Genomic DNA, 288,358 nt, shown 5'->3' with positions numbered 1-288,358 from the left:
AAATGCTGCAGAGTAGACAGGACTGATGTAATTTCTAATGAAAGGACGCAGCTAGATGAGACGAAAATAGAGGAAAGAGGATAAGATTTGTTAAAGGCTACATGGGAATGCAATAGAATCTAGCTGACCCAGCAGTGTGTAGAAAATGTGAGGTCCAGGAAAATCTTGGCAAAATTATATTTCGCTTTAAGGAGAAATCTGTAGGCAGAATAATGTGCTAATTTGGTTGATGTGGAGGATAAGGCTGATGCAAGCATGACAATAGGCATTTAAGACAGGGATGCGGGTGGCGCTGTGGGTTAAACCACAGAGCCTAGGGCTTGCTGATCAGAAGGCCGGTGGTTCAAATCCCCGCGACAGGGTGAGCTCCCGTTGCTCAGTCCTTGCTCCTGCCAACCTAGCAGTTTGAAAGCATGAAGTGCAAGTAGATAAATAGGTACTGCTCCGGCGGGAAGGTAAACGGCATTCCCGTGTGCTGCTCTGGTTTGCCAGAAGCAGCTTAGTCATGCTGGCCACATGACCCGGAAGCTGTACGCCTGCTCCCTCAGCCAGTAAAGCGAGATGAGCGCCGCAACCCCAGAGTTGTCCGCGAATGGACCTAATGGTCAGCAAGACAAAGACAGATTTCACTTGCTTAAAAGGGGTTTTGAGGTTCTTTCCCACTGTTGTTGTGCATGTGTGAAAGACAAAAATGAAGCATCAATTGATGTACTGTATAATGCTGTTAAATTGATTGCTGACCATATAGATTTACAATCACGTTTCAGTCTGCATTTTTTTATATGTGTTGCTGTTGAGCAGATTTTTTCGAAATCTGCAATAGTTTTAGCAATCCACCAACTATTTTCCACAGAGCTTGGCTTATTTGGGAATGTTTTTTAGCATTTTAATCTCTCCTCACTATGTTGCTTTGGTTCGTGTTAAGGTGTTCAGCTCCTTTACCCAATTCTACTTCCTTTTCTATGATTGTGTCAGCATCTTCCAAACCTTTCTTTCTTCTTTGATCCAATTGATAAGGTCAGGAAAAAGCCTTGTCTATTTCGTCGTTGTTTTCCAAAAGGGCATGTATAATTTTATGTTGTTGTTTAAAAACCAACAGCTGATGAGATAACTTTCAATTTCACCAGGGCTTTCCATGGTGGTGTCAGTTTCACAGGAAACTGGAAGGGAAGAGAGAATGAATAAATATTTGAATGAATGAAGCATGAGTTGGAAGGAGTAGTGCAGAAAGGTGAGTTAAAACACTTTCTTGACAGTCACCAACAATGACATGATGGGATTCCGTTTGCATCAAGTTGTAGGATAGGGGATGGACCAGTACACTGGAATAGGAAAACAAGGAAGTTACATCCCACGATGAGGCGAAAACAAAAGCGAAGTGTCCTTCCCACGCTCTAAAGAGGGGAGGGTGGCAGTAACAATATCCAAAGCAGGATATTGGATAATCCACAGGAATGGGGATGGGGTGAAGCAGGGAAAATTTCCTGAATAGCAATTTAACTGCTTGAAAATGCAGATGTGATTTGGGCTAGAGGCACATAGAGCTATGCACTCCTGAGAGAAGGACAAAAGGAGAAGGACAAATCAGTGACAGTTAGAAATAATCAGAGGTGGAGTGGTAAATACTAGTCAGTTCATATCAGTTTGTAAACTGATAGTGAGACTTAAAGCTTTTAAGGATTGGAACAATGGTAATGAGTGTAGTGGCAGAGAGAGAGAGAGAGAGAGCTTTAGGTTTAGGACATCCATTCTCAAGGTATTTGGCATGAGTAGAGGCTAGCAAAAGAGGTTATATAGTAACTAGACTAAGCAGCAGAATGTGGCAGTGGCTTGGATGTGCACAGAAGGAACAGAGAAGGAAAGTGCAGAGTTGAGTCATTATTTAGCTCAGTATTCTTCTGCAGAGTGCATCAAGAGGTTGATGAAAGTATATTCAAACATTTCATCCTTGTTGCAAAAGACAACAATTGCTGCCCTTATTTTTTCCCCCTTGGTAAAAAAAGGCTGCATTCATAGTGGAGTGTGTGTATTTCAAATGTGTATACAATATATATATACACACACACACACAGTAAATTTGCTCAGTATTTCTAAATCTGCTTGCAGCTTAAAGTGCAAACAATTCCAGATATTTTTAAGATAAGCATTTTCAGAACGTGGCTGGCATATTCATTGGTCTGCATTAAACGAGGCTTATGGCTTCCAGCTCTCTCTCTCACAACACACACACACACACACTTGATGGCTGCAGCTCAAATAAATAGGATCACTTGTCCCCCTCAGCTGAGATGCTAAAGGGTGAATAGTCATAAAAACTGAATAAGCTTTTCTTTTCCATTTCCTAATGAAGCCACATGGTTAAGCAGTGTGTGGGAAGCTTGCCTATACCACAACTGTTCAGTTCATAAACAAGTTATTCAAAGCTTGGCAACTGTCAGGAGCAATAAAATATTAGGTACACAAAAATTATTTCTTTTTAAATGTTAAAACTATCTGGGTGCTAATGTGGTGGGTGCTTCATGCCTGAGGGCCAAGGATTAATGAATTTGGGTGAGGACTGTAGCTCAGTGCTTCTGTCCCAGTGCTGACCTCCTGCATACCTGGATGACATTATTGGGGTCTACCATTGGGCAGCTACTGATGGGAACATGTTTTCCTCTACAGCTAGAAAGAGTGTGGAACTTTGGGCTTTTGGTTCATTTTATTTTGAAACCTTTCCGATAGAAGAGATTATAAAGTCTTTTTTTTTTTGCTTAGCATGCTGCCACCTTGTTTGTTTAGGAAGGGCCATAGCTCAGACGTAGAACATTTGCTTTACATGCAGGAAGGTCCCAAGCTCAATCCCTGGTCTCTCTGGGATGGGCTGTGAGAGACCCCTGCCTAAAAGCTTGAATAGCTGTTGCCAGTCAGTGTAGATAGATGGACCAGTAGTCTGACTTAGTATATCTACATCTGGTAAAATGAATCTTTAGCACCAGCTGCTAATGTAAAACTCACATTTGGACATAAAAGTGTATGGCATTGACTTGCATTAACTGTCCTCTGTTAGGAAATGGCTTATCCTAATTTCTTCTCACCTTCTGCATATAACAGGCTTTCACTACCCAAATATTTTATGGTTTATTTAAATAAAGTACCTTGGTTTACGAACTTAATCCGTTCCAGAATTCCGTTCTTAAAGCAAAGCATTCTTGAACCAAGGTGTGCTTTCCCATAGCAGCGGGGAACTCAATTTACAAATGGAACACACTCAGCAGGAAGTGAAACATGTTCTTATTCCAAGGCAAAGTTCACAAACCAAAACACCTACTTTGCAGCGTTCTTAATCCAAGTTGTTCATAAACTAAGCTGTTCTTAAACCAAGGTACCACTGTAGTTATTTTCATATGAATGTTGTATGTTGCTGAACTGGCAACAGCTCTCAGCACCCTTCTGGTTTCCCCCCCCCCAATCCTACCAATCAGACTTGTGATTTGGAATCTGACAAATAGATAAGATATGAGGGAAGGAACTGATGTATCAGTTAGTTAGTGGTATTACTAAAGCACTGGCACCAAGTATCCTGTTAGTCATCAGGGGTTTCCTCAAATGTAGTTCTTAAGCATTTTGAAGGCATTTCTTCTGAGGGAGTAGGTTTCAGAGAACCATAACTAGCCTAGTTACAGGTAGGTAGCCGTGTTGGTCTGCCATAGTCAAAACAAAATAAAAAATAAAAAATCCTTCCATTAGCACCTTAGAGACCAACCAGTTTGTTCTTGGTATGAGCTTTCGTGTGCATGCATGGTTCTTCTGAAGAAGTGTGCATGCACACGAAAGCTCATACCAAGAACAAACTGGTTGGTTCAAGGTGCTAATGGAAGGAATTTTTTATTTTTATTTTCATAACTAGCCTGTTAATTTCTCCTTCCTCTGATCTTTCTGATGGTACTTCCCTAGTCCAGATCAGCAAAGCTTTTAAGGAGAAGGTGGACAGACATACATGAGTTCATTTGCCCAGAGATGCATGCAGCCTTATAGAGGTAGAAGAACAACAAAAATGTATTGTGGCTTAAAAGAATCTTAAAAATGGACAAATTAAAGTCCATTTCATGCTTTTGCAGGTTATAATGGCCTTGATAAAAATAGTTCAGCCAGTGATGGAAACTGTGAACAGAAAACTCAGCAGGCAGCAATTGCTCCAATAGTAGACTACAATGCTGTGGTGTCGGTTTTTCTGGGGAGAGGCTTTGTAAAAAGGAAAAGAGCTATTCTACTTCAGTGATAGCATTTGTTGTTTTCTGTTTGGCTTTCCTTACTTTTGAATCAGGAGAAACCTCCAAAGAAGCCCTGAGAGGCAGGAGAAGCCTCCAGAAGTCTGTGCTTTATAAAGAGTAACATGAAAGATTAAAAATAAAAAGAAGTGAAACATTTTGAATTCTAGCAGTGCCACTGAAAAAGAAGTGAGGATAGTGCAAACTGGCAGAAGTTCGGGGAGGGTTTATGGGCCCACAGCAAAACTGAAATGGAAGGCTGGGTGGGTCGTTCACAACAGTGCCCCCCACCCCATAAGTGAATGAATCCACAGATTGAAATGAGCAGCCTAGCGTAAGGGTGGGTTCTTGTCACTACTTCTCTTCCTTCCTCACCCCCAGCAACCCTGGGCAGTGGAGAGGAGAGCATCAGAATGAGCTTTTAGATGCTAAAATAAGGAACAGACACGGCAAAAGCCCAGAAGGAGATGTAATGCAGAAAGCTAAGGAAAGCCAAGCAGCAAGAGAGGTCCTGTGCCCTCAGCTACTCCTGTGACATGAATATGTCCCAAGTCATACTCCTCAAATGGAAGAGAATTTGGGTGAAGGCACTGAACAATGTTCTTTTAAAACATTTTGGTGGCAAAAGGCAGAGACACACAACCCTATTTTTGTAACTTATCCTTAGGCTTCTTTATACAGGCATGATCTTACCTGTGTAAAGTCTTCACATGTGCCTGATTACATTTAAATGGTTACCATGTGTGCTTTCCCTTTCCTGTGTAATGTCATGTGCATAGCTGTCAACCTTCCTTTTTTGCGGGAAATTCCCTTATTATAGCATCGGGAAACAGCAGGGAGGGTTGACAGCTATGGTCATGTGTAGTGGTTAGAGTGGTAGACTTGTAATCTGGTGAACCGGGTTCGTGTCCCGCTCCTCCACATGCAGCTGCTGGGTGACCTTGGGCTAGTCACACTTCTTTGAAGTCTCTCAGCCCCACTCACCTCACAGAGTGTTTGTTGTGGGGGAGGAAGGGAAAGGAGAATGTTAGCTGCTTTCAGACTCCTTTGGGTAGTATAAAGCGGGATATCAAATCCAAACTCTCTCCTCCTCCTCTTCTCTTCTTCTTCTCTATCCTAACAAAACCAGGCCATTGATCACTGGCATGCTACATTTACAAAAAAATGGCCAGCATAAATGGCAGGTACATTTTAATGTGACTGAGCACACATATGAAGTATACGTGTTTAAGGACTTTTACCATGGCACACTATCTTCTGGATTAAGCAGGCCTTGGTAAGTAACTTTTGGTAAGCATTGTCTTTAAGTAGCTCTAACTATCAGTTTCCTATCAGTCCTGGGGCAACAAGATGCCTTTCATGGGCTTTGATTAGTTGAGTCAGTTCATTTTTAACGATCACATACCATTTCTTCAGTGCTGTTCCACCCTCCCCCCATGGCAAACACCTCTGCAGCATCTGCATTGCTTCTAAATAGTGTGTTAAGGGATGACTATCAAGTCTATGAGTCTGTTATTCCATCTTCTTGGATGAAAATAGTGAAAATATTTGGAGTTTGCAGGCTGCCTAGAGTTTTTAAGTAGAAAAAAAAACCCCTGGAGGGTGACTTGAACTAAGTGGGAAATGTTGCAACCCATGATGTGTTAATAATTCCTGTGGTGATATGTTCTACAGACATGGAATGATTATCGGGCTACACAGTCAAGACTTAACTGATTGTCGGCATTTTTGTTGTGATGGAAGAACAAATGAGTCACGCAAAGAACTCAGTCTTAGATATTCTGTTAACTATTGAGGATTAGCTTCTCATTGGTCGAAAGGGCAATTTGGGTTTCTTTTCACATTTTTGTTCTCAGTGGGAAGTTTGCTTTAAGAAGCTCTGGAGCGCAACTGCCACTTCCCAGGTAGGCTACACCTTCTCTTGTGTGGGCTGGGTGGTCCCTCCCCTTACCTGGCCAATCCCCTGGCAACGCTCCCCAGGCGGGATTGGGCGGTTAACTGGGGTGGGCGGAGACCCCAAGTATCCCGCCTGGGGGAAGGCAACGCCAGCCCAAACTACCAGGAGTCGCACTGGAATCCAGGGGACTGCGCGCGGCCATGCAAACATTTGATGTGGGGAATGGTCATTAACCCCCGTTTCCCTCTTCAAGGGGTTTTCGGATGAAAAAGCACATTATATTTTAATGAACTAATAAAAAACAATTTCCCTATGCTTTGGCAGATGTTTTGAGTAAGACCTCTAGCATTGCTATATGGTAAACTTTTAACTGATTTTATAGTAATTGCATCTTCTTAAAGAACCCTGGGATACAATCCCTAATTGATGCTGGTCTGAGGTTTTTGCATGTAAATTTTGGGGCTGCAGCAAAAAACATTATATTCAGTCTTCAGGGATTTTGTACAGAGGCTTATCTACTCTTGGCCACACCATGTCCTTGGGACGGGAGAGTGACCTTCCCTATTACCTGCCCACCCCAAAAGTAACCATGCATCCCCTCCCTTTTATGGAGAATGAATGGTCCTCCAGAAGAGCATACATTTATCTTATACATACTTACTAGGGAATAGGCCCATTGAAAACAGTAGGACTTACTTCTGAGTAAACATGTATACCGGGGTCAGCAAACTTTTTCAGTCCACTGTCCCTCAGACCTTGTGGGGGGCCGGACTATATTTGAAAAAAAAATGAACAAATTCCTGTGCCCCACAAATAACCCAGAGATGCATTTTAAATAAAAGGACACATTCTACTCACGTAAAAACATGCTGATTCCCGGACTGTCCGCGGGCCACATTTAGAAGGCAATTGGGCCGCATCCGACCCCCGGGCCTTAGTTTGGGGACCCCGATATATACGATTACAGTGCTAGAATCTGAGCAAATTCTTTGAACTTTTGCCAAACAGCAAAAGATTCTTGGTAGAAGGCCATGACAGTTAAAGATTTCTTCCCCAACCAATATGAAACTTTGTAGTATCTGGGTGCCCTGGGTATGCTTTTCTGAAACCCTCCTCTCATACATGAAGTACCCTGCCTGCATTTTCATTTTGCTTGTGGCTCTTGGTGAAGTTGTGTGATTGCCTCATCATATGCTTAGCTAGCAATTTAAGCCTGACATGCAACCACAAAACTGACAGAAGGAAATTGAGCCAAAGCTTGATTCAATGCAGGTTGTGCTGTGAGCTAGGTAGGTGAAGCAATTCCACAACTTTTCATTTTTTGCAGGTGCATTTAACCTATATTCTTTATGTACCAATATGTTGACTTGGCATGATAACTTTGAAATTTCTTGAGGATACAGGGCATAAATTAAATGAAATAGAAATAGAAATACTGTATTGCCACTGTACCACATGTTTACAGTGAGATTAAACGAGCTCCCCTCTCCCCACAATCTCTCAGTCCTTGTTACATTCTATGTGCTGTTGAACAACATCCAACCCCGAACGTCAGCTGCAATTTTGCTGTCTTCCATTCAGCAGCCTCACAGCCCACAGGTAGAAAACTGTTCTTTAACCTGTTAGTGTGGCTTATCATGCTTCTATAGCCTATCCGAGGGAGATAAAAAGGTGCTGGCCAGAGTGTGAGTCATAAATAAATAAATACTAAATAAAATGCTGATTGGATAGAGATGTTGGGTACCAAATGCAGGCAAATCCCCATTTGCACAAGTTTGAGGCACGTACAACTGATACACGCACCGTTTTCAGCACCGGAAAGGGGGGCCTTACGTGCGTCCCGCCAACTCACGCGGTGCCTTGGAATGCAACCCCCTTGCAAATGGGGAGTTGCCTGTATGCTTCTTTGAGTGGTTATTTGATTCTCTTTGGGTACTATGGGAAGCCACTGAATGCATTTCTAAACTTATCATTTACTCTAAAACAAGTTTTAAAATATTATATGCCATGTGGCACTAGAATGTGGTTCAGAGCCTGTTACTAGATCAAAAGGCTGTGTTTTGCTCTTGCTGAGTAGACCAGTGCATTTGCTTATATATAAAATGTCCTTGTCTTTCTGCTCAGCATTTGTTCTGTGAAATAGATCTGTGTGAATGCTAAAACTCTGCTTCCAAATGGAAGTGAGACTTATAAGCAAGCTAAATGACACAGTTTAGAGTATCTGATGTTTCTATAAATATAGGAGGGAAAGTATAGCTTGAAAAAGTTAAGAACTTCAAAGGGCTGACTTTATACTTTTCAGAGGCAACTGTAGCTTTGGATAAAATAGAAAGAAAGAAAGGAATCAATACTTGTAATTGCATGGATGGAGTTAAAATATCTTTGGAGGTTAGAAAGTTGTTAACATGACAGCTGCATTTATGCTACAAATCTTTCCCCAGAGCCTATAATCATACCAGAAGTTACTGTAGATCTATATGGCTTTGCATTTTAACATAATCTTCAAAAGTAGAATAAATTTGCAGGAGTTTTGGATTTCCTCAGCAGCAAATGTAGTGAATTAATTTTCAGTCGAGGAACCTCCAGTTCAGTTCTGTAACGTACAGGTATAACTCTGGAAATTATAAATTGCTTGTTCATTTAACATTATCAGTGATTAAGAACATTCTCTAGAAACTTGTTTGTACTATCAAAAACCTCTCTTGTTTTAAAATATATCCTATTGCTGTGGGTTCTAATAAGCCATAAGTTGGAGACAGTAAACCAACAGTGAAAACCAAAGGCTATCAACCAGTAATCTTTTTTTAATACAGGCAGGATAGCCAAGCAAAGGCTACAGAGATTGAAAAAAAATGTAGTAAACTGGATTTTTTAACCAGGTAAGAAAAATCCTTAATACAGCCCTTTGTCTTCATTTGCCTTCTGCAAATCTCTTTTGATCTCCAGTGTTGTATGGGGTCATGCAAAGGGATATGCAGACAATCCAGAGATCCACCTGTCCCACATTCTTTTTCAATACTTCCTGTGACATGTGTTTTGGAATACAACAGCAAAACTCAGAGTTGTGTGCACTTATCCACTTGAGATTTAGGAAGAGTGATGTGTATTGTTATAAATGGATTCTAAATAGGAGTCATAAAGCATCTGTATACAGCTTTAAAAATTTCTGTGCTAACTGCAAACTAGAATGGATTTTATTCAAACCTTGTTAATTCATTCATAATTTCAGTTTTAAAAAATAGCAAGCCTGAAAAGACATCCGCTAGTAGGGTTTTGGGGGGATTAGGAAATTGAGGGGATTTACTAAACTGATGACTCTTTTTTGGTTTTATAAATTTTCTCCTTTGGGCAGCACTTTCTAAGTGTTACCTGTTACAGCCAGGTGAATTAAATCAACAATCAGAAAGAAGCACTAAGCGACTGCATTAGAGTTCATTCTTGAAAACGTGCACCTATATCACACAGCACTTCCAGGAAGGAAGGCACCGCATTTACACTGTAGTTACCTTACACTTTAATTGTGTTTTTTTAAAACACCAGGAAGAGAAGACCTTCCTGGAACTATTTTCAATGAGATGAAGTAGAAAGCTTCATACCTTGTCATCAGTAAAGAACACACAGTAATCTAAGTGGCATCAATACAGTGGCCTGGTTCACACGCCACAGTGAGCCAAGTCATGGCTTATCAGGACTGTGCGAATTTTCTGGCTTCTGGAGATTAGGTTGCACCCACTTTGTTTCTCGCTGGGTTTTTTTTTTTAGCTCAGCATGATAGAGCAGCTGTATCATCCAGATCAGGGATTATGGTTAAATTCTCTTCCTTAGCTATGATCTGGAACCAAGAACAAACTAGTGCTCTTTCCTTCATGTACCACTTCAGCTTTATTTCTAGTTTGTATTAAGCCACAGTTCCCTCTTATGTCAGAACCAGACACTTTGGCTTAAGGTGTGTTATATTAACATATGACATTAAGCTAGATATGGCATTAAGCTAGAATTCCTTGGTTGGACATAATGGGGTAACTGTCCTAATACAATCCAGAAATGAAGTGCCACATTGGCATGAGAGAGAGAAAAAACTCACCCTGGCATTTGTTCTGGCTTCATAATCATGGTTTATGAAACCTGGAATGATCATACATCATGCCATTATATGTGAATAGCTAAACCATGGTTTACAAATGTCCAGAACCAGAAACCATGATTTGAAATGGCTTTGTAAACCATAGTTTGCAGTACATCTGTATGATTAGAACATGATTGTGATTATTGCTCCAGAAACCTCCTTACTGTAGAGAGAGAAGTGTTCAAGCAGGCAGAAACTAAAAGCTCACACTGTTGTTTCCTGAGCACAATCTGTTTAGCACTGTGGTTAACACTAGCAGGTTGTATCACTTCAGCTCTTTGCACACACACCCCGTTCAGAACAGAAGGGGGGGTACCCAGTCCTGGCATCCAATGAATAGTATGCATGTTAAGGGGGATTATATAATGTATGAGAGACTGAGCCACTGCAAATAAGAAGAGCAAACAGTGTTTTATGCATTTTAGATTTTAAGGGGGTATTTACTGAGACCTTTCAAGAGATACTGGTCAGGACGCTGCTGGCTGCTCTGGAGGGCACCAGGTTGGTAAAAGTTACCTTGTGAATTCATAGTAACACCTGGGCAAGATATATTCTATGAAGCCTTTGAGTTTGTGTGTGGGTTTAGGTTTTCTGGAAAGTTTATCCAATTATGCTTTACAGGAGGGTTGACAGGGAAGAAGCACCAAAGCACAGCTAGACTAGTGGTGGTGATGCATGTCTTTTTAACTTTTATTTGTGTAGTTGTTTCCTCCTGTTTGTAACTGTATATGGTATTTTCTACTCTTTGGCGTACTTTCAAAGAGAAATGGAAGAATGTCTATTTCAGTGGCATTCAACCAATACAAAAGTGTTAATAAAAGCTAAAGAATATACCCTGAATCTAATTGAGATCCCCGGTGTACTTGAACTTCCTGATTATCTTGCTTCCCTCATTATGTTATTTTAGAAAAATTTCTGTAAGTAAGAAAAAAATGTGCCTGTTTTCTCTGCTGGATGTAGAAACAGCATTAATCACAAGCTTGAACAAAATAATAGGCATTTAAATGCTGATTTCAAGAACAAGGCATAATGAGAGTGAAGGAAGCTGTGCATTACTTCTTGTGTGAGCTGTGTGTGAAAGGAAGGCATTTTATAGGTCTTATCATTGTGAAACATCAGAATGGTTTATTGCAACGTCCTTGTGTTTTGATGATTTTGTGTCAGTTATAGATAAGATGATGAATAGAAAACCATGTAGGTGTGTGTGTGTTTCTTGGCTGCTCTTGCACACAAGTATGTATACAAGAAATGTATAAAAATGGTTTCCCAGACATACATATTTGCAGAGATGGATGTGCTTTTAAACCTCTGGTCTACATTATATTGGTGTTCATTCGAAATCTTTGTTAGCTTTGATTGTGGCAGAGGTGTGAACTGATTTATTTGGTCAGGTTGTATTTCCTCCCTTTTCTTTTCCTCAGTCACTGGGCACTTCCAGACTGTGTCACTGTTTGCTGCTGAGATTCGATCACAGACCATCAAATTCAGGCTACACAATTAGAATTGATTGGAGATATTTTGCAAGAAATTCACTTCTCAAAATCAGATTTTTTGCAAAGAAAAACAGTGAAAGGCCCTGAAAAGTGTGGGACAAAATTTGCTGAACTCCCTGTACACAAATCAGAACAAATCCTCAATAAAGAGCCAGTGTCCTCTTATTTTCATGCAAACAAATTAGTATGAATGTTCAATAAGCAGGTTGCCTGGAAGTATCTCCTCTCTAACTTTTTGTCCTACTTTCAATGTCTCATTTTGTGTCACCCCTTTGCCTGCATATTAAATCCCCACAACCCTTCCCAGGAAAAGAACTGGGGAAAGAACTGTTCAGCAAGAAATATAGATCTGGTACAGCATAGCTTTCATAGGGACACAAGTACATGCATGCAGTTCAGGAAACTAGGTATAGTGACAGCACCAGTTAAACAAAAGTTGATGCTTGAAGCTGGAGGGAAGCTAGGAGCAGCACCTGGTGCTTGAGGGGCCAAGGAGGGCCTCCTACACTTTTAATTTAATACAAATTAAGGCATTTGATTGAAATAGGTCAGCACTTACTCATCTTGGTTTATGGTTCATTACTTGTACAGAAGATTGGATAAAAGAAAATGAAATGTAGATATGAATAACCCTGTAAAAATTTTTAAAAGATTTTAAAATGAGTTGCAGAAATTGCTTGAGCATAGTGTTGTCTTCAGCAAAGTCTGTCTTGTTGATCTCCAAAAACTCATTTTCGTTTACCTGGGCTAAGTTCTACCTGTGTTACTTCATGCATGTATGGAAGTAATTTCCACAGGTATTCTGAAATTTCATGTAATGTGAAGCAGAGAACTCAGTAGCACTTGGTTGTAACGGAAAGAGCAGGGAAGCCTCTCCTTTCCTTCTATGGAGAGACCTTCTGAGACCATCCAAGCTCCTTTAGTACCCTTGGGTTAAGCTCATCAGACCCTGGAATTTGAATTCATTTAAAGTAGCTAGGTGTTCCTTACTACCTATTTTTCCTGTCTTGGGCTGCAGCACCCTCCTTACTTTGTTTATTCTATTATCACAAGGTTGGCACTGCTTTCCTTTTGGGTGAATAAGAACAAAGTAGGTGTTGAGCAGTTCTGCCTTCTCTCTGTCACCCAATAGCATCTCTCAAACACGGCAGATACAAGGCAAATCTTGTGGTCACTGCTCACCCCTATTAAATGCTTCGAAATTGTGGCTACCCTTCCACTCTATCAATTCCAGAGTGCTCTCTTCTGAGCTCTTTGCAATTGTTTAGAATATCTTGCCAGACTTCTAATGTCAAAGGAAAGTAGAACAAGGCTGACATTTGAAGCACATGGTGGCATTTTCTCCTCCTGTGGTGTGATGTAGCTATCTATTGCTCAAGTTCAAAAGAAGACATTAGCGTTACAAGAATGGCTTTGTGTAAGAGATTTAAAAAAACACCCAGTTCAGTTTTTAAAATATGGCTTTTTAAAGCGCAGTTCCTTTAAAAATGAAATAATAATGTTTTGTTATAACTAATAGTGTTCTGGAGGAGTCTTAATTCAGGCTTGCACCTGCAGGCTGTTTTTTGTTTTTTGTTTTGTTTTAACAATGCTCTCTTGGTTAGACCTTTTCTTTTTTTACTCTGTCAGGGTGGGAATTTCTTTTCAGCCTGATGGTTATATGCTCTCAGCAGGAGCCTTCCAAAAGCTGCATGTTGGTAGAGGCAGAGGCAGAAGTGGGTGTAACAATGGATGTGGCTCTTAGCTTTGTACACTGGGCTTCATTCCAGCCATGCAAAAGTTGGAGGTTTCTACACCCACACACCACACACTGTCCATCAAGGCATGCAGGAGGCATTATCACAGCTCCAGTCACACAAGGGCACTCAAGGAGAATGCAGAGGAGAGAGAGTGTGGGGTGTGGCTTGGGGATAAGACATGTGGCCTGGGAAAGAGATGTGGCCTAGGGAGAGTCCTGAGGGCCAGGTAGAGGCACCTGAAGTGCCGCCTTCATGCCTGGGCCTCAGGTTCCCACTATGTGCAATCAGGTATTGGAATTGGCATTGGTTATCATAGTTATCATTCTTACTTATGCTTTACCTAACACTTGAACCAACACAACTTTCTTATGCTCCCCTGTTTTACTCCCCACTTTGTCCTGATACTTTGAAGATTGCTTGTTCAGCTTTGCATTTTATAACTGGTTTTACTTACCTAATAGCCATAGTCGACAAGGAATTTCACAAAAAAGTGAGTGGGCTGGTAAAGTGAGGTATGCTTAGCTCTGTCCATCTCACTTGAATGTTTGTGCTTGGTAGTCAGCTGTTAAGCCTACTAAGAGGCTTTCATGGTAGCTGCAGGTGAGGGTGATCCCTGGTAAGGGGGTCCAAGGGGAGGATTCTGTTGGTATGCCCAGATGGGGGCTAACGGATCACAGGACTTCCCAAATGGCATCCTGTATGGGTTGCCTGTATTTGATACGCATCATATGGGAATTCTTAACCCAAGATTGACCCTGATGAAGTAATCAGCCAGCAATTGGGATGGTTGATTCAGGATACTAAGCCAGTGCTTATGCCAAAGCCACCTGACATCTGTAATCGATAAAGTTTTGGCCATTTCAATCCCAAAAGGTTATCATGTCATTATTGCTTCCTGTGCCTGTACCACAGTGACCCCAGCTTAATGTGACTTGGCCTGCAAAAGACAAATAAAAATGCAGGTTAGTAACTTTTGTGGGCTTATTGACAAGTGCTTGCTACCTGTTTACCTGTCTGCAGGTTCCTAAAACCCATTTCTCATTCCAGGATGGAGCTCTTCCATTGTAGCAATGGGGAATTACAGGAAACCATACTTGCTGCCTTAAAAACACACACACACACACACAATACTGTCAATGTTGTAATCCTGCACAAATCCCACTGAAACTACAGATTCCATCATGGCTGCTTAAGATGCGGTTTTAAATGAAGATGGAACCTTTTTTGGGAACTGTACTGTTTACAAGTTTCATATTCTGATATAAGTTTCTTTTCATTCTGTCTTTTCATTACAAACGTCGCTTATATGACTGTTGAGTAAGCTGGATGAATGTTTCATGAATCTGAATGCCATTTTGAGACTTTGGTATATTTCCCTTTCTATGGCTCCCATACAAAAACAGAAACAAAACCCTCTTGCTCTTGCATTCTCAGTTTCCTTTTCATTGGTTTTTAAATAGTGATAGAATTGAGGCCTCATGTGGACAGTTTGGAGCACTGGCAGCGTTTTGTGAGTAGGGAGAGTTTATATCCTCTAGTTTTCAAGGAGTTGTATATCATTGCAAGGTGAATAACATGAACAGAACTTGCAAGATTTTCTCACACTATATCTGTGGTGTCTTGTCCCTTTATTCCTTGCCATCAGATATCTTTAAGATGAGGACATAATATGATGGAGAGTAGGGTGTTAATATTTGGTCCCTCACAGCTGTCCATAAGGCCTGGCACACAGTGGAAACAACAGGTGTGATTTTCTCTTATCTCTTCCCTTCAGATATGGCAACATATTCCTTAGTGTTTGATTTGCTGAATCCTCTGCAAAGGTAGATAGTGTATATACCCCCCCCTCAACCTAAAGTGTTGCCATTGCCATGCTTTGACCGGTGCTGCCTTGGCTGACAGTAGCCAGATGTGTTAGACCCATTGTCAGGCCCATCCCAATGGAACAGTGGTGGGGACCCTCAGATCCACAGGCCATACTTGGCTTGACAGGACTTCAGATTTGGCCCACAAGGCCATATTCATCAAACCATGCTCATAGAGATGCAGCTGCCAGTGCACATTTGGGTGTGCTCCTGGTTGCGTATTTGCAATGGAAAGCAGAATTCATCTGATGATAGGCAGTAGAGCAGAAGCCTGCTAGAGGTCCCTACTTTGGGACTTCAGAGCATCCAGTCACCTGTTGTTATTTTGATGTCAGGTGATGAACAGGTAGGTACACCTGCACACATGCTAAAATTGGTCTGTGGAGCCAAAAAGGTATCCAGTGCTGCAGTAGAAGGAACACAGGATGAAAGTTCCCTTTAAGCCACCATCCTCTCTGCCAAGAAAAATAGGCACGGCAATTAAGAAGTGTTGTGAAGTTGATTATGACAGTGGAGAGGAGGACACCTCAAACAAGCTGAGGAAGGAGCAGAGATGTGGGTTTCCATAAAATTTTGAATGGAAATTGTGCATATGGTACTGTACTTTGCATCAGAAAATTTCGGTTTGCACTGGAAAATGCCCTAGAGACACATTTATTTTGAAATGTTTCTTTTACTTTTAATATTGTATTTTGCAGTGGGCATTCATTTATTATTAATAGTGAACTCATAAAATGGAAAATTTTGCTTTTCCAGAAAGTTTTCTGCAGCTGAAAATAGGGTGATTAGGAACAGACAGGTGGTGTCACAAGAGAAGGTGGGGGCCTGCAGGAGATCATCAGAGTCTAGTTTGGGTGACTCTCTGCAACCATTTTAAATCAGCTATGGCAGGAAAACTGTTGAACCCAGTTTTGTCTTCACAGTGTGTATCAGAAGTTTAGATAAAGCTCTCTTACACAAAGAGGCTACCAAACCACTACAAAACCAAGAGAAGTCTGTTGTTATGCTGCTTCAGCTGTAAATTAACATTTCCTGTATTCAGTACAGCTATCTGTATTCCACCACATTGTTGGTTGGAGTGCTACACACCATTATACTAATTTCCTGTAACTCCTGTGTTGCTTTTCTAATTCCTTCTAATCCCATTTTTAGTTCGTAGAGCTGTGTCAGGATAGATACTAACAGCAATATTTTGCACTCTACAATCATCGTGGTTTTTGGCAGTCTCTTCATTCACTCACCAAAAGTCGTCCTTTAACATGGTTGGGTAAAACAGCTGTTTTTCTGGGAAGAAAGTGAAGTAAAGATTTGACCACTTCTAATTACCCTACCCCAAGTTAACTATAGCTAGCTATGACTAAGGGTTACATTAACACCAAGCTTAGGCATTACAGGCAGTGACTGTTTTAGGCACATTTTGCCAAACCTGGAAGTCACCCAAAAGTGTCACAGGGCAGGAGCAAAATGGGGTGTTTACAGGGTTTTTTAATGGTGCTTCAAATATACATGATTTCACTCAAACACGCAGTGCCTTGAAACGTAACCATCACATAAATTGAGAGTTGCCTGTATTGTTAATTCTAAACAGTGTTAGCTATGTCTAAGTTCATTGTCAACATAACTTTACACAGAATTAAGACAAATAAGGAGACAATTCATGTTCAGGAGCGATATGGGTCTAATTTGCTGTCCTGTTACTTCTCTGTTTGCCATAAACTTTGCACCCCATTAAAGATACCTAAGTTTCTGATTCCTAGTTGGCAAGTAAAACTTCAAAATATGGAGCATGTCAGTAAATTCAAAGTAACAAAAATAAACAGTTTAGCAGACACAGAATAAATTCAGCATTACAAAAAACAAGCAAGCAAGCAAACTACCACTAGCCTTAAGCATATAGATGAAGTATATATATATATATAAGCAGTTGATGGCATCATTGGAACAGCCCCCAACCATTGGCAATCAGACCCAAGCCTGCTCCAATCTGTAAGGCCCCATATTGGGCTTTCTTTCCTGGAGTGTTGGGGGAAATGGACAGAATGTCAGAAAATACTTATGTATACAAGATAATATTTATTTCTTTATCTATCATATATGGGCCTTACACATACAACTACTAAGTTGTACTCATTATGTTTGCGCGTCCTATGCCGCCTGTTTATTTCCTAGCAAAATTTGAATTTTAAAACAACAACCTTATTTACCAAGACAGTAATTTGCCAGTTGTGCCATTTAGAGTTATGCAGCAGAGGGGTAACAATTAACACATTGTAGAGAAGAGTGGGGATGTAGTCTATGTTACATAGAAGGTCTGTAACAGAAACCTATTGAGTACATTTTAAAAGTACTACAGTGCCAGGAAGTGCCAAAGGATATTTGGACACATGAAAATGCGTCCAGCTGCTTAGAGGAGAAAAAGACCCTGGTAGGATTGTATTTTGTCCATTAGGCATCTGTCAGCAAGTAGACACTATGAATCCAATATTACTATGACATTAAAAAAGCAACCAATAAGTTTTATAGATTGGTTTCACAGAGTTAATTGCATTTTTACAGCATGATCCTTTGCATGTCTAACTTGAAGTAAGCCACACCGAGTTTTCAAGTAACTGTGCTTAGTGTTGCTGCCATAGAAAAGTAATCTCTTTCAGGCAATATTTCTTTTCATGCCATTGAGCTCTAGACTAAGAATAGGATTGCTATGAAAAATGAACGGTTTGAACAGCTGGGACTCACAGTTGCTTGCTCCGACACTTTTCCTTTTCTTTTTTGGAGAGAGTATGTGAGGGACGAATCTTCAAACACCATGTTGATGCTGGCTCCCTATAGGGAATTTAGCTATTGAGAAGCCGTTTTGTGGAACATTTGCTACATGTCAGCATTCTGAACTTCAGAGTAAATATTGTAGCTCCCCAAGGTTTCCTTCCTCTGAAGCAAGGCCTGAAATAAAATCACATTAACAAATGAAACCTTTTGTTTGTCATCATTACTTATAGCTGTATGTCCAATACATGCAAGGAAAATAAATATCTGAAAGCACACAATATGCATTCCCAAAACTTGAGCTTTGATGGCCCTATACACTACAGTACCATTTAACTAGGAAGGCTCTAGGACTTGTCCATGTGCACAGAATATTTTGTCATGGGCACAAAAGGCTTTTCGGGGCTGCGGTACAAATAAGCAGAATTGGATTGGGCAGTGGCATGCTGAGGCATGTCATCAAAAATGTATGTTCTGTGTAGACAGTGAAGGAAGCTGCGTAGAAAGCTTCAGTGAAGGAAAATTGAAATCCCAATGTGTAGGGATGCCATGTGTGATAATCACATGGCTGTGGTGGGAAGGTAAAGGGTGTTTCCATGTGCTTTGGCTTCCATCATGGTGTTTCGTTGCACCAGAAGTGGTTTAGTCATGCTGGCCACATGACCTGGAAAGCTGTCTGTGGACAAACGCCGGCTGCCTCAGCTGAAAGTGAGATGAGCATCGCAACCCCATAGTCGCCTTTGACTGGACTTAACTGTCCAGGGGTCCTTTACCTTTTTACCTATTTTACTGTATGCAAGATTTATAGGAGCCAGTAAACTGCATGCAGTTGTGTCTTTGCAGGCACAACACGTATGTGCACAAGGTGTAAGGTAAAGGTAAAGGGACCCTGACCATTAGGTCCAGTCATGTCCGACTCTGGGATTGCGGCGCACAAGGTGTGTAGGCAGATATTCAGTCATCACGTTGTACTTTGTGGGTTTTAACACTCTTTCCTGTGCCGAATTGCTTTCCAGACAGGAAATGTATCACATTGTGACAGAGCACTCTGTGCGAACCACAAACGCTCTTGAGTCTAGGCTGATGAAAAACATCAACCTAGCAAGAAGTAAGAAGCCAGCCATAGGCACAATAAGTACATGAATTGTCTTGGATCCAAATGTGAATTGCAGTCCACAAAAATTTCTAATGCTGGTTGTAAATGTAAGTAGATTACTGTATTTTTTGAATTACAATTTCAAAATATTGGATAATATATGTTCTCCTTCAAAGCAACAGGAATTTTGGACTTGCAACATGGACAGACATTTTGCTCTTATGTTTCTTAAGCACTCAATATTTTAAGGAATGGTAGGGTGTAGTTCAGTCTTGAGTCGGGGTGGCTCATGGTAACACTGCTACAAATAACGTGAAATGCAATTCTTAAACCTACTGCTTAGCTTAAATCTACTGCTTGTGGACATGCTTTAGCCCTGATACTCAGTGGTGTAGATGAGGGAAGGTAGTTCTAATGAACTACTTTGAAGCACAGCTCTAAATGGGCTTTCTAAATAATATCAGAAAAGGCTTCTATTTCAGTCAGGCTGCTTGCCTGACATCAGAAGGGAAGGGAAGGGGAAGAACACATGACATGCCTGCAAAATGCTCCAGGTTCAGTTCCCAGGATCCCCAGTTAGAAGGATCACAGATACCAGCCTGGGAAAGACTTGACCCAAGACCTTGGAGAGGTGATACCAATTAGAACAGACAGTACAGAGGAGGGTGGAACAATGGTCAGAGTTGGTGTAATGCAACTTCATACTTTCAATTCATGATTCTGATATTCAACAAAGCTCATCTTGTTGTTTGTAAAAAAAAACCCAAACCCTCAGAATGAAATTACACTTAAATAACAGTAAAGCTCCAAGTAAAGTTACAGGGTAAAAAGCGTTTCCGTGCTCTCTGGCTTACATCATGGTGTTCTGTTGCACCAGAAGCGGTTTAGTCATGCTGGCCACATGACCCGGAAAGCTTTCTGTAGACAAACGCCTGCTCCCTTGGCCTGAAAGCAAGATGAGCACTGCACTCCATAATCGCCTTTGACTGGACTTAACCGTCCAGGGGTCCTTTACCTTTTACCTTACAATTCATGCAAATAATATAGTGGTTTTTTAAAAATTTAAAGGCCAAACAACATATTAATCAGAAAAAAGGCTGAATTGAAATACATGCCAAGAGAAAGTGGACCCAGTGAGTGTCTTTAGTACATCCCATCGCCTGAGGGGAACCACCAGGAAGGACCATTATCTGAAGGAAAGGGTACTCTTAACAGGACCGCCTCTAATGATCTTAAAGTGTATGGAGAGATGGTGGTTCTTAAGATAGCCTGGTACTAAATGATGTAGATGTTAATAGCAAATAAATACCATCATTTCTGCAGTGTTTGAGAACCAGAATAGATATTGAGAACAGAAGGTAATATGTTTCCAGTGGCCGCTCTGTATTGCAACATCTGAACACAATCAGAGTTACTATACCTTGGTCTGAGCCTATGTCTGTGATCTAGCAACTGGAGTCTTGTAACTCTAGCAGCCCCAGTGCATCTTCAGAGCTCTGCTTCTGCAATTCTTTTTTGAACAAAAGACAAAGGCTTCTGCTGTTCTTTCTTACATGAAGAAAAAAGCTTGGCTTGTGAGGTAGAGAATTTCTCTACACACCCACACACAGAGAGACACAGAGAAGAGAGAGAGTCTCTCTGCAAAAACAGAAAATCGTTTTAAATTTGATTAAATCCTTAGTAGATTTAAGGGAATGAAATGGCCTGAAAAATGCATTTAAATTTTTTGAATTAGTATGTGCAAGTGGACAATGATTTTCTTCTGCTCTTGGAAAGTGATTTGTACTGAGCACTTGATCTGTGGACCATATGAACTGTGTGGCTGATAGACTAGTAGTAACTGCAGTAGATACTGCAGCAAAATATTTTCCCTGATTAGAACACAACAGAGACAGTCCTAAGCAATCAGCTCTGATATGAAAAATAATTGATAATACTGTGCAAGTATAAGAATGCTGCTGTGTTCAGCACAGTTTTGCTGGAAACACAGTGAGATTCTGTGTCTGCTGGTGGTAGAATATGTGTAATGGAACAAGAACTTGTAAGTTGTAAGTTATTTTCAAAATAGTTTTCAAGTTGTGAAATGTGATTCCTTAAAAAGGGCAGTCACCAAGTACGGTTCATGCTATAAACAACTCACTCTATTGACATAAGTTCATTCATTGAAAGAATCCTATAAATGGGGTTTTTGTTCCCATCTGCAAAATGCCTGGTATGTGCTGCCTCATAGTATGTGCCTGTTTCAGTGTGAGCTCTTGCCTCCTCAAGGGCAACCAGGGAAGACTATATAGTGAATTATTTGTAATGCAGTTAGCTTAGCTATCTTGTAAGGAGTTATGATTTCTAGGTTCGACTTTCACATAAGGCATACTATAAATTTAAACAAATGAATTAACAGTCTTGACAGTGTTTACATGATCAGTTGTTTGGGAATAACATCAATCCCTGATCTTGTCTCAGTTTCAATATTTGTTGTGGTTGGAGGAGGGGGATCAGCAGCTAAAATGATTTTAAAGAGAAAGCAGGGGTTGTTGACTTGTGTTTCTTTCATTCAGTGTAAAGAGACGATATCTGAATAAAAATGGAGGCAAGTGGAACTTGCCATGAATCGTTTAGTGTGCCACAATGGCTGGTCGGCATTCTGTGACCCCTGAGCGTGCTTTCAATTTGATCTAACTCTGTACACAGTTTGTGACAAGTTTAGAAGGCAACTGTCTTCCTGTTAACTTTGGTAGCCTCCTGGCTACAGTCTGAAACATTTGGTATGAAGTTTTTTATTATGGAATTGTTTGGAAGACTGTGGGTTATATTCTTGAAGGATTCCTGGCCTGCTATTTTTTGTATTATGCTAGAACTAATGCTTTTTTACCCAAGGAATTATTAAAACTTTCATTCTCATGAATGATAAGACACTCGTTTCTAACTGGAGTCAAACAGTAGTTTAAGAAAGTTGAACACAGTGTGAGGGAAGCATTGTTTCTCATGGTATACATCCTCATTTATTTTGACCTGCTGCTATCTTGGCCAGACATGTTCTGCAGATTTTTTTAAAAAAAACCTACCAAAAAGTTGTGACCAGAGAGAACAGTGGGATTAGTATACATGCCACAGGCAGCAATACTTTCCCCATCCCAATTTCAACACTGCCGTTTATAATATGCAATTTAAAAAGCTCTAAAAACAGCAACAAAATAGTTCATCTCAAATCTAATGAATACAAATATATTCTGCAGCCAAAGCATAGCCCCTTGCTTGAATGTTTTGTTTTCTTAATTTCTTAATCAGACCACTGAATTTGAATGCTTAAATATTAGCAATTTTTTGACAGATTGAATTGTTCAGAATTGCAAGGCACAGCTAGGAGGTAACAGTGGCAATTAGGGGAGCTACTTGAGGCATGCCTAAGGGCTTGTGTGTCCTTCAGGACTCAGGAGTTTTCTTGGAAAAGCAACATCCATCCGTCATGCTGTAGCATAAACTGATTCTGAAGCACTATTGAACTTCAAAAGTGATGTGGCATGTAGTATGTGAGACTGATGTTGTGGGCTCCAGGCACAGTAAAGCAACGGCTGGTGGGCCAAGGCATGGTGAAATTGCAAATAAACAGAGGACAACTACTTGGGATATAAAACAGGCCACAACTTTATTGATTACAGGCACATGCCTTGGGTGTGTATCCTGGCTCAAACTGCCTGTCTGCTGCTTTATTGTTTGACAGAATTAACCAATGCACAATGCTGTGAACGCAGATCCACACACCCACCCCAGGCAGCCTGGAGACTTGCTCTGCCACTGAGATTTCGGGTTCTCATTCACTTTCTTGCCGACTCCTACATACTTGCAACTGTCTATGACTGGAAGCCGTAGTGCTACCTGGAGTAAGAAGGATACTATAAAACATGCCTGGTATTTTCATGTGTTTCTGGCAGTATCTGTGGTACTCTGAAGCCACTTAAGAGAAGGTTAGATAGACATTTCTTCTATTTATTTTAAGGCCATGATTCAGTAGTGTGCTTCTGTTCATTTGCAGGCCCCATTTCATCCATGACCAGTTCCTCACCACTTAATTATGTGATACAGTCGTGTGCCACTTGATCTCAAACATGATCATTATTATGAAATGTTTATCATTGCAATTCTTAGATGCGGTTAAGATATGTATAGTATCTCTTTGTTTTTCAAGGGTGCATTTTTGTCATATGAAAACTATCCTACGTGATAGCACCTGACATCTACCCAAAACAAGGCAAGTAGTTTGTCTTGCTATCTTGATTTCACCACAATAACGTTTTGCATTGTCAGGAGAAAGATCTGGCTTGTCTAGACTTGCTGTATCTAGTAATATTGTTGTGATGTACAGTTTGCTGATGCTTGGGAAAGAGATAATTTCCCTCAGAAGAGTCCTGATTGCTGTGTTTGGAGTCACCCTACTGATCCTTCCTTTTGTTTTGGGCTTTTTTCATATTATAGAACCTTAATTATTGCAATTACTGTTTTAAAGCAAGAATGGAAAACCTGTGGCCCTCCAGATGTTGCCAGACTACAGCTTTCATCATTCCTGGTCATGCTGTATTGCTGCTGATGGGAGTTGTAGTCAGTAATATCCGGAGAGGTTAGCCATCCTGTTTCAATTGTCCATCAATTTTTATTTTAATGTGAGCTGGTTTTTTGTATTGCTTTGTCATTTCTCTGGAATCCTTGGAATTAAGGGCAATCTAAAGGTCTAATAATAATAATAGGTTAAAGCAACATAGGGCACAAGGAGAAGGGGACGACAGAGGATGAGATGGTTTAGGACAGTGTTCTCGAAGCTACTAAATGAGTTTGGCCAAACTGCGGGAGGCAGTGAAGGATAGGAGTGCCTGGCGTGCTCTGGTCCATGGGGTCACGAAGAGTCGGACACGGATCTGTAACGACCCTTCTGAACAACAAAAGCAACATATATCTGTTGGAATCATAAAGGGCCCAAGCCTTTCCAGTTCTGCTAAGCATCTCTCATAGTTACGATTACGTTTCTCTTTTCAGCATCTGTTGGTGCCCTCTAGTTGGAAAATTCTTTTTGTATTCACATTGGATTTGAACTTGTTATTATGTATGCAATTGTTTATATATTTTAATCGTTTTGCAAAATCACTTTAAATGCTTCATAGGAAATGATTCAAAAATGGAATAAATAATCACAACAATATAATAATACCATTTTGGGGAACAAATATTGATCTGTCCATGTCACTGCTTCTTCCAGACTGTTTTTAGCTGCTACCCATAAAATGAGTAGCAACATAACAGCAAAAACTGATAACTGTATTCCCAGAGATAGCTTGTGATTTTTTTTCCCACACTAAGCACTGAAGGTGGCTAACAATAAAAACATAACATAGATAAAATAATTACAATTAGAGCACTCATTTGCATCATCATTTGGTAGCAATACAAATGATTTACAATACATAATAATAGAAATAATATAAGGGAATGCTTCAACTTGATTAATATTCCAAATCCAGAGTTCGGGAGAGAGGAGGAAGGGGCAGAGGAACTCATTGAGCTAGAGTTGCTTCATAGCATCATGGGATTGTAGAGTTGGAAGGGACCCTGGGGGCTATGTGTCAGAGTTGCTTAAATCAGATTCAGTGGCCTTCAGCGTTTCATGGTTTCAGTTTTCCATTCCAGATTTAAAAACCATATTTTATTAAGCTTGGAAGAACTATCCTGGTTAATTTACCAACATTAAACCATGGTTCCACATTTTGAGGGGAGCACATGTGAGCCCTGTGCATGTTCCTGGTTTCATAAACCATGGTTTATGATGCCTGGAGCATTACATCTGACCCAGTATCTTCTGCATTCATAGCTGTCAACTTTTCCCTTTTCTTGTGAGGAATCCTATTCGGAATAAGGGAATTTCCCTTTAAAAAAAGGGAAAAGTTGACAGCTATGTCTGCATTAGCATGGCCCAGACCTGCAAACAAAATATCTTGGTACCACTGTAAGGGCTGCCTCTTGGAATCTGAATATATCATACTGTATTTGGCTTTTCTTCCAATTAGTTCAATTTTTTAAAATAAATAAAAGTGTGTGGTTATCTAACCAATTTCATTGGCAGTTATGGAAGCATTTTTCTTTTGCAAAAGCTGAGCTACTCTGTAGCTAACCAGCTAATTAACATAAGCAAGATAATTCTTTGCAGATTTATTAGAGTTTCTGAGCAGAGCAGGAAGAAGTCAAAGGGAAATAAGAAATTCCAGTAATTATTGTTTTCTGCTTTGCATAATGTGATCTGAATGAAATCAAGTAATAAAACATCTCATTTATCTTTAGACTTTCCTTTCACTGTTGTTTGGGGGTAGAAGGATTCTAGGTCAGGGGGAAATATAGTTGTCGCCTTGGTTTTCAAATCTATTAGACATGGGAAAATTCTTTCTCCTTAGTGTTTATAGCTGGGAGTGGTGGACAGTAAAAATGCAGACATTGGCTTATAATATATATATCTATATATTTCTGAGTTTTCTATCTACTTCAGTACTGATCTATCACAAAATAACTCTGAAATAGTAATCTGACCTCCCAAAAATAAGTGAATCAGCATCAGTCTGTAAGAATACATTACTTATTGTTTCTTCTGTACATACACCGCAGCTCTTTTCATATTTAATTTATGTGCCCACTCTATAGTTTGCTGAACAAATCAGATATCACTCTATTGGTTTTTTTGTTGTTCAGTCGTTCAGTCATGTCCGACTCTTCGTGACCCCATGGACCAGAGCACGCCAGGCACGCCTATCCTTCACTGCCTCTCGCAGTTTGGCCAAACTCATGTTAGTAGCTTCGAGAACACTGTCCAACCATCTCATCCTCTGTCGTCCCCTTCTCCTTGTGCCCTCCATCTTTCCCAACATCAGGGTCTTTTCTAGGGAGTCTTCTCTTCTCATGAGGTGGCCAAAGTACTGGAGCCTCAACTTCAGGATCTGTCCTTCTAGTGAGCACTCAGGGCTGATTTCTTTGAGAATGGATAGGTTTGATCTTCTTGCAGTCCATGGGACTCTCAAGAGTCTCCTCCAGCACCATAATTCAAAAGCATCAATTCTTCGGCGATCAGCCTTCTTGATGGTCCAGCTCTCACTTCTGTACATTATTATTGGTTTATCAGCATAATGTTTTTTTAAAAAAACTACTAGTCTTGCTACTAGTATTTCAGAAAAAACAAGTCCAATATGTTAGGGGATGAACATCCCTGAATACAGGGGGTTTTGCTTCTGAGTATAACCATGCATAGGATTGTGCCGCACGTTCTTAAATTACAGCATCATAATTTGTTGATCACTGTTTTTGAGTGCTTGAAACAAAAATCAAGTACAAAAATAAAATCTTTCTACTTCATTCTTACAAAGCAATGCCTCTAGGAGCATGTGATTCAACCATAGCCAACATATTATTTAAACACGACCATAATACATAAAAAAACCAAAATAAAACAGACCAGCAGAAAAACAATGGCTTAGATTTGAAGAAGAAAAAATAGACAGAAGCTCATGGAAGGGGTTTTTCCTTTCCCTCTGAACACCCTCCCCTTTGTGCTGTGAAAAGGTTCCTGAACAGCATGAGAATGGCATGGGGAGCAGGTGTTGGAAGAAGGAATTATCCAAAATCAGACAGAGGCATTTTGCATGAGGGAAATTATCATTTTGCACAATTCAAACATTCACTTTGTGGTTCTTAGGATGCAAACGATTGCAGGTCATGTTAAAACACACTGTAAAAGCCAGCAATAAAAAGATCTGCCCCCAACCCCAAGAGTCTTTACCTGATACCCAGAAGATACTGCAAACCTCCCTGGGGAGAGAGTGTCACAGGCAGGGCAGCTGTCACAGGTTACAACCTGCCTAACATCTAAAGAGGGACCCAAAGACTAGCGTCCAAGGAGGATCTTAATTGCAGGGCATGCTAATGTGGGATGAAGTCATAACTTGCATGTGTGTGTGTGTGTGTGTAGGTGGGTAGGTGTGTGTATCATTAAAACATAGATAATAGAACTCTTTTTACATATGCCATTCAAAATATATTTTAAAAAACACCCCTGTGAAGCACTCTTGCCACTCATGCAGAGACTCAGTTTTTTATTTATTTATTTGTCTTGTATATTTATGTATTTACATTCATATCCTGCCTTTCTTTCGTCATGGAACGCAAGGTGGAAATACATGTGGTTCCCAGGCAATCTCTCATGTGCCTTCATTCAGACCATACCCTGAGATATATTTAGAGACCACTATACCTCTTGCCTCCCCAACATCTGCACTAGGTACTGAGCTGCCACAGCTCTCCTCACACTCTAGATTGTATAATGAATATTCACTTCAAGGAAACGCCATGCTTGCCTCGTGGCTTCTATGGAAACATCCACACTTTCCATGAGATGTGTTATTTGGTGTAATAAGCTGATTTACTGATTTTTTGTGATGAATTTTGTACTTTCGGGTTGGGTTTTTGTTGTTGATCTTAAGCTGTTCACTGCCATAATATTTTTTTTTCTTAAAGTCAGCAATACATTTTTCCAGGGGAGAGGGAAATAAATAGGGCACTTTTCAGAGTAACAGTATTGCATGTAGGAGCTTAAGGAAAATGTTTTTTTTTTCCTGGATTGCTTTATGGTGCATATCAAGAGAGCCTCTGCTTGAAATGAATAGTTGAGCTGTGGCAGAGCATATGTGGAGTAGGCATGGGTGAGAAAAGAAGCTGGTCTATAGCCTGGTTCACAGGTCAAATTAAACTACAGTTTGAAACAAACAATGGTTTAATGTGAATAAGAAGCTTGCTAGTACACGGTGTACAGATGTCCCCATGGTGCTCCTTCTGCACTGCTGCTGTTTCCGTACCATAAACAAACCAAACCAATGTTATCAAAACCTGGGCTTCTGGGTTGATTCTGCCCCAACAAACTACATGTGGTAACCATAGGCTGTTCTTGACTCACCACTCATGGTTTGTTTGGGAAAAGCAAACCATAAGCCTGGGTTGAGATGACACAACTCTCCCAGATGATACAGAGTCCAGGGGTCAGCAGGGGGCCGGTCCACTGTCCCTCAGACCTTGTGGGGGGCCAGACTATATTTTTTTTGTGGGGGATGAACCAATTCCTATGCCCCACAAATAACTCAGAGGTGCATATTAAATAAAAGGACACATTCTACTCATGTAAAAACATGCTGATTCCCAGACCGTCCATGGGCCAGATTTAGAAGGCAATTGGGCCAGATCCGGCCCCCAGGCCTTAGTTTGCCTACCCATGACACAGAGACTGCTTTGCTTCATGGCAGTAGCAGGAGGTGCGCCCTGGGAACAAGTACTCTGCTAATTCACATTAAAGCATAGTTGATTTAAAACTATGTTTAATTAATAGTTTGTGTGAACTGGGCCTTTGTGTAGGCCAAGCAGGATTATGCCTTCGGTCTTTAGTCATATGTACCTTAAACACAATTGTTATCCTTTTCTCAATGCTGAGGAAACAGTTTTGAACTAACTGTAGAGAATGTACTGTACCTCTGTTCTCTTCCTTAGTCTTCAGGCATTCAATGGCATTGTACCTCTTTCTCCAACCACTCCAAGATCTTGCTTGCTCTGTTTCTCAGATATTATACTACCACCAGGGGCGTAGCAAGGGGGGGGCGTAGGGGGCGGACCGCACCATGTTCCATAATGGAGGGGGTGATAAATTATCAAGGAACAATTACTGCTCTACTAGGGTGGTTCATTAAAAAAAAAAATTATGCCTGCTCCAAAGGTCTTATCTTACTATACTAGGGATTATATAGCTACCGTATATACTTGAGTATAAGCCTAGTTTTTCAGCACACTTTTTGTGCTTTAAAAGCTGCCCTCGGCTTATACTCAAGTCAACCATTCCTTAAGAAGTGTACAAGAACGGTGGTTATTTACTCTCCCCAGGCAGCTTGTTCCATTCCTGAACTGCTCACATAAATGCAAACTTTAGACCCCAGAAGGCAGAAAGCCTATCAGTTAAGGATGTATTAAAACACCACAGGTGCTCACTTTCCCTGGCTCCTGCTTAAACAGGACAGGATCCCAGCCTTCTCTGTATAACACAAGGGAACATTGCACTGTGGGTTAAACCACAGAGCCCTAGGGCTTGCTGATCAGAAGAATGGCGGTTCGAAACCCTGCGACGGGGTGAGCTCCACAGCAGCAAAGGAGGAAGAGGAAGGAGCAGCCCAAAGGGCTGCTTTGGGCTGCTCGTTCCTCCTCTACCACAGTGGCAAAGGTGAACCGGCTTATACTTGAGTCAATAAGCTTTCCCACATTTTTGTAGGGAAATTAGGTGCCTCGGCTTATATTTGGGTCGACTTATACTCGAGTATATACGGTATATATGAAATGTCATGCGTATTGGTTAATATCTTGACCCTCCTCCACCAAAATAGCTGTTTACTTGGCTGTTTTCCTATGTCATGAAGGCTGAAATTTCAGTTCAGTGGAGCACTTACTGTTCCCAACCCTAACCCTGTGGAAAGCCATCTAATTAGACTTTAATTTGCTTTTGAGATGTTTTTAGGAGGTAATTTAATTATTGTTTGATTTTATACCAATGTTATGTATCTGATGTTAGCCACCCTGAGCCCGACTTCGGCCGGGAAGGGCGGGATATAAATAAAAGTTTTTTATTATTATTACTTGTTATTATTCCTTTGTAAGAAAATATGAAATAACGTAAAACCATTTTTGCAGGGGGGAATCAATGGAGGGGGGGTGACAAGAAATTTTCCGCACTGGGTACCACCTGACCTTCCTATGCCTCTGACTACCACAAAACACAGGCTCTTCTTTTCCCCAATGATTATTGCCATAAAAATTGTTCTGACAGCGCTGCTTGTCTGCACTGCAAGCTGTTCTGTCTATGTATATAGCCTAAGGAAAGAACTCAAGTAGCTGTCATGAAAAAAATTAGTTAACTTTGGTGAAATAGTGGCACCTGTCCATTTTACCCTTCTTACTTCTTACAGTGCCCAAGTAATGCCATGTCTGTTTGTAAGGCCTTCAGTAACTGGAAAATTGTTTCCAGTTATGATCATGGACTTATTGTATTGCTTATTTGTGATTTTGTATAACGATAAAGGGTAAACCTGTTACAGCAAACTGTAACTTTGCAGAAAGATACAACTGCAGCAGTGTGGGAAACCAATTTGCAGACTCCATACTTAAAACTACTTTGTTGCATATGATTGAGACACTTTATTGCTATGTGAAACAGCAACATGCCGATAACTGAGCAGGTCTGAAGGAATGAATTGTATTTATTGTAACACTTTTCTTTGCTGGATGGGGCCTTTTAACAATATGTGAAAATTCCAATTATGTCGGCATTGTAATTTTGAGGGGTATATTATTTTTGGTTTCATCACAGACCCTATGTTTCGTTAATAACACTCAAAGTAATCTCAAGTATACCTTTTACACAGAGGAAAAATTAATACTGTGAAAGAAAGATTGGACAATGCCTTCACCCACTGGTTCTACTCTCTTGGTCGTTGGTAACTCCATATTGGCATTTTTTTAAAAATTGAAAAACAGGTCAACTCCCTGTGTTGGTGTTATGCTCCAGCCCAATCCAAAGATTGTTATAAAAGGAGTTTTGTTAGAAACACCAGAGTTGTTCGGCACTGTGTAAGTAAATAATGATGGAAGTACATAACTGAGCAATTCCCTCTTTTGTTGCAGGACCAGTCTTACAGAAGCTCTTGAAAAAATGTGGTGAATAAAAATTTGGTCTGTTTACAGGGGGGAAATTCTGGTAAGTAACTCTATATCTTACGCTTTTGTAGTTGTGCCCGTTAAATTGTTTCAACTGTTCTGCTTTAATTTCTACTTAGATAGGAAACCTATAATTTTACAAAGTTGGTTACTGGTGTGGGCAGTATTTTCCTCCTTTTCTATTTTCCTTTATTTTAGTTTTGCATGAAGACTTTTGGGTTATAATGAGAAGTCTTGAAAGAAATCAAGCTGAGCCTTGAGGCAAGGAATGCACTAGACAGTTTAATTTCTGAAACAGCTTCCACTTATTGTGCTGTGGCTTTTACAAAGTACTTAAAAGCCTTGGAGCTAAAATCTAAGGGAGGGATATTATAAAGGTTTGCCTTAAAAAAGAAATTTCCTATGGCATCATGCAAACTTGTGTTATGGTTCAGATATAACTATTTTTAAAAGGTTGATATAAATGATTTTGTAACAGTGTGGAGACTGACATACCACATCTGTTTCTTATCTCTTGTACCGTGTCTTTTTCACATAGGACTGATTTTTTTTTATAATGTTACTCCTTGTTATATCAGACAATGGCATATAAAACTCCCTAGAGATGATCCTTGCAGATTTCTCATTGGAGGATAGGACTTCCCATATAATTCTACTTTTTGTTCATCAATTTCCTAGTGTGGTGACTGAAATTAGTAACTCTTGTTAGAGGCTTGGAAAGAGGTGGAAGATATTAGTGTCTAAACAATTGGTTTCCCCCCCCTCCCCCAGGAAAGAAGAGTAATAAATCTATATGTGTAGGTGGTAGTTGCCAGTCATCAGAGTGTTCATTTGAATACTTTATAAAAGGGTGCCATATTACAGCAACATCGTCCATATCAGTTGCATTGTTCAGGGCATGTACTCTCTTAGTTTTTCAGATAAAGCAATTGTCCATATGTTCTGCTTCCATTGTGTGATGTGTAGATGATCCAGTCCTTACCAAATTTTTATTTATACTTTTTGCTATGAGCAATCATGCTGCTACCAGAAGAAAAGTGATAAGTTCCTTATGCAATAATTTGAGTGTCTTTAAAAAATTGTTAATAAACCTAGGCATGGGTTGCATTGTACATTGTGATTCATACTTTTGCTTATTTCTGTAAATAACCTTTCCCCCAAATGGCTGCACTAATTCCCATGTCCATCACATATGCAAAGTCATGCCAATTACCTTGCACCATCTCCAGCATGCTGAAGAGGATGTTTTCTCTATATAACTGAGATTTATAAGTGTTACATGCCATGTATCTTTTAACTTAAAAAAATAGCCCAAGGGGGGGGGACCACAAGCACCACTTTGCCCTCTCTTCTACCCTTTTGCTGCCTGCTCATCAGGACTTTGGATATCTTACATCCTCTGCCATCAGTTTTCACCCTACACAACCGTTCAGTAGGATTGCTCTGCAAAAGCAACATACATTCATTTCCATATCACTAAGCATGGCGCTGTGGTCTAAACCACTGAGCCTAGGGCTTGCTGATCAGAAGGTCGGCGGTTCGAATCCCCGCAACAGGGTGAGCTCCCGTTGTTCAGTCCCAGCTCCTGCCCACCTAGCAGTTCGAAAGCATGTCTAAGTGCAAGTAGATAAATAGGTACCGCTCCAGCGGGAAGGTAAACGGTGTTTCTGTGCACTGCTCTGGTTCGCCAGAAGCGGCTTAGTCATGCTGGCCACATGACCCGGAAGCTGTCTGCGGACAAACACCGGCTCCCATGGCCTATAGAGCAAGATGAGTGGCGCAACCCCAGAGTCGTCCGCAACTGGACTTAACTGTCAAGGGTACCTTTACCTTAAGCATGGCATACTAGTGCCTTGACATAAGTATGTGATTTATTTAAAGATATTTATGGCTTTTCTGTACGCTCATATGCACAACCTCAACAGTAAGGATGTGACCTCAGTGAGAAAACTACACATTGCTTGCTGACTAAAAGATCTCTCCAGGTTTTTCTTTTAATCTCTTTGGCACATGAATTATGAAAACAGCATTGGAGCTTGGTGTGATTTTTAAAAAATGAATAACACATGATGAAATATTTTTATAGGGTTACCGGTACTTATTAATCAGGTTGCTGAGCTCAAATTAAGACAGAAGCCTGGGAAAGTATCCAGGCTGACCAGTGACAGGAACTGGAATAATGATGCTCATGTGCTAGGTTTAAAAAAAAATGCCCAGGAGGACTTTCATCATAGCTATTTAAAAAGAAGCATCTGTTCTATGTATGTATAGCACTTGGACTTAGGATGTGTTCCTGCTTATTGTCTCATTTCTCAAGGATTATTTGGTTCTGATGGTAGTACTGAAGAGAGATAATTATGGGTAAGATAGTTGTGGTCATTGTTAGGATTTGTTCATATAAATCATAAGGTAGAAAAGCTTATCTAGTATGATATTGATGCACAGTTTTATATTAATACTGTTTCAAAGGGTGATTCTGCATTCTTTCTAATGCCTATTTAGTATTTTAAACACTATGAATAGGAACAAAAATACTTATTCAATGTTGCATTTTATTTTCTCAATAATAAACATTTGGTATCGTAACCCTCCATCAGTAGAATATCTTTAGCCAATTACCAGTAGCCATTTTCAAAATGAAGGCCCCCAAAATGAAGCTGGGGACAAACCATAGCACAGTAGTAAGGCATGTGTTTTGCAAGGCAGAAGTCCCTAGGTTCAGTCTCTGGCATCTCCAGCTATAAACACTGGGTAGGTAGTAATGTGAATGCCTTTACCTGAGGGTCGAATCAGATGCAACATTCAATGTGGGATTAAATTTAATATGTCCAGTTGTTTTATTCTAAATAACATTAATAGGGGAGGAGGGAAGACCAGGATTGGGGCCATGGACCATGGGGAAGGAGGACAAGGCTTTCCCCCCTCACCATGAACCTTATGAAGAAGCACCCCCTTGAAGCTGTGGTTAGCCCCAAAAAGGAAGCTGTCACTGGCATGCTGGCAGACGTCCATGCTCTAGGGTTCAGCTGCTTTCTGTCAGTGATCTGGATCTCAGTGTGCCCAACTTTATGAGTGGTGGTCAACTAAATTTTACTCAGACCAGATCTATTTTAATTAATGCCCCTAAGTTATGTTCTAGGTACATAGTATGTTAACACACACATTCATGCTGAGACTTCGCTGTCAAGAGTGGCTCAGGATTTCGTGTCCACCAAATATATTTCATGCCACCCATGTTATGGGGCAAACTCTGGACTTCTCATCTTTATCTCCCCTTCTTTTAAAGCTCTCACTTAGGATACTTTGTGAAAAGCTTTTATTTTAAAGCCAAGTCTGCCTCAATAGCTGTGCCAGCTCAGAATCACATCCTATATGGGGTTGGGAGAGAGAGGCTGTGCCTCTTCAGATATTGTTGGGCTCAAATTCCCACCATCCCTGGCTATTGGCCATGCTGCTGCTAGGAGTTGGAATTCAACATCTGGAAGGCCCTTGTCATGTGGGGTGATATGGCACAGGAGAGCCCAGTGCTGTCACTGCTTTTGACACAGAGCAAACAGCATGATCACCATGATGTTGCAGTGAAACTGTCATACATCTAGCGTGAACCCAGTTGAGAGCACATACTGTAAGTTGATTTTTCCTTGGTGTGCAATCTGTGGGCAAGTTGCAGTAAGAAGGAACAGTGTTGGTGAGTATTTCTGGAGAGCTTGGCAACTAGCCTGAATAACATCTTGCATATCTGACATCTTCGGAGGATTTTAATAGAATGGAATATCTTCTGCTTTGTACTTGTGGGGGCGAGGGAAGAACTGTGGATTTTGCTCACTGAAATCCAAATATAGTTTCCATTTAATACCCTTAGAAGTGGCTTGAATTGTAGATTGACCCCCAAAATTATGGTTTCTTTCTTGTCCTTTCTTTAATAACACTTCTCTTTAATATGCTCAGAAGTGGCTTGAATTCTAGAAAAACCCCAGAAATTGTGGCTTCTTTCTTTGCCATTTTTAAACTAACATTTTCTCTTTAACATGCTGACAGAGCATCCATTTCTAAGTATTAGGTTTGTCTGTATCTGCAATATTAAGGTTTTGCATTGAGGGGTGGGAGAGAAGCTTCTTTTTTTCCAGAAGTGAGATTATGTTTGTTGTTCATGCATTTTGTACACTTTACCACTACTAACAAGAGCTTTAGCAGTGGCTAAGGGGAGGGGGGAAGGAGATGCTTTTAAATTATTAGCCATCTCAACCCATTACGATGGTTTATTTATTTAAATCTCAATAAATCAGTAGTAAAATCCCCAAGTGTACTATCTATTATTAATCAGTGTGATTTTGAAACTTGCATCACTCTTATTTTAGCTCTTATTTTAGCTGTACTCCTTTTTTCCACCCTGGTTTTGATTAGTATTTCCAATAAGACTAGTGTGATATGACTTAGGGGCTGCTGCACCATATATTTCAATATATCTATCTACCTACCTTAATCAATCCCCAGTAGAGGTTAATCTGGAGAGGCACAGTATTGGGGCTGGATTGCTTTCTGCTCGAGTGGGAGGGGGAATGAAGAGCAGAGGAAGGTGCACCTAAGCCTGAAACTTTATCCTTTTTTGTTTCAGGAAATAACTAACAGTGCAATTCAAACCCACGATCTGCCAGTTGGGATTCAGTGGATCCTAGGTCTTCCTGGCTTAGCCGGGGCTACACCAGTAGAAGTCCTTCACCCTGGCTAAGCTGGTGATGTGCCAGAATAATGCCCTCAGCTCAGCTCAGCTGGTGGAATTTAAGCTGGTAGAATTTATACTGACCAAAGCCCCCCCAGAAGGGACATGGTCAGTGCAGGATGGAGTAAGGAAAGACATACCTATTCTAGACCTTTTTTGGCTAGGACATGTGATCCAGCAACCCAGCAGAATTTAGCTGGCAAATGGTAGTGTCAGTCAAATTTCTCCCGAATGAAGTTTGGAATCGGGTATCTTACACTAGCGTAACTCATGTAATTTACACAGACCTTCTGTAGTTAGGATTGCACTGTTAGAGCCATTTTAATGTATAGAACTTGAGAAGCATATTGTACTTTCCAAATGTACAAAGCAGCTCACATTATCTTAGGAACAGCCCACCAAAGTATATTGGTGTTGTTATTCTCATATTGCAGAGGCAAAGGAGTAAAAAAAAAAAAAAACAACCTCCCCCAAGTTCCCATCCAGATGGGGCCTCCTGAAGCATCTATTTAGGAGCAGCAGAACTATACACACTTCTTTGGGAGTAGGTCCCATTGAACTCAGTGGTGCATACTACTGAACAGCATTGCACTGTTAAAAACGTTTCTGCAATTAGTAAATGAGCGAATAATGTCGCATTTCTTTTGGTCCTGAGCTTGTTGCTAAAGCAAGGTTTAAATCAGCAAATTTCTCTAACTCATTCATCTATCTCAAAGTTGACTAATCTTTCTTCCTCCAGATGTTGTTGGACTCCATCAGCCCCATTCAGCATAGCTAATGGATGAGGAAAGTTGGAATTAAACATCATTTGAAGGGCTACAAGCTAGCTACCCCTCTTCTTGCTTTATGTGTTAGCTCTCCAGTTATAATCCTGTTTATCTTTTTTTTAATAAGAATTTATTGATTTTCCAAAAAAGATAACAAACATATAAAAACACTACAAACATACTACATATTAAAAAGAATTAAACAAAAAAGAAGAAAAAACAGAAAAAACTCATACAGAATTCAAAAAAATACATAAAACACCTATTTAACTTTCTTATTTCAAATCTTATTACGTATTTTTTTTATAAGTATAATCCTGTTTATCATGTGGAATATAAACTGACTTAGATTTGAAGACAACTACGCATGAGGAAATACAGAAAATCTTATATGCAGAATAAATAAATAGATCCATTTACTATGATTCTTCAAATGTTCAACATAGATTTTCTTTGTAGTATTCAGGGTATATTTGAATTCAGTCCAGACGCTTAAGTGTAGTTTGTAATATTTTTTTTTTTTGCATTGATACAAGTACCTGGCAATCTGAGAAGATCTAACTAAAGAGTGTGTGTGTGTTCACAACCCTTCAGTATATTTCCAAACTATAGGAGGTTCAACCCATATTTCATTAATCCATTGGTTTAGTGAAGACAAAATAGCTATCCCAGTCTAAAACTTGAATTTGTGCAATCACCTGTGTTCTAAAAGTATTTTTGAATTATTTCAGGTTTACAGCAAAGTATGCAGATGAACTTTTACAGAGCTGGCACTGTTTTCTTCTGTGCACAAGAATGTGAAATACCTTCAGAAAAAAGGTATTTTTCACATAAGTGTCAATGTTTGCTCTGCTTCCATAGGAAATTTATTTAATTGTCAGCTGTATGTAAATAGCAGTAATGATCCCTTGTCTGCTGATGTGACAGCTGCAGACATGGCTCCTCTGTTCAAGACAACTGTACTATAGAGGATCTGCATTTAAAAATCAACACAGGCTGCCTGTACGCAGACACATGTGCCACTCTGTTTTCTCATCAGTACTTTGATTGCTTTAAACCCCATGGGTAATTAGCATGATTGTTACTCAGAATATGCAGATAATCAATTAAATTAAATGCCACTGGCATTGGAAAAAGGTCAAACTAGGTTCTCCTAATCTTTTCACAACCCAAACGGCTTTGAGAAAATAGTGTGTGTTTGTGTGTTACGTGATTCATTCTCTGTTTTTCATATTTCATCTTGATTTGGATTCTGTTCCAGTTCCTTGATAATATTTTGTTTCTTTCCCCAAAAGTAATTGCACATTTATTCAAAATCTGATTAAAACTATTTGGTTTAACTGTTAACAAAATTGATGAGCTTGATCCAGTGATTCCAGCTCTTCAAAATCTGATAGTCATTTACACTCAATTTCAGATACACTCAGTCTCCCAGCACCACATGCTGTCCTATCCTACACAAGTTCACTTAATAATGTTTATTTCCAGCCACAAAAACTGAACCAATATCTGTTGTTGTTGTTGTTGCTGCTGCTGCTGTTGTTGTCTGTCTATCTCAAGATAAAATTGAGTACACCTTTTAAAAATGAAAGTTGTATTGCTTACCAAAATGTTGTGCTGAGTGTTCTCCAATAAGGACTTTCCCCCTGAAATGAGGTGTGTGATGCTTAGGGGTTTTAATTAGGTGGTGATTTTGGGGTTCTGATCCCTACCTTGAAAGAGCTTATCATTTGAGGGGCTATTTTAAAGTATATTATAAATATTATTATAGATTATACGTCATGATTCAATTGTAGGATACAATTCACTTTGCAAATCAGCATTTTAAGTTTGCTGGTATTGCTACGTTAGGTTTGTTGCTTATGCCTTATGTACATGTATGCATTTTCTCATGAATGTGGAACATAAAGGAAAACTGCTTTAATATAAAGTAGTAGCTATTAAGATTATATGTGGGGTGCTGTGAACAGGCAATATGAAGTATTTAATTCAAGAGGTAAGGTCATTGTGCATGTACTCACTGAGTATGTGATTAAGCTGTAATTAATGTGCTAATTACATAGATTGGTTCTTATTCTAAAGGTTATAGGGGAAATCAAAATTCATGAATATGAATCCTTGAATAATCTGGAAATTGTAAAATGCACAACAGATGGGGCAATGAGTACTTAATGCCTGTTGGTAATGGAGAGGCATAGGGGGTTATAACTATATCATGGAACACAGCACCTCACAAAGAAGTGTACTAGGGCTAAGGGATTGATTGTTAAGAAAAATGAATGCCTAGAGTTATTGGAGGATATGGGCACTTCCTAGTTGAAATGTGATTAAATTGCATAAACATTGTTCTTTAGATGCAATCATACCTTGCTTATCTCTTACTACCATTTCTCTCTCTGCTCAGCACCTATTATTGATCCTACCTGTTTAGGGAGGTTTAATGTTTGATGTTTTATTGTGCTTTTAATTCTGTTGGGAGCCGCCCATAGTGGCTAGGGAAACCCAGCCAGATGGGCGGGGTATAAATCAATTATATTACTACTACTACTACTACTACCAGCTCTTCCATTGTGGTACTCAGCTTCTTAATTACCTTTCTCCAGTTTGCCCAGTCCTTCTTTCTGAGGCAGCCTTTGAGTTGAGACCTGGTGGTTTCACGCTCCCCTTCTCCTTTTCCTTCTGAACCCCTGGGCACATGTCTCTGCTCCATTAGTGCCTCCCACATATGTCATCTTCACCACCATTAAACTACCTGTGGAGAGATCAGTCTTTAATGAGAGCCATGTTCAAATGGCACAAATAAAATGGAATACAATTGTTGTGGGACACAACTTGACTCTTACACCAAACATTGGGTACTCGGGGCTCCTACACCCCCCAAACTTGTATGAGTGAATGTCTCCTATTCAATGGAATGCCATTGGCAGTAACTGCCACCTCACCCTGATTCTGTCTAACCCAGTTCACTGAGAGGAACCTTTGACTTTGGGGGGAAGAGAACCTTGCATACATTGTGTACACGCAGAGAAAGAGAAAGTTTACACGTACTCTCACTCTGACCTTTTTAGCCCTGTTGGAAAATCCTGTGCACCAATATATGCCTTTCCTATTCCCATTTTCTTAAATAATTGTTAAAGTTAAATGAATGTGAAAATCATATGGCTGGCATTTTATTACGACATGCATATATATATATATAGGCATAATTAAAGGGTTATTGCCTAAAGAAGTATTTGAAGAGAGATAATTTTAAATTAAGGCTTAATTACCAAGATACACACCTATTAACTTCACATGATTTATTTTTTTCTAACTTGCTTGGACGACTAGTTGCATTTAATCTGAAACTGTGCTGTTCTCCTCAGACTCATTTCTTCTCCTCACTACTTTTATCAGTCATCACATTTCACGCTTTGAAGTTGGGAAATTCTCAAATTTAATTTTTTTTATAAAAAAAAAAACTTACAATGAGCTCTGAGAAATCCTGCTGTGCCTGAGGTACAGCATGGCTATGTGTGCTCCTCTGCTAACTGCCAGTATAAGGCTATAGTAATATGGAAGTGTCACTATTTAGTGTTAAATTTGTGACTGAAACCTGCTCTACTTTGGGAAAGCAGGAGGAGACAAACAGAGCAGATAACTCTTGGCCTTGAAATCTGATTAATTGGACTGTGCCTGGTAATTTGAACCCACTAAATTAGAAAGTCCCTTTCGTTTTAAATAGCAAGTTCTTCTTATACCAAATGAATGGCATACTTTTACATAGCAATTGCGTGTTCAGTAAACATTGCATGTTCTTCACAAGGTCTGGAAATTATATAGTACCCAGGAATTCCAAGTTTAGTTATCTCCAAATCCCATTTCTCCAGTACTTTTCCAAATCTTGGCTTAGCATGAATGTGTGGGTGTGTAGACTCCAGGAGAGGAGGTTCAGATACTTTGCTCCTCCCTGTTCATTCTACTACCATGAACATAAGAAGAGTCTGCTGGGTCAGGGCAAAGGCCCATCTAGTCCAGCATCCTTTTCTCACAGTTGCCAGCCACAGTGGCAGCTTAGTGCTATGCATTAACGTATGGCTTGGCATGTTGTCTGAAACCACTCACTCCAGGCTAATCATGAGCTGTATCAAAGGCTTGCACTATGGTTTTCCAGCTTATTATTTGCCAGGGAGAGCTAAAACCATTACCACATTCTCCTCTGGAAGCCTGCATGCTCATGTGGTCATACTAAGCAAAGGTTTGGCTTGCTGTGGCACACAGATCAGGCCATTGACACTAAAAAAAATCAATTTTTGTAGCAATATGTGGGAAAAGAGCAAGATCCACTGCAGCACCTCAGTGGGATGGGTGCTTTTGCATGTATAAGGTTCATCTTATGTTCTGACCATCTCTGGTAGCAAGACTGAAAAAAGATCTCTGCCTGAGGCCATGGGACAAACCTGCCACCGAAGATTTACAATAGCAGGTGATATGCGCCATTTGTCTGACTTTGTGAAATACAGTTATTATGTGTTTTACCCCTGAATCTTGCAGTTCATTGGGCTGTGACACTCCCAACCTTACCTTGCTTCCTACAAAGATACAATGCCAGGGCTGAAGTGAAACCACCTGGGTTTACAGCAAGGACAGATGAAATGCCATTCAATTCCCAAGTGTGTGGAATTGTTTCAAGAGCACTGCATTTAAATAGGTTCTGTGCATTTTCAGAACTGTTGATGCATGTAAATGCATGTAAAAATATCTACAGGTGAAACGATAGTTGACTTTCTTTGTTGCATAATTATTGCACTTTTTTCTTACTCTCCCCTGTGTCTCTTTGGCAACCGGTCTTTACCTTGGGGAAAGAAAGAAAGAAAGAAACCTCAGAGGTTTTAAAATCAGTTTGAGCGGGAAGGCAAAATGAACTTTGGCAAAGTTGTTAACCTACATAGGAATGGTGTGTGGTGTGTTTCCTTCCGCTTTCTCACGCTGAAATGTAACATAGGCATTACTTTGTGGCACCCAATGTAAGGCTAATTTGCCTCATTTGAATCTAAAAAGGAGCCCACATCCTTCCTGTGCCCTTCAGAGAATTCTAAAAGGCTCTACAGAGAAAACAGATGTACGAGTATGTATCACTTACAATTAGGGACGACATTATTAGGTTCTATGCTGAAGAAACTAAAGGACAAAGCTGCCCATGCAGAAAATTGGCTACTGAGATTATGACGGGAGCTGGACACTCTTCTGTTTACTTTTTCTTGCCGCAGTGATTAAAAGCATTTAAAACAGAATAGCTACAAACAAAGCCAGAGTATTGATTGTTATGCTTCAAGAGAACTATTCTAAAGATGAGAAAACGTTTACAGAAATATTAACAAGAATGGACAAAATTAACTTCCACCTTTCTCTTTCTTTCTTTCTTTCTTTCTTTCTTTCTTTCTTTCTTTCTCTCTCCCTCCCTCCTTCCCTCCCTCCCTCCCTCCCTCCCTCTCCTACTCTCCCTCTCTGCTTTTTTGGGAGGGGGGATTAGTAAGGGAATACAAGCGTGTGTGTGTCTGTCTGTCTGTCTATCTATCTATCTATCTTAGACTCTTTGTAGGGAAGCTGCTGTCCAGCTCTGTAAAATGTAACAGCTTAACTAAAGTCAAATTTGAATGTGCACATTAAGGTGAAGAATGAAGACTGCATTTTGGGAAGAAGATGATACCATATCTTGCTGGAGCAGCTCTGTGGATTGGGAGTCAGGGGCACCATGTTACAGTTGTTTCATTCTTTCCTGTAGGACTGCTACCAGAAAATAGCATTTGCGAACATCTGCTTGGTCCCTAGCACTTGTGCTATTGGATCCCACCAGGTTCCATTCTGTCCCCCGTGATATTTAACATCTGTATGATGACACTGAGAGGTGTTATCTGTGGATTTGCAGCACAGTGTCATCAGTATGCTGATGCTACTTGGCTGTGTCTCTCAGTTCCATCGGAATTAGGAGATGCTGTGCAGAAATGCTGGGATAGCAAGCCATGGTTGTTTTTGGACCAGGGTAGTCTAACTTCAGAAATCTATGCCTAGGTAACCTTGTGACTATGCTACTGCAATGCACTGTACATGGGTCTGGAAATTGGCCTGGATGCTGCTGCAAGTGCAGAATGTGGCTGTCCAGTTGTTGGACTATAACACTAATTGTGAAAGGATTGCACTAGTTAACTGTAAGGCACTAGGTTCTATTCAAGGTGTTAGTATTTGAAGCATTGGATAGTTTGGAGCACAGATGCCTGCAGAATCACCTTCTCCAATACTGCCAGCTCATAGGCTAAAAGCTGTGGTGTTGGCCCTGCTCATGGCCCCATCCGTGGGTATGGCCTGTTTGACAATGACAAGAGATAGTAGGGTCTTCTCTTAGATGTCTCCCCCAGTGTGGAACCCTCTCTAGGTGGAGCTGCATTTGCCCCCCCTCCCCGCTAACAATTGCACTGATAAGAAAAAGACCCTTTGAATGTAGTGAATATAGCTGATTATCTGTTATTCCTTGACTCTTGTCCTGTGCATTCTGAAGTGTGTGTGTGTGTAAAATGTTGTGTGAAGTTTTTAAGGTTTTAATTTGTTTATAGTATTAGATGATAAGAGTCTCACACTCTACTGACTGAGCTACATACTTTGACACAACTTTGTTAATACATTCAGAAATGTTTATCTGAGTGTTTATTGTTGCTTTATTTTTCATTTTACGTAATTGTTGCATGACGTATGCTCTAATACAGACAAAGATATATCTCCATGCAACCATGTTAAACAGTTTGAAGATGGAAACAAATAAAAACTATGTTACAATTAAGATTATTTGACATACAAACAATGTATTATTTGGGAAACTATCTTAAGCACAGTGGTGACAAATCTGATTAAGATCTGTCTAAGACTCTACCTTCTAAATCTAAATTTAATGAATTAATCTACTGAGCAATCCTATTAATGCTTTAATTACTGTTAAGAAGGCAGATTGAATTTAGCAGATTGAATACATGCAGACCGTGTGTGTGTGTGTGCGTGTACATATTCTGAGAAGCAGCCTCCTCCAAATCCAAACTGTCCTTAATACAAACTGCCCTGGAAATTTTGGACTGAAGGCAAGTTAGCTGAGTAAAGGAGAATTCAGTTTGAGAAAATTAATTTTGTTCCTGTATAAGCTAAAGTGCACATTTCTGACAGTTTCTTCTGTCTTGTGCTGGCTCATCCACACTTCTGTTTGTCCCTTGATTTCTAGTCATAGGTCTGATAGGTTTTAGTTTTTTCCTGCAGCTTTCTCCAGGAATACCTTCTCTTTACTGCTGAATCGGAACAAACGTCAATCCACAGAAAACCCGATTGACATTTGTTTTCCCAGGAAAAGTGGCAAGACGAAAGAACTTCTCAGACCTGTGACTGGGAATCAAGGGACAAACAGAAGTCTGGATGAGCTCTTAGTGAGTACCTTGAATCACATCAACAATTCATGATTTTTCATAATGGGCAAAGATGGAAAGCTGTTTGACCCAGTTCATGGGCACCTTGAGAGTTCGTAAATATGGGTAAAAAGTCCAGTGGCTGCTTAGGAAGCATTTTGTACTCAGTTGCTGATAATAACCAATGTGGGCATTAGCCCCCACGTTATAAGAAGCAGTTATAAGGGAAAAGTGAGTGGGAAGCCAGACTCTGTGAGTAAAGTTTTTTCAACATGCAGTGGAAAAAATTGAGACCAGAACCACTGATTTCTGCTAAGTGTTTTGCACTTACAGGGTCTGAAGGAGCTGAACAGCAGAGATATACTGCATTGCTTAGTCATTTGAATTTTGTTTAGACATGACATGAGAGTTATTTTAAAAAAAGCATAGCAAGTGTAAAGAAATGTTAGAAGTTGGGAATATGTGTATACACCCAGTTGCCAATTGTAATTTGCTTTTCTTTACAGCTTTTAGTAATCCATTGTTTTATACATTTTTAACTGAATATGTAATTAAAATTACTAAGGGAAGATCCACAGCAAACATTTAAAGCACATCCAATGTACATTTAAAACACATTAGTTTCCTGAAAGGATTCTGGAACTTCCCTGTCATGGAGCTACAATTCCCAGTACCCTTAACAAAATATAGTTCCTGTGATTCTTTGAAGCCATGCAAAGCAAGGCTGTATTGATAGGTCACTATTAAAATTGAACGTGTTTAATGCCTTAAGACATTAAAGTAGACATTAATACTAATTAGTTTTACTAGGTGGACAACTTAGCTCTTGTTGCAATGGTAAAATGCAGGCTTTAATCCATATAAATGCTAACCAAAAGGTAAGAGGGGTATCATTTGTGCCTTGATTACAGAAATGTGTAATGCAGGGTTTGGACTAGACGGCCCTTGGTGTCCCTTACAACTCTATGATTCTATGATTGATTGATTTTTTTGCTGTAGAATACATTTTGGTAGGTTCTGCTCCTGGAATGCAGAAAGATATGCAAAACTGAGCACAATAATCAGCTGATGGGTGTGTGAATGGATTACTAAGGACGGCACCAGGGCTGGCTTCTCTTGCATTACTCTGGCACTGTAGAAGTTGCAACAGTGCCATTCCTTCCCATCCAGTCGGGTGACATGGGAATCTCATGACCATGCAGCAGGAGTTCACACAGGGACTCACCCACAAGCATAGGAAAAATACTCTTCTCACATGGGCTGTGCACACACCATACATTTAAGCCACATTCCCCCCTCAAAGAATCCTGGGAACTGTAGTTTGTTCAGGGTGCTCAGGCTTGCAGCTCTGTGAGGGATAAACTACAGGTCCCAGGATTCAGGGGGTGCTTTAAATGTATAGTGCATATGCAGCCCACATCAGGAGCTCTTCATATTATCCCTGGCAGTGTAGGAAGGATCAGTGCTGCTGCCACTACTGCACCACAGGCATAATGCAAGGGCCAGTCTCATTTAGTTATTAGTATGCATTTAGTTATTAGTATGCTTTTGAGCATCTATAATACAGCTCTCATTCTTACTATGTATTCATGGGAGCCACTTTGGGGGGCCCTTTAAAGGGGCAAAACGTATATATTTATAAAATGATTTGTAAATCCAAAATATCAGTGCCCATGCTGCCTCCTTGCATGAAAATCCAGGTAAATTAAGAAATTGGAAGTGTAATTGGATAATGGGGGAGAGGTGAGATTCCAAATTACATTTTCTTGGAGGTTCAGTCAATCCATATAGAAAATTCTATTAGCAAATAAACCTTTAGACAGCTGACATTATACTTCATTTAACCCTAGAAGCTGAAATATGTGATTCAGCTTCTAGATAAAGTACATTTCCACTTACTCATTATCTTTCTTTCTTTCTTTCTTTCTTTTAATAGAGTTTATAGTTGCTGCTCCTTACACTGTGCTGCCTGGGATATTTTCCAGGAATCAAAATGAGCTAAAGACAGCAGCTGCCATGGGCCAAACAACTCCCCTCTTTCCAGCTCAGCCACTACCCACCCATACACTCATTGATGGGACTAAAGTCCCTGGCCGTAAAGGAGCACAAAAGCCTGCACTGTGTCCTTGAAGCTCACTAAATGAACATGCTGATGGATGGATTGCCAGAGAGGGTGACTCCTATAACAAAAGGCCCTTCCTTCGAGAGTTCTTCAAGCTTGCAATTTCTATCCCACCTGAGAAAATCAGGCATGCACTTATGTCCCAATCTGCCAAACCTTTAACTTTGCATCCTTCACAGGTTATATAGCACAATCAGTGGTGTTTAAGACTAGTAAAGCAATGGGCCCTGCAACGCGCTCTACGTGGGGCTTCCTTTGAAAAGCACTCACAAACTTCAACTGGCTCAAAGAGCTGCAGCCAGATTGCTGACTGGGGCTGGTTACAGGGAGCAGACAACTCCCTTATTAGAAAAAAGCTCCACTAGCTACAAGTCTGTTTCTGAGCACAATTCAGAGTGCTGGTTATGACCTATAAAGCCTTTACATGGCTTAGGCCCAAGCTATCTGAAAGACTGTATTTCCTCATACGAACCTGTCTGGGTTTAGAGATCTTCAGAGGAGGCCCTTCTCTTGGTCTCCCTACCCTCACAGGTCCAGTTAGGGGGACACAGGAAAGGGCTTTCTCGGTGGCTGCTCTCAGACTCTGAAACTTCCTCCTTGGAGAAGCTAGACTGGCTCCCTCATTGTCCTTCCACCGGCAGGTGAAGACTGTCTTCTTTCAGCAGGCTTTGGGGAACTGACTGCTTTTGATGAAAGGGCTGGTGCAGTGCTGTTTTCATTGTAATTATTTGTATGTTTTCAACAGATTTTATATATCTATATAGTTTTAATTCTATTAATGTTTGATTGTTTTTAATGATTGTTTTTTCTGTGTTTTTAGCAATTCTATTTTTTTTAAGCCGCCTTAAATTCCATCGGGGGAAAGGGTGGTGAAAGAAAGAATGAATGAATGAATAATTTATTTCCACAATATGATCTTTAGTAAAAGCAGGTTCTGTGCCCCTGTTCTACGTGGATTGAAATCTCTCCAAGTTTCTAGATGTCATTTAGGAAAACATTCCCTATTCCCTGTCCTGTGTTTTTTCACTACTGGCAATAGACTTGTCCATCTGCTGTCACCAGCATGGAAATGCTTCTGCTTATTTAACAATTTTTACATATTTAACATGGAGCTATTCCCATGGTATTTCCTTCCCAATGTTGCTATGATAAAAAGTCCAGTTTCTTTGGAGTTCCAGTGTGGTGTAGTGGTTAGGAGCGGTAGACTCATAATCTGGTGAACTGGGTTCAAGTCTCCGCTCCTCCACATGCAGCTGCTGGGTGACCTTGGGCTAGTCACACTTCTCTGAAGTCTCTCAGCCCCACTCACCTCACAGAGTATTCCTCACAGAGGAAGGGAAAGGAAAATGTTAGCTGCTTTGAGACTCCTTTGGGTAGTGATAAAGCAGGATATCAAATCCAAACTCCTCCTCTTCTTCTTCTTCTTCTTCTTCTTCTTCTTGCTCCTTTTTCCAATGTAGCCACAACAATTGCAGAGAACAAAAACCAACAAAGCTTGTACATTAAAATGTATTCAAAAGGATACATTTGTGCATATTATATCATGTGAATCTTTTCCTTGGTTTATATATATATATATATATTCTAGACAAAGATTCAGATTAAATAGGTTTAAACAGTTTGTCTTTTCCTAAACTTACCGGTACTTGCTCCCTGGAGTTTAAAATGGAGCCAGCTCATTGTTACCAGTGCTTTTCGTCTTTAAGCTCATAACAGTGAATTGAGTTTCAGGAGAATTTCCTGCAGGGTGAAGTACATTTTACTACATATTCATACGCATCCAAATAGGCCACTGGAGCTTCAAATATTTCATTATTATAATGCTGCCTGAAGGAAACATAGCTGGATAAAGTCCTTAGAAGCTATACCCTATAAAATGTTGACAAAATGCTTCCATTACCGTCCTTAGTAGCAGTTGGAGTACCAAGTAACTAACATATGAAAAGATTACTGTCTTAGTCCTCTCAGGTGTATATATTTTGCTGCACACATTGAAACGGGCATCCACTTCTGAGGGAAAGAAGAATTTCCCCTGTGACACTATGGCACTTATCAGCTCTGGTTTTTGTAGGTACTTAAGTTTAAAACAGTTTTAAGAAACGAAACCTTCAGTTCAATTAATTGCGGGCATCCTTCTAATCTGACTGATGAGTTAGTTGACCAAATGGTGAAAGCATGTTCTGAACACATGTATTGTAAGTTATACACCCCATATAAGTGAATGGAAAAGCCAAGTAGCACAAGTACTATGTAGTCATTGCTAATTGTTCTATCACTCTTGCTTGTACCTACATGAGCTCTTCCTCCTCTACTCTCTTAACCGATGCATATAGAGCAATGGGGATTGCTGTTCCCTAACACAAGCACTTGATGGACACTTGTCATGATGGCCCCTAGATAACATTTTCCCAAAGAAAGTCCTATCCTGGAGCTGCTATATATGCCCCATGGAAATGACTATTGACTGTTTAGAAGGCACTTATAGCCTTATTTTTTGCCAGGCATTTGCAATTTTTGGGGTTTTGTATTTTGTCTCTCACTTGTTTTATTGCAGTCTATTCTGAAATGATAATGCATCATTGATTTGCTTTTGTTTATAATCTGTTGTAAGCTACTTTGGTAACTAAGAGTGGCATATAAATGTAAATATAGTGGTACCTTAGGTTAAGAACTTAATTCGTTCCAGAGGTCCATTCTTAACATGAAACTGTTCTTAACCTGAGGTACCACTTTAGCTAATGGGGCCTCCCGCTGCTGCTGCGCCACCACCACACAATTTCTGTTCTCATCCTGAAGCAAAGTTCTTAACCTGAAGTACCATTTCTGGGTTAGCGGAGTCTGTAACCAGAAGCGTCTGTAACCCAAGGTACCACTGTAGTTGAGAGTTAGTGGGAAGGAATCATGTGGAGCAGCTGTATTTTTCGCAGAGAAGTAATGAGACTGCACAGAGAGGCTCACAGTGGCATTTCATCCTCATTCTTAGTATCTTCATGGGGGGGGGGGATGTGAAAAAGTAACCAAGATAATCCCCTCCTTTTAAAGAGTAAAAAGGTAAAGGTACCCCTGACCGCTAGGTCCAGTTGTGGACGACTCTGGGGTTGCGTGCTCATCTCACTCTATAGGCCGAGGGAGCTGGTGCTTGTCCGCAGACAGCTTCCGGGTCATGTGTCCAGCATGACTAAGCTGCTTCTGGTGAACCAGAACAGCACACGGAAACGCCATTTACCTTCCCGCCGGAGCGGTACCTATTTATCTACTTGCACTTTGACATGCTTTTGAACTGCTAGGTGGACAGGAGCTGGGACCGAAAAACAGGAGCTCACCCCGTCGCGGGGATTCGAACCACTGACCTTCTGATCGGCAAGCCCTAGGCTCAGTGGTTTAGACCACAGCGCCACTCACGTCCCATTTTTTAAAGAGTACAAAAAGCTTTAAACTTTTGTGAAAGCAGTGTGAAAGGGTACCAAGGTGTGTCTTTTGGACCTTCCATTAAACTTCCATTTTTAGTGCACAGTAAATGTGATTGGGCAAATCAAAGTCAACTTCCAAAACTAAGGGCATAACTTAATAACAGTATGAATTTGAAAAAGAAAATAATACATCTTTACAATTTATATATTTCTGCTTCAAAGAAGAGTATGCCTCCACTCTTTAAAAATAAAACAGACCTACTTCTTAGCTTATACCAATTAGTGCTCGATGATATAAAGGTTGCATAAGTTCTTTTTATAAAATATAAATAGATTTCTGGGGAAATGACAGAATCTGCCTGTCTTGCAGATGGATTTCAGTGGTACTTGCTTAAACAAGTTTGCTGAAATTACTCTCCTTCCAACTGAACACTGCTCTTTTCCTTGACTGAAACTGGTACAAGCAAAGAGAATGGAAAAAGAATTCACTATTAACAAAACAAAACAAAAAAGGAGGCCCTAACACTCATAGAATTATCTGGCAATGAAACTCTGTTCAAAATGGGAAGAGTTGGCAAAGTGGCCTTTTGTTGGGAGCTTGGAGGTGAGCCTCCTTCTCTTTCATTTCCTGCATTGGAGAGTTTTTGATTACGCCTGCTCAAACAGCCACTTTGTGCTAATGTGTTTTCTTGTGGATTTGCCAGGTGACCCCCTGACTCATGGGCACCCTGCCAGTTCCACCACAGCAACTGTTCCTTAAACAAGCACAGCAAGTGAAGTCAGTTTTTGCTACTGCTGTCCAGATGGAACACTGACTTTCCTGTTCCTTTTCAGCTAGTGGTGAATATATCCTAAGGTTGTTTTTGGTGGGTTGGGTTTTTTTTTTTTAAGTACCTCAATGGTTCTCAGAATGCCAAAAGAAAGAAGATGGCTTTTGATGATGATCTGCAAGATAATTATTATTATTCTTGATCACTGCATCACCCAAAATACTAGTGGATTTTCATTCCATGGAGTGCTCTACTTCGGTTTCTTTGGTTTCCTTCCATCAGCTTCTTTCTGTGAGGCTTATCTGTAAATATAAAATGAAGGATAGCTCATAAGCTACAACATTTGTTCTGGAGAGGGGCAGTTTTGTTAACAGGAAAAGGTGATCATGTGGGTTTATTTGTAGTGTGTGTCCTTCTCCCCACCCCACAACCACCAGAGCAAAGGGAACACATCCATAATTGTAACATTACTGTTGTCTTGCTCTGCCCTTACTGGCTGTGAACATCAGTGCCAATTGGGGGCTGAATCAATGCTGTGAAATGGCACAACATAACCGTAAATTTGTTCCAGGTAACATAGATATGGAAAGTAGCAACTGAGAGAAGCAGAAAAGAAAACAAGAAAGGGCATACTTGACGTGGTACAGTAGATAAGTCATCTTTTTGTTGTTGTTGTTGTTCCTTCTTGACAAATGCCAGGAAATTGTCTTCTGTGTGCAACAAGGACGTCTTTTCATGTGCTATTTCTATAGCAGGTAGAGGTGAGTAGCAGCTGTCCTGGAATAAGCATGCTATAAGCAGAAACTACAATGGACTCCAAAGCTGGGCTGTGTGCACTGACCAAAGGCTCATCCCAGCTGCATGTTCAGGTCAAAGAGAACTGGAGAGTACCATAATCATGTGAGACTGACTACATATACATCTCTCAGCCATTTTGCTCTTGGGGTGCTAGGTCATTAAGGCAGAAAGAAGAAACAGGCAAATGATCTGTGAGGCGTACAGTGCCATTTCTCTTACATACTAGGCCTGGGTGATATATTGCTATATCGTCTAGGACTAGTATGAGGCGCCAATACAGCTTGTTCCTCCCTCTGCATCTTTAAACTGCAGCTGCCCTTACTTCAGCCAAGCAGTTAAAGGAGCTCCCAGCCCAGGGCTGGCTCCCGTGAGCCAGCGGCGGAGTGGGAGCTCCGTGAAATTGCTCAGCTGAAGGGAGGTGGTTGGTGGTTGCCCACTCACCCGTGAGCGGGGGGGGGCACTGGGGCTTTCTCAGCTGGGAAGGAGGAACAACCTTCCCGATTCCCAGCTGAACTGTACAAACTAGCTGCGTTGTCCCAGCCCGTGAGCACCTGGCTGAAACCGCCTCAGTTCCTGAGGTAACAAAAGAGTTACAAAATAGTATTTAAAAAATAATAATCCTAGTGTTAGTATGAAAAATGTTGAAATAAAAATTTATTTATCACTGAAGAAAGAGAGAATTAAAAGTATTGGGTAATAGGTACTAATTAAAGCAGGGCCTATCCCTTCCCAGTAAAGAAATCTGGCATTAGCAACACAGATGTTATACTACTGACATAAATAAACAGGCATACTTCCCACTTGGCACATTATGCTTCTTGCTTGGTTCTGGATCACACCTTACACTTTGGCAAGTCACTTAATTTCCGCCTCATTTTCCCATCTCTATGCAGCAGAAAAGACCATATGACTGTGAGATCAGCATTCCTTCGTGAAGGACTTTTCTTCTTCCTCTTCTCACTTTTCTTTTTTATTTCCATCATGGAAAATAAGCAGGAAACACCACAATATTGCCTGGAATGTTGTTTGCTGTTATATCTGTCTGGACTTTGTCAAATATTAGTGATTTCGGATGCTTCTTCCCACTGGGTAAGGAATAAAATACTTTGCATTAAAAATGGAATGAGGTCCCTGTGAATAGAAGGCAGAATTGACATGAATTTATCTTTCTGTAAATGAGACCCAGGTGGCGCTGTGGGTTAAACCACAGAGTCTAGGGCTTGCTGATCAGAAGGTCGGCGGTTCGAATCCCTGCCACGGGGTGAGCTCCCATTGCTCGGTCCCAGCTCCTGCCCACCTAGCAGTTCAAAAGCACATCCCGTTGCTCAGTCCCAACTCCTGCCCACCTAGCAGTTCGAAGGCACGTCAAAGTGCAAGTAGATAAATAGGGACCACTCCAGCAGGAAGGTAAACGGCGTTTCCGTGCGCTGCTCTGGTTCACCAGAAGCGGCTTTGTCATGCTGGCCACATGACCCGGAAGCTATCTGCGGACAAACGCCGGCTGCCTCAGCCTATAGAGCGAGATGAGTGCCGCAACTCCAGAGTCGGACACGACTGGACCTGATAGTCAGGGGTCCCTTTACCTTTACCTATCTTTCTGTAACATGCCACTAGGATGCCTCTCTACATTCTGGGCCAAGCAGAAAATGATAGGAGTATCTATTTTAAGAGTACACTCTGATTCAAAGTGAAGCAGGCAAGGCATTTATTTATCCAAGAGGAGTAAAGGGGCCCACTGACCATTAGGTCCAGTCGTGTCCGACTCTGGGGCTGCGGCGCTCATCTCGTTTTACTGGCCGAGGGAGCCGGCATACAGCTTCCGGGTCATGTGGCCAGCATGACTAAGCTGCTTCTGGCGAACCAGAACAGCGCACAGAAATGCCGTTTACCTTCCCGCTGGAGCAGGTTTTTTTAATCTACTTGGACTTTGACGTGCGAGTAGAAAGCCTGCAATACCTACCTCTCTTGGTTTTCTCTGTGACTCATTTTTTATTAGAGAATTGGAGGGAGAGGGGGATGATATACATACGGAAAGTAGGATGTGCAGACAATGGAATTAGAAACCTTGTTTAGGATAAACTGCTCAGAATGTTTTAAAATATTTAACTAAAAAAGGGATGCTGATGCTGAGGGAATTGTGCCTTTTAAAATTATAACAGTGTGAGGAAATGATTTAGTCTGGGTAAAATAGTGAAGGCAGATAAATTACCACTCTAGTACTGCTGCTCTGGTTAGACTTGGAGCTCTGTGCAGATTTTTTTTAAAAAAACCAAAAAGTAAAGATTTAAAAAACACTTTAGAGGTCCATTTATTAATTTGCCTGTATTAGTCACCAGGCAGGTCACTGGCTTGTGTCTGAGTGCTCAAAGCCTTGCTTTCACAAGTTGTCCCTGCCTTACTACTTCCATCTGTAAAATGGATAACAGTTATCTGCATGCTTGGCTCCTTGAGCACATAACGAATAAGTGTGACTCAACCTATATTTAAGGCTTTTGCTCACTTTTGCCATTTAATTCTTTAATGTGTTTTGCATTGTAGTTGAATGTGACTTAATGCGTAGTCGGTAACTGGGCTCACCTGTTCAGTGTTCTGCTCTGCATTGCATGTGGAGTTCTTGTTTTGTGTTTCTAACTGTTAGGGGCTGTTCTGTGTGAATGGAGCTGCTCAGCAGCTGGAGAGTTAGGAACATATGGAACAGCTGACAGTATAATTTACATGAACAGAATGTTTTATGTGGGCTTTTCCTTTAAGTGACTGCTTTCACAACATTGCACAGATTACAGGAGGTGAGGTGGGTGCCTGGAAAGATTTGAGAATCACCTCCTTTGTGGGCACCAATACCCAATGAAAACAGCACAGTGTTTAGCATTGTAGCAAGGATTCTGCCTAAGTTGGACTCTGCTTATTTGGCAACTCTTGTCTCTTCCATGCAAAACTGATGACCATAGTGAGTGGGAGGAAAGCAAGGACAAGAGTTTACAAAAATTTATTTAACGGTTTCTAGCCCGTTTAGCAAGATCAAAAGAGTCTAAAAAATTGTTTTTCCCCTTTTGAACCATTCTGCTTACACAAGTTCCAGAATCAAAGCTGTATTTTTTAATATTTTTATCTGTTATACACCTGCCATATTGTACACAACAACCCAAGTACATGAAGGAGTGCAAGCATTTGAATAAATGGCACTGCAAAAGCAACAGAATTACTGTCCCTTTAAGGAGGTGACTGTATGAGATTAAACTTCCATCCCCTAACTCAGCCTTTCTCAACCTTGGGTCCCCAGATGTTTTTGGCCTACAACTCCATTCATCCCTAGGTAGCAGGATCGGTGGTCAGGGATGATGGGAGTTGAAGGCCAAAAACATCTGGGGACCCAAGGTTGAGAAAGGCTGCCCTAACTGAACCCTTAGTTCTTTATTTTGGCTATGAGACCACAGAAATAGAAATAGTACATAGCAACCATAAAACATACAAATACGGATACACGTTTCTGGTACATAGATAAAATAACTATAGAACACCACCACAGTTATGGGGCACAATCTTTAAATATATCGCTATTACGATTTCAGGAAGTAATTAAAATAATATGTTAAAATATCAATAATCGTGTAACGTTCCAGCTCGTCTCTTATACGAGAGAACTGAAATCAGAAATCTTGCTACCTGCAATGTTCTGTGCGGGTCATTATCTTGCAGCATGTGTGCTAAATGAGATTCAGATGGTTTATTAACAATCTCCAAGATTATTGGATTCAGAATACTAGTCCGAGCTGCAGTATAAGGGGGGCAGTTAAACATTATATGGTAAAGGGATTCTATTGATTTATTGTCGCAAGCACATAAGACAGAAACTTGGCCTTTAGAGAACCTGTGACTCAGTACATTTGATGGAAACACATTGAACCTTGCTTTGATGAATGCGAATCTATGTGACGCAACAGAAAGAGAGAACAGGTATGATGAAATCTGAGGCATAGGAGTAAAACCAAGGTTCAACGGAGAACAGACTCCTCCGCCCGTCATACAGTTATGTTGTAATTCAACATCATCCAGTCTTTGTTTAATGACTCTCTTGGCTAAGCTGAGATCTAAATTCAGTACATCCGACGGAGAGATTCCATACAGCAGAAGTTTAGCATGGATTTTATTTGACCATGGGCTGAAAAATTCGTCTCAACATAATCATTGAATAAGATAATAGTTGGGCAGTCTATGCCATAAGTCAGCCAATAATTAAAGACTCGATAACTGAGCCCTTGCCAATTACCCTGTCACTCTCCTTCCCCAGTTAACACACAACTTAATACATCTAGAGGACTTTACATGGAGATTCCAACGTGGTCTTCATTCTGGAGTCCTTCAGGCTGCTCACAGATTGCAGCCTTGGTCTTCCACCTTCAAGCATCAGGTTCACAACAACCAACTATTACTTACCCATAGCTCTTTCTTGAGAGCTGCCATACAATCCTGTTCTCTTGTTAGCAGACCTCTTTCAGCTCTTTGCCCCAGTATTATCAGTTTCTGGGTTGAATCTTCATTATCCTTTCCTACCTTGGTCTGGTAGTAGCATCAGGGCAATCCAAAAACACAGAGGAGAAGCTGAGGTCAAGCACAGTGATGCAAGCCAAGCATGGATGTGGTCCAATAGCAGGGACATGAGACAAAGCCAAAATTAAGCAGTGCAAAAGTAGGCAAAATTTCAAAAGCAAGGGGTTAGCAGCGGTCAGTCAGTGTAGGAACAAGAAGTCAGACTGAACAGAGTTAAGGGCCTGTGCTTTTCACAACTGGGAAGCTCACAGTAAGGGCTAATATAGCCTGTCTTTCCATCCCCCCCCCACCTAATTGCAATTGCTGCTGTTTAGGGGCATTCAAGAGAGCTTTTCGCTTTTGAGGAGTACCCTTCCTCATAAGGAGTCCCAGGGTTCATGACAGGGGATCCTGCATGTTCCCCAAAGTCAATGGGAGATTCAGTCCATGCTCCAAGGTGCCTGTGTCCAGTTCAGGGCTACACATGACAGACCTTTGAGATGCCTGCCTCTTAAGTCCAGCTCACTCAGGCCCCTCCTTTAGCTCCAAGAGCTGCTTTACCCACCCAATACAAAACCTGGCCTTTTATTTACATCAGCCAAGACCCTCCATGCAGTCACTAAAATTTGGGTGAATTTCCATCCTCTTACTGACTTATGAGTCAATAAGACGCGGTTGAATGTCCACTAATTGACAAATTAAAACTGACCACCCTTTTGATGACTGAGTCTCAGTATAGCCAACAACCATTTTACATGCGTTCAATATGTGCATGACACATAGCCAAAAACATGTGCACGTCATCACAAACCTAGAGGTGACTAGAGAAACCGCAAAAGTGGCCCTAAAAGAATGCAGAAAGGGCAAAAACAGTGTACAGTTGTACCCCAGGTTACGCACACCCCGTGTTGCGGACATTCCAGTTGCGAACGCCCGCAGCCCGGAAGTGTTTCCGGAACGCGCAACCCGCGTGCGACCCCCAAATGCGCAGAAGCGTTCTGCGCACTTCGCACATGCGCAGAAGCACTCAAAGCGAGCTTCTTCCAGGGTTTGGGGTTTTTTATGCATTCGTGGTATGCATGCCCACGTTACGTACCGCGACCTGGAATGGATCAAGTACGTAACCCGGGGTACCACTGTAAAAGCAGCGCCTAGCAATCCCATAAGCCTTTGCATGTGCAATCTCAGGAGCCCTTGCACTGACTGTTGAGTCCTGTGGAGAGTTGGAGTTTGGACAGGGCAGTTTGGAAGGAGTGATTGTGGTGGAATTTGGTGGAGTTTTGTTTTTTCAAGGGGTTTTCAAGGGTTTTCAAAGGTTTAGAGGGTGTTTGTAGGCTTTTTCAATGGTGTTCCCGATATACACGATTTCACTTAAACATGTGGTGCCTCAGCATAAAATGGTCGTTTCCTGTATAAAGCCAGAAACTTCTCTAAGCGAAGCCCCCCCCCCCATGCTAGACCGCAGTGACAATTTAACTTACACTTTTCTGTCTGCTATTCTACCTTCAATACAATGTATTCCTCTAGCTTCCAGCAGGAGCATGTCAATTAAATGATCATCTTGTTTCAAATGACAAGATACATTTACTAAACTTTACATCAACAGTACAAAACTTCTCAACAGCTGGGATAGCTCATTCAGTAGAACATGAGGTTCTCAATCTCATGGTAATGGGTTTGAGCCCCACGTTGGGCAAAAGACTTATGCACTGCAATGGGGTTGGACTTGGTGACTCTCATGGTTCCTTCCAACTCACAGAATTAGATGAGTCTTTGATCCTAACTATCCATCCCTTCCACAGATATTCGCTGTACTGTATATTCATGCATAAGGATGACACTTATGGCATAATTTTATGCATGTTTTCTCTAAATCAAGTCCCACTGTGGGGCTTACTCATGGGATTCAGCCTTATAGTGACTCTTATACATAACACCTCAGAAGTAAGCCCTATCGAGTTTAATGGAGCCCATGTAAGAATGTATACCAGGTTCCCCACTTCTGTTGTATAGTGTTGCAACTTCAATAACACAGTGTAGAATTGTTGATTCTGTACAATGAACAATATTTTGAAAGGTAAATTTGTGCTCTATCACTTGAAGTTTCATTATTCCTGTACACTTGGTTTAGCTTTCTTTAGAAAATTCCTAATACTGCTTTGGGAAAGTGGATCAAGATTAAGCTTCTAAAATTATGGTAACGGTAATGGCAAACTTTGAAACGGTTCCATGACCCAGCAATCCAAACATTTGAGGAAGAAATACATCATCCATTAGAACCATATTAAAATCTTGTTTACCGCTTGTGGTGTTGAACATAAATCTCCAAGGGGTCTGGCACAAATAGTTTCCAGATTTTGTTGAATGATATCATCACCGCTTGTCCTGAGCATGCATGTTTTCAGCTATACCAAGCCATGAATGCCTCCATTCAGCTCAGGTTTGAATTTGAGATGCTTCGTGAAAACAACGGAAAATAGATTCTTGCCCTCTGGTTGTTCAGAGCTGCGGTGCTACTGCTGAATGGAGGATGTATTTTAAAATATCTGCAAAAACCCTGGAGTCCTTTTGAATCAAGTCCAGCAATGTGCTTGTACTTCCTCCTGAAACTTAACTAGGCGACTAATGATATCATCCATAGCTAGTGTCTTCAAGAAGGAATGGACAACTTTTCAAAGTCTTGGCTTGAAAAGAAACATGTAGGTTACACCCTCTGTCACATCTCACACAGTCCTGCAATCAGGCAGCTTTTATACGTGCACTGCCCAGGCACTGGAGCCAAGCTGAAGAGGACAATAGAAAGGGAAATGACCTTTCCATCAAACTTTTCTGCCTGCTCCTCCCCACCTCTCTCAAAGAAAATACATGCCAGCAAAGAGAGAGAGAGAGAGAGAGAGGAGAAACTGACTAAAATATATTCATTAAAATATGTTGCACTGATGTCACTGTTACCTCTTATAAAAATCTGTTTCATTTGGGTCCTTTTTTACAGTTTGGAAGGCCTGTGTACCTATTCATTACTGGCCTAGTTTTCTGTTACTTGTTTAGTTGGCCTGCATTTCTTGAATAGCTGCTTTCTTCCTTTTTCTTTCTTCCCTCCCCCCCCCCCTTTGGCACCTCGAAGTTAATAATTCACTTTTTTGTTGGCTCAGCGTGTGAATAATACATTTAGGGTCATATCCTCCCCTTCCTCTGTAATAAAGTATATCCTTGCTCAATTCAGATTGTGAAAAGTGTTCAGATATCTATAAAGCACTATTAAATATAGATGGGGGCTAAACCTAGTGGAAGAGAAATTCCACATAAATTCATATGCCCAAATGTGGGTGCAGAGGTTTTTTTGTTTCATTTTGGAGGTTGGTTTTATTTTGGGATTCTGATCTCCAAGCATATTCTGCCCTTTCCAATATATGTAGTTTGAAATCACAGTGTGCAACTACTCTCCAATCCTGTGTAGAGGCCTCTAGGAGCCAGTGTGGTATAACTGGCCCGTAGAGATGCTTAAAGTACCCCCACCCCACCCCCACAAGGCTGTATGTTGCATGATACAAAATTGTGCCACATCTGTCCCCGTTAGAATCATCTGGTGGGGTTGCATGGGGAAGGGTAGAGGGTTAAACCCACACCACACCATTTTTCCCATACGGCTCTTACATATGAGTAGTATTTTCTGTTTTTTATATAATTTTTTATTGAATTTTATAAATATTTTTTGTCAAAGCATCCATCTTACATATAATATGTAAAGACCACTTCACCATCTTGGCCTGAGACTTCCCTCCTCCTCATCTAATGGTTTTCCTAATTATGCTCTGATATTGCTTGTTGTTGTTACCCTTATATCCAAATCTTAAATACAACATTTAAACATCATATTGATAATAATTGATATCTCTAACCGTACAAAACTTCTTGTAGCCCTATTAACAATGTCAATTGTTTACAATTGTCTCTCAAATACAATGTAAATTTATTCCAGTCTTTCAAAAAGGTCTGGTCCTGCTGGTTCCGAATTTTCCCAGTTAGTTTCGCAAACTTGGCATCTGCTTAACTTCATCTGCTACTCTTCTTTTTTGGGATCTCTTCCATGAGTGGTATGTTCTGAATCATGCTGTGTGTGGAATGTGAAGCAGTGTAAACTCTGAATGCAGCATGTATATGTATGTAGGAACTATTATGTGCAGTAAACCAGCAGCTATCTCCGAGGTAACAGCCTCTAGCATAAAAGTGCAACTATCTCAAAAATGGCTGCCAGCTCCTTGGCTATATTGAGGGTGAGCAGCTATCATTGCCATCCCAAAGTGTAGTAGAGAATAGGTGAACAGTGGTGTGGAGCAGGAGGAGTATTGGAGGAGCCTTGGGATCCATCTCTCTCTCTCGGGAATCTTACCTGAGGATGGTCAGAACCTTGAGCTGACACTTGGTGTGGGGTTAGGGTTTGCCCAGGTCAGGCAACTAGAGCATGAGTAAACCTCTTGTCAAAGCAAATACAACAGACAGAAGAGCTTGGTGGCCTTTTCTACTTCCAGCTTTCTCAATGTTGGGGAATTTTTGTAATGGGGTGGGAGAAGTTGAGACTATAGAATCAGAAACAAAATGCACAGTGGTTCATGAGCAATATTTTCCACAGTGGTAATGTGAAGTGACTTCAGAAAGGATGTGAGATGACTTCAGAAAGCCAACACAATTTTAAAGGCACTTTAACATCAATACATTAACAGGAAAACTACAGAAGAGATACCTATGAGATCGGGTTAACAAGAGGCTAAAATCATTGGGTGCAAAGATGCTTTTTATGAATTGTAGGAGACTTTATCCTGTGTTGGTCCATTGTCTTGTCTTTTTGGTGTTCGCATCACAGCAAACAAAGGACTGGCATAAGCCATGTTTGAATCACACTTTGGAAATGCAAAAAGGGGGACATTGCCTTATAAAGGAAACTTCTTTATTGCCCACCTATGTTTCTTATTTGGAGCACAAACACCAAATGGAAGGTTCAAGAAGTTGCTTTCTAGACATGTCCCAGAAAAGAGATATGTTGCCTTTAGCTGCTTGATACTGATGTATCCCAAAAATATATCTGCATTTGCTAATTGGTAGAATTAACTGTTTATGTGCCATATCATGTTGGTAAAGTTTATCAGACATAAAAATGAAAACAGTGTTTGTTTGTTTGTTTGTTTACTGCAGGATTTTAGATAATGGGCTGTGTGCAATGTAAGGATAAAGAAGCAACAAAACTGACAGACGAGAGGGATGGCAGTTTAAACCAGAGTTCAGGTTATCGCTATGGGACAGATCCCACCCCTCAACATTACCCAAATTTTGGTGTGACTTCAATTCCAAACTACAACAACTTCCCCACAGCCGGTGGACAGGGGCTGACCGTCTTCGGTGGTGTAAATTCCTCATCACATACAGGCACACTGCGAACAAGAGGAGGCACAGGTATATCATTTAGAATAACTTAATCTTTTTCAAAGCATATTAGGTTTCTTCAGTTCAAAAAAAAAAATCAGTCTTTTATTGAGGATCATTTGCATTCTTGCAACACCCACCTCTGATTTGAAGACATGAAATGATTCTTGCTCATGTGGGACACAATTCACAATATAATAATAATTCACAATGTAAGCAGAACACACAAATGGAGGCCTGCATAAAGTCAGATATGACTTTGGGTATAATATATTCTCTGTCTCCATTCCCCCTTCACTGTCTCACACAGTGCACACAGAGCCCCCTCACGCTACTCATTCTCACGCTACTCATTCTCAGCACTCACTTATATACACTTCTTTCACTCGTAATTTACATGCTGCTCTCATACTTACGCAACATTCATACTTGCAGTCTGTAACAGGTGACCTTGTGATTCACATTGCCTACTGCTGTTTGTGCTGAACTCTTTTCCACAGAGTACATGGAAGCCAGAGCTCTTACAGGCAATAGCTGCACAGTTTTCAAAGTCTCTAACCTATCTTTACCTCATTTAAATAAATAATAAAGTTTTGTTGAGTGCATGTGCACATGCAATCCAGTGTAGCATGATGGTCGAGAGACTGAGATGTGAATTCCCTCATTCAGATATCACCTGTATGACCCATGAACTCAACAGGTGGCCTTTGGAAAGCCTTTGCTATCTCTTCCTTAGACACACACTCCTTATCTGCAGTACAGGAATTACGATAGTCCTCTGTCTTGCAGTTGTTGTTTTTTTGCAAAGATAATGGAACTATTATTAAAAACAATTTTTAAACCAAATTCTGTATTTTTTTAAAAAAGGCAGAATTTATTGGCCATCTATTTTCCCCTCCCCCTATCATGCAGTAGCAAATTTGTAAACTGCCATTTTATGTCTCTTAGGTGTAACTCTCTTTGTGGCTCTGTATGATTATGAAGCAAGAACAGAAGATGATTTAAGTTTTCATAAAGGAGAAAAATTTCAGATACTTAACAGCTCGTAAGTTTTATGATACCTCATGACTTTATTAATATCTGTTGAGTGATTTGTACCTTCAGCAGCACTCCCAAAAGATGTACAGGGGTGGCTTTAAAAGGGATTAAGACAAATTCATGGAGGATAAAGATATTAAAGGCTACCAGCCATGATGGTTGTGTACATCTTCAGTACTGGAGGCAGAATAACACCTAATATAGTCGTACCTTGATTTTCAAACAGCTTAGTTCCCGAATGTTTTGGCTTCCGAACGCTGCAAACCTGGAAGTGACTGTTCTGGTTTGCAAACTATTTTTGGAAGCCGAACGTCCGACAAGGCTTCCGCAGCTTCCGACTGCCTGCAGGAGCTTCCTGCAGCCAATCAGAAGTTGCGCTTTGGTTTCTGAACATTTTGGAAGTCGAACGGACTTCTGGAACGGATTCCATTTGACTTCCAAGGTATGACTGTACCAGTTTCTGGGAATCACAAGTGGCGAGAAGGCTGCTGCTCTTATGTCCTGCTTGTGAGCTTCCTGTAAGCATCTGCTTGGCTACTGAGAGAGCAGGATGTTAGACTAGAGAGGGGCCTTTTCTCTGATTCAGCGGAGCTCTTATGTGAAATCTTCACACTGAGAGCAACTTCTGCTCCTGGTGCAAGTGGACATGAGAAGCACACCATCAGGTGCTGTAAGCTAAACAGCTGGAGGGAGAGACGCAGGATACTCGAGACAGTCCTGCTTCTCACTTGTCTGAAACCCTTGGCTTATTGGCTTCCACCCACTCACGCAAGGATCCACTGTGTCCCGCTAAATACTGAATTGGATTTTAGTCCTTGAATCTGAAAGATGGAATAAATTAATTAGCAATGGAAATATGACCTTTTAGAAGTCAGTGCTTATACTGATACAGTTTGCAGAATGTTTATTTCAGACCATGCTTGTACATTGCTCTAGTTTGGATAAGTTTTTAAAACAACACATTTAAACTATAAACAATATTAAGAGCATTATGAGGTTGTGACCATCTTCCTGGATTTTTGTAGCAGAACATAGAGCCAAGTAAATTTTGGCAGTCATTGCACAAACTGTCACCAAATATCTTTGGTCTGCATGACATGGTATGCCACAGTAGGAAATAACTATGGTAAACCATGATAAACCATGTTTATTTCTTACTGTAGTTTACCGTGATGTGTAAACCAAAGGTATAATTGTCGACATCTGGGGGTCGAATGGCCAGCTGGCTAGCCCCCAGCTGGATCGTCTCCTTCCAGCCGTCACGCTGTGAAGATCCCTCGACCTCTGGTGAGACATAAATCAGTGACCCAAGTCTGCTGACATGGGCACACTTTACTTAGCAGAGCAAACTGTGCAACAAAAAGAGGCTTGAGGCTTCTGAAGACATACTAGCAAACTACGGATTTATTATCATAAATCAGAAACAGAGAAACGTGCCATCTCTCTGCCGTTTCTTCCAAGAGAGTGAGGAAAGCAAAAGCAACAACAACACAACGGAAGTTCCGCTTGTTTCAGCAAACAGTGCTGGAATGTAAACAGACATGTGACACACAAGAATCCCAAGTCTGCAACTAAAGGTGGAATGGAAAATCCAAATAAGAAGAAGAAGAAGAAGAAGAAGAAGAAGAAGAAGAAGAAGAAGAAGAAGAAGAAGAAGAAGAACTTATTTCTATCCCGCCAACAACAACAACTTATTTCTACCCTGCCCATCTGGCTGGGTTTCCCCGGCCACTCTGGGCAGCTTTCAACAGAACACTAAAAACAGAAGAAAACTTCAAACATTAAAATCTTCCCTAAACAGGGCTGCCTTCAGATGTCTTCTAAAAGTCGAATAGTTGTTTATTTTCTTGACATCTGAAGCGAGGGCATTCCACAGGGTGGGTGCAAGAAGGCCCTCTGCCTGGTTCCCTGTAACCTCACTTCTCACAGTGAGGGAACCGCCAGAAGGCCCTTGGTGCTGGACCTCAGTGTCCGGGCTGAACTATGGGGGTGTTTAGTTATAGTATTTAGTTATAGTTTTCCATTTATTGCAAATAAATAATCGTGGTGTCTGGAAGAGTGAAGTAAAAAGAGGAGATAATTTCAAGGAATATTTCATTATTCTGCCTATCTGAACAGCTTTTATGCACATGAAAGCACAGTCACTTGTGCTATGATTTATAAATGAAAACACCCTTTTCTTTTAAATTGGCAGTGAAAAAAGCCAACAAAATATTTACATTATACACTTTCCTTTATGCTTCAAAATGCTCCTGCTGCATGCCTAAGAAAGTAATGCTTGAATAATAAACAATTCCATTACAAATTCTTAACTGCAATGGGTGAGTTTCAGGTGCTCTGCTGTCAAAAATCTTGGGGCACAGCAAAAAGAGAGTGTGTGTGTTTAGGCATTCTGCTCTAGTGTAAATGCTACCTGCAAAGAGGATGAGTACGGATGTGCTTACTTAGCTCTTCCCCTACCGAACGCTGTCTCCATCCGCACTCCACAAGTTGGAGGGAGAAGTGTGAGGCGGGAAGCTGCCTCCTACTTGTGGAGACCCCCCACCTTAGATAACCGTATTCCAGATTGTGGAGAGTGACAGAGATAGCAGTGCAGGAGCAGAGCTTAGCATGTTTGTCCTGGTTTGGGAATTGGGGTACACAGAAAATTAACAATAATCCACACCTATCCTCTAACCTGTCCTGTCATGGTTTTTCCTGAAATACCACATTTTGATGTGTTTCTCCCTCCAATATCAGCTTTATCCAAGTTACAGGGAGGGGGAGACTTAGTGCTTTAATCCAGTAAAGTGTACACAGCCTCTTTCTCACATTCCTGTTCCAGAGTCCTGCCCACTCACATGCCTCTAAAGCTGAGGTGGGAAGCTTGTGCCTCTCCTGATGGTGCTGGACTATAACTCCCACCATCCCTGACCATTCAGTGACCATGCTGACTGGGGCAGATGTGACAAAATCTGGAGGAGACATGGGTCCCCCCATCCCTGTTCTAAACCCTCTTACAATGCACCTCAGGGGGCTGCCATTAGTGAGAGTCCCTGGTGTAGATGTGTTTAGAGCTTCTGAAGCTGCTCATACTGGCACATTCATTAACAGAGAGGCAAACTGTACAAAATGCGGCAATCCGAAACAATCCCTTTCTCTATTTCTCGCTTGGAAAAGCTTATCCCCCTATTAAACGACACCAGCCACAGTGTTTATGGGTGTGATAAAATACCTCCATCTAGTGGAATTTCTAGGCAGCGGTAGCAAAATAAAAACCAAAAAATAGTTTCAATACACATTTGACTCTTCTGTCACTTTTCTGACTCTTTCTGTCCTGTTCCTTTAATTCTCTCTTTTTATGCATAATGAACTCCGTAATGAAGGGTGTCAAATTAAGTCTATAACAGTTTGTGTTAAGTAGCTTTAAATTCAGAGTGGGAATTCTCTTACTGTTTCCCCCCCCCCTTGTGTTTTTCAGGGAAGGAGACTGGTGGGAAGCCCGTTCTTTGACTACAGGAGAAACTGGATACATTCCCAGTAATTATGTGGCTCCAGTCGACTCCATCCAAGCAGAGGAGTATGCTTTTTTTAATTTTATGGAAACTGTTTAAAGCTGTGCTCAAAGAAAGTGCAAAAGATTTTGTGTGTGATTGATTGGGGTGATTTTCAAATTTCACATTGGTTTCCTTCTTCAGCTCAATGATAAATAATTGGGTAAATTAGTGGAAGGGGAGAAACTAAACTCATTCTCATTAGGTCAAAGTAGGAACACCCGAAATTTCTTGGCCTGAGTGTGCTTCATGATGCAGTTGGTATGTCAGTACAGAAGACAAATTGTATAAATTTTGCAAAGCCAATTCACTAGAGATAAAGGCATAATAATTACAAGCTGAACAAACTTTTTATAATTGTGACTACAGTATTTAACTGTAAATGCTATGGAAAAATTTTGATGCATTTTCAGTACTGTGCAAGGTCCATTGAAGTTGAAAATTTAAATCTTAAACATGCATATTTATTCAATGGTTTCTAGATCTGCCAGCATAAGTGGTTCAGTTTGGAAACTATTTTGAACGCACATTAAATAGCTGCATCCTTCTGTTCTGCATTGTGCATTGCAAATAAATGTCAGGGGTCAGGTCCTGGCAGTTGTCACCACAGGTACAAGTTGTTCATACTGACATGAGTCATGCATCATGCTAAGCCAAACCATGGATTTATGTGAATGCATGAATGTACAGCCTCTCAGAGAGATCAATTTCTCTCCCTGGTCATTCTGCTTCTGCACTGCACAAAGCTAAGACATGGCTTGGCTTAGTATGTTGTCTGAAGTCAGCTCATGGTTTAGCTCTTTAAGAGGAACTATGAGTCATAAGCCATAGAGGAAACCTTGGTTACAGCTCATGGCTAAATTATGAGCCCAGGTTCAGACCACCAGATAAGCAATGACTTAGAAGCAAAACCATCAGAAAGGATCAAAGTGGCCATGATCTCTTCTCAGAGAGCCTGCTTCAAACTAAACCAGGGGTAGGCAACCTTCAGCCTGCTGAATGTTACTGAACTACAACTCCCATAAGCTCTAGCAAACATGGATAATGGCTAGGAAATGGGAGTTGTACTTTGGCAACATCTGGAGGTTCATAAGTTCCCCACACCTCTATTATATCATGATTTGACTTTTCATGAGGTGAACCATACTTTTGACTGCTATTGCAGTTGTCCTTTTCTATCTTCTGCTTCCAGAAAAGTCCTGTACCATTTACTATCCATAACAGGTTTTCAGATTGTATTTTCAGGGCACAAGATCCTCACAAATCACCCTTAAATAACCTCCTGTTTGTACAAATTAAATAATATTGCTCAGCCTTGTATTTAAAATGAAATTTTCTTTCTTGGTGTTTTTGATAGATGGTACTTTGGCAAACTTGGACGAAAGGATGCTGAGAGGCAGCTGCTAACATTTGGAAATCCTCGAGGAACTTTCCTGATTCGTGAGAGTGAAACCACCAAAGGTAGTATGGCCAGTCTTTTAATTGTTAAGTAAATGGGGGGGGTTGCTTACAAAGCGATGACCCGATAACAAGTGGCACCTAATCTATCATACATACATTGATTTTGTGTGTGTGTGTGTGTGTGACCTATGAGTGTCAATGTTGAGTTTACCAGTATTTGGTATTGAATAATCATCATATCTAATTTATTACTTATGTAGTGCCTTTCCTAAATTATCTATCTAAGTATAGAAAAGCAACTGCAGGGTTATGGGGTGACTTCTCCAACTTTTGCTGCATGTTTGTGGAATTCTGCAAAGCTCAGAAAAAGAAATTTATATTTGACACAATAAATAGCAAATCACTGTTTGAAATTGGTTAAGAATTTGATCAAATGTATCAATATAATATATATTTAAAAGAAGGGGAGGAGGGAGGTTGAAGATGAAGGGATCCTGTTCACATAGATAGCATTTATAGTATGATATCCTTTTAGTTTTGCTTAAGTCATCACTTAAAGCATGCCCTAGACATGAGTTTTCAATTGTCATATAATTCAAAACGGTCAAGCAATTCTCAATTAAAAAATAATAATACAGGTGTTATAATTGTTGTTCAGAGCTGACCGCAATATAGAAGTATCACTTATCTTAAAATACTGAAAGTTGTAGCTGTAAATTTGTATACCCAGCAAGGTCTTCTTTTAGCATACATTATATATGATGCTTTAATTATGCATTTTGTAATTACAGCAAATGGTCCTTTTTTTCTTTGGACTATAATATGTTATCAAAAGAATTTAAATTACTTTTAGTTTGAATTAAGACTATTTCCTTTACTTCTGATTATATGTAGCTTTTAAAAACTTGTTTAATAGGTGCCTATTCATTGTCTATTCGTGACTGGGATGATATGAAAGGAGATCATGTCAAACATTATAAAATTCGCAAACTTGACAATGGAGGATATTACATTACAACCAGGGCACAGTTTGAAACTCTTCAACAGCTTGTTCAGCATTATTCAGGTAATTTTGCAGATAAATGTTTGGTCTATATTCTGAGTTCCTATAAGATATCAATAGTGTATATAGAACTTTTTTCTGTATAATACATTAAATTCATTCATTCATTCAATAATTTTGATATTACAGTATTCACCATGAGGTACCAGAGCAGGTTGCAACAATAGAATATACAATTATAAAAAAAAGATACAATTGCAAAACACATTAAGCTGTTCCAAATGTAACACAGCAATATCTGATTCTGATGAATATCTGATGAGAGCAAACAAGCAAACAAACTGTTTCCTTAAAAAAAACCAAGAAAATAAAAGCAGCTTTGCACTACATAAACAATGTTCTTCATTAATTACACTGCTAGAGTACAAAACCACAAAGAAACTATTGGGAACATTGACTGGATAATTCTTGCTAGCTATGTAGCATATCAATAATTTTTCTTTCTTTGATGTTATCCAATGTTGTGCAACCAGACTTCTGCTTGTACAAAAGGACTTCACTTTCCTTTCCCCCATCCTACATCCCCCTAAGTGCCCCCCGAATCATTTTTAAAGGCAGCCCCATATAATTTATTGCAGTAATCCAAACAAAAGGTTGCCAGAGTATGAATAACTGTAGTAAGGCTGTCTCTGTCCAGATAGTAGTGAACATTACAGATAACATGCATGTTTTATTACATTGATTTTCATATATCTTTAGTAATAATCCATACTTTGCATTGTAGCACAACTGTGAAATAATTAGAAATGTGTGTCTGTATAATTTGCTTAATCCTTTAAAATAGTTTCCTCACACTTTTATGTTGTGTATGTTGTTTCAAATGCACATACACACATACATATTTGTATAAATATTCTGCAAAGTTCTTATCTTCAAGATGTTTCCTACCATTATTTTTAAGTAAATTTATTCATAACTATATTTACAATTGCTTATTCTAGTCTAGGATATCATAACTATAATGGTGCCTAAGATTGTTCAATCTTTAAAATGTTTCATAAACTGTAGGGGGAGGGGAATCTGTTTGGGATTATTGCTGCATCATTTTATTTCTGTTTGTAATATTACTCAGAGCTTCTCTGAAAAGAAAATCTGACCTTCTATTTCTGCTTGGTCTAAGGTTATGCTAACTAGAGGAGTGCTGACAATTTATGCTTCAACTGTTACTTAATATTAATCCTGTCTAATTCTCATACATTGACTCCCTGTTTTGCATTGCACCAAAGCCCTTCATCTTGCTTCTAAGATCTATTTATTCTATCCCTATACACATTCAGACTTTCATATGCTAATACTTTGTGGTTTCTAGTCTCAGCTCTTTTATTGGTGTAGTGCTGGAAATGTTATCTTTGACAGATTTTTGCCATTGGTAGGAAAATATGTGGCTGCAAAGACATTGGCTTCAGCCTCGAAATTTGGGTGGCTGTTTCAAATCGAGCTGTGATGGCTGGTGAGATACAATGGAAAGCAGTAAATTGCCACCACTGAACAGAAACTGAGAGGGTCTGGGGTAGCCAGTTTTGTTTTGTTTTTTAAGTACAGGGCTTCTTAAACTTTTCTTCTTAAACTTGTGTAGAAGAAGGAATTTCAGCAGATTTAGATGGTCATGCAAGCCACATCTATTGAAATTCCTTCTTCTATCCTGGGAAGCTGCTTAAACTTAAAGGTGGGCCTGTTTGAGGGTATTTGAAACAGGGAGAAGCTTTCCCTGCGGTGTGCAGGTGTGCTGCTGATGAATGGCCAGCATCTCTCTCTTTGGGTGTGGTCAATTACATTTGCCAGCAGTGTATCTGCATGGATGCTGCATGAGCCACTGCCTGTCTCTCATAAGGGCGCAGGCCTCCCCTCCCTGTCAGTGGCAGCCATGTGCTGCTTTCTACGCCACCTCACCAGCCACTGCCAGATATGGCTGTCAGCTCTTTTCCTCTACAGCTCCTAGCTATGTGTTCTGTCCCAGTGCTCCTTCCTCTTTTAGACTCTGCCCCCCCCCCCGGCCTTCTGCTATGAAGGTCACAAACAAACAAAATACACAAACAAACAAAAATCCTCTGCCTCAAGCTATGATCTTGTTTCCATTGGGAACATAATTGGCCATGTTGCAAATTCTGATAGTGTTAGGAAAGCAGTTTTGAAAATTCTTGTGCCTAGATTTGAGCTAGCTCATAAACAAGTTGCAAGATCCTCCACGCATATTCTGGCACTACACCATCCCAAATTGTCTATTAATTGGTTTGCCCTAGCTCTTTCACCCCATCCACCATTTCTCCCTTTTCTTCTCCTTACCTGCAAAAGTTTGCTGCATCTGCTCCATGTTTTTTTTTTTTAAACCTATTTAAAAGATTTACAAACTCTAAGTCAGGCTCCTGTGTATTATGATAGAGGTATAACATGCACCTATCAGCTCCAAAGAACAAACTTGATTGTATTAATAGTCATTACCGGTAATTGATTTTGTCCGATACCCATGTATTTCTGCACTCATGGGTGAAAAGAAAAAAGGTTTATTTATCATTTATTTATAATCTGCTCTTCAACCAGGTCCCAGGGCAGACATATACAAACCTAAGCAAGAATTAAGCAATAAAATTAAAACAGCATAAAACAAAATGCAGACTTCAGTTACAGATAGAACCAGCAGCAACAGCAGAAATTCAAATGCCTGATAAACTGCAAAAACCTGGCCAAAAAACCTGCCACCAAACTGTTATCAATGCCATAATGAGGCACAACTCAGAAGAGAGGTCATTTCAACAGTGAGGGTCCCTATAGAGAAAGTCTACCCACAAACTCCTGCACCATGAATCTCATTATGCTTTGGGACCACAAGCAGTGCTTATCCTACTGATCTTAAAACTGCAGCAAGTTGGTATGAGAGAAGACCTTCTTTCACATAGTTGGGGCTTAGATCATTTTGGGCCATATTAGTTTTAAATCAGTGCCAGCTTTTTAAAAAATAAAAACAAGACACCACAAACTTGCTTCTGGGCATTTGTTTCCCCTTGTCCCTTATTCCTAAACCACCAATTATGACAAGTAAATCATATATATTTTCCCAGTAGTGCACAATCCAGTAGCCACTACTGCATTTATATCTTAGATAAAGCCACCCAGGAGATACTGCAGCCTATTAAATAGCTGTTTTTTTTAACAATCCTACAGTTTAAATGTCATTTTCCTGCCTTTCAATATTTGTCCTCACTACTTGTGTTAATTCCTGACTTGGAGCCTCTTAACACATTGTAAGAAAGAAGCAAAAAATAATAATAAGTAACATTACAAGGAAGCAGTTGGGGCAGGTGGGTGGTGCTGTGGTCTAAACCACTGAGCCTCTTGGGCTTACTGATCGGAAGGCCGGGAGTTTGAATCTGCATGACAGGGTGAGCTCCCATTGCTTGGTCCCAGCTCCTGCCAACCTAGCAGTTCGAAAGCACACCAGTGCAAGTAGATAAATAGGTACCGCTGCGGTGGGAAGGTAAACAGCGTTTCCGTGTGCTCTGGCTTCCGTCATGGTCCTCCGTGCACTAGAAGTGATTTAGTCATGCTGGCCACATGACCCGGAATGCTGTCTGTGGACAAAAGCCGGCTCCCTTGACCTGAAAAGCAAGATGAGCACTGCAACCTCGTAGTCACCTTTGACTGGACTTAACTGTCCAGGGGTCCTTTAGTTTAGCTTAGTTTAGCTTAGCTTAGCTTAGCTTAGCTTACTGGGGTGATAACTTTACAATCAGTCCATCTGTGATTGTCTGTGTACAGACAAGGAGCTGATTTGCGGGGCATGCTAAGGCAAACCATGGTTTGGTGAGACTGCCTGAACATGCAGGTTCCTGGAGGGGAGCTCCCAGCCATTTTGCTCCTCCCTGGCCCCTTTTGCTGCTATGCTAAGCTGAGCCAAGTTTTAGAATCAGGACAGGGCAAAGTGGCTGCAGGCTCATCTTCAGGAGCTCACACATTTGTGTGGGCTTGCTAAGCTAAAGTTATTTTCCCAGCCCCACCTGCCCCACATGCTTCCTTGTAGCTCAAAGAATTCTGCAGACTTTTGTTATGCCAGCCCTTCTAAAGATCAACATTACTGTGAAAATACATTCATGGTGACATTAAAATACAAAATGATGTAACATGTATGGCATCCATTCATGGCCTCCTTGGCTTGGGGTGGGAAGAGGAAACACAGATCTCATCGGCATGTGCTTCTTCTTTTAATGCAAACCACAATCTGTAACTTAAAACACTTTTTATTATAAAAAGTAAGATTCTCATAAAGGTAAAAAAGTTAGACTGAGGTGTGAGGATTTTCATTTTATGTGCTGCTTTGTTTTTTTAACTTGTTAAATAATTTGACAATTTAACGAATAAATAATTTATCAAGTCAGACAGTATTAAATGAATATTTTGAACTGCATTATGCCAGTTGCCCATAAATGCAGAATGTTGCAATAATAGGAAGAAACTAAGAGATGATCTATCCACTCCTTATGCCAAACAAATAATGGGATTAATAAATGCCCTTGAGTGAATATTTCAAAAGTGAATGTTTTAAGTGTACAGTTTGTTTATCTTCAAGCTTTTGGGAAAGAATGCTACTAACAAATGATGTAACTTGTTTACTAGCATTGTTTTTCTTGCTTCCTGTGTATGTTTCATGTTTGTTACTCTTTTCTTTTCCCTCTGCTTCACTTCTGCTTCATCAGAGAGAGCTGCAGGTCTTTGCTGCCGCTTAGTAGTCCCTTGTCATAAAGGAATGCCAAGGCTTACTGATCTGTCTGTCAAAACCAAAGATGTCTGGGAAATTCCACGAGAGTCACTACAGTTGATCAAGAGACTGGGAAATGGGCAGTTTGGGGAAGTATGGATGGGTATGCAGAGAAAATACATATCTCTCTATATATATATCCCATAGTCTCCCAACGTTTGGGGGCAAGTATGGAAGATGGAATGTGGAAGCAAAATGAGCCGTGACCAGCAACATCAAAGAGCAGATGTCTTCGATTACTTAGGATAACCTGCTTCTGACTTTGAAAACCTTTCATTCTGAGCACTGAGTAATTTATAGATGATGAAGAAGAAGAAAGAAAGAAAGATGATCTCATATGCTCTCCTGGCTCTATATGTCAGGTTTGACAAACTACCTTCAGCTTAAGAATCGAGCCTCACACCCTCTAATCTTTTAATTATGTAAAGGTTGTGATGAGCCTGCTACCTCGAAATTAAGTGAGCATGGGCACTGAAGGACAAAACCACCTTCCATCTTTCTCTGTGCATGTAATAACTGTGTGGATTATAAGTATTTCTTTTATTAATTTCCTTTCCTGTAGAAAAAGCTGATGGTTTATGTTTTAACTTAACTGTGATTGCATCGAATTGCACTCCACAAACTGTCGGATTGGCTAAGGATGCATGGGAAGTGGCACGAGATTCATTGTTTCTGGAAAAGAAGCTGGGTCAGGGCTGTTTCGCTGAAGTGTGGAGTGGTAAGGCAGCGGAAACTGTTCTGTTTGGGATAGATAACTTTAAAGCCGTCATAAAAAAAAAAACCTGCCCGTTTCAAAATCAGAAAGCTGTAATTAAACCAAGTGAAATAAATCCAGCACCTAAATCTAAAGTTAGTGCCACCTAAATCTAAATTTTTAATATGGTCTCTTGGTGCCTATTCTGTCAACTTGCTAGCTATGCGAATCCACATGGGCTTTGAGCAGACCACACCAAGTGCTGCCTTCGTGCAGTGTCACTGACATTGCAGAAATTTATTCTAGCACTGCAGGCAGATAATACAGTACATATCCTTTGTATTTGGTTGAATACAGCCCTTTGTACCAGTTCCTAAGTTTCAGCATTTGTTAACTGGTCCTAGAAATGAAATCAAGATTGGGGCTATGCAAATATGTACTGACTAGTTTGTCAATAGTTCCTATTGAGTTCTATGAAACAAAGCAAATGACCTTAAATCTGAAGTACATCTGAAAAGGGACAAAACCTGCTCCAGATATCAGAGAAACCAGGGTCAGGCAGCACTGGGAAGGCTCACCGAAGGCTTGTCCCCAAGTTCACTTTTCCACATATATATGTGTGGCTACCACATGTCAATGGGAAAAAGTTAAAGCACTACACTAGGAGACTTCATTGTATTGAGGAAAAAACCTTCACTCTGTCCTGTAGTGGTCAGCGGAGTAGGACATCTTTGCTTACCTGACCTGTCACCTGCATTGCTGCAGCTTGCTGGGGAGGAGAGGTGAGATGGCAATGAGTTTAGTAAACACACTGGTGGGAGCAGGAGATTGGTTCTGCCCATGCATTTGCACCACGTGGACCTTGCTACTACCTCACGTCTCACCCTGCCGATAAGCCACAGTGATACCATTGACAGGAGGTCAAATAGTCATGATGCCTTGCCAAGTGACTACTGCCTCAGTTCCTATAAAACTGGTTACAAATAAGTAGCTAAGCAACCCTGGGGGTGGGAGTTGCATAAAGACTACCTATTCTGCAGAATACGTGAGAACAAGTTGCTTGTGTATTAACATCTATAGACATGTCAGCATAGCCCCTTTATGATCCAGCTTTCTCTTATGGATCAAAATAAGTGCCTCTCATTTCGGGGGGGGGGGTCTATAGATAGTGTAAAACAGCCTTTGGCAATAAACAGATAAAATATTACCAAAAAAAGTATTGAGCTAATGTATGAATTCCTGCATTAACACACTCACCATTGTTGGTTCAATGCAGAACTAAGACAGAATGAATTTCTTAGCTCTGTGTTTTATTTTAAATAAAAAAACACTATGTGATGTGCTGTTTTGGCCAAAGCTACACACACACACACACACATATATATATTCTTCCATTAGGAAGTCTTTTTATAATGAATTCCCTTAAATAAATGGAACTAATTTCAGCACCGAAATATCATTCTGCACTATTTAGTCAACTAGATTAGACTTCTGCTGATTTGTGTAAGGAGCTCAAAAATTATGGCCTCCTTTAATAATAGAGGCAGATAAATTTATTCCAAGTTGCTCAGGGCTGTGTCTCAGCTATGCAATAACCATATGAAGTAGATTAGCCTAAGATCAATGGCTTGTCCTTGGTCACTTAGTTTATAACAGAGAAGTTAAAACTAGCTTAGCATATGTGTATTCATCCCTTTGGCCACTACAGTGTATGGATCTAGATTACAGTAACTGGCAACCAAGAAATGCACAGCCTCATTAATGTCCACTGCTTCTTAGATGTCTCACTTACTGATCTTTGCTACTTCTGTTCTTTGTTTACCTACTGCAAGTAGAGTCTTGTGAGTTCTGCAGACACTGGATGTTTCTGCTGACAGCATTTGTGGGTGTTTTGTAGGTACTTGGAATGGAAATACTAAAGTGGCAATAAAGACTCTGAAGCCTGGCACAATGTCCCCAGAATCATTCCTGGAGGAGGCTCAGATCATGAAAAAGCTAAAACATGACAAACTGGTCCAGCTCTATGCTGTGGTGTCTGAAGAACCTATCTACATCGTCACAGAGTATATGAGCAAAGGTAGGTTAACACCATGCTGCTTGTAGATGTGAGTCGGGAATTACTCTCTAGATTGATTATTGCAAATTAGCATCACCTTCAACCATTTGCTTACCCGTTATTTTTAAAGCTACCCATTTGAAGTAATTGTTTTTTATTGCATTTTTTTTCTCTCCATGGAGCTGAAGGTGATATAAATAATGACAAAGGGTGATAATGTACAATTCGTAAATAAGTTCTCCTCAACCATATTTTACCCCGTTACAATCCTGTGAAATAGGTCAGATTGTCTGTACTAAGGCCACACATTGACTGAGCTTCATTGACTAAATGATTGTTTAAACTAGAGTCTCCCTGGCTGTAGTCTGATACATTCAAACCTCAGTTGTTGAATGTAATCCTTTCTGGGAGACCATTTGACTTCTGAAATGTTCGACAGCCGAGGCACGGCTTCCAATTGGTTGAAAGAGCTTCTTGCACTCAAGTGGAAGCCACGTCGGATGTTCGGGTTCCAAAAAACGTTTGGAAACCGGAGCATTTACTTCCGGGTTTTCAGCATTCAGGAGCCAAAACATTTGAAAATGGAGCCGTTTGAGAACCAAGGTTTGACTATTGTTAAAAAAGAGTGTCTTGCTCAAAGCCTATTCCCCCAGATGAAGTTCATGTCTTGGTGGGCATGCTGTCTCTGGCATTCCACAGCACTACCCTCTGCTTGCTGCCTATCATTGCTATCCTCTGCTTGCTCACAGGGCAGTTTAAGGAGGATTTGACCTGCCATCAGCATGTTATACCTGAGCCTCTACATTACTACATGTCTCCCCACTGTTCCCCATTGCATTGTTGAAGCAGTGATGGAGAATGCCTTCTTCAATTATGCTTGCATTGACTCATTGTATAGTATAAACATGGCCTCTGGTTTCTTTGAGTGTCAAATTAATTGCTTACTCATTAATTAAACTCTTAATGAGTAAAGAAAATAGCCTTTGATTAATTGGAGGGTATAAAAGTTGCAAATTTACTCCATGTCAGAATTAGATATTTTGCGGGTGCCAAGGTAAGTGGGGATTAGAATTCAGCCTGATAGTCTTGATCAGAACACGCCAACAAATGAGGGTTGTTGATTCATTTTAACAATCTTGAATCCCTCATCATATAAACATGAAGCCCTATTGAACAACATATTGAAATTAATTTAATCAACTTTAATTAAAGCATGTATTTACCCAAAACACTAAAATAGTACTATTCCCCACAAGGCAGCATAAAAGAAATTATGTAGGTACACACAATATAAATTCACATGAAAGGGCATTTGTTTCACAAATGGCAATGTTTTCTTGGACAGAATGTCCAGTCTTTCTGGTCCCAGAGCATTAAAACTGCCTCTGTCTTCCTGCCCCTGTTGCTTCTGCTATACGGTGATGACTGCACAAAATCTCCTTGCATATCACTGTCAAAACTCCTCCATATCTCTCTATATAATTATTTGCATGCATATTTTTCTATGCCCGCTTGATTGTGGGTGACAATCTAGCAAAAACTTTTAAGTTGCTACTGTATTTTTAAGTGCTAGAAAGGAAACATACTTTTATGTATTTTTAATTGTGTTTTCACTTTGTTGTCAGATTGTTTTCCGCATCCCTTCTCAGACTGCTCTGAGCATTTCCTAGCAACCATGTTATCATAGAGATGAACATCTGCTTTTGTTTGTTTGTTTAGGACAGAAACCATTTTTAAAAAGAATTTTGCGAAATCTAGCACTTTAGATAATTACTTTTGTTTTTGAAGACATGGATGATTCTGTAAGTTATGGTTCAGGGCACAAAAGATTAACCCTTGCCTCTGTGCTACATTCTTCTTGCAGAATAACAAAGAATAGAAACCCCTTTTTAAGATTGGTGATATTATTATCACAACCACTTAACCCTTTTTGTCATTTCAATGTTGAAAAATTGTCCATTTCTTTCTTTCCCATCTTGCTGTTCCTAGCTGCTCTGCAATCTATACCAAGCTATTTTCCCTTAACACTGTATCTTTAAATTTTTATATATTACTCCATCTTATTCTCTCTTAAATGGAAAGAGTTATTGATTTCCACTTCCTAAGGCAATTGTGGCTCCATGAATTTGCTGAGCTCAGGCATTGTTGTGCGATCTAGCCACTTTCTCCATCAGGGAATGCTTAACGAAGCATTCTGAACTGACCTTCTAAATACATTACCTGCATAGAAGCCCTCTGCAAGGTATTGTTAGGATGGTGAGAACTCATTTTAATGATGAGTTAGCCATGCATGGGCACTGGCATTTTTTACCTTTTACAAAATATTCATGCAAAGTAATTGGTTGATCTTATTAAAGACTGCTCTTTGTTGTGTTTGCTCTGATTTCATGCAAACTGTTACTAAAAGCTGTAAATTGAGAGTAAAACACTGTTTTCCCTTCTATTTTTGTTTCAGCAAAGGGGGCTTTATTAAGCTGTTTTACACTTCCCGCTGCATTTACATTTAGGGATAAAAGAACTATATCCTGGTTAAGTTTATTATATATTAATGTCTTGTATTCTATATCCAGAAACATGGTTTACTGAATATACTTGCTAGCTATTCCATTTGCTTCTGAGAGGTAACTTTGGTGATAGTAAATGAAAAGCTCATACATCTTGGTGACATCATATATTGGCCTGCTTTGCACCATGGCTTAGCACAAACCAAGTATGTAGTTTCCCAGAGAGGAGGTCATGGCCACTTCGCCCCTTTCAAAAAAGTTTGCTTCTGTGCTGAACTAAGCCATGGTCTGATTTAACATATTAATCAGACCCAGGATGGGGTTATATTTGGGGGGGGGGGGGAGAGAGAACGAATTCCTATGCCCCACAAATAACCCAGAGATGCATTTTAAATAAAAGGGCACATTCTACTCAGGTAAAAACACACTGATTCCCTGACTGATTCTTTCAACCAACAAAAGGCAGCTGCTTCATAATATATTCTTAAATCTGGCAAGGAGAATCCACCTCTATTTTTAGCATCAGTCAAAATCTTATATTTAATTCTTGGTTTCTTCCCCTGCCAGATAAATTTCGATAAATCTTTCTGCCACCTTTTGAAACAGTCCATCTTGTCAATGATTGGCAATGATTGGAACAAAAATAACATTTTCGGTAACACATTCATTTTTATCACAGAAATTCTACCTATAAGTGATAATTTTAATCTAGTCCAAATTTCTAAATCTCTTTTTATCTCGTTCCATACTTTCTCATAATTGTCTTTATAAAGATTTAGGTTTTTAGCAGTCATATTCACACCCACACACTGATTCCCTGACCGTCCACAGGCTGGATTTAGAAGGCGATTGGGCCGGATTCGGCCCCCAGGCCTTGGTTTGCTTACCCACGGGCTAAACTTTGGTTACAGCTCATGTTTAATCTAGAGAGATCTAAATCAGAACCCCAGTTTCTTACTGCACACAAAGTCAAGCCATGGCTTAGCAGAGTGCAGCACAGAAGCAGAACAACTGGAAAGGGGCAAAAGACCTGCAGTCTCCTTTCCCAGAGTCCACACACTTGCATGTCGATGCAAAGGCATAGTTTGGTTTAGTGTGGCACACAAGCCAGGTTAATGAAAATAATAACAGTTTCTCAAGAAGCACATTTCTGTGTTGCTCAAAATGAATTTCACTCACCAGAACCCAGGCACCCCAAGTAAATAAATCTCAAAGTCCTATCCCAGCCAAGTGTCAAAACAGCAAGACATCACACTTTCAACATTTGTTTGCCCACCTATCTCTATATGCATCTATGTATCTTTCACTGTATATTAAAATGTAAATTAATGAATGGTATTAAGTGAGAAAAGGTGTGAGCAAGGCATAATGGCCAGTCCAAACAAGGCATGTAGTAACTTCTCCAATAATATTTTTGGAAGGATTCTCATTAATCCTTTTCATGAATATATGCCCATAAATGTTTAAGATGGAGCATACAGGCAAATATGACAGCACAATAATCTTATGCTGGTATCATAATAATAATATACATCAGGAGATTTTTAGGTTGGGATATTTAGCTGTTAGAAAATCTGGTAATAGGTTTGAAGTATGAAAGTAGGGTTGTAATTCACTTGAATTAATCTACCATTTCAGAGTCTGTAAATCTGTAAACTCCATCTGGCTATCTTACCTGAAATCTTCCATAAATTGTATGATCTGCACTTTTTTTTAAAAAAAAAAAATGTATCATTACATTCAATCAAAAACATTGGTGTCTGTGTGTTGTTCAGCACTGAGTACCTAAACCTCTTTAAAAAAAACAAAAACCTTTTTTGTATTGGATTGCAGGAAGTTTGCTGGATTTCTTAAAAGATGGAGAAGGAAGAGCTCTGAAATTGCCAAACCTAGTGGATATGGCAGCACAGGTAAATTTTGACTATGTGCTTAGTAAAATGTACTCATGTCAAGGTTCTGTGTTCTTTATTAAGTAGAGTGTATTGTAAATCCAACAGGTTGCTGCAGGAATGGCTTACATTGAGCGAATGAATTACATACACAGAGACCTGCGTTCTGCAAACATCCTGGTGGGAAATGGGCTAATATGCAAGATTGCTGATTTTGGACTAGCAAGATTAATTGAAGACAATGAATACACAGCCAGACAAGGTAGGATAACTTTTACTGTAGCTTTCAAAGGTGATTGACAGAAAAACATGCCAAAATCTTGATGGGTTTTCTCCCTACTCATCTAGTGTAAAGGAAATGTGAATCAATGTTCAATTTACAAGTACAGATAGAGAATTATGGAACTGTTTATCATTTCCAATACACAGGAAATGTAAGTGTAATTGTATAATATATGACCTCTTTGGCCAATTTGACCAGCAGTTTTCAATAAGAATTTCTGGAACACAAAGAGGAATGGAATTCCATTGCTGTAAGGAAAAACGAATCAGACCCTAAGCTCAGTACCATATAACAGCATAAACTATGGCTTGTGTTGGATGGCTGCTGAAGCAGGCAGCAGCTTGTGCACATGATCTTTATTTTTTGGTGCCTCCCTACCACAGGTCTCTGTATCCCCCAAACCATCTCACATCGGTTGGGCACCTAAATCATGAGGGCTGTTTAATATGGGACTGCAGTGCAAAGGGGAATATCTCAAATTTAGGCAATTCATCCCCTGTACTGCAGACCCATACAGAATAGCTCCTATTGTTCAGGATGCTTTTGACCCTAGGGAGAGAAAGATCAGCTGTGTGAGTTTAAGCAACCAATTGATAAAACGCTGTCAAAGGAACAACAGCTATAACTAAAGTAGAATATTATTTCTTTAGTGTACTGTTAAGAACATTTTAGAATAAACTGTTCTGTAAATTCTTCACTACAAGGTGATAAGTGGATCAGTCCATATAGTTCTTTTTCTCTTACGGATTAGTACAGCCAGAATATCTTGAAATTTATCATCCCAAGGAAAACTAAACGTAACAGTCAAACATTCTGGTTGTAGCATGATCATGTAAAAATGAATCATGCAAACCAATTATTTCCTTGTTAGTTTCTAAATATTTTATTGGTTGAAGTGAATTTACTTCACAACGTGTACCATGCTTTAATTCATAGCATACTTAAACTATGCTACTTTGACTTTATCACATCTATTTGAATACTGTCCGGTATAATTGCCAGTGCAGTACATAAGGTCATACAAGCCACAGTAAAATCAATACAGTAGAGCAAAAACTAAAATAAAACAAATTCACAGTTAAAATCCCTCAGCGGATTAAAAGTAGTAAATAAAACAGTCTAAAAATGAAAAAAAAAGCCCAAGAGAACACAGGTCTTTTGTTGTTGTTTAGTCGTTTAGTCATGTTCGACTCTTCGTGACCCCATGGACCAGAGCACGCCAGGCACTCCTGTCTTCCACTGCTTCCCGCAGTTTGGTCAGACTCATGTTGGTAGCTTTGAGAACACTGTCCAACCATCTCGACCTCTGTCGTCCCCTTCTCCTTGTGCCCTCCATCTTTCCCAACATCAGGGTCTTTTCCAGGGAGTCTTCTCTTCTCATGAGGTGGCCAAAGTATTGGAGCCTCAGCTTCAGGATCTGTCCTTCCAGTGAACACTCAGGGCTGATTTCCTTAATAATGTAAGCCAAGCAAATTTCCCTAGTGAGAGATTTCCATCCGTAGGGCTTCACCACTGTAAATACCATTGAGAACAGAATGCTAGATTGGATTGGCCTTTGGAGCAGGGATTATCATATATTCTTAAAAGGCCCTCTCTGTGGAGGGGAGCCTCCACTAGTCACCTTGCTTTTGTGAAAAGCAAACTTAAAGGGCAAACTTAATATCATTGTCCGGGCCCACAGTAACCAAACTGCTTTGCTAATACAGTAGTTCCCCCAAAAAGTGTATGCTCTATATAAAAATGCAGAAGTAAATTAATGTTGATTGTAATACACTTGCAGATTCTTCTGTAGATTCTTCTGCATATATATTCTACAAGAGGAAATTCTATAATCAGGCTGAGTTACATGAATTAATGTAGATCTATTGGCAATGACTTCTCTATATGCATTCTACAGCCTGTAATTCAGATCACTGTCTGTCTGGAATTTCTCCCTTATATTTAAAATAATTTTTGAAGCAAGCTTTTAAATACTGGAGTATTGTACAGATTTCCCCTTGCTCAACATTGCTTAACTCCAGAGGGGCTGGTGATGGCACAGTAACACTTTGAAGCAATAGCTGTTTTTGTATGTTTTCCCCCACGACCCTCTCACATAGATTTTCCAGAGGGATGCAGCTGAGGGATTGTCGTGTTTATCTAGCCAGCTACTGTTCCTATGGTGTCTCTGGCACACAGGAACAGAAGACTGGCTGGGAAAGTATGATACAGGCTGGCAATTGCTTTTGGAGACAGGAAGTGCTTGTTTCTGTTAAGAATTGAAGGTTACATGTCAAATACACTTGGCTTTCTTTCTTTTTTCTTGCCACCTGATAGTTTGTGTACTTGACATTAATAGAACTGACTTCCTGCCTCTTCCACTCTCTAAAAAGTGCTCCTATGAATCCCTGAATAAATTGCTAAAGGAAGCAGATGGTGTTGATACCCATCTCCAGTGGTCTTATAAGACATGGTACTATTCGTTCAGTCTGATTTTTCAGTGTTTGTCTAACATTTACGCTATTTATGAGAGCAAAATAGGCCTGTAAACTTTATTTATTTCCTATCAATCATGGGGAAGCAACAGATGGGCATGCACTGACATGTGGTTTCCCTGGCATGCAGCAAAAGCTGTTCCTGCCTTCTCACTCTGCCCTGCATGGTGTTGCAAGTCTGCCTGCAAGTCTTGATCAATATGGATGAGTGGCCAGGTCATGATCTACAGGTGCTTGACAAATTAAATTTCTGTGAATTCCTTTGTGAACTGACTGGATCTAGTCCTCCCAGACTTGCGTGTAGATTGGAATGTAACTATCCTTTGGATTTTGCCCTTCACCAAAACATCTTTGAAATGCATGTTTACGGGCATGTAGAAACATAGAATCGTAGAATGCATGATAAAATACAACTTCAATACCAATTTCCATGCAGATCATGTTTTTAAAAAATATATCATTATAGGGTTGCCATACGTCCAGAATTTCCCGGACATATTTGGAAGACTGTAGTTGGAAGCAGTTTTCGTGGCAGTGGAAGTATGGCAACCCAACCCCTCCCCCCCAAAAAAGCTCAACTTTTCTGTCCGTATTCTCATTGTTTGAAATATGGCAACCCTAACATATTATAGTGCAATGAACACACTTGAAATTGACATAGGCTGGAAGGTTGGTATACAATAATAGACTGATCCATCTATCCCTGTTCATGACACACCCACACAAAATGCCTATGTTTTCATATATAATTATGTGTATTTTTAAAATGTTGATTTTATTTTGGGGGGAAATAAGCTAAGTTGTTTTACATAAATGGGACTCCACCCCACCCCCCCACAAAGGTCTAACTGCCATGCTGGAGGGGAGGAGCAGGATTTTCAGGGGGGTTGACACTTGGGAAGGAAAGGCTTAACCCTGTTATTGCAGCATGCTACTATGGTAGAAAAACAGAAAATATAATACAAACCATAAAACAATGTTGAAAACATTAGGCCAATAAAAATTAAAAACTACAGAAATAAAATGGGCTAATTCATGAAGCTTTGCGAGAAAAGAATCCCCCCCCCCAAAAAAAATACTGCTTGCTTCACTTGCAGGGGATAAGAACTCCAGAGAACTGCTGCAAACAGTGATAAAATCATGTGCTCAAGTGACATAACATGCTGCACTATCAACAAATCTTCATCCACTGATCTCAAGAGACCAGGGTGAAATTAGAGGGAGAGGTGACTTCTCAGATACCCTGTGGTCAGGAACCACATAGGGTTTAATACACAAGTAGTAAAACCTTGAATCTGACATGCTAATAGCTAGGGAGAAGACAGGAAAAGAGGAAGAGAGAAGGTGGGTGTTTAGATGGGTGTTGTAGGCATGTGTTTGAGAGTCGTGGGAGGTTCCTCACTTCTGCTCTAGAAACCTTTCATGATACTTAGGTGCCTTTTCATAGGCGAGCATCATATTCAAAATAATTATGCTTCTAGATTTTGCAATAAGAACAGGTAGATTTCGGTGGTGCCAAATGCACCCTAATTTCTGATTGTTACACACACACACACACACACACACACACACACACACACAATTGCTGTCATTTATATGCAAATATACCCAGAAGCATCATGTTGTAAATATGAAAAAGAAAAGAAAAAAGAATGTTGTGGCCTGAAGTCGATATTAAATAGAAAGAAGCTTTGAATTATTTCCCCAAGTAAAGAAATGAAGTGACCTCCTACCAGCCACTGATACCTCAATGGTAGCTGCTTTGTTCTCTCCTAGGTGCAAAGTTTCCAATAAAATGGACTGCCCCTGAAGCTGCATTGTATGGAAGGTTTACAATAAAATCAGATGTCTGGTCCTTTGGAATATTGCTGACAGAGCTAGTAACAAAAGGGAGAGTGCCATATCCAGGTAAGGAAATAAGAAACCATGCTAAAAATGATTTCAGACAATTCTGTGAGTTGGGTGAAATCTGTGGCTTTAATGCTTGGATCCCAACAAATTATACGCGTGCATGGCAGAGCACCAAAAACAACAACAACAACAACAACAACAACAAACCCCACCTCATTTCAGGCAGCAAAAACAATGTGAAATTCTATCTGCACACAGATATCTCCTCCACTGCACTTTAAATCCTTGCCATAGTCAAGAGGCCATTTCTCTCAATTGTTTTGTGTTAGTAGCCGTGGTTTGGGCATTATCTGACCTCAGTTCAAATCACACAGGGGGACATGTGGGTATGTGGACTGGCTCCATCCCTACCCTTATCCTCTCCACCCCAAACCTCTCACATTGAGTGGGAAGATCTGAAGGCGCATTTCTAAGTGTGTCTGACTGAGCACATATAGAAGCCTTCCCACAGTCAAGAACCCTGTTCAGTCAGGGTTCCCAACCATGGGGGGGGGGGGCTTCTGCATATGTTCTGCAGACCCACAGGAAATGCTCTTCAGAACTTTGTGCTCTCCAAAGAGACAGGAACACTGAGAGAAAGATTTGAGTGCATGGCCCTGCTGTGCTCTTCATGTGTTTGCAGCAGACACCTGACAACATCTTTTCCGAATACCAATTTTGACGCCCCTATAACAGGCTTCCTCAAACTCAGCCCACTAGATGTTTTGAGACTACAGTTCCCATCACCCCTGATCACTGGTCCTGCTAGCTAGGGATCATGGGAGTTATAGGCCAAAAACATCTGGAGGGCTGAGTTTGAGGAAGCCTGACCTATAATTTAGGTGACATCAAATGCAAATTTAAGTATTGTTCATCCACAAACTACTTCTAGGCATTCCAAGTCCTGAATTTGCTATTCTGTTTGATAGTTCTGGCAAGTTGAAGCCACGGACCATAATGATAATGTGTGATAAATACTTCATATTGGTATCTGCTACTGGGCCAAATTCAAGGTGTTACTGTTAGTATATAAAGCTTTTAACAACTTGGACCAGTCTACCTACAAGATGACCTTACCCAATATGTGCCCACTCAACTGCTTCAATCAGTGGAAGCAGTTGAGTGGGCACATAATATGAGTGCCACATAATATCCTCACGGCATCCGTAAGAACCTGACTTAGTGTGGCAGCACTGATGGTTTGGAATTCCTTGCCTATTGATAATAAAAGGCAGGCACCTTCATTGTATTCTTTTCGGCACCTGCTGAAGACATACTTATTTAGACAAGCCTACCCAGTTGTTTAGAAAATTTGTGGAAGTTTTTAATTGTTTTAGTCTATTTTTACTGCAGTTTTAACCTTCTATATGTTTTAAATTGTGATTGTAAAATTGTAAGTGACAATTTTATTGTTTTAGCTTTTTTGTAAACCAAGTTGAAGTTTTTCTACAATCAAGCAGTATATAAATTTTATGAAATACATGCATACTTACATACATAGGCTTCTTCCACTTCCTTCATCAATCTATTCCACAACATAATATTCACTGAAAAGGGGCTGCTTGAAGGGACTGGGCCATTCAGATGTTGCAAATGAGTCGTTGGCAACTTTAAAAAACAAACAAAAAATTTATCACAAATTTTCCTGGAAACGGTAAATCCAGATTAAGTGAGTGGTGGGGATACAGACTGGCATGTTGATGCCAACATGAGGAACACCAATCCCACATTAATCGCCCTCCGGAAGTGTACTAAAAGAGGATGTGAATTCATTTAAAATTAATCAGTCTTGGGACAGAGTCCTGACATGATGAAGAAGAAGGAGAGTTTGGATTTGATATCCTGCTTTTCACTACCTGAAGGAGTCTCAAAGCGGCTAACATTCTCCTTTCCCTTCCTCCCCCACAACAAACACTCTGTGAGGTGAGTGGGGCTGAGAGTGGACTTCAGAGAAGTGTGACTAGCCCAAGGTCACCCAGCAGCTGCATGTGGAGGAGCGTAGACACGAACCCGGTTCCCCAGATTACGAGTCTACCGCTATTAACCACTACACCACACTGGCTCTCTAGATGATGGTTGTTAAGGAAATATGCCTAGCCCTATTGCTTTTTTCCAAACAAAATTCATTTTCAGTACATCTCTCTGTTGTTGTTTTTGCAGGTATGAATAATCGTGAAGTCCTGGAGCAGGTAGAACGGGGCTATAGGATGCCATGCCCTCAGGATTGCCCCATCTCCCTACATGAGCTCATGATCCACTGCTGGAAGAAAGACCCAGAAGAGCGCCCAACATTTGAGTACTTGCAGGGTTTCCTTGAAGACTACTTTACTGCAACTGAACCCCAGTACCAGCCAGGTGACAACCTGTAATTTTTTTGGTCTGTGCAGACTACAGTTATCAGGTGTTCCGGCAGCAGCTGACAAAGGCTGACTAGCTACTTCCAAAGGCTGCATCTTAGAGCACCAAAAAGCACTGGAGCCAGAAGCTGAGAATTCCCAGACCTAACCTGCCGTAAAGATCTGAATGTCTTCTATGAACAGAAAAGTGAACACTTGATTTTGTTCTTCATCAGAGACTCAGAAACTGCATTGTTTTGATGTTATGTAAACTGCAAAATCTTTGTTCAGTGTAAATAGTAATTCAGTGCCAATAACATCCTAGTGCTTTCCTTTTTTAAAAAATAATAATAATGCAAAGTTATGTGATTTTAACTAGTCTTCTCCTGATTCAACTAAAGTATTATTTTCCAAAAGTGGCCTCTTTTTGTCTACATTTTTTCATGTTCTAACAAAATAAAATCAGGACCAGTGTTTGGGGATTTTGGTTTTCGTTTGGTTGGTTGGGTTTTTTCCTTTTCCTTTTTTGCTTTTATATATAAGATATATGTAAAATATATACATACTTGTATATAGTTGTGGGTGCTACTGCAGAGGAAACTCATTTCAGAAACGGATTAGCCATAATGCTGAAGCACCCAGAAAAAGACTAATTTCCTTGTAGACATGAAACACTGGTGAAGATTCTGAAAGCCAGTGACTGAATTTTTGGCTTTTGCCAAGCATGACTTTTTAAATTGGATTGCACTTTTGGGTTTGACTATGTACCTGTAGGTTGTTGTAACTTTTGATCTTTCAGAAATCATGTGCAGCATTTCCAGCAACTTTTGCCAACTGCGTGGTTTGAACTTGTGATCAAAATTTAATAACAAACTTATTAAAGCAAGAAAATGCGCCATTACCTGTTCAGACTGGAAGACTGAAACTGCAAGTACTTTCCTGTATCAAAATATGTATACTGAACATTTTCTGATTTTTTTAAAAAATTAATAAACATTGCAACCACATGCAAATAGTCTCAACCTCATAGCATTTAATCATGTCCCCATGCTTAACCATTCATCAGGCATCCGCTAGAGTACCTTTTTCACATACCATAACCCATCGTAAAGTAGGTGTTTTAAATGTCCTGTACTGCTGATGAAATTACTTTCAATATGTCTGCAAGTGTTTCAGTGGAATTACTATGCACTTCTTTTATGGGGAAACGGGGAGGGAATGGAGGGATACACGCAAGTATTACTTTTTTCAGTTGTCTGTATCAGCCTTGGATACCTTCTTTTCTTACCTTTAACCAAAAAGAAACAAAAAAGCCACATCCTTTCTATGTCTCTCTTAAGTTTTTTTAAAAAATAATTTTAGTCTTAATTACCTTTTGTTGTTGTTTTTATTTGCAAGTTTACATTTTTAAAATGTTTAACCGTCTTAATTTAGTAATTAAAAGAGTATTTTACATTTGGATTTTTGTTCTTTCATTCAAATCATAGCCAGATGGAGATTTGTAGCAGAGAAGGAGTGTCCTTGGCCTGTTGGCTCTTGCGGCAGCAGTTGTATTATGAAGCTGATGTGAAACATCTGGGATTCAGCCTAAGAGGGTGGCTGGAAGTGAAAGGGTTTTGTACTCTTATAATTATTCGAGAATTACTTTCTTTAGCGTGAGTCTTTGTGCACTGTTGTCAGAAGGAAGAATATTTTCTATGTAGAAATAAATATATTTTTCCCAACGTTCGCACTTGGAACTCTATCGCAAATGAGTTGAAGCAAAACAAAGGTAAAATCTTAATCCCTATCTGGAAGAATCCTAAGGGTCACTTATGCTAATAGATCTTTAAAAATGTTACAAGAAACCTTAGAGGGTGTTTGTTTGCTAGACTACCACCAGCAGCTGATAATGTGATAGTGCTGCCCTGTTTACCTGACCTCCCATCTTGCTGAGTTACTGCAGCATCCCAGAATGGAGACGATGCATCGGTGGCAAGGGCAGTGCAGAGCAAATGTGCTGGCAGGAGTGCTGGATTGGCTCCACCAGCACATTTGCAATGACCTCACCTCCTTGTGTGCTGCAGCAACTCTGCCAGGCAGATGAGCAGCAGGAAGGCTCACTAGAACTACAAAAGTACAAGATATTTTTTCATTAAATAAAGATGCTCTGTGTCAATCTTTACAAAGCCCCTTTCAAATTTTTCACAATTGCACCTATCAGCTGCAGGGAAGAGTGGGGTCTGAATTATATCCATGAACAGCTGTTTATCTAATACAGGGGCAGCCAATCTATGGCCCTCCAACTCTCACGAGGCCTCGCTAGCATGGCAGGGATGATGGGAATTGTATTCCAGCAACATCTGAAGGGACACAGCTAAACTCAATTCAAAAGCTAGCTCTAATCTGTGAACTCAATTCAAGCCTGCATACTTAGTGTGTATGAATTACGCAACTCTCCAAACATTGTGCGGATCGGTAATCTGTTTTTATGGTTCAAATGCACATAAGACTTATCACCATGTATAGAGTCAGACTGAGATTAAAATACCTACAAAAGCATTATGTGAATCAGTCCTCTGTAACAGCATGGCAAATGTGGTGTGTCCCCAAAGAGTAACTGGTTTCTTTTGACACGGGCTAGCAGCTAGGATCTCCAGTTTCTCGAAAATGATTTTTTGCACTATCTCAGTTGATCACAAACAGGCCTACATTGTCAGGTATGAAGCCACAGTTTCATGGTGGATCAAATACTTTAAATGAACCAAGTCCCAGGTGTCATTGCTGACATCTCTGGAAAGTTGCTTCTAGTCACAGAAGACTGCTCTGTACAATGGGCCACTGCTCTGACTCAGTGAAAGGCAGGTCCATTTATCTTCATTATTAGGTTACCTGATGCCTATATTGTTTGTGAACCATCATGTTAAATATCGAGTCCACCACATTTGGCCTTCTAAATGCCTGACCTGCAGGCTTCCCCCACCCCTGTTTATTTTATTTTTATTGCATTTATGTCCCACCTTTTTTTCCTCAGGAGCTCATAGATCTTCTCGCCTTCCCCTTTTTATCCTCACAACAACCCTGTGACAGTAGGTTAGGCTGAAAGGTAGTGACAAGCCCAAGGCCCACCCAGTGAGCTTCATGGCTGAGTAGAGATTGTTGCCAACAGGCAGCAAAAAAGGAGATCTATAAGGGTCTAACAGGCCACAAAATATGGCTTGTATTCAGTTTGGTGGGCCAACGTATAACAGACCTGTGATAACCTACTGGTAAGCAAAATGGGTAACAATGCTATTTGTTCTCCAGATGTTTTCAGGGTAAGTAGCAGACCAATCTACGCATTGTCTTATATTCTACAGTGAAAAACACAGTATTTATAACACTTAGAAGAGATATGTGAAAATACGTTGGAGGTTGCTGTGACATATAATTGCTCATATAATTATATGGAAAACACCTTAAGCAGCTGCTCCACAAGGATGATGTAGAAAAATGTGTGGACGACACAATGTTTGGCTCAGAAAACGGTTTGCCTGTTTCAATTCATGGCTAACAAAAATTACAGATTCATTCCTAATGCTAAAATCTCACAGCATTGCCACAGCCACACCAGAAAGCAATTATTATTCAGAGTGTGTAATAGACAGAAAGAATGCATGTATTTTTTATTGAAGCATGGTATCATGCGTATCTGTTCAGAATGCTGCTGAGAGGATTTCCTTACCTGGCATTATTTAAATCCTTGGCAAATATCACTTCTTGTGCTTCTAGTACAGCCAGCTTTTGCCAATAAATTATTGTCTGATTATAGTATGTCTTGGTGGCATGATACAGAAAGGATCTCCATATCTCCGGGAGTCTTCATGCTAACATTACCCTTGAACAATGCTGTCTCTAGGGGCAAAAGACACCCAAGTGGTTTCGGAAATAATTACTTCTGGCAAAGCCCTTCATCTCTGAGTATTCATGTGAGTACGAATGAATTATTCCAGGAACAGAAGAGGAAACTCCCAGAGGTTGGTATTTTGTATGAGTAATCCTTTAGATTTGGGGGTTGGGGAAAATAGTCTGTGAAAGAAAACAGAGGAAGACTGTCATCCCTGAAGTATCTAACTGAATCGGTTGTGGGCAACCAATCCTTAAAATGGTCTGCTAGTAAAAAGCCTGCAGAACAGTGTTTTAATGAATTTTAACTGTTGGGAAATGAACTCAAAAGGACTCATTTAAACATGCACAAAGGTACACTTAACATTTCATAAAGCTAAAAATTCCATAGTAAAGCAATACTGTGATAAATATATTTCAGCATTGAAATCATGTCTACTCTATTCAGCTCTTAGACGACTTATTTGAGCACTTTCCCCCTTCCTCAATATTCTAGCCACAGTTTGTGGGCAAGATAACACACACACACCCCTCAAAAAAATAATTTCAATTCAGATATTTATTTATTTATTTATTTAAAAATCACATCAAGCCTTTGCCTTGATAATAACTGCCTCCCTTTTCATTAGCTTTCTTTTGTCCAGCACAGCTGGTCACTTTTTGGTGTATCATCTGCTGCAGATTCTAATTTTTGTTGGGTGTGTGTGATTTGTCCTCATTCTTTTATCCAACTGAGGAGCATCGGCCTCTTTCTTAACTCCAAAACAGTTCTTTTTAACAACGGTGGTAGCAATAGCAGTGGCTGAAGAGTGCCTTTAGCTGCTCTCTTTTCGCTTTTCTTTTAGCATTTGGCATCATGCACACCCCTTCCCGAGGTCTCTTGAGATAATCTGTCTACAAACTCAAATCTCACAACTGAGACTCAAACCCAGGCCTCTCTGTTTTCTCGCAGAAAGGAAGAGTACCTAATGGTGCTTGCTTACACTTCGATTGGCTTTCACAGTCCAGCAAAATCCCACCTGTTTTGTATTTTGAAAATAAATCAATTTTTGTTGTAAGCTGCTTTGGGCACACCTGACTCGGGAAAAAGTGGCATATGAATGAACAGAATAAAATAAAGAAATCAATAATCTGTAGTCAGGGGGGGGAAGCGAGTTTGGCAAAGGATTCAAGGCATGTGTACACTGTGTAAGGATCCCCAAATTAGATGAAAGCACACATGCAGAAAACCCTCTAAATGATTATGTATTTAGCAACACAGGCTTAGATTTTCACCCTCCTCCCATTCTAACACCAGGAGCAGTCCCAAAGTCTGGGTACAATGAAATTTTCCAGCTTCTGTTATATCTACTTCCTATTCTAAGATAGAAAATTACTTAAGCAAGCAGTTAATATTTCATCGCTGTTAACACCAAAGCTTGCACTTCTTTCAGCAGAGCCCTATCATTAAAACTGACCTTCACGGCTCCTATTATTCCCAATGAGCCTTCAGATAAGATTCGTGTCATTCATTTTAGTCTGTCTCCTGTCACAAAGCAAGCAGGGTGAAAAGTGGGATGTGATTTGTGTTTACTGAGAAAGAACCTAGGATGGGTCACATGGGGAGAGGAGCAAAAGAATCCATATCACGTAGAAGAACGAAGCTGGGTGAACTTTACTGGTGAGGAAGTTTTACTTCACTGGTGAGGAATTCATGAGGGCTGGTGTGGAATTTCCCCACTATTTTATATGTTTAAAAAATGCCCTGTGTAGAATTTTATGAAGTGCCCAATCTGATGACAGGTTTGGGTGCAATCTTCTGAAACCATCTAGCAGCCACAAGATGACTCCTGCGATTACCTCACTGTTCTTAACCCCTTGGTACTGTGTAATGCTAAAGCCAAGGACTTCAGACTATTCTGGCTTTCGCAAGACTCCTGTAATGTTGTGTGCTCTGAGGACCTCCAAGGAAAAGTAGGTGACTGTCTAAAAGGCAGCCTTGAAATCTGATCAGGCCATGCAAGTGGTTTAAAGGTTACCGGACCAGTTGTGCTCAGAACATCTGTGTCTGAGAGCTTGCCAGGGATTCAAGTAATCAGATTTACTACAGTGCCGAGGGATCTGAGCTCCAGATCTCCCTGCCAGAATTTGCAAGCCTCCTTAGTAGGGCAGCAAGTGTAATCTATTTATACTATGCAATGAGAGCAAGTCGGTGAGCGCAGGGATGAGCTTTCAGGCAACATTTCCATACTCGGCTCCTCCAGCCGATAGTGTGTGTGTGTGTGTGACATGCTTGGTTCTCATCCCTGTTGCCCTGAGACTGCATAACTGAGTGGAAAGCACACTCTTAACTCCTGCCTCTGACCAGGTGGCCAAGGGCCACTGGGAACCTGCATATCCCCTGTCTCCTGGGAAGCGCAGCACAGTTAAATGGTCCTATCCCGCAGCCAGAGAAGAATCAGCTACAGAAAGCTCAGTTTCTTCCTTCCATGCCAGAAGGAAGACTTGGCTCCATTTGCATGGGGACTGCAGAAATGAGGGGGCATTATGGTCTGGCACACTCCATCCACCAGAAGATTAAAGGCAGCTAAGTTGTATGAATATATACACTTAAAGGCGGGGAGGCCCAAATGCTCAGATGATTCTGCTAAGGTTATTTAACTTGAAAAATGGATATATGAATCTGCTTGCTTTTCTCTTCTATCCCCATTCCTTTTTCTTTTTGTTTTGTGTCACTTATTATTATTTTTGTTGTTGTTGTTCAGTCGTTCAGTCATGTCCGACTCTTCGTGACCCCATGGACCAGAGCACGCCAGGTACCCCTATCCTCCACTGCTTCCCGCAGTTTGGCCAAACTCATGCCAGCTTATTATTTTATTAACTATTAAATTTGCATACTGCCCTATGCCTTTGGGTCTCAGAACAGTCACAACATAAAATCACAATATAAAAATACAAAAATTTTAACCTCCTAACCGTGCTTAACATACGTTAGCTAATAAACAATATAGTAATAGAGATATTGTCCAGCAAGCAAGCCAATTTGTAATCTTATAAAATAAGATGCTATTCAAAACCATTAAAGGCTTGTACATATATGGACCATTAATGTGGATGCCAGTTTCTCTGTGGAACCAGGAGTGAGAAACCAGTAGTCCTCTAGATGTTGCACTTCATCATTTGCTTTTGCCATTGTAGTAATGTCTTCTTTTAAAAAACAAATAAAAACAAACAAACATGCCAATCAAATTTCCTGGTGGAGAGCCGCTTAGATGTTTTCTTTGCTACAGAGCTACTGCGTTCCTCTCACATACCCCTGCCGGACAACTACACATAGCTGTCAAGTATCCCGTATTGGCCGGGATTCCCCCGTTTTTACACGTGTTTCCCGCTCCTCTCACGGATGCCTCAAAAACCCGTATATTCCCAGGTTGTGTGGAGGTGGAGGAGGGCCGGGAATGCCCGGGGGGAGGAGAGACAAGCCGTCGGCGCTTCCCTCGGCTGCAAGTGGAGCAGGAGAGCCAGGAGAGCGAGCGAGAAGCCGCTAGGGGGAGCGCTCCATCGGCAGCCCGGCCAAGCGCTCTCTCTCTCTCTCCTCCCTGGCTGGCTGCTGCGCCGGAACCGGCAGCGCTTCCAGGGGCCGGGCGTGCCTCTTGCCCGGCAGGCAGACGGGCTGGCTTGCTTCGCCCTCCTCTGCTTGCCGGAGGGACTGCTTGCTTGCCTGCCTGCCTGCCTGCCTGCCTGCCCGCGGCGGCCTCCACAAGCCCAGCCCAGTGCATTACTGAAACCGATATGTTCTGAAAAAAATAAAGACTTATTATTGTTGAGCTAAGAAAATATCGTCGTTCATTTGGTCCAGCGAGTTAAGTATGCTCATGAGGAGGTGAACTCAGGGAAAGGACAAAACTGACCTGCAGGGTGATAGTTTGTGTCTTGGAGTTCCCTCAGGAGGGGCTAGCGGGCGGAAACCTTGGCATTGCCACAGAGTTGTTAAGAGGGCTTAGCTAACTGATATAGTGAGGGATCTAATGAAAGAGAGACCCCGAACTGTAGGCAAAGAAGAGTTTAACCCCTGAAGTCCAGAGCGGAGGATATAACCGGCCACGGCCGCTGGACAGGAAAACTCCCGTTACTAAGAGATCCCCAGATTATAAATAAAAGGGGATTGACATAACAGGTGGACCTCAGAGGGACAGGTGGGGTGGATTGAAATTTGACCCAGAACACCTGATTAGAATCAGTTACAGGTGGGTAGCCGTGTTGGTCTGCCATAGGCGAAACAAAATAGAAAATTCTTTCCAGTAGCACCTTAGAGACCAACTGAGTTTGTTCTTTGTATGAGCTTTCATATGCATGCACACTTCTTCAGATACAGATATTTCTGATTAGAAATTCACTTAGTAACAAGGGGAGAGTGTGAAGTGGAGGTTCGTCACACCCTGGCACCTCATTCTGTGTAATGCTCAATCTTGAATTAAACACTCCTTTAGCTTTTCTTAATGCTACATGCACTTCCAAGTATATGTGTGTTTTTGTATTTTCCTATCCAGTACATTCCCGTTGCCTCTTGACGCCTTTCTCATCATAGTGACTGAATCTTCTTTTACTCCTGAAGCATAATTTCCAAGTAAACTCCTCTCTCTCTCTCTCTCTCTCTCTCTCTCTCTCTCTCTCTCTCCCCTATTGTTTATTCTTCTTCTATTAATCATCAAGTGTCTGCTAGGTAATGATCAATGAACAGTTAATTGAAAGCAAGAGGGAATAAGGAAAGCATTAGTTTGTTGCTGATCTTAATTAAGGAGATATGTATTGCTGTGGGGAAAACTGTAATAAATAGCAAGAGAGGTTTTTATCATTAAGAGGGAGTTAATTGGAAGTTGCTTATAAATTAACATAGAGGCATTGTGATCACTCTTTTTGTTTGCATCTCAGCAGGGTGTAACAAATCTTGTAGCCTTAAATCCTAATAAGATGAAGATTCAGCTAGCTACAAAATTCATACAGCCCTAAATGGAAATAATTTATTATTTCTTCATCAGCAGCAGCGAAGCTGTAAATAGGTGACAGAATATTATAGCTGGGAAAAGGCTGCTTACCTAGAAAGCACCCCTAATTCTTACTCCCCTCATACTGATCCTCAGAAATAAGTTATTTGATTTTAGAGGCTCATTGAAATGAATTGAACCTATTCCCACACCAGCTGCTACAGGTTAGTGTCTCTGTCCCCTTTCAGATATGATAGTGCACCACAGATTGCATTCTTGAGCTGCTGTAAACTTGGGTCTCGTGCTCCCCTCCCCTTCTGCACTCCTTCACACAAGGAAAGGAAATGTAAATATTTCCCTCAAGGTTTCTAACAAATAACAATGTCACGTTTTATCCAAATGAAAGAAACCATGGTTTGACATCCTGGTTCATTAACTAATTATGGTTTGGATGTTGCAGTTTCACATATTTGGACAAAACAGGAAACTCTTCAAAATTACAATCAGATGTTTTATAGCCTCCTCAAGGCACTGTGCCTCATGCACATAATGCTAAAGCCATGATTTGTGTTTTGTCTGGGCCTATATATCCAGCATTACCTAGAATCTATAGTTTTGCCCTCTGCTAGGAGCAGAAGAGCCTCTGGTGACAATTGTAAGCTTGACATACTGATAAAAATCTGAATATTAAATAGTTGTGTGCTTAAAAAAAGTCTCCTGCAACTTTATCCACCAATTAATGAGAAAATAAATGTATGAATTAATTTTGGAAAAATACAATAAAACAACATCCCTCAAATAATTTATAACAAATTGTAGTAACAGGAAAGTATAAAAATTAAAAAGCGGGCTGATGCAACATAACCCTTTAAAATGCCTGAGCAAATAAAGAAGTTTTAACCTGGTACGGAAAAGACTGCCATGTTGGTGCCAGGCTTACCTTGCTGGGAGGGCATTTTAGAGGTAGGGTGCATCTCTAAGGAAAGTACCTCTTTTTAGAACATACATAACATACCTCTTCGAAGGAAGACATGTGGGGAAAAGTATAAAGGAGATAACACCATCCAAATTAAAATGGAGGAAAAGAACTTGTTGAATATAAGAAGAAATTAGGTTGCCAATTTTTTTTAGCAAGCCAGACCCACATATTAACAATTTGTATGCAATTTGCAGCCTCTGTACGTCCTCCATTTTGAAACTGTTCAAGGTGGATACCCTTATATTATATTTCCTTACTGCCTTCTTCCTCGTGCTTCAAACCTTAGCCCCACACTTTATTTTTCATTTTTATTTGAGCAAAGATGCATTTTTGACACTATTTTGAAATTGGCACACCAGAGAAATACTCAAAGCAGCCTTTTTTCCTGTTCTACTGCCTGGCGTGTGTATAAATTCAGCCTGTTCCTCCTGCCAGCAGTATTACAAATCATAACTCATGCCATCAGCCCTTGCCACACTGGAGCACATTTTCTGCTTCATTCATCACCGTCAGGGTCTTATGAACGAGGATGTGTTCAGGCAGGTCATACAGTAAAGAAACCGCTGAAGTGAAGCTGCCTAGAGACCTGGTTAATAGTTCATGATTTCTACAAGAAATTCAATTACGGGGCCAGAAGAGGGCTCAGGCTTTCCCTCAGCAATCTTCCCAGCATCCTGATGTTGTTCTTTTGAGGCACACATACAGCCTCAAAGCAAAGGTCATCTAGTCCAGTCATCTGCTGATACCAGAAATCTGCATCTATAGCCCCCCTAATAGGTGGACATCCATTTTCTGCTTAAAATACTTATAAGGAAGAAGAGTCCACGACCATCCAAGTTGAACAACTAATGACAGTATTTTTTTTAAAAAAAAAAACGTATTAAAACTTAATTTAACTTATCCCTTTCCTTGTAACGTGAACCCTTCAGTTAAGGTGCTCCATCATCTATGTGAAGATGGCTAACACATTGCGTCTTCCCCAGGTGAAATACACCCAGTTTGTTCAACCTCTCCTCACAGCACTTTGTCCCCAGGCCTTTCACTGTCGTCATCACATTCTTGTGTTCCAGTAGTTTGCTGACACACTTCTTAAACTGTGGTGACCAGAACACTATACTTCCACTGAAGTCTGACCAAAGAAGAATAGAATAGTACTGTTTCTTTCCATGAACTGGACACGACATATCTGTTGTTGCAACATGGCTGATGCATTAAGCCTTTTTAGCTGCTGTATTCTTCTGCTGACAAATAACTTGTGGTCTATTAAACCCTCTGCATCTTCCCTTCTAAAATTTACTGCTGTAAAGCCAGGTGTTCTGTGAGAAGGATTGACGGCAATGCTCAACCACACAGCCTGCATTCATTTGAGCGTGCATGTGCAAAGTGTTTTCCTCTTACCATTTTGAGCGGCTTCAGATATACCAGGATGCACAAGTGATGTGCTTCCTGCTCTCTGTGCTTAAGTGTCCACAACTTAACATTCGCATCTGCAACTGATGTGTGTAATGCGACTGGGACATATCAATGAATTTCTCCACACAATAGGCAGGGGTTAACAACAGCATGGGAAATAGTTAGCATGCTCTGCGCAGCATGTACGAGCCAGCCGCATTCCCTGGCGTGAGCTACAAAATCAAGGAGATGGCTGCCACTGCGCCATTTTTACTGCTCAATTCACACCAGTCTTTCCTCATGTGATCACACAAGTATGTGGCACAATTCATTAGAGTGTGAATCCCCTTTGCAATAAAGTTTCCTCTAAATCCAAAATGCATGTGCGAGTTTGTTCTTTCTCAACTCCAGGGCACCCCGCAGCACACGTACTGCTTCCATGCCCAGCTGTTTCACACATGTACAACCCTCAGCTGCTTACACAGCATTGACATCTGATACCCTTTTCCCACAGAAAGAAAAGGCTAAGCCAAATCAGTTATATCATCTACCACAAGTTGAACAAAATGAACTAACGGCTATATATTCTTTCGCTGCATTGGTTCCAGTGGGTTTTTTTTAACTTATCAAAGCCTTTGCAAAATGTTTAGGATGAACACATTCTCAAACTTGAGCTCTATCCTGTAAGCCTTATGTTTTGCCAGTCTATGATCTTCTTTATTTCTAAAGGCAATGGAACCATGGAACAGTAACAAGGCCAACAACTGGGAATAGTTTTCCTCACTTGGCTGCCATATTCTTGCAAACACCGTCTGGAAAACTTTTGGGAGCAATCAGGGAACCAGAAGACAGCTGTCAGCTCACAGTGAGAAGTCTGCCTTGCATAATATCATTTTTTATTGTTGGAGAAATTGCCTGAGAAATAAACATGCCAGGTTTGCAAAAATTAGAAAGTATTTTTAGGTCTGATATGAAACTGAAAATGGATCACTTTTACAATAGAAGAGTTAAGCTTCTCTCTCTCTCTCATACTGAAATCAGTGATGCTATAAAAGTGCATTGCATGATGATAATAATAATCTGCTTAGCATTCTGCAGTATGATCCTCACCTTTACTCAGAAATAAACCCTACCAAGTTCAATGGGGCTTACTCCCTGGTAAGTTGTTTAGGATTGAGGCCCTTTTTGCAGAATGTTGTATAAGTTTGGGTTTGCCCTCACAACATAAAAAAATACAGTATAAACACTGACAACTGGGAAACACTGGCCTGTGAGCGCTCCAGTTGGAGAACAGCCTTTACCAAAGGTGTCATGGGCTTCGAAGACACTCGAACTTGGGACGCAACGGAGAAACATGCTAGGAGGAAGGCATGCTTGGCAAATCCACACCGTGATCCACTCCCGCCCGGAAACCAATGTCCCCACTGTGAAAGGACGTGTGGATCCAGAATTGGCCTCCACAGTCACTTATGGACTCATTGTTAAAACTGTGTATATGGAAGACAATCTTACTCAGCTATGAGTGAGAAGAAGAAGAAGAAGAAGAAGAAGAAGAAGAAGAAGAAGAAGAAGAAGAAGAAGAAGAAGCAGCAGCAGCAGCAGCAGCTAGGCAGGTCACAATGGCTGCAATCCCTGTACATATTTATCTGGGAATGCGCCCCATTGATCTAAATGTATTTTATGTTCTCATTTTGTGTTTTTATGTTGTGAACTACCCTGTGATCTTCAGATGAAGAGCAGTATACAAATTGAAATAATAATAATAATGGGATTTACTGCTGAACAGACATGTATAGGATTGTGTTGTATAATTCTGAGGACTGAAACTGATATGCAATAACGTCAATAGCCACACAAAGGTTAATTTTAATCCAAAGGCCAAAGCTAAGTTCTTCCCTCCACCTACTGCACAATGCCTTTTTTTATTGCCTATGGCAATATAATTATAGAAGAAGCCAGGAAACAAGTCACAAAGTAGCTCTGAAGGGCCTCCTCTTGATCTCATGCTTCATGGAAGAGGGTGACTGAATCATTTATGATTTGCAAAGCACCTTTAATTTTCAGCCTTCTACCTGTGCATGTATCTTACCTGTCCAATAATGTCTAAATGACTCACTGCTACATATCCAACATTTCCAACAATGGTGGTACAATATTAAAAGATATAGCTGCTGAGAACAAGAAATGAAATTTCAGGAAGAATGCCTGCACTAGGCTTATCAAAATGAAATGTTTTTTAAAAAATACTGTGAGGTAATACATACACAGAGGACCATCCCTACCATTTGGTATGGTTGCCTCAGGCAGCAGAGGCTGAGGGAAAGGAAACAATGGTGAGGTGTTAGAGGACAGAGAGGAATGTGCCATGGGGTGGTTTGCCTTGCCCAAAGCTTGCCTCCTGCTCATCAACACAAGGGAGGACACTGGCCTCTTGGAGGTATATACAAGCAATATTCCTCTTGCCAGTAATAATAAAGTTGCCAGGCTGGTCAGCTTCTATATGTGAAACTGAGGTGTGGGGCACCATCTTGTTTTTTGCCTCAGGCAGTAAAACATCTTGGGCCAGTCCTGCACACACAACTATAACAATTTTCTTTTTATTTAAATAATAAATAGCAAAAAATATTCTTAGTAGTAATAATTAGGCTGAAAATTGCGATGCTTTTCATTTCAGCTTCCCCACTCCACCAGCAAACAGGAACAATATAAGTACTCTTCAAAATGGAGAATGAAAACTCTCCTCGCATTTCTAATCACCATTGCTCTTTGCTGGGGCCCTTCCACTGATTAAAGATGTTCAGTTCGTTAATCATATTCCTTTTAACTGATTTAATCAAAGAATAAGTACATTTAAATAGATGTTCAAAATGCTTCAAATAATAAAACAAAAATGCTCTTCCGTCTCAGGGCCAAAGTTGAAAAGAGCAGGCCCTGTCGTCTGACAAGCATGACAAACAGCCAGTCTTCCTCCCAGCTGCCAAGCAGTAGAGGTGGGTGGGATCATCCAAGAAGTTGCTACCCTAGGAAGGGGAGGACTGCTTGGCAGCTGGGTGGCGAGGGGTTATGAAATGCCTCAGCCAAATGGGGCCAAATCAGCAATTCCATACAACCCTCACCCACCTGTCTAGCTTCCAAACGGAAAAAAGCAAGAGAAAAAAAATAAAAAAAAGATGACACGGCTGTCTCAAGGCTCTCTATGCATCTTTGTGCAGCAGCACTCAACAGTGCACACTCCTGCCATCACTGTGCACCTTCAGGAAGACGTGGATACTTTCTGATGTGGGGAGAAGCCAAAGTAGTGTCCTTCAGATGTGGTTGGACTGCAACTCCTATCATTCTTGGCCATTCACTTGTTCACCTGGGCTGATGGGAGTTGGGAGTCCAACAATGTCTGAGAGGCACCACGTTGACTACATCTCATCTGATGGAATAGGTGCAGCTTCTTCTGTAGCTCTGCTGCAGAGATGGGGGTTAGGGGAAACACCCAAGCTTCTGCCAGCAAACAGCTTTTAAAGGTTTTCTAGGTTCCCCAGGACTCGCCACACTAAAACCAGGCTCTTGTGCTATGTTCCACTTTAAATTATAGACTTTATATTGAAAGATGTTTACCGGTAAGTCTCCTTGCTTGGGGGATTTTTTTTAATCACACATTTTCATGAACGGCACCCACTGATGTACACCCCCCCCTTTTCAACAATAAAATTAACACCCATCATATCTTAACCTGAAAACTCTCATGTTAGCATTTAGAATTGTACAATATAGTGGTGTATTTGTAGCTAATGTACTAATATTTGATGCAGCTGTTCTACCTTCTCCCATTCTGTAACACAAAGTGAAGATCTTCATACTTTTTCCTCTGTCAGAAATTAAAGTAGAATCCCCTCTTCTCCCACTTCCCTGAACAGCTGAAAGAAAAAGAGCTTCGCCTCCTTAGACAATCTCTAGTCAATTTTTAACGTCGTTCTGCTCTCTTATCGATTGCATTTCCCCTCTTGTCTGCCCTCTGGGCTTTTCAGAGAGAGGCGTCCCACTCACTCTGTTTCTGTGTGATTTGCATAGACTGTTTTACTTCCTGGTACAGACGAAGCCTGTTCAGCAACTTACCTGACAGAGGAAGGCAGAGGAAAAGAGGGGGGGAGGAAAAGAGAAGAAATCCTAAGAGAAGAAAGACCCTAGCAAGGCTAGCGTGGTCCTCTCTGCCTCCCCAATCATCTTCTGGGGTCTAAGGTAAGTTCTCAATGGTCCTTCTACCACACTTCCTTATATATTTCTCACTAGCTGCTGACCCACTTTCTCTCATGTGATTTGTTCTTCTCTGCCTGGGTGTGTTCTTCTTGGTTGCCAATTCTCTCCAGTAGCCCTTAAGGGTTGCGCTTAAGAGCTTTGGTGACCACTTTGCAGGTAGTTATATCCGATTATCAGTGGGAATACAGATATTTTGAAAACACAGAAAGTTTGCTTCTGTTGTCCTGTACATCTGCAGTACTGTCGTGGAGAAATGTCAGGCCTTGCTACAGCAGATCCTCACAGGTTGAGAGACCTTGGCTGTGATTGTTCTGCTCCTCCGTATATGCAATACAAAATGTGCTTACTTAAACATATGGGTGTGAGAAGTATCGACCTCTGTATGGCTTCCAATTTGTAATAGTTTTGGTATTTTCAAAAGGTGTGTTTTTATGGGGCTCACAAGTTATTGCTACTAGTTAAATGGTTAAGCAATTAGTAATGTTAGTGGATTTACCGGTAATGATCAGAGATTACCCGGTAATAAATAATAGATAATATATATAAATACAAGATAACAAATAGAAATACATTAATAAACACACACTTTTTATGGGAGATGGACATTGTCACAGACCTATAGCTGAAGAAGGTTGTTGCTAGGGTTCCATGCCTTGGACTGCTAAATGAAATATGCAGAACTGAGTGCTGCTGAAAGCAGAATAGAGAGTTCGATGAATAATTCTTTTGGACATGCGTCTTTTGTCCTGTACTCTTTTTAATTTAAGAAAAATGCTGTGACAAAAGCATATGAAGGCAAGTGTAATTCTCTTATTCCCTCTGCCCCCCCTTCTCTCTCTCTCTCTCTCTCTCTCTCTCTCTCTCTCTCACACACACACACACACACTCATATACTCAATAGTCTGCTTCCTCTGTTTTCTTCACATTCCTGAATCCTAGCTATGGGCCTGTCTTAAACAGCATGAAACTGAAGTGGGAGGAATTTACCTAGTACGCCATCCTTCACTGTGCGTTCTTTCTCTTCCTGTCAGAAAAGGTTTAATCAAAAGCAGGCTGGTTTAGTGAGGCCTGTTCTTTGGAAATCTCGTAGGCCGACACAAGCCTTTAAGCAGGAAACTACACAGATTTCAAACAATCTATGTGAAGAATTATACTAAGCAGTGTGAATCTGGAACTGAGCGTGAGAGTAAAATGTGATCTTTCTTAAATGCTGAATCTTACTATGTTGTGCATTTCAACCATCAATATGAACTCATCCATGATAAATTATTAGCTAGTTATTAGCATCTGCTTCTCTTACTACTCGTCTACCGCATCTTGGAAGCCTGAATGACTGTTATCCACTGGCACAGTCATTTAGTTATCAACATTGCTGTACCTCTTTGTTTTAGCTTAGGGGAAACTGGTCTCCTGGTTCTGGTGTTTCCTAGTCATGCTGACAGGCCAAATGGAAGATCGCCTCTCTGTCTGGGCCTTTTGAAAGTCATATATTTGGAGCAGCCTACTCACAAGAGCTTGAGTTTTCTGCCAAATCTCTCACTGAAGACCTCCAAAGCAATTTGCAGAAGGAATTTGTGTTGCATAATGTAGTTTTGACAAGGAAAGGGAGAGAAAACATAGGAGTTAATATATCCTAATTTTGTTTTTGTGCCCAAACTTCACATATTTTACAGTAGAAAATGTTATTTGGATCATGGGTGTAGCGCGGGGGGGGGGGGGCAGAGGGGGCCAGCTGCTCCCCTCCTAAATCAACAAAAGACTCCTGGTTGCAGGAGTTGACAGTCAATGCAGGCAATTTTGAGCTAGACTGTTCAAGAGTGCAAGTCAGTATAATGCAAAAACCTATGTTCCCTTGCTTTCAAGTATCTGCATATGCACGCCTTGAACAGATGATCAGTGCTATAAGTTTTCATAGCAGTGTGCAGTGGTTAGAGTGTGTCACTAAGACCGGGGAGACCCTGGGTCAAATCCCCACTTAGCCATGGAAAGCTCACTGGAGAACTTTAGGCCAGTCATGCTCTCTCAACCTAGTCAGTCTACCTCACAGGGTTGTTGTGAGGATAAAACAGGGAAGGGAAAGAACTGTGTATGCCACCTTGAGCTCCTTGAAGAAAGGTGAGGTAGAAATGTAATAATAAATTAAATAAACAATAGAACCATAGAATTGCAGAGTTAGAAGGGACCACGAGGGTCATCTGGCCCACCCCCCTGCAGTGCAGGAAACCTAATGTGGGCCTTAAACCCACAACCCTGAGGTTAAGAGTCTCCTGCTCTCTTTTTTTTTAACATTGGCACTGCAGTACAGTACTATTATTACTTCCCTGCCACACTGATATATTCATTGTATATTCAGATGACTTGGGAAGTGGAGGGTTGAAGACCGTATTAGAGCTGAGAGCTGTTTAAACCAGGATTGAATTACTTTTGCCCCAATCCTTTGGAAACAAAAGTCAGAATGAACTTTCCTCAAGCTGAGGATACAGTATGAAAATGTTCTCCTGGGTCTTTTGCGTTCTCCTCCAACATCTCTGCAGTTACAATAACATCATCATGACCATGAAGCAACAAAGGAAACAAAAACATTCATTTTAAAAATAAATTGTAAAGTGATTGTCTAGTTGCAGTGTCCATTTGATCTCACTTTCTGCTACTAATGGGTGCTTTTTTCTTTCCATGTATTTTTTGGTTCTGCAGTCCTTTGGGAAAGGATGAGATTCAGCCTGATATTTTAGAGGTTAAAGAAGGAAGAGTGGGGACAGGATTGTCCTCTGACCCAGTCAGGAGATCTCCTATTGTATTTCATTTAGGAGTAGATTTTCATCATGCCTGTTTATGTTCCTCCAGAGAGAAATACATTTTAAGTGATTATTTCTGATGATGTGGAGATTACTACAGTTTAAGTCTACAGGACTCTAGGTATGTACAGGCTGTTTTCAGTGGTTTCTCCTCAGCAGAAACTGAAGAAGTTAAATTGGATTTGTTTCAGTTTTAATATTGAACTTTTCCCTTTATGCAACTGCAAAATGAGTGAGGCTTGAAGGAACACATCAAATCAGCTGTACTGGAACACATTATTATTCTTCCAAACTTGGCAAGAAAAATTAACCATGAATAACATGTGCTTCCTCAAATTAAACACACGGATTTTTGGACCAGAGAGCTGCCCAGGTCAGAATGGAGAAACAAACACTCAGTTGTTAGGATCCTAAGTCCTTTAGGTTTTCCCTCTGTGGGTAGTAGCAGCTTTGGGAGGGCGCTGGCTTGATTTGGGGATATAGTGCAAAAGCAAAGGCTTTCACCCTCCCTCTCCTGCATCACCTTCCAATCCAATTCTGTCACCAACTCCATATTTGGACATTCTGTGGCAAATTTATGTAACAAAATGCATATCTCTTAACTGTAACTAAAACAAAGAATATTCTCACCTCTACCTAGTTATAGGTGTTTATTGCCTCCCTAAAAGAGATGCAATATGGAATTGGTAATTGCTAATTTAGATAAGTCATAAGCTATGAAATGCAGGGTATTTTATCCATACACCCAGAGCCCAATAGCAAATGGATGCTGTAAAATGAAAACGCATGAGAGCTAAGGTAGGGTGTCCTTAACAAGTATTAACTCTTGGTTCTGAAGTGTTAAAGCATAGAGGACAGTGTCAAACTAAAAACATTTTTAGTAGCAGGGGGATTTCTTATTATTTGTGTTTCAGAGACCCTAAAAAGTATGAAAGGTCCTTTGGGAAGGTGTAATAGCTAGAATGGAACAGGAAAGAGTTGCTATTTTATGAATAAAATCATAGTGAAAAAAGACGTGGGATGTGTTGGAGATGGTCACAAACTATATATTGCATAAATGAACTTTTTATTAACCTATTATTAGCCAGAACCCACTTTTAAGAATAAAATAAAAAAAGTTTTGCTCTGATCTTCAGCTATGATATTTTTGTCTTCACCTGTGCAGTTGCATCTGCAGTTGGTACATCTATCGACGGATTTCTTAAAAAAATATCGAAATGGCGTCCCTAACAGGTTAGTATTTTTGCTCCACAACTATGCAGAGTTAATTTAATTCTTCAAAATCCATTCAACCAGGGATGATAAAATGCATCGTAATCTCTTGTCTGTCTAATCACGAATTACATCAGAGCTGGGTAAGCAGTATGCCGCTTGCTGTTAAAAATTATCCTTGAAAGAATGCCAAATGCCTTCCAACACCGGCTTAAAAACACACACCTCGCCTGGAGACAGGGGCAAAGGGCTGGGTATGAAACAAAAAGATTGGCGGTAAGGGGCCACTCAATGTGACTTGTGCTCAACTCAATTCTGCTTGCAGGTATCTGAGCATAGAATCATAGAATTGTAGAGCTGGAAGGGATCTAGTCCAGGGGTCAGCAGAGGGCCGGTCCACTGTTCCTCAGACTTTGTTGGGGGGCCAGACCTACTCTCTCCCGAAAGCACCCCCCTGGAAAGACCCCCTGCTCTCCTAAAAGGACCTCCCTGCCGCTATTCATGCTGCAGTCGCTGATGCCGCCTCATCTTTGACAGCATTGTCATCCTCGGCCAGGGGTCCGCGGGGTGCAGAGCCCAAGCCACTGGCCTGGGAGGTGGAGGCAGCCTCCTTGCTGCCGCTTCCTCCCGCTCTACTCTTGGCCATACATGGCTGCCTCAGTGGGAAGGAAGGGGCGTCTCCCAGAGGCATCTGTGGTTTCAGATTGGCTGCAGAAGCCGTGCCAGCGTTGCAGAAGTCAGTCCCCGCGCAGCGAGGCCTCCGTGCCGGGCCGGTTTAGTGCGAGGACTGACTGAGCGGGTGGCGGGTCTGCAAGGTTCGCGGGCCAGATTAACGAGCCCGGTCGGCCACATCCGGCCCCCAGGCCTTAATTTGCTGACCCCTGATCTAGTTCAACTCCCTGCAATGCAGGAATATCCAGGTGTCCCATATGGCCTCCTGGTATGCCCCATGGAGGACCTTATGGTCAGCAAATAATAATAATATCTTGTAGGTCCTGGGCCTTAAGGAGATTAGACTGGCCTCGACCAGGGCCGAGGCCTTTTCAGCTGTGGCCCCAGCCTGGTGGAATGCTCTGTCACAAGAGACCAGGGACTTGCGGGATCTGACATCTTTCCGCAGGGCCTGCAAGATGGAGCTGTTCCACCAGGCCTTTGGCCGTGGTCCAGTCTGACTCCCCCTTTCTCCTTATAAGAACTTGCATGAAAGTGGGCCCCCAACTTTTCTCACAGGGTCATACAAGATCAGTATGAACAGTTAGGCCTAGTGAGCATTTAAGTTCCCCATCCCTAATTTGCGGATTGCCATATGATTGGATTTCACTTTGATTCTGATTTGATTTTAGGATGTACCGTATTTTTTGCTCCATAAGACGCACTTTTTTCCTCCTAAAAAGTAAGGGAAAATATCTGTGCGTCTTATGGAGCAAATGGTGGTCCCTGGAGCTGAATTGCCCAGGGGCCAAAAGCAGATTGTGCTTTTTATTTTACAAAGAGGAAAGGGAGTGTTGAAAGGACCCCGCTCAGCAGCTGATCAGCAAGAGATCGGGAGAGAGATAAGAGTCCCCGGCTCCCTTTCAGCCCCGCCCTCCTTTGTTGAATGTGCTGCAGAGGGAGGTTGTTTGTTTCCCCAGGACATGTGACTGGCTGATTAGATTATCTGACTGGAAACAGTAGAAACAGCTCCCATAAGATTTTTCAGAAATGTGAGTTAAACCCCATAAAAATGGGGCTTTTCCTCTTTGCTTTTCCCCCTTTGCAAAAGGAGCTTTGCTTTTCCCCCTTTGCAAAAAAAGCTGCAAAACCTTTAGCTGATCCTTTAAAAAAAAGGCCTTTTGCCTTTGCAAAAACAGCTGCAAAACTTTTAGCTGATCCTCAAAACACACACACACACACACACACACACACACACACAAAAAAACCCAGGGCTTTTAGAGGAGGAAAACCAGAAAAATATTTTTTTTTCTTGTTTCCTCCTCTAAAAATGAGGTGCGCCCTATGGTCCAGTGCGTCCTATGGAGCGAAAAATACGGTATTTTAATTAATTGATTGCTTTTATGGTAATATGTTATATATTTGATGTTAGCCGCTCTGAGCCCGGTTTTGACTGGGGAGGGTGGGGTATAAATAAATTTATTATTATTATTATTAGTAGTAGTAGTAGTAGTAGTAGTATGGGGATCGAACTTGCAACCTTGGCATTATCAGCACCATGTTCTAACCAACTGAGCTATCCAAGTTGTTCACAAGATCAAACATCTTTGCTTGTATTTTATATATAACAAATCAATAGACGCCTTATACTGTATTTCTTTTCAATTTGTAGGTGCTGCGATGGGTCGAAGTATACCAGTTGAACATGATGAAACTGGAGATTGGTCGCCACTTCCAGAGCATTCACTGGCTTTGGACCCTTATGGTGAAAATATAGAGAACTTGGTGCCCATAGGATCTTATCCACCTCAAATGACTTCTCATTCATTGACTAGGCAATCATGTTTCTGCAAGCACCTTAATCGTGTGGATTATAATATTGCTGATCTGGAAGCGTCTGACTACAATCACCTGCAACGATGCCAGGATTCTAGAAGGGAGATACCTCCTGGTCCATTCACAGAATCAACAGCTTCATCAGAACTTCATATTTTATCTTTGGACAAAAGGAACCAGCTGCTGAGGTCTAGGCCTTCAGCTGATTCTCCTGACACTGGACACAATTCTAGTGGTCTGCAACAAAGCTCATCTGACATTTCCCAAAATTCATCTGGTGAAAGTCAGGAGAATGCAAATCTAAACCAAACTCAATGTAATAGACCACCAGTAGACCTACGAACAGAAGATGCAGGATATGATTCTCAGCCTCTGGATCTTATGGGCATCAGGCAGCTAGAACCTCCATTGCCACTTACTTCCGTGTTTAACCTCCAAGACCTTCCAAGGCCTCTGATGTCCAGAGAGTTACCACAGATGGACCCTCAGCCATATCCTGTATTCGCACAACTGGCCCATCCTTCCCCACAATCTCAGTGGCATCCTAGATACTACATTCCTGGGGATTTACATTGCCAGAATCCATGTAAGTTAACTGGTCAGGTATTCAGAATACTTTTTTTCCCTAAGTAGCTTAGAGAATTTTGCACAATGTTTTTTCCAACTATATTTAATCATAAGAAATGTGTGCTTCTAGCATTTCTTGCCATCCACTTTTATGTTTGCAGTTTTTAGCTATACCAGTGACCTCATAAAGGCTGGGCATTCCATTCAACAAATCACCTGCACAGTTCAGATGTTTACACTTCTGAACAAGAAATCTCTGCTAATCTAATCCTCACATTTTGTGATCTGACACTTGCCTTTCTCTACTATAACTTCCTGTCCAGATAATATTATATTTTCCCTTTTCATTCATTAATCACTTCCATCATTTTTCTCCTTCCTTTCCGCCAGAATAGTTTTCTCTCCTATTATTAACTTGCTAAAACTAGACTAAGGGTATGCATCAGCTCTGTATGTACCCAAATTCACAAGGCAAATCAGGGTGATTTGGGGAAGGTTCTCACATTTCTGATTGCACCATTAAATGCCTTCTCCTATGCAGAGATCTCTAACATATCCCCAGAAATCTGTGGTGGGAAGTGTCTACCCCCCCCCACACCACTGACCCTTGGAGTAACAAGGGCCTTACTAAGGGTGACATTTCCTCCACCACACCAGTCCTTCCTGGCAATTAATACTAACTTTCCACCCCTCCTTCCCCTGAGCAAATCAATGTAGAGATTTCTTTCCCTCAACACCCCTGCCTTCCCTCGGTTCCCAGGTTCCTGCTGTACTGCAGAAATTGTTATGTCTGTGTTTAGGGGCGGAAACGTGAAAGGTGCCCTCTCCTGCATTAAAATCTGCCTACAGTTTATCAGGCTCCACACTCTGCAGTGGCTGCAAATTTCATTCACTTTGTGAAAAATTATAGCTGTTTTTAGATTCCCTGTTATAGTGAATTTACCCACCTCACTGTGCCTCATCTTCCCTGGGGGTCTTATGGCTTTTATAGCCATCTGCCAGTGTTGTTACCTGATAGATAGTTGGATTCCACGTCCTCTTTTGTGTCATCCCTACATTCTGGCACCCTTGATGCTTCCGACTAGAAGCAATTCCACCACATGCCCATAATGTGCAACGTTCTTGCGCAAAGCTGCACTAGATGAAGATTTATAATTTCCATGACGAGAAATGGTGATATTCGAAAAGATATACTTTGTTGTTGTTCAGTCGTTCAGTCGTGTCCGACTCTTCGTGACCCCATGGACCAGAGTACGCCAGGCACGCCTATCCTTCACTGCCTCTCGCAGTTTGGCCAAACTCATGTTAGTAGCTTCAAGAACACTGTCCAACCATCTCATCCTCTGTCGTCCCCTTCTCCTTGTGCCCTCCATCTTTCCCAACATCAGGGTCTTTTCTAGGGATTCTTCTCTTCTCATGAGGTGGCCAAAGTACTGGAGCCTCAACTTCAGGATCTGTCCTTCTAGTGAGTACTCAGGGCTGATTTCTTTGAGAATGGATAGGTTTGATCTTCTTGCAGTCCACGGGACTCTCAAGAGTCTCCTCCAGCACCATAATTCAAAAGCATCAATTCTACGGCGATCAGCCTTCTTTATGGTCCAGCTCTCACTTCCGTACATTACTACTGGGAAAACCATAGCTTTAACTATACAGACTTTTGTCGGCAAGGTGATGTCTTTGCTTTTTAAGATGCTGTCTAGGTTTGTCATTGCTTTTCTCCCAAGAAGCAGGCGTCTTCTGATTTCGTGACTGCTGTCACCATCTGCAGTGATCATGGAACCCAAGAAAGTGAAATCTCTCACTGCCTCCATTTCTTCCCCTTCTATTTGCCAGGAGGTGATGGGACCAGTGGCCATGATCTTAGTTTTTTTGATGTTGAGCTTCAGACCATATTTTGCGCTCTCTTCTTTCACCCTCATTAAAAGGTTCTTCAATTCTTCCTCACTTTCTGCCATCAAGGTAGTATCATCAGCATATCTGAGGTTGTTGATATTTTTTCCGGCAATCTTAATTCCAGTTGGGGATTCATCCAGTCCAGCCTTTCGCATGATGTATTCTGCATATAAGTTAAATAAGCAGGGAGACAATATACAGCCTTGTCGTACTCCTTTCCCAATTTTGAACCAATCAGTTGTTCCATATCCAGTTCTAACTGTAGCTTCTTGTCCCACATAGAGATTTCTCAGGTGATCCGGCACTCCCATTTCTTTAAGAACTTGCCATAGTTTGCTGTGGTCGACACAGTCAAATGTAGGCGATAATTAAGAGGATAGTCGAAAATGCACAGGAATCCCCAGGCCTGGGACAGCCTGGTTCATCGTGGGCACAAAGTACCTTTCCATGGGAGTGTTCAAAGTTTGAGCCACTATCACATCAGATTTGATCACCCCACTTTCCATGCTAAGATGGGAAACCTAGAACATAAAGACAAAAATTTATTGCTAAATGGACCCGGACTGATGTACACTGTCCCCTCATTTCTCACCCTGTTGAATATATGTACTAGTTTAACAGCGCCACTTGAACAACACTTTCTTTAAAACATGAGCCATTATGTAATTTGAGCCCTATTTCAAGAGCCTCCCTGCGCCCCCCCAACCCCCCCCCAAACCAACGTACTTGTTCAGAGCTGGAGGCAGTGTTTTGCTTACTAACTTCCTATCTTCTCTGAGGTATAAAATGGCTTCCTGACAGCTTTTCACATTTCCAATGATTACTGGGCAATCATCTCTCACAATAGGGTTTTGTACTTAATGTGTTCTAATGTGCACCTTCTAGACAGAAACAATATAGTGTGCTGTGCTCCCAGGCAGCCATCTAGCCAGGGCATCTGCTCTCTCATATTCATAATAGACTTAGCACTGCATTTCAGCTGCATTCTCTCAATGATAATGCATTCTGAAATGAATGTTACTTTTGCAAGGGGGTTCCTAGTATTCAGATCACAGGTATATGATTGCTGGAGGTGAAACCAGCTCATATTCCTGTGGAAGGAAGGGCAAGATAAATTGCTGGAGGTGTAGCATTCCCAGTTCTTGCATTTCCGTCAGGAGTCTTGTAGCTTTTTGAGTTTATGATCACACCAAAGTGAAGCACTTTGAGACTTTGTTCATTTCAATGAGTTAACATGGCCTCTAAGGCTGCAATCCTTCCCACACTGATCTAGAAGTAAGCCTCATTAATTAATTTATTTGTTTATTTCCAACATTTGTTTCCCACTTTTCTATAACTCATAATCAAATTGGGTTACAGTAATCGATGAAAAAATCAAATGCTTCCTTTGATGTAAATATGCAAAGGATTGCCCTGTTCCTCTATCCTATTAATTAGTTTGGACTGAAAGAATGCTTAATTTGGCCAGGGGTTTTCTTAAAATCTAAAACCATAAGAAAACCATGAAAAATACAAAACACAATCTATCCAAAACTAACCAATTTTAAGTCTATTGCTTTCAGTGGAAACTAACCAATTTTAAGTCTATTGCTTTCAGTGGAACAGTGAAGCACATACTTAAATCCCTAGTAGAAATGCTTGACTTTGGCTCAATTGTGCCCAAGGTTTTCAAGGAGAGAAACCTGATTGCACTGTGAACTTAAACAAAAACAACCCTCCAGTATTGATGCTCATAAATTTATTTCACACCATTTTAGTCTGTTCACAACACTGCCAATTTTCTTAATTGTCAAGATCATGGGTAGGCAAACTAAGGCCTGGGGGTCGGATCCGGTCCAATTGTCTTTCAGATCCAGCCCGCGGATGGTCCGGGAATCAGCATATTTTTACATGAGTAGAATGTGTCCTTTTATTTAAAATGCATTCCCATTACAGTGGTACCTTGGGTTACAGACGGTTCAGATTAAAGACGCTTCAGGTTAACCCAGAAATAGTACCTCGGGTTAAGAACTTTGCTTCAGAAATCGTGCGCTGGCGGCGCAGCGGCAGCAGGAGGCCCCATTAGCTAAAGCAGTGGCGGAGCTTCATGTTCCGGCACCAGGGGCGGAGAGCAAGCAAGGGTGGGCCTTGCGTGCTGCCCAAAGGGGTGTGGCGGGCGTCCTGGGGGGCGTGGTGCACCGCCCGCAGGGGCGTGGGGCATGTTCTGGGGGTGGGGCGCACCGCCTGCGGGGGCAGGGCGCCCAGCGCGGACGGCGGGCAGCTGCGATGGAACCCCACCAGGATCGTTCTTCCTCTGCCAGTGAGCTAAAGTGGTACCTCAGGTTAAGAACAGTTTCAGGTTAAGAAGGGACCTCCAGAACGAATTAAGTTCTTAAGCCGAGGTACCACTGTAGCTATACTGTGAACCTATTTCCATCACTCAACTAGTGAAGCGAACTTTAAGGCCTGCCACTACATCGCTGGCATCACCTTCAGCAAATTGGAAGTTCTGCTTAAAGTGACACAGACCATTTTCTAGTACACAATTTCATGCTTAAGCCTATCGATTCTAGTTGGTGTAATGTGCTAAACTCGTAGTTTGATCATATTCATTAGCTGTTTTGTTAAATTCTGTTGTTCAAAGGTGAGTTAACTATGCAGTTTTTCTTTTCTACTCTTAGATGGGCAAACACGCTACCAACACTTCGCACATCCGCCTCAACCACGGCTTCCTGTTCCTGGCCCTTGTGTAAGAGCCATCCATCCTGGCCGGCAAATAATCCCAAATTATTCCAGTCCTCCTTCTCCTAAATGCAATGAAGAAAGGCTCCCTGAGAGAGAGAGCTCTTCTGGAGAATTTCAAAGATTGTAGTAAGTTTGTCCTGAGATTCATTGGAAAATTTCAGCTGCAAGAAGCTGACGGAAGCTAATGCAAGCTTTTAGGAGGTTGTCTTGACTGTGGCAGTGGTGCTATTGGTATGCATAAGGTGTTGTTTTAACTGTGGCAGCTAAAGTAGGCCTAAACAGCCTTCCGCAATCTGGTGGCTTTCCAACATTTTGGACTACAGTTCCCATAATCCCTGATCACTGACTGTGCTAGCTGGAGCTGGTTTAAAGGCCTGGGTGATTCACAGTACCAGACTGCTTTTATATCACACAGAGAGGGTTTTTCAGAATGCCAAGTACATTTGTCTCTTATTTGCTACATTTATAACCCAGTTTTCGGCCAATACACTGCAGGAACTTCGCAATTTAAGATATTAGAACAAGCAAAATTAAAAGCTAAAATAATGAAGCACTGGCCACAGAATTATTTGAGACCTCTGGTCTTCAGGGGCTAGTGGCACATGCTTCCTGCCCTGGGCTTATGGGGGGGGGGGCTTGTGGATCTTTAAGCAGCCTCTGGAAAGATGCTGGAGGGCCTTCTAGAGAGACTCTCTTAGGCTATTTGTGATCTTTTCAGGAGCCGACAGCATGAGACCAGTCATGCATTGAGCCACCTTTTTATTGCTAAAGTATCTTTTTCATAAAAGGAAAATTTTCTCATTAAAAACAGGCCCCACGTATGTGTTGTTAGAATCAGCAGCTTTTAACATTTTATAATGACTCTTCATGTTTTTCTTAGTGGCCAGTTTCAGAACCAACTACTGCATGGTGGAGCATCATCCAAGGCTTATGGCGCTCATGAGGACTTCTACAGGTGCCCTCCTGATTCCATGGCTCAGCCTAATGGCCCACCATGCCCAGCTGCCATCCCAAGGCCTCCAAGTAATTTTGCAGTCAGGGGAACACTGAGGACAAGTAATTTGCCAGAAGAGCTGCGTAAGTCCCCCTGCCCCACCATCTTTGGAAAATTGTGTATAAAGCCATAGCATTGGTTAGTGAATAAAGTGGGTGGCCCAGTCCTAGCAGGATCGTGCATACATAGAACCACACTCTCCTGCTGCTCGCAGCAACTTCTAGTGCTGCCTCAGCCTAACAGCAGATAACACCAAGGCATGGCCTTTTAAAATTGGTATCTTCTAGTTGTCCTGGAAGTGGATCCTTTTCACCAGAAGCCCAGCTATATCCTTAAAGGGCCTGAAACTATTCCAGGCGGAGACTGCCTGGCTACAACTCTGCTACGCCTGAGGTTCTTGCTACTCCCCATGTCCTTGATTTAACCAAATCCACATTTGGGGGTTCAAAGTAGCATGCAGTTCAAAGTGTTAGGCAGGCATCATGCAATTAATCTGGAGAACAGACAGCTAGAAGGATTAGGAGGGTGTGTTTGGAGGATGAAGTGACATTTTTCATGGCTTATAACGGTCGTATTTATGTACTTTCATTTTTTTTAACATTACGGTCCAGGAATCATTAGGTGGTTGGAGAAGGAGCATTTTCCATTGAAAGTGTCCATATGCTCTTAGGGTTTCTGCTTTTTGGAGCAGGGACATGGGCCAAATTAAAGGTATTCTAGAGGTCTCTAATGGAGATGCCTAGCATGATCACAAGACCACTGTGACAGACAGTTCAGCTCCATTGTATAAATAATAATCAACCCAGTCAGATGGGTGGAGTATAAGTAATAAATTCTTATGATTATTATCTAAATCAAACAAGATAGAGCTTATTGTCTGCTCTGTGCTAGTAAAACAAAGAAAAGGCAAACACTTTTTTTCTAGTACTTTGAACAATACTTTGATCATCTCTCTTAGGTAAAGTCTTCATAACCTACTCTGTGGACACAGCTGAGGAGGTCATGAAATTTGTGAACTTTTTGTTTGTAAATGGATTTCAGACAGCTGTAAGTACTCTATTCTGGAAGGGTGTTTCCCTTTGCTGGAATTCAATCAAGAATGTATGAAATTGGCTGTCTATATCTTTAAAGCTTTGTCTTCCTTTTTAATGTTCCTGCCTGCGTTGATGAATCTTGTATGCAGTGGCATATACTCAAACCCTAAATATATAAATGAGGGGGGAAGAGGCTTAAATGGTGTATTTGAAATTCCAATGCAAAGTTTATGTAATACACTAAGTGGAGTAAGGTTGTACTGACAATCCTTTAAAACTATTTCTACATCACCTGTACAACACAACCGTATGCAGTTTTGCTTGGAAGCAAGTCACACTGTGTTCAATAGGGCTTCAGGGCAAGTGTGGGTAGGGTTGTATTTTCCCTCAAGGTCATTGAATGAGTTCAAGGTTAAATAGGGGTCTAAACTCTGCATCACAGCCCAAACCCCAGGCAGTCAACTGTCTTGGAATACAAGAATCCTACACAATAGCACAGGAAACAAGATGGAATGACCTCACAAACTCTGAATAATGCCTCTTTTTTTCTAGAGGGGGAAAGGTGTGATTCTTTGCCACTTTTGACAAACTGGGGTTCAATCGTGCACAATACTAGGCAAAGTGATGTGGAGCCATGGCTCAATGTTGCTAAAGTCCATGGGTAGGCAAACTAAGGCCCGGGGGCTGGATCCGGCCCAATCGCCTTCTAAATCCAGCCCGCGGACTGTCCGGGAATCAGTGTGTTTTTACATTAGTACAGGTGAAACTCGAAAAATTAGAATATCGTGGAAAAAGTCCATTTATGTAAGCAATTGTTTTCATTAGCTACTGGAGTTTAATATCAGATAGACTCATGGTATGCAAAGCGAGATATGTCAAGCCTTTGTTTGTTGTAATTGTGATGATTATGGCATATAGCTGATGAAAACTCCAAAGTTGAAATTGTTAATTTGGGGTTCTCATCAGCTGTATGCCATAATCATCACAATTATAACAAATAAAGGCTTGACATATCTCGCTTTGCATGTCATGAGTCTATCTCATATATTAGTTTCACCTTTTAAGTTGAATTACTGAAAGAAATAAACCGTAACACGATATTCTGATTTTTCGATTTTCACCTGTAGAATGTGTCCTTTTATTTTAAATGCATCTCTGGGTTATTTGTGGGGCCTGCCTGGTGTTTTTACATGAGTAGAATGTGTACTTTTATTTAAAATGGATCTCTAGGTTATTTGTGGGGCATAGTAATTCGTTCAACCCCCCCCCCCAAAAAAATATAGTCCGCCCCCCCCAAGGTCTGAGGGACAGTGGACCGGCCCCCTGCTGAAAAAGTTTGCTGACCCCTGCTAAAGACCATGGAGGGGAAGGCAGGTAGTGGGAATTGAAACAAAGGTTGGATGGAATCAAAGGACGACAGTACAGAACAACATTTTTGAAGCAGGAGGGGGAGCAGGCAGTCCAGAACAAAACCATTAAAATACACCGAAAGTGTATACAGTTTTTGCAGAATACACCTGCTGTCAAAGACCCATCTGGAGTCGGCCTCAGGTGACAGAAGGGGGAAATAATTAGCTGGGGCCCCTGGAGATTCCTTGTCAGCTGTGATATTGCTAGCAGAAACTTACCAAGCTGCATAAATGTCCTGGCTCTTTGTGAATAGAAAGCCTTGTTAGGCTATGTACACTTGCAGCTCAACCTTTGAACAGGGAAACTACACACTGAGGGTAGAACCATATTGTGCCTTTCAAGCACATCCCAATACCGTGTTTCTCATAAAATAAGACGTCCCTATAAAATAAGCCATGGCAGGATTTTCAACCGTTCACAAAATGTAAGACATACCCTGAAAATAAGCCGTAGTGCTGGGCGCAGTTCTGGAGGGCGCCAAGGAAGATGCGAGGTTGCTCGCACCTCCGAGCCTCCTTCCCGCTGGAGGAGCCGCCCTCCAGCTGCTGCCCATCTTCTTTACTGCACGGTTGCCGTACGGAGCGAGAGTGACGAGCCGCGGCAGGAGGAGGAGGCGGCCTGCCGGCTCGGCGCCCGGAAGCGGCTGCTGCTGCAGCGCCGATCGGAGCGCGCCGAGCCCGCAGCCTCGCCTCCGCCTGGCCCAGCCGAGGAGGGCTGCCGGCTCGGCGCCCGGAAGCGGCTGCTGCTGCAGCGCCGATCGGAGCGCGCCGAGCCCGCAGCCTCGCCTCCGCCTGGCCCAGCCGAGGAGGGCTGCCGGCTCGGCGCCCGCAACTGGCTGCTGTTGCAGCGCCGAGCGGAGCCCCGAGCCAGCGGGCCCCAGCAGCAGAACCCAGGAGCAGCAGCACCGTGCTGCGCGGAGCCCCGAGCCAGATAAGTGGGTATCTCCCCTCCCCCCTCCCATGGCTAAACAGTTTTTAATTTCTGTTTTTTTTTTTTTTTCACCATTTTGACACAACACTTTGGACAGGGGACTTGCTAGGCTTTTCCCTAGGTTCCAGGGGGACCCTATCCTTGTAGGTTAAACTTTTGGGATTGGGACTTAATTCCTCCTCCCCCCCCAAAAAAAATACTTACCACTGTATTTGTGTTAAAGAAAAAAAAAAGTTTAGCAGAGAATGTACATAAGCTGTGCAGTCTTGGCAGCCTGCACCCACATTTAGTACTTCTCATGGCTCTCACTTGGTCCGTTTATAAATCTGTGGTAATAAAAATAAGACATCCCCTGAAAATAAGCCATAGTGGGGGTTTTTGAGGAAAAATAAATATAAGACGGTGTCTTATTTTATGAGAAACACGGTAAACATTTAAAGAGCACGGCTTCCCCCAAAGCATCCTGGGAACTGTAGTTTAAGGTTGCAGGGAATTGTAGCTTTGTGAAGAATAAACTACACTTCTCAGGATTCTTGCCTTCAATATGCATACGAGATACTTTGTGAGTCTTCTTTGTATTGACGGAAATATTTGCCTCCTTTGTGCACAAAGCTAAAGAAATGTTAATATTTTCCCATTCTTATAGATTGATATATTTGAGGACACAGTTCGAGGTATTGACATTATCAAGTGGATGGAACGCTACCTGAGTGATGTAAGTAAAGGGGGGAATGGTGGTTCTTGTACAAGCATTTTCCACAGGCAGCTCAAAGACAATTTTGGGCGTAGGAAGCTCAACGGCAATCCTTAAGGAATCAGTCCTTAAGACAATACTGGTAAGAACCCACGGACTGAAACAGAAGCATCTCCTGCCCCCCTTGTGACTTAATTATTCATGTTGTTCCTACCCTTGCCTCCCCACCCATTCTGTCTAATTTAAAATGTGAGCCTTCTGAGATAGAACTTGGCTTTCATAGATCTGTAAAATGCCTGTGTTAACCACATATTAATTTGTTTCGGTTTTTAAATGTTGCATGCAGGAGCAAAAATATTTGTGTTTTTAGCTTATAAATGCAAACAAAATAAAATAAACACATCAGGCCTTTTCAAGCATTCCAAACAAATGCGTGAGAGCTTAAACTGTGGGAGGAGGGGACTTATGCCAGCCATGCCCCAACATCCTTGTGGGTGCGCTTTCTATGTCCATTGCACACACCCCACCCCAATCTTCTCAGGAAGTCTGAAAAAAGTTTGTAAACACTTTCCATTTCCAAATCTCCTCATGAAAGGGAACCTATGCATTTTGGAACCCTGGTTGACATAGAGGCTTTGTATAGAATATACTGCTAAGTATATTAGGATCACAAACTAAGAGCACAATCCTAAACATATTTACTCAGAGGTTAAGTTCTACTGAATTTAGGGAGGCTTACTCCTGACAAATTGGAGCTTGCCGTCTAAAGCGATTGGGGAAGGAGGAGCTATATAAGATTAAAATAACTGTTGACAAGCTGTGTGCAGTCCACAAAGACATTGTGTTAGTGCTAAGTGTACAGCTGAAGGCAGAATGCTGCCTTCACTTTAATTATTTAAAAATAAACAAGTTCTTTCCAAGGGCCCCAAACCGTGAAAACAGGCTCAAAAATGTTTCAGCAAGGTGAATTGGCTGCTCATGGTGGTCATATATATATCTGAACAAAAAGTTGAAATCCTCATTATACCAATTCAAATGAAAAGTAAAACTTAATCAAGACACAACCTGAAGCAGGGTGGGGCAGAGCTCCCAGCAGTGAGCCACTACTGCTTACCTGGATGGGGAGGTGGCGGAAACGACAGCATGGCAACTCACCTGCCAAGAAGCTGGTGTTGTGGCTCTGTCCCACCTGGCAAACTGCTTCTGGACACAGCAATTAAAGCACAGAATGAAAAAGCTCTTACGGATTCTTTTTAAAAAACACCAGTGACAAACGTTGGGCATATTAACTTCCTGTAGAAGGGCATTCTGTAAATATGGGAGCCTCACTAAAAAGGCCATGTCCTTAGTTGCTGTTCATTTTCTTAGTGGACCAGGCAGTAGGGCCTATGGGGCTAATCTTCATGTTCAGGCAGGCTCATTGTCAGGAGCTGGAGTTAGGCACAGGTCAGCAATAAAACAATAAAGCACCCAATGTCAGTGAAGTTAACTCTTCAAAGAAATAAAACAGCTCAGTCCTAGTGATCCAGACAACTTTTTCCAGTAGGTCTTGCCTCAATGGGGCATTTGTGAGGACTGAAGGTCCCCCGCCTTCCCTCTGTTCTCTAAGGCTCCTCCCCCAGTTCCTTCCCCAGCAGCCTAAGAGTCCATCTTGTCTCTCATTGCTCCACCCTCTTTATTCCTCTGTGTGTTCTAGGAGACCAGGAGGTGGGAAGCTGGTCACAGCAGGAGGGGGAGAGTCCCTGGATTCTTATGCAGCCTGCCTCATCTCTGTCTCCTGGTCCCCATTCTCTCCAGCTTCCGCTTCCACCTCTGAGTCTGGACTGCCTGCTGCCACAGCCTCTTCCTGCTCACTAAACCCTGTTGCCTCTTCAGCTTCCAACACCTCCTCCTCCCAGTGTGCTCCCTCTTTTTCCTCTGACCACATGTTTACGTACAGCGATTGCAGTTAGGCTGAAATACTGCAGCAGCGGGTTACATGAAATGGGGGAGGATGTTGGGAATTCCATTCCTCCAGCGCTGCAGATGTGTGGGATTGTTACAATTGTTGTCCCACCACCAATCCCCTGGCTCTAAGCTTTCTTCTTCTTGGGGGTTCCCTTGCCTTTAGGCCATCCTAAATGGTTTAGGACTTTAAAAGACCAAACCAGCACTTTATATTTGGTCTGGAAACAAACAGGCAGGCAGCATGGAAGAGAAGAGAATACGTACAAAACAGAAACAAAAGTAAGGATATTTATTATTGGTCACAATTTTATACAGGTCACAAATCATGGTCTATTTTAGCATAGAATTCAGATTATCCTGAAATAGGGGACGTATTCTACTAGAAAGAGTGATTTTCAATTAATAAACGGTAATGGTGCATTGTTTATGCATACATTATTTATAGGTTTAGGTTTCTGGAAGATAACCTGGTCAATGCTGAAATGCATTTCCCCCCCTCTCCTTTTTAAAGTATGTTAAAATTTACTAGTGGAGAGAGAGCCCGAAAATCTGGTATGAGGAAATACAGTGTGCAGAGATTAGTTTTGCTTCATTGCCAAAATGCACTGGATTGTCTTATGCTTCCAGAGAACATCAGATCACGTATAATACAAACTGGCAGGTTTCCAAGCTGCTCTGCCCAACCACACTGCATTTTACAATTTCATAAAAGCGCCTTTCTCCCTGACAGAAGACAGTGATGATAATCATAGCAATCAGTCCAAAATACAAACAGGATGTTGAAGGGGCTGAATCCCAGCTGGACAAGGATGAGCATGGCTTACATACTAAATATATCCACAGGATGGTAAGTGAGGACATGTGCTTGCCGTTTCAAAAGAGGTCTGCAGCTTCCCTTCTCCCAAATAACTGCCCTTTGTGTCTTGTCCTTCATCAGTCCTGCAGTTAAGTGCTGCTTTGTTGGTGTTCACACACTGCTCCCTGTTAGTATTGAGTGTTTTTTTTAAGAAGCAGTGCTACTTGCAACTGCTCAGAAGTTCTGTTTCAGATAAATGTATATGACTGGCTTCTTGACTTTCTTTAGAGCTTTTGCAGTCTGTTTAAATCCCTTTATACCCTTTCCCCAAGTCCCTTAATATGAGCTTATCTCATGCCTGCACTTCCTCATACAGATTCACCCCAAAAAGAGATGGGAATCGACAAACAACAGTAAATCTGACTGCCTGACCTATGAAAATAAGCATGGGGCAGGCAGGGAAGGAAATTCCCATCTGTGTATCTTCATAAACCTCTGAGCTAGTGTATTCTCCGTCTCTGTGTATTTGATCTGCTCTCCCTTATGGCCCTCCCATTGCCACAGAAACTCAGCTTGCTCACACCCTCACAAAGTCGCTCTAGAGTTTCTTCTGATCGGATCAAATAAGCTGCCAACAAAGGTGGTTCCTCTTTCAGCTGGGAGATAAGTACAGTATTAAGTAAAAGAACATCCACCAGTGAATCAGACTTCTTCACGTGACACAAAAGCATAGAGCCAGACTGTGAAAAAGAAGCACAAATCTTGTTAGGGAAAGGCGTGGTTTCTTCAAACATTGTTACAATGAACATTCCTAACAGGAGAAAAAGCTTCCTGATTTAGAATCATCGAATTGTCACTTGGAAGGGACCCCAAGGATCATCTAGTCCAATTTCCTGCAATGCAGGAATATGTAGGCACTGGCGGAGGAAGAGGGCCGCAGGGGGAGCGCACCGCCCCTGGCAGCACGATCCCAGTAGGGTGCCATCGTGGCTGCCCCCCCCCACGCTGGGTGCCATGCCCCCACAGGCGGCGTGCCACACCCCCAGGATGCGCACCAGCCCTGCCCCCGCCTGCTCTCCACCCCCCAGTGCCGGAGCATGAAGCTCCGCCACTGTATGTAGGTGGCCTGTATGGGGATTGAACCCACAACCTTGGCATGGCATTGCACCATGCTGTAACCAACTGAGCTGGGCAGAAGTATCAATAGTACCTGTGGACTTTATCCAACATGAGTCCACTTTGATTAGAACCACTGTAATTAATGGACATTACTAACTTAGGTCCATTAATTTCAGTCTACTGTATAACGCAGCTGGATAAAACCTACAGTAGTGGGTTTCTTTCTTCCAACATTGCTTTGCATCAACATAGGAACATTTTTGATGAAGGGCTGTATACAAATTCAATCAATCAACCAACCAACCAACCAACCAACCAAAAGGCACAGTTCAGCAAAAGCTATGTAAGCCTAAGTCATATTCCACTGCTTTCAGTAGGACTTATTAGTTATGGTTGGTGATTTAATATTAACCAGATTCTTCACCCAGATACCCAACTGGTATTTGCAATATATAAAATTTGTGGTATCTATGTCTTCAGGCAGCACACAAGGAAGGGACAGTGGAGAGCTCGGATCCTGATAAAATTTCTGAGCTATAAGTCAAGCACCCCTTACTTTTCTTCATGATACTCATTTGAAACATGGGAACTAGCTTGGAGAACCAACTTACAGGCCTAGTGTCATAGGTTTCACCAAAGCCTAGGAAACACCTGTGTGTGCACAGCAGGTCCTGAGCATCAGTTGTTACTAATCCAGATTCATTTCAGACCAGAGATGGACTCTAGGGGGCTCGGAAATCAATCTGAATTGAATTAGGACAGGGGGGAATTAAACTCCTAAGCTGATCAAAAGTCCAGGTTATTTTAAAAAATCAAATACAATTCTATTTTGTATTGTTGTCAACAAAATACAAGTTCTGTAGTAAGGAATTGATTTTCTTTTTTATATTATTTAAAACACACACAGAGAGATTTAGATATCATATTATAGTATACCTAAACAGCAGATGAGAAAATACAATTCAACATAGTGTATGGGGTCTTCAGTCAAGAATATGCATCAATGGGTTGCCTACACACTGAAACACATGTACTTGCAGTGTGGAGGTGAGGGGGAAAGGGGAATGAGACACAGTTCTACCACCTCCAGATATGTGACTGGCACTGTCAAGAGCTGAGAAAGCTGAGCAGGGCAGGGCATGTAGTTTCTAATCTGATGTAAGGAACAGCTGGCACCATCCTGATGCTTCTGAAATTCAATGCAGAAGGAGAGGCCTACACAAACAGGCTTGCACATGTGAAGCATAACCACTGGATTAAGGAAATGTGATACAGCAGACAAGTTGAGTAGGAAGGGGCTCCAGCACAATGAACGGTTGGAGCATAAGAATGCATAACTATTACAAATAAATTTGGGCTAATGTTGTTTTTCATATTTTAGATGCAAATTGAGTTTATACAACAAGGAAGCATGAACTTTAGATTCATTCCTGTGCTTTTCCCAAATGCAAAAAAGGTAAAGAAAACTGATCAGTCATGCTATTCTTATATCTTTTTACAACCCGAGACAAAAACCTTCCAAAGCCTTTTTTGAATGTTGAATAAAATCATGTTAGTATTTGAAGTGGCACCTTAGACAAATGCTTCATAACATTTTTAGATAAAGGTCTAGTTTGATTTCAGTAGTGTGCTTTTTATTCAGTGTGACTGGCACAATTTATCCCCTTTTGATGGATTATACCCCATTGTTTCTGTTTCCCCTCTTTGAACTTATATATGAGGTAGCTTTGAACCCCTCTGCTCAATATAGTACCAAACACCTGTTTGATGAGCAGATGTGGAGAGACCTTACCTGCAGTTGTGTTCATGCAGCCTGCCGATCCTGTCAAAGATAGGTAGCAATCTCACAGCAGCCATGCCTTTGCCCCCGTCTTTGTGCCATCCAGGGAAATCTCACAACAAAGTATCAACTCTTTCCCAATTTCCTCTTCCCAAATCCCACTGAGATAATCAGGCTGTAGGAATGCTGTTTTCTCCAACCATTTGGATTAGTGGGGATCCACTGCCGGGGGGGGGGGGCAGCACTCTCCTCAAGTGTGATTACGGGAGAAGGTATCACTTACTGCAAGATCCTCTTTCTCCATGGAACTTTGCTTGCCTCCTCGTGGTGCCTTCCTCACTTGGAGGGGAGGTTCTGCTGTAAATGAATGTGGTGATGTAAAATAATTTCCATTGTACCTCACTATGAAGGATGGGGAGTGCATTTTGGGACTTTGTATACTTTATGTCAGTTAAAGGGCATTAAATCTAAGTGATGGTTAATGCCACAATGTGCTGACAGCAATGTTTCACACAGGTGATTTCTACAATGAATTATTCAAATTGCACCGTAAGCTGAGAGAGGGGATCCAAAGCATGACTAATTGGCAAAGACTCTTAAGAAAGGGAGGGAGGGGAAGGTATATGCCTGTGACTGTGATGCCTTCAGGTTTCTGAAAAGCTGAAATACAGAAAGGAATTTAATTTAGCTGCCTTCCACCCTCCCTTCCCCACAGGAGCATGTGCCTACCTGGCTTCAGAACACTCACATCTACAATTGGCCCCAAAATAAAAAGAACATTCTGTTGCGGTTGCTGAGAGAAGAGGAATATGTTGCTCCTCCGATAGGACCTTTGCCCACTCTCCAGGTTGTGCCTTTATGAATGTCCATTAAAGTGCATATGAAGCAATCGTTGTATAACTGTTGGCTCGCAGCCAGGGTTTTCCTGGCTTCCCCTTCTAGGGTGATGAACAGCTTGTGCACAGACACACACACTAGAATTGTCTTGGGTTAAGTCAAGCCCATGTGTTTTCTTTTATTCTGAATGTTTCCTTCTGCAACTGATCGGGCACATTGCTTCCCTGGCAATATTTAAACAAACTGCAAATGGAAAGAATGTCTCATCGTTTTGTCTTCTAGCAACTTGCTTTCTAAGTCTGCAGCACAGCCAGTTAGTACAGTGAGTGGCACTGTAATAAGCAAAACAATTGCATTCCTGTTTCCTCTGGGTTCCTTTTATTATTGGCCAGCTGTTCTTGCATTGTGCAATGGTCTCCTGCAGTCATTTTGTGTACACAATAAAACTCTGGTTTTTCGTATGGAAGATGTGAGTGTTTAAGAGTTTAATTGTGGGTAAACACAGACATTAACCCCCCAGGTTAGTGTGTGTGTGTGTGTGTGTAATCTTTTTCATACATCATGGAGTTTTCTTTGCTGGTGTGGCTGTGAACCATAGCATAATGATTTTATGCTGGATCCGGGCAGCATAAACTGTCAAGCACCATCTGTGCTCTATTTGAATACCCTACCACTTATTAGGGTAGAGCTGCACATTACACTTGACATGAAGCTACTCCCCCAAACAGCATCCCCTAATGTCACCCCTATTACATGCAGAATTGCTTATCTTGTGACATGACATCACCCTGAACTGCATTTCTTTACCAGTGTCAGCTAGGGATATGTAAACCCGAGGGATTTTTATTGAGAAGGCAGCTGTTGACATGGGTGGAGGACAGTTAAAGGCTCCATTCCCTGCTCATCAAGTGATGGAAGCTTACCCCACCCCCTGCAAGCCTAATAGAAGCATGAGGTTGTTTTTTTTTTACAGGATTGCAACTGGGGTGATAAGGCTTTATTGCTGTGGTACTGATCAAACTCAGGATTCCATAACTATTGCTCATTACAAAAAATAAATAAACACCACCTATGACTGATTTAGCATTCTGAGTAGTTTTGCCCTTAGACTGTAAACCTGAGGCATATTGGGAAGTAAGTTCAACTGAAGCTGACAGAACTTCATTCTGAATAAAGCTGAACACGGAATAGGTTGGAAAAAGTTTACTGCTGGTTTGACTTACCGGTAATTAAAACTGTAGTGTGAAAGGGGAAAGGAGGCCCGATAGTATAGATTATGAAAATGAGTCTCAGAACACACCAGGAGTTGAAGAAATATTACCATATATTTGCTGCCCAAGTCCATTATTTTTCCATGTAAATAACAACATAACAAATGAGATAAGCACTCAATTAATAAATGAGTACATTAAGGCTGCCATTCTTACCTAGCAGAAATTATTGATCTGGGGTAGAAAGTTGCCACAAGAGCATTTTTAGAATGAGAGAATGTGTCTTCCCCCACCGCCCACCAAGAGTAATTGGATTTATATAGGAGCTAATGCAGTGCAGTTTCCTCTCTCAAAACAGTATTTCAGCTGACACACACACAAACCTCTAACTCCAAATTGAATGCCAATTTCATTGTTCTCTTCAAACCCATAAACACCCATACATTTTGGGCACATTTTATAAAAATGTTAGGGACATAGTTTATTCATACAGTTAAGCGTGTCTTTGGCACCTTAAAAATATAATACAGGGTGTTTATAGGTTTTTGTTTTAAACACTGTTCTGAATAGGATCGGAGCACTGCAAGAGGGGACCACGCAAGTCCAGCTACATCTCTGCATCACTCCTTAGATTTCACATGGAGATGCAGCTGACAGAAAACTTCCAAAAAGGTACAAGTACCCTATTAGTCCCGTGATCCATTGTAGTGCTGCACTGTACCTATAGGCATGAACCAAGCATTTCATTAGTGTGCACCCAGGGGAATTTTCTTTTAAGGTGAATATTTATTGAATGCATACTCATACACAACCATAAAGAACATTGTTTTTATCCAAGAAAACTAAAGAAACTAAAACTTTTTTAAAAATTAACTAAACTTTATTTTAAAAATGCAAACTTAAAAAAATGAGACACAAAAAAACCATTTTTTTACTGTAGATAAACAGGCATATACAAACAGTCCATGTTCATGATTTTTATCTTTAACCAGATAATGAGCTAACGTTACTAAACCAGCCAAAACATATGGTGCCTTTCTTTTTGTCCTAAAGAATGAGACACCTGTCACCAGGTGTTATGGACTTAAATTGCTCAATCACATTACTGCAATTAACTGACAAAGCCGAGGGTGGGATGAATCCTCCTCCTTCTCCTTGCTTGCATGCCACAAAAGCAGCCCCTCACCCCAACAGATTTCTCTCCACAAAATGTGGAGAGCAGAGCTTGGACAAAACCACGAGACAGAGATGCAGTCAGAAGGAAAGGGCTGGAATGGATCTGCGGCAGTGGGGTGATGGGCTCCAGCAGTGGCAGTACAGGAGAAGGAGCCAATCACCCCACTGCCACTGCCACTTCCAGAGACAGACACAGGCAGAAGCTGCAGGTCCATTCTACCCTTGTTATTCTGCCTGTATCTCTCTCAATGTCTGTCTTCCTCCTCCTTCCTCCTGCTTTTGTGTCTCCTCCCTCCACCACTTTCCCACAGGTTATGGCAATTGACAGAGCCAGGTTGCTGCTCCATACCCTCTCCTCTTCACTATGATCCCTGTCTTTCTGAAACATTAGGATGTGTCTGGGTATACCCTGTGTGCATGCCAATGACTGTCCCAAGAACTGCCCATTTGCCACTCTGAAGAGCCAAAACAATTGTGAGGTTAAATGCACTTAACATGCCTGTTTTTACTCTTAACAATAGCAGCTGTGCAGGATGGGGGTTAGGAGAATTGTGGCAAATAGGAGGGGGGTGTTTGTCCACACCTTGCCTCTCAAGTTGCTGCTAGCCCAATAAAAAAAGCTTCCATTAGCAAACACACACAAAATTACTCCCTCACTTTTAGGTTCTGTTTGGCACCATTTAAACAAGAAAACCAAAACCTATTACTACATGCACAGCAAGATAAACAAGAGAGCGTTGCCCAAAAGAGTTGTTTAATTGAAAAGGCCTGTTGTTAAAGGCCTAGCATCCCTTATCTCAAGTTACCAGGGCTGGGGGTGCAGCAGGAGGAATCAGGAATGACTGCTACTAACCTCCGTAAAGTTCAAAGGGAGAAATAGTTTGTAGCTCTGTGACACACAAGCGAGACAGGCTGCTGAAAGGGAAAGATAATTACTATAATTTATCACTTGTCCACATTAATGAAGCTTGGGTGAATACCTGGATTTTTAAAGAAACAAAGCTGCATATCCTTGTACAACAAGTTTACCATGGCAACAGGCAAAAACTAGCCTCTTGGAGCTATCCTATCACTGAAGGGACTTAAAAGAAAACAGTCACGTACTCAAAGAAATGCCAGTGGGCAGGGCTTACTAAAGCAGCGTTGTACATGTTCTTTCTGATAATCAGGCAAAGGGTATTTGTTTATTTAAAGATCATTCCTTGTCCTAATCAAGAATTGGCCTTGGGTTGTTTTGTTCTGCTGTTTAGAGACCTGGATCAGAAAAATAGGCAACCCTTACCTTGGGGTCCCTATAATGTAGTGCTGCCACTTGTATTTAGATAGAAAAGGAGGGCAATGAGCTTATATTTCAGGCCTTATGTAATCAGGCTTCAGAAATGCTTCTATTTATGCCCACAGCTCCAATTCTGAACAATGAATGTAGGATGCTGCTGAATCCTGAAAAGGGCCTTTGCCAGTTGCTTTGGCGAGCTTCCCTTTATCTGAAAAGGAAGAGCGGAAGCAGCAAAGACAAGTTCCTCAGTGTGCTTGTGTCCTAAAAGCCTTTTAATTGATTTCTAGTCCCTTCATTGCACTTTTTAAAAAAATGAACAAAGCTCATGAATTTCAGCATAGCCACACCTGTTCCATTAAAATAATATTTGTACAGTCAAGCAGCAGCTATACAGCTTAGTTTATCAGCACAGATAAGGGCCTCCCAGCAGAAGGGAAGCTCATAAAAGGACTGTTGCTCAGAGGTGCAGCTCCTGCTTTGTATCTATACACAGGGCTAAGAAAGACTTCTGTCACGAAACTCTGGAAAGCTGGTATCTATCAGTGTAGACAGTACTGAGCTAAATATCCCAATGGACTGACTCAATAGCGTCCTATGTTCCTAAATGTATCAAAATTAAAGTTAATTTCACGAACAGTGCTCAAACATAATACTGTATTGCATATAAATCAGTTTAACAGTCTAGCTGTTTTTGTTGCAACACCACTCCCACTAGTAATAATAATAATGTGAGTGGGCTCATGTCTGGGCATCTAAGAAACACATTTTTATCAATTCCAGCTAACACATGGATACAGTGTCCATGCAATACAATGTACATGGTACACAGTAAATTGTACACGGTACAAATGTGAAGGCTTTAGCTGACAGCTAACTGTGCATTGATTTACACTTTATTACTGAAGGTTCTCTGTAGCTTCATTGAGACTATGTTCCTTTCCGTGCTTCCTCTCTGAGCTTCTGAATAAGGATAGGGGAGAATGAACTTCCTGAATCATTCACTTCACTACAAAGAAATGCATTGTTTTCTGACCAAAGAAGCCTATCCATCAGTAAACAGTTTGTGTGGGAGCCTCTGAAGAGTCTTCTAGGAGGATAGCTTATTCTCCCAGATCTATTTGTCTAATGAAGTGGATCATGTGATAAATGTGCATAATGAGTTTTCTCAGTTGCCAGTGGAAATCCTAGCAGATAAAACACTAAATCTCACAGGCATCACTGGATGCATAACAAGCTGATCACAGAGCGCCAAAGTCATTTGGAGAATGCTTCCTTTTCTCAACCAGAATGAAGATGCACAAAAAAGCTAATGTACTGCTGCATCTAAATTCTAAAACTTTGGCCTCACCAAATCCTATCAAGTCTAATACACAACATATACTACAACTTAAGAAAATGAACATCACAATTTGCTGTTCACCTGCCAGTTCCAATGTATGAAAGTATTACTGCCACATTGGGGGGGGGTGGGCTTTAGGGGAGCATATCCTCCCCCCCAGCATTGTGAAAAAAACTGTTTTACTCAATAACATAATTACTGAAGTATAAAATAAGATACCACACTTGAACAACACGTAGCTCCGCTTTAAATCACTGACCAAAGCTGAGGAAATAACATTACTGACATTTAATTCTGGTTCCTGTTATCTCCAATAGCAGGTGATGTGAAAGACTACTTCAGGTCACCCCCAGCTGACCCATTTATTGAGCATTCGTGATTTCCCTCCAGGTAAATAAGATGACATTTGGCTATTGAAGGAGCATTCATTCCGATTTGTTTGTGAGGTGGTTAGATGACATTGCATCAAAGCAGTGTTGTTATCTCTCACACTTTCCAGTGCATTTCCCATCACTTTCCTTATCACAAGAAGTATGATCTTTTGAGGAAGCAGGTTTGTTGCACAACTATGATTGAGCAACCTGAATTTGCCAGTATGTGACAGAATCTGACCTGAAAATAGTATATTCGGAAGTGCCCTCAGACACAGAAGAGTCATTGACAAAGCAGACAATGGACAAGGATGGACAAATAGTCTGATCTGGTGATAAAATAGCTGCTGTGTTCCTTTGATTTAGAAAACCACATATGAAGTTAAGAGACCTAGCGGCTTATTAAGTATTATTTCTAGCATTACAATACTTCTCTTAGGCTGCCATTCTATGCCTACTCATGTGGGAGTAAGTCCTATTAAACTCAATGTGGCTTAATCCTGAGTAGTCATGTGCAAGATTGTGCAGTTAATTTTTTTTGACTGCATATAAGTAGCTAACTAGCTGAGGGCCAGATTTTGCCCTGGCATGGTTCCAAAGAAGTACAGAATTACATCTGGAATTAATTACACCATGGCTTCGTGAAGTAAGGCTCTACTTCTGCAGAAGTTACACAATGTTTAATGTTACATTTGGAAAAGCTATACTTTTTTCACTGAGCTGTGGAAAAGAATCCTTTCTGTTCTATGTGGGCTAAATAAGGAGTCTGTTCTAAAAATAGTCACTCATATTGGTCTAGTTATAGCAAGAGTTATAATCGTTTACAGATCTGTGAGGATCAAGTTCAAGTGAGGACATTCAAGCAGAGAGGAACGAATTTGCATTTAATGGAGAAGCCATGTTCTTGTTTGCTCATTAGCAGAACTGAAATTATCTTAGCTCTCTGTTTAGTTTGAGATGCTAGGATTAAATACTTCAAGAAATTATATTTCATTCTGTAAAGAGATACTTCTATAAATATTGTGGAGTCAGTAAGATATGGTTGAGTAAAAACATTAACTGTAACTTTTTTTTTACAAGTGTCTATTTTGTTAAATATCCAAAGCACACATAAAAAGGAAATCAAACCATTACAATGATATAGCCTTGCCACAAATACAAATCAAAACTAAACAATAAATACATACTATGTATTCCAAGAGTGCAGAAGCTTTGGTCCTCCAGATGCTGCTGAACTACAACTTCCATCATCCCTGGCCAGCTGATGCTGATGGGAGTTGTAGTTCAGAAATATCTGGAGGGCAAAAGGTTCCACACACCTGATCTAACATGACAAATGAAAGAACAGATAAATCCATTTTCAAATTGCATATTAATAAACAATTCTGTTTTTTTCTACTGAATTTTAGATGTAGCTCAAAAAGGTACGGTAATAAATATATTAAAAGGGTGATTGTGGTCTGCTATTTATTCAATCAGAATATATGGAAAGGCACAATTCTCCGTAACATTTTAAATGTTACCCTCAAGATAAATATAACATATGCTTACATTAGAACACAGCAAAGATTAACAGTTAACTGCAGAATAAACAGTACAATTTGAGGGATGCTACTAAAACTCACACTAGGCATAATTTTATCATTTACAGCTCTGTATTCAGAGCACTGTAATCAGAAGTCCTACAAGTTGGGTGATTTGAAAAAGCTAACAGTTATTTTGCAGCAGTACACTATAGGAAACGGATCCTACTTTCGCTTAAAACATAAGCAAGAGCTAACGAGAAAAGATTCATCTAGGAAAATTAAGATATAAGAAAAACAACATAATATATGAGAGAATGTAAGAATCAATTTGCAAAAGCTGAAAATGAGCAGTAAATGAAATGTGAATCTGCACTGTGATGCCAATTTCAAGAAAGCCATTGCAGGCTTGAGACAAAAGTACTAAGAACAGAAAGATAAGAACTCATCACAATTTCTGCTTAGACTGAGATGATCTGTTCCTGCAGATTCCACAGCACTGTGGGGTCATGCAAGGTCCTCAGCATTCAAAACAGCTGAAAACACAAGTAACTGTTCATTTATTTAATTCAATAAACAAAATAGAATTTTATCATGTTTTCACTAGAAAAAACTGACCTCATTTATTAAATATTTTACTTGTTGAAACAACTGAAATATTCAAGGTTGACAGCTTTTCCATGCTCAGGGTTGCTGGACATAACACAAATTGTTTCAAAAGACATCCTTTCATACATTTTCTACCAGCATACAGAGCTGCAGCAAAAATTATGTGTTCATTGTCAGGATCTGCAATACAATCAAATACTTCATACAGTCATACCTCGGGTTGCGCTCACTGCAGGTTGCGCGTTTTCGGGATATGGACGCGCCAAACCCAGAAGTACTGGAACAGGTTACTTCCAGGTTTCGGTGCTCGCGCTTTGTGCATGAGTGCCGAATTGAATCACAGTAACTAAAATTTCGTTTGCCCACTGTTCTTCACAAATTCTGCTATTTCTCTATTCCAAATGTCACTTTATACGCTGTTGTGACATGGAGTTCACAACTATTTATTATGTATTGCATCCAAAGTCACTGAATGCAAACCAATTCCAGCTGTTAGACTTACTATGAAGGGGGAGGACCAGAACATATTAGCATGTAGGGCCTGGGGGGGGGGATTGTTCTGCCACTGCTACCACTAATAGACATTAAATGTACCATCACAAAACTGAAGTTAATCAGAACCACCAATCAAGCTATAGTTGTTAAATGTTCACACACACAATAGAGTCATTACAGAGCCAGCTATCAAAACAGCAAAATTTTTGTTTGCATTCCTGGTGGTCTTTTCAAAACTAATATTATTATTCCTTTCCATAAGCGCAACCCATAGATAATTAAGCATCAATCTTACACGACAATCCACAAAACTTAACCATAACTTGAAATTCTATTGCTTTGAGTACCATTCACACACACATGCTTCATTTTCTATGAAGCACACTCTACCAGTACACTCATAGCTACAAATTCAGATGAGCCTATATAAGAAAAATGAATGTTAAATAGTTGGTGGAAAAAACTACTTTCATTCTTTGACATGCTTTTATCTTCCTTTAAATGGTCCTGTGATTCATTGGAAGGAGCCTCACTAGTATATTTGATGAGAAAGATGAAACCAGACCTGAAAACATTGGAAAGAAATATCATTTTTACTTCTTTGCATCCCTATTTTTAACTTAACTTTTAAAAATCCATTAAAAGAGTATTATATATACACATACACACACTTTTAAATTGTATTTTTAAACATCATAAAGTTTGGTAGAAATTAACAGAACAGGGTCCATTTACCATGTTTGTTTCAAACTATGGCTTATCAGTTAATATTGAGAAATTAATGCTATCCTGTCCTCTTTACTTTTTGCAGACAGGGGGAAAATGATTCCTCACAAAATAATGTCCTGTTGATTCCAGCTTGGTTATATTTAAAAATTTAGCTAGATTGATTTTAACTAAATTAATTTTGTGTAATGGTTTAATTTATTTGCACCATTGTTGCTTTGTGGAGTTATGGTTTTTTTTTTACCCAAGTTTTTTTAGTGTCATGCTATTTTGTTCTTAATACTATGTACAACACAGAAGGCTATTTGGGACAGATAGGTGACTAAGAAATGACTCAATACATACATTTAGGCAGAGCTGTTTAATTTTCTTTGGTACCAGTTATTTATTCAAATTTGTAGCTGATTACTGAGGAATGTAAATGTTACTTAGCAACAGATGTCAGAAGTTATGAAGGGCAAAGGCAGAAATTCCTCATTTCAACACGAAATCTGATTAGGGCCTTTGGATATAGCATAATATGGTAAGTATCTTCTTTTCCCTATCAAATTTCTATTTTAACAGTGGCTAAGGAGCTTCAACAATGTTCATAACAAGTGTTTATGCACTGTCTACAAACTTCAGAGGCGTATGTCAACAATGATTTTTTTTAATTAAAATAATTTGTGTGACAATTTACCAATGTTTCAGCTCTAAACAGGATTTGAACACATCTGTTCAAGAAAATAAATACAGAAACAGACCATTGGTCTCTCCCTGCACCTCTGCACACTCTCCAAAAGCAGCTCACACTTTTTCCCTCCACACTGTCTGCAAGATTGCTCACACTCTCCAACTGCCCCTCTGAACACTCTCTCAAGGTGAGTGCAGTGGTAGGTAGGATTCTGACATTTTTTCCCCCTAGACACCTATTCCCATTTAATTTTTTTTCAGCCAAATGTGTAAAGTTGAACTTGCATGTGTTAAATGAACATAACATCACAGGCAGGGCCGTCTCATCATAGGGGCTGGGTGGCGCGGTGCACAAGGAGAAGGGGACAGAGGATGAGATGGTTGGACAGTGTTCTCGAAGCGACTGGCATGAGTTTGGCCAAACTGCGGGAGGCAGTGGAGGATAGGGGTGCCTGGCGTGCTCTGGTCCATGGGGTCACAAAGAGTCGGACACGACTGAACAACAACAACTGATGCTACTGCACTGCTGAGAACCCCTACTAGGTTTGGCATGTCTGTTATATCATTGCAAACCACAAGAGCCCACAGTTGGCTTATCTATGTGGCACACTAATGACCAAAAGGCCACCAACAAAACTAAGCATGTGGTAACAGTAGGTAAGTGTGCTTGTCCATCGATTACAGTGGCTGACAAAACAGCTCAAGGAAATCAAAAGGGCCATAACTCTTTCAAGCAGAATCTGAAGGTTCCACATAGCCAGTATGATTAATAGCTATTGATAGACTTGGTCTCTGTAAATTGTTCTTATCCCCTTTTAAAACCATCAAATAGTGGCTATCCCTACATCTTCCTAAGTTATTTATACATTGTAGGAAAAATACTTTATGTGACTTGAATCTCTTTCACTGAAGGACCACAAATATTGAAAGGGGGCAAGTACACAATCCATGTTCTTTACTTTGTTGTTGTTTAGTCGTTTAGTCATGTCCGACTCTTCTTGACCCCATGAACCAGAGCACGCCAGGCACTCCTGTCTTCCACTGCCTCCCGCAGTTTGGTCAGACTCATGTTGGTAGCTTCGAGAACACTGTCCAACCATCTTGTATGTTATAAACCTCTATAATGTCCAAAGCAGTGCAGCAACTTAAGCTTGCAAAGCAGTAAGCTTCAAATTGTGCACAAGAGACTGGACTATTGTTGTCAAATAATTTAACACTATTATCTTTACTAGATAAAGAATACACTTGCAGCATAACCTAAACTGCAGAAACACTTAAGATGTGGTGCTTGTATCCTTATAGAATAGTGTTGCTTTCCTTTGGTTAAGCTTGGGTCATTTCTGAGGTCTGTGCTGGAAGGGAAAGTAGACTATAAACACAACCTGACAGATATTGCTGGTTTCCAGAAAAAAATTGATTATTATTGTGACTGGAGAAACAGAAGGGTTAACATTATTAACTGGCCAAGTGAAGCGACGCTTCCCATTTGTCATTCACTCCACTGAACACTGAGATACGTGGATGTAGGGGTAATGATTAATACATTCTATTCCGGGTTTCAGGTTTGAATAATGGCTAGAGTCCCAGTTTCATCTCAAAGGAAGGGCGGGGGGGGGGGAATCAGAGTACAACAGGTATCAGACATGACGTTCCAGGTACAGTATTTCAAGTTTTTTTGACCCACATATAAATTCCCAAGCGTAAGCGTGAGGGTGTAAAACCTTCATATAGGGACTTCTGCGGAAGCAGTTCTGAGCTCCTCACCTGCGGCAACGGGCGGGGCAAAAGGAAGAGTACGGCGGTTTCCACTTCCGCAGAGCACGAGAGTAGCCCCGCCCCGTCCAATCGGGAACACGCTCAGCGGCAACCGCCCTTTTATAAGCAGAGTCCCGCGCGCCATTCATCTTTCTCTCCTCCGCACCGCCCCCCCCCCCCGCGCGAGAAGTCAAGGGGAGTGCGCGCGCAGAGACGTTACCTTAGAAGGGCCTTGAACGCCTTCTCTTCGCCCCCCACCCCATTTATGTCTGCGGCTCTGCGCCCCATAAATGTTACCGGCACCCGAGATTCCCCTTTCATCACCCCTTTTGTCCTCTGAAGCGCCCCAAAGACTCACCTTTCCCTACAGACAAGCGCTTCCGAAATGGCGGCCAAACATGGACCCTGATCATGAACAGCCCCCATCCAAGCCCCGAAGCTGCCCCGCCCATCCGCGATTCGGCATTCCCCAGGCTTCCCGCGCGGCCGAAAGCCGAGCCACCGATGCCTCCTCTAACTAAGTAGAAACCAAACTCTCGCGCTAAAGCTGGAGGTGGGAGGGGGAAAGAAAGCAACAGCCCGCCCTTCCTGCGCTTCTCGGTCGGCACCGCCAACACACCCCTTCCGTCACCCAACGGCGGTGGTTGGGTCCGTGACATCATCATCATGGCAACAACAGCTGCAGCCAAGGAACTACTGCTAAGGCGCTCCAGTGGGAAGGGAGGGCGGCTTTTGACCATGTGAAGTGTACACAATCGGCTTGGCTGGGGCGAGCTTTGCCCGGGCTTGCAGCCGCTGCTGCTGTCGCCTCGGGGCTGGAGCGTACGCGCGCGCGCACACACGTCGGGCTCCTCCTTTCCCTACTCCCATGAGTGCTCCGCCCGCTCGTCCATGCGCACGAGGAAGCGCGCGCGGCGGGCGGATGAGAGGGAGGGGGCTGCGCTCGAGCTGCGGCGGGGTGGCAGCAGCAGCAGCCGCCGCCGCCGCCTGAGGAGGCGTAAGTGCGAGGTGGGGGGGGGCGGGGAGCCCCAGCCTCGCGGTGCGCCCAACGGTCGCCCTCAGGGGCGCCTCCCCCCGCAGCGGTGAACATGTTCTCAGTGAGGGTCGTGACCGCCGACTACTACATGAGCAGCCCTCTGCCCGGCCTGGACCCCTGCCAGTCCCACTTCAGAGAGGCGCCCGTCAAGAAGGTGCCCGTCGTGAGAGTCTTCGGAGCCACCCCGGCAGGTAAGAGAGAGAGAGAGAACCTCCCAGTCGGGGGTGTAGCAGGTTCCCCCTCCTCCGCCCCATTGAGAAACCATTCGCGGCTCCGGAATCCTGCAAGCGCAGCAGCAGCAGCAGCAGCAGCCCTTTTCTCGGGTCTGCCTCCCCTTTTTGTGACTGGCTGAGTGACAGGCGCTGCCTTTCCTCCCTGCGGTGTTGGCGCGCTGCAGCGGGTGCCTCACCTACCTGCCGCCGCCACCCCTTTGGCCGCTGCGGTTGAGTGAAGTCGCCCATAGCCGGGGCCCCGCCTGGTGGCGGCGGCGGCGGCGGAGGAAAGCAGCCCCCGCCGCGGTGTGTCTGTGTATTAATTGTGTTCGCTAAGTAAGGCACGCAGGCAACGCCGGGAGAGCGCCTCCTTCCCTTGTAGGGACCGCGCCGCTGACCCCTGACAGTTGCACAGATGGGAGGTGGTCGGAGGGTGGAGAGCGCTCTACTTGCTGCTGGTGTGTCTCGGGGCACTGCTAGTGTATCCTGTGCTTGTGCTGCTGGCAGTGGATGGATACGCTCCCCTCCCGCCCCCGTGTATTACAAGTATTATAAGCCGTAATGAAATGCAGCTGTATAAACAGGGCTATTTCATACTAGCGGCAGTGCTGAGCAACAACTCATCTTGGGAGGGTTTTTATTGTTGTTGTCTGTTTTAAAGCATAACCTCCTCAGCTGTAGAATTTCCACACCTCATGTAGGAAGTTCCTGAGCGTGTTCTTATTTCATGAAAGGTTTCATTAAGCACCCACAATAGGGACATTTTCAATCAGTGGCGAAACCTGCCTTTAAATTGTCAGTCTGCAAACTTCATAAATTCGTTAGGGTGGTAAACAAGAACTGTTGGCTCCACTGCATGAGTACTATTCTAATCCCTCAGAAAATTTCTAAAACTGGTTTTCCTTTCAAAATTCATTGTTAATATATCCATATATTACTACATTCTGTTCTTTTCATTTTTCTCTACTCTGTCATCTTCCTGCACCACCAGTCCAGCTAACTACTGTTATTTGGTTTTTTAAATAATAATAATTTCCCATTACTGTTTTAACAAACCAGTTTTAGTTGATGTTCTATAAACCTTTGGTAGCCATAAAGTGACCTGGACAACTACACAGTTTGTGTTTCAACTGGGCCACATATGTATTGATAATACCACACAGTGATATTGATTGCATGGTGAAAGACTGGACTTACACAAGAAAAGGACACAATAGTTCAGACTTAGGCCAAATACAGTATTGTAATGAATAAGAAGGAAGTAGGTTGACAATATATGCTAGTGTAAAACATTAATAGCTTTTCTATTATTCTTTGCTTGTGTTTAGTATCCTACATATTATTGACAGAAGTTAATATAGCACGTTATTTTCACCTACTTTTTAAAATCAGTTTTCAGACTAATTTTATGAAGGGAGAATATTTGAGTGTTATGTAAACTGAGTAATTGTTTTCATAATTCATAAGTATGAAGGAAGCTGTGGAAGCAGCATGGTTTTTATGCATTAAATGTACCGGTAGCTTCTTGTATAGCAGTGTGGTTCCCCACCCACCCACCCAAGTACTCAGATCAATTATGATGTGTACTTTTGGAAATTTTTACACACCCATCCACAGCAGCAGTGAACATCCCTGCATACCCAGTGCAGAGAATGGGGAGGAGAAGCAATATATGTCCTGTGTAAGCCCAACAAAAAACATTAAAAACATCCTCCTTTTCTACTGAATTCTCTACAATTCATGGGCAACTTGTGAGATGGAGAGGATATTTTATTTCCTTCCCACTGGACTTTTACAAAAGGGAAAAAAACAGTACTTCAGTGCCTTCTAGGAATGCCCAGAAAGCACCTTTCTGTTCTTTGCATATGCCACAGGGCATGAGAGAAGGGAGGCAACCACAAGTGATGACTGACAACAAGCCAAGATAAAAATTGTCCACCCCTGTATGACAATGGAACATACTACAGCAAAGCCCCTCCCCCTGCACAATGTAGCATAAAGAGTAATTGAATAAAATTCCCTGAAAACATGGTATGCACTTTTAAATGGCCTGTGGAATAAGGTGTTCTTTACTTCTAAAAGGTTTAAAGATTAGCCTGATACATCTCCTTGAGAGAGCTACAGAATGGAAAAAGATTTGAGCAGTACTTCTCAACATCCTTAAAGCTGCCTGCTATACAATCTTACTTGGGAATAAGCCAAATAATATTCAAAGTGAATTCAGTGGAAGTTACTTTCAGTAAATCTGCATAAGAATGGAGTGGAAGTCTCACTGAAATTGAACAGAATTTTCATATAATAACTGCATATCTGGCAGTACAAAAATTGTCAAGTTACTATTTTGTCATTGTACCATGCCTCAATATACCTGTATTATATAGCCGTGCTACCGTGTTTCTCATAATATAAGACGTGCCTATAATATAAGCCATGGCAGGATTTTGAAGCAATCCAAAAATATAAGACATACCCCGAAAATAAGCCGCCTGGAGCCACGTGCCAGCGGGACGCAGCAAGAGCCGCCTCCTCCTCCTGCTGGCTTCCGGAGGCTCGGGGCGCTCAGTGCAGCGCTGCTGGGCGCCGACCCGGCAAGCCGCCTCCTCCCCCTCCTGCCGCCGCGGCTCGGGGCGCTCCGTGCGGCGCTGCTGGGCGCCGACCCGGCAAGCCGCCTCCTCCCCCTCCTGCCGGCGCGTCTCGGGGCGCTCCGTGCGGCGCTGCTGGGCGCCGACCCGGCAAGCCGCCTCCTCCCCCTCCTGCCGCCGTGGCTCGGGGCGCTCCGTGCGGCGCTGCTGGGCGCCGACCCGGCAAGCCGCCTCCTCCCCCTCCTGCCGCCGCGTCTCGGGGCGCTCCGTGCGGCGCTGCTGGGCGCCGACCCGGCAAGCCGCCTCCTCCCCCTCCTGCCGCCGCGGCTCGGGGCGCTCCGTGCGGCGCTGCTGGGCGTCGACCCGGCAAGCCGCCTCCTCCCCCTCCTGCCGCCGCGGCTCGGGGCGCTCCGTGCGGCGCTGCTGGGCGCCGACCCGGCAAGCCGCCTCCTCCCCCTCCTGCCGCCGCGTCTCGGGGCGCTCCGTGCGGCGCTGCTGGGCGCCGACCCGGCAAGCCGCCTCCTCCCCCTCCTGCCGCCGCGTCTCGGGGCGCTCCGTTACGCGCTGCTGGGCGCCGACCCGGCAAGCCGCCTCCTCGCCCTCCTGCCGCCGCGTCTTGGGGCGCTCCGTGCGGCGCTGCTGGGCGCCAACCCGGCAAGCCGCCTCCTCGCCCTCCTGCCGCCGCGTCTCGGGGCGCTCCGTGCGGCGCTGCTGGGCGCCGACCCGGCAAGCCGCTTCCTCCTCCTCCTGTCGCGGCTCAGGGTGCTCCGCATGGCGCTGCTGGGCACTTTGCCAGTACTTCAGCAGCAGCACCAACAGCCAGTTCCGGGCGCCAAGCCGCAGCAGGAAGAGGAGGAGGCTTGCCAGGTCGGCGCCCACCGCCCCGAGCCTCCGGGAGTCAGCAGGAGGAGGAGGTGGCCTGCCGGGTCGGCGCCAAGCAGGGCCGTGTGCCCGCCCCAAGACAGCTGGACCAAGCAGCAGCAACACCGGCCGCGGCAAGAGGAGGCAGGTGCCCAGAACTATACAGTACTTAATTAAAAAAAAATAAGACACCCCCGAAAATAAGCCATAAGCTTATTTTCTTAAGTAAAATAAATATAAGACGGTGTCTTATTTTATGAGAAACACGGTATTGTAACCTTGTCTTTGGAAGACAATCTTACTTGGCTACGAGTGATCACCAAAGAAGAAGAAGATTTAAAAATCTACAGCTAATGCGTTGTTATCAAAGTTTCATGTCTCATCAATTTAGTGTTCCCATGACTTGCATAAGATCCAACATGACAACAGTGACCAGAGTATTCTTACAAATGAGTCCCCTGAATACATCAACCCACAACCTTTTTTTACTAGTCTCTGTTGACTAGTCTTTGTAAGACATTGCTGATGGGGGGGCAGCTCTTCCAATTTACAAAATTTTCCCTGCCTAGTTGTAGGGCAGTGGTCATTTAAAGAACTGCAGTACCAGTTTCTTTATGGAGTCCTCTGTGTACATAGCAACTAATTTTCTGTGGGATGTAGCATGCAACCTCACAGTGAAGTAATCAATATATTGCATAATATAATAGTAGAGTGATCATAGCCGGATAGGGGATTTATACATGAACTACTCGATTTGAATTTTGGTAAATACATTGTTTGCATTATTTAATCTTGTGCATTTCATTGGTTGGTGAGCATTTGTATTTTCACTGGATGGGAAAGAAAATGCACAGCCAACCATGTGGACAGGCTGGAGAGAAGTATTATCATTGTTGCTTCTTAATTTTGTATGCAGACTGACACTGGAAAGTTTCCATTTGACAACCTTATTGCCTTTAACAGGAAAATGAGCTAACCTCTAATGGGGAGTAATGAGGAGAATACCAAATACCTACTGAATGTCCCTACTACAAAGGCAAATTCTTCAGCAAGATTTTAGCTCAAAATCTTTGCAGAGGCAAATTATTCAGCAAATTTTATCTCAAAAACATTGTAAGGCCTAAAAATATAAAAGGGCCTTTGGCTGCTGTTAGAAAGACATCAAAATGGGCACTAAGTGAAGCTTTCTGGGGAGAATATTTTCAAGCTGAGGCACATCCACTGAAAGGGTTCTTTATCCCACCATACTTCAGATTTTTATTTTATTTTATATATGTTGTTTTAAAAATATAAATATACTGCTTGACTGTTGAAAACAAAGAAAGCTCAAAGTAGTTTACAAAATATAAAATAAAACATTAAAATTATTGCTAAAAACTATTACAGTCATACCTCAAGTTGAACGGAATTCGTTCCGGAAGTCCATTCAACTTCCAAAGCATTCAGAAACCAAGGCGCTGCTTCCGATTGGCTGCCGGGAGCTCCTGCAGCCAATTGGAAGCCGTGTCGGATGTTTGGGTTCCAAAGAACTTTCACAAACTGGAACACTCACTTCGGGAGCCAAAACATTCGACTCACAAGGTGTTTGGAATCCAAGGTATGACTGTACAGTATAAACAACTATTTAAAAATATTCAGAAGATGATTAAAGTCAACAATAGCTAAAAATATATAAAACACATATACCTACTTGTCTGACTAAGCATACCTAAACAAAAATGTTTTAAGTAGACAATGAAAAGACTATAGCAAATATTCCTGCCTAATGTTAATAGGCAGGGCATTCCAACATGTTTGTGCCACCATGCTAAAAGATCAATTTTTTTTGGTGAGTGCTGAATGAGTATTATGTGCCCTGTAGCAGTGCCTGTTCTACAGATCAAAGTGATTGTGTGAGCATATATGTGGTAAAGCAATCCTGTAAGTAAACAGGAGGGCTGGGCCATATCTGGTTTTCAACATTGTGACATATCATCAGCTAAACATCACAATATATTCATATATCATGATCTCTGAAATAAGGATGGAACTGTGTAGAGGCAAACCCGGGTCCCAATTTGGTAAGGGCTTTATCTACTAATAGTAAATCCATAAACTTGGCCCAGTAGCAAATGAACACCCAGATCACAGAACAGAAGAATGTCTCACTCCTGTCAGCAACTGTGCTGCAGCATTCTGCACTGACTGTAGCCCCTAGATTGACCACAAGTGAAGCCCCACAAGTGCAACTCCTAGATTGATCACAAGTGCATTGCAGTAAACCAGATATTTGAAGATGGCTGTCATATCTCCTCTCAGTCTCTTCTTTTACGGGCTAAAGATACCCAGCTCCTTCAACTGTTCCTCATAAGGCTTGGTTTCCAGACCCTTGATCATCTTGGTTGTCCTCCTCTGCACACTTCTTTCTGACTTTATGCTATTCAATATGTCTAGAGTCTAGACACCTGTATAGTGCAAAGAGCATAAAACCTTTTTATGTCCTGTATAGCACTTGACACATTAGCAACAAACGCCTTCTAGTAGCAGTAGGATGAGAATGTTAAGGGACAAGGGTAGCAAAGGCCTGCTGGTAGCTACTCTGAGGTACGGGGACAAACAACAGTCCTGATGAAGAGGGAATTTTGTCCCATCAGCTGCTGCCCTCCCTGCACAGCAGGGTCAAGAAAGTAAAGGGACTTATTTTCTTGAAGATCCACTGTATTAGGGGAAGACGGGGATAAGAACCACATATTCCATAACTAATCCAGTGCAATACCTAGAAAGGGAAATACATGTCTTAGATTACTGTATTTTCTTATATGTGGAACTGCCATTGAAAATGGTCTGAAAAATTAAGGTGCCTCCAAACCAGGCAGTAAGGTTTTTTACAGGGACTGGTTAACATGACCGAATTACATCAGTACTTCTTCATTTGCACTGACTTCGACTCTGTTTCCAGGTCCAATTCAATCATCTGAGGCCCTTTTTCATGTGCCTCCTCCACAAGAAGTCTGTAGGGCATCAACACGAGAACAGGCCTTTTCTGCAGTGGCTCCCCGTTTGTGGAATGCTCTTCCCAGGGAGGCACAGAAATTTTAATAATAATAATTCAAAGTGCTGATTTAACCTTTAAAGTTCTAAATAGCTTTGGCAAGGTGACTTGAATTATCTCCTCCCATATATAGGCTACTTAGCCAGATTCTGAAGGACCTTTTCCAGGTGCCCTCACTAAATGATATGCAACTGGTGGTTACTGGAGGGTGTGCGTTTTGGGCAGTGGCACTCCAGTTGTTGAATCCCTCTCCAGAAATTCTTGCCCAGTACCCAGTTGAATATTTTTTTTTTGTTTGAATCATGTTTTAATGAAATATCAAATATATTTGTGTTGTATCTTCATTGGTTTTGGAAAAGTCAGGTAAATGCTGAAGTGTTCATTTACGTAGGAGAAAAGATTTTCTTTCCAGGATTACTATGTTATATTGGACACAATTAAATAATGGAAACATGAGCATCAAATACATTGCTGCACCAATTATATGTTTGCATGTGTATGTAAAGCATTTTACATGTACATCTAAAAATGTAACTAGTGTTTGCAGCAAATATATGCTTCCACTGTACATATGATATGGCTGTATACGCCAGGGAGCTGAAGTTGGCCTCAGCTGGTCTCTCCTCCCACCACATGCTGGTAAACATAAATTTACTGTTGTATAATATAGAAGTAGCCCTCGGTGTTGCTTTTACTGGTTTAATACTATTTTCATATAATAAGAAAGTAAAAAAGATTAACTAGCTTGTAATAGAAATGTGTATTCCAGTTTCATAATTTATAATAAGAAATAAGCAAGTAGAGAAAAGTAGTTTTAAATTCTTGAGCAAATGGTACTATATTCAATATTTGCTTTATCTTTGGCTTGCATTTTATTATCAGTCATTTGGCCTATGTATAAATCCTATGCATGACAAAAAAACACTAAATTGGTAGAATGCTATACTTTGCTTTTACCAAACTGCAGCCACATGCCAAAGGAGTTTTATTTATTTTTTGTTACATTGCTAACTTGCCTTCACTCAAGGTTTGGGTAGTATAAGGGTAAAGGTAAAGGGACCCCTGACCATTAGGTCCAGTCGCAGACGACTCTGGGGTTGCGGCGCTCATCTCGCTTTATTGGCCGAGGGAGCCGGCGTACAGCTTCCGGATCATGTTTGGGTAGTATATGAGGTCAATTCCCTCTCTCTCCTCCCCCCCCCCTTTTAAGCAGTGTGAATGGCCTGATTCTTGATTCTGTGGTCAAGACTTTTCTGAAACTTTTTCTCCAAATCTCTTACACTGAATTTTTATTTGCCTCTTTGTTTCTAGAACAAAAAAATATTGATTCCTCACTCCAGTCATGATTTTCAGCTATACATATAAAGTTCTGGATTGTAGTTTAGGAGAGAATCAAAACTCTTAGCACCTCAGATATTCCCACCCCCAGCCCTACAGGGAGTACTACTATAATTGCTGTTTACTTACGGGGGTGGGGGGTGGGGAACGGATCCCTTGATACCAAGTAGCAGCCACAACAAGGAAATGCTTTAAAATCTTGTGATTTCAGGTCATTCCTATTATTTTGCTAACATGTCTTAGATGTTTATCTTAATGGTTATAGTTTGATTGATTAGATTCATACACTGCCTTTTTGTCAGTACAGTGTACAATTTTGGAATTGTTCAGTTTTACAGTTCTCCCACCCACTCACCTGCAGATAAGGTAAAGCAAACAAACACAAACAACCCCGCCCTCATCCCTTTTTCATTCTCATGGAGCTGATTATATCTGTTGGTCCTGTGGGGGGGAAGGAACAGACTCGCTGGCACATATACATATGGTAACATTTTCCTGCAGTGGGGAGGGAATTCTCAAGTGCCTGATAGCAAATTTGGATTTTTCCAAAATCTGTGATAGTCTCATGGAATTAAACAGGAAAATTGAGTATATGAGCAATAATTTTTCTATGTATGTATCTATGAGGTCTTTTTGTATATGAAATTCCCTGACCTACTCTGTTGATATACTGGACAGACTAATTTTGTTTTAATTAGGTTTATGCATATATGTTTTCCGTGTGGTGTAGTGGTTAAGAGCGGTAGACTCATAATCTGGGGAACCGGGTTTGTGTCTCCACTCCTCCACATGCAGCTGCTGGGTGACCTTGGGCTAGTCACACTTCTTTGAAGTCTCTCAGCCCCACTCACCTCACAGAGTGTTTGTTGTGGGGGAGGAAGGGAAAGGAGAATGTTAGCCGCTTTGAGACTCCTTCGGGTAGTGAAAAGCGGGATATCAAATCCAAACTCTTCTTCTTCTTCTTCTTCTTCTTCTTCTTCTTCTTCTTCTTCGCTTCCTAATAAGGAAAATATGATAATTTTCCTTTGAAATAACATGGCATAAAAATACATAAACTTATATTCATGTATTTTCCCTATACAGTTAAAATATATAGTAGTGCCATTGAAAAGTATTATATATAACTAAGTCAGGTGTATTAGTTTCATTGGTCTACTCCAAATAATGCCACCCATAGCCATACAAAGATGTTTTGCCAAACAATCAGAGCAGCATCCATATCTCTCCATCTTGTGAATTAACAGATAAACAGGGACCACATAGCCAAGAAGCCATGTTTTTGTATTCTTCCTTCACTAGTTTACATTGCTGAGTTAATTTTTCATCCAAGTAGAAAATGTTTCCAGCCTTTGAGTTTTGCACTATTTCCATAAGCGCTGCAAGGAACACTTTGAAGATTAAGTCCTTGCATAATGATTATTTGGTTCCCCTCCCCTGCAAAAAAGTGAGGGCCCAATCTAATTGAATGGACTGCTACTCTGTTTCCTAGTACAACCTGACTGAGAAAACGTGCCACTTGACTCTCAGGCCAAAATTACCGTATGCCATGTTGAAGTCCTACCCAATCAGGACAATTTAATATTTTTTCCAGACATACATTTCTTTCCTTTAGCCTTTTAACAAGGGATCGAAGTTTCTCACCTCATTTGTAAAATAATTTTAGTTATAATGATACCAATGTATTGAAATCTGCTCAATTTCAAAGTCAAGTATGAAATGGATTTTGCAAGTGCTTCTGCACTAAAAGTGATAAATTTATACAAAAGATAACGAAGTTTGCATAATTATTTTTAAACTAACTACCTTCTGGAAGCAGTCTAATTGGCCTCAGTGCTGAAAATGTCAGTACGGAGTTCAAAGTGTTAATAGCACATAATCAGCAAAAAGACAGGTTGGTAATACGTTTCTTACCATTTATGTTTATACTTTGAAATCCAGAAGCCACTTTATGTTTTTGAACTAATGCCTCTATTGCAGTTGCAAAGAGGATTTGGGACATTAGACATCCTTGTTTGGTGCTCTAGGTCTGTTAGAATGAATAAGAAGGATTGTAAATTTTGCATTGCTAGAAATTTCATAGAAACAAACAAAAATACTATTGTGTAGACTTCAAAGCTGATGAAAAACAGGCCACACAGTGAAGCTGCTTCTGTGACATATCCAGCTTGTTTAAGGTGTTCATATCTCACGTATACTCATGAATCTATGTTTATAGGTTACTTTCAATAGAATTAATTTGGGTTTTTATTATTTGCCTTAAAAGTTAATCATATTAATTGTTCGTTCTTTTGGCAAATAGGTTTGACAACTTTCTGGATTCTTCCAGTTTTATGATTCTCAAATATTGGTATCTGGTCCTCTAGGTCAGAAGACTTGCCTCCATTTACATGGTATTTTCCCTTACCTATATGTGCCATATGATGGTTATGGGCAGCTGGCAGAACATTATCTGCGTCATTTGGCATTCAGCATTGACCGAGCACTGAATGTAGCTTTAGGAAATCCATCCTCTTCTGTTCAGCATGTATTCAAAGTGTCACTAGTCTATGGAATGTAAGTATTACTTTATTATCCCTTTTTAATTTGGTGGGTTGTGGGGTGTGAGTTGCTGTTGACAAAATTTTAAGAAACTTATAAGATATTCAGGTTATAAAGCACTGTTAGTTAATAAAGGATTTAAAATCATAGAATTGTAGAGTTGAAAGGGATCCTGAGAATCATCTAGTCCAACATCCTTAAATGCAAGACTCTCAACTAAAGTATCCATGACAGATGGCCATCCAACCTCTGCTTAAAACCTCCAATGAAGGAAATCTACAACCTCCTGGGGGAGTATGTTGCACTCTCAAACAATTCTTATTGTCAGAAAGCTCTTCCCAATGTTTAGTCAGAATCTTCCTTCTTGTAACTTGAAGAAAGGTGTATTAAAAATACTTCTGCAAAGGCTTTGAGTTGACAGTATTTGTTAATATCCTTATACACAAAACAGAACAACTTTCCCCCTCCCAGTAAGTCATTTCAACTCCCACTCTCTCACCACTTTAGTTGCCCTTTTGATGTCATGTAAATTTGATGTCCTGAGTTTAATTCAACCCCAACTTTTCTTTCTCTGAAGATTTTTTTTTTAAGTGGGCTATAAATTTATTAAACAAAATAATTAAATATTGACTGCACAGGTTTCCAGTACACTTGTGCTATATTCTTTAACTTATACTATATTTTTGATAAGCTTTTGTAATATTTCCTGGATAGTTTGAGAACCATATGCAAAAGATTTGTTTTAAAGCCATCTAAGATTGTCTTAGTAAGCAAGTCCTGTGATTCACTCTGGTCCATTTACTACATAGTTTTTGGATGATAAAATGCCCCTCATATACTGTAGGGACTAGCAAACAGCCATAATTATGATGCACAGAGGATTTCCAAATCTGCAGCTTAGTGAAAGGTCTAAAGTGCTGAACTGCCATTTACTACAATAGGGTTGTTCAGCATACAGATCATGAGACAAACAATAACATTACACCTTACTGAATATTTGTTTTCCAGACCTTTTTATGGTTACTATGAAAAAGAAAGACAATTTATGAAGATCTACCTTTATAATCCTGCTATGGTGAAAAGGTAATGTAGTAAAACTATGATGTGTCTACTTTAGAAAATAACACTTTCCATTACCTCTCAATATTGCACTCTGCCAGAGGGGTTGCCTTTAAAGACAATTTAGAAGCTGCTGCTTCTAATTCTAATCTGTGGATCACTGGTGGCTCCTGGATCATAGTTTGGGAACTTCTGGCTTAAACAGGTGCAAACAGCTTCTTTTAATATCTGTTCCTGCAAATATAACACATGTAAATTGGCTCTTTGGAACATGTTTTTAGTGCCTAAAAATTTGACTGTTTAGCTATAATTCTGTGTGCTAGAAAAGTATATTTTGTACTTTTGGCTTGTGTTTCAATATTGATCAGCATTATATTTATGCCAGCATTATGTTTAAACCAGCATTATGTTTAAATAACATGGTAATATGTTTCATTTCTAACTTTTTCCCATTTTAGAGTGTGTGAGCTTCTACAAGGTGGAGCCATAATGAATAAAAACTATCAACCTCATGAAGCTCATATTCCTTACCTCCTCCAGCTCTTTATAGATTACAACTTGTATGGAATGAATCTAATAAACCTGGCTGCTGTCAAGTTTAGAAAGGCGAAGAAAAAAGGTATGCAATTCCAATTCATAAACATTATTTTGCAGTTTTTGTCAAATCTCTAGAATAGACTTTGTGTGACACAAGATAGGATAATTGATTCTGCCTTTCTAATAAGTGATGTATTTTCCATACTATTCTTCACTGTTGGTATACCGTGTAATGTGTAGAGATGTAGTTTGAATTGAGGAAAGAAACACAGTACTTTCCCACATTTAGAGACAATTTATTCAGCTTGGGGTTCTCTTAGGGTTATTTTTGTGGTGATATGAAGTTAGCTGCAATATTCAGAGCTATACTGGAACTACTGCAGCCTCCTATTTAAGCATTAGCCAGCAGTCATAGATGACAAGGAATTCCATGCAGCTGAATATGGTGAATTGGTTCATTTTTCCTCTGTGCCTAGGATAGACACCAGGTAGGCAGCTAGAGGAGAGACGCCCCCTCCTCCATGCCTAGCATAGAAATGCTCCCATATGAGATGTGATGATCAATCGAGACAACCTCCCCAAACCTATGGAAACACTGGTAGAGACCTATTGGATTAGAGGCTTTAATAGACATTATAAATCGGTTCTAAGTAGTGGTTCCAGCTTTAAGATGCTGTTACACTTTTCACAATAAATGACAGACTGGATGCTATCATTGTTGTTTATTGTATTTTAGATTATTTTAGATTATGTTTATTACATGTGAAAAAGGATTAAAATACAGTAAAAAGGAATGCAGTGGGATGATTCAGCAGGCTATTAATTCTGTTTTCAGGCTAGTAATTTTCTATGCTTATTCACAAAGCTGTGCTATTTAGATTGTACAGCTGCCCTACATTTGTTGTAAGGCTGATAAGACAACAACCATCTCATGCATTAATTGAATACATGAGGAGGAAGCAGGAATACTCCTGTCAGCCCTACCCCAGATGCTGACACATTCTTTGTACATCCTTGGCATCCCAGCAGCTGCAGGAACATAGCCAGCAGGCAAAAAAGTATTTAGTACATGTATATGGGGGAGCCTCTGCCTTATGGAATCTGTCATAGGCAGTAGCAGACAGTTGGGTGTAGTGGCAGTGCTTACCCAGCAGCAGCAACCAGGAGAAGCCAGATATTTGGGAAGTTAATGTTGCTGTATCAGCTCCACTTTGGAGTTTGCACAGTGGCAACTTTCCTTCTGCCTTGTTTCTCCCACTTTCCAGAAACAAACCAGCAAAAACTGGAAATTTTTACCCCCTGGACCTTCACACCACTGATAATGAAACTGTATATGATTGAGTCAATGTGTGTACACAGAGATCTTCCCTTTCCCCTGTAGGACCTCATTAACATTTCTCAAGCTCCTCCTCCCATGAATGTCAATAATTATCTTTGAGTCTCTACCGTGACACTACTTTTCAACACTGGGAGAGCAGGTTTAGCCCTTATTTATTTTACTTATTATTTTTTTTAGAAAAAAATACATCCTGCTTTTCACTATCGAAATCTCAAAATAGCTTACAACGATAAAAATATACATTTAAAAAGTAAATTAAACCTCAGATATTTAAAACCTCAGAAATATAAACAAAGAAAATTTACCCCAACTGCTAGATTACGACCACTTCAAATTCTCTGACAGAAATGTTTGGCTCAGATTAATGTCTTCCAAAACCATACTTTTTTATCAGGCAACAGAAAACTAGTACTGTTGTGAGAGGACAGTTGAGTTATACTAATGGGCGTTTGGTTAGGGATCAATCTGTGGAACAGTATTGAGAGCAAATAAAATATGTGACCCAAGCAAATAAAAGCTAAGGCCCTGGAAGCTCAAAGTTTGTTGGAAAGTATTGAGATTTATTGGTAGGTTCTCTTCTACATATGCTACACCCAATGTTCTCTGAATCTGAAAAGGTCACATAGGGCAGACAAATGGGATTAGAGAGTTTTAAGAACATAAGACAAATCCTGCTGGATCAGAGCAAATGCCCATCTATTCCAGCATCCTGTTGGCCACAGTGGCCAACCAGGTGCCTATGAGAAGCCCACAAGCAGGACCTGAGCATAACAATAGTTTCCCTGCTTGTGTCCCTAGCAGCTGGTATTCAAAAGCCTGTACAGTAACTACTGATACTCTTGTATTGTCTCAAGCACCCTTTCTTAAACTGATTTTCCATTTATTTTTGTTATAGGATTCTGACTTCATTCACAATGCAAGTGGAATATATGAACTGTTTTGTTAAAGAAACAACAACAAAAATCATTTTCAATATAAAATGTTTAGAGTGCTAATAGTTCACAGTACCTGAAAACTTATCTACTGTTATCTGTTTGTAGGTGATGTATTAGAAGGAAGTGGATGTTACAAATACTGTTTGTCAGGACATTCTGCTACCAGAACCGTTCCTCAATGGGAAAACAATCAAATACCAAGGTTAGCATATCTGAATATGTATCTTTCTAAATAGTCTTGAGACCACTTAAAGTCTAAAAATAGTTACGCCATAAGCTTTCATGGACTGCATTCCACTTCATCAGAGGCTTGAAGTGTTACCCTAAGATACAGAAATATATGCATATTTGGGGGAAATTGTAAACAGTACAGTAATGTCAAAAGGAAAGGAAATGCTAAAAGTATAGATGTTGATAATCATGTTATTAACAGCAGCCATTGACTAAAAAATAGTTGGAAGTATACACCTCCAGGCACTGGTGAGCTAATTAACACATGAAATGTGAGAAAAAGAAATATTTGCCCCAGTTCAGTGTCTACTTACTATCACTGGTGGATTGATTCAGGACAAAGGTGGTTGGATGGAGGAAGCATAGATAGTCCCAGTTAAGCAATGGTTAAGAATATGGTTCTGACCAAACAGGATTTACTGAATACAGTAAGCCTTCAACTTAAGCATATTTCACTTGTGTGCATTCAGCTTTACACAAGTGGCAAAAAATAAAAATAAAATAAGGGGTGGGGTTCTGGGAAAAAATTATTTTGGCAATCACACTCATTGCTGAACCAAATGTGTTTTGACCATACACAATTTTGACTTCAGGCGCAATCTCTGTGTGGTAATTCACCTCTACACCACCTTGTTCATTACCCAGTTGAGGAACAACCACTTTTTGAATAAACGGACCCAAGGAAACTATTTCCAATTCCAGCATCCAGATTTAGGGACCCAGCATTTATTATAGCTATTGCAATAGGACAGAGTCACTCAGTTCAATGTGCCAGTTGAGAAGGTCTGCCCCGAGGCACTTCGGAACAAAAGTTTATATATTAGTTCAAACACAGCAAACAAAGAGTCATAAAACATCTTCGCATGCGTCAGGAAAGGTTACAGGTCATGAGAAGTAAAGCACACATGGCTGCATACTGGTATCTTCACCTCTGCATCACCTTGGAGTGGCCCTGATGTGCCCAGACCATCCAGCATTACCCTGGCAACCTAGCCTTCAGTGAGGGAAGAGCATAATAAAATCCTCTTTCTGGATCTCAGATAGCTTCAAGGATAGCTGATTTAAACTCTGGTGCTAAAACATTCTGCCATTTGTACCACTTTCGGGTAGATAAGGAGAGATGGAGTGCAGTGTAGGAATGGGGAGACTCACAAATGCAGAACACACAAAAATCAAGCCTAATACATTCTAAAAGGTTAAATACAATTAGAGTGAAACCTTGAAACATTATTAAAATAATTAAAATATACTCCTGGGGTCTCTAATTATTATATCACCTAGAATGTAACCCCTGCGTAAATTGCAGGCTTATTGTATTACTGCTTAGTTGATTATGGTAGAAGAACGGTTAATATTTCCAAATGTTGTAAATTATATTGGGCTATATTCCACCCATATATATTTTATGGTTGCCTGAATTCTATATCCCCTAAAATCTTCTGTGTTATCTGTTATCCTCAATGTCAGCCCCTTCCTTCCTTCCTTCCTTCCTTCCTTCCTTCCTTCCTTATTTATTTATTGAAATAATTCTATACCACCAGCTATACCACCATATTTTAATCATCCTTTAATTTGTAATATAATTGCAGTTCTTTGATACTGGAGGGTGTTGAACCACAGAGTACCTGTGAACTGGAAGTAGATGCAGTGGCTGCTGATATTTTAAACAGATTGGATATTGAAGGTAAACAATTTTGCTGTGTGTAATCATTTAGGACATTAACAAGTTTGTTTTTTTATGCGTGCCCCAGCTACTCCTCCAGATACTTTTATGCGTGCCCCAGCTACTCCTCCAGATACTTTGGACTGCATCTCCCATCAGCCCTAGCCTGCAGAAAAGGAAGGCTGGCATAGCCCAATGCATCTTAAGTGGTATTTAAAACCTCGATAAGTTACAGTTAACCTAGTAATTAAATATAACTGAAGGGTTATATAAACAATTGACACAAGGGGAAGGCAGGAACAGGTGGAGGGTTGCTACTCCGCTACCCTCCCAACAGTGGCATTGCTGCCACTTACTGGGAAGGTGCAGGGACAGGTATGCTAGTTGAGCCACTCTGGTACTGAAGACAGTATCCTACCTTACTCCCACAGCATGATGGTAAACAGCAGCTAGCAATGCTGCTGCTGGGAGGGTAGCAACAAACACCCCCTCACCACAGTAGTCACTTTGGGAAGGCAATTGTCTGAAAAAATTGTCAGGTTAATTCTTGCAAACAGCATAGATTGTACAGACAAGAGGTTTTGCAGTTTACATTTTAGTAAGCTTGACACTCCTGTTGAATTTGCTGTATTTTTAACTTTTTCCAGCCCAGGTTGGTCGGAATCCAGGTTTGCAAGCAATATGGGATGATGAGAAACAACGGCGTAGAGAAAACAATGAGTCTTCTCAAATTAGTCCTCCTAACTCACAAGGTAAACAGGGCAAAGTTGTTGTTGTTGTTACATATTTATTTCTCAGTCACAATTCCTGGGCAGGTACGTTTGATGGGTCAGTACTCAATTAAGCATTTGCTGCTTGTTGGGTTGTTAATTTTATTACCGCAACCAGAAAGTCAAGAAGCTTTCCCATTCTTCTAATACAGTACTGTAGTTATTAAAATAAATGGAGACAATGATAGTAAACTTTACATTCTTTATGTAAGCTGCTGCTCAAGTAAGCTGTGTCTGGTTTGTTGATTAATTTAAAAATGGTTAATCAGTCAGTGCAACAGTTTCAGGACTGCTGACACATGGTCCCATCAGATTGCCCCACTTACCAGCCTCACTTGCTGCAGTCTTCAGACCACCTTCAAAGACAGCCCCCCCCCCCCACAATGCAACACAGTAGTCCAGATGAGAAGTAACCAGAACATAGACAACTGAGGCCAGGCTACCTTTCCAGGCAAATCAGCCTAAGCTGGGCATAAACTCTCCAAACAACAGAAGCCACTTGAGACTCTTTTTTTCAAGGCTTTAGGTGTATTTCTATTCCTTTGTGAGGCATTGATCACTCCTTGGACCCATACTGTCAATCCCCTCCTAGATTTTACCAGATCTTATGGGCAACAATTGAGAGAGCATGTAAGTCAGTCCCAACACTGCAAGCATCCCATTCACAACATTGGGCTGCAGCAACTGAAAGTGATCCCACAAGCTATAATTTGATAGTGCTCTAGGATCCTACAATCATTTGCGGCATTAAGTTGTGGATGATACAAACATTTTTGAGAATGTTTGTGCAAACAGAAGAATTCCTCTGGATTTAGAGTCAGTTTTTTCGCACAGTGCCCTTCCTCTAAGTTGGAAACAGCCTTCTGTGAGTAGGAGAAGCTTAATTAGTAGAACAGCACATTTGGATATAATCAACAGATTATATTCCTTATAATATTTTTATAACTATATAAAAAGCGTGGTAAAAAGAAAACCTTTTTTAAATTTGCTCAGAGCTGCTTGAAATTCACAGACTATGTTGCTTGATCTGAGCTTAAAAGTATTAGAAAAAATACATAAAGAGAAGGGTAGTAATTGTTAATAGAATGCCTATGAAGTTTCAGTTTCTTATTTAGTATACAGTAGTCTTTTATTTGTTACTGTATTAACCATCCTGCATAACCTTTCCCCCTTAATTAAAGATCGTGGATTTGTAACTGCAACAGAAAGTGAAAAAATCTTTCAGAAGAGGCTTAAAGAAATCCTCAAGCAAAGTGATCTCTCTGTGTAAGCATTCATTTAACTGTTACTCTTGTTTTTATTTGTGAGTTGTACAGTCATTTTAAAAGGTTTTATTTATTCATTAATAAGGACATTATCTGGATCACTGGACTACAGTAATGGATCACAGGAATTCTCTGCAGAGTTGACGCTACATTCTGAGGTACAATCTCCTAAAGTTGTTCCGTGTTCACCAGCAAATATGGTAGAATTACACAGAGATAAAGAACTCGGCAAAGGTTAGTAGTATTAATACAGTTGGCTTTTAAGTCAAATACAACCCACCTTACATGAGTACATCCTAGCTGGAATTATTTTTATGAAAAAACTGAGCAAAGGAGGAGAAAGAGACATAGACGAATGCACAAGGAATAATCTTTACCTTTGAATGTCTGTCTACAATATTCTCTGTTCTTTTCTTTCTGTGTCATAAAACAGCTGAGAAAAGTAAAAGTGAAGAGATGGAGAGAGGGGGGGAGAGAGGGGGAGAGAAAGGCATAGAAAAACATTTCTCCCCATGCATGCTTGCATTTCACTGTTTCTGTGGGGGTGGTGATGGTGAGGAGGAAGTGGCACCAATAAAGAGTTACCTTCTGCATTTGCTTTCCCCAATAGTTTTTTGGGGCAGGGGCAGGGGGAGAGAAACTTTTGAAGAAAAAAGAGGTTTAGTGCACATCCTTGTGCCCCACCCTCTCCCAAAAACTCCATTCTCTTTCCAGAAATTGCTGGGAAGAGGAGATCTGAATTGCACCCCTCTGTTCTCAAGTGCAGAGTGTGCTGTTGCACTCAGGATCTGCTTTCAGGTTTCCCATAGGTATCTGGTTGGCCACCATGAGAACACAGTGCTGGACCAGATGGGTCATTGGTGTGATCTAGCAGGCTCTTATGCTCATGTAATCTTCTGCCACTTCCTCTGAGCAAAATGCCTGGGAAAAGGCAACTTGTGAAAGGAGATGGTACCCTTTGGAAATGTATTGATCTGCTGTGAGTTCCATTAAAAACGGTTTTAAATAACCACAACTGAGTTTGCTCAAATTGTATTAAGAAAAGTCTTGTCACCATCAATTCCTATCTCTTTCAGACTGTGCAAGTTGTATAAACTTGTGCATCTCAACTAGCACAAGTATCTAACTATCTTCTGAAAATCTTGTTCAACTAATTTTAATATGTTTAATAGTCTTCAGCAACTACTTTTGTGGGGAAAACGTGTTGGCAGCTCATGTGCAGAGTTTTAAATCTCATTTTAGAGGAGTCCAACAGGAAGTATAAGGAGGAGGAGGCGCTTATTAATGAAGAAGCTATTTTGAACATCATGGAAAATAGTCAGCATTTTCAGTCCTCATCTCAGAGACTGAATAAGACCCCGGTGTTCAGTAAGTACAATATAAATATAAATATATATTTTTCCCCCACAATAATAGGTTATTCTTCAATATGCTGGCAGTTTTATCTCCATGCAGTTTGTCTAAACTGAGTTTACTCCAAAAATTAGATTTCTGGAAAGTATTTCTAGTTTAGTTGTTCATCAATAGTGGTGTTCTGTTACTGATTGAAAAGAGGAGCCTTTGAGTCCTAGTGCTCTGCAAAACCACTTCCCTTTGGTTCCGGCTGCGGACGCCATTATGGGTGGTCGTGGGATGCTTCGGCTGCGAAGCACCCAGTTCATTCCGGGGGTTAGGAGCCCTGCAGCCGCATAGCGGGGCTCCGGTTGGGGAGCGGGAAGAGCGTCCCGCTCCCTGGGCTCCCCGGCTGTGCCCGTTGTGGCTCCGAACCCTTCCCCCGCACCCCCTGTAAAGGGGGAGTGGGGGTAAAGGGACGACGGAGCCGGGCTATAGGGGACATGCCCCAACCGGGATGGAATTGCGGCGGCTAAGCCTGTGATGAGCGTCTAAGTTCTACCTGTCATTAAGGAGCTGATAAGAACCCAGAGGCTGTGAGTAATCGATTGACTCTTTGTTTTCCTGGAATGCTCTGGGGGAAAGAAGAAAGGCAGCCCGCCTCCCTCCCTTCGGCTGGTGAAAGAAATTAACTCTTTAAGTGACTGCTGCCACAACAATCAATAGAAAGTATTTGGAATTTGAAAACTGAGTCTGTTGAGATCTCCCTTCGGGGGTTAACTGGGGGAAAAATATCTCCGCTTGAAGTCTTGGTCTTTATACTCCTGCTTCGGAGAAATGGCGGCGACTTGGTGTGTCGTAGGAATAATTTGAAACAAAGGAAGGAAGAGACAGGAACTGAAATCTGACACTCACCCTCTCTCTTAAAATGCTGGACTTCGCGCTCACACTGGCATCGAACTCATATTTAAAGGATGAGGAAAAGCTCACTATTTTGCAGATGGAACTGCTGGATCGGAAACTACAAGTCTTGAGTGGAATTATTCATAAAAAAGATCTACTTTCCACAGAGGAGGCTTTTCAAAAGTTCTACACAATGGAATCATGCCTTGGCAAAGAGCTGGGAGGGGCGTTTGAAAGATGGTCTGAGATGGCTGGGCAAATCCGGGAAAAGCAACTGGAAATGGGAAAACTTACAATATCCAGACCCCGAGGTGGCAGCTCGGGGGCAAGGGACATGGAATTAGAATTTTTACAAGAAGAAGAAGCAAAAGAAACGGAGGAGCCCAGAATGCAGATGAGAAACGCCCTGAGGCTCGATGCGGGGTTTGCTGTGGATGCAGCCTGGATCTGTGGACACTTGGAGGAAGACAATGGGAGATTTGGCGCTGGAGAAAGACAGGAAAAGACAATGGACAGAGGGGGAGTGGGTTGAAGAATTAAATGTATAATCTAAATGGTCTGCCATGGTATCCGAAGTCGGAGTGTGAAGTCTGTTAATGATAAGTTTATTTTAAATAAGTAAGGAGATATTGAATTTTAAGTTAAAAGCAGCATGATAAAGGACAGAAGAAATAAGTTTAGCTATAAGAATATTTGGTTACGATTTAAGGTATAATGCAAAGATGGAGATAAGTATGTTTTCTTTTTTTTTAAGTAAAGTTAAATTTTTTACAGAGAAAAGTTGTTAAGGAAATAGTATATTGAATTAAAACCGAAGGTGAAAAGGCGGGGGAAGTCAAGCGTCAAGATTCAAAACTAGAATTTTTTTTTGTTCTTTGTAAGGTTACAAATAAGAAGAAGAATCCTGACTTTATGTGTATTTGTATTTGTTTTTGTATTTGTAGGTGTGGGGTTGGGTTTGTGTTATATTATGAAAATGTTAATAAATTCTGTTTTTTTTTTAAAAAAAAAAACCACTTCCCTTTGGAAGCTTGAAATTAAAATATAGACCGCAAAAGTGAGAAATTATCAAAAGGTAGGACAAGGGCATCAAAAAGAAGATACTGTAAAAAGTTTTGTTTATCTAATATTTGCTTTTAAAATATTGTGTTCAATCTGCACATGGAAAATATACCGTATTTTTTCTCTCCATAGGGTGCACCTGACCATAGGGCACACCTCGTTTTTAGAGGAGGAAACAAGAAAAAAATTTTTTCTTGTTTTCCTCCTCTAAAAGCCCTGTTTTTTTGAGGATCAGCTAAAAGTTTTGCAGCTTTTTTTGCAAAGGGGGAAAAGCAAAGAGGAAAAGCCCCATTTTTATGGGGTTCAACTCACATTTCTGCAGCTTCTAAAGGAAAGGGAGCCTTTTCTACAGTTTCCAGACAGATAATCTAATCAGCCAGTCACGTGTCGCTGGGGAAACAAACAACCTCCCTCTGCAGCACATTCAACAATGGAGGCCTGGGCAATGGGGCGGGGCTGAAAGGGAGCTGGGGACTCTTATCTCTCTCCCGATCTCTTGCTGATCAGCTGCTGAGCGGGGTCCTTTCAACACCCCCTTTTCTCTTTGTAAAATAAAAAGCATTATCCTCTTTTGGCCCCTGGGCAATTCAGCTCCAGGGACCACCATTCACTCCATAAGACGCACAGATATTTCCCCTTACTTTTTAGGAGGGAAAAAGTGTGTCTTATGGAGCTTAAAAGACAGTAGGTCATTTAAGAGAACACATCACAAAGATAATCTTGAACTTTTTAAGATATAGGCTATGTCTGAATTTGTTGTTGTTTTTCTTTCAGTGGACAGTAGTGCTGATCAAGCCATGATACATCTCTTGGCTGGGTTGGAGGATGATGGATACGCAGTTGGAGGACATGGTACATTATCACAACACTTCTCCTCTGGAAGCTGTAGAAATCCCCAGAACAGTGATGATGAAGAAAATGAACCACAAATTGAAAAGGAAGAAATGGAGCTCAGCTTGCTAATGTCCCAACGATGGGACAGCAGTCCTAATGACGTGAATGCAAAGAGAAGGTATCTTCTGTTTGTTGAACAATAGCTCTGGAGGAAATGGTACTAACTAACCTAGACTGAAGTTCTCATACTTACTAAAGAAAATAAATGTGGGTGTCCAGACTCCAGTATACTATGAAGAGAGGTGTTTATTGGACAAGGAATGTGATTGGTGATATAAATTCATGTGGCTCAAATGAGCAGGCAGATAAGAAAACCCAAGGGTTTACTAGACTATCAGAGCTTGAATGGAATGAGAGGGATTTGTTAAGTGTGTTCTGCAATGACTGCTCCAGAATTCTACTGCTTATTTTGTATTGCTATATTTGCTCAATGGGTACATTATATTAATGTGTGTTAAGTACTGTGAGGAGGAAGGAACAGTGCTGCTGTATCTGTGTAAGTTGTTACAGGAAGCCCCACCAGCAAGAAATCAGGTTTCTCAGCATGCAGAGATAAAACAAAAGCACTGGTGGGGGTGGGGAGGTGTAGACTTGATGAGAAATTACAGCGAAGATTGCTGAGAGATGAAGGGGAAGGAAAAGAATTTTCAGGCCACATATCCTGCTTTCTGAGTGAACAGTTTGGGGGAATAAATAAGAGGATGAGCCCTCTAAAGGAAGGTCCATTGGAGAAGGGAGCACCCATACTTGGTGCAAATAAGAAGGCAACAAGAAACAGATATATTGGAATCAGGGTCTGGAACACAAACTCACAGTAGCATGCTTGTAACAGAAGAGTGGTGGAAATTTTAGGGGAAAGTAGGATTTTGGAAGCAGGATAAATTACAAGTTCAGGAGGGGGAGAGGTTCTGTGATGAAAAAGGAATCAACAACAGCCTCATTCAATATAATCTGATCTAAGATTGTATTGGCACTCTGAAGATCCACTGGTGGGTGGATTTCAACCTCTGTTGAAATTTGAACCCTACTGGGATTTTCATGAAATATTTTTATATTCTCAGGGGAAGAAACCACTCTATGATTATTCACTTTTGCATCCTGTCAGTTTGAAATACAGTTTAATGACTGTCTTTAAAATATTGTATTAGACCACATTCTGTAGTGTAATAAGCTAATGTTCATTTTTAGTAAGCAATGTTCAAATGCTTTGTATCCTAACTTCCCAAGCAAGGTATCATGTAATAACACCATAACTAGTAAACTCTCAAGTGCTTGACCAAAGGTTTTTATATACCTGAAATAAATTGTACTTCCAGGTCATTGGGCAGAAGTAGGAACCAGAGCTCAACTGAAGATGATGGCACTTCAGAAGATGATATGGACTGGAGTGAAAACAATTTGCTTCTAGCAAGCCTATCTATACCTCAGTTAGATGGAACTGCAGATGAAAACAGTGGTAAATCATATTTTTGGAATTTCATATACCCATGAGAATGTAGTTTTGCTGTCTTCATAAAAAATATCTCAATAGATTCCTTACAGAATATTTATTTGTACTAAATATTCTGCAAACATAGTCTATGAATAGGTTGGAATTTTAAAACTGCATTAATTCATCTGTTTAAATTTCCTAACTTTCAAACTGTGACAGAAAACTGTAATGTATTTTTTATTTAAAATATTTCTTACCTATTCTTCATTGCAACTGCAATTCCAGAGTAGGTTACAAATAAAAACAAATCCAAGACATATGGTAAACTAGATGACTCTCAGGATCCCTTCCAACTCTACAATTTTATTATTATTTTATTCTACCCAGCCACTAAACTTTTTTGCAACTAGCCAGGCCCCTCATGACAGCCATTTTATGGCAACTGCCTCAGTTTCCAAATGTGCCCTCAAGCCCCATAATGTTGGGAACTCCTGATCTAGGTAAAATAGAATTACAAACTTTTCATGTCATTATTTATTTATTTCATATATTTGTATACTACTTAATGCCAAAACAGACTTTAAGCAGTTTATAAAAGATAACTGCATTGTTTACATGGTGAAATTATAGGCTATTTTATCATTTCAAAAAAGATGAAGTATGTGAACTAAACTGCCTTTTTTCTGCCAGGAATAGAGGGATGCATTGTATCAAAGACTAGCAGGCAGCAAAGTGTCAGTTAAACTGTCATTGTGTTGGCTAGATGCCTATATTTGAAGTGGTTTCTAGCTTTATATTCAGTATCACAGGGTGGCCAGTTTTAATTGGTCCATAGACATGCTTCCTCATCTTATTGGCTGATAATTACAGATGACCAATAAGGGTTGAATTTCACCCAAATTGTAGTGATTGGGTAAGGAGGGCTAGTAAAAGGTAGCAAAGCTCTGTGACAGTCCTGAAAAGAGAGGTACTGTCAAGTGACAACTGCTTATTGTAAACTTGAGGTGGCAGTTGTTGCTGGGCCAGGTTGAAGACTGCAGAGAAGTGAAGAACTCCAGGCTGAAGGAAATGAGGACCAAGTTAAGCCTGCATGTAAAGTCCTAGATGATGGGAGTTGTGTGTTAATTGGAGAAAGAAAGTGATAGGGTAACTGGCCAGGCTTGGTTAGGGGATGAAACTGCAGTTTTACATGTCTAAATTCTTAAAGGGGCAATAATCCTGTTTATGCAGTGCTATTTAAAGTAACTAAGTGTAGCCTGATAAATAATCCTTCAAACAAGCATTACTATTTGTTAATACTTAAAAATGGCTTCACTACAATTTTAGTGCCTTGTTTTTAACTTGTAAATTTAGTATTCTAGTCTGCTTTGTCCCATATCCATCTGTAGCTACTGAAAGGTTAGCTGTTATAGGAGAATATAAAGGTGTGTTATGGTGGCTGCAGAGATGAAATGCGGGGGTGGGGGTGGAGCATGAGTAGAATAGTCAGATGGGGGGATTAAGTGGAGGCTAGCAGTAAGGAGAAAAAAATATTAATTGCCACAATGTAACTGGTGAGAAAAATACAAGAAGGTAAGTGACTACATGTTGGCTTAATATGTTCTAGGTTTGGGCCACTACAATAACAAACATACATATAATAAAGCAAACAATTAAACAAAAATACATGAAAACCATATAATGCAATAAAATCCTAGAAAAACAGAAACATAGTAGCACACTTTAAAAGCATCTTAAGAGACAAGGGAAGCCTGACTTCAGTTGTCTTTGAGATACAGATTGTAGGGAGTAACTAAATTCCAGATTAAAAATACAGCAATAAAATATTTGAGGGTGGTACAGTGGTACCCCGGGTTACATACACGATCCGTTCCACGTCGCGGTACGTAATGCAGGCGTGTGTATCATGAACGCAGAAAAAAACCCGGAAGAAGCACGATTTGAGCGCTTCTGCGCATCCAGGGGGCACGCGGGGGTTTCACGTGCTCTGGAAACACTTCCGGGTTGCGGGCGTTCACAACTCGAACGTCCTCAACATGGGGGGTGCGTAACCTGGGGTACCACTGTATTTTTCTAATAAGATTGAAAAACTACCAAGAGTGAGATTCAGAAGAATGGTGGAATGTAAGATTAAGCAAGAGATAGAGAGATTGGGTCTATTAGCAGTTGCTATTTTACCTAATTCTTAAGTGACTGACTAATCTTTAAAATAGCTGATCTTTAAAAATAGAAGATGAATAGTAAAAATTGCATTTGTTGTATCTATTCAATTCTAGACAATCCGTTGAACAATGAGAATTCCCGAACCTCCATAATTGCAACAAGCAAAACATCTGTAAAGTCTTCGATTTTTCATAAAGATGCTGCTACTCTGGAACCACCTTCTTCTGCTAAGATTACCTTTCAGTGTAAACACACAAGTGCCCTTTCTTCTCATATTTTGAACAATGATGACTTAGAAGGGCTTTCTCAGCCAAACAAAGGAGACGTAAGGCCTGAATTGTCAGTCCATTCTCTTACAAAAGAAAGCACTTATAATGTGAAATACCCAACATCCTTCAATAATATTCTCCATTCTGAAAATTCACACACGGAAAGTAATAAAAGTGAAATTTTCCCTGTTTCGTGTGAAACAGTTTATGAAGACATTTCCTCAGTAAGTAGACATTTGCCTCACAGAAAGTACACTGGAATAAGGAAAACTACAAAGGATGTATCTCTGCATATGAACCACCAAATGAGTGAAAGTATTTTGGTTCAAAATTCTAACTTTTCAGATATGGTCCACTCCAAAAATAAAGTATCCTATGAAGCAAATAAAAAAGCCAGCAACACAAGTACAGATAACCTCTTCCCAGCACCAGAAAACTGTGAAATGGTGTCTTGCTCAGAGGGTAATCGAGCTAGTATTTATTCTGCTGAAGGTAGCACTGATGGAGATGGCCTTAATAACCTTAAAATTAGATATGAAGAATTTCAAGAGCATAAAGCTGAAAAAACAAATGTTAATCAACAAGCAGCGCATTACATGTTCTTTCCTAGTGTTGTTCTTTCTAATTGTCTCAGTCAGCCACAAAAATTAGGTCCTGTTACATATAAATTGAAAAAAGGCAAGAAACAATCTAAGTTAAAACTAAATAAAAAGAAAGTAATTCTTAGCAGTCAGCCGTCTACAACTATCAGTGATATTGCTTCCACAAAAGAGAGCTGCTATGTACAAGGTAATGCTAGTAATAACATTCCTGATAAAGACAGTTGGTTACCAAATGATATCATTCAAGTTTCTCCTGGTGCTTCAGAAAATAAATTGTCTATGGATACAAGTAATTGCATTGACTGCCATTCTGAAGATGGAGCTGATGGCGCTCGAGAATCTGAGCAGGCGTTTGGGCTATGTGGAAATAAGTACACGCTCAGAGCTAAACGCAAGATAAATTATGAAACCGAAGACAGCGAATCTAGCTTTGGCGTGCACAATTCAAAAATTAGCCTACCTCATTCTTTGGAAAATGATGAAAATATTGATGAGTCAAAAAAATGTCGAAAACGAAGAAAACTTTCTAAAAAATTGCCACCTGTTATTATAAAATACATTATTATTAATAGGTTCAGAGGGAGGAAAAATATGCTTGTTAAACTAGGGAAAATAGATTCTAGTGAGGAGCAAGTTACACTTACAGAGGAAAAAATGAATCTATATCAAAAACTTGCACCTTTAAAGGACTTTTGGCCAAAAGTTCCTGATTCGCCTGCTACCAAATATCCTATTTATCCATTAATGCCAAAGAAAGCTCACAAAAGAAAAGCAAAATGCAAGTCAACCAAGAAAAAGGTTGGAAAACTGCAAAACATGAACAGTAAAAATATTAAAAGAACCCTACATTTCAGAAGAAGAACCTCTGCTTTTCTGTCTCCCCCTCTACCATCATATAGCACTGAAGCTGAAGACTGTGACTTGAACTATAGTGATGTTATGTCTAAATTAGGTTTTCTGTCAGAAAGAAGTTCAAGTCCAGTTAATGTATCCCCACCTCGCTGTTGGTCTCCCACTGACCCAAATGCAGAAGAAATTAATAATCTGGAAAAAGAAACATTAGTGTTTAAAAATGCTACCACATATAGCACTAAGACTGTTAATTCCTATACAGAAAAACATAGTCAAGCAAAAGCTCAGGCTAAAAAATGTAAAAAGCAATTTGTTAATACTACAGTTAGAGCTAATAAAAAGATTAGGAATAATCTGACTAAGAAAACCAGAAATGAGGTGAAGAAAAAGCCTAGAGCAAAACAAAAACAAAAAATAGAAAAAGTGTCAAAGTTGATGACAGTAACAGATGAAAAAAGTAGCATTTCTCCTTCAACTGAGGTTAAACTTGTGCTGAACCACCATGATTTACCTGAGAATGCTCACAGCTTAGGAAACTCACAGCCACTTTGTACACAAAAAGATATCCAAGCAACTGGCTGTTCAACAGGGCATCTATCATCAGCACAACTCCCATTGACAGCTCATGCACAAGTAAATCCATTGATATATTTCCATTCACTCTTGGAAAATGAAAAGTCTGTAGGATATCAAGGTTCCCTCCTGTCACAGGAGGACCATCATCCAGCCATAACTTCTGTGGTGTCTGGAAAGGAAAAAGCCAAAATGAATTTCCAAAGAGCTACTGGTCAAAGTGGTATATTTAGGACAAAAGAACCAATTCAAAATAATTTATTTGACCAGTCTCACCATATATCTCAGGTAGCACTGAATGCATACAGTTCTAAAGATATAATGCGTAAAAAGGCTGAAGAGGTTACAAATTCGCAGTGCAGACTTTTATCCCCTGTTGGAAATGTAAATGAAAATTATATTTCTTCGGATGCAATGAAGATCGATCAGATTCATCCTAGTAAACTTTTGCATTGTAAAGATAATCAGCAGCAGATTGTTTATCTTCCAGAATCAACAAAAAATACTGAGCATATTTCTTCTTTTTTAAAAACATCTGAGGAAAGCCATGGATCTTTTCAGTTGCCAAAAAAATGCTTTGTAGCTTCTTTGAGAAGTCCAGTTAAAAAGCTGGGATGGGAACAGAAACAAAGAGGATTTATTTTGGAAATGTCACATTTTAACCCTGAAAAAAATATAAAACAAAAGGATCTGTCAGAAACAACCTCTCAAACCAAAGCTGATTCCCAGTGTAAAGGGAAGACACTGGTAACACCTTCAGCATTCAGTGAAGGACATTCTGGCTTAGCTGTTCTTAAGGAATTACTTCAAAAAAGACAACAAAAAGCACATCTAAACAACATGCATGAGCAGCTATCATTTAAAACTCAGTTGAACAGAAGTGCTTCCTTCCCTCTTGATCAAAACAAATCAGTTAAAAAATCACGTTCAGTTGCATCCCCAAGAAATCCTCGTACATCTAGGGAGAAAAAATCTAAAGAAAAAAATCTCAAGCTTTTAAGAGATTCTGCAAAGCAGCAAAACAGTAAGACTGGCTATGTGTTATCTGTTGATAGCCCGGTTTTTGGTTCAGATCCAGGTTTTGAAAGTTGCTACTCACTTGAAGACAGCCTGTCACCTGATCATAATTACAATTTTGATATTAATACTATAGGACAGACTGGATTTTGCAGCTTTTATTCTGCAAGTCAGTTCGTCCCAGCAGATCAAAATCTACCACAGAAGTTTCTGAGCGATGTAACTCAGGACCTTTTTCCAGGTCAAGCAGCAGAAATGGATCTTTTAAGTCACAATAGCAAAATTTCTAAGGAAGAAAACTATTATTCTTCAGACCCCACAGCTTGGTTAAGATCTGGTCCACTAAGTCCTCAGCTTTTTGATAAAAGGTGCCCAGATACGAATGAAAACCATCTCCACAGCCAGTGGAAAAATAACATCATTACATCAACATCTGAACCTAGCTTACCACTGGATGTGCAACAGGCAGAGATGTGCCAAAAGGAACAATTTCAGTTGGAGAGAAATGCAGTGAAGAAAGGAATTTTTCTCAACCTTTCATCACCAAATAGTGATTGGAGTCAAAACCACTTTAGAAAGGAAGCCACTTTTGAACCTGTTCAGTCACTTGATTCAATTAGTATATCTTTTTCTTCCATTTTATCATCACCGGATGGTGAACTTATGGATGCAGCTTCTGAAGATTTAGAGCTGTATATTTCAAGAAACAATGAGGGATTAACACCAACCCCAGATAGTTCACCAAGATCTACAAATTCCCCCTCACAGTCAAAAAATGGAAGTTCTACACCTCGTGCTGCTCACATCCTTAAGCCTCTCATGTCACCTCCAAGTCGTGAAGAAATTATGTCAACTTTACTGGATCACGATCTTGCAGAAGCAATTTATCAGGAACCATTTTGCAGCAACCCTTCTGATGCACCAGAAAAGCCAAGGTAATGTGGTAATACCAGCAGACTGTAGTCACATTTTTCTATTTTGTACCTATGTACCTATGTATTTTTAGTTGACTTTTACATAATTTATACAGTCATTGAAAAATTAGGTGTAGCTTTAATATAGCATTCTCTCCTGGTTCCCTTAAGCAAGAGCTAGAATTGCATGGGATTAAAGTAGCTCATTAATCTACAACAGGGTTTCCCAAACTTGGATCTCCAACTGTTTTTGGACTACAACTCCCATCATCCCTAGCTTGCAGGACTCGAGGTCAGCAATGGTGGGAATTGTATTCCAAAAACAGCTGAAACCCCAAGTTTGGGAAATCCTGAGATTCTATAAAAAGAAAATATTCTGCTTTATCTTTGCAGATTCATAAATTCTGGGCACCTCGAAGAATTTAACATAGGGTTGTATTCATTGTTGCAGGTGTAGAAAACAAACTAGCACAATCAGTCTTACCTTTCCCCTCCTGCTCCCATAAAATCTCTCCAGAGGGTGGGGGCATGACATACCGTATTACACAAGGCTGAAGTTGGCAGGAGGTATCGCCCAAAATTGAGCAGAAGGACTTATAAGGGCAAAGGAAAAGATCTATTGTGCAAACTCCTCCTGCTCATGCAATACTGAATACAATCCATAGTCATTAGCTATTGCTATGGAGAGTATTGAAATGTGAATCAAAACTTTAAATGTCTGTTTCTTCTTTGAAATGTTGATGACCTAATTTGGATATTGACAAATACAAGAGTTGACATTATGTGATGGAATCTTTTTTCCTGACAGTTCTTTCCTTCTAGTAAGATAAATTTGTTGTTAACTGAAAATAATATCTTCACAGAGAAATTGGAGGACGACTGCTTACAGTAGAAACCAGACTTCCAAATGACCTACTTGAGTTTGAGGGAGACTTCTCATTGGAAGGGTTACGACTATGGAAGACTGCATTTTTGGCAATGGCACAAAGCCCTAGACCAGGCTCTCCGCTCCGCAGTAGCCAATCCACTACTGACAAAAAGCAAAGAAATAATCGTAAAACTAGTGAAGACAAAAAGATAGTGATCATGCCTTGCAAATGTGCACCAAGTTGCCAGCAAGTTCAGTCATGGCTGCAGACAAAAGAAGATTATGAACACTTCAGGAAAAGAATGATTACCAAATCAATTGAGGTAGAAAAGGTTGATGGCAGTTTGAACTGCACATCTTTGCCAAAAAACATGTGTTATCAAATGGCCAAGGCAGTTGAGAATTCTATCTTGCCAAGCAAAAGTGTTGTACCATCAGAAGGTACTTGTTCTTCATCCTCAAATCCAATGCCAACACAAACCATGGAAAAGCATGATACAGATATCACTGAAATGAGTAAGACTGTGCTGCTTGACACTGCAGCAATAGAAACAGACAAGGATGAGGAGAATTATGTTGATTATAGTTCCCCTGATTCATCAGTGCTTCCTCCTTGGCAACAAGTAACATCCCCAGATTCCAAACAATCTTCCTCAGAAGATTCAGAGGATATTTTATCTTCTATAGAAGAAAATGAAACATTAACAGATGGAGAACAGAAGCTTGTCAAAGAGGAAAGCAAGATACCCATTACTGTCTCCCCATTTGTGAACAAAGGATGCGATAGTAATTCTGAAACTGCTTGCCTGCATAGTACACCCCTTAGAGAGGAGATGTGTAAAGGAGGAATAACTGAAACACCTGGATTCACTCCATTATTGCCAGGTAAGATTATGAAAGGAGTGGTATGCAGAAATTGAAAGTGAAATTGTGCAAACATATATGTACTTACATAATAGAAGATAGGCAATATAAGCTTGAAACCACTTATGGAAGTACTATTAGACAAGTAGTTTAAGGTTTACTAATAGAAAATAGCCTTAACCAGAATAACTTGATTTTTTCCAAAATATGTACAGTGGTACCTCTGGTTACGTACTTAATTTGTTCCGGAGGTCCGTTCTTAACCTGAAACTGTTCTTAACCTGAAGCACCACTTTAGCTTAATGGGGCATCCCGCTGCTGCTGTGCCGCCAGAGCACGATTTCTGTTCTTATCCTGAAGCAAAGTTCTTAACCTGAAGTGTTATTTCTGGGTTAGCAGAGTATGTAACCTGAAGCGTATGTAACCTGAAGTGTATGTAACACGAATTACCACTGTAATTAGCATTACGAAGGAAATGAAGATTAATTTTTATACTTGGGATAACTTTTAGGACCAGCAGTATAAGATGTTGCAGTCATTCTATGCCTTGATACTGTACTCAACATTTGGTAGCCTTTGAAAAATTAATTCAGTAATACTAAAGGATGCTTTAGTGTATTTTTGTTGTGGTAGTCACTCATTACTTTCTTCTCTTTCCTTCACCCCAGGACCAAACATACAGAAATTGAATCCTAGAAGGGGAAGGAATGTTGATGCTTTTCGAAAAGTGCTTTTAAGAACTCAAGTCAAGGTAAAAATGGAATTGGATGCATTTTTATCAGGCTCAATTTTAGTTATTTTCTGAGTTCTGAAGTAAAATATTTTACCTCTTTATATTCCAGTAAGGATACTCCTGTACAATAATTATACTTCTAATTTTTCTTAATTGAAATTGCTTCATAATATTTGCACTGAAAAGTGTCTTGATAACAACTGATGCAGAACACAGCAAGCGATTAACTGCATCTGACCTTTGTGAACACATCAGTCAGTAGCTCCCACTTTATTTCTGAACTCAATTCATAATGCTGGTTTGGATATATTTGAATACTGCAGGGCTCTGGCATGTTTTGTAAAACAGTCCTTCTGTGAGCAGAAATTGCATTCTGTGCCAGAAAAGTACCTTTGGCTCTTTGGTACTTATCTGTAGGTAACAAAATGATCCTGATTGTGAATAATGTTGATTTCCCCCACCCCACCCCCAAGTCAAATTCCATATTAGTTTGACTTTCCTTAGTGCTAAATACATTTAGAATGCATGTCGGGCACCTAGAACCTGATCTAGTCAGACTCGGGGTCCCATTCCTATACACCTGCGGCAGCAAAGGACCCCTTGTTCCTGTGGTGCAATTCCATGTGACTGATATGCATGTGTGAATACTGGAATCATGTTGATAGAGTTAGTTGCTTCCCTCCCCCAGCCTTTTATTGCCTAGCCAGAAGTTAGGAAACAGTTGGTGGGCAACCTTACAAGATTTGCCATACCCATATTGTTGCTCCATTTAGACACACTTAGTGTGTGTCTAATGTTACAGTAAATTGGTTCTCACGCATGTGCGTGTAAATAGAATAGAAGTTTGATATGGCAGGGCTTCTGTTCCTGGAAATGGGTATGAGTTAATATATTTTATTGCTGTTAGCAACTGAAGAAAATGAGTAATCCCAATAATGAGTAATCCCAATAATTGAATTTGTTCAGTAATTAGACTTCAAGGCCTTAATCAGTGAAAAGTTTATTGTTGCCGATGTTTTATTTTTACAGAACCGATTCTCTCCTTTAAATGCCCCAAAGAAAGAGACTTCTCAGATTGAAGGACCATCATTAAACAACTCATATGGTTTTAAAATAAGTGTACAAAATCTTCAGGAGGCAAAGGCTTTACATGAGGTAATTTACAGTATTATTAAAGATGCTTTACCTATGGTTGCATTTGTTTTTACTGTGTTTTTAGCAATTCCTGGTTTTATCTGTAAGCTGCCTTGAGTCCTGTCAGGGGGAAAGGTGGGGTATTTCTTCGGTCAGATTTAGCATTTAAGAGGGTTTGAGTTTTACTCAAACTGCTGTGGCAGTAACCAAAATTGTGTGGTTGCTGCTGTGGCAGTAACCAAAATGTGAGATTCTTGATTTCTAATTTAAATACATGAAGGATTTAAGAATTTTAGTATATGACTGCTTATCCACTGGATTTATTTATTATATCGTGCAGGCAGCCTTCCGCTTACACACATTCAATATGTCAGCAACTGTGTATATGTGCATTGTGCCAAACTCGGAAGTGATCCAGAAACGGCATAAAGACATAACTGAACCATCACCAAAGGGGTGGAATGGGATGTTTGCAGGCTTTTTCATTGAGTTTCGTGTGATTTCACTGACCCTTGTGGTGCCTCGGAACGTAACCCACATGTAAACGGGGGGTTGCCTGTACAGTATTACTATATTTTTATCTGGCTCTTCAAACAAATACTGTATCCCAAAACTGCTCACATCAATAAAACAATGGCATGTCTTGTCCTCAGACTAGCAAACTAAAAAGGCAAGATACATGATGGAAAGAAAGGGAAAGGAAACGAGAGAGGAGGAGGTTTGGTAATGCCAGGATGAAGTTGTGAACTGGACCCAAATGATCTTTCTTTGCTGTTTTTCTTGCTTGTACAGAAGTGTCTCTTTGTAGATGGCAAAAAGGAGATAGGCAAATTTTGGAGTAAAATGGTCAATATATATCAAATGTAACAGAAGTAAAGTTGTGTCAAAGTAATGCATGTAGCTTATGTGTAACACAAAATGGAATACCCAAGGAAGGCATTAAAAATGTGCTTTTTCACAGCTTATCTGGAAGCCATTAAAAACACATTGAACCCTAAAATGAGTAACCAGTTGTGACCTGGGGTAAACTTGTGCCAAGCCCAGAGTGGATGAGTTGTACTATCTGTCTGGCCCTGACTGAGGTAGATATATGCAGAGCCTTAGGTAGGCCTGCAAATCTCACTCAGGAAGACACATAAAACCCAGGAAACCTGGTTTCTGTGAGACTATGTCTCATAGGTCCCATGAGATTTGGAAATCCCAGGTCTCACACTTTCCCTCCCTGGCAACGCAACAGCCAAGGTAGGTGTGCTGGATGGACACTGAATAATCTCCCTACCTGCAAACTCATAGCCTCACAAGCCTCGTTATCGTCACAGATCCCCTAGGCCTCTGGCTGGTGGCAGAAGCGTTCTCATCACTTCTACAGTCATGGGACAACTGGCAATTACAGCAGAGTTCTTTCTGACGGGAAGGAGGAAAGCAACCTTCTTGCAGCTGTTTCTTTTTCAGCTATCTAAAAATATTGCAGGCATTTAAAAAGTGAAGCATTTAACATAGCCCTGGAAATTGTAATTCTTACTCTGCTTACATAGTGATAAAAAATTAGCTGATGTGGGAGTTTCTGGGTAACTTGGATGTAATTTATTGTATTGGTGCTTGTTTGGTAATGATTGCATTTGAATATTAATATTTGGTTTTGGCATCCTGCTAAAAAAATCCTCAGAAAGTGTGAAGATAGGGAATGACACAAGCTGTTTGAAATACTAACAAATTTAATGCAATGTATAAAATACATGGTTTCTAAGTATCAGATACCTGCTGCAGATTGATACTTTTAAAAAAATGCATAAATCTTCAACAGTAGGGAGCAACAGTCTAGATTTCCTATACTTCTTTCATTTAATCCCGGTTATTATAATTATCACAAAGCATACTCTATATTTTTCTCAATTTCACAAGCAAACGTGAAGTTATTTTTATTGACCAGCATGTAAAATAAATTGATAGTTTCATATTTGATTTGATTCAAAGGTATCTTAAAAGAAGATAACAATGTATACTTTTTGCTGTAGGTTCAACATCTTACACTTCTCAGTGTAGAGTTACATGCTCGAACAAGAAGAGACTTGGAGGCAGATCCTGAATTTGATCCTATCTGTGCTGTATTCTACTGCATCTCATCTGACACACCGTTGCCAAATACTGATAAAATGGAAATCACTGGTGCTATAGTGATTGATAAAGACAGAACAAGAACAATCTCAAGCCAAGGTTCTTATTTCAATTTTATTTTAGGAATTCACTTCAGTGTTTGAATGTTATCATATTTGGGTATTAATGAACAATATGAGAAAATGTGGCTTTGAAGGATCTTTGCTAGTGTTGTTTAAATTTATGTCATCTCACTGTCCAATCATGAGAAGCATAGTAATGGTTTCTACCTTATATCTTTCTGCGCACATTTGCAAGGGCTATAATGCTTTTAAATACCAATTTAAAATATATTAAACCAAAGTTTAATATTTCACGGCATGCTCCTGCAGAAGTCCAGAAGATATAAACAGGAAAACATGTCTTAGAAGGAAGTGCTCAAAACCCTTGTGCTGGACCAGTTCCTTTTAGTTTGCATTGGGACTGTTCAAGAACAGCAACTTTGGTAATCTGTCAAAATTGATTTTAGTAGAAATAGCAAGTTGATTTTGTTAAATATTGCATAAGGGTTGTTGTGTGGTTTTCTCTGATATTTGTAGGGTCTAAACAGGGCCCTTATTGTATTGTACCTTTTTGGCTTTGTTTAGACCAGTGATACTCAACCTGTGGCTCTAGAGCCGGATGCTCTTGAGGCCCTACAGGCGGCTCTCGCAGTGTAGGCATCTGATCGGCGCTCCATTCTATCAGGCAGCGCGGGGAGCACTGACCAAAGGACCGGCAGTGTGGGAGTCACTGAAGTACCTCCTCCCATAGGAGGAAAGCGAAGGAGCTGCTGGGATCTCCCCACAGGTAAGAATAGAAATTGCCTCCAACCCAGCAGCCATGGGGGGAGAATGGGGAAGCCTCCCTCTTTTTCCCAGCAGCTAATAGAAACTGAAGATTACAGTGGTGGGAAAAAGGACAAAATGTCTTGTAACATATGATATTTGTGGTGGCACGGCATCATCACAAATTACTGTAACATCATGATGCAAGGTTGCAATGTTGGTACTTGATGTTATGCTCTGCAACAACAGTTAATGGTGAAGTGGCTCTCCAGCTGTTAAAGGTTGAGTACCACTGGTTTAGGCTACTAAACAAAAATAGATTTGATATTGAGAGTAAAATGTTAAACTCTGTGAGATGATTTATCATTAAACAACTTCATGCTGCCTAGCTTTAATGTTCTGAGAAAAATAAGAAATTAGCATTATGACAAAACTTCTATCTTTCATCCACTTTTATTTCTAGATGTTAAGAATATTAATTTCCTGTTCTTGCTTTATTTTCGTCAATTTTTTACTTTCTAAAGCAATAGATCATTGTACTAAAATTTCCTGACTTTCTGGAAGCTAACTTGATGGACTCTGAAAAAGAATTTATGAATAAGACTAGATTGTAAACACAGAATTTCCCCATTTAATGTTGCAGAGTTCTTTATTAGTATTGAGTGCTGGCATTTTTCAATGAAGAGTCTATTGGTTTATTTGATATATCAGTGAATGAAGTAATGCCTAGCTTATGATTAATCTATCACTTCTATATTGTCCTGTCTAGATTTTGGTTTAAGGCCACTAATCTTTTTCACTCTTGCTTTGCTGTTTTTAAAACACACATCTATTTGAAATGGTTAAGTGATAAGATTTATTCTGTTAATTGTTTGAATCCAATAACTAATGCATTTTTGACAGTTTGAATATTGGATGTAGTCCTACTTATCCCATGGCAGAACAGCTCCCTCAGAGCCCAGCATAGTTAGCCCCTTGCCCACCATGCCAACTTAGTGACTGGCAACTGCTGCTCTTAATGTTCTCCATCATAGCCTGAGTGTCACTTCAAAGAGATGCCCACCCATGCATCTGATACTTGAGGCAACCAGAATTTTGTACTTGTTATACATGTCTGCAAAATATATTAAGTTTTTAAAAATTATTTGCAGAATAATTAAGGTGATATAACACAGCTCTTATAATGTTCATTAAACATAAGTAGTCATACTGTTTTGGATATAAAAGTTATCCATTCTTTGGATCAAGCATATTAGAAACTGAGAGCTGCTGAAAATTGCATTCATTTAAAACATCTATTTGTTAGTTGCTTTTAAAGGCCAAGCTCTCATGAACTGATTGGAAAAAAATAGAGAAAATTGCTTAAGAAACACATTTCAAATGAGGCTGGCTTGGTTTGCACATCTTGATAAACCATTTTCTGAAAAAATGTTCCCTTGTAAACCACTGAGTATGGTTTACCATAATGTGTGGACAGAGGCTTTATTTATTATCACTCTGGTGAGTGGTAAAAGCTAAATCTTTTCTCCAAAATTTAGAAGTAAGCTTGGGAGATGCCACACTTTATTGTACCACATTTATGCTGATGAAAGGTCATATTTGAACAAAAGATAGTTACTTAAATCAGAGCTCTATAAAATTCAAAAGCATGTGCATGCTTTCCCACAGTTTGTTCAAATACAGATTCTCCATCAACTATTTCATTGTCTGCAATGAGCAGTAGTGGCAGGGGACTTGAACAATGAAAAATCAAGGCTTAATTTTAATGTTTTTTATATAAAACAACAACAACACAGTGGTATTTTACTAGAAATAAGTATTTAATTTGCTTTTCAGGTAACAGAGAACATGCACCTTTGCTTACCAGATCTGGCATCTCAGGATTGGAAGTCAAGTATGCTGCTGATGAGAGAGCACTTTTCCAGGAAGTGGTGAACATTGTTAAAAGGTAGGGCATCTGTAGACCCTACTTTTTCATCCTCTGAAACTTTTATTTAAACATTTTCAACTCCAAGTCTCCCTACCTTCTCTCCCCATGTTTAAATGGTTTTGATTTCTTGGAAAAGTCTGTTTTCCCTGCTCAAAACAGATATATCTATATTATAAGGTTCTTTATGCAAGTCTCTCTTATACAGGCCTCTCACATCAATCTTGCTGGAGTTTTAATATTCCCAAACTGCATTTCAATCTTTCTTAGAATACACTCTACGGTTTAAATGATCTTGCAATACAAATTAAAACATACACTGTCATAAGTAGGAAGAAGTTTTTTTTTTTTAAAGAACTTCATGGCAAAACTCATTATCTCATAGTGGTACAGAAATAAACAGATATAAAAACTGGCCTCTTTACATAAGTCTTCTCTCAATGGGAAAGTCCTTATTTTCCCTGGTTTGAAAAGTGCCTGGCCAGTTTTTGTAGCAACCTCTGATCATGGGCCTGTGGAACTTCAGGTGTGTCTTTCTTCAGGTCAACTGCCAAAACCTCAAAGTCTGAATGTTACCAAGGAAACAAAATTTTGAAACATCTGGCTGGAATACATTCTCAAGGAAAATGTGTACTAGGCAGAGTACATTTGCAATTCTCTCTCTCTCTGACTAGAAAACTTCTGATGAGAATGGCATTGACTAAATCCAGGAAACCAGAGTACTAAAGAGTTGCTGAGAGCAACCAACACAGGGTGGGTCCTGACGAAGCAGCGGATTCCTGTTCAGAGAAGACAAAATTACAGGTAAGGAAATTAATTTTTTCTTTCTCTTTTTTGGGAATCCGCTGCTCCGTCTGGCTTAGGAAACAACTTGGAAGTAACAACCTGCAACTTTTATTTTTCCTATAAAGTTCTCCACTATTTGGGGAAAATGCCACTTGGCCACATGAAACCATGCCAAAGAATATCATGTTACAATTTATTTGTATTTCTGAAGACTTAACTGCTGAAGGCTTCATTGAATGAAGAAAGCGCACCAATTTCTAATATATTTGTGGTTGACATTCAAAGTTACCTGGGGAAGAGCTTTTCAAGTGCTGTGTGCCTATTTGCAATGTCTGTACAACAAGTGCAATATAGTGTGTACCTTCAAATATTTTGATTAGGCTATTTTTATCCCTTGAAGGATAGCAGTTCATAATCCCTCTAGAAAAGTTGACACAAGACTTTTTTCAGGCAGTTCTCAGCTTTGAACAGTAGACACATTTGCTCTCTTTCTGTGCAAGGTCTAGTCCAATCGTAAGTCCAGGAGTCCAACGGGGTCAGTCCGGCAGGGAGCAGGGCAAGGAATATGGCAGAAGCAGGAACAGGGTTACAGTCAGAAGCGTGTTAGCAACTATGTTGCTCACGGAGCTTGGGGCTGCGGCTGGCTGGCTTTTATCTGCCCTGACGCTTAGGGCGGCCCCAATCCTCTGGAGACTTGCCTCTCTGCCCTGAACCTCTGGAGCGGCCGGTGGGTTACCGGACCCAGGGGCAGCCTCAGCTTCCTCTGACGAGGCTGGGTGTGGAGCACCTGCAGGCAATGGGTCCTCCACCCCATCAGAAGCCAGAGCAGACTCCGCTGATGCCTGCACCTGAGGATCCAGCACAGGTGAGGGCCCTTCAGGCTCATGCCCTAGCCCCAGCTCAGCTGGTTCTGGAGGCAGGGAATCCTGTGCAGGCTGGGATTCCTCAGGTTCAGCATCTGAATCCCAGGCCATTGCACTTTTTCTTTTTAAATAGTTTTCTATTAATATTGTTTCTTTACCTTGATGGTAAAGAGAATTTCACATTTGTTTGTTTTAAATACCAGATTAAAGGGCAAACTAATTTAAAAATTACAAGTGAGTGGTCGTTTTGTAAGTCATCCGTTTTTACCATATCTTCTTGATGATGGAGATACTGTGGGAGTTATGTAATTGACTGTTCATATAAAATACAGAGGTCTCAGGAAGAACAGCAATTAATGCCTAAACTGTTCCTGTTGGGCCACATTCTTTGCAACACCTTTCTGTAAAATCAATGAATTACTTCAGAATAAATGTGTTTTCAATTTCACTATGAGAGCTGACAAGAATTTAACCTCTTCCCCCCAATTACTATTATATTTATTTGTTAAAATTATATACTACCCTTCATCATTAATAATAATTATATTGGACCCAAAAATCCTATAATAGCTTTTGTTGCTAGGTGGCGCTGTGGGTTAAACCACAGAGTCTAGGGCTTGCTGATCAGAAGGTTGGCGGTTCGAATCCCTGCCACGGGGTGAGCTCCCGTTGCTCGGTCCCAGCTCCTGCCCACCTAGCAGTTCGAAAGCACGTCAAAGTGCAAGTAGATAAATAGGGACCGCTCCAACCGGAAGGTAAACGGCGTTTCCATGCGCTGCTCTGGTTCACCAGAAACAGCTTTGTCATGCTGGCCACATGACCTGGAAGCTGTCTGCGGACAAACGCCGGCTCCCTCGGCCTATAGAGCGAGATGAGCGCCGCAACCCCAGAGTCGGACACGACTGGACCTGATGGTCAGGGGTCCCTTTACTTTACTTTACTATTATGCATCACTTGATTTATTGAAAAGACTGCTGAATGGAGAAAATCCAAATGAAAATGTTTTTTGATATTTCTGTGATGTTAAATTGAGGATTTTTTTCTTTAGGAGCTATTGATTCTGATGCTGAATTCAATCCAACTACTGTACTTAGTCATACAAATAAGACCAGCAGTTGTTTGAACCTAGGGATAGTCCAAAACAATACAGCAAATATCATTTGTTGTTTGGATTCCTTACAAACCTCCATCAGAATCCTTGACTTAACCTGGCCAAGATTTGACAAGGTTTCAGTGACATAGGATTTGGGAAACTGCTTTATAGCAGGTCAGACTATTGGTCCATCTACCCAAGACATTTAGTGCTCTGACAGGCACCAGCTCACTATGTCAGGCAGGGTTCTTTCTGGTTACCTGCTACCTGAAGATGCTGACAGTTGAACCTGGGAACTTCTGCACACAGAGCAGATGCTTTACCACTAAATTATGGTTACTCCACAGTTTCACTTTGAAGATCTTTTCAGCAAGTTCAGGAAAGAAGCAAATTATGTTCACAAGTTCAAGTTGGTAGTATCTATAATAAAATTGTGATATTTTAGCTATGGAAGCTGCTGCTGTAGATTTTTCTAGCTACATTAAAGTAAAATTGAAGATAATGGTGTCTCTGTTACGATTTCTTAAAAGCTTGTTAATTCAGAAATGAGAACTTTTACAAAAAGAACCAAATTATTTCCTAGAAGAAACTTAAAATTTTTAATAGTACAAATGACCTGAAAAAATGTTTTGAGAAATCCAGTATTCCCTATTATTACTAATGGGTAAGCCTTACCTAATAATTTTTATATGTTTGAATGTCCTACAGTTCCTTTTTGTCTAAACTGTGCAATTTAGGTAAGTATGCTCTCTTCTGAGATGAAAAGGAATAGAACCTGTAGAACAGAGGTGGCTAACCTACGGTGTTCTTAATGCAGTTGGAGTACAACTCCCATCATCCCTGACCATTGGCCCTCCAGATGTTGATTGCCTCCAATTCTTATCAGCTCAAGTCAGCATGGCCAGTTTTTCCAGCCCAGCTGTAGAAAGAATGTAGGAGGAAAAGAGAGAGAGAAATAACCTACTGGGTCTGTGGTACACTACTTAGCGAAAGCACAAGAGTCTGTGAAATATAGAAGAAAGCTTTCACAACAGAATCTGTTGGATGCCCTTTGGCTTTTAATTCAAATAATAATATTTTCATTTTAAAAAACTAAGCACTTCTAGACAGGGAAAAGATTTTTTGTTTTTTAGGAATCAGAAATTATGTTGACTTGTGTTATTTTAAACACACACACACACACACACACACACACACACACACACATCCTTCCTTGAAGCAAGGTGGCCCTGGATAGTGTCTGCATTGCTGCTACTTTATGGCAGCAAATACTGTTTAAAGTTTTTTAGCAGTTAACTCTGAAACTTTAAATAAGCGCCCACAATGCCCCACTCTTGAGGAAGAACCTTTCTGCAGATGGAGATATAGATGACCTAGAGAGCCCTTTAGGACCACTATAACAGCAAAGTTGTAGCAGCTCTGCTGAAGTTTCAGACAACAGCAGTAACCAGCCAGAAGAATAGTGGCAACTGTGGACAGGCTAAGGGACCACTGATCTGCTGCCCATCCCAATCCACTACTGGGTACAAAGACTATAATTTGAATAGTGGGTGGGTTGGCCTGAGCCATAACCGATTAGAAAACCATCTAAGAAATCAGGTTGCCATCCTTACCAGTATGTAACAACTAAACTAAAGGCATTCCTCAACCTATCAGTCATACATTTTTGGCAGGGAAGCTACATGGTTTAGGCTCAGACTGCTGAAAAAGTGAAAAGAGAAGTCACTCTTCATTAAAATACTGAGCAAGAGCAGCATATGCACACCACGCAGTTCCAATGTCCAAAGTGTCTCACCTCTGCTCACAAAGAGGCATAGAAAGCAAAGTTTTATGGAATAACATTTTTAGATACCATAATTCAGAGCCACAGTATTACATGGCAGCAGCTTCTAGTGCAATGTTGGAAGCTGCTTCTGAAGTACGTGGTCCAGGCTTTTTCTGTAAATAGAGCCTTAGAAGCCTTGCTGCGTGTGCAGAATTTACCTGGGTGTGTGTCATCATTTTATAAGACAATGCAGTTTGAAGGATAAGCATGAAATTATAGCAAATGAAGCTTTCTACAGACCATCTTACTTTTGCAGAGGGAGCTAAGGAATTGCTCCTGCTTATGGTGAAATGTGTACATTTATCCTGCAGTGATGTATATAATTTGGGCCTCATTCTCACTGAGCTTGTAATTCTGTACCTGGGTCTAGCTTTTTATGTGAAGGAAATAATTTGTATGGACAAACATTCAATCATATGGGCTCCAAGCAACAGTCTTGATATAGTACAACACAGGTTTGCCATCTTAGTGAGATTTTATTTACCATATTTTTCGCTCCATAAGACACACTTTTTTCCTCCTAAAAAGTAAGGGGAAATGTCTGTGTGTCTTATGGAGTGAATGCGTGGTCCCTGGAGCCGAATTGCCCAGGGGCCAAAAGCAGATGGTGCTTTTTTTTTTTTTACAAAGAGAGAAAGGGGTGTTGAAAAGAAGCTGCTGAACAGCTGATCAGCAAGCGATTGGCAGAGAGATAAGGGTCGCTGGCTCCCTTTCCGGCCCGCCCCCTTGCCCATGCCTCCATTGTTGAATGTTCTGCAGACAGAGGCTGTTTGTTTCCCCCGCGACATGTGACTGGCTGATGAGATTATCTGTCTGGAAACTGTAGAAATGGCTCCCTTTCCTTTGCAAAAGAAGCTGCACAACTTTGAACTGATCTCAAAAAGGGTTTTTTTCTCTTTTGCAAAAGAAGCTGCACAACTTTGAGCTGATGCTCAAAAAAACAGGGCTTTTCTCCTTTGCAAAATAAGCTGCACAACTGTGAACTGATCCCTCCCCAAAACGGAGCTTTCCCCCTTTCCTCTAAAAACTAGGTGTGTCTTATGGTCATGTGCATCTTATGGAGCGAAAAATACGGTACTTAGTTTTATTTAAGAAAATTTTTATACTGCTTGATTGTAAGAGAGCCTCTATGCAGCTCACAAAAATATAAAGCAAAACATTAAAACTCTCAATGAAACAAAGTCCCACATTATCTCTGCCAAAAAAATTCCCTACTTATGTGAAACATTACAGATTCCTCAAACGTGGTGATATTTTCTCTTCTCATTTGAATCAAAGTCATTGAGAACTCACTATAATTATTGCTTGTGAGAATCAGAGCTTCCAAGTGGTGGTTTTCTACATGGCTACCATCAATGCTTTTTTTCTGGGGGGGACGTAGGGGTACACATACCCCTAAACATTTTGGGCATCTAAGTTTGGCCTCATTGAGGGGTTGTATTTCAATATGAGTAGGAAAATGAGAGTACCCCTAAACATTTTTTAAGAAACAAAGCACTGGCTACCATAATTCATATGATTACTGCAGTGCTTTTTGAAGTGCCCCAACCACACGTCACAAAAAGTATAAACAGCCCTTGTATGGAGATACCAGTTCTCTTTCAGTTGCAGCCTCTGTTATGAGTGTTGCTGGCATTTGAACCAGCATATTGCGTCACATTTAAAGCAGGCAAAGTATTTACTAGCTAAGTTCAAAATAATTATGTATCACACAGCAGCCTTCCAGGGGACACATCTTTTTTTAACCAATGGGAGTTTCAAACATCGAGCTTATGACATGGCATATTGGCATAAGGACTTGCTGTTTTAAAAGTAACAACATGTCACTATACATATCGGTACCTAAACTGGCTCTTTGGATCCCAGCCTCCCCTCTCCCTATGGGAACTAGAAGGTAGTTCTCCACCAGTTATTTGTGGTTAATTGCTTGTATTTCCAAAATTGTCATTAGAAAATATACATATTAGACCTAATCCAGAGAAAGCACCAAGGGAATGATATACAAAACTATGGATACATGGCACTTCATGCATACACTTGGGTACAAGTTTCCACAAGGGGATAAGTATGGAATTTTTGTTACAGTATTTGTGATTAAATGTATTCAGTTCTTCTCCCTAGCCCCATCCACTTGGCAGACTTTTACATACTCAGTACCGTTTTTTATGTAGATTGTGTTTTGGTATGTGCTTCCTTCTTTACTCAAGCAAGACTTCATGTTTATCTTAGGCTGCTGGCATTAAATTCAGTATAAATTTGTTGAGCTTATTATTTTATATATTTAACAGAGTTTATATACTGCATACTAGAACAACAATGACCTCTAAGCAGTTTACAACAAAATATAAAACATCCATTAAAAATACCTGTAAAAGCAAACGTTAAAAACAAACCGCATAACATGATAAAATAGAAAAAATGAGTAATTTTTAAAAGCATACTTTTAGTTAAAGTGAAATGCTAAAATTACATGTCTTGAGTAGGTTTGCTGAAACAAAAAAGAGCACATGCATCTATGAAGAAAATTATGTTCTTTTTTTAGGTATGATCCAGATATTTTGCTGGGCTATGAAGTTCAGATGCATTCCTGGGGATACCTCTTGCAGAGAGCTGCTGCTCTAGGTGTTGATTTATGCCAAATGGTCTCACGTGTTCCAGGTGCGTTTATGATTCTAAGGTTCCTAATTATAAAGTTATTAATAATTGTGAGAAGCCGTGATTTTATTCTACTATTATTCTGGGTATAAAGCCATTAGTACCATATTTTTTTGTATATAAGATTAGGTTTTTTGCTATTAAAAAAATAGTAAAAAATTGGCAGTCATCTTGTACACGGGCATCTGGGGGAATTTTTAAAAATATTTAAGCATATGTCCAGGATTTTGGCTTGGGTGGGCTGAGGCAGTCCCTCCTGCTGCCGTCGTAATCTGGTGAACCGGGTTCGCGTCTCTGCTCCTCCACATGCAGCTGCTGGGTGACCTTGGGCTAGTCACACTTCTTTGAAGTCTCTCAGCCCCACTCACCTCACAAAATGTTTGTTGTGGGGGAGGAAGGGAAAAGAGACTGTTAGCCGCTTTGAGATTTCTTCGGGTAGTGATAAAGCGGGATATCAAATCCAAACTCCTCTTCTTCAGTGGGTTGGAGTCTTACTTCGCCTGTCCACCTATCAATCACCTGATGTCCCAGTAACATCAGGCAATCCATTTTCCTTTGATCACACAATTTGAAGAAAGAATGGGTAAAGGCACACTTTGCAGGCTCCAATGATTGGCTGGTTGTTGGTAGTTCCAAAGCCCTATGTCTTTGCTTGCAAAAGCACAGGGCTTTGCTGGAACAGCTGATCTTCAATGCCTTCAAACCCCACTTTCAGCAGGAAGCTGCAACTTTATTTGCCCCCCCTTGACATCATATATAAGGTGTAGGGCAGGTGGCTGTGTCTTGTAGAAGGCTTCACGGGTCAATGGGGAATCCTGATGGGCCTAACTAGGCTCATGTCGAGGTTCCCCCTCACTACTTAAAATCATAGTTAATCTTAGCTGTGATTTAAAGGGTACAGTGTGCTGGTACACATGGCTAAAATCACAGGCACTTTGCTCTTTTCCTGCTGCTGATCGCTAAGCCATGGTCTGGGTTAGTTTTACATCACCACCATCATGTAATTTATTATTTATACCCCGCCTATCTGTGAGCTCATGGTTTGTTCCCTCCAAACAAACCTAGCAGAGGAGGGACTAGCATTTAGCTTGTGGTTTCTTTGGAGAGAGAAAAAAAGCCCAGGTTCATCCGTAACATTAAACCAAACCATGGCTTTGTTCTTGGCAGCATAGCAGCAGGAATGAGGAAGAAGCAAAAGTGCCCACAATTTCAGCCCATAGCCCCAGCTTTCACTTAACTATGGTTAAGGTTAGCTATGGTTTGACGTGACATGCAAGCCATTAGTAGAGCAGTGGATGCTGCTTCTGGGCAATTTATATCAGTGATGAAGCCTTGGAATATGATAAAAAAAGTAAGTACTGTATTTTTCCATGTATAAGATGACCTTTTTCTGATTTTTTGTGATAAATTGAGGGTGGTCTTATACACAGGTTAATATGCTAAGTAAGCGAGGGCTGGTGCTGTGGCGGTAGCAGGGAAATGTCGGAGAGGAGGCTGCTTACCTGCTCTTCCCGGCTTAGGAAGAGTATTTGGTGAGTGCCAGTATGTGGTGTATTACGGCACCAGTTCCGTCAGCCAGAGTGGGGGATGATCGAAAAGCTGCTCAACAACCCAGCGAACTTGCAAAAGAAGCTAAACAACTGTTGAGGGCTCCCCAAAATAGGGGTCGTCTTATACATTGGGTTGTGTTATACACAGAAAAATAAAATATGGTAAGTTGTAAGGGCAAAGATTTTAAAAACACAAAATAATGAACATTTCTGGTTCTTCTAGTGCATGGATAACAGACATGCACTACAGATGCTACAGGTGACTTTAACATGTGTAAACAGAAATTGGGAGAGTCTGCAAACCAGATTCGATTATAAAATCAGACCTGCATTCCTAAGTAGACTAAAAAGAAAACCCACAATGAAACACAAATACTTTCATATTTGCTGTAACATACTATCTAGTGGCAGTATTTTGGCCTTTAGTTGTGACATACTTGCCAGAAATATTGACCACCAGTTCTAGTTTGTAGGTTCAGAGGATGTCTCTTCCTTCTGATAAATATTTCATTGTATTTGTACTAAAGTTGATTTGAGTTGCTGAAATATTCTCTTTTAATGATTTAGATGATAAAAAAGAAAACAGATTTACTTCAGATCAAGATGAATATGGGTCTGATACAATGAGTGAAATAAACATTGTTGGAAGGGTTATGCTGAATATCTGGAGAATTATGAGAAATGAGGTAACCTTTGGGAAAATCATAAGTAAATTACTTTGAAATAAACTGCCTGTCACCACACTGCCATATTTTCAATAATAAACCATTTTCTTGTCTTGGAGTTTGCAAATTTGTATCTACTTCCCATATGCTTGTATCAGTACCGGAAATATGAAATCCATGGAAATGTAGTTGTAATCATAGTCTTCCATTATTTTGCTGAGCTGATGCTTTACTCTAAAGCATATTCCACTCACATAACCTATTGTATGTTCAAGGGCCAAGTTGCATTTCAGCACTCACTGCCTACTGGTCTAATTCCTTGGTTATTACACTTGCTGATATTATTAATTATACTTTCTGTCATAACTGGTAACAACTGTGTTGACAAATCAAACAGTCCTATGACACCTGAAAGGCTAACAAATGAATTGTGGTGTAAGTTTTCAGGGGCCAGAGCCATTATCATCAGATAGCTCATGGGCTAGCAAGCCTGCAACACACCCAGGGTGGTTGCAGTGGTAGGTCATAGTACCAGTCTGCACAGCAGTGGGCCTGAGCTTGCCTTCTATCCATTGATGGTTTCCAAGTATTCAAGCTGAGTGGTTGTCTTGAACTTGAATCCTTGTTCTGTGCTATGCCATGCCAAACTCTGTGTAAGCTATAACCAGTAAAAGTTGTGACCATTTTTAAACATACCCTGTAATTCTTACCCTTCTACTCCACCTTACCAGGACAGATTATATAGGCATGTGATAATACAAGTCTTTTCTTATTTTAGGTGGCTCTAACTAACTATGCTTTTGAAAATGTGGGCTTTCATATACTTCATCAGCGCTTTCCACTGTTCACCTCTCGCGTTCTGTCTGATTGGTTTGACAACAAAGCAGACATCTATCGGTAAGTAGCAATTCTTATAAAGTATGCTTACTGAATCAAAGTCTGATCTGTTGTATGTAGTTTTCAAACCAAATGAAAACTTAATTGGCAAGGGAAAAATGAAAGAAAGTTTGTTCCTGACAGAAGAGTAACAAATATGCTGCCAGTCCGTAGTGCACAATTCAACTTTCTACCCATATCATTTGATCAGTTAAGGCAGCAGTGACCAATGTGGTGGCTTCCAGATGATTTGGGACTACAGTTCCCATCAACCCCAACCATCATAGCCTATGGTCATAGATGACAGCAGTTGTAGCCCAAAGTACAAAGGCCATCACGTTGGCTACCTTTGACTTAGTCAAGTTTGCATACCACTCCTGCATGACCAGGTACCACTGGAGGTGGATCAAGTGGCTACTTCAACAAACACAGTGAAGATGTGGTGCTCATGTGTGAAGTACTGATATTATTGAAGATATATATTGCTGAATATCAGATTAAGTAGTTATGTAACATGGTTGCTGATCACAGGAGTGGCTAAAGGTAGCATGTTAACTAGACTTGTATATATCAAGTGTACCGGTAACAGAACTTCATGGTGCAGTTTTCCTTCTAGTTTATTCAAGCAATAAATAACAAATTGCTATCCCTTAATAGTTAGAATAGCTGAATTCATGCACCAGTGATAAGAATGACCTGAAATTATTGAAGCTAAGAAAAAACAATCTGAGAAGAAAGTAGTCATGCTACTTTAGAAGTGATGTAGTCAGTACATTGTTTTCATAATGCATCAAATTAATAATTAGTGGCATAGTAAGTCACTCCACTTTTAATTTTAAGGTATAAAATCTATGGCACCTTATTTCAAAGCTCTGAATTGCCCTTCCCAGCAGTTTCATTTATATATTAAGTAACATAGAGGATAAGGCCGTGGCGTAGAACAAAAAATAAACCAAGGAACAACCCATTCAGCTGGTCCAGAAGGATACCATGGTTGATTATTACTGGACTTAACCATTTGGGGGAACCTTTACCTTATATTAAAAGCCCCCAAGAGAACTAATAGGGCTGCACATCAATTTATTAGAGCTGCAAACTGTTGATTACTGCCTTGCAAGTTTTTTTTCTAGAGCATCCTTTAAGATTTTTGTATGTTATTTGATTTTAAAGCTGGAAAATGATTGATTATTACACAAGCCGTGTCCGTGGAAATCTCCAGCTGTTAGAACAAGTGGACTTAATTGGCAGAACAAGTGAAATGGCAAGGCTTTTTGGAATTCAGTTCTTGCATGTATTAACAAGAGGATCACAGGTAAGCTGTCCTTAATATTTTTGAGAAGTTGTTGGGACCTCAGAATTTTTCTCACATGTTTTGAACCTTGAAAGTTTTCACAAACAAGGGGTCATTTTTAAAAGACATTAAAAATCCAATTGCCACTAGCCTTGCTGCTTATTAGGAAAATAATATTAAATGTATAGCCATACTAGATCAGTATTTTTTTATTTAAAAAAATAGAATTTTTATTTACAAATATAAGGAAGAGCAAAGAAGATGAAAACATTGCCAGCAGACATTAACAGTAAGAATACTCAAAGTCCACTTATATTGTCCATTAGTCCCCACACCATGCAAATATATTTTAAGAATGCATGAACATTCAAAAATATCAGTAATGTTTTTCTTTTGTAGTACCGTGTGGAGTCAATGATGTTACGTATTGCCAAACCAATGAATTACATTGCTGTTACACCAAGCGTCCAGCAACGAGCTCAAATGAGAGCCCCTCAGTGTATTCCTTTAATAATGGAACCAGAATCCCGTTTCTACAGTAATGCTGTCCTTGTACTAGATTTTCAATCTTTATATCCATCTATTGTGATAGCATACAACTACTGTTATTCCACGTGCTTGGGACATATCGAGAACTTGGGAAAGTAAGTATTAAATATTTAAAATCGAGATGCATTTTCTCTGCTACTTAATAAGTACAGGTACTTGAAAGATCAAATGGAATATATTTAGCCCACCACTTCTCAAACCATGCAGCCAGGAAGTTGTTTTTCTTGTTAAAAAAAAATGAAGTCTGGGATTTTTGTCATTCTGTTAATCTACTTCTTGGCTGCAGAGACAGAACTTGCGAACAGCATTTTTGAAATATACAATTTTAGAAATGCATCAAAACAAGTGTGTAACTCTGACTGCATGTGGTTGGGTGGATTCGGTCTCCCACACATGCATACCAAGGAATAAGTAGATGAAATATGGGAGGAAAAGGTGTGTTTCAAATATATATATTGGAGATGATACAAGGACTCAGTTAGGTAGATGTTGGAAGGTGGGCACACTCCAATATGATTATCTCTAAGGAAATACTTTGTTAATATTGATCCTTAAATTGTAAGTTATTTGCTGATAAGAACAAAAGGAGAGCTTGCTGGATTACAAAGAGAAGACTAGAGCATGAGAGAGACTAAGAGATACAAATCTGGTGTAAAATTGAAACAGGTAATGTATTTATGCTGCCATAGCACTAAATAGTGTGTAGCATGGGATAAATCTCATCTATGAATAGCAGTTAGTCTGTGATGTTACTTGAAGGTTCAGTACACTTTGCCTTATCTTCCAGATACGATGAATTTAAGTTTGGCTGCACTTCTCTGAGAGTATCTCCTGATTTGCTGTATCAGCTTCGTCATGAAATCACAGTGTCACCCAGTGGAATTGCTTTTGTTAAGGTAATGCTTATTATTGTTGTTTACATTTTATGTTTAACTTGTTATTTCTACTTCTATCTTGCTTTCTGGAAGTAAAGAAAAAAGACACGGAAGGATGAAATGTAAATATGTTAAGCATATTAATAAACAGGAGGCAGTATCTACAGTAGGAATGGGGAACCAGCCCACATGCCAGCTATGGCATGTCAGGGGTCCAATTTGGCCTGCAAGGACATTTTACCAAAGCCATGCCCGCCTGTCAATCAGGTGATGGGTGAGATGGCAGGGTTCAATTCTGCTTTAGGTATGCTCCTCCTCCCCACCCAGTTCTGCATGCACAACCAAAGCAGGATTTAACCCATACTTGTTAGCTGATGCAGGGAATTTAAATCCTGCTCAGTTTGGCTGTTTCTGGGAACAGGCACCTGCAGGTTAAGCAGCAGGATTTAACCCACTATTCATCAGCTGATGAGCAGATAGTTTGATACTGTTTTACTGTTTAGTGCTTGCTTTGTCAGCACACATTCCCTGCTATGAACACCACCCCACAGATCAACTTTGACAAGTGGGTGGGACTGGCCACCTACCAGTCACTTGATCAGATGATTGACAGGTGGGTGGCTCTGACTCAGCTGTCAAAGTTGTTGCATGAAAGTGGGGGCAGACAAAGGTCTGGCCCACTGGGGTGGGGGGAGAGAACTCATCTTAAATCCCAGAGGGGAAAATTACCTGATTACCAGTAGTGTAAAAATTATCTGATAAGCAGCATTACAAACATTTGACCCAACAGTGGTCTACTGTAAACTACTCTACAATAAACAGAATTAATGTTGCTGCTAAACATATATTTTTAATATTAAATGTTAATTCTTAATGGTGTTGTTTTTGTGCAGCCTTCAGTAAGAAAGGGTATATTGCCAAAAATGTTAGAAGAAATTCTGAAGACTAGAATCATGGTGAAGCAATCAATGAAAGCTTACAAAAATGACAAAGCCATCACTCGAATGCTTGAAGCACGTCAGCTTGGCCTTAAGCTCATAGCAAATGTCACATATGGTTATACTTCTGCTAATTTTTCTGGAAGGATGCCATGTGTAGAGGTAAGTGATGAAAGTAAAGTGCAAAGATATTTCAGGGACAAGAAAAAAAAGTCGTCTTCGCTATTATAATACCTACATTAACGCAAAAGCTGATTCTTAACCTCAGTTCTCTGATTGTAAAATAGGAACAATAACTTCAGAGGGTCCTGAGGAGGACATGCAATTAAAGATTTATAAACACCTTAGGTTGGATCCAGACTTTCACAAGTGGAAGACCACTCATGCCACAAGGCTTTCCTGTTGCTGCTCCTCTCTTGTGCCCACTTGAAAACTACTCTGGAAGACTGAGGAGACTGTCTTGCACAATGTGAAAAGGCAGGCTGGGAGTATTGGTAGAAATTGGACAAGGGAACATTGCTCCCATGCAGCTCCTGGGCCTAAGCCCTTGAAATATCTATATGCATGCTTACTAATAACTTGCAGTTGCTATTTCCTCTTGGTGAATGCATCAATCCACAGAGCTATTTGGATACAGTCAAGAGAGTTTGACTTTTATTTTAAAAAAGTTATCACACACACACCTTCTGCAAACTTCAGCACAAATTGCTTTTGAAATTTTTGTCTTGTGGAGAAGAAGAGGGCTGCTGTTAATCAAAAAGATCAAACTTCCTACAAGGTTTATAGAATGAGTTACAGAAATTTCTGAATTGTGACCAGGGAACCTAAAACACTGATATATGCATGATCTGTCCACAAGAAAGATTGTATCAAGGTTTGTCTTTATATTTGCAGATTGGTGATAGCATTGTGCACAAAGCCCGAGAAACGTTGGAACGAGCGATAAAACTGGTGAACGAAACAAAAAAATGGGGAGCACGGGTTGTATATGGAGACACAGATAGGTAATTAAAACTATTATTTTGTTTGGGAGACTTTCCAACCAGTAATATGTCATTGACTTCCTTTCCTTCCCTTACCGGAAATTAGATTTGTAATAATGCAATCTTTAAACCAGAGTAGGAATTAAATATGCACAATAGGTATGCTAGCTGGAAGAAACATTTGTTTTCTTAGCAACAAAATTATATATTTTGAATGCAAGGGAAATGTGTTTTTCCTCCAGCAGAAGTGTTTGAGGAAAGAAAGCCTGAACAATAGCAATTGTAAGTTTATTTCAATTTTTATACCACCCTTCATCCAAGGATCACAGAGCGGTTTACAATATGAAAACACAAAAATATATAACACAATAACAAGCAAAAACAATATCCCAAACACAGTTTAAAAGGCCATAGATTTAATTAGCTGACGACCTTGGAGAAGAGGAATGTTTTTGCCTGGTGCCTAAAGATACGTAACGAAGCCTTCCTGGGGAGAACATTCCATAAACGGAGCCACTACAGAAAAGGTCCGTTTGTGTTGTCGTCCTCTGGGGGTATCATGGTGGAAGCAGATGAAGAGCCTCAAATGATGATTGTATAGGTCTGCTCAGATGGGGAAAGGCGGTCCTTGAGGTATTGTAGTCCTGAGCCATTTAAGGCTTTATAAGCCAAAACCAGCACTGAGTAGGACCTGGAAACTAATTGGCAGCCAGTGCAGCTAGGCCAGGATTGGCGTTACATGCACTTGTCCTGGTGAGCAACCTGGCCGCTGAATTCTGCACCAGCTAAAGTTTTTGAACCGTATTCAGAGTCAGCCGCCGTGACTAAAATGACTTCTGTTCTACTAGGATTAAGTTTCATTTCACTATTCCACATCCACTCCATTACAAACTTCAGATATATCTCTTTTGTGTATTTATCTTGTATTTTTATGTTGTGAACTGCCCTGAGATCTATGGATGAAGAGCACTATACCAATTTAATAAATAACAAATATCAATTGCTTACCAGTTCATTTTCTGTTTTTAGTCCCAAGGAGAGAGAAAAAAAGTTGCCATACTTTTGGAATATTTTTAGGGTGGGAAAGCTAAATAGTCATTTCTTGATTTCCCTTATCTTATTTCAGCATGTTTGTACTACTGAAAGGAGCTACCAAGGAACAGTCTTTTAAGATTGGCCAGGAAATTGCTGAAGCTGTAACAGCTACCAACCCCAAACCAGTAAAACTGAAGTTTGAAAAGGTAAGAGAAATCTGAGTGTTGCCAGACTGCAACATTTAACAGGACACCTTTCCAGAAAGTGACATAATGAGCAAGTTAAGAAATAGATATTTGAAACGTGTTAAAAGGAGAAGGAATTTGGATGGGAAAGCAAACCTGGGAAGAGCTGCTAGCTTAAAGAAACTTAAAGAAACTTAAAGAAACAAAACCATAAAAAACAAAGACCGCCTATAAAAATGCACCTATGCCAAGCAGGATTGAACTTTCCATGCATCATTGCATGCACAACAGTCCTGCTTTCTGCAGGAAAGCCAAGCTACATCTTTGCCTGCCCCACACAAAGGGGGTGCACATGAACATAATAAGTGTGTGTGCACACTCCCCCTACAAATGAATGCAATCTTGCACAGAAATTGCACCAAACTTAACATGCTTTGACTGAGGCTTTTCCACTATTGCTCTTCGTTGATTCACTGCCACCAACCTCATTGACATGTGGAGAAATTCCAGTGTCCTTAGTGATCTTCATCACACAGCTGTTCTGCTTTGCTGCAGGACATCAAACCCAGAACAAAAATCTCCCATTTTCCTCTCTGGAAGGGATTTGTGAGAGGGTATTAATACAGTGGTACCTCGGGTTACATATGCTTCAGGTTACATATTCTGCTAACCCAGAAATAACACTTCAGGTTAAGAACTTTGCTTCAGGGTAAGAACAGGAATTGTGCTCTGGCGGTGCAGCGGCAGTGGGTGGTCCCATTAGCTAAAGTGGTGCTTCAAGTTAAGAACAGTTTCAGGTTAAGAACGGACCTCCGGAACGAATTAAGTATGTAACCAGAGGTACCACTGTATTAAAGTTCAGCTCTGGGGTTTCTTGGAACCTGCCCATAAAGTCAGTAATGAAGGCGAGATGGCAGTGTCATGGAATAGGTGGTTTAAAACTGCAAGGAAAGATCAGACTTCCCTCAATTGGATTTAAATGCCTATTTTGCAATCCATCACTTTCTTTTGTTGTCAAACCGATTTTCCCTCTCTGTCTTTTCCTTCTGCTACACTTCCCTTTGTTGTCTTTATGCCAGAGGGCAAGGCCTGTCTTTCTCCTTTATTATTGATGTGAGCAGGGATAAAATATTTTGTCAGAAAAACTGGACAAAATAATAAAACAAATAAAATTGCATGGTAAATGGTTTTTGAACTCCACAGTACCCAAGGGGTCAGAGAATGTTCTGCATTATACTTCTGTCCATGTCTGGTAGTATTATGGATACATTTGCAGTTCTGCCTAGCACAGTGATCAGGTTGATTGAATAACTTAAGATGTTTGTGCTTTAATTGAATAAGGACAAAGATGTACATTTAAAGGTTAACAAACATCCAGTCTAATTTTTCCCAATTTAGGAAAAATGAAACATTTTTCAAATTCAGAAATAAATCTGCTTTAAGTGTAAATATGCTTGAAAATATTTTATGGTTAACAGAAACTCTTTCAGTGCATCCAAGTGTTTTACATGTACACAATGAGGGCTTTCATATCATCCCTTCTAGCCCCCAGTCCACACACAAAAAGAGCTCTTCAAATTGCTGTTTTTGAAGCTTCTCTGAGTTGAGAAAGCCTGTCATGCATGCACAAATTTACCATCTCATCCTCTCACTTAGGGCCTAAAATAGAATACCGGTATGTTGCTTAGTAATGTAGATATATAGTTTAGAGGTGACTTGGGTCTAATTATGAGCAGTAAAGAAGAAAACCATTGAGTCCTGAAGTTTGCCTGCATTTCTCTTATATCTTGACTTGCAAAGTTTTTCTTTGCATTGCAGGTCTATTTGCCATGTATTTTGCAAACCAAGAAGAGGTATGTTGGTTACATGTATGAATCACTGGAACAGAAGGACCCAGTATTTGATGCAAAAGGCATAGAAACTGTTAGAAGAGATTCTTGTCCAGCAGTTTCCAAGGTAAAGTGGCACAGGCATTTTATTGTATTCAGAAGTTCTTTTTAGTACACTATCAGTTCCACATATTGGGGGGGGGGACTCCAAAAGTGAAAGCTGAGGGATTCAGAATGGGAATGTTTAAAATGTCTTTGGTGTTTCAAATGATTATAAAATCTTTTTTTAATGCACTTTTTTCAGATGCTTGAGTGTTCTATCAAGTTGCTGTTTGAAACACGTGATATAAGTCATATCAAGCAGTATGTGCAAAATCAGTGCATGAAATTATTAGAAGGGAAGGCCAGCATGCAAGACTTCATATTTGCAAAGGAGTACAGAGGAAGTTCTACATACAGACCTGGAGCCTGTGTACCAGCTCTAGAAATCACAAGGTAATAAGGCTATGTAGTGAATGGCACTGTGAGATCATTTTAGTTTAGATTAAATCATTCTCGTTATGGGAGTTCAAAAATGTGTTAAATACCTACTACAGAAATTTATACTTCTAAGAATATCAGGATTTTATTACATTAAAATATAAAATATGAATCAGTGGGAGCTGCTTAGCTGTAATCCCTGTATTGCAGGGATCACTTCCAATGTGACAATTCTGTTGATATATTTTCCATCAGCCTGGTCCTAAATACATCCACAGCTTGTTCTGCACTCTTCCTTCAGAGGGAAAAGTCTGGAATAGTGGTTCTGTCAGAGACTCCAGACTTGTAGAAGATGGTTGTGGTCAGAAGCAAGAAGAGGGGTGCTAAGTGAGGAACACAGAGACAATTCAGGTGGGGGTTCCTGTTTGTGAGGCGTGGGGTTTCTTCAAAGAATTAGAAGTGCTTCTGGCTGACCCATCCTCCCATATATAGCAGAATATAGTACAGTGGTACCTCGACTTACGAGCAACTCGACTTCTGTATTTTTCAACTTCCGAATGACCTCTGGAAGCAAAAAAAATGGCCGCCGCTTCTGAAATTTTCGACTTACGAAGGGAAAGCGGCGGCACGATACCTAGACTTACGAAATTTTGAATGCGGTTTTTTTTGACATACGAATTTTTTTCCCGTTCCGAGACGGCGCCTTCGACTTACGAAGATTTCGACTTACGAGCGCGCCTTCGGAACGCATTAATTTCGTAAGTCGAGGTACCACTGTATAGTCCAAATTTAGCACTTGTTTGTGCAGATTTTTTTTCTGGAAGAAAATAACATGAAAATGAGCCCTAAACCTCTGCTGTTTCTGGAAGTGGCTTTTATGTCATGTGAAAGCACAAATACAAAGCAGAAATTAACTGTCTGTGAAATGTAGGAGGGAATGAATAAACCACTGTGAACGCAGCCTCAGCCGTAAGGTGCAGTCCTCACTTTCTAGAATTATTCTGTGGTTGCATAAGGTGTTGTTTCATTTTCTCCTTTGTGCTTAATGTTGCTGTGCAAACTGGCAAGACTGATAGGAAAGGATTGCAAGAATATATGGAGATTATTAATGGGAGTTGAAAGAGGTACATAGATCTGTCTCTCTCATTTGTGGGCCATATATTTTGAGATTGATTTTATTTGTCCCAACAGAAGGATGCTTGCCTATGATCGGCGGTCTGAGCCGCGAGTTGGTGAAAGGGTACCCTATGTCATTGTGTATGGCATACCGGGGTTGCCTCTCATACAGTTGGTTAGGCGGCCAATTGAGGTTCTACAGGATCCAAACCTGCGTCTGAATGCCACTTACTACATCACCAAACAAATTCTTCCTCCGCTGGCTAGAATCTTATCACTTATTGGCATAGATGTTTTCAGCTGGTATCATGAATTACCAAGGGTAAGTAGGTGAAATAGTAAATTCTGGAAATGGCTACAGCTGGAATGGAGTTTTTATAGATAAGTAGTTTAAAACAGTTGTACTTCTCCTGGTTATTGAATTGGCTCTCCAACTATCAGTGTTATTCAACCAAATGGAGAAAGTAGAGGGTATCCCTACCAATGTGAGCCCGTGGCTGCTGTTGGAGGGAAGGTGAGAATATATCCAACAGTTCGTCCAGTTACCTGATGAATCACTAACAGGTTTGGGACAGGTTAACAAATAGATTTTCCTTCCAACTCCCTCTCACTTGATGTAGTTCAAGACTTACTAGGAACAGGGTTGTAGGAAAGAGACTACCCATAGTAATAGCAATGCACAATAAAGAAAGCAAATAAAGCAAAACACACACCTACAGGTTATGTATATGCAGACGAGGAGTTTGCTTGCTATAGACTGTTCATACTTCTGGTTCCCACCTGGTATTAGTTGGCCAAATGGGAAACAAGTTATCTAAGGTGGATTTCCACAACACATTAATAGGGTTGGCTTTCATCCATCCTGATATGAACAACCTTGTGTGTGGGCAGCCTCTCAAGAACGGTTTCACTTAGCATGTGAAGCTGATCTGAAAATGGGTGTTCAGCTCCACCTAGTGGTAATAGGAAAAACCTCAGCTCCAACAGTTTTGAATGGACTTGTTGATATGTTTTGGGGAACTATGATGCCAAGACTCGGCTATCTTTAATTTGAGAAGGTGTAAATTTGATCAAAGTATGTTGGCAAAAATAGAGTTATTACTCCTATGTGTCAAATATTTTTAAACTCTGTAGATCCAGAAAGCTGCTACCACATCCCACAGCGAGCAGGAAAGCCGAAAAGGGACAATTTCCCAGTATTTCACCACTCTACACTGTCCTGTGTGTGATGAATTGACTCAGCATGGCATCTGCAGTAAATGTAGGAGCCAACCACAGCATGTAGTAGTGATTCTTAATCAAGAAATTCGAGAGCTGGAGCGTAAACATGAACACCTATCCAAGGTAGGGAAAATAATCTTATTTTGCTTCTAATAAACTTGAACCTAAATGAAACTTTTCTGAGGTGGAGAAAACAGCACCTTTTGTTTTTTGATAGCTAAGTATAAACCTGTTCCCTTATAAGCAAAATAACGAACTTTCATAAAAGGTATTCCAAAGGCATGAAAAAGTGCTATCAGAGAAATTTGCAGGCTAATGAATGACCTTTCAATACAAAATTATGTTGAACTCCCTGATATTTTACACAAGAACCCCATCATAAAGATCTTCCTTTTATGTGACAGATTGTTTGATTTGTACAGAAATTAAATCTGACTGAATTTGGTTGTAAACAGGTTTATTAAGCCACTCTTTTATCAAAGGATCATTATCCAGTTTCCACTTTGAAACTGCTAGAATTTCTGCCATTAAAAGTACAGTCGTACTTTGTGTTGCAAATGGCACGGGTTACGAACGTGGCAAACCCAGAAGTGTTTACTTCCGGGTTTCGCCGTGCATGCGCAGAAGCATGATATCGTAGCTCTGGTTGCATACTTTTCGGAACAGATCAGGTACGTAACCAGAGGTGCCACTGCATATTCCCCACTGTTTAATTTCAATATATTATTTAATATTACTAAGCAGTACCAGGATTTAATGGAACTGTACTTTCATAAAATATTCAGTGTATTTATGTCCAATATACCTTAATATTTTGATAATCCCACATATATAGCCAAAATTAATCTTATCTGCAATGCAGCTGTTGCAGTTTATAAATCCTCTTACCTTGCCAGATGCATGATACTAAATGTTGAGTTTTATTTAAAATTCAGAAAGTGAGTCAGCTAGAATTTTTGTTAAAATATTCTCCATTATTTATGCTTAATTTTTTCCTTCTCAAGTGGAATGCAAGCTCCTTCCTGCAACGCAGGAAGAGGCTGTTGTCCCATATGGGGATCCAACCTGTAGCGTGGGCATCGCTGCTGTATTTTTATGGGGTCGGTTGGTTCTGGCCTTTCCATCCCTTTCTCTGGAAAGCCCATTCATTTCCTACAACCCTACTCATCTCCTCATGTTGTTTTTAGTGTGGTCCCATCTCACCTGTCTTCCTCAAAGTAAATGATGTAACCAAGATTATTATAATTCTTCTAGTTACGTGAATTTTACACTACTCCATTTTATGTACCTCTAGATATGCAAGAATTGTACAGGCTGCTTGGAGCGACAGATACCTTGTGTTTCACTGAATTGTCCTGTACTTTACAAGGTCTCAAGAGTGAGCAGAGAATTATCCAAGGCACCGTATCTTCGCCAGCTACTTGATCAATTTTAGATTGCCTATAATAACAGGATTGCAGGTGCTATTTTTTAAAATGTTTACCATTCTAAAACTATCTTGCATGGTCCTTCAATTTCATCTTGTCTAGAATTTTCATTCATTGTTGACCTACTCTGAGAAATAATAAATGTTTGTCCTAAGTAAATTGAAAAACACTTGTTAATCTATTAATAACTGACTTTTTACAATGTCAATTTTCCTCATTCTTCTGCCTTTGTAACATACTGTTTTATAATGCAGATGTTGAAATAGCTGTGTTAACATCTTGTAAATCCATTTCAATATAAAAACTTTTTCCCAGTGGGCTTCTGAAGTACTGAAAATCTTTGGGGAAATGCAATTGTGTTTTATTGAATTGTCAGTATCAGGATGTTACTTATAGATCTCTCATCCACTTTATAATTTTGACTGCAGAATATTTTGTAAATAGACTTTTTTTACTTTTCAAACAACTGAGTAAAAATAATGTGCAATGAATTTTATACGGACAATTTTAAAATCGGTTGGAGTATTTCTCCTGTTTTGCTTGATTCCAAGTAGCTTTGTTGTTTTGACCAGACTGTGCAAACAGTAGCGTGTAGCATTTTTGAAACATTTTCTAAAAATCACTGTCTTGCTTTAGCTATTAATTGGGGCATTGTGAAGAACTGTGCAAAGACATTTTTGTTACAAACCTGTGGGACTGTTGCAATACTTTAAATAAGAAATTTTATTCCATTTTTGCTTTTGTATAGACATTTCTATTGCTTCTAAATATGCTTAATATTTCATGATGTACTTGTACAGTTAAATCTTATTTGCCATCATCTTGAGAAAATGTGTATTTAGAATATTTGTATAACTATAAAATTTAAAGGAATTATGTGGTCAGTGCATTTTTTAATTGAAAATCATTTTGTTTTAAAAATTAATGGAAACCATAGTAAAATAAATGTATGTGCATTTTTAAACTTCACTGTAGCTGTAGTGCTTTTCTTTAACAATAATGGCCAATAAGTTCCAAAATGACATTCCCTAAAAACTGAAGCCAGTGTCAAAACCATCATTTTTAATTCTAGAGAAATCCACCTTTAATCACAATCCCCCAAATGAGAAATTCTCATAGGATAAATCAAGCTTTAAAGAAAAAAATACTGTTAAATGACCTGTTTACATAATCGCTTCTTACCTTACTAAATTTTTCATGGCTTTGTCTAATGTGTGAACCTGGCACTCTTTTTCATAGTTCCTTTGGCCACCCCACAAGTAGAAGCACCTGGAAAATATACCAAACTATGGAGAGAGAGAAGCAATGGTTTGACTCATACAACTCAGGATTTATTTGTCGTTTCTTAAATCATGGCTTAGTCACATACAAAGTCAGTCATTAGGGAAACAATGAATGTGTTTACTCATGGACTTTATTATTGGATTCCCTAAGAAATGGTGGCCAAGGCTCACTTTGGTAAATAAATAATTTTTATTCAAGAAAATATCACACTTCCCAATACCCCTGTAAACACAAGCAATTAACATTACAAAATTACCTTACCAATAGACACACACTTGAGAAAAAATAATAATCATACCCAAATAAGAGCTATAACATTTAAGGCAAATGTAGCATTGATGAGAGTTAAAACAAGTTGTCAAAAGGTGCAAATTGCAGAACTGATCTATTTCATAATGCCATTTCATACAAAACAATCACAAATATACCAGGATTAACATTTGCATTGTAGGAAAGGACCCGATTCCTCAAGTAAATACTAAGTTTGGAGTTATAGTATTTACACTACTTAGAACCCCAAGAAAGAGCAAGAATCCTTAATACGACCTTGTAATACCCAACACCCACAACTCAGCACAAATTCTTGAAAAACATAAGCTATTACCATGCTCTTGATTTCATTTTACCCAACAATCAGCAGCTGTTTTCATCAATGAAAAGGCTACCACACAACCACATGGCTTCATCTGTGGCCCCAATGAAACTTTGAAACTAATTCAGCAACAACAGCTTTTCATAGTGCATGGAAAACCTCTTGTTATGGCAATGAGGTGCATCATTCAAAATGGGAAACAATCCCCTGGGCATATTCAATCCTTTATGCATGCCTAAAGTAGTATTTTGGATCCTAGTTCTTACAGGCAACTATAAGCTGGATATACACACTTCAGGCAGTTCAAACTGTTAAGAAATTTACTAATGAGATTCAGTTAATGGAAACACAATTAACTCTGGCTTTTACATTTGTAATATTTCTAATTGTGAAACAGTGTACAAATTCAGTCTAATCCGCAATTTATTGCATATTAATGCTTAGTTTTTTAAAGACCAACATCTTAACTTATCCAGCTTTTAATATTAAAAACCATCCCATTGAGGTAGCTTCGTTGTCTACACCCAAAATGCTAGCTTTCCCAAGTTCAAGTCCACAATTCCTCTGTTTCACCATAAACAAACCACATACCACAGAATCTTGCCATTTAATTGTAAAGTCAAATAATGCCATTCCAATTATACAGCAGTTACAAAAGAGCATTTCTTATGTATGGACAGTCTGTACACTAATTAATAAGTTGAGAACTTATGCCTGGATTGGAGTGGGGGAAGAAAGCACACCTGTGCTTTTCTAGTAGTGCTTGCAGTGTTGTGTTCTTTAAACCACATTCTGCATGTTCTAGAAAGAACACCTCTACCAAGTGGCATTATTGAGGGTAAGGATCTGGATGAAGTGCCATTATAGATTACAGCATTTCCCTTCTACAGTAACCTAGGAAATCGCTGTTGTCATGTGCTTTTCAGTAAAATAAAATAAAATGATATGACCTGTAAGTTCTGTTGGTGGAAATAGGGTGGATAGGGCTTACTCATACTCATAGCTATCAACTTTCCCTTTTTTGCGGGAAATTCCCTTATTCCAGCACCGTTTCCCATTGCAAAAAAAGGGAAAGTTGACAGCTATGGCTGTTTCCCAATGCAAAAAAAAGAAGGTTGACAGCTCTGCTCATACTTAAAAGGGAAACAGATGTGCCTAGGTTTTAGCTTGCTCCCAGAGAAAGTACAGGCAACGATCAATTTAGGATTATCTGAACGACGCACTATCACCCACATGGCCCTGAAACTAAAGTAGCCCCCAAACCTCAAAGATGTCATGAAAAAGGGTGGGGCAGGAGCAGAACAGGCTTATGCATGCTCCATTGATGTGCATGGGAGTCCGGAACATAACCTCCACACAAATTAAAAATTGCCTGTACCAAGAACATTGAGTACTAAAGAATTAAATATTTTCATAATGTGATACTTTTGCTTTTCAAAAATAATTCAGATACAGCTATTCAAAAGCTGCAAAACAACTTTTCCCCCCTTTTTAAAAAATATATTAGAGTAAATCTTGGCATCAACAACTTTAGAACACAAGCGATAACTATTTACAAAATGAGGACTACCCCTGGTGCCCTCACAAGGTACTTTGTTAAGTATCACACTGGTTCAAATGAAATGCAACCTCCTTTGGTCAAAGCTTGCTTACAATGTTCAGTATAGAAATCAGATATGAATCAAGACAGTTGTGATTATTTTACTATGCTTCCCAGATGTAAGCTCAGCATCTGCCTAAAGAAACACTAGAATATGGATTTATGAAAACCTGGCTTTTGTTTGCTTTTTCTACTACCATCATGCTCACATAAATGGCTCCAGCACATCATCCCTTTTTGGTACCTGCAAATACAGTTATACCAAAAACCAACTTTAACTGGGATTTAACCAAGCTTCTCACCACTTTAATAAGTGTCTGGTGAACCTCTTGTTCTTAAAGCAAGAGAGGCTTAGTCATTCTTACTAGAATTCTTTTGTTTTGGGGAGCCGACAGTAAGCCGAGGAGAAGAATTAAAAATGTTTCTTGAAGAAGGGTGACCAGAGGTGGCAGGTGTCAATTCCCCTTCGATCTTCTTGGATGTTTCTATGACAGAGTTCTTCATAGTGTCATTCATCTCAATTACTTCAAAGTCTACTTCATTCCATTCTCTGCCATCGTCGTCATCATCATCATTATCCTCAAGGTGAGAATGGGACAATAAGGCTTCCTGAAGCTCACCATCTCCAGCATCCTTCAGTTTAGCATCACAGGGTGATGTAGCTAATTTATACATCACAGGGAACAGCACTGATGTCATGGCTGCTGCTCCCAACGCAGAATACATGAGCACAGGGATAGCAGGAAAGTGTCCTTGAAGGAAGCCAACCACTGCAGGAATACACATTTCCCCCAGAGCTGCACCCATTACAAATAATGCTGCAGATTTCCCTTGGATGGTTGTATACTGCTCAATCCAGGAAATGCCGCTAGGGAAGATAGTCGCCATGGACGCTCCATACACTGCAGTGCCAAGCCAGAGAGAGATTGGGTATGTACTGAACAGTGCCAGGAATAGGCATGACAGAGTGGAGCCTATGACACTCAGAAGGATCATAGTTCCAGGGTAAGCGCAAACAGCAAAACAGATTGCCAGTCCCCTGCAAGCTGCAAACGATCCCCAAAAGAGGGAATTCAACCCAGCTGCTTCCCGTTCCTTCATGGCAGCGAAGGTTTTTGCATAGGTAAAAATGTAAGAACCATAAGTGACCTCTGCCCCTACATACCAGAAAAAGAACACAGAGAGGAGACATATGACGGCACGGTGGTATTTAGCAATCTGGTATTTCTGTGTGGAAAACTTTGTCCTGTCGCGGACAGGACTGCTCTTCAAACACAAAACAAGGAAAAACAATGCAACAAGCAAAAGATAACTGCCTATAACAACATAAGACCACATAAAGTTCAAGCTTAAATGCAGCTTCAGGACTGGTGTAGCAGCAGGAAGAGAATTCACGACAGACTGGTTGTCAACATGACCACCCAACAGAACTGGAGAATCAATAGTGGAGCCACCTAGTGCCATCTTGGCCAGGATGGGAGCCACAAAAGCACCCAGAGCAAAACTGAAGTGTAAGGCCTGCATATGCGGACCGGCTTCTGCTCCCCATGTGTCCAAGGCAAGAACATTGCCACCTGTGAGGTAAAGAAAATATATAGGGTATAGTTTCCATATTCAGACTGGTTTCTTGGAACTACACATCATCACTCAAGAGCAACCTCACTCCACCTGCTAAGAACTCTGAAGGCTCCCTCATCAACAGGCACAGGAAACTAGAAGGGATTACAGTCAAACCAAAGAAAAGGGGGAGCTGTGGCTAGTTAGCCTGTTTTCAATTCCCAGTGTACCTTCCCAGGGTGGGAACCTCCAGTTGCCCTCCAGTTGCTGCTTGACTTTAATCCCCATCAGCCACAGTCATTAGGGGCAATATTCAGAGAAGTCGAGAACTAGAACCCAGCAGCATCTGAAGAGCCACAAGGAGCCCCCCTACTCAGGAATTGAGGGGGGAAGAAGTGATGAAAAGCAGATACAACTAGCAGCTCCTCCATTCCCACAAGTCTTACTGAAAGCCCTCTTCTCACATTCCCAATCCATATTCAGCGTGTGAAGAGTTAAGCTTGTACCTACTGAATCCCACCCTGCTGATGGGCCCTGTGCACATTCAACTGTAAACACATAGGGCCTGAACAAATGATTAGGACAACTAGGATAACCCTGGTTCCCCAATCACACATGCAAAGCCCTACATTATACTTTCACTCAGTGAGCACAGGTGAGGGGGAGGTTCAGGGGGACAACAACTGGCAGCTGTATGCAGGTCATGCCAGCTGGTGAATGAACTCCTCCCCCAATTGATTAAGCACAGGGGAGAAGAGCATAAGAGGTAAGACAGCAAGGAGTTCCTTCAAAATTCTCAACAGGCAGAACCCAGGTTCTCTCAAGTGACAAGCACTATTTGCAATAATATGTTTAGTATCTTAATTAAATGGAATCCATCTGCTCACCAGTATGCAGAATGAGGTCAATTTAACAGAGCATATTCAATGTCAAGTATAAAGCTTCACAATTATTTCAATAACTAAGTGAAAATTTCCATAAAATTCTGTAATTGTTATCAAACGGTTCCTGCTGAAAACACTGTTTTGATAATATTATGAATAAATAGCAGGTGGTGTTCAACGGCCTCTATTCACATAAACACAGAAAGTTTCCTCTAGCTTGACAATGACACTTCAAAGGTCAAAGGTTTGCTTACTGATAAGGATTTATATCCCATACTCTCATAAAATACCAGGCAATATAAAACAGCAAAATAAAAACATAATAAAAAACATTCAAATCAATCATTAAAATGACTGCCTTAAGAATTTTTTTAACAAGTTCATAGGCCTGCCAGCATAAAAAACAACACTGTTGTCTTGACAGTCTTCTTTCTTCCTTGGCTCCAAGTGCTACTGAGGTCTAAACTTCTTTTTCAAAGGAAAGCACTATGTTTGCAACAGAAAGATGCAGATACATTACTAGGCAAGGTATCACAACTGCTTGACCCTCTTACCAGCATTACACCATAGAAACAACCCATCATTGAAGACAACAAGATTACCTGCCAGCGATGCATTTTATGACCCTCATTACTCTACCAATATCGTTTTCCATTTCTCCTTCAGAACCTTTTCTTGGCTCTGGAGCTCTAGTGGCTTTCTCCAGCATTGTGGCATTCACTTGCCGTCTCCTATTCACTGCTCCCCACTCCTATTTTCATGCTTCCTCTGGAACTGCTGCTCCCTCATTGAGAAATCATTTATCTTTCACAATCCTTTCTTCTCTTAAACCCTCCAGCAACTTACACTCGCCAAAATCTGACTCTCTACCACCAGCATTGACACTGCTGCTGCCCTCTCCTTCAGTGGTCTCCTTCTGGTGCTCACCTCTTTCCTGTGGCTGCATTAGCATTGACCTTCTCCCTGCTAATCCCAGTGCCTGACCACAACCACACCCATCTCACTGTTTTTCAACCTCCAAAATCCATACTTCTGTATGATACTGTTCACCATTACTACTCCATTCTGCTTCCCTTTATCACTCCTTGATCCTTCTCAATAATCATTTCAGATCAAAATCCTTGGCTCACCTTCTTCCTATTTGACAATATTCCCATAGCTTCTTCAACACTGTGCACACACCATCTTCCCCCATATGGTATCTCTTAACCCTTCCATGACCAATAAAGCAGTAGTTTTCTTCAAAGTGAGCGTCTCTCTTCACTTTCCTGCTATTTCTGCTTCAGTTCAAGACCATCTCAACAGTTGACTTGATTGCGCTGCTCTCCCAAAAAACTTTTGCCCTTCTGATCCCTAACACCTCTTTTATCCAGAATCTCACACAATCAATCAACCCTGAAGATTATCAAAGGCACCTTCTGCCGTATCAACCTCCCATTGCTTTAAGATCGTCTACCAATGGCCTTCTCTGATTGCCACCACCAGAAGGCAGCAACTGTGAGACGGGGGATTTTCAGGTGTCATGCTCCAGTTATAATATGCTCTTCACAAAGAAGCCGGCTTAGCATCAGCATTAGTTGGTTTTCCCGGCTTTTTAAGCTTTGCTGAGTGCTCTGTTAACTGCTGTTTACCTTTTTACTGTAACAGCTTTTTATATACTGTACTATATTTCTTTATATTGATATTTTTGACTTAAATATTGTAAGCCATTTTAAAATTAATAGATTCAACATAATCCTAACTGAATCATTCCAAACAGGATGAATATCACGAAACAAGTGTTGTGGTTTTATTACCTGTATCAAGGACTCCCATTGCAAACCCAATGACAGACATCATGAATGTTAACAGAAGTGCTTTATTGCACCAGGGGATTACATAAAGTCCCAGAGCTGTACCCATCATAGAAAATCCTATAAGGGAGAAATAATTAAACACACCATTTCATATTGCACTTTTAAAAGCTACAATTTATAATACTTAATTTCAAATCTAAGTTTATTCTGGAATTTTTTAATTCCAGGAAAATGTTTAAATTAGATTTAAGTAATAAACGTAAGACATTAGTCACACAAAATACCCTGTATGCTAGTTTTACATTCAGACATCAAAAGCATGCATGCAGTATAATCTTAAACATGTCTCCTTAGACATATACTTGTCTACTCAGTGCGTGTTTCTCCCAGGTAAGTGGGAATAGGACTGAAGTCTTAAGACTCCAAAAGGTTAAGATTGCATATTGAAGCAGAAATCTAAAAAAAGTTATTAACATGCAAGGAAGGTACCCATAAAGCTGAATCCCATTGAATTCTCACTGCTGAAGAGTCAAGCCATTTTTAAAAAACTGAATGACTTGCTTCAACGGTGCAAAGAAAGTATCAAACAGCCTGGGGAATGGACTGTGGGAGCGAGAGAAACTTAATCCACTCCATTTCCCCCTAAGGTTGGACTGCATGCACAGCCTTGTGACATGCGTATTTGTGCCCTTACATTTTTGACTATGCAATTGCCCATCCAACTTTCGTTAATCAGGACAATGATATAAAAATCAGTGTTATTCCCTGTGTACTTACCCAATAGAAGTTGGGCATTCATGCAATCAAAAAGTATACCACCAATCAGGGAACCACCAAAGTACCCCGACGAACGGCCCACAAAAATGTAAGAAATTTGACTGACATTTTTGTTCACATTTGCGGCCAGGTCTTCAAATGTGGGCCCTAGGATAGCAATGGCCATACCCTGGAAATAAATAAATATCAATGTGAAGTGCAAATCAAACATATTTTCTGTTTTTAATAAACTTGGCATAAAAAAATAAAAATAAGTCAGTAGGTGACAACCACTCCTTGCAATCCTAAACACACTTATCCAGAAGTAAGAGCACAGAATCATAGAGTTGGAAGAGATCACAAGGACCATCCAGTCCAACCCCCTGCCAAGCAGGAAACACCATCAAAGCATTCCTGACAGATGGCTGTCAAGCCTCTGCTTAAAGACCTCCAAAGGAGACTCCACCACACTCCTTGGCAGCAAATTCCACTGTCGAACAGCTCTTACTGTCAGGAAGTTCTTCCTAATGTTTAGGTGGAATCTTCTTTCTTGTAGTTTTGAATCCATTGCTCCATGTCCGCTTCTCTGGAGCAACAGAAAACAACCTTTCCCCCTCCTCTATATGACATCCTTATATATATTTGAACATGGCTATCATATCACCCCTTAACCTTCTCTTCTCCAGGTTAAACATACCCAGCTCCCTCAGCCGTTCCTCATAAGGCATCGTTTCCAGGCAACTGAAATCAGTGGGATAATGGGAGATTATTACTTGTAATTCAAATTTTTAAATAAGTATCTTATCTACAGAATACAAATATTTACTCTCCCATTAAATTTTTTTAGGAATAAGATCAAAAGCAGTTTCAAGATCAATTAAATGCTCATGAAACCATCCCAAACAGTTATATTGTGAACTAACTGTGGTTTCCAGATAATCGTCAAAAGCAGAAAGTACTTTGTGATTACCAGAGCACAGATTATTTCAGTGCAAGAGGAGCCGCTCTAACCAAAATGATGTAACTTTAAGAAAGAAACTACATGCTAGACATATAACCCCATCATCATCATCAGCAGCAGCAGCATATGCATTGGCGACACCTGACTCAAAATCCTCAGAAACCACTATGTGGTTTCGTGTAATAGGCAACAGGATCTTCATCCTTTGACCCTACAAATATACTTCTCCTTTTTACCTGGATTTTTCTGCTCCTGCTGCTGGTCTGAGCTATTTAATTTATATGGTTAAAAATATATATTGCAAGTTATCTTGAGGCCATCCTGGCAAAAGGCAGGATCTAAATCCTAACAGAGGGCTTCTATTTTGGGACCACAGCTGCACTACACAGGGGTGCCTCATTCACCCTATTATCCTTCGGCATCCTAGAGCCTTCCAGGTGTTTTGGGCCACAACCACCTGCAAATCTTCGCTTGGCTGCAGTGGATGAGAACTCTAGTCGCACATCCCTGGGAAGGCCACGCTAACGCTCTATATTTCAAGTACTTGAGGAAAACAGTGCACTAATTCAATTAATAATAATAATAATTCAATTAAAGATAAGGCGTCTGTTTGTTTCTTGGAAAAGTCCTTCAGCTTGCTCGCTCGCTCGCTCTACTGGTGGTGACGCCGCATTTCTACGCGTGTAAAGGACCGGAACGTACAGAGTCCCGTCCTGAAGTTGCTTCGGCTCCTCCGTGGACTGAGGGCCTTCGGCAGCATTGCGAGGGAATTACGAGGGCGCCTCGCATGGACAACCACTGGGTGGGGAGGAAGGGAGAGGGAGAGAAGAAACCTTGGAAACTTTAACACAAACGTGCGCGCGCGCCCCAACACCCCGCCCGCGCGCTTACCAGGCCCAGGAAAGCAGCGCAGAGAGCCGCCGAAGTGCACCACTTCAGCGCCCGCCGCGGAGCCGCCGCCACAGCCGCTTCCCGCTTTGCCGCGCTGTCGCCGCCGCCGCCTCCAACCCGGCTTCTTCGGCCGCCGCCGCTGCCGCCCTCGGCCACCACGACCAGCGGCTGAAGGGCGAGCCGCGCAGCAGAGCCCCCGAGTGGCTCTGCCGCCGCCGCCGCCCCCATCAACTCACTCTCTGCCTCGTGGCGGTTTCCTCCGCCGCCGCCTTCATCCTCCTCCTCCAGACGAGCGAAGCGAACCTGCTTCTTCCTCTCGGCAGCGCCCGCCATCACTACAGCCAGGAGCCGCTACGGCAGCGCCGGGCCACGTGACCCCGCGACGCACACGTGGCTTCCGCATGTTGCGCGGCGAAGACCGGAGGGCAAGGAGGCACCTCCTCTCTGTTAAAACTACAACTCCCAGAATGCCCCGGAAAGTAGGCCAGCCGCAACTGTATGCCCGCTCATTTCTGTTTATTTCCGCGAAGGCCGTTCAAGTGCTCGCATTGGCTAACGTTCAAATGTGCTTTTCGAGCTACGCCAGAACGATTTCCAGTTAGGTTGCCTGCTTTATGGAAGCGGTTTCTCGCCAGGTGAAACAGTTTCCCGCCAGGTGAAACGGTTACCTGCCGTTTGCTCGTTACTGTATTTTGTAGATCAGGGCTTGACGGCTGTTGCCGAAGTGCTGCCAAGGGAACGAACATGTTGAAGGGACAGAGATGGGAAAAGACTGAAGGGACAATTCCGTTGCCGGGAAACTTGATTTCTTGTGCATTTTGGGGTCCTCCGCCTCCCCGCACCCACCCCCGCTCCTTTTTACAGGGACGGGAGTGAAAGCTGCCTTTCGCCATAGAAAGAAATTGGTAATTCCTTGTACGGGTATGTTAACTTGAAATTAAAAAAGAAATAAAGAAGGGGAGAAAGCAATTGAGAAAGCCAAACATTTCTTATGGTTGTGGCTGGGTAACGACGTGACCATCCACTCAAACAGGACTTGATGCTTTTTAAAACTCTAATCTTACTGTGTGGGGGAAATGTCGTGTATGGGGGTTATCTTTAAGTAGTTAGAAAGAAAATGTCTTGCCACTGCAAGTTCCCCTTATACAAAAACTCTGAAGCAGGCCTTTTCTGTCGTAGCCCCAACCCTCTGGAATACCCTGTTCAAGAAGTGACTTGCTATTTTAAATGATGGCAACAATGTATTTATTGTATTCTGGGTCTTTAAATGTACTGTTTTATTTATCTGCTGTATTTTTATTTTATCATTTCTGTAGGCCAGTATATACACTTTCTCAATAGCTGTGGGGCTGGGGTGGAGAGTGGCTTAGGAGAACCCTCATACCAAGAACAAACTTAGTTGGTGCTACTGGAAGTTTATTTATTTATTTATTTATTTTTATTTTTGACTATGGCAGACCAACACGACTACCTACCTGTATTAGGAGAACCCTGTTCATATAGTACCTTGCTAGAGGTGGGGCTGAGTACAGTAGTTTGAATTTCCACCCTGCCTACTGTGACCTCTGCCGATCAACTATCTGGGTATAGATGCCCTTTTGCATTTTGACAAGGCAGAAAATTCACCACCCTATTTTTTTCAAGGAGGCAACAAAATATATAATACAACTAAATAGTTGGCAATGGGTTTTTAATATTTGAGACAGGGTTATTAAACCTTTGCTGTCACCACACTCCTTAAGCATGGCACATGCACAGAGAAGCACAGCTAAGAGGGGAAAGACTCAGATACATGGGGCTAAAGCTATTAAGAAAACAAGTGAGATAAAGTTGATACTTTGGACATAAGCAGTTTTTTTTCAAGTTGAAAATTTTTATAAATGTTTTCAGATAGGGTGATAACTAAAAAGGTTTCCTTGAAAACTGTTTATTGTATAAGTGGAGGAGGTAGAACTACAAATATGTGAAGAATCGATGTGACTGGATACTTTGCAAGTCAGTTTATTTCATTCCACTGATAAGGTAAAATGTCAAAAGACGTAGTTACTGATGCTCTTACTTTCTTGGTACTGTCCTTATCTTGTAAACAAGTACAAGTAACAAATGCTCCCTTGTATCCATTTAGTTACACAGGATGTACATTCTGTACCATGACTATTTATGACGTCTTTATTTTCAACCACTGTAGTGCTGCATTCTTGAGATATAGCAAGGCACAATTATAAACAGTTTATAGAATTCTGCACACTTTTTCATGTCACACAGTATACATTTTAAATCAAAGAAGGGATCCAAGAGCTAATTATTGCAGAGTGCAACACCAGCACATTAAAATGAATCTTTTAGAAGATGTAGCACAGTAAATTAGAAGTGAGGTGGGCCTTTTTCTGCCTGCTAGTGAGAAGCATGTCCCATTGTGTCCAATTTGATACACCCAAGTAAATGTGTGTAGGGTTTGCATAGATAAGCCACTTCCGTGTGTGTGTGTGTTGTAGAATAAATAACAGCATGCTAGTTCAAAAAATGCTTCTTTTTCATGGAATTAACATGTTGCAAAAAAAAACTTAGTATTTTTTCAGATAGAAAGCTTTGTTCACATAGTAAAAGGTGAACTTTTTTTTACATTCACATGGGTTGCACAGCAGTAATGAAAACTTCAGAGGCTATGACTCCCACCCCTCCACCAGCAGTAATGGGGCCAAAAGGAGTTTGGTTCCATTTATGAATACTGTAATATTATCTGCACCAAACAGAAAAGTGTGCATTTATTGTGGATGTGCCATGTGCCACTCTACTTCCATGATCACACTTTCAGATTTTGCATTGTACATTAAAATTGTGTAGAGCAGACCAGAGGGGCAATGGAGGGGCGTCTGAAGTGCATGAACAAGTTGGTTACATTGCAACAATCCTATTTCACAACTATCCAGTTTCTAACATTAATAGTCCCTGCCTTAGTCATGTTAAAAACAACGCTTGAGAATCATTTAATAAAATCTGTGTTTTTAGAAAAACTTTGGTTAATATTGTAAAGATGAGACAGAACAAGTACAGATTAAACTTTTAAAAGATACTGTTGCTTGTTCCTTTACAAGGATTTGGGGTTTCTTTTTTTCTGTTTCTTTTAAAATGAATAAACGGCTCATCTGGTATCAATCACTTTAAACATATACCGGTACATGTGATAAATTGACAGATTGACAATAGATTTTAAAACATTGTCGTGCATTCTGTTATACATACAGATATTGTATTAGATAACAGTGGTAAAACACTGCATACTATTTGTAGAATAAAATGTGTTTTTAGTCAAAACAAATTTGTTTTGTTACAGTCTATTTAAATAATCTTTGTGCGTTGACCTAGAGATGCTGTAAATCTCTATATAATGGTGCAGATCTAGACACACTGGAATAAGCTAGTTCATTCGTCTTGCTACAGTACTTTATTTTGAGCATTTGTCCTCCACAAAAATCCCACTTCTTCTATTTGTACTTTGCATAGTCGAGGAAGGCACACTGACATTAGAAGGAGCAGGGGGGAATCTCTGGTATACAGTTTTGTACATACTTCTCAACTCCCAGCATGCTTCCTGAGACTTACAAAGGTTTCTTCTTTCAAATCATGAGGGCTAAGGAACATCAGTGGGCTTTCAGACAAACTGTTCCCAAATAGACAGGTAATAGGGAAGGTTTGCTGTCTGGCAACGTATTTACCCATCCAATATGCAACTACAAGTGTCAAAACCACACTTCTTGGAAATGAAAGAAGAGTTGTTTTGTGATTTGAGAAACGATAGATCCACTTCAGGAAAACAGGATCATAACGATTTGATGACAACATGCAGATGCTCTATAAAGTGTGCAATTCCACACTCAGTGCCTAGTATGGAAGCGTGCGCGCCCCGCCCCCCACTTAATGTGCACAATATTATGCTATTGCCCCCTTGTTCTCCCTTCCCCCTTCTTGCTGCTTCTGGAAGAGAGATTGTCTCAAGAGAGAAATTCCTTCCTCATGTACATATCTCAGTATCTGAGAAGTAGCAGCAACATCTTGTTAAGTCTTAGCAAGTTTTTAACATGATCAAGCAATATGAAGGCACTTTATCAAGAACACCACCTCTGAGAATACACATACCCCTTCTACAAGCCTCTTAGGTCCTCCCAAGACCTCACATGGACACTGCGAATCTAATCCAATCTTGAAGTCTCCTTGGAAGAAGTAGTTGAGGGCAGTTTCCTACTCCATAGTTGTTCCATAATAAGCAAGGAACACTGATTCTTAGCCCTGATCTTTAAGGAGCTAGAAAGAGAATGAAATTATTTTGGCAGAAAGTCTTTTAGAGACCATGCAACTAGAGACTGAAGCTCTGTTTCGGATCCAAAGGCTGGTGTTTCTACCCCCACTGGGGTGTATATTTTGAAAGAAAGCACCACAGAAGGCAAATGCAAGGTGTCAAAGGCTTTTGGGACGTTCAGAAAGGTACAGCTTGTGGTTTCAAACTTGGAGTAAAGGGTCTCCCCATCCATCTTGATTTAATTACTTTCTTCTCATACCTGCTGTTAAGTACATAAGAGAAGCAGAGTCTTGCCTCCATATATGGGCTATGTTGCTTTCTATATCTCTTGATACTGCAACAGAAGGACTCAGGTGCATAGCAGGACTGAAACCAGAATAATAATAAAAATTAAAAAAAAATTTCCTTCCAGTAGCACCTTAGAGACCAACTAAGTTTGTTCTTGGTATGAGCTCATACCAAGAACAAACTTAGTTGGTCTCTAAGGTGCTACTGGAAGGAATTTTTTTTATTTTTTATTTTGTTTTCACTATTTTTTATTTTGTTTTGACTATGGCAGACCAACATGGCTACCTACCTGTAACTGAAACCAGAATGTTAGTGTAATCTTAAGTATGCCCCATGATTTGAACTGATCCATCAAAAGAAATCACAAGCAGTATTACTAACACTTTGGGTTAAATAATGAAAATACACAAATCTGATGGAAAACAGGGTTGCCTCACTACACTATATAATATAGGATGGAATCCAATGGGTGTCACTGCACTAATGAAATGTACCTATCAAATGTGAGGTAGGGTTTTTTGGCAACTACCCCTGAATCCCCTCACCCAAATCTGGCAATTTTTCTTCCCCTTGCATCCTGGCCAGATCTGCTCTGGAGGATACCCCAAGAGAAGATTGTTGGGTGCTGAATTACAAAGAAGGAATTGCCATATAGAAAAAGAGAAGAAGAAGAGTTTGGATTTGATATCCTGCTTTATCACTACCTGAAGGAGTCTCAAAGCAGCTAACATTCTCTTTTCCCTTCCTCCCCCACAACAAACACTCTGTGAGGTGAGGGGGACTGAGAGACTTCAAAGAAGTGTGACTAGCCCAAGGTCACCCAGCAGCTGCATATGGAGCAGTGGAGACGCGAACCCGGTTCTCCAGATTACGAGTCTACCACTCTTAACCACTACACCACACTGGCTCTCCCCGTTTGTGGAATGCTCTCCCCAAGGAGGTTCAGCTGGCACCTTCATTATATACCTTTAGGTACCAGGTGAAAACATTCCTCTTCAACCAGGCCTTTGGCTGAATGACATCCAATACTTTTTTATAGTCATACCTCGGGTTACAAACACTGCGGGTTGCGAATTTTCGGGTTGTGGACCGTGTCGAACCCAGAAGTACCGGAAAGGGTTACTTCCGGGTTTCAGCGCATCCACAGAAGCACAAAATGATGTCATGCGCAGAAGCGCGAAATCGCGTCACGCACGTGCGCAGACACAGCACTTCAGGTTGCGAACATGCATCCCGCACTTATCACGTTCGCAACCCGAGGTATGATTGTAAATGTGTTGTGGAAGGATTATTGGTTTGTTTCTGTTTATATTTTTATCATGTATTTTGTGTTTTTTATATTGTAATTTTATGTTGTGAACTGCCCTGAAATTTATGGGTATAGGGCAGTATACAAATTTAATAAATAAATAAAATAAATTGACCCCCTACCTATTCTACTGATGGATGGCTTCCAACAGCAGAGCAGAACCCATTGGATTTCATTCAGTAAATGCGATTTTATAATTACTAGTAACCTATTAAGAAAGATGATGTAAGAACCGTGTTTTTCACATACACACGAATAATTAGCTTATCATTAACTCAGCAGTTTAATTTAAATTATTTAAGAAATAAAGAGTTATAAGGTTACCACGATGCCACCCACCTTTAAAATACACGAAGCAAATAAATGAAGAAATGCAAGAAGGGTTCCACTGCAGAGTTAAGCAAAAGTTAAATTGTCACTATTGCATTATGAAAATACATTTTCATAGTTTACTGCAATGGTTTCCTGGGGATTAAAAGCTAAAGCTGCAATCTTACACAGCATTAGGCATTCTTAAACCCATTGAAATCAGTGGTCGTAGCATGCCAAAATCTGCATAGAATTTGTTTTTAAGAGGATCTAAAAAGCTGTGAATCCACATTGCAAACCCCACAGATCTTTTTAAAGATTAAAAATAGTAGCTTTGAGAACATTGGGATGTTACTAATAATTCCAGATGCATGCCATTCCACCATTAGGTGAATCATGAAGTTGCTGGATGCATTCTGAAAGGATTAGTTAGTAGAAGGGGGACATTTCTTGAGTTATTGAAATGCAGTCATATGTGTTTGTTTTAAATTCTCCAGACACATGCCCTCACTAGCATGTATTCTGATGACAAAAAGCTCCATGTAGTACGTGGAAGTGTGTTTTGAGACCATATAAAAATGGGTGAAAGGCATTTAAACCATTTTGTTTTAACCATTACTACTTTGATAGCTCTCATTGTGGGTTGGCTTTTGAAGTACAATCATACGGTACATTCAATTCATAAACAGAAAGCTAACCTAGTTCTTATAAAAATAAATTCAATCTGTTAGGAAAAATATCAACCATTAAATAACGGACTCTGATTCTTTTCTGGGTTTTTCATATGAGTCTGGCACTGAGGTGCTTTTGATTTCCAGCATTTTCTCCATAGTTTTCCCATCCATAGGACTAGCTTGTTCTTTGGGTTTCTTCTTTTCATGCACCCATGGGATGAAACACAATACAGCTCCTCCGATCATTGGGGGAACTCCTGCTAGGTAGAATGCTACATCGTAAGTACCTAGGTGATCTTTAAGTATTCCTGAGGAAAAAGAAAATGGTATTCAGTATTCTGTGACAAAGTAACAGACCTGAATACAGCATGCCATGTTGTTTAATATAGCAGCCCTCAACTTCAATATGGTATACAGTAGTCAATAGAAGCAACATTGTTAATGGAAAAAATAGTACTGATCTGAAATCTCTTCAGAAAGTTACACAATTATACAAACAAAGCAAAACAAAAACACACAATTCTACACTTTGGAAGCAATTACTACTTTCACATGCTTCCTACACCGATTAGAAACAAAAAAATATGCCTACCTGCAACAGGTGGACCAACTATCATTGGAACAGACATGAAGCCCAAGAGGAATCCAATTGCCTGAGAAACATACTGTGCACCAACTAGTTCAAAGGCAATTGGTGCCATAATGCTAATGAAGCAGCCATCAAAAAGACCCATGAAGAGGCAGACAGCAATGAGACTTCCAAAGGAGTCGCATAATGGAATCATCATAGACATCAGGCCAATGAAGAAAAATGAAATCACCTACACATTGGTAAAGGAAAGTGTAATTGTAAAATCAGAATAAAGGGGCAGGTTTCAGGGTACTAAATATTACGAAGCCATTCCAGATTTTGTTTTGGTTAAGCAATTAAAACTGCATTTATTCAGGGGAAGGTTTTTGAAACCTTGCAATAAAGGGAGCACTTCCATTTATTTTCCATTCATTTTCATTTTCATTTGGAATGCTCTTTTGAGTTAATTGTAATTTCTATAATTTATAATAATTGTTTTATGTAATAGTTTTCATTTCATTTTGTAAACTAACTTGGATAATGATTTTGCATTTGAAGGTGATACAAAAAATATTTTAAAGAAATAATTTCTTAGAACAAAATAATTGCAAGGATATTGCATTTTCCCACTATTTAGAGAGGCTATTTGCATGCCATGGGCACCTACTGAACATTTTCTGAGACTCTTCCCAACATGTACACCACCTAGTTAAAAGTTTAATTTTGTTATGTCATAAATATTTTTATTGTGTTTCACATTACCACAAGTGTGGCAATGTCCATGTAATTATTTACGAATAAACCAGAAAAAGTAGCAATGAGCAACAAGGAAACACCTCTCATCTGCAGCAGTGACCTGCCACTTTATAAACTTTTGGAGTGAGGAGAATTATTATTATTTTTTGCCAGTTGTGTACTTCTCATCTCGAGTACTAGAGCAAATGTTTTTAAATAAGTCTTATAAGGGGAAAAAACAACAGTGAAACTGAGCATAACAACAACCCTGTATCAAGGCAATCCTCTCTAGAACTTACTTCACTCTGCTGGGGACTGGATACAGTGCATGTTTACTGTAACAGCATTCACAAAGCATGGAAGGATTATCATTATCATCATCATCACACTGAAGTCACACATGCCAGACCAATTTCAACATTCAATCCATGGTATAATATTGCAAGCTTGGTATCTGTCAGGCCAAGTATGGTGAAAAGTTTCTTGTGCAATTTTTAAATCACTAACAACTTACTGGCCAATTCAATGTGTTTTAATAGTAAAAAGGTAAAGGTAAAGGGACCCCTGACTGTTAGGTCCAGTCATGGATGACTCTGGGGTTGTGGTACTCATCTCGCTTTATTGGCTGAGGGAGCATGACTAAGCCGCTTCTGGCGAACCAGAGCAGCGCACGGAAATGCCATTTACCTTCCCACCAGAGCGGTACCTATTTATCTACTTGCAATTTGACATCCTTTCAAACTGCTAGGTTGGCAGGAGCAGGGACTGAGCAACAGGAGCTCACCCCATCATGGGGATTCGAACCGCTGACCTTCTGATTGGCAAGCCCTAGGCTCGGAGGTTTAATATTACCTTCTCTCAAATATATGCTTAAAAGACCAGATTCAAAATTATGTGTTGTGCTAAGATATTGAATTTCTATATTTCTATTAAGCAGAGTCAATCACTATGGAGTTAATCTCTCTCTGCTCAGACTTGTCATTTCCTAACATTGAAACATCAAAGAAGAATGTAGTTAGCTTCCCTTCCTGATATCTGCAAAGTCCTGTGAATCACTCATATGCACCCCTTCCTAATCACACAGGTGAGGAAATATTTACTCAGACCCTGATAGACAGAACAAAAGGATTTGCTTGGATACCATCTCCAGCAAGTAGCCCCGCTGAGTCTTGAACATAAAGATATCCTTCTTTGCATTTTGATTTAAGTTCTCTGTGGGAGGTGAACTTCAAGAGAAGCTATTGTTCCATCCTGTTAGTCTCCCTCTGATCCAACAGGCTTCCTGTCTGATAAGATTTTTCACAAAGGCAGACCTCAGCATGCCCTGCAGTGGATCATAGCTGGTTGGTCCTTACTACATGGGTCCATGTCACACATTTAGCACCCATTAAGTGATGCCCATTTGTTTTGAGCCAATTATAACCATGTTCGAAAAATGTTTAATTGTCAAGATTGCAAGCAGATAGCAATATGATTCATCACGTGTGGTTCCTTGAAGAACCATAATCATGTAAAAAAAAATAATAGTTGTGCTTTTTGATTTTACACTGAGCCAGAGCACATTTTTACAAGGTCATAATTGGATGAATATTGTTCACAATATTATTTTGTAAGGAAACTATGATTGCCTCACTTCATTACTCAGCCAGCCATGCATTACTACCATTTCCACACAGAGGAAGTTTTGAGAGTAAACCTCAACACTGCAAGGATTCATTGTAAAAACCCTGCCAAAGAAAATGCTTTATGGTTTGAATGGTTTGGCATCAGGGAAGAAGGCAGAGTATAAATAAATTACTATTACTACTACTAAAAATAATAATGCATATTCTGGGGAATATCACAGTATTCTCTCACTTGACATTCTAGTGCCAGGATTCTCAGGTTTTTTGCTAAGCTTTGCTTCAGGGATATCACTGAAACTAGAGATATAACATGTACATATTGAAAAGTCACTGTATGTGGCATAGTTATTTATTAAACATACCCATCACCCTTTCATACATAATCAGAGTAACGTCAGACTGGATCCTCAAACTAGTGAATATCTGAACCAGTCCAAGGAAATCAATTTTCAGCTATAGTAAAAAGTTTTCTTTAAATAAAATAGAAATATTCTATGCAATCACTAAAAATCTGTGGAACCACACCCTTCTCTTGTCATCACTACGGCAGGACTAATTGATGCTGAGTTTATGATCAAGCTGTGCATATACAACCCCTAGGATAACTGCTGCCAGACCACAATCACTTTGGTATCTATAGGGTAATCGCCATTAGTTAACTCCCATTATTCCCATTAGTTTCGACAAAATGGCCAATGGTCAGATGATAGCAGTTGTGGGGAAGGCTATTTCAATAGGCTACAGCTACTTAAATTTCTCAGCACTATTCCCCTCAGCGATTCCAGTGGTTTGGAGAAGAGGCCTACTGGGCATCAGCACCATGACTTCTTGCCACTGCTGTGCTTGGCAGAAACTTCTGCTTCTCCTTTGGTTGCTTCCTACACATAGGTTATAAAAAAGCACCCTGAGAATTAAGTGTTAAGGCACTGGGCAAGCATATATTTGTGTGTGTGTGTGTGTGTGTGTGTTTGTTTCACCCAGTACCATATTTTAGTTTTACTCTAGGTTTTATGGTCTGCTTTTATTCTGATTATTGTATTTTATTGTTTTCCTGTGCTTTAATGTAATTGTGTAATTGTGAACTGACTTAGAATTTAGATGAACACTGTGTTGTATTAAAAATAAATACATGTGTGATAACACACTGTCAAATTTGCTTTCAGTTTGCAGGAATTAACATATATGGCTGATGATGAACATATTACCGTTCTCTAACACAGGGCAGTGGTGATGGAGACAGATGACTGGACTTAACCATCTGGGGTCCTTTACCTTACCATCAATGGGCCACAATAGTGGCCTTGATCTTCTTGTAATATATGATTTATCCCAATATATATATTTATAAACCACTTAATTTAAATATCTAACTGGTGAAGTACTGTATATAAAATACATAAGATAAAAATAAATCACAAAACAAAATTACAAAGTACAATATAAATATTTCATTGTACATTGTATCAGCTGCAATCTAAAAACAATTACAATTTCTAATCTTATCAGGGTTGTTATGTATTTGGTGTACCTGTAGATAAACCTTTCTTGCACCCGGAATATAGTCTGCAATTCTGCCAAAGATCAACCGACCAACTCCTGAAGTAATGCCAAGGCAAAGCAGAAGTGTCTCATCTGGAACATGTTCACCAATACGTTGCTTCACATGGTGCAACTGTTCAGAAACAAAAAGATGGCATGAATTCAACAAGAAAATCTACCTTTCCTAATCATGAAATGGATTTTTCTTCATGATGCTGTCAGTCATATTTTTAAAGTTGCCTGAAAGGTCAATTGGTTACTTCTGAAAGAGATTTACACAACAACAACAACAAAAACCCTCATAACAGAAAGTCCAAATACAGACAACTGGAAACAGAGGAAGTTGTGGTCTGCTGTTATATTTCTAGACTGCCCTCCATCAAGCCACATGTAACTGTGGATCATTATCTATAAACTGGCAAAATATGGGTTCTGCCAGTTTACAGGCAATAAGTACTATCAGAGCTGATAGTTGGCAATGTGATGGCATATGAAGACTCATAGACTGTAATACTGGATAATTTAAAGTTGTTGTTAGGCTGTGTTATCATGGTAAATACTGGAAAATCAATAAAAAATTCATTGCAGGGAAAGTTAGTTTCAAAGGGTCTACTCTGAGTATGAATTAATCAGGTCCCACCCAAAGACAAAGAACTAGAAGAACTATAAATGTGTACAAAGAAAAATATGTAGAAAATAAAGATCTAAAATATCCCAAGTGTTATCAAGGGAAAAAATAAGGGGGAAGAAGTGACTAGATACGATTATTTCACACAATGAGAAATGGTTTAAGAAATAAAGATATGTTGTTGAAGGAAAACATATTAAAGATGGAAGGATAATACAGAATGTATGACCATTAGCTTATGAAAGAGTTCAGATGAGTATATTTAAAGCCAACAGAACAATACAACCACATTCTCATTACCCCACCCACAAAACCAATTTCTGAAACCCATTTATAGATTGGTGAAGAAGCATTGCACTGATATGAACTAGATTTTAAAGTAAAAAATGCAATTTCCTTAGTCAGTTGTAAACAAACAAATAAAAAAGAACTGAATGTAAAAGCCTAAATCTTCTGATTCTACTAAGTTTGTGAACTCTGGAACAGACTTTATTTTATAATGGTATTCTAAAGCACAACTCCTAATGAAGAGAAGTGTAAAAACTACTTGTTTAGACCTTTTTATTTACTGGTATACACTTTTTGGTACTAAACCCATTAAATGAACCCTCTTTTTTCCACAAGGAAAACTGGCTTTTTTAGAGAATTAAAGTTCCAAAGAATTAGTGTCTTCCTTCAACACTGCTATTTATAAAAGAAATTATCTGGTGCAAGGTACAGAACACATAGCTGCAGTTTAAACATAGCCAGTGCTGACAAGCCTCAGTTATCTTCAGATGTGCTGTTTCCTTCACCCTTTTGCATAATGATAATAAACTTCTCTACTTGGAAGTGCACCCAATTTATTTATAGTAGGAGTTTTTTCTAAGAAAGTGTGTTCAGGAATGCTAAACTAAAACAGTTTAAGAATTTATGGCTTAGATTACAATCCTGTGTCTAGATCTCTTTTTGGCTATCAAGCCAATTGTTCATTGCTTCTCACAGAATTGTTGAAAGGAAGAATAAGGGGGAGAGCTATATATATCACTCTAAAGTCCTTGAAAGAAGGATTAAGTAAATGAGATGTGAAGAACCTTTGACCCTCCAGATGTTGTTGAACTACAATTTCCATCAGCCCCAACAAGCATGGTCAGTAGCCAGAGATTATGGGAGTTGTAGTTCAGCAACATCTGGAGGAACTCTCAAGGAAAAATGACAGTTTGTTACCTACCTAGTACACACACTCCAGAGCAAAGAAAGGGTACTAGTAAGGCTAACTGATCCTGGAATATGCTTTTAAATTCCAAAAGGAAGCAAGTGGCACTTCAAAAAGACTTAACTTCACCCATATCATAAATCTTGTACCAGTGTCACCCCACAACCAATAGAAGAAAATAACTTTACAGTATTATTATTACAGTGACACCTCGGGTTAAGAACTTAATTCGTTCTGGAGGTCCGTTCTTAACCTGAAACTATTCTTAACCTGAAGCACCACTTCAGCTAATGGGGCCTCCTGCTGCTGCTGCGCTGCCAGAGCAAGATTTCTGTTCTTATCCTGAAGTTAAGTTCTTAACCTGAAGCGTTATTCCTGGGTTAGCGGAGTATGTAACCTGAAGCGTATGTAACCTGAGGTAACACTGTATTATTATTATTATTACTACTACTACTACTACCACTACTACAGTACTACTACTACTATTACTACTACTATTGCTAAGACCCACTTAAGACTACACACAGGAGCCAGGGAGAAGCTTGGTTATATTCTATTAACTACCCAAAGTTGGATCATTGTGGTTTTGTATGTACAATGGTTTTTGACAGTACTTCTAAAGTCAGTGATTTACCACTACTGTTAACATCTGCCAGGAATGTACACAAAGAAAAGCACTAAAGACATTATTTAACTGTTATCATGCAAATGATTCATTTATAAAGGTAACAGTCTTAAATGCCACTGACTTTATACTATTAGCTGGCGTGTGCCAGTCTCTCACTTCCAGTCACCACTGGTGATAATTTGCAGCAATTATAACTCCACTTATTTACTCTTCTAGAAGTATATGCTCAGTCATCTAGAGAGTGAAAACTAACACAATTAATACTGTTCCCTTATCAATGGTAGGAAATAGAGGACAACAGAGCTTTGCTGAATTTACCATGGACCATATGGCACAGCTGAACAACAACAAAACATTATTTATACAAGTATACAAAAATAAACATTATTAGAAGAGTTTGGATTTGGATTTGATATCCCGCTTTATCACTACCCGAAGGAGTCTCAAAGTGACTAACATTCTCCTTTCCCTTCCTCCCCCACAACAAACACTCTGTGAGGTGAGTGAGGCTGAGAGACTTCAAAGAAGTGTGACTAGCCCAAGGTCACCCAGCAGCTGCATCTGGAGGAGCAGAGACGCGAACCCAGTTCCCCACTACACCACACTGGCTCTCAGTATTCTGGATAGAGGACTACTGGGGAAACTTTCTGTCTGAAATTGATGAGCTACTGCCAGAAAGTGTAGACCAGAAATAAGAAACCTCTGGCCCTCTAGATATTGTTGGACTCCCAATTCCCATCAGGTCCTGCCAGCATGGCTAATGAATGATAGGATTTATAATCCAACATCTGAAAGCCCACAAATTCCCTATACCTGGAGTAAACAATAGCAAGACAGATGAACTGACTCCGTATAAGGCAGTTTCTAATGTTCTTTATGATGCTATTTAATGAGAAAATAAGGTGGATTTTATATATATACTGTAATATCAAACACCAGGTACATGTCAACTTCCCCATTTCTGTTCCATTCAAAATTAGCTGCTTTTGAATGCTGAACTCAAGACTGTCAAAGTACATTAACTTAAGGAAAATATATTCTTCGTGCCCCTACTCATAGCTTATATTTCTGGGGAGTTCAAGAGTATAATAAAATTGTGTACTAATAGCCACAAATAAAACTGCTGTGGTTATAAATACTACATTTAATTAAACATGCTGAGAGACTTCTGTTCTACCCCTTAGCCTTTCAGGTGTCTCAAGATTCTACAATGTCGCATATGCTGTTTAACTTCTACATGAAAACGCAGGGAGAAATAATCTAGCGCTTTAGACTGAAGAATCATAAATATGTAGATGACACACAGCTTTATTTCTCTTTTCCAGCTGCTAATCCCAGACAGGCAGGGCCAACCCTATGATGAGGCTGAGTGATACAGCTGCCTCAGGGGGGAGATGCTGAGGCCGTGTACCCCCTTGTGCTAGCCTGCTGCCCTCATCTGTGGTGGAAGATATTGTCCTCTTACCAGTATTGGAGTAAGATTCAACTACCAGTCAAATTGGCTTCTGCCAGTGGCAAACTTTGGGGTCTCAAATTTCAATAATGCCCTGTGTGACACCAAAATTTGGTGCACACACCACCACAGGCTCCACACCTAGTGCAATCAAGTTGGTTGCACTCCCCTAAATCCACCTCTGCTTCTGCATGTGCCTTGGGGAGGGCACCATCTTTTCCTTTGCTTAGCAAAATGTATTGAGCTGGCCCTGTAGGCAGGTTTCTGAAGTGCTGAACTGGTGGCTGGTAGCTAGATTGGACAGAATAAAGGTGAACAAGGTGGAACTTAATTCAGCTAAAATTCAAGTGTTGTGGGTAAGGAAAAAGACTATTCTGGATAGAGGACTACAACTGGTCTTGGACAGTGTTGCACACCTCCTAAAATATCAGTCACTTGGGTTGCATTCAATGTAGCACTAATAACTCATTCTGTCAGCAGGACAAATATAAATCCTTGTGTTAATGGAACAAGTGCATTGAATGCTACCCATTATACCAATATTGTATCAGTTGCACTGATTGCCAGTGTGTTTCCAGGCCCAGTTTAAAGTGCTGGTCATGACCTTTAAAACCCTGAACAGTTTGGGATCAGAATCTATATCCAAACAAGTTTGCCTCTACCTTAAGAGGATGTTCTGTTGAGATGCCCACAAGCAAAGTAAATTAGTTTGCCAAGCACACGGGCCAGAGTTTTTTTTAGCAGTGGATGCAGAATTGTGGAATACTATCCCATTAGATATTAGGCCCCATCCCTGGGTATTTTCAAGATCTATTTATCTTGTCTTACAAAAACTAATAATGACTGGCAATCTGATTGCCTTGCACCATGCTAGATTCCTTATTTTAATAATATAGGATTATTTTCTTGAAATGCTTTAAAATATTATTTACTGTATTTTATTGTTGCAGGTTATGTGAACTGCCTTGGGAAGAATTTTACTCTTGAAAGGCAATACAGAAATTATTAAATAATTCCACACTTTGGAAGTGTGTGTACTCAGCCTTTTCAAAAACCCTAAGGTTGGTATCATTAACTATTTTACACTTCTTCTTCTCCAAGGCTGAGCTCAATAGCTTTGATGTCACTCTGTACAAAACATTAAAATAGTGCTGCTTTTACAATGTTTATTTATGAGCCTCTTTTGTTATCTAATGCCATAATTAGTACAAAGGACCAATAAATGTGTGTGTGTATACTAGATGACTTGCTTTTTCCTCCAACCCAGTTCTACATGCTGTATGAGACTCGGCATAAATACGCAAAGTTCTCCCAATTTCAGGAGTGACTTAAGAAGTACCGTATTGGCCTGAATATAAGCCTCACTTTCCCCCCAACTTTATTTCTATGGAGCTCAGCTTTGGACAGGCACTCACCTTGTATCTACAGAAGCTGTTCAATCTAAGTTCCTAAGGCAATTTTTTTTCCTGTTTCATCCTGTGTTCCAAATGCTTCATTGCACTTGGAGGCTAATTTCCCCTCTGTTGAATTACAAATTTGGTGTAGGACATTCAGTTATTGGCCTCAGCTGAATTTAAACCCCACCGGTCTACTATCCTTAGTATTGCAAGATTGTCATGAGAGCGCTTGGACTAAAATTGTCAACCAAAAGCTTTACTTTTCTGGTTTACCACAACAGTTATTAACACTGAGTTTCAGTAAAGCAAATAATTTAATTAGACAGTGCCTATATGATATTGAGAAACAGAATAATTTGGCCATGATAAAGAAATTTTGTCCATGGTGGCGCTGTGGGTTAAACCACAGAGCCTAGGGCTTGCTGATCAGAAGGTCAGAGGTTCGAATCCCTGCGACGGGGTGAGCTCCCGTTCCTCGGTCCCAGCTCCTGCCCACCTAACAGTTTGAAAGCATGTCAAAGTGCAAGTAGATAAATAGGTACCGCTCTGGCGGGAATGTAAACGGCGTATCCATGCGCTGCTCTGGTTCGCCAGAAGCAGCTTTGTCATGCTGGCCACATGACCTGGAAGCTGTATGCCGGCTCCGTTGGCCAGTAACACGAGATGAGCACCGCAACCCCAGAGTCGGACACAACTGGACCTAATGGTCAGGGGTTCCTTTACCTTTTATGATTATTTTCCACCTAGTCATTTTGACACATTGGCACCCTATTTGCAAAATTTCAGAATTCCAAAATACAGATGTGCTTTCACTTACACAAGATTAAATATACTCCCTTCAGCTGTACTTGAGGGTCAATTTCAAAAAATTCCACTGGAAAAACAGTTATGTCCATGAATCAGTAGCTCATGTGTTTCTAACTTGCATTCTTTATAAAGATTTGAGGAATGAGGTTATTACCCCTCTACTACTATTTATACCAGGTCCCTCAACCATTGCTACTGTGCCCTTTCTTCTAGCAGATCAAGATAATCAGGTGACAACAAAAACTGCAAAAAATAGCAATTCAAATAAGATCTATTATTTGATTATTGATGTAAACTTCCAGAATGTATTTTGTATAGTTAAGTTTTTACCTCTATCTCCAGTACATTTTATTTTATTTTATTGCTATGGCTAGTGGCTGATGGAGATAAATATTATTATTATTATCCCTGGAACAAGGAAGTAAAATGATCTCTCATGGGAAGTAATATTTGATGCCACCCAACATTTTATATGTCTACTGCCTCGTTGCATTTAACATTCATGCCTCACATTCCTTTTGCTCTTCTGCCCTTTCCCTCTTCCAATATTTTATAGAAATTTCAAGAGAAGAATATTTCTTTTTCTTTTTCTTTATTTTTAATGAGAGAAGAATATTTCTATATGCTAACAAAAATAGCACCGATAAGTAGTCACTGATAATTATGATGAACAGTCACCAGTTTGGCCTGGTGCTAACACGGCAGAGCACTGTTAAAGAGAGTACTGTTCTGTGGAGGGAAAAATAGTTTCCTGACATTTTTTAAATGAACATCTATAATGTATCACTTTCAGATGGAAGTAAAGGGGCTAGACTGCCAGGTCAATATTGACAAGCGCAAAGAAGAGATAAGAAATGCATAGTAAGAAATGCAGTATAAGGGGGGAAATTCACTAACCTGGGCAGTCAAATTGCAGCAGAAGTTGAGATCTGAAGGAAGATAAATGTAAAGATTAGAAAAGCAAGTACAGCACACAGGAGCCACTGAAGATCTGGTGCCTTAGAAAATGTCCAGCTAAAAATCAAGATGGCACTGTAATACACAGGTACCATATTAACTTTGGATAGGAAAAAATGTGTAGAAGGTGGCATGGATGAAGAAGAAACAGAAAGAGAGAAAGAGGGGAAAGTACACAAGAGGATAGTGGGAATAAATATTATATTTAACAGTCATACTTGAGAATATCTAAAAAGATAATCAAAATAGTAATTCCCATTTTGAATTACAGTACAGTCACTCAGAACTTATTTTATACAGGCATAGAAAATACTGTTTTAAAGCAGCTAGTTGTTATCAAGACAATTATGCAAAATGCTCAGTAAATGCTTAACTCAGTAAAAGTAAATTAGGAGTTAATTCATAAATTCATACAGAATTTGGAACCTATGGGTTGTGCCCTAGAAACTTGTTTTGAAGATCACAGTAAGTTTGACACACAGTGTTCTACATTTAGAGTAAAATATCCACAAAGTCATTCTTCCTCTTAAAAAAGATATTGCCAAGTATTATTTAAGGCTGGATCCAAAGGCAATTGGAAGGTATGTGTGTTTACAGGGGCAGGGGTTCTCTACTTTTCTCTGGTTCTGTTCTCCAGCAGCCCTCTAAAGCACATACCAAAGTTGCTGAAGTCCTCCGATTTTAAACTTAGGCACTGGGCAGGGGCAGACACAGCAGAGGTAAATCCAAAAGCAGGTAAATTGTTTTATAATATTTTCCAAGCAATCTAAAGTTGAACTTCAGGAATTTAGTCTGAAGGGTTGTTTTTTTTTGGGGGGGGTGTCAATAGTTCATTAATGAGAACTTGTTGAGAATCCAGACACTAAAGGTTAAGATGAAGTTAGACAAGCAGTGTTAGCAATGTTTCAGGTATGAGTTTTCATCATTAAATTCGACTACATAATGCTACTGGTGTTTTTCAATGGAGTAGCCTTATTCACAGCCCTAGCTGAACAAGCTAGCTACCTCTGCTCTATTATCAGGTTGTCTTTCAGCTCCAAATTGATAGCAGATGTCCATTGTGAGCAGGCTTCCTAGTCATTGCTCTTGAGCAGGCATAGCCAAACTCTGACCCTCCAGATGTTTGGGACTACAATTCCCATCATCCCTAGCTAACAGGACCAGTGGTCAGGGATGATGGGAATTGTAGTCCCAAACATCTGGAGGGCTGGAGTTTGCCTATGCCTGCTCTTGAGCATCACCAATGTGGTGATGCCATGGCACAGTCACAGGGTGTCTGCACACATTGCACTTGCCTTGCAGCATTCTGGAGCTGCTTCCCCTGATGCCACCAATCATCAGTAGTTAGGGCACAAGGCAGTCTACTAAGAACTACTATTTCTTGCCTGTGTTAGGCCTTCAAGGCACCTCATGAGCAGGCTGATCTCATTTCTATTTTGTAGTAAAAGTTCAATTTTAGAAAAGATACATGGATATATAAAAAGTCTTGATCAATACCCAAAGCATACCCATTTACAAAAAAAAGGCCATGCAGGAAATATCTGAGATATATAGAAGGTAGGACAAACACTGAAACCAAGAGGTCCCATTAGGTTTATCTAGTACCCTTTCTATCAAACGCTAGATGCAAACCTATGACATTCACAAAATTGAAGTTGCACTTATTCAGGAACAGAGATCCCTACCACGAACAATTTCAATACTTCAAAAATGAGCAAAGGTGTTCTCTGAAGAAGCCACAGCTGCCAGCACAAATGATTTATCCGATTTACAAGACACTGCATAGTATTATATGTCTCAAGTCAAAACCAAAGACACAAATTTGCAAAGGAACAAACACATTGTAAGTTATTTGAACATCAATGTAAGCAAATGTTCAAAATATCACATTGCACTGCAGTAAAATCTGAAGCAGACTTCAGCTTGGGGTTTTTTTTCTAAGTGTACAGAACATCTGTACATGCTTCCTTCTGCCAATGGGATGGAGTCTGAAAAACACACTGCAATGTGCTCTGTCCATTGAGAAACGAGTTTTGGTATCCTGCTCCCCATGTTGGTTTTGTCACTGCTTCCTAAGATTTTAAATTTTTTTCAGTTCGTAGCAAACAACTTGGCCCAATACACCTTCATTTCCCCATGTTAGAACACCCAAGGGGTGGAATAGGGAAAGGGAACAGGCTACTAGAACAAGCAGCCAATTATTAGTAAGAAATAAACCAGACAAAATAGATGGGAAAATGGGAGGAGGGGAGGAAAATGGGGTAAGAGAGAGAAGGGGAAATGCAGTAGAACTGAGGTAACACATTGAGTTGTAGATGTATCTACATGCTGTCAGTTCTGTTGTGATGCAGAAGAACAAGAACAACGTAAATTCTCTCAGTATATGTCCTAAGTTTTACATATAAAAACCTTACCCCATAGGCTTCACATGCTTCTCCAGTAGATTAAATACCACAATATTGGCAATTATAATACTGAGCAACAAGGGGATGCATTCTCCCAGCACTTACCAGAAACAAAGGAAGGGACAGAAAATATTTTAAATCTGCTTTTTGGGGATTGTAAACTCTTCAAATGTAACTGATTCCAGAAAAACGATTTATATTTCTTGCTAGGATTTTACAAAAAGTGATTTTCAAATGAAATCAGAGTTAATATTTTAAGTAATGACACAGGAATATTGTGTGTGTGTGTGTGTGTGTGACTCATATATATATGACTTATTTGCCTTTGTGCTAAGGACTAGACACACGAAAGCAGATCCATCCTTCCTGCCCAAATATTGGAGCTATCCTTCAGATTTAGTCTGCAATTCTAAACCCACCTAACTGAGCACACTTCACTGAATTTAACAGGACTTTCTCACAGGCACCTTGTTCCAAAGCTGATAACCATTGTTCCCCAATTCTGATGAAAAAGGAAATTATGATTAATAAGAGACTTCTTTACTTAATCATGACTTGTACAAAGGGGTTGCATACAGATGCAAAGCAACTGTGTATCACTTGGCTTATTAAATCAATATAAAAATGTCCAAATTTAATAAAATGTGTATAAATTGAAAAAGATGCATAGCCTTTTAAATAAAAAATTGCCAAAGAGAAGGCTCATAACTTCTGCAAGTTGTAGAACCTAGAGCTAAATATATAAACTGCAAAAGACTAACACAGCTACCCCTCTGGAAATTGCTGTATGATTTATCTAAAAGTTTCACAAAGCCTTGAATAAAACAATTGTTTGGCTGAAAACAACAGGAGGCATGACAGAATGTACTCAATTATAATAGATTCTGCTAAGAGCCGGACAAAGAACTATTAAGTTAAAATAACCAGGTCTTCTATATCAGAAGAATTCTGTTTTAATCATACATAGATTTGGGATTAGATCTTAACACTTCCCAACTGCAGTTTATATTTACATATTCCTATTCAAGGTTATATAGGATTTAAATATTTGTTCATGGGATCTTCATTTGGACTGAAAATGTATCTATTTCTTACATTCTTTTAGAATAATCTATGTATCTATCAATCTACATATATGAGAGAGAGAAAGAAGTTTACTTACTAGGTGCACATAAGGTATGAAGTATCCAAATAAGGCAGCTGGGATTCCAATAGCCCAGATTAGATAACTCTTAATTTTAAAAATGGAAAAATTAAAAATTTTGTTTGCAGGAGGAAATGTGGACTTGCTCTTTTCCCCATTTTCTTTGGCACTGGGAATGAGGGGTTTGTAAGTAAAACCAGCCAGGAAGAGAACGAACACAAAAATGCACAGGATCCGGAAAGTGTTGTATAAGCCAACTGAGTCAATCAGTACAGTTAAAAGAAAGGGCAGTGTTACAGTAAACAAGCTGCTGCCAGCAGTGACAATGCCATTCACCAGTCCCAGGCGCTTCTTGAAATAATGCCCCAAAATGACCAGGGATGGCTGATAGGTAAATGAGCAACCACAGCCAAATAAGATTCCATAAGTGAAGTATAGAGGTCCAAGTGAGCTACAATAAAACAGAAAAAGTTAATGGTTATGTTCTGCATGTTTCTTTTATTTTTCCTTATAAAAACACTTTATGCTACCTTCTGTCCCTAAGAAGGGATCCCAAGCTTGTTTAAAACAGTCAGCACTAAATGCACATAAAAACAATATAGCATTAAGAGTTGAAGTAAAATGATAGTTAGGAAGATTAATATATACTAAGAATCTGGCAGAATAATAGCATTTTAACTTCTGCCTAAAAGGCAACAGGTATCAGTTTAACCTCCTTTGAGTTGGAGTTCTGCAACTGGGACACTACTAAGGCCCACGTCATCTTACTCTGGCAGAATGAGGAAGGAGGTCTTCAAAGGTGACTTCATTTGATTTGCAGGTTTGTGGGGAAGGTTGTGATCCAGCAAACCATAGTTAAGAATAAGCACAAGTTTGTACAGGCTTGAACAAGACAAGCTATGGTTAATCTAAAACAGAAACTGCGTTAATGGACTTTTCTCCCTAGTTTAATACACGTAATGGAAAACTGGAAGAGTTCTCTCTGAACAATATGTATTGAAACCACAATTCTGTATGCTTCATTTCTGAAAAGCAAGCTACCCACATCTTATCTTCTCCTTGAAGAGCAAATAGATTATCAGAGAAATTTATTAAAAACTTCATCTGCAGCTGTTGAACTCTATTTGCTTTACTAAGTTCCTGGAAGTGGAAAAAATACTTATGCCAAAAAATACAGATGTGACTGATCCACAACTTTAGGTGCACACAAGAACTTGGGCATTAAGACTGGATTGTTTAAAAACATTTTTTTTCCTCCAATGACAACCCCCTCATGCAATTCTCAAATTCTTTCACAGATTGCTTTGAATAGTCCCTCTGTTGTTGGAAATTAACATTTTAAAAATAACATACCCTCAGTTTCAAATGAAATTTGTCATGTGACATGTATAGGGGAATTGCTATTTTAAAAACAAAAACTAATTCAAGCTCCCTGGATCCCATGTGTGTGTTCCATCAATATTAATGTACTATTATAAATATCATAAACCTGCTTTTTTCCATTGTTCTATAATAGCTACAAAACATAGGAGAAGTATCAGTAAAAATAAGAAACCAATATTTATGTTTAGTTAACAAAAATAGGTATATCAATAATTAGTAAGGCTTTAAGAGACAATAACTCTCTATGCAGGATAAATCAATATTATTTAAAATAATAATACATTATCTCTACTAAATATTCAAAGATAATTAAATTTGGTTGGAAAAGTATACTTGTGCATATTAATTTTACTGAAAGCTTTTAGAGCATGTTCCAGTACAACAGACTCATTCAAGGCCATCATCATTAATAAGTTAGGAAGTAGCATTAAATACTGGTTAATATTTATCAGACCTTATGACTCATTAAAACAGAGATAAAAAAGCATAGAGTTGTGTTTGGTAGAAGAAAAGCAGATAGCCATATCTGAGATGTTTCTTCACAAATCTAGTGGGGAGATAAAAAGGGGGGGGGGGACAAGACACCAATATAACCAAACTGCTTATGCGTAGCATGTAGCATAAGGTAATTGAAGGCAAGACTGTTCTCCCTTCTAAAAATCTGCTCAAATAAGCAACAAATGCTTCTTTTCAGGGATACCATAGCACCACCACTAACCTCTTCTCCATTTTGTCTTCTCCGTCAGAAATCTCTCCCATGTACAAGGTGTTTATCAATGGAAAGACACACTATCTGGCAATAATGAGGTGCTACAGGGTTCCATCATTGGAAAACATGAATGCCTCTTATTTTATTACGAGCCTAAGAACAGCCCTGCTGGATCAGTCCAAAGCTATATAGTCCAGCATTCTGTTTCCCACAGTGACCAACCCAATGCCTATGGGAATGCCATAAGACAAACATGAGTACAACAGCAGTCTCCCTTTCAGCTTCCCCAACAGATGGTATCCAGGGACATACTAGCTCCAATACCAGAGATAACATTTAGCCGTTGTAACTAGTAGTCATTGGTAGCCATTATGCTGGCTCTTTCCTTGGTGCACTATCTGTGCAGCCCAGTGTATGAATTATCTTGTTTTGCAAGAATGAGCCGCAAAGGAAGGACTAGTTCACAGCTCCATACCCAGTTAAAAATATAATTACCGGTACTGCTTTGAACATACTACAGGACCATAGGCAAGAAACTTAGACATTCTTATAAAAGATTACTGAAGTAATCTATGTGAAATGATTTAACCCTCCAAGGTACTATATAAATGCCAAATATCACTCTTTTATATTAATTACTTCTGGTCCACTTAGTTAGCTTAGAAAATCATAAGGCCATAGAATACTTAAGTTTTTTTTTTTACATTTAAATTTTGTTTTGACAGAACCTTGAGTAGACACTTGAACTTTACTTTCTTGCTTTCCTACTGGACATATTGAGCTTAATACTTGATTATCATAGATGACAGTTTAATACTCAAAAAGCTGCCTATCTAATATTTTGTAGCACATAATACTGCCTTGTCTATGTCAGAAGAGAGGTGCAGCATAACCCACCATGCCATGTGCTCACTACCTATAAAGAATGTATGGTAAGGTATGCAAATTAAAGCTATGTAGTGGTGGTATATTCAGGATATAGGAACAGTTTGCCAGGAGGTATCATATATCGTCTGTCAGCCAAAATGGTCTAAATTAAGATACACTGCCAAAGGCCATGTGCATTCAGAAAAGTCAGTGGAATGTGTATTCTTACCTTACAAATGAGCTTGACAAAAGCCCAACAAGTGCCACTGCTGCTCCAACAACAGCTACTAACCGGCAGCCAAATAGGTTGGTAAATACACTGACTATGGGAGAACAGAAGAAGATCATACCCATGGATAGGGAACCAACCCAAGCTGTAGAAAAGATTAAGAATAGAACAGTTAACTTAATATGGCAGATTTCATTACATGACAAAATAGTATATAGTGCAATTATAACTAGTTTTAAAGGAACACAGAAAGAAATCTTGTAAGTAAAACAAACTACTAACCAGCATTTTGTTTAACCACCAATCTGAAAAGCCTCAGGAAAACTTCAAGTTGAACTCTGGGTACTGTTGTGCAAACTAACAGCATACGAAGAACCTGCTGGATCAGGCCAATGGCCCATCTACTCCAGCATGTTGTTCTCACAGTGGCCAACCAGATGCCTGTGGGAAACCCTCAAGCAGGACCAGTGCACTCTCCCCACTTGTGATTCCCCAGCAACTGGAATTATAGGCATATTAGATGAGCAGTCTTGATCAATTATGCTAAATTATATTAAAATTTGTATTATACAAAAACAGAAGACTGTATGATAGACGTTGCTAGTCAACGTAGACAATACTGAGCTAGATGGTCTGACCCAATATAAAGCAGCCTCCTATGCTAACTCCCATCATCCCTGACCACTGGCCATACTGACTAGGGCTGGCAGGAGTTGCAATCCAGCACATCTTCATCACTTCCCTAGCAATAGGAATTTCCTTCCCACTTACTGACATAATTTCAACAACCACACTATTTTATAGATCTGATGTATGTACTCTGAGGCTGATAGCCATCATTCTTCCAATATTCCCTTTCACTCCCACTGTTTAATCATTCTATTATGTCTCTAATTAAATTAAGGTAGTAAACTCAGAGGCTTGGGTTCTAACCTTGATCCAACCAGCGGGGAGACAACCAGTGGTGTGCAGTGAATTTTTTAATAGGGGAACAGTTAGGGCAGGGGTCTGCAACCTTTAAGACAAAAAGAGCCACTTGGACCCATTTCCAAAGGGAAAAAAAAACCTGGGAGCCGCAAAACCATTGCGACATTTAAAACAAATATAACACTGCATATATTGTTTCTTATCTTAATGCTATATATACAGGATCGTGCAGTCAGCTGCTATAGCTGCTATATCAATGAAAAATATGAGCATGTCTGATCTGTGACTTTTGATGGCTAGTCCCAGTTATTATTCTCTAATGAGGGGAGAGAGATGCACCCCATATGGTCCCAAATGCATGTATGCTTTGCTGCTTTTGATGCCCCAAATACAAAACCCTCTCGTATTCTGAGCAAGCTTGGGCTTGCTCTCCTGGGTGTTGAATGAAGTCAAGGTGTGCATGTAGGGGTGTGTGTGTGTGTGTTTGTTTTGAATCAAATAAAGGGGGTGTTGAATAAACTCAGGGGGTGTGTATGTGTGTTGAATCAAGTCAAGGTGTGTGCGTGTGTGTACGGGGGTGTATGGGTGTTCTCCCAGGCTCCCTTTAAAAAAACGGGGATAAGCCGCTCTGAAGGGGCACCATGCACCCCTTCACAACGGCTCATCCCCGCTTGCTTTGAATGGAGCTGGGGAGGAGGGGTGAGCTTTCACCCCTGTCCCCAGCTCCCTTCAAAGCAAGCGGGATGAGCACAGGGCGTGGGGTGGTGGAGAAAGCAGCATCCCGGCTGCTTTCTCCACCACCCCGCGCCCAGCCGCCGATCCCATTTTGGGATTGGCACACAGGGCGAGGGGTGGAGAGAGCTGCATCCCCACTGCTTTCTCCACCCTGCGCTCTGCTGCCGATCCCAAAAGCCTGCTTTTGAGATCGGCGGGAAGGCGCAGAGTGGAGAAAGCAGCCGGGATGCAGCTCTCTCCACCCTGCGCCCAGCCGCGGATCCCATTTTGGGATTGGCACACAGGGCGAGGGGTGGAGAGAGCTGCATCCCCACTGCTTTCTCCACCCTGCGCTCTGCTGCCGATCCCAAAAGCCTGCTTTTGAGATCGGCAGGAGGGCGCAGAGTGGAGAAAGCAGCCGGGATGCAGCTCTCTCCACCCTGCGCCCAGCCGCGGATCCCATTTTGGGATTGGCACACAGGGCGAGGGGTGGAGAGAGCTGCATCCCCACTGCTTTCTCCACCCTGCGCTCTGCTGCCGATCCCAAAAGCCTGCTTTTGAGATCGGCAGGAGGGCGCAGAGTGGAGAAAGCAGCCGGGATGCAGCTCTCTCCACCCTGCGCCCAGCCGCGGATCCCATTTTGGGATCGGCACACAGGGCGAGGGGTGGAGAGAGCTGCATCCCCACTGCTTTCTCCACCCTGCGCTCTGCTGCCGATCCCAAAAGCCTGCTTTTGAGATCGGCGGGAGGGCGCGGGGTGGAGAAAGCAGCCGGGATGCAACTCTCTCCACCCTGCGCCCAGCCGCCGATCCCATTTTGGGATCGGCACACAGGGCGAGGGGTGGAGAGAGCTGCATCCCGGCTGCTTTCTCCACCCCGCGCCCTGCTGCCGATCCCAAAAGCCTGCTTTTGAGATCGGCGCGAGGGCGCAGAGTGGAGAAAGCAGCCGGGATGCAGCTCTCTCCACCCTGCGCCCAGCCGCGGATCCCATTTTGGGATTGGCACACAGGGCGAGGGGTGGAGAGAGCTGCATCCCCACTGCTTTCTCCACCCTGCGCTCTGCTGCCGATCCCAAAAGCCTGCTTTTGAGATCGGCGCGAGGGCGCAGAGTGGAGAAAGCAGCCGGGATGCAGCTCTCTCCACCCTGCGCCCAGCCGCGGATCCCATTTTGGGATCGGCACACAGGGCGAGGGGTGGAGAGAGCTGCATCCCGGCTGCTTTCTCCACCCCGCGCCCTGCTGCCGATCCCAAAAGCCTGCTTTTGAGATCGGAGGGAGGGCGCAGAGTGGAGAAAGCAGCCGGGATGCTGCTTTCTCCACCACTCCGCGCCCTGCTGCCGATCCCAAAAGCCAGGCAGGGGGGCGCAGGCGGGCCACAGGCGCAGCGCCCCCCACCATTTCCCCGCCCCGGAGCCGCGGCAAAGCTCTAAAAGAGCCACATGCGGCTCCGGAGCCGCGCCTTCCCGACCCCCGAGTTAGGGCCAGAGACACCAGCTTGTGAGAGCGATTGGGGAGAAGGAGTGACGTCACGCGTGTGAGCATCACGCCTCCCTCCCTAAGTCAGGCAGAAGCTTCATGGACTTTGGGAAGGAGGCTCCAGACTTTAATACTCTAATACTCTAATTTACCAGTAACATTTAGGGGACTAGTCCAGTCCCCCTAGTCTACTGATCACACACCACTGGAGGCAACATTTGTCAGTTCCCCATGCAGCCCCTTACACTCACTGACACGGCTCCAGAGGGCTTGGGAAAACTGGAAAATGTAGTCTCTTCCCTGGTTCTTCTGTAGATGGAAAGATCCCTTCTGTTAGCAGAAGACTACATTTGGATCCTGCCCAGTAAGAATGGTGCAGTATTAAAGCTGTGTGTTTGCATTATAAAGCAGCTGCATAAAACTCCACTAATCTAGATGCTGGACAGTGAGTGTCCTTGTTTTAATAGGGCATTCTAAATGATAGTTTCAAGTGCAAGGTTTGGAAGTGCAGTTCCTGCAGTCCAGCTCCCTGGGGCGCTTAAATCCTCACTTGCAGAACTGATATGCAGCAGATGGGGTGAGGCAGAAGATATGGTCCAGTCTTTCCCTGGGATCATTCTAGTGCCCGCAACAAGTAGTACAGGAAACTGTCTGAATTAATGCTTACAATCATGAAAATGCTCAATGTTCATCAGAAAAAGATGCCTTTTTTAGGATTTACGGTAGAAACATCTTAAATATCTACTGCAAATGTTGCCCCACATACTTCCCAATCATGACCACCAGAGGGTGTAGAGAAAAACAGATTTGAGTCCTTTGGGGCCTGAATTTCAGCTGACAGCTAACAGCAGTTGTTGGTAACTGAGGGAAAATATTAGTGTGTGTGTACTCAGAAGCCTATAACTATATTAGCATATTTTCCAAATTAAAGCCTCATACAATTTAAAATTAGAGGAATTATTTTATGACTAGGCAGTAACCTCAAAAAGATTAGAGGACTAGTCCCTAGTGGATGAAGAATTGAGAGATAGCAGCTGCAGCTATAAAACAGAGGAGCATTGTATTGAAGGGCATGAGACATAGAATAAAAATAATAATATAAAAGGAAATAAAATATGTAGCACAAAATTAAATTTACCAGAGTAATTGTACAGTATAACTTAATATACTTAAGATGGCAACCCAAAAGGAAAGACCTGTTTTACACATTTGGAATCCAACATACTAGTGTGTCCAGCAGCAGGTATATGAGGTGGCAATGATTGTATCAAACTAAGCTTTCTCCTTTAATCTTATCCAGCAGATGCTAAGGGACTTCTTATCAGGCAGGAATCCCTAGAGGCCTAGATGCTTTCTCAAACTCCCAGGAAAGTTTTCATTACATAATTTTACTCTCGTAAAATTGACACAACTTGATTCCACTGTTGATGCGAACTATATACCAGAAGCATTAAGAACAATTGCTTTGGTCACTTCTCCTCCAAGATGTGGATTTGATAACTGGGGTTGTGAAGGCCAGCATGTACAAGTTGGATCCTTGCCCAAGAATTTTGTGAATTATTATTTTTTGCCAGAATTGATAATGCTTTCTTTAGAAAGGGTTGACTTCTCAGAGGTTGAAGAAAGCAATGATTTGTCTACTCTTAAATAAACATTTTTTTAAAGATAAGGGCAGTCAAACCAATCTAGAGCCTGTTTTCAACCTCCCTTTCTCAAAGTGATTTGAGCACAAGATAACACAGCAACTCCAGACATTCCTGAGTTATGTGTTTTTGCTTCAGCTTTCTCAATGTGCCAGAAACTGCTTGATACATGATCTACTAGGGAGGACCAAGGGAAATACTTCCCTCTAAATTTTGTTTGACTTCTCAACAACATTTGATATGGTAGGCCAAAATATTTATTTTAGCTCCCTTACAAAATTTGGCTGGTGCTTGAAGGGCTACATCCCAGTAAGACAAAGAGTTTTATTACTGAGGACAGTGTTAGTAACCTAGGACTAACCAAGGTGCCTTAAGCTCCAATGCTTAACATCTATGTGAATTTACCAAGCAAGTTCAGAAGCTTTGGGGTTGACTGTCATCAGAAGATGACACCCAGGTCTATATTTCTTCAGAGAAGCAATCTCTGCCCTGAAACTGAATCCATACAAGACAAAGATTATACTGTATTAGTTTGAGCATTTCTACCCTGGAGAGGAGCAGTTTTATCTGTGATAGGCTGCTGTTGCCTGAGCAAGTGAATGGGTTACTATTGTATTCAGGCCTGCTTAAGACAGATACTGTACTTTCCCCCCATTCCAAGTAGCTCAGAATTTGCTACACTAATCCATACTTCTGCAACTTCAAGTAATGCAAATGCAGCAAGTCTTCCGTCAAAGGTCATGTCCATATTTAACCTGTTCTGCTCTAGTTACATTCGTTACCAAGTTGCTTCCAAGTTCAATTATTCTTTAAAGCTCTTCACAGCAGAAACGCACAAATCTGAAAAACCAAATCTCCTATTCCCCATAAGATCTGACTAATCAGCATTGTTTGCTGCTCTGTCTTCAAAAAAGTAAGGATGATGCAACTAGAACCAGAATCTTTGCAGAAGTGTTTCCAAAGCTTTGGAAACTTCTGCCTAAGCAAATATGAAAAATAACATCCTTGCTGGGATTTTAGAGAAACTCTAATACATTTTCCTGCAAGATTTTGGTTGATTTTGCCTTGTTGCTATGACTACTGTGTTACCACAGATTTATTATAAAATAGGTTTGTTTTATTCATTACTTTGACAAAAAAAGTGGTTTATACTGTATCTTGCTACAAAAAGTGCCCACTAATTTTTGCCTTTGTGTTTTAGACCAAAACTTGATGCAGTTCAGTGTACCACATCAGGAAGAAGTGGTAAAAAACAATTTAGAATACTAATATAACTTGCCCAATATGGCAAATTTTTGTTTGCCATTATATTCTGAGTACAGCAGTATACTTAAATATTTAAATAAATATTTAGCATTAAAATGTAAGTTCACATATATATTATATCTCAGCTCCACTGGCAAAGCTTCAAGATAACAAGCAAATTTGGCAGCAGGGCAAGGAGGCCAGGGCTGACTACCTTTTTGAAATTCCCAACTCCCAAGTAAATAAAGTCAAATACAAATATAGATATCTAGGTAAGCAGCCAGCAGCATACCCTCCAACATTTCTTCTATAAAAATAGGGACGTCCTAAGGAAAAGTAGGACATTCCTTGATCAAATCAGAAACCAGGATGGCTTCTGTAAATCCAGGATGGTCCCTGGAAAGTAGGGGCACTTGTAGGGGCAGCAGCAGGGTTGTGGAGGCTCTCCAAATTATTATTATATCACATGGATTACTATTTGCCTGCTTTTCTATTGTGTAGTCACAACAGCATACAATTTAGCACCCAGATACAACCTGTGACTAGAACTGTAATTTCTTAGAAAGACTAGATGCATAACAACAAAATCTAGATTTCTAGAATAGCGAAACAGACAACGCTGAATCTAGAGATTATAGTGTTGGAGAAAGATGGTTGAATTTATTAAACAGGGGTTGAGATATGTTATGTAGATATCAAAATCTGATATACAGCTATTGCATTATAGCCTGTTAAATAAGGATTACAAGAAAGAGGAAGGAGAATCTAGAGCATGGGTAGGCAAACTAAGGCCTGGGGGCCAGATCCGGCCCAATCGCCTTCTAAATCAAGCCCACGGATGTTTTACATAAGTAGAATGTGTGCTTTTATTTAAAATGCACCTCTGAGTTATTTGTGGGGCATAGGAATCTGTTCTCCCCCCCCCATATAGTCCGGCCGCCCACAAGGTCTGAGGGACAGTGGACTGGCCCCCTGCTGATAAAGTTTGCTGACCCCTGATCTAGAGTCTGTCCTGGATTTCACTTCCCCTAAAACCATTACCTCAATTTACTCCATTGCGGTAAAGCATAATGGGGTGAAATACTAAACAGATGTTTGTCTGCAGAATAGAATGACTGACAATAACAATAGTTGCTCAATCTGTACTTTCCACATTATTTTTAATAGTACATTCAAGCCCTAGCCATGGTTTAACTGTAAAGCATAGTTACAAATTATCAATAAAGACCTAGGAAGTTTATATAAAAAAATATTTAAAGTAAAAGCAGCCACCAGAAATTAACAGCAGATTAAATCATATTCTTATTGCAGACATTTATTGGAAGTAATTTATGTCATTTTATTGAGGTCTGCTAAACATCATCTCCCTCACATTAGCCAAGACACAATGAAATGCCTGAGGCAAGCTCCAGCTGTTTTCTTGCTTCAAGTGGAGGGAGGAAAAGCCAAGTGCAGGAAGCTGTGCCATGAAAGACCATGTGTCCTTAAGCTCTTTTCAGACTTTGGGATAAAGCATGGTAAAAAAAACCTTGGCTGCAATGTACCTTAAAAGGTGCCTAAAAAGAAACAAGTGGCTTCAGTTAAAAACTTAGCACTGTAACAGGTCAACAGAGAAAGGGGCCTGTTGCTTGCTAATCAGACAGGAAGGACTTGACTGGGAGTAGAGGTGAAGGCTCTCCCCTTCTGAGATAACTTGGCTTGGTGGAGTGTGAATGGCTCTGATACATGTCCTCTGAAGTTTGATTCATACCCATTTTACTTCTTCTGATATCAGAACCCTTACCTATATATATATATATATATATATATATATATATAGTATAATCCCTTGGGCATGGTAATCCATTTTCCAGTCCCCAACTTAGAACTTGTTTTACTCAGCTGAAAATACTTTGGGTAAAATGACAATCTGTCATTGAGGCAGAAACAAAGCAAGCTCCTTTGAGGTCATGATCTCCTTGCTTAGTGCCACCTGTCATTTCACATTTCAGTACTGTGATTAAATTAATAGCGACCCAAAATAGTCAAACTGAAGGGATGGGATCTGACAATATGCTGAGCTACCTGGACTCAGCTTGAAGGCATCCATACTAGGGATAGCCTATGCTTGGTATTGCTTCCTCACCAGGACTAGCCCAGGTGCTATTGCTGCCATCTGAAAGGAGGATGCTTCTTGTCTAGGATAATAATAATATAATAATAATTTATTATTTGGACCCCACCCATCTGGCTGGGTTTCCCCAGCCACTCTGGGTGGCTTCCAACAGATATTAGGATACATTAAAATGTCACAGATTAAAAACTTCCCTGAACAGGGCTGCCTTCAGATGTCTTCTGAATGTAAGGTAGTTGTTTATCTCTTTGACATGAGATGGAAGGGCGTTCCACAGGGTGGGTGCCACTACCAAGAAGGCCCTCAGCGCTGGATCCCTTGTAGCTTTGCTTCTCGCAGTCAGGGAACCGCCAGAAGGCCCTCAGCGCTGGATCTCAGTGTCCGGGCTGAACAATGGAGGTGGAGATGCTCCTTCCGGTATACAAGACCGAGGCCATTTAGGGCTTTAAAGATCAGCACCAACACACTGAATTGTGCTCGAAAACATACTGGGAGCCAATGCAGATCTCTCAAGACTGGTGTTATGTGGTCCCGGCGGCCACTCCCAGTCACCAGTCTAGCTGCCGCATTCTGGGTTAATTGCAGTTTCCGGGTCACCTTCAAAGGTTAGCCCCACATAGAGCGCATTGCAGTAGTCCAAGCAGGAGATAACTAAAACATGCACCACTCTGGCAAGAGTCTGCGGGCAGGGAGGGTCTCAGCCTGCGTACCAGATGGAGCTGGTAGACAGCTGCCCTGGACACAGAATTAACCTGCACCTCCATGGACAGCTGTGAGTCCAAAATGACTCCCAGGCTGCACACCTGGTCCTTCAGGGGCACAGTTATCCCATTCAGGACCAAGGAGTCCCCCACACCTGCCCGCCCCCTGTCCCCCCCCAAAACAGTACTTCTGTCTTGTCAGGATTCAACCTCAATCTGTCAGCCGCCATCCATCCTCCAACTGCCTCCAGGCACTCACACAGGACATTCACCACCTTCACTGGTTCTGATTTAAAATAAGAGGTAGAGCTGGGTGTCATCCACATACTGATGAACACCCAGCCCAAACCCCGATGATCTCTCCCAGTGGCTTCATATAGATATTAAAAAGCATGGGGGAGAGGACGGAACCCTGAGGCACTCCACAAGTGAGAGCCCAGGGGTCTGAACACTCATCCCCCAACACCACTTTCTGGACACTGCCCCAGAGAAAGGAGCGGAATCACTACCCCATGTGGTTATCCCGCCCCACCACCACCAAAAGAAGGCTGTATGGATCTATGATCCATATGGTATTGGGATTGGGCATTACTACTAATGCCTAGTGCTCTTAAAAACATTTCCCCCCACTACTTCTCTCTTTTTGTAAGCTACTTAAAAGCAGTAGCTCAGGAGCAACAGAGGCATCCTGATATTCTCTGGAAGGCAGAGCCCAAAACAAGATTTCTACTCTCCTTTAAGAAAAAAGGTTCACCCTGTCTTCTTTTTCAAGAGAAGTTAACTCTTTGATGTATGCTCCACTCCTTCTGAGAAGAATACACTCATCTGCTCTAACAGTACAATCCAGTTACAGGTAGGTAGCCGTGTTGGTCTGCCATAGTCAAAACAAAATAAAAAATAAAAAAATCCTTCCAGTAGCACCTTAGAGACCAACTAAGTTTGTTTTTGGTATGAGCTTTCGTGTGCATGCACACTTCTTCAGATACAATCCAGACTGCAGCTCTCCTGTACTGTGTGTTACATACAAAAGATCATCACAGAAATGTGCTTGTAATCTCAGTGAATAAAGCAAGTCACAGAGGAAAGACAAACAACTTCAGGGTCAACACAGTCCTTTGATATCTATTTCTCACCACTTGGAAATAACAGGGGACAAGTTATATACTTGTTGCTTTATAGCTATCCCTCTTTAGTCAGTGACATTAAAAGTTTTTTAATACAATGTTTCAAACTTCGTATATGAGATGCATGCAAACAATTGCTGTTAGAAGCAGATTGACAGTTTATGTAGCTACAAGTGTATCACATTTGTATTACATTAGAAACACATACAGTTCAATATAAACCATTTTATATTTAGTAGGTTGGAACAAGTATGGATGTTTACAGTTTCTATTACATTGTACTTAGCCTTGTCTAACCCTTTAGCAAGTATTATTTTGATAAATTAATTTTATAATGATTAGTGATATGATTTATAGGTTGTTTTGTAGCTTGTCAGAATAGCTGTTGGAATTCTTTTATTTCTTCATTACACATAATTAGCAACCTTGCAATTTTCTACCTTGTAATTTTCAATGAAAAAGTTAACAATTATGACTAATAGGCTCTAGGTTTATAAGAAGGCAGATACACATTCACAAAGCTGACTACAGTGGTACATCGGTTTAAGAATTTAATTCATTCTGGAGGTCCGTTCTTAACCTGAAACTGTTCTTAACCTGAGGTACCACTTTAGCTAATGGGGCCTCCCGCTGCCACCGCACCACCACCACGTGTCTTCTGTTCTCATCCTGAAGCAAAGTTCTTTACCCGAGGTACTATTTTTGGGTTGGCGGAGTCTATAACCTGAAGTGTCTGTAACCCAAGGTACCACTGTACTGCTTTTCAAGAACAGGTGAATTCCAGCTAGAACAGAACAGTACATTTTGTTTCAGAAGAACAGGGATGCCCAGAGGCAAATATCAAGTCTATGCCCTTTTAACTTGCTTTTATTTTTCTTTTATTATTTCAGAAATGTATACACTGCTTGATTGTAAAAAAAACAAAACAAAACTCAAAGCTATTTACAAATAGATAAAACTATTAAAACTATTAAAAAATACAACAGTACTTTAAAGCATACAAAAGTTAAAATACTAAAACAAATTAAAATCACCTCAACTTTCTAAGCATCTGAGTAGGCTTGTATGAACAAGAATGTGCCTCCAGCCATTGGTCCTAGAAAGTTTAATGCCAATTTATGTATTTATTAAATTTATATCCCACTTTGGGCTCCTCTTGGAAGAAGGGCAGGATAAAATTTAACAAATTAATGCAATAATCAAACATTACCTAGCTCCCATGCAAAGCACCTGAAAACAGTGAAACTGACAAGCTTCATCATCACCTCTAGAGCAAGTCTGGAGAAGCACCTTCACCACAGAGTTGAGCTAGGTTTAACTCTAACCCATTAGCACTTTTACAGTTGATCTTTGATGTCTCACTCAATCATTCATGTTTTTGCAAGATATTGCAAATAACTACATTATATTGCATCATCCTCCAAGGAACTCAAAGAAGCATACATGGTTCTCCATGCCCCCATTTTACCCTCATAACAACCTTGTGAGGTAGGCCAGGGCTCATTGGAGGCTGGTTTATTACAATGAATTAGACACTGCCCACCACCCTCAGGACTGCCCTCAGGTAGCCCCACCTGCCTGCTTTCTTACTTACAACCAGCTCAAGTGCCTGTCAGCTTTCTCCTCCTTAGTCTGTGTTGCCCTTGTAGAATTCAGCAGGGAGGAAGATGAGGAGAAATGAGAACAAAATGAGAATTATTTTGCTCTCCTGTCATAGGTTCTGGCTCCACCAATGGTTGGTTTCCCTGCTTTCCATTCTGGGCCTCCCTAGTCCTACACAAACACACTTAGGGTCAGATTAATGTACCTAGCACAATCCAGCACAAAGACTGGCTAGTGCAACAGGGCTTTCCTCCAACCCCCAACCCCCGCATGCCTCCTGAAGATCTGCTCTGGAGGGTTGGGAGAATCCCCAGAACAGCACACAAAGGCAAGGGCGAAGGGGAGATGGTTCCATCAGTGCAAGCATTTCTGCTTTTGCTGATGGAACAATCCCCTAGTGCCACGTTGAATTCTACCCTTAATCACCATTCTGGCTTCCTGTGTCACAGTCAATGGTATTTAATTTTCGTTCATGAATAGCAAATGCAATAGGGTTTTTTTGACATCCAGCTACCAATGATTTTTACAACAAAAGAAATTTAATTGAAATAAATAGGGGGGATGGGGTCTGCAATATCTATCCAGGTTGGAAAATGAATATGCCATATCCTTAACAAACACAAATCATTTTATGGTATCCTTTTAAAACAGATAAATTTATGTGGAGAAGTAGTTGTCTTTGAGGAAAGAATTAAGGAGAAAACCAAGGTGATAAGCACAACAAAGGCCCTAACATTGAATGGGAGGTCAAAGGCCTTTCAAATAATTTATACAGTGGTGCCCCGCTAGACGAATGCCTTGCTAGACAAAAAACTCGCTAGGCGAACGGCATTCACTAGCGGAAGGCTGCCCCGCAAGACGAAAATGTCAATGCGGCTGCCTCGCAAGACGATTTTTTTTTAAGCGAAAAACTGCTACTTGTGTTGGTGCTTCGCTAGACGAAAAAATCGCTCTACGAAGACACTCGTAGAACGAATTATTTTCGTCTAGCGGGGCACCACTGTATACAGTTATGCCATTGCCTCCCTATAGCATAATTTATTAAGCACCAATACATTCAACTTCTGCATAAAATATGGTAAAAAATATTTCTGTACAACAAGAACATGTGGTTTGTTTGTTTTTTAACTGCAGGAGAAGCTCTGCAATGAGTGTGAAGGGGAGTGACTGCTTTAGTCTATTGGCACCAAATTTAGAAACGCAGAATTATGGAATGCAAGGCCTTGACAATTAAATATAATGAGGAACACAATTGCTCCTCATTTAGTCATTATTTAATGTACCCATTACTTACACAATGCAATTTTTAAAATAGTTTGAGCCACTTGTATGTAAAAACTCATGCTGGGTAAAGCATAAAACAGAAATATCCCAAGAATCCTTCACTTTCAACACAAGATGGGATACTGCTAGCATCTAACACTTACTGTGATTACCATGATTACTTCGTACATATGCTTTTCTAAAAAGTTTAAACATACTTGGAGAATGAGTGCTTCTTTGCATTCTTTTTACAGAGATGAAAGGGATTGCATAGGATCAAGGCTCAAGATTAGTCATACTCAGAACAGACCAATTGATATCAATGGACTTATTTGGTCTACTCCAAGTATGACTGTTATAATCCAATCTTAAATAGCTAAGAACTCATTAGTTAACTCATTAGTTAATGACACTTCCAGTCAAGTTACCTGAACTCTCCACTACCCTTTTGTTTGTCAAATATTCTCCCATGGTTAAAAATGGCACTGTGTCCCCATTTAAGGGTTCAGTATCCAAGTTCCTGGCTAAAAAGAAATAAGGCCAAACTGTTCTTTGCACAACAGCATTTTCTGAAAATGTTTCATACTAGGCTCATTAAGACCAGCTCTGCATGGGTAATTAAATGGAAAAAGTCTGTTTGCTACATATCCTTATTATCTCAATAGCTGCAATGATGAACAGCCAGAAGCATCATAGCCAGACATTGGAGAGATCTGCCAGGAGTGAGCATGGACCACTGGCACCAAATCATAAGGGAAACAGTCTTACTAGAAAAGCTAACAAACAGACTAAAACTGACACGGGGACAAATAGAAGAGGACACATTCACCCCAGTATGGCTCCTTTTTATTACATACACAACCCAACAAGATAGCAACAAGAACCCCCTGACAGCATACGATCAATATGGCTAACTTGACACCCAACAGCCCCCCCCCAACATGCAAACAAATCTTCCCCCTTTCCCCTCCAACTTTATTCTGCATACAACACTAACATCTCATTAAAAAAAGTTGCAGTGCTGAGTGTGAGAACAAAAGAGACCCTAGTTAAAATATGGACAGAGAAAATCAGTAATTGTAATTATCTCAAAGTTTGCTTAGAAAATTAATTGGTTCAGTTTCAGAACTTTCCTGCAGCCTATTCAGGCTTCAGTCCTAGCCACACTTATATGGGGATGGATCTACACACAGGGGGGAAATGCTATAAATAAGCCAGAAATCAAGATTGTTCTAACAACAACAAAACTCTACGGAAAAACACATTTTAAAAAATTCCTGCTCTCTGGCACCATCTGGTGTTGCATATTTATAGTGCATTCAAATCACTGGGTTGTTGTTGTTGTTTTTTTTTTTTTTTACTAATGTAGCTGAGTCCTGGGAATAGGTCCTATTGTATTTGTGCCACTTACTTTTGAATAGATACAGGATTTCACTGACCATAAGTTAGTATACTTACATTAAGCATCAATCCAAGATGGTGTGTATAAATGTTCACATTGTTTTTGTAATGGGAACAACTGAGTGCAGCATTGTCTAAGATGGATAAAAGAAACCTGAATAACAGTAGAACAAAGACTTGCTTAGGGCAATATATCTGAAAGTGTCATTGACTGCTGTGAAGTACAGGGGCATGAGTAAGTAGGAAATGCTTGATTTTGATAGAATAAACAAATCTCACCACAATGACTCCACTAATGTAATGTGTAGTTTGGCTCTGAAATAGACAGAGGAGGAAGGTCAGCATGAAAGTCTAAAGTGAAGTGGTGATACTGAGCCAAACCCTATACAATGGTACCTCGGTTTACGAACTTAATCCGTTCTGGAAATCGTTCTTAAACTGAAACCATTCTTAAACCGAGGCACGCTTTTCCTAATGAGGTCTCCTGCCACCAGTGCCCTTCCCCGTTCCAGTTTTGCAGAGTTCGTAAACCAAATCGTTCTTAAACAGGACTGTTCTTAAACTGAGGTACCACTGTGAGTCCCATGGTACTCCATGATATGTAGGTATAGCACTGAGGTCTTAAACAGAAATAAATCTTATCTCTGAGAGGAAGAGGACATAAAAGCTCTTGACACTCTGATGGCTAGTTACAGGAACAGCAAAATGCACTGCTCAGGGAACCAATTACAGTAGTAGCTAAAATGGCATTCGTGTTTCCTGTCCATGGCTCTGTAAGAAAATTGCTAGGGGGGAAAAATGCTGAGTTTGGAGCAAACACACAGAAATTTGGTGTAATTATTTTAGAAACAATTGTGAGGTTCTTTGAGAAAGGCATATTGAGTTTGAACCAGTAAACTAGTTTTAGACTTTGACTTGCTTATATTGCAATTTATATAAATTGTGGTAAGCAATATCTGTAACCTTTGAATAACCATTTAAGATTTGATCATAGTGCAAAGATCACAATCTTTCTGTCATAGGAACAAGGAAGCTTCTCAGCAAAAGTGTTTTTCATAGTTTTATTGGATTGTAAGCTAAATTCTAACTGGAACATTCTACTTAATTTTTTTTTTTAGTATTTTAATTTTTTTGTAGCATTATTTCCCTGGTTAAATAATTGAAAGTTCCAGTTGTGCACTCAGAAATTCCTGAGAATTCCAAGATTTGTACATTTTAAACTGATGGGAGTGGGGTCAGAATAAGAAATGCAGCAAAGGGGTATGTTCTCTTTAGATTGCAGTGACAACTTCCTTTTAATGTAAAATAGCATCTTAGGGAGATTTTTGCTGAAGAATCATGGTTCCAATCCTAATGCCTCTTTCATTGTAGCACTATTTAAATAAAATAAATTAAACCAATTGTAACATGCAGTTCTCTGTTTTAACCTTGTGGGTAGAATGTGTCTGAGATTTATTGTAGCTTCACTAATGTATCCCCTGATTAAATAAAATGCAGCCACAATCCTAATTATGGAGTTTTTGCAGACTAGATTCAACTTCATCAGATGTATAAATTCCACAAAAGCTTATTCTACCACATGGAAAGCTAATCTGTGGTCCATATCCAGCCCTGCAAGCCAGAAATGTGGTTTGCCAGTCCTGCAGCTTTCTCTCCAAATCTTCATGATGCTGTACTAAGTTAGGAAAGTGGGTGATACAATCCCTCTACCCACTCAAAACACCACCTTTTACATTCCAGAGGGACTCCTAGTCAATGTGACATTCAGGCTGAAAAATGTCAGCCATTCCTGCTCTACAATTAACATTTACAGTTGACATCAACTAAGTCTGAGACATACTCACAGGAGACCTACTGAAGTCAATGGACATTATTACTTTGATTTCTTTCTCATTCTTGATCCTAAGGTCCCAGGGTAGGTGAAATAAATTTAAAACTATAATTAAAATCAGTGATGCTTAAAATTTTAAACTAATTTAAGTTAATAGACTTAATAAATTTCAGTAGGTCTAATTCTGTGTATGCTTTAGCTAGATCTACATCTCACGATCTTTAAATGTATCATAAGCCTACTGTTTTGCAGCAACAAACTAACAGTTAACCCTCTGTATATACCAGTACATTGACTTTGTGCACTCTAGAAACAATGCAATACCTATGGGCTCTTCAGAAGCCCACTGATTCCCACAACTGCAGATACTCAACTATACCATATGTTCTGGTAGCAAGTTTTTTTTATAATCTGCTCTTTACAGAGAAAAGACAAGGTAAAGCAGAGAAGATAAATCCCCTGCTAGAAAGATTTAAAATGGAGGTTCTAAAATATGATCCGCGATCCAGAAAGGCCTGTGCATGCACAGAAACCGGACAAGTCTCTCTACATGCAGCATTGAGTGCTAGTCTATAGGAGTCCAACCTTTGAGTGGTGCAATTGCCCATTCCCATGTGCATGCATGCAGTGCTCCAGAGTGGCTCAATAGCCATATTACTATTTTTTCAAAACAAGCATGGGAGGCACATAGCACTCTAATAATTAGACTTTTCTGAATACTTGGCAATTTTTGACAATTCTGTAAACTTTTAGAACTTTCATAAGAATGAAACGCACCTCCAGTCCAAGTCAGAGCAATTATCCAAAGATTACTGCTTATTAATTCACTTATCCTCTTCAGTGAGCAAAAATAATGGGGATTAGGTTGCCTTCACCTTTTGTGAAGTTCATGCTCAGTTTCAACCAGATGCTTGCAGTCATGATAATTAATTATAACAGGAAGACATGCTAATTGGATTAAGAAATACATGCACCTATTTTCTTTCCAGTTGGAAGTAGTTGTTTCTCTCAGAGATAGTCAGAAGAGACAAATTAATTACCAGGGATTGAAATAAAATGTGTTCCTTCTATTCTCCCTAGGCAGCGTATCCAACTATCAAAGCATTTATCAAAGCTGTAGGAAAAATATATAGGGTTATATCCAAAATGGGAGCTAGTGTAGTGGAAAGCATTTTTGCTTGCACAAACTTGGTTATATATGATTTTTATTCACCCTTCTAGCTACTTATGACCCTCCAAAAAGTTGCACCCAATGTCTGGGTACTTTCTGGAACTTTATGGGATGTGATTCAGAGGGCTGCAGTAGGTAAGAGAAGATTAGTAAAAATTGGGTGTCCTATTTTGTTTAAACAGAAGTGCTTTATGCTAAGGAAAAGCCCCTACTGGATGCAATTCATAAGATCTAAACTTTAAACAGAAGATATTTCAAACTTTTATTCAGTTTAAGGCAGAGTTGAGATGAAAGGAGTATGGGTTGAACTCCTATACATATGTACTGTGCTAAAGTAAACCTCTGCTTCAGATTGGGTTCCAAGTTTCCCTCTGGATGTAGTTGTTACATAGTTAATTCAAAGGTTAAGCCAGATGAACAGAAACTTTGCCTACTAGAATAATTTCCCTTCTACATACCAGGAGCTTCCTGAAAGTCTTGGTGCTCAGCAGGAAACAGTCTACAGTTGCTAAAATTTGTTTTGATACAACAGAGAAGCACCTCCCAAGGCCACTATTAATTTAAACAAGATTTGTTCTAGCTGACTACTCTTTTTCAGTTATTATCCAAAAGAAACACACTGTTGATTACAATAGGGGGCAAATTTGAAAGACTGCATGTGTTCAGACGGATTTTATAATGCCAAGTTTTCTTGAAGATTGACACTAGTTCAAAACAGCTGTTCAAATAGTTGCAAGTTTTGGATAAGTTAGCAGTTTACATGGACATTTCTGATTCACATGTATTTAAGTTAAATGACACAAAATCTGTTAAAAGTGTTTTGCACATAAGTAGCATTATCACAATATTTATATTTTAAGTTGGACCACAGAAACCAATTTCTGCTACAAACTCAGTGGCTAGTCTTGTAAAATTTGCTTTTCAGTCTCGGCTCACACATCTGTGAAACAGATTAGCAGAAACCTGCATTCGGAGTTACTGCAAAGGTGAGAAAATAATTATTTTAGATAGCCCAATGGGTTAGCTTGAATAAGAGGAGACTGAGAAGAAACACGATAGCCATCTTCAAATATCTAAAGGGATGGAACATGGAGCAAACTTGTTTTCTCCTGCTCCGGAGGGTTGGATCTGAATCAATGGATTCAAGTTACAAGAAAGAAGATTCCAACAAAACATCAGGAAGACCTTTCTGACAGTAAGACCTCTTGGAAAGTGGAACAGACTTCCTCAGGAGACATTGGACTCTCATTATATGGGGCATTTTAAGCAGAGGTTGGATGGCCATCTGTCATGTATGCTTTGCAGGGGATTGGACTAGATGACCCACAGGATCCCTTCCAACTTTATATTTTTATGATTCCATGAGTATTGTTGTCCTGCTGGTTACAAATCCTTAGCCAAACCTTTAAACCCAATTCTGTTTAATTTTCTTTCTTTCAGAAAACAGAATCTACAAACTATTGCACAAGCTAGACACAAAGAGAAAGTGAAGGAGATACAGAAGTAAAATACACATCCAAAAGCAGAAATCCTATCAGGACTGCATTGTTCAGGATCATTAAAAGAAAAAGATTGTGAAGAGCTCCAAAAGGCTTCTACAAATTAAGTGAATGGGTGGTGAAATATGAAATAGAATTCAACATAAAAAAGTGTAAAAATATGCGTGCTGGAACAAAAAAATCTTAATTTCACATATGTGGATGGGGTCTGAACTGGCAATGACTGGTCAGGAACAAGACCTCGGGTTTGTAGTAGATAGCTACTGTATAGTAGCTGTGAAAAAGGCAGATTCCATGCTAGAGATTATTAGGAAATGAATAGAAAATAAAACTCCTAATATCATAACACCATTGTACAAATCTATTGTGCAACTGCTTTTGGAATACTGTGTACAGTTCTGGTTGCCTCACCTCAAAAAGGATATTGTAGAATTGGAAAAGGTCCAGAAAAGTGTGACCAATGTGACCCTTAAAAGGGAATAAAGCAACACCCATATGAGGAAAGGTTGCAATCTTTGGAACTTTTTAGTTTAGAGAAAAAGCAAGTACAGTAACAGAAGTTTGTAAAAGTATGCATGGCATGGAGAAAGTGTAAGTTTTTATCCCTCTCATAACACTAGAACTCATGGGCATCATACAGTGCATATTTAAAACTACAGAACTCTGCTCCCACAGGAGGCTGTGATGGCCACCCACTTGGATGGCTTTAAAAGAGGACATATTCATGGAGAATATGGCTCTCAATGGCTACTAACTGTGATGGCAATGCTCTGCTTCCATGATCAGAGGTAGCAATGCTTCTGGACACATGGTGGTTACAGGTTTCCCACAGGCATCAGGATGGCCACTGTGAGAACAGGATGCTGGACTAGGTGGGCCACAGGCTTGATTCAGCACGGCCCTTCTTATTTTTTTTTTTTTTAAGGAAGTCACACACAATCCCAGAACAATGGGAAGCAGGGCAGAAACTTTCCCGCAAATAAAGGGGGCAGATTCTGCACACACAGCAGTGACTGCAAAACCTTAGCGCCTGCTCCTCCTTCACCCAGCCCGCCCACCAATTCGGAGGTTTTGTCCTGTGCACCAAAAACGAATGGGTGATTTTAAATCTAAACACAAGCCACCTTCGTCCAGAAGTGTTCCACACATCCCCTCTCCCTACCATCTCCCTATTTGAGTGCAAAAGCAGGAGCCCCGATTCAGAGGAGGTTGTGGGAGGGGGGGGGGTCTCCATTCCCGCACCTCCCGCCTTACCCCCCCCCCCCGCACTCACTCACCTGTCTTGAACGTCAATTGCGGGTCGTTGGGGTCTCCGAACTCCTTGAGCATGGCTTTGAAGAGGACCCCGCACGAGTTCTGGATGCCGAACACGGCGCCGTTACACCACATGGAGGCCAGCATGACCACCCACCCCCAGCCGCCCTCGGGGGGCTCGAACGGCGTCTCGCCTCCCTTCGGCGGCGGCGTGGGCGGCATCTGCAGCTTCTTCTCCAGGGGGCTCCCGGTCGCTGCGAACGCCGTCACCGGGGGAGGCTCCCCGGCAGCTGCCTCCAGCGAGGAGAGCAGCGTCTGGTGCGAGCACCACTCGCCGCCGTTCTCCTGCTTCGGCTCGCCGCCCAGCGCCTCGCCCCCCTCGAAGGGGGCCACGGGGGCAGCCGGGACGGCGTCTCCCGCTCCCACCTCCTCGCTGACGGGAGACATCGCAGCCCGCCGGCGGGAGCTACGCGGAGGAAAGGAAGGGCGGCTGAGGCGGCCTCACGCGGCTGCTCGCTCCCTCGCTCTGCCCCTCTCCCTCTCCCGCTCGCTCGCTCGCTCTGCCTCACAGGAGCCCAGCCGCCGCCGCCTCTCGCTCCCTCAGCTCCGCCGAGGCAACGCGATCATCTCTCGAAACAGGAACGGGAATGAGGGGGGGGGGGTATCAAACTTCTCGACAGGAAAAGAAACTCAGCGCTTTGAAAACATATATATATATATACAAATAGGTCTATATAATTCCTTCGTATAAAATTCTCTCTCACAAACCGGCCCCTGAGGGTAGTAAATTCGCTCAAGGCGCCTTCAGTTTATTTTAAAGGGGTAACTCCCCACCCCCACCCCGCGCGCGCCCCACCAAGGGGCGTGGCTGTCAAAGGGACGTGCTCCCTTGCCACCACCTTCTCCGTCCCCCGTCCCCCTAATCCTGAGGTTCTCACTGGCTAGGAGGCGGCGAAGCTCCGCCCTCTCCGTGGGCCGCAGCGGATGGCTGGGAGGGTGGAGCAGGAGAGAAGGAGAGAGAAAAGCACAGTGTGCCAGGAGATGAGGAAACTGACTCCAGCCTTGCAGCGACGTTTGGGAGAGAACGTGCCTGTTGGCGCGCTTGCGCGCGTGCCGAGCCATAAGTCAACAGTTAACGACCACCCATGGAAGGCGGTTGGTGGAAGGCGGCGGCAGCGAATGGATCCACTTTCCTCCTTCCTAAGGCACAATTTAGCGCGCGGGGGCGGGCGGGGAACGGGGCGGGGAAAGTGAGAAGGCAACGTCCCCATGAGCTTTGCGACAGAGTTCATATAGAGATATATATGAAAACACATACACTTCCATACTGTGTATATAAAACGTAAAGTATAAAAAGAGCGGCCCTAGAGGCTGGTACAGTAACACACAAGGCAAGGTGTGTGTCTGTGACGTCAGTCGCCTCCCCAAAGTCAGCGACATACTTTGCTGGCAGGGCGACAGGGAAACAAAGGTTCTGCCAAGGTACAGGACAAAGGGGCAAGCCTTTTTCCCAGAGTTCAACTGCTTACATATGGGAACGCAGGTCCAAGAAGAAAAAGAAAATATATTTGTACTGGGCATTGATTACTTACTGAAGCCACATAACACGATTGGGGGAAACCAAATGAAGACAGGCCTCTTGAGGAACAACCTTTAAAAGTAAAATCCAGAGGGGGAACAGCAGGGTTTATATCCCCCCCCTTCAAGCATATACTTTAGTGTACCACAAACACCTTATAATAGATTTACTGTAGTATAATCTTTTGTGAACTAATCCCTTTTGTAGAGAGACACACACACAATCACTTTCTCTATTTCTGATGTTAAATTTGTGACACAGGAGGAATGTGCAGATCACAGTGCAACTCCTGGCCAGTCATTTTTCCAGATTTTGCAGTGCTTCAGTGTGCAAAAAATACAGAATTTTTTTCTCCTGAAAAATGCATTGAGAAGCATTGAAAATGCATTTTATGTAAAAAGGGCGTATGAAATTCATACAAATGCAAATGCAGGCTTAAAAAAAGAATCAACACAAAATGAGAGAAAACATACCTGTGATTGAGTGCTAGGAAAACCGAAACAGAACTGAATCAGGCTTATGTAGCACAAATGGTACAAGTAATGCACAATAAAGAAGAAGCGGTAGGCATGGGGGGAATCCCAATATTTGCAGAAATACAAAAAAATTGGTTGGTGCGGGGAAATGCCCAGTATAGACTGGTTGTGTTTAGTAGGTAACAAATGCTGGTTGACTGTTGAGGACAGGGCTATAAATCCGAATAAGAGCACTCCACACTACAACATTTTGTTGCAGCCCCCACTTGTGCCAAAATAAATCTGTTAAGGTTTTACATTGCCAGAAAACTAATTTGTCAATTTTTAAAGAGATATTACATAACAAAAACAGTCCCACAAGGACAATGTAGGCAAGATATCACAAGATATGTACAAACACAGCCAAAAGCACAATACAAAGTCAGGTGTTTACTGATATATCAATATCCTGGTTTTTGCTATTTTTGTCTCGCCATATTAATACCAATTATATAGAAATGTAGGTTCAAGAGGGATCATTTACAATATACCATAAAAGATATACCACACCCATTAAAAGCAATAAAAAGGCTGTTGTTGGTTTTGTAAGCAGAGTTACTGGGGAGAAATCACTTTTAAAAACAGGGCTTGGTTTAGATATGCATGTGCATAGGGGTGTCATGTTAAATGTGTAATACTAGGTATCCTGGTGGCTAACATCTGATATTTAGTTACACAAGTCTGGTCTGGGAGAAACAGTTCTTTTAAAATAGTGTACTGAGAGAGACTTTTGTAAAATTACACTTCTGATTGACTTATTGGGCAGAAAATATTGGTCACTTGTTGGATTAGGAAACTAGTCTGATGAGGGGGAGAATTCTATGCTGCTCTGATATGACTGACTGAAGGATATGTTTGCTGGAATATAAAGAGGCCCAGGCCCAGGCCCATAGAGGAAGCTGTCCGTCCCCCCGCACAGCAACAAAAATTGTTACAAACAAATAATTTAACCAACAGGAAAGCCTTTGTTTTCCATTCTTCAAGGTCCTCGTGTCTTGCTTTTCTGTCTCTCTGTGGCCAACTAAACCCCAAACACAAAAAATAAGCAGGGGCATGCTAAGCCAATCAGAAATGCAGTGTATGCATTCTAAATTTATCAGTTTGATCTTTCTAGTCTGCATATTCCCTCCTTCGCTAGCTTGCAGCAGCCTGTGTAAGTTTTCTTTGTGGAGGAGGACCTAGCAGCACATCTTTTCTTCTTTGCTAAGGTGGGTTGTGAGGGAAGAAAGGGCTCTTAAGAAACTATTTTTCCCATGGTGAGGAGAGAAGTGAGCATTCTGGAGACTGAAATGTGTGGGAAATCCTTTGTGACTAGGATGGGTAGTATGTAATCTTAAACACTCTGGGTTGTATTATACTAAGTCCTACTCAATGAAAGTAATAAACCTAAGTTAGTCATGTCTATTAACTTTCAATGGGTTTACTCTTGAGTAGGTCTAGCATTGAATACTACCCACTTATGTCAAAATACATGTATATGTGTGTGAATAATGATAATGAGATGGGGGGGTGAAGAAGAGAGAAGTTAGTCTCCCCAATTTCAACATACATCTCTTGTGTTTCAAGTTTTTTTAGGCAAGCGAGTAAACCCTATCTTCCATGACAGTGAGACAATGGGTATCTTATTAACTCCCTGCTTTTTAAATCACTGTCAGTGTGGACAAATGGAAGGGAAAGAACAGAGTTCCAATTACAATAGTAATCGTTTCCAACTGAGAGACATTTGATTTCCACATCTGTTACAGTCCTACCACCCAAATGGGTACTTTCAAATGGGAACAGAAAGTGAAGGCAAAGTGGCTTTTGAATCTCTCTGAGCTCTATGGAGGAAATTAAGGCTATACCCACATAACTAGGAGTAAATCCAATTAACTTAATGGAACTTGCTTCATCTTTTTATTCCTTTTTAGAAAGCATTTTTTTAAAAAAACTATCCATATAACCCAAATAACAAAATAGAACTTCGTGAAACAAACACATAACAATTAAACCAAACCATACCAAGGTGGCCCTGGAATGTTCACAATAAGAAATATTAAATCTGGTTATCCGGATATTTGCAGTGTGATACAGACAGGTAAACAGAGAGTACCATCAGAAGAAATAAGAGAACAAGAGGTGTGATGCACATGATGCAAGATTTACAGAAATATAAACCTGTGATTGAAACCATCAGAGGCACAAGGAATACTAAGAATAAAAGGCTCTATATTACATAAAGAAAAAGGAAAAAAATCAACCAGTTAGGTATTGCTTATGCCAAATCTAATGGGACTTACTTCTGAGTAGACACAGGATTGCACTGTTTACAGAGCTAGACAAATCAATTCCAAGTTCTCCATGATTGTTATTGTGAGGTGTTGGCCACTGGTTGGCACACTTTAAAAAGTGATTAGTCAAAGTAGGGCTTGAGACGCAAAGCCTTTCCTGTTGCCAGCCTCCACAACTTCAGCTTACTCAGGTAGACTGCCTCTGAAACTTTGAGTCCCCTAAAGCAATCTTTCCTCCATCCATGTTCAGAGGAAGTCTGTGTCTGAATTTGCTGAGACAACAGAATAGCATTATTGACTTCAAACCCAAGTGCATACAAATGGTGTTCAATTAATTGTGTATGTCACAATTTTTGTATTTAGTGGGGGGAAAGGTGACAGTACTCACTATGAAGTTGTTATAGTAAGTGCCACAGTAAGTGTGTGTGTGTGTGTGAATATATGAATAGAGAAGAGAATGAATGGAGGGAGGAAGGACAGAGAGAAAAAGAGACTTCCCTGCCTAGTTTTGGTATTGGACACACCTGCCAGATGGGGCCAATGCCAAATGTGGGCAAGAAAGCCCATTTCCTTTCTCTTTCTCTCCCCTCCTTCAGATGTCAAGGAAATAAGCAGCTATCCTATCTTTAAGAGACATCTGAAGGCAGCCCTGTTTAGGGAAATTTTTAATATTTAATGCTGTATTGTTTTAACACTCGATTGGGAGCTGCCCAGAGTGGCTGGGGAAACTCAGCCAGATGGGCAGGGTACAAATAATATATTATTATTATTATTATTATTATTATTATTATTATTATTATTATTATTATTATGTCTCAACATTCTGCATTAGCATTATAAAATGCATTTCAGGTTGAAAAGACCTTGACTTCCCCACCTCCCCTCACAATATTTATTTGGTCAGGGGCACAAAGGAGAATGAGGGGGGATACAGCGTTATAGGCAGTGGAACAAATACATTTGGAGTAGAGAGTCCTAGCTGATTAAGTGTGGACAAAGTGCTTTGCAAGCAGGGGTGGCCAACTTAAAATATTGGGGGGGGGCAGGTAAGCCAGGCCGCACATAACCAATCACAAGACATGGTGCATGTACACCATTTGAACCGCAATGCCCATCAACTTTGTTTGGGGGCAGCCCCCTCAAATATTGTATTGTAGGGGGGCCAAGGGAGCTGGGAATTGGCTTCTATGTTTGCAAGGGATATTGGAGTTGCTTATTTGTCTATGGAAGATTCTTGACCTTTCAGAGCAGGCTTTCTGGAGGATGCAGGAAGCTGTGGTAGAAAGCAGGAAGTAAAAAGCCCTCTCTCTGTACATGTGATTTATCGTGTGTGACACTTAGCATCTAATACTTTTTTGAGCGCTATAATCTATTTCTCTTCTTTCTCTTCCATGCACAAACAATTAATTCCAACAAATAATTCATTTCAAGTTGATCTATGTACAAGAATAAAAACAAGAACTGTAGCAAGAACTTTAAACCATGTGACAATAAAAGCAAAGAAGGGTTTTTACTAAAACCATTGCAGTCTCAGGTGAGGTGAACCAATAAATTAGCAATTTTCTCTGAAAAACTAGGAGAGACTTAAAGCTCTGTTAATATTTTTCTTCATTTCTCAATCCTATTGGCTTTCTGAACAAAATATGTCTTTCTTACTAAACTGCTAAACCATTTTTGCCTAAATTCTTTGAGAAAAACATACTCAAGACAGAATGGTTTTCACACAGCAGAAGCCCCTTTACATATTTTATTATTTCATATTTTCTACTTCAAATGGAGTAAATAAAAACTAAATTACAGATTTGCCTTTTTGTCTCTTAATCCCTTTAATATTTTAAGCAGTCTTGACATATGAAAGTCAGTGGTCATGAAAGGCAATGTACTCGCCTAGCGTAAAAAAACCCCACCACAACATGGATTGCTGCAGGAGCTACACATCGTTCTGATTCAAAGAGCACTTCCATTATTTTGTAAAGATTTCTTGACATATTTGACTGCTTGGCACCTAATTTTCGCTGCATTAGAATAAGTCATTCACCACCTCAATTTTTCTCTATTTTTTCCTGAATGTAGAAACAAAAAGCAATCAGTATTTGCAATTTTTAACACTAATTATTCTAGTAATTAATATTTTCCAGCAGGATGTGTACCAAGTACCAGTAGTCCTGAGCCATGGAAAGGTATCAAATGAGCTTGTTTTCATTTATGACTGCTGGTTCAGATTCTCTAAAAGCTAGAATATAAAACGATTCCTGAGCAGGTAGATAATACAAGCAGATTTATTGGTTGTACAACCTCATCACCATATGTTTCCCACTTAAATATAGTACATCTCATATTTCTGCACACAATACAGTTGTTGTTCAGTCGTTCAGTCATGTCCGACTCTTCGTGACCCCATGGACCAGAGCACACCAGGCATGCCTATCTTTCACTGCCTCCCACAGTTTGGCCAATACACAATACAGTAGTAATACCCAAAATGAAATGTAAGTATTGCTTTGTGTTAATTCTCTTTTAAAAGAATGTTTTCCATCTTAACATGCTTTTTGATTAACAAATCTCATTTATCTTAGCATATGCTATGTTATGACCACATTTTGAAAGGTGGCGGGAAGAGGAATAATAATTATTTGCCCCCTAGAAATCAAGCAGATTCTCCTCATTTTAGTTTGTTTATGCAAACTATTTTCACCCCACTCTTCAGTCAGAAAATAACAGATTACAAAGGAATAAAAATAGCACAGCCCCTGCCCACAGACTCACAATCTGAAAAGACATGACACAAAAGGGATGTGGGGTGGGTGGGAAGGAAAACAAGCAAACCAAATTCTAATTCAGGCACCAAATTCCTAGTGTTAAAAGGTTCTTACAATGATGAGCTTGGATGGAAACAGGCTGCTCACAGTTTGTTTGTTTTGAAATGCCCTGCAAAGAATTTACAGTGACCCAGCCTTTGAGGAAGTGACTGTAATGCAGTTAGAACATTAAGAAGGACCCATCTTAGCCCAGCATCCTGTTCTCACAGTGGCCATCAAGATGCCTGTGTAGTGAATTTTTTTACTACTGTGTGAAGTGGTACTTCCCTTTGTCTGTGCAAAAGCCTTAAACTTTCAGTTTTAATGCATGGACTTCTAGTATTTGAAAAAGAGAGAAAACCTTTTCTTCACACTGGGTATCAGGGTGGGGCCTTCCTGGACTCTTAACTAGAATCTGACAGCTTTATATAACTCCTGCCAAAAGGGCAGTTTGAACTTGGTGCTGATCAGCACTGACTTTAAACGCCACTGGGATCACCTATACTTTCCCCCAATGCTGCCAATTCCAGCAGGGTTTTCAGCCAGAGCCTATCAGTGATGACTGGAAGTCCTTGGAGTTTGACCTCAAAGGAAGGAAAGAAACACAACTCTTTTCCTTTGAAGTATCCCATCTTCAACAGCAGAGTGTCAGTTGCTGGGGGCAAATAGCAAGGGAGGGATGTTGCCTTTATTCTACATTTGTGGGTCTTGTACAGGGTAAGTCATTTAAAAGAGGCCCCGTGGAATATGTGTACTCTGTATCCATGGGGCCTCTTTTAAAGGACTCACCCTGTATATGCACTGCTGGAAAGAGGGTGAACCTTTAAGCTAATGCAACTGAGCTGCTATTGCATTCTGCTGGTTCAGCCCCTTGGGCCTGGAACAAAAGTGAGTATCACAAAAGGCTTCAAATCAAGGTTCAAAATAAAGTCAGTCTAGGTCTCAAATCCAAGAAGCCAAGTTGCAAGGGGAAGCTGGATGGAAAGGGAGGAGGTGGTTGGCCACATTTACTCTTCCAGACTAAGACATGAATGCTGTGCAAATGTTCTGTATGGCACTGCAAATGTGCTTGGAGACAGGCGTCAGGCGCACCATGTACAGGTCAGCTGTGGTCTGCCAAATGTTCCTTGCTGCTCAGTTTGGGGTTACAGAAGACCTTGAGAGGTTCATACTGTGGGTGTAATTAAAATAGTATTGGAGAGAGAGAGAGACAGACAGACAGACAGACAGACAGACAGACAGACAGACTTCTGGCAATAATTTAAGCAAACCTTAGTTACAACAAAATTGATAATTAGATATAGATATTAGATATAATGTCTGAAAGGATTTACAACACAGATCAGCCAATAAAATTTTATTCACTAAACTGACTAAAAGCTAAATTTCTGATTGGCTTTTTCACTGTTAAAGCTGCCTTAAGGTGCTTCTAGCAGAAGATTCAATATGGTTAACAGGTCATTCAGATATTGCAAATGAGTCACTGGCAACAAGCTTTAATTTACAGGGTTAAATTAAATTAAAATTGGATAAAATAGGAGGAAACATAGGCTGGTATTTTTAATGTCAGAAATATCATTTAGATACTGTGGGGGGAAATGCATGCATGAGGACCACCCATCCCAGAACAAACACTCTTCTGAAAGCACCCTTATATTCTGACTATGAAGATACAGTTGTTCCTACTGAAGTTAGTGTCAGCTGTAAATATATCTTTAAATACTGTGGTCCAACATTTGCTGCCCACATGATAGACCACACAAAAGTGTTGACATCTGCCGTAAGGTACACAATCTAAGGTATTCCAGGTAATCCATGGGCAATAAATGCAAGAGTAAAAGGAAAGGAAGATAAGATTAAAAAGTCCAGCCTAATGTGAAAGTTTGGCATACTGTGCAAGTTTATTAAGAACAAATAATTCATAAATAGGGACATATCCCTTAAAAGATGTATGTTGCCAACTATAAAATGTTAATAATATTAACTGGGTGGTTTCTCCCCCTCCAATATTTGGTCCTAAGTTTAAATAAAAAGGGAAGGAAGAGAAAATTGAAGGCTGCATGGTAGCCAAGCAATATGGAAGTCAAATATTTATGCTTTTTCCTCATCATAGCATTTAATTCATGCCTCTCTGCTGGAGCAAACATTTTGCTGCTGCTTAGTGCCTGGGCTCCTGCTGCTAAGTAGTTTGAAGCAGAGGAAATGTATTTGCCTAAAAGTAAATAAGGATCTGGATGCTTATCTCTGTAAGAAAAATAACATTTAGCAAAAGAGACCAGAGCTTGCTTTGGGATGTTAAATCTCAGTTTAGGATCCTTAGAACAAGGATTGTTAACCTATGGCTCTCCAGATGTTGTTAGACTCCCATTATCCTTATCCATGGGTCAGACTAGCTGAGATGATGGAAAGTGGAGTCCTACAACAGCTGTAAAGCCCCAGGCTCTCTACTGTTGCCTAGAGTAGAAGTGAGTTTATCCTGAAATGAAAATGCTTCGCAAACAAGTCACAGTGAGACAATTCTATTACAGTAGTACCTCGGGTTACGTACCCGATCCGTTCCGGGGTGCCGTTCGCACCCCAAAAAGTACATAACCTGAGTGACCATTTTGCGCATGCACAAAGCGCGATATCGCGCTTCTGCGCAGACCGCGCAGACATGCGCAGTAGCGTCCGTGCACCGAAAAACACTTCCGGGTTACTGGAGTACGTAACCCGAAAATACGTAAGCCGAAGCGGATGTAACCTGAGGTACGACTGTACTTCCTTTGGGCCAGACCGTAAAAGGTCTCATAGTACCTGGAAAAGCTTCACTTAATGTCACAGTGAGAAAAAACACTTCCAGAGTGTAGCTTGTCACATGCATGAAGCCAATGACATATTGGGACACCCCCAAGGTTATCATGGTGACCATGAAGTCCTGAGCCACCCCAAAAATAATGGCCTCAGCATAGCTGTTCAAGCCTAACCCAGCCCCCCCCGCCCCAACAGTCAGGGAGTCCTCAACACTGGCTCTGAGACCGTATCTGTCAGGTCAGGCAGGGAGGCTGCTGGGCAGTGAGGTGGGCAGTAAACCAGCAAAATGCCTAAAACCAGGTTGAGATACTCTATATTGCCAATCAAGTGAACAGAAAGCATGGGAGGAGATACTATAAATTACAGTAACTCCCCTTCCCCAATCCTCAAGTCTGCGCCTAGGCTGCCTTGAGTACCTGTGAGGCACAGCAGGGTAAGATGAACTCCACCATGCTTGCTCACTTAGGCCTCAATGATACAAACCAGGTGAGTCTCCTCATGTATGATAAAATCATGGATAAGGGAAGTCTTAATCAAAGCTGACCTGGCATTCAGTATCAGTAGCTGCAGACCTGAGGGCTGGCTGCTAGAACAGGCACCCCCAAACTTGGCCCTCTAGCTGCTCTGGGACTACAGTTCCCATCACCCCTGACCACTGGTCCTGTTAGCTAGGGATGGTGGTAGTAGTCCCAAAACTGCTGGAGGGCCGAGTTTGGGGATGCCTGCGCTAGAAGAACCAAAATTCCTCAGGCTGGAAAGGGGGCTGGCCCACAGCATAGCCTCTAATTGTCTGTGCCATGAACCTGCTACATGGCTTGCCCCCTTTCCCACACCATATCTCCCAGTACCCAGAAACCACTGTAATTGCCTCCCTGCTTTGTTCCCTCCCCAGCTGATCTCACCCGTCGTATGTATTGCTTCCCTGCCTCCAAATAACTCTAGCAGTATATACACCAGGTTAAGCAAAAGCTAAAAAGGTCTACTCAAGCAGACATAAATAGGCAACATAGAATACCTCACACCAGCATAAGGCCTCAATCGTGATATATTAGGGAGGTGACCCATGCATCCTCCGTCTGAAGTGCTTCATCCCCATCGGCATCATTCCTTTCAGGGCCAATGCTGCCTGGGGAGCTGTGTCAGCCCAGGAACAGATATATAGCCCCAGTCCCCCTGAAAGTCAAGTCTGGGTGGCATCTCAGTCAGTGGGGATGGGCAGGCTTGTATCTGGGCTAGTGGTGGAAAAACTGGTGGTGGAAATGTAGCATACTGTTGAAAGGTATCTATTTCTCCACCCACTTTTCCCTCTGCCTCCGTGTCACACTGGAATGTAGACTCCAGAAGGTTGTCCACAGGAAAAGATGGTCTTTGTTCTGAAAAAGCTTCCCCAGCCTTGCACTTAACACACTGGGACTTATTTTTGAGCGCATCTGTATAAGATTGCATTCTGTGAGATCCTTAAAGCTACAAACATGATGATAGTATTAACTTGCATTCACCACAAAATGAGTACATCAATTGATTGCAGAATTCCATCAGATTATATTATCTATGCATATAAGATCACTTCTACCTGACAATCAAAAGACATCATATGTACCTGCCCATAGTATTTAGTATATTTTAAAAATCCTTTTTTTTTGTCCTGCTAGTAGTATTTCATGCAGATTGGTGTATGATTAACAGAACTGTTAGCTGAGCAATGAGACTGCAAAATCTTAGTGATGCATGAAGCAGAAATACAACTGAGCTTTCAGTTTCCAAGCTGAGTTTGCAAAACTGACAGGCAGAAAACGTTTCCACTACAGTTGCTATGAAGTTCTTAAGATATATAAGCCTGAAATACCAGAAGCTTGATTAATTTTAGTCATTATTCTAGGCAGAGCTGAAAAACAGAGGTAAATGAAGTAGGGACCTCCACATGACATTAATTGCCCTTTTGTCTCATTTGGCTCCCTTCTGTGATATACTAGTTATACATTATTACAGTCAAAATTGCTTCTATTAATATTATGTCTTGTGCTCTTTATTTTAATGCATTCAATTACCTGGCACAATGTGGTTTTGCTAAACAAAGTCAGAAATATATTGTGTGCATCTACCACCTAGCCATACCCAGTGAGCTGCTGCCGAGGTAGGTGAAAGGCCTGGGGTTTGTGTGCAGATGTGACTCACCTTTGTGCAATTGTAGCAGTGTGTCATGTCAATTTTTAGCCCTTCAGGAAGACTATATGCTGAAATACATTGGACATATAAAAACAGTCAGTTAGACCAGTGTTTTTCAACCACTGTTCCGTGGCACGCTAGTGTGCCGCGAGATGTTGCCTGGTGTGCTGTGGGGAAAATTGAAAAATTCGAAAGATTTTTTTAAAAAAAGATTCCAGCCAGAATATCAGCTTTGTGTTCAGCCAAACAGGCCCTGGTTGCGCACTGAATACAGTATTTTATAATTTTTCATATCTCTGTTTACTTACTATTTCATAATAAAGTAATTATAAAATACTTTCTTTGTGTTTATTTGATTCCTATTCAAGAGAATTACTTTATATATAGTCAATATAGGCACAGAGTTAATTTTTTTAACATTTTCTAATGGTGGTGTGCCTCGTGATTTTTTTCATGAAACAAGTGTGCCTTTGCCCAAAAAGGTTGAAAAACACTGAGTTAGACATTACCTCTTTTGTTTTGTTTTGTTTTCTACTGTTGTAAGTTGGTGTGTATGCCTGAGTCCCTTCTAATTCCTGTATCCAGCAAGGGTTAAAATCTAATGGAGAATTAAATTGTTGGAATAGCAAGGCCAGCTTCTTGGTAATGGCCCTAAGCTTGGGTCTTTAGTATGGATCTTTAAATAAGTTGCTCTGTACCAGAGGGAAATTTGGGTAAATAAATAATATTTAAAATCTGTTCAAGTAAGTTTGTAGTTTGAAACTACTTTCTTGAGTCTAGGGTTGCCATGTGTCCTATTTTTCCAGCACACATCCTCTGAGTAAAATCTGAGACAATTTGCATTTATTTGCTTTGTCCTCTTTTTTGATCTTCAAAATATGGCAACCCTAAAAAATCTTGACACCATTCTGAATTTCTATAGCCAAGGTTATCCTTCACCGCTATACCCATGCCTCAGTTCCATACCAAGTCCAGTCAGGCTTTCATTCAAATGAAGTACTGTAATAATACATTTTCAGCAGCCTTCACTTCTGTCTCAGTGCTTATGGAAGAGATGAGATGCTGAAGAATGATGGAATGTGGGTCTTTTCATCCCATCACCTCCAAGGTCTGGACAGGCTGAGTAGTTAGAAGAAAGTTTCAGTGTTGGTCATTCATCTGCTTATCTGCTAAGGCAGATAACTGAAGATAAACCATTTAGAAGCTTTAGTTTAGTCCATTAGGTGTTGAAGTATATTTTTGAAAATTATAAACAATGTGCATGATCCAGCCAAACTAACTTCAGTGCTGTTATATCTGATTGATTTTACAGAGAAAATAAGCAGATATGAAACTCTTTTCCCTTCAAACCAAGAAGTGTTAATTAAAAGTGTGTAATTTTGACCTGTTATGTCCAGTATAATTGAAATTGGCTGTGTTTCCTATGTAAATAATATTTGAGATTCACTACCTTCAGGTAGGGGACCCAGGTGGCGCTGTGGGTTAAACCAGAGAGTCTAGGGCTTGCCGATCAGAAGGTTGGCGGTTCAAATCCCTGCAATGGGGTGAGCTCCCATTGCTCAGTCCCTGCTCCTGCCCACCTAGCAGTTTGAAAGCACATCAAAGTGCAAAACAAAATCGAAAATTCTTTCTAGTAGCACCTTAGAGACCAACTGAGTTTGTTCCTGGTATGAGCTTTCGTGTGCATGCACACTTCTTCAGGCATGCACACGAAAGCTCATACCAGGAACAAACTCAGTTGGTCTCTAAGGTGCTACTAGAAAGAATTTTCGATTTTGTTTTGACTATGGCAGACCAACACGGCTACCCACCTGTAATCAAAGTGCAAGTAGATAAATAGGGACCGCTCCGGCGGGAAGGTAAACGGCGTTTCCGTGTGCTGTTCTGGTTCGCCAGAAGTGGCTTTGTCATGCTGGCCACATGACCCGGAAGCTATCTGCAGACAAACTCCAGCTCCCTTGGCCTATAGAGAGAGATGAGCGCCGCAACACCAGAGTCGGACACGACTGGACCTAATGGTCAGGGGTCCCTTTATATACTTTACCTATACTTTACCTTCAGGTAAGCATTCTATATACAGTACTCACTTTTTAACAAACTTAACAAGAGATGTACTTCATAATTACTTCTTAGACATTAACCTCAGCCTTTTCAAGCTTGTGAAATCCATAGCAGTCTTGCTGTGTGTGTGTGCTAACCTCTTCCCTACTTTCCTTTTTACCACATTTCTATATTGCTCTGTTTAGTTTCTGCTAGCTTCAGTAATTTGTACTACATATGCTTACTGATCATTTCATAATATAGCCTGTGATCTGTTTATTTTTAGGCACAAGATCTGTGTAAAGAAAGCATGTCCAGTTACCAACAAACTAAATGTGAAACATTTATTCAAACATGTCTGTGAAATGAATGCTTGCGATAATTTGTACTTTGCATTTTTTTTAAAGAAGTTTGTTTTAAGGTTTAGCTGAGTGCACTATGAATTTGTTTAAAAGTCTCCAGTACCTACTTTGACACAGTCGCTGCAGGCAAACAAAAACAGAAGTTACAACATAGTTCAATATTATGTATTATGTAGCACAGAAAACCTCAGCCTAAAAGGGTGAACCTAGGACAGAGACCAACTTTGACCAATGAGCTGACTTTATAACAATGTTAACCCTTAAAAAAAACTCATTCAAAATACTCACAAAAGCAGTTACGCTGAAAATTCTCTGCTGCAGTTAATTTTATGTGCATCATAAACAGTTCACTTTATTGACTTTGGGCTAACCCTTATTGAACACGTGTGGCTTAAAAAACAAGGCAGTAAAATTGCCATCTGCTGAGAGATCTGAAAACGTTGCAGAATTCAATTTGCTTTCTTACTTTTCTCTGGTAAAATCAGCAAACACTATCCTTAGATGACAGGAAACAATCTGGTATTTGCTTTTGCTTTTTTGTTGTTGTTGTTGGGGAAAAAATCAAGTTACAGTACTCAGAGCAAGACAATAGATGTTATCTCTGTTAGAGGCAATCAGTCAAGAAGCACATGAGAGACAGGTTTAGCTGAGCAATTGAAGTTTAGTTTCAGAATCATGGCATTTCAGAACATAGCTTGTTATTGTTGGTGGTTCCAATTTCTTTCTACAGCATAAACCACCCCAGTTAAATTATGGCCTGCATTCATTTCTGAAAATAAATTTGTCCTATGAGAATATGTGCAGTACTGGATTAGGGTGGTGTGGGTGGTTCCCCCCCCCCCACAGGGTGCTAAGCTGAGGGGGCACATAGTACTAGTAGTAGTAGTACCTATATTTATACAGGTACCTACTCTAAGTTTTTTGTTGTTCAGTTGTTCAGTCGTGTCCGACTCTTCGTGACCCCATGGACCAGAGCACGCCAGGCAGGGCCGTCTCATCATAGGGGCTGGGTGGCGCGGTGCACCAGGGCGCCAGGCCCCCCAGGAGCGCCCCCGCGAGCCCGCCGGCATACCGGGCGCCCCCTCCCCAACCCGCGCCCGCCCCCATGGGCGGGCAGGCTGGCGCTCATGCGCCAGCGGGCGAGTTGGAAGCCGGCTGCCCTCCGGAGCCCCAGCTGGAGCGCTGGGAAGGGCGCGCAAAGCCCCGCGCCGCTCCAGCGCCACGCCCCTCACCCCCCGCTCGCCTACCTCCCTCCCGCGCTGGCCGCCCCTCAGGGGATGAGGGGTGTGGCGCTGGAGCGGCGCGGGGCTTTGCGTGCCCTTCCCAGCTGGGGCTCTGGAGGGCGGCTGGCTTGCAGCGCCACGCCCCTCATTCCCTGAGGGGCGGCCAGCGCGGGAGGGAGGTGGGCGGAGAGGCGGCCTACCGGGGGCGCCGAGGGATCGTCGCGCCAGGGCGGCCGATCCCTTTAAGACGGCGCTGACGCCAGGCACGCCTATCTTTCACTGCCTCTCGCAGTTTGGCCAAACTCATGCTAGTCGCTTCGAGAACACTGTCCAACCATCTCATCCTCTGTCGTCCCCTTCTCCTTGTGCCCTCCATCTTTCCCAACATCAGGGTCTTTTCTGAGAAAAAGAGACTAAGTCGTTTAAATAATAATACAGTGGTACCTTGGTTTATGAACTTAATCCGTCCCGGAGGTCCGTTTTTAAACCAAAGCGTTCTTAAACCAAGGCGTGCTTTCCCATTGCAGCTAGGGACTCAATTTACAAATGGAACAGACTCAACAGGAAGCGGCTCATGTTCTGCTTCCAAGGCAAAGTTCACAAACCAAAACACCTACTTGCGGGTTTGCAGCGTTCTTAATCCAAGTTGTTCATAAACTAAGCTGTTCTTAAACCAAGGTACCACTTTAATATTTATTATGGTTGTTTAAAAATAATTAATGAATCACTTCTCACAAAATATGCCAAAGTGATTTAACAATATAAACTACCATAAAAACATGCATAGTTACAGTTTCAATGCAATGCAGATAAAAACTAGGATGAATAATCTCATTAAAAGGCTTCAGTAGGTGCAGAGCAGACAGTAAAGATAGTTTCTGTCTGAAATGTAGCAGAATAAAGTTCCAAAGGGTAGGTGCCACCACACTAAAGAACTAATTCCTAAACCATACAAAGAGATGGTAACTGCAAGAGGCCCTCTTTTTTATCAAAGCATTTACACAGTACACAGCATGATCTATCCAAGATTACGACGACTGCTTCTTCTAAGATAAAAAAAATCATGTGGCATCTTTGGGAGATCAATATGACTTTGCAATCTTATTGTTCTCTCTGGTAACTGCTATTTTCTTCACAGCCTGAATTACATTTCATAAGCTCTCTGAAAATAGGGAATGCTTTAGATCTGTGCAAAAAACATTTCCCCAAAATATGTTTACTGTTTACATGGAAAGGACTTCTTTCCCTTTCCTCCCATTATCATTTTCAGAGAACTTGGTCCTACCTACACTATACATTTATAAAGCAGAATTATGCCATTTTAAACAGCCACAGCTCCCCACTCCCCCGCACAGAACTACAACAAATGGATGTAGTCAATTCCTCTTCCCAGGGAACTCTGGGAATTGTAGAACTGTGAAGGGAATAGGTGTCTCCTAACAGCTCTTGGCACCTTTAACAAACCATTGTTCCCAGGATTCCTATGAATGTTTAAAGGGATATGATGGTGCTTTAAAAGTATAATCTTCATAGAATCCTAATCTGTAATTTCTGCCCATAAGACGCACCAAATCATATATGGGTAGGAGAAGTCTCATTCTTTGGTGAGTTTCTTTGCAATTAACATCCAGATAAGCAAAAGAACGAACTAAGGGGCAGTATCCAACTAAACAGTTCTGCTAGTGCAAGGATCTTTGTGCAATGGAACTTCTGCACCTCCTCCTCCCGCCCTGTGCTTCTAGGCAGCCCATAAATTTGCTCAGAAGAGTTGGGGGAAACCCTGACACAGATTAGAACTCACGCAGAGCTGTTTAGCTGGATATCACCCCAAATGTTTTAGAGCAATGAGCTGTTTTCCACTGAGTATTAAACAAACCATTTAAGGAAGATTTCCACAGTAATATTGGCAATTTTGCACTCTTTCAATACTGTGTATTCCCATCACCAAGTTATTTTGAGTTCTAGCTGCTCCTATTTGTATTATTCATATAAATGTCTAATCCTTTTTCAAAATCCCACTAAGCTCTTTGCATTAGTAAGCTTATCATGTATCTGGATCCAGTACTGCTCACACATAAACCATAGACCCACAGGAATAATCTGCTTTGCTGCATGAATCCTTCATCCTTGTAAACTACAGAAGCAAGCAAAGTTTAGGCTACAGGAAACAAACAGTCAAAACTAGATCTATTAACAGCACTACTTGGCTTGGGACAAACATCCTTGAAACAAACAAACAAACAAACAAACAAACAAACAAACAACACCATTCTGTAACGTTGATATGGCATATTAGTAGCAACACTGAGTGTTGTTTCTTCAAATTTCAAATCTCAAGACCTCAAAGCAGAAAAGTTGAACAACTTAAAAGCATGCTCCTAGAAAGGTGCTTTCACAAAGGTTTTGGAAAACAGACCAGAGGAAAAGCAGTCTCAGAGAATCAGTTAAATAATCCTGCAATGACCACCACGTGAGTTTTCCCCCACCCTACCCTGGAAGTGGGGTATTGGGCATCAGGGTCCAGATAACACAAAATGTTAACATCCAAAGAGGACAGAGGTATCTCTTCATTTGGACAAATGTTGCCAACATCTCCTCCTCTCATAACAAGCACAAACCTTGGTTTACCACTCATGGCTTGTTTGGAGATGAACAAACCACGAGTCTGAGTTTGCTCATCACAGGTTTGCTCATCTCTGGCGTTTTTCCTTCCCCAGGCAGCTTATTTGCTCCAAAAGTGGGGAAGGGGCAAAGTGTTCACACATGCTGGACCACAGTTTATTTAACGTTACGTTTCAACATGGTGTGTGAACCAGGCCTTTCACGCTCATAATACATAAAAACTAAATGAAAGATTTGGGAAAGTACTCCTTCATGCAAGACTTAGTTAACTTATAGAACTTGCTAGCACAAGATGGAGTGATGGTCCCTAGGTTAGCATCAAACTAAGTTAAATGTGTGATCGGATGTAAATCGCAAGTGGTGCAATAGAAGCTTCCTTCCAATACCAGATAGTATCATCCAGTGCAGGTGGCTTCAGGAACCTCGGGCCAGGGGCCCAAATGCAGCCCTCTGGGTCTCTGTATCTGATCCTCAGGCCACACAGCCCTTCTCAGCCTCTCCCAAGGCCACACCCCCTTCTCAGTAATTTATCCTCTCCAGGCCACACCCCCTTCTCAGCCTCTCCCAAGGCCACACCCCCTTCTCAGTAATTTCTCTTCTCCAGGCTACACCCCCTTCTCAGTAACCTATCCTCTCCAGGTGACAGGTCACACCCCTCACCAGCCCTTCTTGACTGTTTTTGCCTAGCTAGAATGTGTCCTTGAACTCTGATAACCCCTCTTAGTTGTCTGGATAGAGGCTAGAGAGAGGTGTGTGCAGAAACTAGCCTATCAAAGTTAAGATGTACATTTGTTACTTCTCCCACTTTTGTCTCTGGCCTCGCCCCCCCACTGGCAACTTGGAAGGTTGCCCAGAAGGTAATGAAAAAGGTTTGCCACCATTGCAAGAGAGGGTGGATTGTTGACAACAAGGAAGCACAGAGGATGAGAGATGAAAAAAACTGCAAACAGGAAGAAGGTCCATTACCTTCATGCTCTGTGTTCTGGCTTCTGTTGGAATCAGATGCTTCATTAGAAGGGCCTTTGATATACAGGATGCTGCCTTGGAAGCAAAGGTTTTAGTGTTATGTTCCCACTTTACAAAATAAACATTGCTCACATGAGTGAGATGTAGGAGTTAGCCAGTGGTATGTTTGGGTAGGATTTGGATAGAAGTCCTGAGTTCTACTTAGCAGAATTAACAAAGCTGGCTTACCACATGTTGCATTAAGTAATGCACATGCCCCGAAGGACCACTTGCTCCTGCATAGATCTGTAAGATCAGTTACATAATCTGGGCAAAAAAATGTTGTGCCCCTGCACCCTACAAAATATCATGAGTGAGTGAGTGAGAGTTCGGAAAAAAAGGATTTTCCACCATTGCCTTTGGAATGCTATTCCGTCTGTCATATATGAAGCATCTCCAATTACTTGCTTTTGACAGCTTGTAAATACATATCTTTTTGCATATCTTCCTTGATCTGTGAGACTGCATGCTGCTTAACTGGACTCCTGTTTGTTTGTTTTTTTATTTCTTTTTTGCCAATTATTTTTATTGATTTTTCAATAAAAAATGAAATTTTTATTTCAAAAAAGTGGAATTTGCTACCAAGGAGTGTGGTGGAGTCTCCTTCTTTGGAGGTCTTTAAGCAGAGGCTTGACAGCCATCTGTCAGGAATGCTTTGATGGTGTTTCCTGCTTGGCAGGGGGTTGGACTGGATGGCCCTTGTGGTCTCTTCCAACTCTATGATTCTATGATTCATTAGATTCAAATTGTTATTTCTTTTCTAAATGGCTTAGAAATTTTAAATGGCTTAGAAAGGAAGAAAATAGTAAGACTAGTAACTTCAGTGTCTCAAGTTAGCTAAATTGAACCAGTAGCACTAGCTCTGAAAGACCTTTAAAAATATGTTCTGTACATAATTGGTTCTATTGTCTTTATGTTCTAGCAATAGAAAGGCAAAGACATAGATCAAACTTGAGGCCTACACTTCCTGGACAAAATCAAACCCTCAGATTTGGGATTTAAGCTTTCTTCATTCTGCACTGGGCAGCAGCATTTACTCTCTAATGATGACTCACTGCTCTTTCTTTTTTCAATATATTCCAAGCTGTACCATAACAGTACTGCAAGTTCTGCTGATTTAGCCTTTAAGGTTAAAAGTTTGCCCTATTTATTTTTTCCTTCCCCTGTTCATAGAACAACAAAACTTTTATGTAACTTTCAGTGACATTGCCTGATAAAGCTAGCGCTGAATAAATTATATAGAGCTTCATCAGAAGTTTGTTTTGCACGAAAATGGTTAAATGAAATGCATTTCCCCCCCCCAGACATAAACCATTTGCTAGTTGCTCCACTGCATTGTGGTTCACATACACAAAAGTGTCAAGAGTTGTGATGAACATACAGCACACCCACAATAAGCAAAGTAGATGGAGGAAACATTTAGCATTGCAGCTGCTTCACGTCTTAAAAAGCAAATAAACCAAGCCAAAGTGTAAGCCACCACCTTTAGGATAATGCATTAAAGTCAAATATTTTAGCTGCTAACAAATTAAAACTATTTACATCTAATCAACATCCATTATTCAAACTTAAACATATTGTGTCCAGAGGAAATCTAAGCACAATCCAGTTCATCACAAGCACATCCAAGTATTTTATTCTAGTTCATTAAACAAGCACATTCAACACTGCTCATAAAGCCTTATTCATAATCCCCACATGTGTCCCCTTTGTGACTTCACCAGCAAAGTAAAAGCTCTCTATTCAAGAAACTTAATAGTGGAGAAGAATCACTCCCGCTATAATACACACAAGAGGAAACTTGTCCAACGGCTTGTTGTCAAATGGAAGCTGGAATGGTTTCTGGTATTATGCTGCTACTCAACGTAGCCTAAGCACAAAGAACTGAAATACACAATTAAAGAATTGCTATTGGCAATATCCTGCCTTAGTAAGAATGAACAAATTCCACTATTCCAGTTTTCCTCAATTTCTCATTTTTCCAGTTCAGTTTGTCAAAAATTTTGTATAACTTTGCAGTCTTTTTTTTAAATCCTCATGAAAATTCAGCAACATTTTACTGCGCCTTTCTACTAATATAAGCATTTTTTGAACATCTCAAAATTTGAAGGAGTGCAAAGGATACCTATGATTTGTTTCAAGTATATATTTTTTTGGCAAAAAAGTGAATTAGGAACATAGGAAGATGCCTCATAGCCAGTCAGGCCAATGATCTATCTAAAACAGTACAGTCTACACTGACTGGCATTAATACTCTAAGGTTTCATGCAGGTGTCATTCCCAACCTTAGCTGGAGATGTCAGGGGTTGAGCCTGGGCTTTTTGCATATAAAACAGATAGCCTACTACTATAGGCTATAGCCCTTCCCCTAAATTAGGTTCTCATTAAAATCCAAGCCATATTCACCCCCATTCCTATGCCTTAAAGAATTAACAAATAAAAAACAAATGCATCAAGGTTCTGGACTGTACGTTACATTGTAGGATAAGTTAGATATTATAAAAATGAGGATACCCAATATTGCATTTTTAAAAAATTTGGGTCGATCCACTATTGGTCCCTATTAAGGTAGACCTATTTAATCAACATGGCTAACATAGACCCATTCATTTCAATGGGTCTGCTCAACCCATGCTCATTATCAAAGTATTTAATAGCGATAAAAAGTCAAGATTCATCAGGGCATGGAGGCTCAGAGATTGGGAGAAATTTTAAAAAGACAACTTTCATGTTCCTTTCTAGGTTTCCTCCCCTTCAGAACCAAGGTTAGAAAGAGTAAGAAGCTCTCTTGTAACATTGTAATCTAAGGGCAAGCAAGCTGTTACCATTCCTTTTTAGGAGCCTGAAAAAGTTTGTCTATGCATATTCCTTAGGAACAATTCCCATTGAAATCCATGGTGCTAAGTCCCAATATTGTTTGGTTCAATAAATATAAATGACTAAAAAGAACCTTAAGTTAAACAGCAGTTTTCAGTTTTAAGATATTGAAAGGAAAAGCTCCCCACAGCCCATTTCTGTGAGGCTATTTAATATTCTACCTAATAACCTGCCATGATTTATTGCTGTTGCAAAATGAGTTTTAATGAGACTTCAACTTGAGCACTTAAAGAAATTAAAAGCTTATTACTGTTTTATTAGCACACCAGGAGTTTAATTGATGTGCCTTAGGGATTTTTTTTTGGTATTATATGTACGGAAATTAGATAATTGAAGTACTACAAGCAAGAAATGTTATGTGAAAAGCTGCACAGCTGACTGAGATGCTCAACTGGTCTTTTTTATTTTTAAAAAGCAGTTAATTTTACTTTCAAATTTTGTATTAAGCACTGCTAGTCCTTTGTCTGCAAAGTACCAAAAGTGACATAGCTGCTACCGGCAGCTAAGATTTAAAGGAGCCAATATCTATTCTTCCAAGATGTTTACTACCCTTCATTTGAGAAGATCACTTAGCTTTTAGGAAGAAAGCATCTCAACACAGAACACCAGAACAAAGACAAAGATCTGCATAATATTTACATGTGCTAATTCCTATTGGTGGCTTCGAATGTAGTGTGAGTGGACATCCACTTGCAGAACAGGGCTTTTCCTTCCCTTTGGAGCCTCCCTATATCCCCCAAAATCACTCAGTAACCTTGGGCCAGTCATTGCCTTCCAGCCTAACCATCCTGTGATGTGGGGATAAAGTGATGGAAGAGAGAATCAGGTATGTCACCTCAGAGGAAAGGTTGGTGTGACAGAAAGCTCAGGTAGGCTAGAGTCTGGAAGTTTGCAGAGTGCTGGGGTTGAAACCTCACTCTGATTGGCTGCAGGTACAGCTAGCCAGAGGGGGCACAGATGGCACTTTGGGGGGGGGGAAGCAGTTGAGAGTTGGGTCCCTAGCGTTCAGCTGGTTAGGAGTATAGCCTCTGAGCTGTGTGTAATTCGCCCTGAGGGAAGATTTTCAGCCAGAGAAGGAAGTGTCTGAGCTGGGTGTTAGTTTAACAGACAGGGGCTGGTGTCTTCTAAGAGCATACAGACAAGGGAGAACTAGGAAGCTGAATTTGAGAAAAGAGAAGTTGGAGTGATGAAGGAAGACTCTACTTGGGTCTCAATTTGGTGAGAAGGGATAGGTCTCCTGGAGAGAGAACAGTAATCCCAAACCAGTTAGAGGGGTAAGGTGATCCCCTGGTTTGGTATCCTAAAAGAGAAGCCTCAGGAGTGAGATTTATAGAAGGTTGTGAAACTGACAGAAAGTGCCAACTTGTTTCATAACCCAAGTTTGAAGACCTAAGTTGTAACACCTCTGAAATTAGTTTAAGGAATGGAAATAAATCAAAACAGTACGTTTCTCATCTTGTTGAGAAGCATGTAAGAAAGTTTGACATCCTTGGCTATTTAGAAACAATTCCTGTAGTTTAAACAGAAATACATTTCACCACAATAGGCAAACCTGTGAACTATGTGCTTTCTCAGTCTGCTTTTCAGATGCTAACTGTTCCAACAGAACTGGAAAAACCACACTATCCCAGTAAGAAACCATAGAAGTCAAATGAAATATTGCAGTTACAGTAGTCTTCCAACCCCTCAAATTCAAACATTCTATTATTATCAATTTGTGTATTACTTTTAAAAAAACGTTGAAACAGAAAAGTTCTTAGTATCAATATGGGGTTCTACATTTTATTTTTTTCCAACCCAGGCTAACTTATCATGTAAGCAATAGTAAGGGTAGACAAAGCACAGCCTGATTAGGGGAAAATCCAAAGATAGGATGAAAAGGTCACAGCAGCCTGGAATTCTTTGTTTATATAGACAGAATTTTGTAGTTCAATATAACAGCCATAAGCCAATTTGCTGATGCTCTAAACAACACACACACACACACACACACACACATTCTCTCTCTTCCCCCCCCCCGGAAACTAGGTCATGGCTTTCCCAGTGATGAATATCCAAATATGTTTATTCTTTAAAAATCCAGAGTACAGATGTATTTCTGCTCATGTCCGTGATGATAATGTCTTTAAAAGCACACACATAAATGCCATATTCTGAAAACTTAATGGCAACAGAGGCTGGGAAGAGAATGAAGAGTAGAACAAGTCATCCTGAATGGCTGGGAGCCACTGTTGGAAGCAATGGCTAGCGGTATCTGTTTCAAGTGGTTATCAGAAGAAACTTGTCCAAAAATTAAGCAATACATATTCATTTCCTCCCTTTAAAACATCCCAGCCTTCCAGGACTAACAAAGTAGTTTTGCCTGAAAACCCATTCAAAATAAATTTCAGAAGTATATGGCATTTAAATGAATAAATCAAAAGAGCAGCTAGCTCAAGTGCTCAGTCCAGATGCAGCCTATCATTCTAACTTTACTTTCTTTGGATTCTTTCCATCTTCAGTCTTCTTCTCAGCTGGCCTCTTCTTTAAACCCTTCATTTTCCTGGTCTGCAATTTTTCCAGATCCTGTTTCTGCATGTGGATCCGTCCATATTTTGTACCAAAGACATCATGGGAAATATTTTTCTTCTTCTTTGGCTGAAAAATAAGAAAGCACTACAGTTTCTCTAGACTGACATCTAGCATTTGTATAATGCCACCATCCCTAGCTCCATTTCAAAACAGTTGCATTTAAAGACAAAAGTCTTGATAAATGACAGCCAAGACTGGATGCAACTCACAAACTACTAACTTAGAAGAGCCACCCACTAAAACTCCATTCAGGCATAAGGTTTCATTTGGCAGAAAACTCCAGAAGCAGGGATTTGGGAGTTACAGGAAGAGACAGCTCTTTAACAGAGCACTAGTGACAATATGAATTACTAGCAGTAGTGACCTTCCAAATTAAGGCCACATCCAAATAATTCCAATTAAATTAGAGACCTAACAGTGGTATGCAGATTCACAACATGCCTGATGTCAAGGAATCTTTTAAAAACCTACTAAAGATCATAGGAAAAACAGGACAAAGCTTAATGGATGATGTAATAGAACATGAAAACAGTCAGACAACGAATTGCTGATTACATCAAGGCTAAACATTGAAGACGAGAAATCTACACTTCTCTTTTCTTATGGAAAAGCTTTCAATGGTGTAAAGATGTGCCAACATACCTTGAGAGCTTTGGGCTGTCTTAGAGATAACTTATAAAGATCATCTGAGGCCAAATGGGTCCTCCTCATCACCAAATCTAGCGATGGCCCCATGTCTTCAAGTTCAATCCTTGGTATTTTGCAACCAGATTTTTTCAACAGTACTCTTAAAAAGATAAGAACAAGTTGCCTTCTCATCTGACATGTTTAACAGATGCCTTGCAACAATCAACCTCCCCCCCCCCGCCCCCTGGCTCACATTCCACAGTGATGCAATACCAACATGACTGGACAATGTGCTTTTCTCAGTAAGGCTGCAGAGTTGTGTGCAGCCTGGAAGCTTACTTCCAATAAGAGAGAAACTATCGCACACATGATCTTTTTTCTGAGAAGAAAGCAGTTACTAAGATCCTGATACAGGTAGGTAGCCGTGTTGGGTCTGCCATAGTCAAAACAAAATAAAAAATAAACAAATCCTTCCAGTAGCACCTTAGAAACCAACTAAGTTTGTTCTTGGTATGAGCTTTCGTGTGCATGCACACTTCAAGAAAGCTCACACCAAGAACAAACTTAGTTGGTCTCTAAGGTGCTACTGGTAAGATCCTGATAGTTCAGCATGACTCATTAGCAACCAAATCCTACCCTCTTTGAACCTGATGCCATTGATGGCCTGGGCTTGTGTGACTGGTTCAGTAATGCTGGGATGCAAATGTTAAGTAAAGCCAAAACACAGGACACGAATGCTGAACAACAGAGTTTGGGGGAAGGACTAAGGTGGAAAGAAATACTGGGACCACCCTGCCCCATGACATGCATCCTTAAGGGCACAGGAGTGGCCCCCTCCAACCAGCTATTCTCATAGGCAAATCACTATTTGCAGGGTACACCAAGGTTATACTTGTCTGCCACAAACCTAAAGCTCTGCTCTTAAAATACGCTTCCCTGGAATGAATGTCATATATATTTACAAGCAAGTACATATATTTAAATATCATTTAGTTTGGAGGTGAATAAATTAGTAGTATGATCATTCCTTATTTTTTTTTTATAAAAAACTGAGAACACGTTGGAAATTATTTTTAAAAGTTTTATAAAATATGTCATTCCTGCCTTGACCTCTAGGAGGCGCTAACCATCTGGCTCCAGTAATGATAGCATCAAGTTATTTGATGAATTACGGTAGGTAAATTATAACTAGGCACCTTCACTTTGATATACAGCAAACCCGCAACTTACGCAAGGGTTACATTCCAAGGATCACACCTAAAGCTTATAGCCAAAACACACTGGGCTCAATGGTGGATGGCATTGTCAAAAGTCACTTTTCTCACTCCGTCCCAATTCTCTCTCCCCACTCCCCATATATAAAAAGGTAAAGGTAAAGGAACCCTGACAGTTAAGTCCAGGCACAGACGACTCTGGGGTTGCGGCGCTCATCTTGCTTTACAGGCTGAGGGAGCAGGCGTTTGTCTGAAGACAGTTTTCCGGGTCATGTGGCCAGCATGACTAAGCCGCTTCTGGCACAATGGAATACTGAAACCAGAGCAGCGCATGGAAACGCCATTTACCTTCCCGCCGGAGCGGAACCTATTTATCTACTTGCACTGGCGTGCTTTTGAACTGCTAGGTTAGCAGGAGCTGGGACCAAGCAATGGGAGCTCACCCCATCGCGGGGATTCAAACCGCTGACCTTCTGATCAGCAAGCCCAAGAGGCTCAGAGATTTAGACCACAGTGCCACCCCATATATAGCCACATGCATAAAGCTGAATGCATATATGTTATTGCATATGTTAGTATCTCATATATTAGCAAGAAATCAGCAATGAGAGACTTACTTGTAACTTCTCATATAGACTTTTTCATCAACGGCTGTGAAGTGAAGAACGTGTTCTAAGCCTGCCAGGCGAACGCTGGGCACAACAGGGCCTCTGAAAAAATCTGAAAGAGGGAAAAGAGCAAGAGCCATTTCTAGACAGCCAAAAGAAACAAGATCAGGGATCTGCAAATAGAATCGCCACTTGCAGCCAGACGTGTAATTCTGTCAACCAGCAAAATATTCTGGCACAAGAGAAATATTTTTTTTAGAGCCACTAGGCCAAAACAGTTCAGGTCAAACAGTGCACATGCAACAACCAAAACATGAGGATTCAAAATAGCCATACACTTTTAAAGACCTTTATCTTTAAAATAGTGGTTTTCCACATATTTCAATGTTTGTGAAAATTGGGACTGAAAGAACAGAAAACAACACCTCACTTCAAAATAGATTTGATTCTCTCTCAATCTCTCTCTCTCTCTCTCTCTCTCTCTCTCTCTCACACACACACACACACACACACACCAAACAGCTGACACTAGTGAACAATTTTGCAGTCGCAAGAGATTATGTATTATGGAAAATAAGAGTTAGCAGTGGCTAATTAACAGCACTTCCCCCACCCCCTACGTTTGGCACTAATTATAACAACCAAATTGGAGAACTGCCTCCCAACCCTGATGCATTTCAGTTATTAATAGTGCAAGTTATGTAAAACATAAATGAAACAAAACATATTCAAGATATTTGGGTCTGCGAAATGATATCAAACACAGTAAAACTTAACAGAAACACAAAAGTTATTTTATGATTTTTATACAGTCGTTATGATTAGAAGATGTTAACAAAATTGCTACTGGAAAGCTCACTCCTCCTTGAGACTTAGGGATTGTGGGGGGAAGCACAAGTAAGAGATCTCTGGTCTACGCTTGTTGATGCAAAGGACAAACATAATCACTGCACAGACCTATCCATGCACCGTAAACAATAGATTCAAACTGTTAAACTGGAGGGGTTTTCCCAACCTAACCTAGGACACCATCTGTATGTGCTCATTTTCAAGGCATAGCCTATCAAAGATGTAAAACCCACTGTGAATGAAATCTCATCTTGAGCACTGAGTTCCTCCAACAACCATCAATATGTGCATTTTAAGATGACACTCCATTTGAACCTCAATTCCAGCTTGTGTGAGGACAAGAAGAGCCAATGTGATGCCCTACAGATCTTGCTGGAATATAGTTACCACCATACTTGACCATGATGGTTGGGGCTGATGTGGACTGTAGTCCAATAACATCTGAGTTACGCCGGCTATCCCTCTTTTAGGAATATTAACTTCTTCCTTTTAGAGGGTGAGGAGAGATGCAATCCAGATTAAAGCAAGATCTCTGAATTAATATAAACAAAATGTGACTAGAGTTGGGGAGGGTGTCTGTCTGACATGAAGAGGATGGTTACAATGCGGCATTCCCTGCCAAACCAAGAGCCATAAACTCAAGGTAGAGAGTGCGACTTGAACATTCTGCAATTTCTTATCCACACAAATAAGGGCTGCTAGTTCAGATTAGCAACCCTGAACCAACAACTTCTGAAATTACTGCAGGACAGGTATGCCCAATTATTTTCAAATGGCCCTTAACAATTTTGCATAGTATTGTTCATTTAGCAACACATTAGAACAAAGTGCTTGGATGTATGCGTAACCGTTCAACTGGAATAGACCATGACACTCTTCTGAGACTGTATATAGCTTGTGAGAGAAGGATTTGAACTACACTCTCAGCCAGGAACACAGAAAGAACGTGGCCTTGAATCAGAGTACAAGGCATGTTAACAAAAACAAGTATCAGTACTGCAATTTAAAAAGTACCATAGCGCTAAATGTTCCGTTCTCTTCTAGCTTTGGCTTCCAGAGTCAACTGTATTTTTCTCAGTGTCATTTCCTTGGTTATTTCAGCCAAACCAAAAGCATGAGGTGCAAATATACCAGTGATCAGTTTAATGTTTTCACAGTATCCTTTTGAATTACCAGATTTCTAACAGAAGAAATGAGAAAATATTTTCTTGACATTTCAGTGTCAAACTTTCTCTGCCCGTGACTGATGTTCTATGTGGGTAGCTTTTGAAATATTATTTTCCTATGTTTTTGGCATCAAATCTTTAAGCTGGCACTAGTCCAAAGTTCTGTAGCAACAGGAACACTGCTAAATCAAAATCCACGTAAGGGTGCTAAGTTTCTGAAAATTCTTTTTGTTCTATTACGTTATCCTCCGAGTTCTTGCCAGTTTCTTCCCCTTTTGCTTTCTTAACAATTCGTGCTCTTCCAAAACCAACCGTCTGTGAGCTGTAACCAGCCATATTGCTGAGCATATTGAAAGAGCATATTGGTCGACACCTTTGATTAAACTGAGCAGTTTCACACATGCTCAGAAGATGCAGCTATGTTTGAATATAAAAAGGTTGTGTGAAACAAATTGCATTAAGTCCTATTCAAAAGGGTTGTTTTCTTTATTAATTTGTATACTCCCCTTCATCCATAGATCTCAGGGCAGTTCACAACATAAAAATGCAAGAGAGAAACACAAAATACATAATAAAAACAAGAACCAACTCCCCTCCAATCAATAACCTCCCATCCCCCATCCCGTCCCGCAAACACATTTAAAAGAGTATAGGATGTTAATTAGCCAAAGGCTTGGTTAAAGAGGAACGTTTTTGCCTGGCACCTAAAGGCGTATAATGAAGGCACCAGGTGAGTCTCCCTGGGAAGAGCATTCCACAAATGGGGAGCCACTGCAGAGAAGGGCCATTCTTGTGTTGCCACTCTCCAGACCAGTGTTTTTCAACCTTTTTTGGGCAAAGGCACACTTGTTTCATGAAAAAAATCACGAGGCACACCACCATTAGAAAATGTTAAAAAATTTAACTCTGTGCCTATATTGACTATATATAAAGTAATTCTCTTGAATAGGAATCAAATAAACACAAAGAAAGTATTTTATAATTACTTTATTATGAAATAGTAAGTAAACAGATATGAAAAATTATAAAATACTTTATTCAGTGCGCAACCAGGGCCTGTTTGGCTGAACACAAAGCTGATATTCTGGCTGGAATCTTTTTTTAAAAAAAATCTTTCGAATTTTTCAATTTTCCCCACGGCACACCAGGCAACATCTCGCGGCACACTAGCGTGCCACGGAACAGTGGTTGAAAAACACTGCTCCAGACCTCTCGTGAAGTAGGTACACGACGAAGGGCCTCAGATTATGATTGCAGGGTCCAGGCAGGTTCAAATGAGAGAGCCGGTCCTTGAGATATTGCAGTCCTGAGCCGTTTAATTCTGTTTATATACAGAATTAAGCTGCTCACATATAAGGATAAAATCCCTCTAGTGTAGTGTTTCCCAAACTTGGGTCTCCAGCTGTTTTTGAACTACAACTCCCATCATCCCTAGCTAGCAAGACAAATGGTCAGGGATGACCAGAATTGTAGTCGAAAAACAGCTGGAGACCCAAGTTTGGGAAACACTGCTCTAGTGCCTAGGGTTGCACATGTGATGCTTCAACTCTGAACACGCTACACCAAATGGATGGGGGTCCCTTGATCCAGAACAGGTGGCTGGCGTCTGTCTGATTGACCCTCTATCCAGGTGGGGAAGAGGAGGAGCCTGCACATCGATAGCAGGAGAGATACTCTTGGACTCACTTCATTTGATTTCACCTCAGAACCCAGTAATGTTCCTTTGAGTTCCTCATCCTGCTCCTGACTGACATCATTCAGAATACATCAACAGATTAATGAATCAGTGCTGTCACAGGAGAGGAACTAATTCTCACACAAAATTGATTTACAACCTGTCAGAATGCAATGCTTTTATTTAAAGTAGGAAGAGGGGGAGTGTCAGAAAACTGTCTCAAATTCAATATGCTTCTGGAAACTGTAGCCATGTCACATGTATAACTAGCACACATGCCCTAAAAAATATTTAAAGGGGCCAGGAGAATTTTCCTGTTCTAGCATAACACTTATGACCTCATTTTCCCAACCCTTGTGCTCCCTCAGCAGCAATGTCACATGACTCAAATGGGCAAACTCCACACCCAGCCAATGGCTCGCAAGTCAACAGAAACCTAGTTGTTTACAAAGAACATTGATGTGGTCACATAGCTTTGGTAAGAGTTTATTTGATGCTTGATATTCCCTGTGGGCTAAAAGCAGAATGTGGTATTTACAAGGGCAGTGGCTTTTTAAAACCCATTTACTTTTAGCTGAAATTCAAAGCAATATGTTTATTTTTCACCAGTCAGATAAATAACAGTTCCACTTAGGTCAAACTTAGAAAATCCAGTCTACTCCTTTATGATTACACATAGGAAACTTCTTGCTCCTCATATTCTTTTGCCTTTACATAGTCAATTAATCTTCTCCTGCTCGTAAAATTTTGCAACCAAAACTGTACTGCGTAATCACATGAGGGAGGTATAAGCAGATTCTAGCTAATTCTAATGTTTCCAAGTACACACAAAGCCTATAAGAAAAAAAACCCAACCTAATGGAACTCCCCAAAACAGCCCAGCAGGGACTGAAGAGCCAAAGAATGCTGACTGACAAGAGAAACAAAATGCTGAAAGCCAGGTGAGAGGGAAGAATGGAAGGACTGAAAAAGAAGGAGAGAGAAAGAACTGCACAGATATAAAGAGAGGGAGAGAAAACTATCTCGCTCACTCTGCAGTTTGTTCACTTCTTCCACAAGGAGAAATCCTAAGGTATTTTTAAAGATTCCCGGGGCTAGAAATGAGATATGTTCATAGAAAGCAAGATTTTAAATGTGACTAGGATTAGGCAACAATATTTTAATTGAATATTTTAATGCCTACAGGGAAACAAACACAAATTACCCATTCCAATTTTATTCTATCTAAAAAAGGAGGAACCCCCCCCCATCTGACTTGGAATACAGTGGTACCTCGGGTTACGAACTTAATTCGTTCCTGAGGTCTGTTCTTAACCCAAAACCATTCTTAACCTGAGGCGTGCTTTCGCTAATGGGGCCTCCCGCTGCTGCTGTGCTGCCGCTGCGTGATTTCCATTCTCATCCTGGGGCAAAGTTCACAACCAGTTCCAGGTTAGCAGAGTTTGTAACTCAAAGTGTTTGTAACCTGAAGCGTTTGATCATCCAGTCACTCTCTTCTGACATAAGAACTGGGCAACTGGGCAGTAGTAACAAGTGATGGGGTTTAGATATCATACTGACTTCCAGTATGACTTTGAAAACTTACGAATTTGAAGTTATATTTACAGGCTTGATTTCCATCTGCCAAGGATTCTCTCTCCCTCTCTCTCCACACACACACACACCACTACATTTACACAGGGCTTTCAGGGCCTTCCTAGCCACAGTCCTGAGCAAGTCCACACTCACTGAGTTTCCGTAATGCATCAGATGTTCCCAGGCAATCCACTGGGTCTTGATTTTTAACTTAGGCTGCAACTATTTCAGCTTACAGATTCATTTCTACATAGGAGGACAGTTCTCAATGTTCTCCCACACCACCCCCAGCTGCAAAAAAGAGACAGATAACCACAAAACCGCCTGGGTTACTGACCGAAAGTTAAAACTTCAACATAACTTCACAAAACAACATAAATCACCACAACCTTTCACATTTTAGTACTCCCAACAGATGGCTAAAACCCAAAGATGAAAATTTCCATGACTCAGCACTGTAAGAGTTCCTACTCCACTGCACGAAAATGCAAATTAAGAACACTTACCAATTAGAAGGCTTTTTAATCGCCTGTGTTCTTCACTGATGTCGAAAGCATCACCAGCAAATATCAACATAGGTTTTGTCCCTTCAGGGCACTTGCTGTTCTATCAATTTTGTTTTTTAAAAAATAAATGAATCAAAAGATTAAAAAGTGAAGGGTTGCAGTGGGAGAAGAAGCAACACATCAGAAAATTGCCAATGAAATAAGTGATAAAAAGTACACAGAACCCAATGCAAGCAAGAGGGAAACGTAGCTATCATAAGGTACAAATATTTTAGTTGGCTTAATCTGTGCTGACTGCCTGATAGCATTTCACATGGAGAAGTCAGGGGCGGGAACCTGTGGCCTTCCTGATGTTGCTGGACTCCAACTGCCATCTGTCCCAGTCAGCATGGCCAAAAGTCAGGGGTGATGAGAGTTGTAGGCCCGTAACATCTGGAGGGCCACAAGAGACTGTGACAAGAGCTCACTAAAAGGAATTTCATATTTCTATACTATCTACAAACCACACAACATAAACGATAGGTTAAATATCCACATTTAGGCAGTAGGCAAAGGCATTTGTATTTTCCATTACTTTTAACCTAAGCTGCTGAACCACCCCTCCCCTGCTTCCGTCATTCTTTTCAGAGATCACTTTAACTGTTTTTATTGCCTTTTTTTAGTCCTAGAAATTTTGAACTGAAGGAAAATATAGGTAGGTTTTAAATGAATGAATGAATTATCTATCTATCTATCTATGTTCAAGATGGGTGCGTGGACGCGAAGGCCTTGCTCCGTAACTGCTTGACCGGTTGCCTTCAAATTTGGACACAACATTCCTTGGCCATATGGGCAGGTTCTTAGGTACCTAGATTGCAAAAACATCACACCTTTCCCAGGTAAATCTGTGAATTTGTGCAAAAAAAAGCACCCTCCAGTGGACGTCAAAGCAACACACGCTTTACAACAACAGACTTCAGAAGAGGGTGGGAGGGGGAGCGGAACTTGAGGTCGCCTATGCCAATAGGCTGTTGGCAGGGGTGGGGCCAAATCAACCTTTAGCTACCACCGCCATAACAACTCCTTGCCTGAGGCTCATTTTAAAACAGTGAGCAACAGACATGAGAG

General features: G+C 40.6%; 6 protein-coding genes and 2 long non-coding RNA genes across 14 annotated transcripts in view; 3 read left to right on the top strand and 5 right to left on the bottom strand.

Moving 5' to 3' along the window:
* The window catches only part of FYN (FYN proto-oncogene, Src family tyrosine kinase), a 108,748-nt gene extending 20,428 nt beyond the window's left edge, over positions 1-88,320 (top strand). Inside the window, exons 2-15 of one of the 6 annotated variants that reach the window (XM_033143623.1) lie at positions 30,963-31,035; positions 37,214-37,301; positions 43,846-43,924; positions 60,721-60,978; positions 61,897-61,993; positions 65,447-65,545; positions 66,877-66,980; positions 67,837-67,986; positions 73,296-73,451; positions 75,325-75,504; positions 79,821-79,897; positions 79,985-80,138; positions 84,410-84,541; positions 86,684-88,320. In XM_033143623.1, coding sequence (XP_032999514.1) covers positions 60,732-60,978; positions 61,897-61,993; positions 65,447-65,545; positions 66,877-66,980; positions 67,837-67,986; positions 73,296-73,451; positions 75,325-75,504; positions 79,821-79,897; positions 79,985-80,138; positions 84,410-84,541; positions 86,684-86,892 — 1,605 coding nt within the window. In that variant the 5' untranslated portion in view covers positions 30,963-31,035; positions 37,214-37,301; positions 43,846-43,924; positions 60,721-60,731 and the 3' untranslated portion in view covers positions 86,893-88,320. Of the gene's footprint in view, positions 1-30,962; positions 31,036-37,213; positions 37,302-43,845; positions 43,925-60,720; positions 60,979-61,896; positions 61,994-65,446; positions 65,546-66,876; positions 66,981-67,836; positions 67,987-72,671; positions 72,837-73,295; positions 73,452-75,324; positions 75,505-79,820; positions 79,898-79,984; positions 80,139-84,409; positions 84,542-86,683 lie in introns of all 6 variants that reach the window. The other 5 variants (XM_033143619.1, XM_033143620.1, XM_033143624.1 and 2 more) reach the window with 5 other exon arrangements.
* A 13,878-nt stretch (positions 88,321-102,198) lies between these two features.
* Positions 102,199-125,575, top strand: TRAF3IP2 (TRAF3 interacting protein 2). 2 transcript variants are annotated; one of them, XM_033143617.1, is made up of 11 exons: positions 102,201-102,288; positions 105,151-105,222; positions 106,267-106,334; positions 108,637-109,386; positions 113,921-114,110; positions 114,865-115,061; positions 115,937-116,025; positions 118,999-119,067; positions 121,724-121,840; positions 124,290-124,364; positions 125,404-125,575. In XM_033143617.1, exons 3-11 carry the CDS (start codon positions 106,319-106,321, stop codon positions 125,548-125,550), a joined length of 1,650 nt encoding a protein of 549 aa, XP_032999508.1. In that variant the 5' UTR covers positions 102,201-102,288; positions 105,151-105,222; positions 106,267-106,318; the 3' UTR covers positions 125,551-125,575. The 2 variants fall into 2 exon arrangements, with proteins under 2 accessions (XP_032999507.1, XP_032999508.1); XM_033143616.1 differs by lacking the exon at positions 105,151-105,222 and having other exon boundaries at positions 102,199-102,288.
* Positions 125,576-132,743: 7,168 nt separating this feature from the next.
* On the bottom strand, positions 132,744-137,154 carry LOC117043676. Its single transcript, XR_004426219.1, has 2 exons — positions 137,037-137,154; positions 132,744-134,090 (listed from the first exon to the last, which is right to left on the bottom strand). It is a non-coding gene; the product is annotated as an uncharacterized LOC117043676 (long non-coding RNA).
* Positions 137,155-137,680: 526 nt separating this feature from the next.
* REV3L (REV3 like, DNA directed polymerase zeta catalytic subunit) lies at positions 137,681-199,661 on the top strand. The gene is made up of 32 exons (XM_033143614.1): positions 137,681-137,905; positions 148,102-148,291; positions 149,285-149,359; positions 149,794-149,954; positions 152,252-152,348; positions 153,967-154,061; positions 154,688-154,792; positions 155,992-156,076; positions 156,161-156,309; positions 157,318-157,443; positions 160,147-160,384; positions 161,583-161,722; positions 163,975-168,109; positions 168,952-169,841; positions 170,489-170,571; positions 171,583-171,708; positions 173,703-173,901; positions 176,445-176,556; positions 183,645-183,760; positions 185,875-185,993; positions 186,751-186,869; positions 188,019-188,160; positions 188,539-188,783; positions 189,476-189,584; positions 190,457-190,663; positions 191,396-191,505; positions 192,611-192,725; positions 194,523-194,660; positions 194,838-195,028; positions 196,205-196,451; positions 197,264-197,473; positions 198,645-199,661. The coding sequence occupies exons 1-32, from the start codon at positions 137,767-137,769 to the stop codon at positions 198,783-198,785; spliced, it is 9,354 nt and encodes a 3,117-aa protein (XP_032999505.1). The 5' UTR covers positions 137,681-137,766; the 3' UTR covers positions 198,786-199,661.
* Positions 199,662-202,360: 2,699 nt separating this feature from the next.
* On the bottom strand, positions 202,361-209,502 carry MFSD4B (major facilitator superfamily domain containing 4B). Its single transcript, XM_033143615.1, has 4 exons — positions 209,099-209,502; positions 207,268-207,436; positions 206,491-206,607; positions 202,361-203,827 (listed from the first exon to the last, which is right to left on the bottom strand). Exons 1-4 carry the CDS (start codon positions 209,429-209,431, stop codon positions 202,605-202,607), a joined length of 1,842 nt encoding a protein of 613 aa, XP_032999506.1. The 5' UTR covers positions 209,432-209,502; the 3' UTR covers positions 202,361-202,604.
* A 5,757-nt stretch (positions 209,503-215,259) lies between these two features.
* On the bottom strand, positions 215,260-254,743 carry SLC16A10 (solute carrier family 16 member 10). The gene is made up of 6 exons (XM_033143613.1): positions 254,234-254,743; positions 234,248-234,392; positions 231,078-231,510; positions 220,435-220,578; positions 216,568-216,796; positions 215,260-216,283 (listed from the first exon to the last, which is right to left on the bottom strand). The coding sequence occupies exons 1-6, from the start codon at positions 254,655-254,657 to the stop codon at positions 216,048-216,050; spliced, it is 1,611 nt and encodes a 536-aa protein (XP_032999504.1). The 5' UTR covers positions 254,658-254,743; the 3' UTR covers positions 215,260-216,047.
* Positions 254,744-258,222: 3,479 nt separating this feature from the next.
* Positions 258,223-260,928, bottom strand: LOC117043670. Its single transcript, XR_004426218.1, has 3 exons — positions 260,485-260,928; positions 260,236-260,237; positions 258,223-258,234 (listed from the first exon to the last, which is right to left on the bottom strand). It is a non-coding gene; the product is annotated as an uncharacterized LOC117043670 (long non-coding RNA).
* A 17,564-nt stretch (positions 260,929-278,492) lies between these two features.
* The window catches only part of RPF2 (ribosome production factor 2 homolog), a 17,954-nt gene continuing 8,088 nt past the window's right edge, over positions 278,493-288,358 (bottom strand). The window contains exons 7-10 of the mRNA XM_033143612.1: positions 287,252-287,351; positions 281,490-281,592; positions 279,674-279,818; positions 278,493-279,097 (exon numbers count right to left, since the gene is read on the bottom strand). Coding sequence (XP_032999503.1) covers positions 278,921-279,097; positions 279,674-279,818; positions 281,490-281,592; positions 287,252-287,351 — 525 coding nt within the window. The 3' untranslated portion in view covers positions 278,493-278,920. The remainder of the gene's footprint in view (positions 279,098-279,673; positions 279,819-281,489; positions 281,593-287,251; positions 287,352-288,358) is intronic.

This window comes from Lacerta agilis, chromosome 3, assembly GCF_009819535.1.
Source record: "Lacerta agilis isolate rLacAgi1 chromosome 3, rLacAgi1.pri, whole genome shotgun sequence".
NCBI lineage: Eukaryota > Metazoa > Chordata > Lepidosauria > Squamata > Lacertidae > Lacerta > Lacerta agilis.
Note: the sequence above shows the minus strand (reverse complement) of the source record. Positions and strands in the feature narration are given on the sequence as shown.

What these genes read in the sequence shown, in the direction of transcription:
- TRAF3IP2 (XM_033143616.1), top strand. An exon ending in TTTACATTGCCAGAATCCAT is followed by an intron (nt 109,387 to 113,920) that starts GTAAGTTAACTG and finishes TTCTACTCTTAG; the next exon opens with ATGGGCAAACACGCTACCAA. An exon ending in CTAAATATATCCACAGGATG is followed by an intron (nt 121,841 to 124,289) that starts GTAAGTGAGGAC and finishes TTCATATTTTAG; the next exon opens with ATGCAAATTGAGTTTATACA.
- REV3L (XM_033143614.1), top strand. Translation starts at nt 137,767, where the DNA reads ATGTTCTCAGTGAGGGTCGTGACCGCCGACTACTACATGAGCAGCCCT. An exon ending in CTTCGGAGCCACCCCGGCAG is followed by an intron (nt 137,906 to 148,101) that starts GTAAGAGAGAGA and finishes CTGGTCCTCTAG; the next exon opens with GTCAGAAGACTTGCCTCCAT. An exon ending in ATTCACTCCATTATTGCCAG is followed by an intron (nt 169,842 to 170,488) that starts GTAAGATTATGA and finishes CCTTCACCCCAG; the next exon opens with GACCAAACATACAGAAATTG.
- MFSD4B (XM_033143615.1), bottom strand. Translation starts at nt 209,431, where the DNA reads ATGGCGGGCGCTGCCGAGAGGAAGAAGCAGGTTCGCTTCGCTCGTCTG. An exon ending in GCGCTGCTTTCCTGGGCCTG is followed by an intron (nt 207,437 to 209,098) that starts GTAAGCGCGCGG and finishes ATTTATTTCCAG; the next exon opens with GGTATGGCCATTGCTATCCT. An exon ending in AATGGGAGTCCTTGATACAG is followed by an intron (nt 203,828 to 206,490) that starts GTAATAAAACCA and finishes TTTACCTCACAG; the next exon opens with GTGGCAATGTTCTTGCCTTG.
- SLC16A10 (XM_033143613.1), bottom strand. Translation starts at nt 254,657, where the DNA reads ATGTCTCCCGTCAGCGAGGAGGTGGGAGCGGGAGACGCCGTCCCGGCT. An exon ending in TTGTCAAGCTCATTTGTAAG is followed by an intron (nt 231,511 to 234,247) that starts GTAAGAATACAC and finishes GTTTTATTGTAG; the next exon opens with CTCACTTGGACCTCTATACT. An exon ending in TCATACCTTATGTGCACCTA is followed by an intron (nt 220,579 to 231,077) that starts GTAAGTAAACTT and finishes GTTTCTGAACAG; the next exon opens with TTGCACCATGTGAAGCAACG.